The 287,032-nt window shown below is 46.2% G+C and overlaps 3 protein-coding genes and 1 long non-coding RNA gene across 13 annotated transcripts; 2 read left to right on the top strand and 2 right to left on the bottom strand.

Moving 5' to 3' along the window:
• Positions 1 to 48,924: 48,924 nt before the first annotated feature.
• On the top strand, positions 48,925 to 237,869 carry ZNF618 (zinc finger protein 618). Of its 10 annotated transcripts, none has more exons than XM_082622940.1 (16): positions 48,925 to 48,996; positions 146,372 to 146,415; positions 168,575 to 168,834; positions 181,477 to 181,554; positions 182,182 to 182,220; positions 187,148 to 187,237; positions 188,143 to 188,178; positions 188,269 to 188,346; positions 195,778 to 195,837; positions 196,379 to 196,468; positions 208,184 to 208,423; positions 212,100 to 212,180; positions 214,255 to 214,299; positions 215,272 to 215,349; positions 229,328 to 229,429; positions 230,115 to 237,869. In XM_082622940.1, the coding sequence occupies exons 1-16, from the start codon at positions 48,964 to 48,966 to the stop codon at positions 231,629 to 231,631; spliced, it is 2,871 nt and encodes a 956-aa protein (XP_082479066.1). In that variant the 5' UTR covers positions 48,925 to 48,963; the 3' UTR covers positions 231,632 to 237,869. The 10 variants fall into 10 exon arrangements, with proteins under 10 accessions (XP_082479066.1, XP_082479064.1, XP_082479067.1 ...); XM_082622938.1 differs by having other exon boundaries at positions 212,097 to 212,180; XM_082622941.1 differs by lacking the exon at positions 188,143 to 188,178 and having other exon boundaries at positions 212,097 to 212,180.
• Positions 237,870 to 241,441: 3,572 nt separating this feature from the next.
• AMBP (alpha-1-microglobulin/bikunin precursor) lies at positions 241,442 to 255,276 on the bottom strand. Its single transcript, XM_082618714.1, has 10 exons — positions 255,071 to 255,276; positions 253,735 to 253,877; positions 252,081 to 252,157; positions 251,033 to 251,149; positions 250,454 to 250,555; positions 249,639 to 249,685; positions 244,297 to 244,378; positions 243,020 to 243,187; positions 242,520 to 242,693; positions 241,442 to 241,804 (listed from the first exon to the last, which is right to left on the bottom strand). The coding sequence occupies exons 1-10, from the start codon at positions 255,185 to 255,187 to the stop codon at positions 241,773 to 241,775; spliced, it is 1,059 nt and encodes a 352-aa protein (XP_082474840.1). The 5' UTR covers positions 255,188 to 255,276; the 3' UTR covers positions 241,442 to 241,772.
• A 1,162-nt stretch (positions 255,277 to 256,438) lies between these two features.
• LOC309801559 lies at positions 256,439 to 275,468 on the top strand. Its single transcript, XR_014293613.1, has 3 exons — positions 256,439 to 256,551; positions 256,697 to 256,925; positions 275,400 to 275,468. It is a non-coding gene; the product is annotated as an uncharacterized lncRNA (long non-coding RNA).
• Positions 267,166 to 273,445, bottom strand: KIF12 (kinesin family member 12). The gene is made up of 14 exons (XM_082622345.1): positions 273,311 to 273,445; positions 273,001 to 273,136; positions 272,148 to 272,239; positions 271,819 to 271,966; positions 271,013 to 271,131; positions 270,826 to 270,930; positions 270,124 to 270,226; positions 269,951 to 270,041; positions 269,670 to 269,756; positions 268,817 to 268,907; positions 268,665 to 268,745; positions 267,932 to 268,032; positions 267,717 to 267,835; positions 267,166 to 267,388 (listed from the first exon to the last, which is right to left on the bottom strand). Exons 1-14 carry the CDS (start codon positions 273,404 to 273,406, stop codon positions 267,279 to 267,281), a joined length of 1,479 nt encoding a protein of 492 aa, XP_082478471.1. The 5' UTR covers positions 273,407 to 273,445; the 3' UTR covers positions 267,166 to 267,278.
• Positions 275,469 to 287,032: the final 11,564 nt, after the last annotated feature.

Below are 287,032 nucleotides of genomic sequence, written 5' to 3'. Positions count from 1 at the left end.
AATAATCTACTTGGAAGTCCATCTCATGTCATTGTACTTGGCCGTCATAAGGGGCAGCTCCACCATCCGGGGCTGCCATGTGCAAGACTGGTGGGAGGATCCCTGAGGAGGAAGGCAGGTAACAATCTTTGATAAAGGAACAAAATGAAAAATCATAATTTTATTAAAGCGTGATCTCATTTTTCTTAGAAAAGACAATATATGCACAGAAAAAAAAGTGGTTGGGAGAATGTACCAGAAATGCTCACAGTCAGGGGTAGAATTGGGGGATTTTCCTCTTATTCTTATCTGAAATTTTGGACCTTTTTTAAAAAAAATGAAATAAAGCACATGTAAAGTAGAGTGCATGGAACATAAATGTAGAGTTTAAGGAATAATGATAAAGTGAGCATCTATGGCACCATCTTCATTGGTCCTCCTGAGAAACATCTCAAGCGCTCTTCTCTACAAAGCCGTTCCTGCTTCTGGACAGGCAGCTTTTGGCCAATCGTCTCTTTGTTTTTATTTTTCAGTGTTTTACTCCCTTAGCAAGCATCCCTAAAGAGTAGTTGGTTTTTCCTATTTTTTGAAATTTATAAACATGGAATTATACTATAAGGACTTCCTGGGAAGGTGTTTATCTTCTTTAAATCAACATTATGTTTTTCAAATGGATCCTTGTTGAGCATGTGGTTAAAAATGGTGCATTTCTGATGCTGTGCTGAAGTAAATTTTATGTCCATACTGCAATTCATCTACCCATTCTCATACTGGTGGATATCTGGGTTGTCTTCTCTATATTTTCTAGTTTTTCTACAATGAACCTGTCATTTCAGGTGGATTTGCAGATTTTCCCTGGAGCTCAGAGGAGACTCGTCAGGTTAAAGCAGAAGATTGGTGGATGGCATCTCCATTACCTAGAAGAGCCTCAAGCATATTTGGACGTCCCATTTAAAATTAGAATAGAGTAATATTGAAAATGAAGAAAAATTCCCACAATCATAGTGCTACATGTGTGATTAGAGAACATTAAAATTTACAGAAAGCGTTGCAGCAGAAGAGGCAAAGCAATTAACTAGGAGTCAGAGAAGCTGCGTTTAACTCTCAACCCTTTCACAAATGAGCGCTGTGGCCTTAAAATAGTTGGCTTAACATCTCGGAGTTTCCTCATCTGTAAAATGGAACTAGTCTCTCAAAGGGTTCGTCAAAGGAGATGGTATAAGAAACTGAGTTTTGTAAAGGTCTATACACATGCTGGGGATTTCACATGAAAGTGCAGGGTGGAAAGCAAGTCTTTTGGAAGGTCCACTTCCTGACCTATAACATCCATTTCCTTACTACTTACCACACACTACTTCCTGCCCAAGGCACAGAAGATACAGAAGTGAGGAACACAGCCTGCCCATAGAAGGGGGGTGGGGGTGAGGAAGAGGCCAGTTTGAAATAAAAGTGACACCTTTATTATTAGGAATCTGACTTAGTTAGGAAAGTTGGGGGCAGGGGTGGGAATGGGAGACTCCTTGGTAACTCCCTGCTGTCCTGTTAGCCGTGTGAAGGAAAGGCCTCTGGCTGTACCAGGCACATAGCAGACCCTCCCTTTTGAAAGAAAGAATGAAATAACAATAGTATTTTAAAATCAGATCTAGGAAGAACTGCCCTCCGCTCTCCTTTTGGGTGGTAGATGTCTTCAAAAAGTTGACAAAGGTCTTTGAATCTTCCTGAAATCCCACAGAGGTCCTGAAAGTCCTGGTTATAATCATGCATTGTGGCAGAGTTCTTGACCGCATGTGTGTGTGTGTGTGTGTGTGTGTGTGTGTGTGTGTGTGTTTTGAGCCATTGACCTCTTTAGCAGTCTGGGGGAGCCCGTAGATCCCTTTTCAGAATAGTGTTTTTAAATGGAAATAACATGTATATATTTAAGTATATATGCATTTTTAATGAAAATATATTATGGGATTGCAAAGAAAATTAATTATATTGGAATATAGTTTTCAACATATTAAAAGAACAAATATGGGAAATAGTAAGAAATAGGTTTCTTTATTAATGCACTGAATAACAAGCTCTAGCAACACATCTAAGAACTAACATGATTTTGAAATAATGAGGAACCTAAATGATATTTCCAGTAGCTGCAATAACTATTGTGATAGGAAAACAAAAAACACCTGTGATTTTTATAGGTGGTAGTCATAGTATTGTGTTTTTTTTTTTTTGAGTAGTATTCCATTGTGTGTGTGTGTGTGTGTGTGTATCACATTTTTTAACATCTTTATTGGAGTATAATTGCTTTACAATCGTGTGTTAGTTTCTGCTTTATAACAAAGTGAATCAGTTATACATATACATCTGTTCCCATATCTCTTCCCTCTTGCGTCTCCCTCCCTCCCAGCCTCCCTATCCCACCCCTCTAGGTGGTCACAAAGCACCGAGCTGATCTCCCTGTGCCATACCGCTGCTTCCCACTAGCTATCTGTTTTACATTTGGTAGTGTATATATGTCCATGCCACTCTCTCACTTTGTCACAGCTTACCCTTCCCACTCCCCATATCCTCAAGTCCATTCTCTAGTAGGTCTGTGTCTTTATTCCCCTCTTACCCCTAGGTTCTTCATGATCTTTTTTTTTTCCTTAGATTCCATATATATGTGTTAGCATACGGTATTTGTTTTTCTCTTTCTGACTTACTTCACTCTGTATGACAGATTCTAGGTCCATCCACCTCATTACAAATAACTCAATTTCGTTTCTTTTTATGGCTGAGTAATATTCCATTGTGTATATGTGCCACATCTTCTTTATCAGTTCATCCGATGATGGACACTTAGGTTGCTTCCATCTCCTGGCTATTGTAAATAGAGCTGCAATGAACATTTTGGTACATGACTCTTTTTGAATTATGGTTTTCTCAGGGTATATGCCCAGTAGTGGGATTGCTGGGTCATATGGTAGTTCTATTTGTAGTTTTTTAAGGAACCTCCATACTGTTCTCCATAGTGGCTGTATCAATTTACATTCCCACCAGCAGTGCAAGAAAGTTCCCTTTTCTCCACACCCTCTCTAGCATTTATTATTTCTAGATCTTGTGATGATGGCCATTCTAACTCGTGTGAGATGATATCTCATTGTAGTTTTGATTTGCATTTCTCTAATGATTAATGATGTTGAGCATTCCTTCATGTGTTTCTTGGCAATCTGTATATCTTCTTTGGAGAAATGTCTATTTAGATCTTCTGCCCTTTTTTGGATTGGGTTGTTTGTTTTTTTGTTACTGAGCTGCATGAGCTGCTTGTAAATTTTGGAGATTAATCTTTTGTCAGTTGCTTCATTTGCAAAGATTTTCTCCCATTCCGAGGGTTGTCTTTTGGTCTTGTTTATGGTTTCCTTTGCTGTGCAAAAGCTTTTAAGTTTCATTAGGTCCCATTTGTTTATTTTTGTCTTTATTTCCGTTTCTCTAGGAGGTGGGTCAAAAAGGATCTTGCTGAGATTTATGTCATAGAGTGTTCTGCCTATGTTTTCCTCTAGTCATAGTATTGTTAACGTGTCTGTGGTTTTGTCACCTATGTTCAAGAGGGAATAAAATGCTAAATTTTAGTTGCAAAATTAGTGAAAATAAAGAAAAATAGACATAGAGCTTTTTCTCCATCCAAGTTTGCAGACCTCCTGAATTCTAACCATACATCTCAGGTTATGAGCCGCTGCAGGTGTTTGAAACTGTTTTTATTAATAATGAAGTGACCCATACTCACTACTGTCTTTTGGGGGGAAATGTCTCCTTTTACAAACACATAAACACACACAAAGACTCAGGCACCTGTGGAGCTCAATTTGGGGAGGGGACACAGGACAGGCTAGAGTTGGGAACAGGGAGGGCCTTGTGGCATAAAACCAACTCAGCTAGTACAAGAGGTAAATTCTGGTTTAGATGTTTTTCAAATTTAAAAAATAAAATAAAGTTAACCAATGAACAAAGCTTACCACTTTAGATCTTGGCAAACAGATTTCTCTACCACACCCCCCTCACACACACAAACCCTATGGAAAACAGTAGGCAGGAAAGAAAGATAATAGCAGGAATAAACAAATTAGGAAACACAAAATCAATGGAACCAATAAATGAAACCAAGAGCTGATTCTTTGAGTAAGCTAATAAAAAAGACCAACCTCTGGCAAATATAATTAAGAAAAAAGACACAAATGAAATCAGAAATGAGGAAGTAATTACAATTACTAATCAAAAAGATTACAAATATTGGGGGGGGGAACATTGTGCATATCGCCATAGCAAATTTTTTTGAAATTATCAGTTAAACAGACAATAGTCTACAAATATATCAAATAATCCAATAAGAAATTTAGGTTAGATCATTAAATAAGGAAGACTCTAAGAATGAGAAATTTATTAAAGAACAACCCTCCCCATCCCTGAAAAGAACATTTGTACCCACCCTGGAGTCTCTGGAGAAATCTATCTAAATTTTACAGAAGAGCACATTTCCATGTTACATAAATTATTCTTTAACATAGGAAGAATGGTTTTAAAAAACTGCTAATTCATTTTGCAAAGCAAATGCAGTCCTGATTTTAAGCCCTGATACAGAATTTTTAAAAAAGGAAACAGGGTCCAGTATCATTTTAAGTACAGTCCCAGCAAACTGTGTTCAGCAGCACATCAAGAAACTAAAATACCATGACCACAAAGGGTTTCTCCAGCAATGCAAGGAAAGTTCAGCACAAGGGTATCTATTAATACAACACATCAGATCAATAGATTAAATAATATGAACCATATGATCATCCAAATGGAAGCCAAAAAATGCATTTCAGTAGATGTCAAAACATTTTTAAAACTAGGAATGGAATGACACTTCCCTAACATAATAAGGATCTATTTAAAACCAAGCCAGTATCTTTTTTAATGGAAAAACATTAGAGATTTTCCATTAGAAAAGAGAACAAAATAAGCTCTCTATCACCATTATTATTTATTTTATATTGATAAATCTGGCTGATGTAATAAGACATGAAAAAGAAACCATCTGAATAGTTATTAGAAAGATAAAAACTTCATTCACAGATGATATGACTATATCCTTTAAAAATCTGATGTTCTCATCTAAATTACCATTAGCAGTAATATAAAAGTTCAATAACTGACTATACATGGTTACATGGTAAATATTTTAAAAATTAATAACTTTCTTAAATAAATGCAATAACAAGACAGGAAACAAATTTTAAAATGAGGTCCAAGTTATAACCAAATATAATGAATTAAATACTAAGACATAAGGATGGCAAACAAAAAATTTCAACGATTTCCTGGAAAGTGTAATAGAAAACTTGAATAATAGAAAAACATATCATATTTCCCAACAGAAGTTCTAAATACTCAAATTTTCTGTTAATGATTCAAGATAATCTCAAAATAATACAAAAGAATTTCTTACAGAATTTCACAACATGCATTTAAAAATAATTTTGAAAAGAACAGGCAAAATAGCAAAGAATATTCTGAAAAAAGAGCAACGATAATGGATAGCATATAAATAAGTCATTAAAGAACAATAACTGAAATGATGTGGTACCAGAGCAAAACTAGATCTAAAACTTGATGAAACCAAAGGTACAAAAACAGACTTGATGACATAAGAGACTGTAATATATGAAAAGAATGTCACAAAATGATAGGGAAGGGAAACAGCATGTAATAAAGTAGTTGGATGGCAGATAAGCAAAGAAATTAGTTTAGGTCTACACCTAAAAATAAATTCCAGACTTATAAGAGATCAATTGAAAAAATATATAATTAAAATTATAAACCCAGTGGAAGATAAAATGGTATATTCATCCCATATAAGAAATAATAACAGGCCAAGTGTAGAAGAAATTACAAAGAGAAAAAATGGACAAATTAAGCCGTATTAAAATTCTAAATGTATGCACAAACTAAAAGAAAAAGAAAACACTAGGGAAAAGATTTATATCAAATAAGCTCTTAACTATTTTTTAAAATTTGACGTTCTTGAAAATCTAAAGAAAGGTAGAACCTTTCACATACTTGAAGACAGGCATACATAAACAGACTCACAGAAACACTCACAAACATTCATATTGACACAGGCAGACATACTCATACATAGATACACACACATAAGCAGTAGATACACTTGCACAGGGCTGGTGGGCTCCCTAAGCCCTTCCTTGGTCCCAAGTTTAAGAATACCTCATCTGGACAGAATAGAGTGCATTAAAATAGGGAAGAACACCCCAAAGCCAAAGAAATAAATGAGCAAAAAGCACAACAAAACAACTCACTGAAAAGGAAATAGAAATAGTTAACACAAGGACAAATGATCAATAGTCATAAAATACGCTCCAATTTCTGTCCAGTAAATTATCAAACTGGTATGAAACTAATTTTAAAAAGCAAACTAATGATGAAGTTTCAGGAAAATTGCCACATTGCTGGTCCTTTTCGAAAAGTAATTTAAAATACCTAACAAGAGTCCCAGAACATCAATACTTTTTGACCTAATTGCTCTTTTTCTGGGAATTCATACTCATGAAATAAATTTTAGGAAAAAAGTTCTTCATAGACATTCCTCACACCATTAGAACCCTCTAAATATTAAAAGAAAGGGCAGAGGGAGAGCTAAACAATTTTGGGAATCAACATAATGGAACAAAATACTGCCATTAAAGTGAAAATGATGAAAATAAGAAGATGATTGTGATATACTAAGTTAAAAAATGAAATAAAACTACAGTTTTTAATTACAAAAATCATGATGAATAATACATTAATTTTTAAAACTTTCCCTTAATTTTACACATAAAAAGTTGTATTCTATGCTAAGCATGGAGAGGACATCATAATATTGAATATAATGGTATCTGAGAAAGGGAACCTTTGAGAGCTTAGGGGCTGCAACCCACATCCAGGACTCCTGACAATCTAATTGTGCACATGAGCTATTTGAGACAAGTAGGGCCCTAGAGCTTCTGTGATGAACTCTAAGTTCCTTTTCCTCTTTCTTTTTTTCCTTTTTCTTCTTTCCTTCAAGTGGGTGATTCTTATACTTCATGATCATGATGTGAGCTTACTTCTTCCCCAAATCTTTACAGACTCATAAAGTATTCAACATATCTGTATCAGTGCTGAAGTGCAATGATATTTTAAAGTAATATGATATAAATGAACTCAGACTGAGGGAGATAAAAGTCCTCACACCGTGTAATTCTTCTCTAGAATGCAAGCTCCACATCTGTCTTCTTCCACCACTGGATCTCTAGCATCCAGAACAGTACTTGGCACATAGCAGCTACTCAATAAATGCCAGATTGTTGGATGGATGGATGGATGAGACAAAGAAGAATCCACCTAAGAAGCAAAGAGAAATAAGCTTAGAAACCCTAAAACTCAGTAGATCATGGCTGTGGAGATCCACACAGAAGTCAAGAGGGGCAAATCAAAAGACTGTAGGAACTGCTACAAGCCCACACTCAGCACATGTGCCTGCAGAATTTGCCTCCATGTTTCCTCAAGGTGCACTAAAAGCTGATGCACCAGGTTGAGATGGATAGACCAAGTAGAGAAGGGGCACAGTGTCACCCACTAACTCAAATATCAAAAGCAAAATATGCTTTATTGAATTGTGAATGTCCTTGATCTGTAGGGCCCTTTGGTAGAGACCTTTTCCAATTCCCACTGGCATCTGGACCTTAGACCTCATCCAGATGCCTAGAATCAGGGGCTGGCATTGAGGGTGAGCCAAGAGGCAGTGAGAAGTGAGCTAATTGCTAGCCTAAGAATGACTTGGGGAACTGTGTCTGCCCATGCCTACACACAGAGGGGGTGAAAGGACATGTCCACAAAGAAGTGAGCTTCCCTGTCAGATGACTGCCTTACCAGTAGTTATAACCTATACCTCGTGGTAAATTGAATGTGCTGACTAGCCAACCAAACCTTCAGAAACATAAAATTTCTCTATGCTTGAGATCAAAAGAACTAAAATAGATCCTCATCTTACAGACATTATCTGCAAACCCAGGCTTGCTTCCAAAGAGTAAGTAAAGCAAGAACAATCATCAGATTGTTACATTTACAAGGACAAAAGAAGGAATCAAATCAGATATAGAATCTGTACAGATGTTCCCCTATGAAACAGATGGAAAAATACTAATATAAAATTTATATATTCCATGAGATTAGAGAATATATTGCATTTATGAAAAGGTAATCCTCTGAGATAAGACCATTTTACTTTAAGATGAAAACCATGATTACAGAATTTTAAAATGCAGTAGGGGCATTGAAGAGCATATTAAACATTGAAGAAAACTGAATTAATAATTTAAATTGTCTGTTGAAAAAAAGAAAATCTCCTAGACTTCATTAAGAAACATAGTGAGATGAAAGATGAGCAAAAACATGAGAGTAAATCTAAGAATGGCATAACAGTTTGAGAGAAAAAGCACCCACCAAGAGCAGGTAAAATTAATTAAAAGAATCTGCATTTCAGTACATCCTGGTGAAATTTCCAAATGTCAAACATATAGGAAAGGAGTCAGTGATTAATAGGGTTTGAATTTTAAAAATAGAATCAACCAAATAAAAACAAGATAATATATGTAACTTCTGAAAAAGTAGGAAAAAAGGAAGTGGAAAATGTGAACAATATAAGCAAAGACTGGGAAAGAATATAAGAAAAAACATAAGATACAGTGTCAAAATCAAGAAGACAGATATTAGTCATCACAATAAATATAAACAGATCAAACTTCTCTATCAAAAGACAAAGATTATCATACTGAATCTAAAAGCAAACTCCACTTAAACAAAAAAGATAATGTTTAAAATAAAAGAATAAGTAAAAAGGCATAAGATAACTGTTAATCTGCAAAAGCAATACAGGGACAATATTAACATAAAAAGTTAAATTCAAGCCAAATTTTCAAATGGTATAGAGCTACTTATTTTTTAGAAGATGTTGGGGGTAGGAGTTTATTAATTAATTTATTTATTTTTGCTGTGTTGGGTCTTCGTTTCTGTGTGAGGGCTTTCTCTAGTTGTGTTAAGCGGGGGCCACTCTTAATTGCGGTGGGCGGGCCTCTCACTATCGTGGCCTCTCTTGTTGCGGAGCACAGGCTCCAGATGCTCAGGCTCAGTAGTTGTGGCTCACGGGCCTAGGTGCTCCACGGCATGTGGGATCCTCCCAGACCAGGGCTCGAACCCGTGTCCCCTGCATTAGCAGGCAGATTCTCAACCACTGCACCACCAGGGAAGCCCTAGAGCTACTTTTTGATAAAAGTAAAATCCTCATTTATGATGTCATGAAATTTAGGCACTAAATAACAAGGCATTAGAATATACAAAGCAAACAATAATGATGAGAGGTTTTAAAAACACTACTCTATCTACACTTTCACTTCTGATCATGATGGAGTAACTGGAAACAAACTATCCCTCCTGTCATAAACATCTAGAAAAGTGAACAGAATATATGATATCCAATAAAAAACTTAACAGCCATGTAAAGAAGCAGAAAAATACAATCAATAATGAGGAGAGAGCAAGAACTTTCACCATACTCAGCAGTAATAAGTTCATTCCTTCCTGTCATGCCAACAGAGGCCACGTGGGGAGCAGTAACAAGGCATTCCTGACTCTTCCAACCAGGAAGGTATCAGTGGAGGCCTAATGGGAAGCTGGAATTACCATGCAGCCCAACAGCAATGAAGAGTGCCCCACCTTGGGTGTCAGCAGACACTGACAATAACATATAAATAGGGGAGGGTTAAAGGACATAGAGGGAAGTAAGGTTTTGAACTGGTAAAACCAGAATGCCAGTACACTTTGATAAGTTATGCATACATAATACCTATAGATATCTAAGTAATACTTAGAGCAACCACTAAAAAATCTTTAAAAAGATATACACTGTTAATAAGTCAAAATGGAGGTCTAAAAATATTCAAGTAAGCCACAGATGGTAAGAAAGAGAAAACATAAATGAAAAACAGAGAGAACAAACAGAAAACAAAAATTTTAATGGGAGACTTAAGCCCTAATATTGCAATAATTCCATTAAATGTAACTGGTCTAAATACACCAATTAAGAAACAGATATTGGGAATTCCCTGGTGGTCCAGTAGTTAGGACTCTGTGCTCTCACTGTCGAGGGCCCAGGTTCAACCCCTGGTTGGGGAACTAAAATCCCACAAGCTATGCAGTGCAGCCAAAAGGAAGAAGAAGGAGGAGGAGGAGGAGGAGAAACATGAGCAAACTACAAGAAACTGATTTCAAATATAATGATATGGACAAGTTGAAAGTAAAAGAATGTAAAAAGATACCTTGTGCAAACATTAGTCAAAAGAGACCAGGAATGGCTATATTAATATCAAGTAAAGTAGACCTTGGAGGCATAAAAATTATCAAAGACAGAGATGTTATATAATGATTAAAAAATTAATCCACAAAGAAGACACAGTAATCCTTAACACGTATGCAACAAAATATAGAGCTGCAAAATGTGAAGTGAAAACTTATCAAATTTAAAGGAGAAATAGAAAAATCCACAATTATAATTGGAGACTTCCACACTCTTCTCTCAGCAGTCAGTAGAACAACTAGACAGAAAACCAGCAAGAATATAGAACTCCACAACACCATCAACAAATAGGATCTAATCAACATATATAGAACATTCTACCCAAGAAGAAAATAACATACATTCTGTTCAAGTGCCCACAGAACATATACCAAAATAGGCCATATTTGGGGCCATAAAAGAAGCATCAAAAAATTTAAAAGAATTGAAATAATAGTATGTTCTCCAACCACATGGAATCAAACTAGAAATCAGTAACAGAGAAATAACAGGAAAAATCTTCAGTTAAGAACTAAACAACACTAAGTGACTTCTTAATAATCAATGGATCAGAGAGGAAATCTCAAGAGAAATTTAAAAATACATTGAAGTGAATGAAAGTGAACACACAGCATATCAAAATTTGTGAGACACAGCTACAGAAGTGCTGAGAGGGAAATTTATAACACTAATGTATACATTAGGAAAGAGGAAAAGTCCCAAATCAATAATTAAGCTCCCACATCAAGTATCTAGAAAAAGAGAAAAAATAAACCCAAAGCAAGAAGGGAGGAAATAAATATAAGAACAGAAATCAATGAGATTTTAAAATGAAAAACAATAAAGAAAATAAATGAGACAGAGTTTTTTCTTTGAAAAAATTGATAAAATTGAGAAATTTTTGCAATATTTAACTAAAGGAGAGAGAGAGACATGTTTACCCTAACAGCAATCAAACAAGAGGAATCACTACAGACTCTGAAGACATAAAAAGGAAAACATAGGAATACTAAAAACAACTTCACACACATACACTCAAAAATATAGATGAAGTGGACTAAACTCCTTGAAAAACACAAACTACAACAACTCACCAAATATTAAATAGATAATTTGAATATCCCTATAATTTATAAGAAATTAAATTTGTAATTTAAAAATTCCTCCCAAAGAAGTCATCAGATCCAGAAAATTCCACTGGAGAATCCTATCAAACATATAAAGAAGATTTAACAATAATTCAACATGTTCTTTCCAAAAATAGAAAAGAGGGGAACACTTTAAGTGCATCTTAAGAAGGTAGTATTACTCTTCTACCAAAACCAGACAAATACTGTACAGAAAAGATACCACAGACCAATATCCCTTATCAATATAGACATAAAAATCCATAAAATGTAATAACAAATAGAATTTAGCAATGTATTAAAAGAATTATACACCTTGACCAAGAAGAATTTATTTCAGGGATGCAAGGCCAATTCAATAACCAAAAGTCAATCAATGTGATCCATGATATTAATGGGCTAAAGAATAAAATCTCATGATCACATCAAGTGATGCAAAAAAAAAAAAGCATTTGACAAAATTCAATACCCATTCATGACTTAAATTTTCAAAAAACTAGGAATAGAGGGGAATTTCCTCAGCTTGATAAAGTGGGTCTACAAATAAATCTGCTGCTAATGTTATGTTTAATAGTGAAAGACTGAATGCTTTTTGCCTAAGACTGGGAAAAAGGGAAGAATGTCTGCTATGTCAAACTCAGCTGTTTTTCTATATATTAGCAATGAATATGTGGACCCCAAAATTTTAAATGCAATGCCATTTTAAATGGCTCAAAACAAAATGAAATACTTATGTGTAAATTTGACAAAACATATACAAGACTTGAATATTGAAAACTGTAAAACACTGATGAAAGAAATCAAAGAAGATCTAAGTAAGACATACCATGTTCATGTTTTGGAAGACTCAACAAAGTAAAATATTCTCCTCAAATTGTTGTATAGATTTAATGCAATTTCTATTGCAATATCAACAAAATTTTTTTCTAGGTATACATAAGATTTTTTAAAAATTATATGAATAGACAAAGAAATTAGAATAGCTAAAACAGTTTTGAAAAAAATAAAGTGGAAGGAATCTGTCTGATTTCAAGACTTACATAGCTGCAGTAATCAAGACCTATATCAGACAGGGACTTGTATCAAGAACATAAAAAGAATTCTCACAACTCAATTACAAGAAGGAAAACCACCCAATTTTTTAAATGGCAAAGATTGAAACAGATAATTTCACAAAAGAAGATATATAAAATGTCAATGCACAAACATCATCTAGGAAATGTAAAGCAAAACCACAATGAGATACCATTATATAGTCATTTTAATGGCCCAAATTAAAACTCTGGTATCAGTAAGAATGTAGAACCACTGAAACTCCTGTGCTGTTCGTGAGGATGTTAAAGGTACAGCCACTATGGAAAAAAGTTTAGCAGTTTCTTATAAAGTTAAATATACACTTAAAATACAATCAAGAGAAATAAAACCATATGTTACGTAAAGACTTGTACATAAATATTTATAGCAGCTTTAGTCATAGTAACCCAAACTGGAAAAACTCCAAATGCCCATCAACTGGTGAGCGGATAAACAAATTGTGGTATATCCATACAATGAAGCACAACTCAGTGACAAAGAGGAATGAATTAGTGATACTAGTAACTGCATGGATGAATCTCAAAATATTATGTCAACCAAAGAAATCAGACACAAAAGAGTACAATCTGTATTAGTCTCTTTATATGAAATTCTAAAGAGGCAAATCTAATCTATCGTGACAGAAAACAAAAGAGTTGCTGCCTGGGACCAGTGTTGTGGGGAGAGGAGAGAGGTTGGACTGGAAAGGCCACAAGGGAACTTTTGGGCATGATGGAAATGTTCTCTATCTTGACTATAGTATGGGTCACACTAATCAAATGTACACTCAAAACTGATACATCTTAATGTATCTAATTTACACACAAATTAATTTTTGCTTAAATTGACAAAATTGATTTCAAATAAATAATTCTCAGGCTTTGATAGATCAAAGAAGGGAATTGGTTAACAGAATAACATATTTAATTATGACAAATGAGAGAGAGAATATTTTATAAATATATTATTCTCAAATGTTCACAGAAGAGTTTTTAAATTGATGATCTCATATGTTACCAAGAAAAACATTAATCCTACAAGAGTAGGATTTCATTGATACATTTACATGCTGCAATGCAATAAAATAAAAACTGGAATTCAAAATAATAAATAAACATCACTTGTAAAATTAAAAATGCCCTCATAAATAAAGCTTAAGTCAAAAACAAAATAACATTGCAACTACAGCCTGGAAAATAATTATGATAACACTGTGTATGAGACTCCAATATAATGCTCAGAGGATAATTTATATTTTTTAGTGTTGTTTATTATGAAACAGAGAAGAATCAAAATAAATGAACTAAGCATTTATTTCAAGAGGTAAAAAAAGGAAAATAAATTGGATTTAACTAAAGAAAGAAAAGAATTAACAAGGTTAAAGTTGATGAATTGGCAAAAGGGAAAACGAGAATAAAGTCAAGATTTGGTTTTTTAAAATATTAATAGTAAGACAAAGTTCTGGCAAAACTAATCAAAAAGAGAGAAAGAGATGGAGAGAAAAGCTAAGTTAACATTATTTGAATGATGGCAATGAATATGGCAAAACGAAGATGTCCAAAACTTCTCTCCTCCCTAAAAGCTATGAGAAAACTAGCAAAAGTGGTCAGAATCAACTTTTTCAGAACTCTGGAAATTAATTAAAGGCTCGTAGCAATGTGGGGAGTGTTTGTTCAAGAAAAACAGTTGAATCTCAGTAAGAACAGAAAACTTTGTGGTATTTTAATTGCTTTAGTCTAATCTTCCATTCTTCAGCTTGGCAATTGTCTTGACAACCAATAGTCTCCACTTATGGTGAAAACCAGTAGCCTGGCTGCATTTAGAGGGAGCAGAACAGGACTGTATCTCCTTCAAATCCTCTTTCCCAAACAGTTTTCACTATTTGACCTAACTGGTGAGTCCCTGGAAGACTGCATGTTCAAGGCTATCTTTATTTGACCTGATTCAGTGTTTGCCCACTGCAAAAAAACCTCTTCCCTAGAAACGTTTGTCAAAAACAATTATAGTCAATTGTTTAACTTCCTGGATTCCTGAAGTGGTAGCTAATAGTTGGACCAAACAATAGACAAAATGAAACAAAAACTTAATAGGAGAATCTGGGGAATGAGATGTGCATTGGGGCTTTGAAAAACTCTGACATTACATTCAAAATTCAGCTGCTTTTTTTTTTTTTTTGCAGAAATTCAGAAGCTTATCCTAAAATTAACATAGAAATGAAAGGGACTGAGAATGGCCAAAACAACCTTGAAAAAGAAAAACAAAGTTGGAGGGCTCATACTTCCCAATTTCAAAACTTAATACAAAGCTACAGTAATCAAGACAATGTGGTACTGGCATAAGAAGAGACATAGATCAATGTGTAGAATTGAGAGTTCAGAAATAAACTATGGTCATCTATGGTCAACTGATTTCCAATAAGGGTGCCAAGAAATTTCAATGGGGAAAGAATAGTCTTTTCAATAAATGATACAGGAATAACTGGCTATCCACATGCATAAGAACAATGTTGGACCCCTACTTCACACCATATAAAAAAATTAGCTCAAAATGGATCAAAGATAAAATATAATGGCTAAAATTATAAAACTCTTAGAATAAAACATAAATGTAAAACTTTGTGATTTTTTGATGAAGTAATATTTTCTTAGATAAAACATCTACAGCTAAGCAAGCAATGGGGGAAAAAACAGATAAATTAGACTTCATCAGAATTTAAAACTTTTATGCTTCATAACAGATGATCAAGGAATTAAGACAACCCACAGAATGGGAGAAAATATTTGCAAACTATGTGATAATTATATATCTGATAACTGTCTTATATCCAGAATATATGAAGAACTTCTACAATTCAACAATAAAAAGACAAATAAACCAATTTAAAATAACCCAAAAGGTAAAGTGTATGAATAGGCATTTCTCCAAAGATGAGAAATACAAATAAAAACCACAGTAAGATATTGCTCCACACTCACTAGAATGACGATAATTTAAAAGATAAGCAATAAAAGGTACTGGCAAGGATGTGGAATAATTGGAACCCTCATAATGCTGGAAATAATGTATGATGGTACAGCCATCTTGAAAAACAGTTTATCTGTTTCTCAAAAGGTTACACATAGAGTTACCATGTGACTCAGCAGTTATACCTCTAGGTATATATCCGAGAGAACTGAAAATATGTGTTCACACAAAAAACTTGTACATATATGTTCAACATTATTCATAATATTCAATATTTATAATAGCCAGAAAGTAGAAACAACCCAGATGTCCAGCAAAGGTGAGTGGATAGAAAAAATGTGATATATCCATATGAATGGAATATTATTCAGCTATGAAAAGGAATGAAACACTGTTACATTCTACAATGTGGATGAATCTTGAAAATACTATGCTAAATGAAAAAAGCCAGACAAAAAGGCCAGATCCCATTTATATGAAATGTCCAGATTAGGCAAATCCGTAGAAACAGAAAGTATATTAGTGGTTGTCAGGGTCTGAGGGGGAGGGAACAATGGGAAATGACAGCTTAATGGCTGCCAGATTTCTCTTGGAGTGATGAAAACATTCTGGAATTAGATAGTGCTGATGGTTGTAAAACCTGTGAATATATTAAAACCCAGTGAATATTTCACTTTAAAAGGGTGAATTTTATGATGTGTGAATTATATCTCAGTAAAAAATGTATAGTATTCGGAATGATAAACCAGTTTTAACCAAAGATGTAGAGGAAAAAAATGTTATTTGTAAGTGCATATTATACAGAAATTATAAAAATGCTATGCTCCAAAAATTGGAAATTTTAATGAACTAAATTATTTTTTAAGAATATATTTTCCCCAAATGGACTCAGAAAGAAATAGAAAATGTACACAGACTTAAAACATAAAAAACATAACTGAATTTGAGATGGTTGTCAAAGAACTGTACCAAAAATGCATTAAATCTATATTTTTTCATCAGTAGATTTTTCAGACTGAAGTCTGATAACATTTATACACATACATAGAAAAGAAAACTAATAACCAGTCATGCTTTGGGTTATGAATATAAAATTTCTTTAAAAAAATAAAAGAGTTATTGGATCCAGATGTACATTTAAAAAATAATACACCACCACCCAATAGGACTCATCATGGGAATAAAAGGTCAATTCAATTTTAAAAATTCGCTATTATAACCAATCATATTAATGTCAAAGATGGAAAACCATATTAAGTTTTTTACATACCAAAGATAATACTTACGTAATTTGATTTTTTTAAGACTACATGAAATCAAATGTCAACATTATGCTTAATGGCAAGGCAATAGAAACACTGTAATTAAAATCGGAAAGAAGACAAGGCCCTCAACCATCAATGTTACTTAACTTCATTATATAAGTGACTGCCTAGGCAATTAAGTGAAAAACTATAACAAAAGCACAGATGATATTCAAAATATTTAACAAGGAGTGTAGTAACATAAACAAATATATTCATTTAAAATATTTAAATTTAGTCCTTTTTACTCTCTAAGGAAATTAAGATATATCATAAAATTGCTCTCCAATTAAAAGAGATTATAGTTAAAATTGTTCATCAAATCATTCTAATAATTTCCAAACCATTTGTTGATTTTTAGACACTGTTGGTGTAACTTTTAAAAATACAGCCATCCTAATTAAATGATGATCTCTCCGAGCTATAATCTGACACTTGAATCGCATGAATATCTTTTAACAATTTACCATTTATTGGTAGTCAGTTGGTGACTCAGTAAATGCATGTCTCTTAAGGTCCAAAATATTGTTCATAGTGCTGACTCATCTCTCAGCTTCTGATGAAATTATAGCAATTAATCTAGAATTTTTCTATCCTTTAAAATATTTGGATTTTTATATACTTAATTTCTATTATGAAATAAGCCACAAAATTGTTTACTATAATATTTAATTATAAAAATCATTTATTAATCTTCATTTACTTTCAATCCATGGCATTTCATAAATACTCTTGTGTTTATGAACACAATATATGAACATATGTGAAATATAGCGTTTATGAACACAAATAATGGCCAAGGTGATATTAATAATTTAACAAATGAAAGAACATATTTTATTAAAGAAAAATAAAATAAAACCAAAAATTATTATTTTTACTTTTTTGGTCATTAAACAACAAATATATTTCTGATAATCTATCAATTTAATGTATTTTTCTCTGAATTAATACTTCATCTTATTTAAAAAGGTATACTTTTATTTTTTTAATTAATTGATTTATTTATTTTTGGCTGTGTTGGGTCTTCGTTGCTGCTCACTGGCTTTCTCTAGTTGCGGCAAGCAGGGGCTACTCTTTGTTGTGGTGCGCAGGCTTCTCATGGCAGTGACTTCTCTTGTTGTGGATCATGGGCTCTAGGTGCGTGGGCTTCAGTAGTTGTGGCACGCGGACTCAGTAGTTGTGGCACGTGGGTACTAGAGCACGCCGGCTTCAGTAGTTGTGTCTTTCAGGCTTCAGTAGTTGTGGCACACAGGCTCAGTATTTGTGGCTCGCGGGCTCTAGAGCCCAGGCTCAGTAGTTGTGGCGCGTGGGCTTAGTTGTTCTGTGGCATGTGGGATCTTCCCTGACCAGGTCTCGAACCCGTGTCCTCTGCATTGGCAGGGAGATTCTTAACCACTGTGCCACCAGGGAAGTCCAAAAGGGTATACTTTTAAAATTTCTTTAAAATCTTCATTTTCATTTGGTTTTATATGTTCAAACATTTTTAATTTGGGGGCACTTATTGGCCTCTATATACTCAGTAAAGCCTCCTATTAAGCTAAATATATTATTGATGTCTGATTAATAAATTAGCTTAAAGTAAAATCTCTTTTTTAAAATGGATAATTTTCCAATTGTTTGTTCCTATTACACAATTTTTGTTCAATTGATAAACGACATAATTTTTAAACTGCTTTTGTAATTCTAGCATCATAGCCCAAGTGTTCTAATTTTCATTGTCTCAGTTCCCAAATTTTCAGATATAAATTTTTCCTGATGTTATTTGATGTATGGTGATAAATTAAGAAAACATTTATAATTATTTACTTGCTTTATGCATTTTATCACATCATTCTGGGATAATTGAATTCAGTGACTTGGATAGTACCAAATTGAAACATCCAAAAATTTTCCTAAATTTTGGCTGAAGCTGCAGACACTCTCCCCAGCTATTCACAGGCACTGTTTGTATAAAATTCAATAAGGTTTTCATGGAAATATTTCTCACTGAAACCTTTTTTCTCATGTGTCAATAAATTTTGATAAATTATTTCAGATGTTGTTCCTTCCTGCTTCATGATATCAACAAAACCCATTGAATTATCTTCAAAGTCTTGAATTTCACATTTAAGTAAATTATTAAAACTATTTTATGTGAAACAGTTGAGGCTACATCAATAATAACTGAAGTTTTACTGCCTTGATTTATACATTTTCCAAAAAGTTGTCTTCTCATGTCAGTAGATAAGTATTTGGCAACAAGCAAGTCCATAAATTTAAATTGCTATGATAAGCCCATACTGATAATTGCTCTTTTTTTTGAAGAACAATTTTTTTCAAGTATTTTATGTTTGACAATGCTCAGTTATTTTTAACCATACGGGAGGTATTTTCTAGATGTTTTTCATTTGTTTTATCGATATTCTGATCATTTTTTTCAGAAGTTTTTATTATTGCCAATGTTTTTATAGGAAACTGATTTATAGTGTTCTTATAATTTTCCTCATTGATGAGAGAAATTTTTCTTTTTTTTTTTTTTTTCAGTATGCGGGCCTCTCACTGTTGTGGCCTCTCCCGTTGCGGAGCACAGGCTCCAGATGCGCAGGCTCAGCGGCCATGACTCACGGGCCCAGCCGCTCCGCGGCATGTGGGACTTTCCCGGACCAGGGCACGAACCCGTGTCCCCTGCATCGGCAGGCAGACTCTCAACCACTGCGCCACCAGGGAAGCCCAAATTTTTCTTTTTTTAAACAATGAGTTTTAACAGAATGTAATTGCCATTCTGATGAAATGTGGAAGTATAACACTTTCAACTTTTAATTGTATACAAATTTTGCACTTTGATAATCTGAGGCACATTTACACACTGACTATGAAAAGTCACTCATATTATTTTTATTGAAATAACTGAGCTGTTTTTATTCCACATATACAAAGTTATTTATTTTATTTTGCATTGTTTCTACACAGTATCAAAAGATATCCTGGGTTCTGGTTTCTACATAATATAAGAAGCTATTCCTGGCAGGGTTCATTATTATTATTTTTTTTGAAGGGATTTCATCATCATGATCATCATCATCATAATCACCAGGTCCCCAAATATTATTCTTTTAAATGTTTTGCTGTAAAATTCTTAAAAGAGCTTATATAGGGGCAATCATTTGAATAATGAAATATTTTCTTTGAATTCTGAATATTTTTTTAACTTTTTATTTTATATTGGAGTATAGCCGATTATTTATACTGATAGTTTCAGGGGCACAGCAAAGCGACTCAGCTATACATATACATGTATCCATTCTCTGCCAGACTCCCCTCCCATCCAGGCTGCCACATAACACTGAGAAGAGTTCCCTGTGCTATACAGTAGGTTCTTGTTGGTTATCCTTTTTAAATATAGCAGTGTGTACATGTCAGTCCCAAACTCCCTAACTATCCCTTCCCTCCACCCTTCCCCCTCTCCCGGTAACCATAAGTTCATTCTCCAACTCTGTGAGGCCGTTTCTGTTTTGTAAATATGTTCATTTCCATCACTTCTTTTTAGATTCCACATATAAGTGATATCATATGATATTTCTCTTTCTCTGTTTGACTTACTTCACTCAGTACCACAATCTCTAAGTCCATCCATGTTGCTGCAAATGGCATTATTTCATTCTTTTTATGGCTGAGTAATATTCCATTGTATATATGCACCACATCTTCTTTATCCATTCCTCTGTCGATGGACATTTATGTTACTTCCATGTCTTGGCTATTGTAAACAGTGCTGCAATGAACACTGGGGTTCATGTATCCTTTCAGTCCATGTTTTTCTCCAGATATATGCCCAGAAGTGGGATTGCAGGGTCATGTGGTAGCTCTGTTTTGTTTTTTAAGGAACCTCCATACTGTTCTCATTAGTGGCTGTACCAATTACATTCCCACCAACAGTGTAGGAGGGTTCCCTTCTCTCCACACCCTGTCCAGCATTTACTGTTTGTGGGATTTTTTGATGATAGCCATTTTTTTAAATTAGTTTCTGCTTTATAACAAAGTGAATCAGTCATACATATACATCTGTTCCCACATCCCTTCCCTCTTGTGTCTCCCTCCCTCCCACCCTCCCTATCCCACCCCTCCAGGCGGTCACAAAGCACCGAGCTGATCTCCCTGTGCTATGCGGCTGCTTCCCACTATCTATCTACCTTACGTTTGGTACTGTATATATGTCCATGCCTCTCTTTCGCTTTGTCACAGCTTACCCTTCCCCCTCCCCATATCCTCAAGTCCATTCTCAAGTAGGTCTGTGTCATTAGATGATAGCCATTTTGATGGTGTGAGGTGCTATCTCATTGTAGTTTTGATTTGCATTTCTCTAATCATTAGTGATGTTGAACATCTTTTCATGTGCCTCTTGGCCATCTGTATGTCTTCCTTGGAAAAATGTCTATTTAGGTCTTCTGCCCATTTTTTGATTGGGTTGTTTGTTTTGATGATATTAACTGGCAGGTTCATTATTAATGTCATTTCTTCTTTGTTCTTCCACAGTCAGAAGATTTATGTTAACAATATTTAAAAAGAACATTAAGAAATTTATCCAAACTCTGCTGTATCTTCGTTCTGGGTTTCGTCTTTAATATTTTATTATAAAGTCTTAAATTTAAAAACATCAGAACATTGCACAATTACTACTTACACAAAGAATTACAGCACACTAACTATAAAACCAAAGTATAAACTAAACTATTTAGTGACAGATGCAATTACATAGTTTGGGCATAATAATAAATTATGAATTCTCCTAAAGCAGTGGTTCTCAAACTTTTTGGTCTCAGAACCCTTTTACAGTGTGAAAAATGATTTAGGACAGCCTTAGATCTTTTGTTTATAGGGGTTATATCTATTGGTACTTATGACATTAGAACTTATAACTGAGAATTTTTTATATTTTGTTTTTATTCAGTTAAAAATAACAATAATAAACCTATTAAATTTTTTTATAGGGAAGCAATTTATTATCTTGGAAACAGGTAAATAAAAGAAATGAATCAAGCATTTATCCTGCCTTCCCAATATGACCTATGCCACTGGGTAACCAAATAAAACCTATTAAATATTAACATAAATAACTATTTTATGAAAATAACTATATTTTCCAAAAAAATAGTGAAAAAAGTACCATTGTTTTACATCTCTTTAATGTCTGGCTTAATAGAATTCAGCTGGACTCTGAAATCTGCTTCTGCATTTAATCTGTTTTGATATCACACATCATGTAGCCTCAGGAAAACTCCACTTACACTCATGGGAGAATGAGAGTGAAAAAGGCAAAGATGTCTTGGTATTATTATTGAACATTTTGTCCTCACAGACTCCTGAAGGGGTTTCAGAGACTCTCCCAGAGGTCACCAACCCACAGGTTGAGAACCACTATCCTAAAGTATAGAGTGCTTCCTAAAGTATGTACCACGAAACCATGCTGCCTTCTACGAAATGAGCCAAACTGGCTGGAAATCCTGCGTAAGTGCTCAGATGTCGCTCTGATGGGAGGCCCATTTATCAGCAGTTGTCATGTGCTGCAGCCATTAGCTTAAACTAATGGATTTGTATTAGAATCTATATTATTAACTGATTTTACCGTACCTTGAAGCTACTGGTACACTATTTACCAACTGGATGGAAGTATTTCAAAATTTAAAGACCGGTAAATCATACTGGTAAGCAGCATGGAATATCAGCTTTGCTGAGAGTTATAAATATTTTAAATGGAGAGTTATAATTGTCATTCTTTGTCAGTAATGTATTGACATAAGAAAGCCAAGAAGACTAAAAAAAAAAATCAAAGTAATTAGGGCGCTTAGTAAAAAAAAAATCTATTGCAAAATAAAAATGTATATGTGTGTGTTTATCAACATCTATCTGTAGCTTAACTATATAGCAAGGACAATTCAAACTTAATAAAAAGTATGCAGAACATGTACGAAGAAAAGAACTTGACTTGGAACGCAGAAGAAGATATAGTATTATCCTAGATGAAAGGATTTAATGTTGTAACTCTCCCCAAGTTAATCTATATATTTAATATTATCTCTATCAAAATAATGCTATCATTTTTGAACTTGATAAAATTATTTTAAAGGTTTTTATATAGTATTAAATTTGATAAAAATAAATATGTAAGAATAACAAAACAGAAAATCTGGAAAAAAAGGATAGGGCAGAGAGTACTGGGTTTGTTTTATTAAATGTTAACATGTGTTAAAAATTTGCAGAATGAAAATAATGTAGTTTTAAGACCAGAACAAATAGACACATTAATGAAACAGAATAGAAAGTTCCCAAAGACCCAAGGTATATACCAATTCAGTATGTACTAAGGACAGCATCTCAAATTCAAAGGACAAAGAAGGATTGTTCTTCAATAAATAGAGGAACAACTGGCTGGTCATTTTGAAAAACAAAGTTAGATGCCTAACTCACATCATACACCAAAGCAAATCCCAGTAGCATTAAAGATTTAAATATCAATGAGGTATTAGAGCAATTAGACAAAAATAAAGAGAAATATTTATAGAATCTTGAAATAGAACAAGATCTTCTAAGCATAGAAAAAAAGATTTGATCACATAATAATTTAAAATTGCATAAAAATAATGAATAAAGTAAAAAAGAAAGAACAAAATAATCAATAAGAAAAAGTTGACCGTTCCAATAAAAAAGTGGACAGGAGCATGTTTATGAATAAGCACAGGCAGCCAGTAAGCACAAGAAAAGATGCTCAACTCAGTTGTAATCAAAGAATAAACATAAAAACAAGGTATCAGGGCTTCCCTGGTGGCGCAGTGGTTGAGAATCCGCCTGCCAATGCAGGGGATACGGGTTCGTGCCCTGGTCCGGGAAGATCCCACATGCCGCGGAGCGGCTGGGCCCGTGAGCCATGGCTGCTGAGCCTGCGCATCCAGAGCCTGTGCTCCGCAACGGGAGAGGCCACAACAGTGAGAGGCCCGCGTACCACAAAAAAAAAAAAAAAAAAAAACAAGGTATCAGTTCTCACCTATCACATGGGTCAAGAGTAAAAAGAAACATGCCAACTACTGGTTACTGTATGGAGAAGGGAAGGTGTAAGCTGGAGCAATGGTTTGGGATGGGGTGAAGGTGTATTTGGAAGTTCTTATAACACTCATATTCTTTGATGCATTTAATTTTATTTTTAAGGAATATTCAGGTAGATTCATAACAAAGAATATTCAAGAAGCTCTTCACAATGTTGTCTCTATCAGTAAAAATGTCAGAAACACCTAACTGGTCAATAATAAGAGTTTGCTATATTCATACATGCCATACAATAAGGATATGGTATATTCATATGATGAAATACTATGCTATCATTAAATATGATATAAGTACATATTTATTGACTTGGAGACAGGTTCGTGATATAATTATAAAAGTACCATCCCAGGCAGCACACAGACTCTAATTTTATTGTTCTTAAATATTATTATTCCCATATCTGTATTATATGGAAGTGTAGAAAGTGTCAGGCTTTACAATAAAATACCGACACTCATAGCTTTAGTGGTAGGCTTAAAGATGATTTTACTTTTTTGCTGTTTTGGCTGATCTATAACTTTTTTCAACACTGGACATGACTTTTGCCAATAATATATATTTTTAAAGCTTGCTTAGGCTGCCACCCAACTAAATTTGGTCCTTATTACTTCAGATACATACGCTCTGTCAGCTCCAAATGAGGGGAAATGGAAGACATTGTTTACGAAAGGACTGGATCAGGCTCTTGGAGACTGTGTTGTTGGTGGATACTAATGGTATAAATGTTCAATGAGAAGAGATCGCCAAGCTGCCTGGGTTCTGGGGTGCTGGAGCCCATGTGCATCCTCCTCAGGCTGGAGGGAAAGTACCATGGGAACCCCAAATCCCCAGACAGTCAGAAGTGATCTGTGTGTTGAGTTGCCCCATCTCATGGATCTGTGGCTTCTATCCCCTCTACCAGAAGACCAGACAACAGTCCCTGAGAGTGTGAGATCCACGTACCCCTCTGGCTGCATTCTGTTTCAGTGATGACCAACCACTGTTTTCATTCAGATCCCGCAGAGACACTGAGAAGGGCGAATATGACCATGCTCAGTTCACCAGTCAGATCTTCCATCCTCACCAAGCCCTTTGCTCAGAACACAGCCAATGACTTATCACCCCACATTACTATCTGTTTATGGACCTGTATCTTCCATCAGACTCTGGCTTCCACCAGCCCAGGCAGCAACCCACCTAGTTTGTATCTGAGGCCCTAACACTTGGCCAGATGCAGTAAACTTGTTACTAATCCTTGGAAATTTGGGATGAAATTTCATTTGCCTGCTGTTCCTGAATACCACTCATCATTCGACAAGTGTTCACCAAGGAACATCTATGTGCCTGACACATACCTGTTTTTCTGCCTAACGAGCGCCCACCAGCAGCTGGCAAAAACATTTTCAGTGACTGGTGAGAAACCAGAATGACTGGGGTTTTGGCATGGGCTGAGAACGAGCTGGCTGCCTTCCTCTTGCTCCTTCTGCCTGGCTCCCTTAACAAGAGGGACGAGCCAAGGATTTGGACAGGGTATTCCAAGAGCACAGGATTGGGGGATCAAAAACAACTCAAGGGCTTGGAAGCTGTGTGACCTTGGGCAACTGTCTTTACCTCTCTGAGCCTGTTTCCTCACCTGCAAGCTTGGGTCTAATTATAATGCATGCCTCACAGAATAGTTTTGAATACAGTATTATGTGAAATAATGTATGTAAAGTCCATAGACTTGGGCTCCATAAATGGAGCTTTAGTTGTTGCTGTTATTTTCCTCATGGTTATGATATCTATTAGATGCATCAGCTCTGGTGGGACTGAAGGACTACCTGAGACCTCACTGCTACCTGCCACTCCTGTCAACTTGGGTCACAGTGAGACCTGAGACCTCCCATATGACAGACAAGGCTACTGAGGCCAGAGGAGATATGACTTGCCCAAGATCTACCCAGGGAGCCTGTTGTCATGGCCATCAAGACCCAGGTCTTCTGCCTCCCAGGCCTGTGCCTTCCACCAAGCCACATGTTTTCTCTGAGGAAGAGTTGAGCCTCTAAAAAAAAAATTAAGCTCCAAGAAGAGAGGGATTGCCCCCATTCTCTTGCCTTGACTTGAGTTTCCCTGGTATAGCTGTCTTTGCACCATTAGTGAGTGGTGAAGCCGGGCTGCCCTTTTCTGATGTATGTTGCACTTGCTAACTCCAGCTCGGCTGCACACTGGCACATCCTGAACAGGCTCACTACGAAGAGCTGGCAGAGGCAGGCTCCCCTTCTCTTTAGGAAAAAAGATGCCTCTTGGCTGGAAGCCCGCCATCGGCCTTGTGTGGCTTATGAACCAGAGCACAGCGTGCTGGGGCATTAGATGCCAGCACCTGTTCCCAACAAAACAACCCCACCAGCTGGTAAGAATCATTGTTTCCCATCCTCTGAGGTTCCCAATCCAGCATTTCCCTGCCCCCTTGAAGGGCAGACTCCATGCAGAAGACCCTGGTATAGAGGATTCCATGATCAGAAAATTCGGGAAGAAGTCAAACCATATTTCTCTAATGGAGATGCTCGTTGCAGGTTGGCATAATATAACCCCTGATGGGTGCTCAGAAAGGGACCTGTCAACTCACACTGAAGTCGCATTTTCCAAATGTATTTGATCACAGATTACAACCTTTTAAAAGTGCAAAATAACCGTTAATGTGGTTGGTTCCCTCACTTCTCTCTGGTCTCTGATGAAATGTCATTTCATCAGAGGGCCTTCCTTGTCTCCCCTCCACAACTCTCTGTATGTTCACCTTGCTTTGTGTTTCTCTGTAGCACTTATCATGTGACACAAAGTTAGTGTCATGTGATCATTTGTCTCCTTATCTAGAATGTGAGCTCCATGATGGAAAATGTTGCCTTTTTATGGCTATACTTCCAGTCTCCAGCACATAGTGGGGCTCAATAAATGCTGTTGAACAAATGAACATCCTTGCAAAAGACTCCAATACCCAACCTCTCAGTAAGAAAGTTTCCTTGGATGTCAATCAAAAAGTGGTCTGGGATAATTTCTTTATCTCAGACATGAATTTCTTAGCCAATTGGTGTAACTATGACTTGGTTGTACAAATTAATATGAGCTCTGTGAAATGGGAAATTAATACATTCTGCTAAAATTTCGCAAAGGCAAAAGTTGTGATTAAAATTGAAACAGAAATGCAGACAACTTCTTAAAATAGTTCACACCTCCACCAGAAGTACCATCTGAATATCCCATTCTCCTCTCATTTATTGAGTTCTTATTTGGTGCCAGATACTGTGCTAATCACCTGACCCTCACTGTCTCATTCAATCCTCACAACCACTTTGTGAGGAAGAGATTATTGTGTCAATTTTGCAGATGAGGAAATAGGCCCAAAGGGCTTAAGCAAGTTCCCCAGGAGGAGAATGGATTTATAGATCAATTAGGGGAGAATTGCCATGTTGACAATATTGAGTTTTCTAATCCATGAACATAGAATGTCTCTTAATTTATTTAGCTCTTCTTGAATTTCAGCAGTGTTTTGTAGTTTTTAGTCTACAGGTCTAGCACTTCTTTTGTTAAATTTATTACTAAGTATTTTTAAATTAATTTTTATTGGAGTATAGTTGCTTTATACTAAGTATTTTATTTTTTCATTTTATTGTAAATGGAATCACTTATTTGGATAGTTTATTGCTAGTATTTAGAAATGTAATTAATTTTTATATATTGAACATTTATCCTGTGACCTTTCTCAACTTGTTTCTTGGTTGTAGTGGTTCTTTTGTGGATTCCTTGGGAGTGTGACATAAAGGATCATGTCTTCTGTAAATAAAGGTGATTTTACTTTTCCTTTCCAATTTATATGTCTTTTTTCCCCTGATGCACTGGTGGAAAAGTCCTGTACAACGTTAAATAGAAGTAATGAAGCAGATATCATTCCCTTATTCCTGATCTTAAGGATAAAGCATTCAGTCTTTCACCATTAAGTATGATGTTAACTGTTCTTTCTTTCTTTCTTTTTTTGTAGATACCTCTCTCTTCCTAGTTTGTTGGGTTTTTAACATGAACCATTATTGGATTTTGTCAAAGGATTTTTCTGTGTCTACTGAGATGGTTATGTGGTTGTTTTTTCTTTATTTTATTAATATGGTATATTACATGGATTGACTTCCGTACATTTAACTAACCTTGCATTTCTGGAATAAAACCCACTTGGTCATGGTGTATAATCCTTTTAATATGCTGCTGAATTCACTTTCCTAGTATTTCACTGAGGATTTTTGCATCTATCTTTACAAGGGATAGCAGTCTGTTATTTTCTTTGCTTGTAATGTCTTTATTTAGCTTTGGTTTTAGGGTAATATTAGGCTCATCGAATGAGTCAGGAAGTGTTCTCTCCTATTCTATATTTTGGAAGAATTTGAAAAGGATAAGTGTTATTTCTTCTTTAAATATATGATAAAATTCACCAGTGAAGCCATCTGGCTCTGGGCTTTCTTGTGGGAATATTTTTAATTGCTAATTAAACTTCCTTACTTATTTTAGGTCTAGTCTAATTTTCTATTTCTTCTTGAGTCAGTTTTGATAATTTGTGTCTTTCTAGGAAATTGTCAATTTCATCTACGTTGCCTAATTTGTTGACATAAAATGTTCATAACATTCCTTTGTATTGCTTTTTATTTCTGTAAAGTCTTTAGTGATAGCCCCTCTTTCATTCTTTTTTTTTTTTTTTTTTTTTTTGGCTGCGTTGGGTCTTCGTTACTGTGCACGGGCTTTCTCTAGTTGTGGCAAGTGGGGGCTACTCTTCGTTGCAGTGCACAGGTTTCTTGTTGCAGAGCATGAGCTCTAGGCATGCAGGCTTCAGTAGTTGTGGTGCACAGGCTCAGTAGTTGTGGCTTGTGGGCTCCAGAGCACAGGCTCAGTAGTTGTGGCACATAAGCTTTGTTGCTCCATGGCATGTGGGATCTTCCTGGATGAGGGATTGAACCCGTGTCCCCTGCACTGGCAGGCGGATTCTTAACCACTGCGCCACCAGGGAAGTCCCAGCCCCTTTTTCATTCTTGATTTTGGGAATTTGTGTCTTCTCTCTTTTGTTCTTGGTCAGCTTAGCTAAATGTTGTCACTTTCGTTGAACTTTTTGAAGAACAAAATTTGACTTCATTTTGTTTCTATTTTTAAACCTGTTTTTTTGTTTCATTGATGTCTGCTCTAATCTTTGTTATTTCCTTTCTCATTGTTTGTTATGGTTTAGTTTACTCTTATTTTTCTAGCTTCTTAAGGTGAAAATTTAGGTTACTGATATAATCACAATACAAGACCACTTGAATGCACTCATTCCTATCAAATTTTATATCTGATACAGGCATTTAAAAGTTATACATTTTATACATTTCCCTCTTTTCTTTAGCTACATCCCATGAATTTTGATATATTATGGTTTCATTTTCAATCAGTTAATATATTTTCTAATTTCCCTTGTGATTTCTTCTTTAACCAATTTGCTATTTAGAACTGTGTCACTTAATTTCCAAATATCTGTTAATTTTCCAAATTTCCCTGTATTATTGATTTCTAATTTAATTCCAATGTGATTAGAGAGGATACTTTCTATGATTTCTATCCTTTTAAGTTTATTGGGACTTGTTTTATGGCCCAGCATATGGTCTATCTTGGAAAATGTTCCATGTGTGCTTGAAAAGAAAGTGAAATATGCTGTTGTTGGGTGAAGTGTTCTATATATGTTAGTTACACCAAGTTAGTTGATGGTGCTGTGGAAGTCCTATTGTTATGGTCACCCTGCAGACCTAGGGCCTCTTTAAGGAGGGTCCTAATCCCATATTTCTGTCCCCAAACACAAATTATTAAAACTTCTGATTTAGGGCTGTTAAATCTATAACACAGGCTCAGTAGAATTCAGCAAATGCAGCAAAACAAAGCACAGCTCAAGGTTCAACTTGCCAGCAGGCAGCAACACAGCTCAAAGGGCATGCTAGTCAACAAGGAGCAGCTCAGAATGGTAGGTGGCAGAGCCAGGTAACAAGCCAAAGCAAAAGGGGAAAACTCCTGGTGGCAGTGGTCACCACCTAGACATCCTGCTCACAGCTCCAGTTGCTGTGGCTAACCCACAGCTGTAGCTTGGATCTGCCACCCAAAATTTGGTTTGGATGATGAATCTGATGATGCCACACGTGCACCAATGAGGGCAGCAAAACATTTATTATTCACATAATGAAGCTTTCTGGAGAGATCAGGGAAGTTTACCCAGCTGATATGTAAAATAACTTGAGAGAGCAAGGAAAGGAGACTGGTTTGGGGTTTTAAGGTGGTTAGCAGATGGGGCTGGAGTAAGGGTTCCCAAGTGCACAACTTGACGTTTGTGTGATGTTGAATTCTCCAACTATTGTTGCTGAATTGTCAGTTTTTCCATTCAATTCTTATTTTATATATTTCAAAGCTATAAGATACATAAGATACATATATAACATATTTTCCTGATGCATTTACCCTTATATTATTATGAAATTATTGTCTCTAGTAATATTTCTTACCTTAAAGTCTATTTTTATGATATTAATATAGCCACATTGGCTCTCTGTTGGTTACCATTTGCATGGCATATCTTTGCCATCCTTTATCTTTTAACCTATGTGTGCCTTTGAATCTAAAAGTGTTTCTCTTATAGAGAGCATGTAGTTGGATCATGCTTTTTTTATCCAGTCTCTTCTTTTTGATTTAGCAGATTAGACCGTTGATATTTTGATAGGTTGAATTTACCTTTGTCACTTTGTAGCTTGTTTTCTATGGATCTCTCATCTTTTTTGTTCTGTTTCTCTGTTACTTCCTTATTTTGTATTAAATTAATATTTTTGTGTACCGTTTTAACTCCTATATATTTTTTAGTTATTTTCTTATTACTTACTTGAGGATTATAATATGAATGTTAACTTATCATAGTGTACTTAAATTAATACAAACTTCATTCCGGTAAAATATAAAACCTTTGCCCCAGTATATAGCTCCATTCCTACCCTTCCTCCTTTGTGCTATTATTGTCATATGTATTCAATATCTACATATAACCTAACAATAGTGTTAATATTGTTTTATACACTCTTATGCGTTTTTTAAAATTAAGAGAATGAAACAAAAAAATATATAGACTCTCATATTAAACTCTGTTATTTTAACTGATGACATATTTATTATTTCTGATGATTTTTATTTCTTCCTGTAGATTCAAATTGCCATCTGGTGTTAATTCCTTTTGGCCCAAAGTCTTTTTACAGTATCTGGTGAGGCAAGTCTGATAGCCATGAATTCATGAATTCTCTCAGTCTTTTTTTAAAGAAAATCCGGAAATGTCTTTATTTAGCTTATTTTTGAGGGAGTTTTATTTAATATGGAATTCTTGGTTGACAGGTTTTATTTTTCCAGTACTTTCAATATGTCCTTCTAGTCTCCATTATTTTCCATGGAAAGTCAGTAAAGGTACTGATGCTTTCCTGTATGTGCTGAATTATTTTTCTCTTGATGTTTTCAAGATTTTCTGTTTGTCTTTGTACATTTCAACTATGATATGTCTATGTAAGAATCTTTTTTATATTTAAAGGTTATTTATTTGAGGTTCATTGATTCTCTGGGATGTCTAAATTAATGTTTTCCTCCAATTTGGAGTTTTCTGCCATTATTTATTCAATTTTTTTTTTCTGCTTTCTCTCTCTCTCTTCTCATTCTGGTACTACCATTGCATGTGTGTTGGTATGCTTGATGTTGTCCCACAGGTCTCTAATCACTTTTCATCGATCTTTTTTCTCTCTGCTCTTCAAAATGGATAATTTCTAGTAGTCAGTCTTCAACTTCACTGATCCTTTCTTTGTTTGTCCATCTTGAATCTTCTGTTAAGATCCTCTTGCTGAATTTCTCACTCCAGTTATTGTACTTTCAACTCCAGAATTTCCTTTTGGTTCCTTTCAATAACTCCTATCTCTTCATTGAGATTCTCTATTTCTTCATTCATTGTTGCCATACTTTTCTTTAATTTTTTAAACACGATATTCTTTAGGCCTTTGAATATATTTAAATAACTGCTATGAAGTCTTCATCTGCCAAACATACCTGGAGGCACTCAGAAGCAGTTTCTATTGTTTCATTTTTCCTGAGTTTGGGTTACACTCCTGTTTCTTTGCATGTCTCATACTTTTTGTTGTTGTTGAAACCTGAACACTCTAGATAATATAGTTAACAAGTCAGGATTCTGTATTTTCCCCCTGAAAGTTATTGATATTACTGTTAATTTTTTTATTTGTTTGTTTAGTAATCTGCCTGAGCTAAATCTTTCTCCCTAGTGATATGCAGCTGCTGCTGCTATCTCTTCCCAGGTTTTGTTTTTTCACTGTTTCTTTTTAAGCCTGACCTCCTAAGGGTCATCCTCGTATCCATGTTGCTTAGTAGACAGCCAGTGGTTGAACAGAGGTTGTGCTAAAACACCTCAAGCTAGTCAAGCTTCCGTCTTCTGTTGAAATCTGTGTGTGGGTAAAGAAGAACATTCAAAGTTCAGACCATTTTAAAATCACCCCCAGCTTTTTACTTTCTGTGGACCCTTTTGGGTCTCTTACACACAAGTGTGTAGCCTCAGGGTTAGCTAGGATTGTGTGCTTAACCTGTGCCCTCTGCTGCTCATATGAGTAGGTTCAGCCAGGAATATGCTTGGCCCAGCCATGACCATAATCTCAGACTAGTAGAGCCATTAACCCTCTCTGCTCACTTGCCACCAAAATAATCACTTTCACAAGTGATTATTATTTCACAAGCTGCTGGATGTGGGTGCTTACTACCCAAATTGAATAAAGAGTCTTTGATTTCAGCAGTGCAGCTGCCTAGACTCATGGCTCACCCTCTCCTGGCAGAATCTCTGCACCAACTAAACTGGGAGGAAGGTGGGAGTTGGGAGCAGCTGCAGGCAAGAAGACCACACGTCCACTGTTCTTATCCAAAGTTCAGTAGTTTTTCAAACATAAATGTTTCTCAGATTGGTGTATGTCTTTTGCTGATTTCCAGAGGATTGAAAGGGTTGTTTCTGTCAGTTTTGTCCAGCTTTATAGTCGCTCTTTAGGGAGAATGTTTGCTGATCTCTTACTTGGTCATAGCCAAAAGTCTGCTGTTTGAAGCTATAATTCTAAGGCTATGTTAACTGATCCTGAGCGTGTGTTCTTTCTACAGTACCATGTGTTCTTCATAATTTTGGTTTAGCACCTGACAAGTTTTTTTCACAAGTATTAACTTTATTTAGTGCCCAGGACAATCCAAAAGTTTATTTTTATATTCTATTGATAGAGCTAAGGCAACTCAGGTATAAGAGATACTGGAGATGAATATTTACAGGTGAGAAAACTCAGATCAGAGAGAAGAATGTAGCTAAAGATATATCAATACTTGAGTCGATGACTACCAGAACTAGAACCTGGGTCTTGCATTTCCCAGCTGAGGGTCTTTGTGTGTCACCCAACTGCCTTCCTTTGGGGAAGGATTGGGGATAAGAATACCCCTTCTCACTCCCCCCAAACCTTCTCCCCTTATCCACTCTACTCCACCTCACTCCCTAGATTGCTTACTTGTGTGAAGAAAAAGCACAGGCCAAAGGGCATTAGGTCACTGGAGATCCCTGCCCCTAGAGGGCACTGCTCTTTCTAGAACATGAACTCAGGTTGCCTAGAAAGGTAATTTAAATGTTGAAGCATTTTGGATTCTGTCAATTGAATGCATTCTTTCAATCTAATTATACAGGATTAATCTATCCTTAATAGATGACTATTAATAATTTATATTGTTATCTTTAATAATATAATTCTGCTTAAAATGTCCATTCACATTACTTTTCTCAGGGACTTTCCCTCAACTCCTGGAGTTTAGTTGGAGTTTGTAGCAGTCTATGAAGGCATCCATGAATGGGGATTTAACAAGGCACTTTTTAGAGAAATAAAGATCAGTTTCCAATGAAAAGAGATGCCAAAAAATTTATAGTATTAAAACAAGTAGATATCAGTATATCATAGTTACAATATGAAAAATAAAAATCTTTCTAAAGTTCTCTGAAATTCGTCTTACCTCATACACACAGGCTTTTGGATTCTTCTGGGGGAAGATCTCTTTATTTTGCTGTGGCTTGCCTTGACTGCAAAACCTAATCTTTTTGTTTAAATACAAATGTCAAGTTCAAAATGGAAAATGTGGTGGACATGTTCTGGTTGTCTCTCTGGGTCTACTCTCTCTCCTTCTCTATTTTGTTCTGTGCCCAGGAGGTTGACCTCTAAGGAGTGTATCAACCAGCTTCCTTGCCCTCTGGCTTCTGGGAGATTTGCCCAACAGGAGGAACCAATAGTAAAACCATGCAGGAGAAGAGAGAGGTTGTATTTATTCCCCCAGGTCTCTCCTTGCTAGCTGTGGTTTGGCAGTGATCGTGTTCCTCTACTTAGATATGATCCTCCTGTTGGTGGCCCTCTCCTACAGCTACAGTCTCACAGGGTCCAGGAAGTACTATTTCTCTTTGCCCCTTTGACCCAGGGGTGGAAATGGCTTTGCACCTTTGGTAGTCCCCGGTTCTTCAGCAGCCCCTGTTGCTTTCCCTTAACCCTGCCCTCACCTCTGTAAATGGACACGTGATTAGCTTTCCTGCTTTTCATCTTTTTGAGTGCTGGGAACTGCTGGGACTCTGACTGATACAGAAAGCCAGCACAGATAAGGAAAAGAGGGCCAAACTGGGAGTCCTGTGGCTTTACTTTTGGTTCTAGCTCAGGTACTATTTTGCTATGTGACCTTGGGTAAATCCTTTTTACTCTCTGGATTGCAAATGCCTCATCTGTAAAAAGAGTGGTTGGACAAAATCAGAGGACTTAGCACATTTTTTGCTCATGTACTTCCAAAAGAATTCTAAAATACCACATAATCACATATTTTAAAAATTTGTCATCATGATTTTAAATAGTTGTAAAGGATACAATGTCCTGCGTATTGTAAATACTGGTGTTTAAAAATAAAACTGTTACTTCACTCTTTAAAATATATCCAATAGAATTTAAATATCATACTGATTTTATGTCCCATCATCATCCATTTAAAAAAATAGATGAACAAACTCTTCACAGTTAGAAATTTTACAATGTTCTTTTTCTCCTTTAAATCATTTTTTCCGTTCCACTTCCCTCACAGAGTTTTATAAGAATGTAATATATTCTTCTGCTTGTAAGTCTTATATGGATCATCTTGGCATAGCCTCTAAATCAAAAATATGTTTGTAGATGGAAATTGAAAAATGTTTTTATTTCCTGTGATCATAAGGCTCTAAGGGTTAAGCACTTTCCTGAATTAGGTCATCAACACAATTAATTTTAGGATACAGTTGACCAAAATTTTGGTAATTGTTAAGCATAAAAAGTAAAATGAATGGAAATGCATTAAAGTTAATGGAAGGATTGTGGTGTCTTGATTAAAGGAAACTGCTCCCCAACGTTTGGAATCAGGCCTCTATTTGGTGCCCTCTCCCTCCCGCCCCCAACCCAGCGTTATGCACCGAGGTCAATGCCCCACAGTAAGATTTGGATGCATAAGGGATGCACCTTTATTTTGTCAAATGGGAGAAGGGCAACCAAGAAAGGGAAGGTGGGAAAGGAGAAGCAGATTCGTGCTTTCACATCGGAGCTCTCAGGCAGGTCAATTGTAGGAAATCATACAGAGAGCAGTTGAGATCTAGAAATTAATTCTCTTAAAATTCTCTGTGTCGACTACTCCTTGGAAATTGGATCCCCAGTGGATGGGTCCCTGACTTTAAAGGGCATCCCTGAATGGGAGCTTTCACAGAGTCATATTTAAGAAAGCCAGTTCTACGGTCAGACAGCCTCAACACGAATGCGCTGTGTGACTTGGGCAACTTCCTTCACTGAAGCTTCATGCCTGTCTCCTCATCTCTAAAATGGGGGTGCCTACAGCTCTACCTCATAGGGATTCTTTAAGAACTAACTGAGGTCAAATGTGTAAAGCACATGGAATATGGCAAATGGTTTATCCAGAAAGGATTCATAGGATTATGGAGGTTCCTCCCAGCTCTGACATAGTTGTGGAAGGGGCCTGGTATCCATGGAGTGTGATCTGTTTTCTTCCATTAAGCCTCCCACTTTAAGGCAATGAGCTGCCACTGTAAATGTCCTGATGTCCCCGAATGAAAAGCAGAATACTCCAGGTTCTTTAGCTCTGCTTTTGGGGTAAATTTTACTGTCTACTGCGGCTTTTCCAGTATTTCCAAAAAAGCATCAGTCAATATTTATCCTTAGGTATTGACCTTTGCCCCCTCAGAGAGGGTGATATTTCCAGTGCATTCTCATGGTAGAAGAAAGGGGCCATGGGGCTGTAGGTTTACAGACCCATTTGGCTGTCTTAATAGGGCTCTCCTATTTCTCAGAGAAATAATCATAAGCAGGCTATATGCAGAGTGTGCAAGACCAGAAAATGACACCTCCTGCTTTCCAGGAACAAGAATAAAGTATATATTCACTTATACCCTCCTGGAGAAGCTGGGGTTGCTCAGGGGCCACTTTTGAATCAGGCAAGCCAATATTTGAACATTCTGCCAGAGAAACAGAAAGAGACATTGATATGCTAAAAAGTCGCTAACTGAGTCAGTTTTGCTGTCACCTGCTCTGATGTGACTTTTGTGCTCACATTATTCCTCAGACACTAGACCTGCACAAAGCCCCTGCCGACTGCCACTTTGCCACCAGAATGTGGGCCTCCCTGACACATGGGCAGGCTGAGCTCTGAAGTCTCAGTTTCATTTCCCACTGATGCAGAGGAACACTGCTATTTTCCCTTTTGAAAGAAAGCCATGTTTGTGCATGTTGCCCCTGGGGTGGTTTCCTTCTTTACCATTGCTCAGAGCACAACTTTAATTTATGGAGGCTTGGACAACTTTATCTAAATGATTTTTTCTTTTGAAATTTAATTTTGTTCTAACATTTTTTGAGAAGAAAGAAAATTGGGGATAAGTATAGTAGATTGATTACATTTAAGGTCCCAATTCTTTATCCCTCCCTGTATCCATGCCTTGTGTCACGTAACTGTGCAGTATTCTCCCGCTTGGACTCTGGGCCCAGCTGTGTGACTTGCTTTTTTGTCCATGGGATGCTCATAGATGTGACTTAAACAGAGGCTTGTAATGTGCTTGCACAGTTGGGCTTGTCTGCTTTTCCCCTCTGCCACGGCCAAATGAATGTGCCTGGGCTAGCCTGCTAGAGGCTGAGGAATGTGTGGACCAGAATCATGTGGCCCTAGTTGTCCCAGCCATGGCCAACATAGATCAGCCAAGAGCCAGCCAACCCCAGCCATGTGGACAAGCCCAGCCAAGGTCAGCAGAACCTTTCAACTGATCAGCAGACTCACGAATTAAATTCATGCCAATTATTTGAAGCCTCTGAGTCTTGGGGCTATTTGTTAGGTAACATTGTTGTGGCAATAGATAGCTGATAGCATATTGGCCGACTTGCCTTCCAGGAACAATATTCAAGGGAATCCTGAGTCCACATGCAACAACTCTCAAGGACTCTGGAAATTATGAGAATTAGAAGAAGTAGGGAATCTTACCTGGGAGGCTCAAATGCTTCCACCTTGCAGGTGAGGATCTACATCAGTGAGATTCAGGATAGCAAAGTGAATATGAGTACAGGCTCTGCAGTTCGACCCCTGGGTCCAAAACCCAGATCCACTTAGGAGCTCTGTATCCTTGGGCAAGTTACTTTACCTCTTTGTTCCTCAGTTTCTTCATTTATAAAACAGGAAGGATAAAAAATAGTACTTACCTCGTCAAGTTGTTACAAGAAATGATGGTTTTAATGCACTAAGAACAGCTCATTGCAAGCCCTAGGTAAGTATTTGTTAAATAAATAAATAAAATGTGACCTCATTTATACCCACAGGCTAGTAAGGCCTGGGAGACTTCTGGATTACATTTGTCTTTTGGTAGGAAGGATACATTTAGATCATGGAAGGGCTGTTTCTCATTTCATATAGTCAAACATTGACTTCTGAAAAGCTGAGTGCATATTCAACAGCTCTCAAAAATCTAGGGAAAAAATGTTTTCCTTTGGAAAATTCACTCTATTGTGTGAATACCTTTGGCCCAGTTAATTCACCTTACAAAGTCTGGGGCAGTGCTCAATGTGAGATTTCAGGAAGGTTGGCAGAAATGGTGTTATTCATTGTTTAAGAGGCCAGGAAGGATTTCCATTCCAAATTACTGAAATAAAAATTTTGGTGCACAGAGCAATAATCCTCAACATACATTTGTTATCTCACAATTTCTGTGGGTCAGGAATCTGCTTTTGGGTCTATCATGAGGCTGCAAGCAATGGCTGGTGTCTCACTGAAGGCTCAACTAGGAAAGGATCTGCTTCCAAGCTTGCTTACCCGGTTGTCCACAGGACTTAGTTTCTTCTGGGTTGTTGGACTAAGTGCTAAGTTTCCTACGTGGCGTTGGCCAGAAGCTGTCCCCAGTTCCTTGCCATGTGGAACTCCTCAATGTGACAAGCTTGCTTCATCAAAGCCAGCAAGGTTGAGTCTACTAGACAAAAAGAAGTTATGGTCTTATGTAACATAACCATGGAAATGACAACCCATAATTTGCAGTACTCTCCAGATTAGAAGCAAGTCTCTCCCTCACTCAATGGTAAGGAATTATGCAAGGGCAAGAATACCAGGAGGTGGGGATAACTAGGGACCACCTTAGAGTCTGCCTGCCTGGCTGCCTACCAGAGAGGCTGCACATGGCCTCTCAATGTGGCTTAGCTTCCTCACAACATGGCAGCCTCAAGGAAGTTGGGTTTCTTACATGATGACTCAGGGCTCCAAGTATGAGCATTCTAATGAATAAGATGGAAGCTGCTTTGTCTTTCATGCTTCAGTCTAGGAAGTCACTCAACATCACTTCCATGGTTGTCTATTGGTTGAAGCAGTCAAGAGTTCACCCAAATTCAAAGAGAAGAGAATTAGACTCCAGCTCTTGAGGAGGAGAGGGAAAGTCACATTGTAGAAGAGCATGTGGGATGAGAGACATTGTTGTAGCCATGAGGTACACTTGCGAATGGGATTAGCTGACAGTGTGGCATGGTGCAGGGCTCAGGCTCTGGACCAGACCAGACTGGGCTCAAATCCCAGCTCAGCCCCTTTCCAGCCATGTGAGCTGGAGCACATCACACTACTGTCTCTGAACCTCAGTTTACTTAACTGTTAAGTGGGAATAATAATATACATATTCATATTTTGTATGAAGGTTAGAAAAAATGTTGAGTGCCAGAACACATTAGGTATCCTAGATGTTAGTAATGATCAAAACTAATCATGACGTGATCTCAGTGGCTTGTATTTGCAAAACTGTCCAGTGGGTGGAGCATGTCTGAAATGACCGCTCAGCCATGGCACTGTTCAGTTATGCTCCCGAGTTATCTCCATGAACAGATGAGGAGAGTGAGGCACAGAGGTAAAAACAGGATCTATCTTTCACCAGTTAATGGCAAATGGACATGATGTATCTCTATGTGAGGCAGCAAGAACCAATGGCACTCACGTAGAATTCCTGCCAAAAAATGCATAACCCAAATCTAACCATGAGGAAACATCAGACAAACCCAGATCGAGGGGCATTCTACAAAACAACTGGCCTGTATTCTTCAATGTCAATGTTATGAGAGACAAAGAAAGGCTGAGGAACTGTTTCAAATTAAAGGAGACTAAAGAAATATGACCACTAAAGGCAGACTGATCTGGAATTGGACCCTAAATCAGAGTGAAAAAAAATTTCTATAGAGAACATTATGGTGACAATTGGTGAAATCTGAATATGCTAGGATATTAGATAATAGTATTTATTCATGTTAAATGTCTGACTTGATAGATGTTCTGGGTTGTATAAGATGCGTTCTTGCCCTTAGAAAGTACACACTTTTGATGTAAAGGAACATGATGTCTACAACTCTCAAATGGTTCAAGACAACAAATTATTTATATATGCATATACCTATCTACATATGTTCCTATATGTGTACATACATCATATATATATGAGATAAAGCAGTAATACGTGACTGAGTGTTAACAATTATGAAACTTGGTAAAGGGTATGCAAGAGTTATTTGTACTATTCTTTCAACTCTTCCATATAACTTTGAAATTATTTCAAAATAAAAAATTAAGAAAAGTAATAGATCTGAAATGTTCAAAAAAGATAGAAGTCTACACTGACATTTCTTTCATCAGAATTATCTCATTTCAATGTATGTTTGACAACAAAATTTGATTCATTGATCAGTGGTTTGTCCCCATCAAAAATTGCTGATTTTTTTTCTAACAACGTGAGTTTTCTTTTGTGACTCGTATTCCTACCAGGTTCAATTTTCCCAGGCAAATTTTGTGATCTAAATTTTGTCAAGAAGATTTAGGGTCTTCCATCCATTTTTAGTCAATAACAATCTTTACTATGTGCAGTATTAGTCTTTGTCAGTTTCATTTTCTGTTGCTTATTTCTACCAAGTAAAATGTTTTCAATTTTTTCAATTTTCAATGTTACCAATTCTTCAAACAGTTTTTTTTCTCTAATATTAATCTGTGTATAGTTTAGAGGGATTTTCAACCTGGCTGTACATCTGAATCACCTATGAGGCTTGTGAAAAAGACAGGTTTCCCACCCCCAACACCTCCAAGATTCTGAATTAATGGGTCTGGAAGGGCACCTATCTGTAGTTTTAACACTCCTCTCAAGTTCTGTAACAGTTATTGGCCATCGCTTTATGTGGAGCCCAAGTTGCCTTGTATTATAGGTAACACAATATTGTAAACTCTCAGGGCCTTGCTATCCTCATGATTTTAATATTCCAGTTCCCCGACTTGACTATGAGGTTCATGAGGAGAGGACCAAGTTCCTGTTTTCCATATGGCCAGCACACCCGTATGTTAACGTTAGGCAGCAAAAATAGTAGCTGATTGGCTGTTGACTCAATCAAAACCTCGAATATCAATGTCAAGGGAAGGAACGTCTTTTTCTTATTGTGGTAAAATGTACAAACCTAAAATTTACTATTTGAACCATTTTTAAGTGTACAGTTCAGTGACATTAAGTACATTCACATTGTTGTGAATCACGACTATTCATCCCGAGAATTTTTCATCATCGCAAACTGACACTCTGTACCCATTAAACAATAATTCTCTATTACCTCTTCCCAGCCCCTGATAACCACCACTCTACTTTCTGCCACTGTGAATTTAACTATTCTAGGGACCTCATATAAGTGGGATTCATATAATATTTGTCCTTTTTTGTCCTTCTGATTTCACTTAGTATAATGTCTTCAAGGTTCATTCATGACATAGCATGTATCAGAACGTCATTCCTTTTTAAGGCTAAATCATATTCTGTTGTACAGATGTACCACATTTTGTTTATCCATTTATCCATTGACAGACATTGGGTTGTTTCCAACTTTTGGCTATTGTGATTAATGCTGCTATAAACATGATTGTGCAAATTTCTGTTCAAATCCCTGCTTTCACTTCTTTTGGGTATATACCCAGAAGTGGAATTATTAGATCATGTGGTAATGCTATGTTTAATTTTTTGAGGAACCATCATAATGTTTTCTATAGCAGCTGAAGAAGGAACTTTTTAAAAAGCAGCTTTAATAAAGGTAGAATGATAATTAATCCTTTAAGACTTTTATCCCAAGTTTATTGAGAAACAAAATTAATACATTTACCTTTAGTGACCTCAAAGGATCATGGCTTGTTGCACTTCCCCTTTTGTTCTGTGGTAGACCGATAGCATTAAAAGCCTCAACTCTGCACACCTCCCTGCACCTATCCCTCTTTGACATGTGACTTTGCAGTTCTTCTCCCTAAAAAGGTGGAGTCTATTTCCCCATCCCTTGAACCTGAGTTTGCCCACATGACTTGCTTTGACCAATGGGATGTTAGCAAATTTCACATAAGCAGAGTCTTTAAAGGTGTTTGTACAACTGGGTTTGTATTCACTCTTGCATTTCTGCCTTCACCATGAGAATATACTCAAGCTAGCCTGCTGAAAGACTAGGAGAGTTAGGGGAAGCACCTTGGTTGCCCCAGCTGACCACAAATTGTGTGAGACCCCAGCCAACAGCCAGTCACCACCAGAGTTAGATTAGAAGAACAATTCAGATTAAATCCCCAACCCACAACTCATGAGTTAAGTAAATGCTTATTGTTTCATATCACTGAGTTTTGGGGTGGTTTGTTATACAGCATTATTGTGGCAACAGATAACTGATACATCTTCCCTCCTCTGCCAATGTGTTGTAGTTTCTGCATCTGTCAAAGGGTGATGAGACCACTGATTTCACTGACTTCATGGAGCTGTCATGAGACATAAACGCCAGAATTGGTCAGGTCTGGCAACTGGCAGTTATAATCTAAAGGCTTATTTCTCTCTTCTCTCTTGAAAGTTACCCTCTTCTAGTTTTTTGGGGAAAGAGGGCTGTAGAGGTCATCTGTTCTCCATTACACCTCATTCTAGTGACAGAATTTCAATGTTCCTTGGAGAACAAGACCTCCACCATGCTCAGTTTCTGTATTCTGGGTGGAGTTTCTCTACTCACCCCTGAGTGCCATTAGCAAATGACCCAGACCTGACCAATCAATATATTTCATCCCCTTTGCCCCAGATTGGTTCAGGAATGGTTACATGGCAGGTCAAGCCAATGAGATTCACTTTCAAGAATACGGAATGCAAAGTTTCCCTTTCCACTGAGATTACTGAGAGGATAGAGCTTAAGTCTAGAGGAACCAGGGGCTACCGTGTAGAAAAAGTTTCCCTGAAGATAGCTAACAGAGAGGAAAACAGAGGCCAGAGGTGGGAAGGAACAGTCATGATGACAGTTAGAACCCCTAGATCCAGCCAAGCCTGAAGCTATACTTCCTTTGACTTTTTAATTATGTGAATCAGTTATACCCTTTTTTGGGGGGTTTGGTTTTTTTTTTTTTTTTCTGTACGCAGACCTCTCACTGCTGTGGCCTCTTCCGCTGTGGAGCACAGGCTCCGGACGCGCAGGTTCAGTGGCCATGGCTCACAGGCCTGGGTTCTACTCCCTTCTGAGATACAGAAGAACTAAGGTCAGGATTGTTGCCATAGTTGGGGGCATAGCCTGCTGGACATGAGGCAGCTGCCTCCAAAGCTGACTTTGTTCCCTTCTGGCTAGATAATGCTGCTCAAATGAGGTGACTCCATCCCACCCCCACCCAGGGGCCTGAATTGCCCTGTGTATGTTAAAGTGGAAATGAGCTGGGACTAGAAATAATAACTACCTTGTGTTGAGTGCATAACATGAATTAATGCTTTAAATCACCCTGTATGTTAGGTACCATATTTTGCCCATTTTGCAGATGAGAAAACTGGGGCTTTATGGTAGCTGAGGTCACAATATGGTGAGGACAGAGCAGGGATTCCTACCAGATCTAGTTGCCAAGACTGTATGAGATCTTCACCAGGATGCTAGACTTTCTCTATGCTTCATAGGATGGCAGGTGTATGGAATAGGTTTTTGAAACATGTGGCACATTTTATTGCGTTTGCTGTTGAATCCATGGACGGGTTACTCAGATTTGGCCTTAATTCTGATATTTGCTCTGGGCCATCAGCTTGATCCCTTCTCTTTTGATTTGCCAGCCTTGTGTCCTGGGCCTTCATTCTTTCTGGCTTTTCTTCCCTGGGGGACTGCTAAGGCCTCAAGTACCTGTCTCTCTGGAGACTTCACCACGACTTGCAAGGACCTCTCTTAAGGAAATAAGTTGATGCCACATCTTCCCAACTTCTTTCTTTGTGGGGGAGGGGAGGAAGAGGTGGGTAAGGTAGGAAAAGAAGAAAATTCCACAGTTAAGTCAAGCCGATTTAATGAATCTGTCGATTTGGGGTTTTTGGGTTTTTTTAAGGGCGGGAGGTTTTTTGGCCGCGTTGTGCAGCTTGTTGGATCTTAGTTCCTGGACCAGCGATTGATCTCAGGCCCTGGCAGTGAAAGCACTGAGTCCTAACCACTGGATCACCAGGGAATTCCCGAACCTGTCGATTTTTATTCCAATCACCAGAAATTTCCATGGGGGCAGCCAGAGCACTGTGGGCAGAGCCTGGCCTGAGAGTCAGACTGGGCTGCCACTGGCTGGTTTGGGCAAGGACTTGAGCCTCAAATTCCTCACCTTTAAAATAGGGGTGATTGTACCTTCTCTGCCCATCTCAGAGATGTAGTGGATCAAATAAGAAAATGCTGCCATCTTAGTAAATTGCTAAGAAATCGTATAAGACTGGATTGTGTGGTTCTCTCCCATCATGTAGAGACTTAGGCAGCTTGAGTCTCCCAGGCAGGGGGTTCACAAAAGAGCATTATTTAGGCTTAAAAAAGAAACTCGGCTTGAGGAAGAAGACACCATTTTTGAAGCCCCTGCCTTCATTCTGTTCCACACTCTTGAGAACCTACTGTTTCATTCTAAAGGCATCTTCTTCACCAAGATCAACCCACAAGATTTTAGCTAAGACCCAGGTTCTGTTTCAGAGCCAACGGCTATTTCTGGGGCAATTCCTGTCTCCCCGTTCCCCTCATCTGCCTGTGACACAAGCTTGACATCTACCTTGCACTCTCACTTGACAAAATCTCAAAATCTCACCATTCTCAGTATCCAATTACCTCCCTGCCCAGCCTACCACACCCCCTTCCCTCAGGGTTGGGTCTCCGAAGTCTCTGTGTGTTATGTGATGGCATTCCCCTTGCTCATCAGTGATTGGCTCCTGGTGGCATCTGAGCCGATGAGCTTGGCCAACCACATTCTCTGTCCCAAGAAGTTGGACTGGAACACAGAGATACCAGTCAGCACCTGTTGGCACTGAGGCCATCTTGACTGTGTGCCCAGAGAGGCAGAAAGCACCCACCTGGAGAGAGGTGGGAAGGAAGCGGGGCAGAGAGACAGACAGGATGAATTGGAGCTGAGATGTCCGGAGACCTGTTGCACAGAGTGATGGAGAGAGCAGGCCTGGTTCCTGATGATTTTCTAGTTCCTGGCTCCAAACCTCTGGAGGTTTCATTTCATTTCCTGCCCTTGGGTACCATGATTTAATTTAATAAAATAACACTTTTTTGTTAAGCAAGATTTTGTTCCTACGGGTCACAACTAAAAGAGTGTTGATAAGACTGGTAGGCTTACCCCCATTTTACAGAGACAGAAACTAAGGCATAGCGATTAAGTCAGGAGCCCAGGGTCACACAGCTAGTCAGTGGCAGAGGCTGGAAACTCGTGTCTCTGATTCCAATAGCTGACGTGTATGGAGTGTTTTCTTTATACTAGGCACTTTCTAAAAGCTTTACGTGTATTATCTCATTTCATCCTCAAAGCACCCCTACTGTCAGCACTACAGAGATAAGGGGAGATTGAGCTGTCTGCTCAAGATCAGGTAGCATTCGAGGGCCAGAGCCAGGGCTGGGTGGGACCCAGGCTGTTGACTCCACAGCTTGGGCTCTTAGTAATTAAAGCAGTGCTGGTTCTGGGGGAAGTGAGCTGGGGATGGAAGGGGTCAGAAGTTTCTAGAATTTGATAAACACAAGTATGTCAAGCTGAATCATGGACCCTTAGAGTATAGGTAAGCCCTTGGAGGTCCCTACTTGACTATGTATCCACCTAACGTAAGTGTCTGTTCCCAGCAGCTCTGACCTATGGTCATCCTGTCCCTGTGGTATCGTGGTGCCTGTTCCATCATTGAGTAGGTCTTGTCCTGCCCCTGGGCTCTCACTTAATATACTCCCTGTCCTCCCCACAGCCCCATCCCTGCTTGTGGGGAGTCTACTCTTAGTTAACTTCCAGAACAGCAATAAATCACAGCTCTGTGTGACTGCGATGTTTCCACTATGGTTTGGGACATGTGTGCCTTCATTTAGAAACCGGATTTTGTCAGGAAGATATCAAGCCCAGTCTTCGTCCCCTGAGCATATACCCTTCGTGGCCCAGGAGGGACAGAGTGAAGAAGGGACAGACCCTCCAGGGCCAGGACCTAGATGGAGGACACACCTCCCCGCCTCAGTGGTGTTAAATGCACTGTAGGCTCTCTGTTGGGATGTGCCTCATGGAAGAGAAGGCCCAGTTCCTGTGACTGTGGGTACTAGAGAAGCAGAAAAGGCTTGTGGTCATTCCAGAAGGAGAAGGCTGAGAAGGTCCTATGAGTATTTTCCAGGCTGAAGGTGCCTGAAAAATCATTCCAGGTTGGGGTCACTGACCCTTTTGCGAAATCGGTGAAAATCAGAGATTTTCTTCCCCAGAATGCACGTGTAGAGATAAATTTACTTAAGGCATAAAATGTCTTAATTCATGGATCCCCAAACCTATTTAAGAATCCCTGATCTAAAGAGACTCTGCCATCTGATTAAGACCCAGAGAGGAAGGATGCTTTCACCCAGCCTTCCTGCAGGATGTTATTCCTCTTGGAATCTTCACCGACCCTGCTGGGGCTAGGTTGGGTCCTTTCTCTTTCCCCTATGCCTGTGCATTTTGCTGTTGGCACTGTATGACAATGCCTTTTAAAACTTGGTCCTTAGACCACCAGCATCAGCGCCACCTGAGGACTTGTTAGAAATGCAAATTCTTGGCCCCTACCCCTGACTGGTTAAATCAGAAGTCTGGGTGGGGCTCAGCAATCAGTGTTGTAACAGGCCCTCACTGCGATTCTGAGGATCGCTCAAGTTTGAGAAGGGCTGCTGCAAGCAATCCTCTTTTCCATGGTGCAGTTGCCCTACTAGACACAACAGGCCTGGCACATAGTAAGTGCTCAACGACTATTTATTGCATCACGTTTTCCTGACTCCCAGGGCAGGATTTCTTCCCTTGGTACCCCATGGCTCTCAGCCGTGGTGACCGAGACTCAGTGTTGTTTTGGATCCAGTTTTTTTCTGCTCCAGGGCCTTAAGTCAGGTGTGGCTCCGCAAGGCAGAGTAGGGGATCTTTTCTTGAAACAGGTGCTTAGAAACCTTCACACAGGGATGGAGCCAGAGAGACATCACACATGGAGCATTTCCCTGGGTAACAGGGCCTCGGCCATCTGGTGGCTGAGGGGCAGACAGGCTGGGGGCTGCCTGGCCTGCACGTGTGTCCTGGGCTCACAGGAGCCCAACACTGCCAAGCTCCACAGGCTGCCCTGCTCCCCTTGGTGTCTGCCCTACACTAGCCTTGGCACAGGCTGCCAAACCTTTGCCAGGGACACGCTTGCCAGGCTGGCAGGGAGAAAAATGGCCACTTTTTATTTTCAACGACTTTCCAGCTTTGGGGGTAGTGGGGGAATGGTTCAGAGATTCCTCTCACTCTTGTGTGTGTTTGGTCTGGAGAAGTGTGTGTCTCTTAATTCTCTGCCTCCTGTGTAGGGCTAAATTTCTCACATGTTCATTCTTTAGGGAGAGACAGTATCTTCTATACAATCCCTTAGTTTCTGGACATTTAAAAAATAACTTTTCTAGAGGGTGCAGGGAAAAAATTTCTGTAACTCTTCCTGTCTCATATTGACCCGACTTCTTAAACATCAAACAAAACAAGACAAAACAAAACACACACACACACATTTGATTTTTTAAGGCTGGGGCAGAGAAGAGATACCTGTTTACCCTTAATTTCCAATGCTTTTACTTTAAAAAACTATCCTCTATTTTTCTCTTGGGGAGGGGTAAAGAAAGATTTCTCTCATCTCATATATACGCAGTTCTTCAAATTTTTATTCTAAAAATCAATCAGTTGTGGGAGATGTAGGATCTCCAGTAATCCCTCCCATCCCTATATGGGGCAGGTCCTTCACACTTTTAATTCTTTTAAAAAATCTGATTTTTTTGGAGGGTGAGGAGGAAATGGGGTAAAAATCCCCTTTAAACCTTCCAAAATTACAAGAAGGCAGTTCCCAAATTTAAAAATAATCTGATTTTTTAGGGTGTTGGATAAAAATATTCTTGTTTATTTCACATAGAGTTTTGCAAATTTTTCTTTTTGAAATCAACTTGATTGGGGGATGTGGGTGGGGCGTCTAACCCCCCCTTAATCTTTTGCCCTTCTGATCTTACATGGGGCCAGTTCTTCAAACTTTTATTTTTAAAATAAATACGTTCTTTAAAAAAAATTGACAGGAGTAGAGAGAAACATTCTTTATCCCGCATTTCACATAAAAGCAGCTCCTCAAATATTTATTTTTAAATTCAGTCTGATTGGGGGGCTAGAAGGAGTCCCCTTAACCCCTCCTGTCTGACATAGGGCTAGTTCTTCAAACTTTTATTTTTCGATTACATTAGATTTTTTTGGAGGGGTGGCAGGGGCAATAAGAATATCCCCATTGAGCCTTCCGATTCTTCCATAAGGCCAGTTCTTCAAACTTTATTTAAAAAATCAATCTGATTTTTTTGGGGGTGGAGGGGGGAGCCGAGGAGTTCCCATTAACCCCTTGTGTTCCGTCCAGGGGCGGCTCCCCAAACTTTTCTTCCAACGTGAAAATGACCTCTCCGAGGGGCTGGAGAGCGGGGGTAGGGCAGGAGGGCGCTGGGGGGCGGGTGCGGGAGGCGCGGGGAGAGCGGGGCGCGGCGCGGGAAAGTTTGGGGGGCGGGTGCGCCGCGGCCCGGGGGCAGGCTGGCGGGCGGGAGCGGCGCGCCCGGGGGCCGGCCGGCTTTGTGTGCGGCGCGGAGGCCGGCGGCGCGGAGGCCGAGGCCGAGGCCCGGAGCTCGCGGGCCGCGCGGCGAGGCCGGCCCGGGGGCGGGCAGGGCGGCGGGGGGCGGCCGCGGGCCCGCGAGGGGCGGCTCGGCGGCTGCGGCTGCGGCGGCGGGTGCGGGCCGGGGGTGGGGGCGAGGGCCGGGCGCCCCCCCTGCGCGCCCCCAGCGCCCCCGCCCCCCCCGGCCTGAGCGGGGCGGGCGGAGGAGGGAGCGGCAGCGGCGGCGGCGGCGGCGGCGGCGGCGGCGGCGGCATTGTGCGCGCACCAGCAGCCCGGCCCGGGAGGAGCAGGACGCGCCGGGGCCGCCTCCTCCCGCACGGACCCATGAACCAGCCGGGCGGCGCGGCGGCTCCGCAGGTACGACGGGGGGCCGGGGGCATGCACAGCGCTGGGGACCCCGGGGGGCCGGGGCCCGGGGCGCTGCGCCACTTCATTGCAAGATTTGCAAAATGCAAAGTGCCTGGGCACGTTTGCGGGCTTTTTTGTGGGCGCAAACGGGAGGGTCGGGGTCTGGAGAGCCCCCCCGGGCGCCGCGGGGTGTGAGGAGGGCGGGGGTGACGGGGAGGTCTTTTCGGGCCCCCACCCGGCGCCCCCTCCAGCCCCGGGCTCGGACCGGAGCCCAGAAAACAAAGCGGCGAGAGAACAGAGCAGCCATTTCAGTTTGGACAATTCACATTTTGCAAAAATACAACCCCTTCCAGCTCTCCCCCCTCCCCCCTAAATTTGCAATTTCCCCCTGACCCTCTGTGCGCTCGGGGTCCCTGATGACCCCCCGGGAGGTCTTACCCCCTGGTCCCCTGTCTTTGCAACAATCTTTTTTTTTTTAGGCCATATTTCCCTTTCTCAATTTTTTTTCTAATTTTTCTTCAAACGGTAGTTTTTTCCCATTAAAACGACGCCACCTAGAGGATACTATTTTGTAAATAAAAAAAATTAAAATTGAAAAGAAATATTTTTTATTTCTTATTTTTTCAAAAGTTTGCTCTATAAGACAGTGGAGGGGAAAGAGATTCTTTTTTTTTCTTTTTGGGGGTGACAATTTTCACTTTGATCTTTCCAGGAGTATAGAGACAATTTTTATTTCTGAAGCCAAATCCAGATAATATGTAAATGAAAATTAAGCTGGAATTTGAATGAATTCAGTTTTTGAAGGGGAGAAAGCAAAAAGCCTTCTAAAACCAAAGTCAGTTTGGCTGCCCAACTCATTTTAGTTTGAGAAAAAAACTATTTGGGTTGAGGAAAGGAGGGAAATTGTTGAGTTTAGGGGAAACTGGGAGAATTGGCTTTATTGAAGCAATTAGAAATTGTACTTCATTGTAATTTGGAACTTGTTTAGCTCAGCGTGCAAAAAAGACTAATTTTGCCATTTGGCAATATTTAAAGTTTTTCTATTTCCAAGAAGGAAGGATTTAAAAGAGAAAATAGACCCTAAAATGTTGGCTTTGGACACACCCAAAAATTGTAGGTTTTTAAAAAAATTTTTTCATTTATGTTTTACTGCAATTGAATCTCAAGGTTCTAAAGAAAAACAGAAACTGGAAAAGTTAGAGTGAAATCCTGTCTTTTTTTCCCTGCATTTGTTGGGTTTTGTGTTATTTTTTTTTGTTTTGATGGAATAATTAAGACTGTTTTCTGATTTTGTTTCCTGAAAGGTCTAGGCATTTCTTTTTTTGTTGTTGTTTTATCCAGAAAATGTCAGAAACCTTTTCTGAGCAATGTTCAGTGGAAAAAAAATGTAAATTCATTACATTATACAAACTGAGTAGCCCACAGATTTGTAGGAGAGACCGCCATTAAAATAAGATATGCATAATTAACATTATTATGAAAAAACTAACAGTGGATTCACAGAAGCTCATTTTTTATGACATGCAACTGAATCAGTTGATAAATACAAGGGTTGAGGAATCCTTGGTAGGAAGAAAATTTTCCTTTCTGTGTGCTTGCTCAGTCTTCCAATTTGAAAATTTTATTATTGAAAAAAAAAAATAGCCGGATTGGTTTCAGCCTCTTTGATTGTGATGTGGGGTTGGTAGTTTATTAACATTTGGTATTTTTCACAAATTTGATTACTTTCAAATGGGGGGAAAATCTATTAATCTTGATCATTTGGGGGGGGTCTGTGATTTTTTTTTTTTAAAGCACAAATTTTACTGACTTAAGAAGGAAAGATAAAAGAGGGAAGAACAGAGGAGATGAAAATTCTGATTTTTATCTATCTTCTCTAGTGGAATACTTACTTTGATGAAAAAATGGGGTAAAACACCAATTCAGCTGATTCTAGCATCAAAATTAAAATTTTTTTTTTAAGGAAAAAAATCAAAATATAAACAAAAGCCAAACCCAAAGGTACTTGTCTTTGGAACATGAAAGCATATGTGCAAATAGTATTTGATGTAGTTTTTTGGCCTTCAAAAGAATCAAATAAGGTGAAACTCCCCCGCCCCAATTTCTTTTTTTTCTTTGGGAAGACAAATACTGACTGAATTGAAATTTAACAGAGGAAAATAAGGTACCTACCCAAAGTTGAAGGGTTATTTGTGATAAATTAGTATCTGAACTTGCTGGGGATTTTGCACCAAAAAAAAAAAAAAAGTTCTAATTTTTCTGTCCAAAAGGAGGGGGAAATATTGTTAGCATTTGTGGAGTGGGATCTTGATGGGACCTGATGATGGGTCACACAGGGCTAGGACAGGAAACCCTATCCCCTTTCGCCAGTCACCAGCTGGTCTTAGAAGAAATGATGGCCCCAGTCCATGGATTCCCATCCCCATTTTTTGGAAATTCAGTTTTCTAAGGAGATACAAATTATGTGAAATATATTTGACAGTGACAGAGGTTCGACATTACCCATCAGCACCATTGCATTTGGGAGATTTTTACTTTTTTAGTAACAAAATCCTTCAGGGCTGACTGGCCACATTCTGACATTTGGAATGAGCTTTTTTTTTTTTTTTTTTTTTTTTTTTTTTTTTTTTTTAAACAGAGCGTAATTAAAAATTTTTTCTCTGTTGAATTATTTAGGCCGATGCCTAGGACGGTCAAAGAATTTATAATTTTCAAGGGCTCTAGAGGCCTCATGAGACAGTAGGGGCAGCTTAGCAAGTGATGGAGGAGAGCTGTGCCCTGGACTGGGGAGGGGTGGGTTGGGCACCCTTACCGGGCATCTGAGAAAAAGTCAGGGTTGTAGATAACAGGTTATTTCTGGTACAAGGAATAAAAAGATTGCAGCACGTCCCTCTGTGTGTCCTGGATCTCCTGACACACGCCTCAGATTCCTTCATTCCATTCTATTGAAATTTTGTTGTGTTGTCTATGGTTTAAAGGGAACTCCTGGCTAGACATTGAAAATCATCTCTGTTTTGTAGGCCTGTTTTTTCTTTCTTTCTTTTTTTTTTTTTTTAATTGGTTATTCAGATCATGTTTGTTGTTAAGGAAATAGAGGTGCATGATGGCACTGTTGGGGGCGGGGTCAGTTTTCTTTTGTTTCTATGGGCGTCTCTCAGGATTGAGACCTGACCTGGGCCATACCTCTCTCACCTCCTATCATGGATGGAAGTGTGACCAGAAATGGATATTTCAGCTGATTTTTTTGTTAGGCCATGTCTGTTCACCAAACTCTTTTTTAATATTGGGCAAAAAATCTGACAGATTGGACTTGAGGGGTGGTAATTTGATGATGGGCTGAGTTATTTTGGTGAAAGATCATTTATGCTCAGTTTCACAGAGGAGACTCTTATTAATGTTTTGCTTTTCTGCCTAAGGAGGTTTTTTTTTTTCTAATAAGGTTTGAAATTTCAAGGGCTTGCTTTATAGCTTGACTTTGGACCAAGCTAAGAAGAAGGGTTTGCTTATACTTTCAGCCCTGCACACAGAGGTGAACTTGAACAAGGGCTCTTGCTTTTGCAGAAGGAAAGCAACAAAGATGGCTGGTCAGTGTAAGTGTGACCTCTCTCTGGTCCTAGAAAATAAATAGCCAATGGTTTGTTTCATTTGAGAAACAGAGTTTAAAAACTCCTCCATTGTCAGACACAATTTCCCCGCCCCCTGCCCCCACCTTTGACTCAGCTCTTGGCTTGCTGCTTCCTCTGACCTCAGAATCCTCATGTCTTCTCCTTGGTGGGATGATGAGAATTTCCTTTTGTGTTTCACTGGATGTATAGGCTGACTTTTCATGGTCATGGTGAAATTTGGAAATTTTTTCATGTGTCTCCTCCCTGGCGATGGCAGGTGAAGTGGCTTTGTGGGTATACAGGAGCCCTAGCTCTCCCAAAGTCTTGCTGTATGACCTTGGACAAACCACTTTTTCCTTCTGAGCCTCAGTTTTTGCATTTGTCATATGAGAGCTTTGGATCAAAACAAAGATATTAATAAATAGTTTTCTTCTCTGATTCTGACTCCAAGCAATGGGCTACAGCTGCCTGGATCACTGTGTTGAGAGGATTCTGAGGTCACATCTGGACTCCCATATTCTGGAGAGTGGGGTGCAGTGGTCAAATAGCAGTGTCCATCACAGAGTGGGGAGTGTACCTCTTATTCATCATGCCCAGGCGGGTTGTAAAATCAATTTAGTGGGTCACAATCAGCATGAAAAAAAAAAAAGAATGGAATAGAATACAGGGGAACACAAACTAGCAGAGGCATAGCTGTGTATTGAAGGTAAGTGTTGTCTCATGAAACTTTAGTTTTATTTACATGTGCCGATGTATGTGCATGATAAATGTAAGGCCTACCGTGAGTCACGGTTAAAAGAGTTTGACAGATACTGGTCTAGATGATCGACAGTGATGTGCTCCAAGAACATCGCACGTTGCTGTTTACACTTTATCTCCTTATTTATTATCCCAGTTGACTTTCACATGAACCCTGTGGGGTAGGTGTCCTGGGCCACATGTTTTGTCCCCTGGTTGAGCCTGCCTGAAGGGCCAGCTGTGAAGAAGTCTCAGCTGCATGGCAGTCAGGCACACACCTCAGCTTGTTGGCCTTGGATGAGACGGGAAGGACAGGTGCTATGTCCTTCCACAGTGAAACAGTATCTTTGCCAGATTCTGTGGCTGGAATGGAGACTTTAAGTAGCGTGGGATCCCTGTCTTGGTGGCAGGGAGAGCAGCCCCAGTTACTTTCATTGCTCACTTTTACTTCAGATTGCCAGAGGAATTTTTGTGGAGTTAAAGAGTTCATGTTTGTGCTATATTTAAAGTCCAATCAGACTCTGAGCGAATGTCTATATTTTTGTGTGTGTGCCCTTCCTAAAAACTCTAGAATTGCTGTCTTGGTCTCCTCATCTTTTAAATATGTCAGGCCAGCACTGTCCAATCGAAATATAATTCGAGCCACAAATGTGAGTCACATATGTCATTTAAAATTTTCTGGGGAATTCCCTGGAGGGACTCTGTGCTTCCACTGCAGGGGGCACGGGTTCAATCCCTGGTCTGGGAACTAACGTCCTGCATGCCGTGCAGCATGGCCAAAACAAAACAAAACAAAACAACAAAAATACATAAAATTTTCTGGTAACACTTTAAAAAAACTAAAAAGAAGCAGATGAAATTAATTTTAATAATATAGTTTATTTAACCCAAAGTATATCTGCAATGCTATCATTTCAGTATTCATTAATATAAAAATTATTAATGTGCTATTTTACATTCTTTCTTGGGGGGGGTATTAAGTCTTTTCTGACTAGCCACATTTCATGAGCTCAGTAGCCACATGTGGCTAGTGGCTTCTATATTGGATAGCACAGGGCCAGATCAATGTTCCATCTCGTTGTTGTTACTGGGTGGCACATCTTTGAAAGCTCTTGGTGTTTGCTGTTGGGACTTCATTGCTGAACCCTCAATGCTCTGAGGCATTTCAGCCTGTAGCGGTGATGCGTTCCATTTAGCCTCTTCTGGCTAAAATGGTCCACGCCTCCTTTTTATTTGTCCCAAAGCAGTCTTCTGCCAAGGTTAGGCCAGAACGCTTTAGTTAAAAGTGACAAATGATGGCTAGCAACTCCAGAATGTTGTGTCTCAGCATGTGTGCCGTTGAAGTCAAGAAGTACAGGAGGCTTTCGTAGGAGGTGGGTTTTAATAAAGTATTGCCTGAAAGAAGGATTAAGATGGAAGAAGACAGCAGGTGGGTAGGACCAGGGTTGGGGTCCTCGGGGTGGGGGGAGATCCAGGGGCAAAGATGGTCTGTCAGTGAAATCCATTTCTGAATTGATTGTGGAACCACCATGAAATCCCCCTAGGACAGGCCTTAAGTTTGAAGCATAGAAAATTTCGGACACCTCCCCCAGTTGGTGAAATGGAAAGGTGGTTTTGAGGTTAGCCAGACCAGAGTTTAAAATCCAGCCTCATTGTGTGGTTGGCATTATGTTACTTTGGGAAAGTCACCTCCGGTTTTGGAGCCACAGCTTCTGCATCTGGAAAAAGGGGGGTAATAATCTTGACCTTGAAAGGTTGTTCTATGATTAAATGAAACAGTTCATGTGTTGCATCCAGCCAGTCCTTAGAAGGTTGTCCTTAGAAGATGGTCAGTACATGTCAGTAATGCCTGACCCAGTGGTCTCCATTTGGGGAGATTGAGTCCCAATGACAAGAGTTTTGGTAGTTCTGGAAACTTGATGACTTATCTTTAATAGGCAGAGTTAGGTAACAACAGAAAATGTACACTTTTTTGGTTGTTGCTTTATTTTAGAGCAGACTAGGATGATATATCCCTTGGACCTTACACATCTCAATGCTTTCATTTCAGGGATGCTCTGGCTCCTCCAAGTATTTCTGGATTTGTTTCAAAGCCTGTGGTACAGTGTTTAAAGGGACAAATCTTAATTTGTCGTGAACTGTCTACCATTGAGCTTCTGCTCATACTGGACCTTCTGTCTCTTGTGCCCTTTCCCTCCTTTGTCTCTGCTCCATGAGAAACCAGATCCCCCTCCCCCCCTTGAGACCTACCTGCATGTCCCCTTCTGTGGAGACTCTCTGAGCCTCCCCAAACTGCAGTACTTTCCAGATACTCTGGGCCCACAGATGAGAGTTGGTTGTTCGCATTTCTGTCTCGCCAGCTGGCTTGTGAGTTCCTTGAGGGCAGAGATCATGGGTTACTCATTTTAGGGTCTGGCACAGAGCAGCAGCTCAATAAATGTTTGATGACTTAATTTGATTTTTTGGAAAAAGCTCAGATCATCTAGATTTGGGTCTAGTGAAGAGTAGATGACCAGTTTTGGGTTTGGCCATTTGGTCAACACCAGTGTTTTGTTTTCTTTATCTAAGAAAATAGATTTTCTTAGAGCCGGCTCTGAAGCCCACGGTTCCCTTGGAATAATAAATCAGAGAGGGCTCCTTGGATGGCTCCTTTGACTTTACATGCTGTGGAGAATTTTTTAAAAGTTCCTCATCCTCTTTGCTCCTGTTGTGTAAACCATTTCCTTAAAATGGTTGGGGGGCATCTGGGGTTATCATTCCAGATTTGCAGGTATGGCACATGGGACCCAGCATGTCTAAGGAGGTGGAAAAGGGGGGTGTGCCTTGAGGTGGAAGGGACTTGACAATACCCTGTCCTTGCTCTAGGAGCTGGTCTTGGCCATGGGCCCTGGAATTGGACTTCAGGGGGCTGTTTGCAGAACAGCTGGTCACATGGGCCCCTTAGATGTGAAGTAGCTAAATGTGTGATTTGATGTTCAACCAGACCCCACCTTTGGTCGGATTCCCGTTTGCACATGCCAGACATTCAGGGAAAATTTATGGGAAAAAACTGAGAATGTTCTGTTTATTTGCTTAATTTTTTCTTCTGTAAGTTTTTGAAAATGCTGTCATTGTTAACACTTTATGGCCCAGCTCAGCAGGTGAGCACAGGATCCTGTATTTCCTCAATGGTCAAGTTCCCACATTTTCATATTTCTGAAATTGGAATGTGTTTTACAGTAGATGTGTTCTGTTAGAGCACTATTTCTCCCACTTTTTTTGTGTGTGTGTCTCAAAAAGCTATTATAAAATCCATGGTGTATCTAACAGTCTAAGGCACCTTGAAATTGAGGCTATAGAGTGTTCTGTTCCTGGTGGGGTGGACTGTGACATTAGGGACTTCCAATTCTGCCCTTTTTCTTTTTAGAATTTTTATTTATTTATTTATTTATCTATCTGTCTATTTATTTATTTATTGGCTGTGTTGGGTCTTTATTGCCATGCGTGGGCTTTCTCTGGTTGTGGCGAGCCGGAGCTATTCTTCGTTGCCATGTGCGGGCTTCTCACTGCGGTGACTTACCTTTTGCAGTGCATGGGCTCTAGGCACGCAGGCTCAGTAGTTGAGGCTCGTGGGCTCTAGAGTGCAGGCTCAGTAGTTGTGGCGCACAGGCTTATTTGCTCCGTGGCATGTGGGATCTTCCCAGACAAGGGCTTGAACCCATGTCCCCTGCATTGGCAGGCGGATTCTTAACCACTGCGCCACCAGGGAAGTCCCTCTGCCCTTTTTTTTTTACCTCACTTATCCCTGGGTTTGGCTTCTCCACCTGTACAGTGAGGCCGGAACTTCGCCTTGGGAAGAAGCATCTGGAACTCTGAATTAGCACCCCTTTCCTTTTGTGTCTTGCTGGGGCCCCTTCTCTATAAGGCAGAAGTAACCAGTGGGAGGGAGGTGAAGCCTTGTGAACAGGTGGTCCCTTCTGTATGGTCACATGGATGAGCTGTCCTACCAGTGGCAGAACACCAGCTGGACATTTCCAAGGGTAGAACAAAGAGATTGAAGTGGAAGGGACAAGGCTATGCTCTCCTCTCTGCTCCACTACTTAATCGTATTGTGATCTTTGTCAAAGTATTACACTTTGTTTTCCGTATCTGTAAGGTGGTGATGATGATGATGAAGATAATAAGTGTGGCACAGGGTTCTTGTGAAACGTTGTGATGGATGGGAGAAAATAAGCTTTGTAAAGGGCAAAGTGCTTTTCTCTTGTAGCATGTTATTTGTACATCTAATCCAGGGATGGTAAATAAGTAATATGCATGCCGCCACTCCCCATTTTTAAGCCTGTGGCAGGCATTGCTAATCAATCACGGCAGTCTTTTCCATTGAGTCTGGCCAGTGACCTCAGAGCCCTTCTTACTATGATGCTACCCAATTTGTCATTTCTGATCTAGTCACACACACACACACACACACACACACACACGCGCGCGCGCGCACACACACACACACACACACACACCTGGGAAGAGAGGTGGAATTACTTGCCTAGAACCTCAGTGAATAGGCGGAGCTACTTCAAGCCTCAGATTTCTTAATTCCTCAACCAGTGCTGTTCCTACTATCTGCACATATACTATGTCAAAAGGAATTAATTTGGTCTTGAGAAATAGTGAGAGGATCTTGACTCCTCCCTTCCCTGTTATAATTAGATACCCTTGGGGTTGTCATCAAAGCAGGGCTGGATAACCTGCTTCTCTGTCTGATCCCTGAGTGATCAAAGGGGAGATGCAGTGGCATTGGGTGGTGTTACCCGCTCTCTCACTCCTGTGCTATAGGTGACGTGGCAGAGGGGCAGGGCAGGCCCTGGGGTTCCTGGATGACCACGTGGGTTTATGACAGGTTACACTCTAAGACCATAATCGAGTTCCTCAGTCCCTGGGCATCTTAATTTCTACATCTGGGACCTGAGATGGACATAATCCTTCAAAGGAGTGAAATGAGACAGTGTATTTAAAAATGCTTTTTTAACTCTGAAGCCCTACATGTGGGTTATTTTGTTTTGTTTTTATTTTATATGTGTTAATTTTTATAACTAGTGTTAATCACTAATTATTAGTGCCCTGTTGGGTAGATTGTATAAACCCAGAGTCACAGATGGGTGCCCACAAGGTGAATTGGCCCCTTATCCTTTTTATTTTATTTGATTTGCTGGCCTAAGGTTTAAGAAGTTCAGAACTTTTCAGCCTTTGCAGTGTATGTGTTCTCCTGTTTTCAGTCCATTTCCAACCTCCTCTGATTTCGATCCTGTATGTGACCTGCTGCGCCCTAGAAGGCACTGGGATCTGCACACCCCAGTGTACCCTCTGTTTGTTAATCTGCTAAGTGGGAGAACAGCCTATTTGTATACCCCTCACAGGCTTCTTGCAAGCATCCCATGTGTTAACGGACTCAAAAATGCTTCATAAACAAGGAAGAACTGGAGAAACATGTTGGTGACAACTCCTTTCTTTTCTTAAAAAAGAAAGGAGGGAGGCTGAGGTGAGGATGTTATTGAGTCACCAGAAAAATGATATAAATATTTTGGCTGACAAAGCAGAAGGAGGCTTCACATATAAGCTAAAGAGGAAAAATGGAGTCAGGTGATACTCCGCTCCCCAGTCTGTTATAGAAAACACAGGAACACTTGCTTTCTAGTGAAGCAAGTTCTGTTTCAGGGATGGAATCTCTGATTCCCAGGGGCCAGCCCTGGTCCTGGGGGGGATCCAGGGAGAAACGAAATCTCATATTTCCCCCATGGGTGGAAATGACTCCTACCAAGTGGAGGAGGTCTAAGTGTCCCTCAGCAAGCCCCTGGCTTGCAGTTTGCTGGTGACATTAAACGTCAGAAGCTGTTTTGGCTCCCTTTCTGGATGTGTTATTCTCCAAGACAGTATGCCCGAGGGGCTAGCCATTCTACCTCTCAGCTTTGAGCCTCCTCCTGGACAAATTCTCACCAGCCCCAACATTCTTACAGAGAATTGAGAATGGGAATTTTTATCAGGTGAAATTTTGCAGGGAATTTGTGTTCTGTTTTATTTTGGGCTCAGAGTTTTGCGAGACAAGTGAACATAGCCAGAGCCCTTGGAATACCCGGAGAGAATAGATGAAGACATTTTTGGATGCTGGAGATTTTTTTTTTTTAATTTCATCAACTGGGGAAAAATAACTATAAAAATTTAAGTACATTATGTGGGTGTTTCTTATAATGTATGCTGGAAAAGCAGAAAGTCAACCTGATCTGAAATAAAACTAAAACTGGCCTGAAATGAGGCCTCAGGGAAGGAAAACTTCCCTGGGGTGCTACTAGCTTGAGGTGGAATTTGTTGTGAGGCTAGTCTTTTTGCATCAGAGGAGTCTAGAGCTAAAAGGGCTCATGGAGATTATTTAAGTCTGTACCATCCAGTATGTATTGGTAACCACTAGCCGCATGTGGCTGTTGGGCAGTTGCAATGTGGCTAGCCTAAACTGAGTTGCGCCGTTAAGTGTAAGATTCGCACTGGGTTTTATTTTATTTACTTATTTTTTATTGAATTATAATTATGTCTTCTCTAGGTCTGGATCTTAAAGACTTAGTAGGAAAAAAATGACTGTAGAAGATCTCCGTCATAATTTTTTTTTTTTTTTGGCGGTACGCGGGCCTCTCACTGTTGTGGCCTCTCCCGTTGCGGAGCACAGGCTCCGGACGTGCAGGCTCAGCGGCCATGGCTCACGGGCCCAGCCACTCCGCGGCATGTGGGATCTTCCCGGACCGGGGCACGAACCTGTGTCCCCTGCTTCGGCAGGTGGACTCTTAACCACTGTGCCACCAGGGAAGCCCTCAGTCATTATTTTTAAAATACAGTTTACAGGTTGAAGTGATAGCATTTTATATATTGTGTTAAACAAGATATATTATTAAAATTAATTTTGCTTGCTTTTATTTTCATTTTTTACAATGTGGCTACTAGAAAATTTGAAATTACCTATGTGGTTTATATTACATTCCTGTTGGACTGTGCTGGTCTAAGGCAACCTGCATCCCCCAGAGAGGGGGAGTAGCTTGCTCAGGGTCAGGTCACAGGGCAGCTTCATCAGGTCACTGGACAGACTACAAGACTCAAGAGTTTGGGATTGAGAAGGAAAGATGATGTAGTGGTGTAGGTATCATCATAACTAGGTGGTTAAAATGGAGGGGTAATGGGGAACTTGAGAGAGGGACAGAGAGAGAGAGAGATACTAGTCATTCAGGGGGAAAAAAATTAAACTGCTTCCCACTTTGCTTATCCATTCCCCTAAACATTAATTAAACAGTTTGGAAGAAAGTAAACCTAACAAGATGAGCAAAAACAAATCTAAAAGATTACCCCTGGGGCCTCCCTGGTGGCGCAGTGGTTGAGAGTCCGCCTGCCGATGCAGGGGATACGGGTTCGTGCCCCGGTCTGGGCCCGTGAGCCATGGCCGCTGGGCCTGCGCATCCGGAGCCTGTGCTCCGCAACGGGAGAGGCCACAACAGTGAGAGGCCCGCATACCGCAAAAAGAAAAAAAAAAAAAAAAATTACCCCTGACAATTTCTCTGATTGCCAAAAAATTTCAGTCTTTTGAGTCTTTAACTAGGGTCTTTTTGAATCAGAGTACAGTTCATGGCTGGTCTGGGCATAAAAACCCAGGTTTTTATGGGTTTTTAAACCCATAAAATTTTAAATCCATAGGGGCTATGGATTTTGGGTCCTGGGGGGCTGGAAGCCATTCTTTTACGAAGTCAGGTCTGCTCCCTGTAATGATTTAGGAAGCAAGGCTTCTAGAAAACCCAGAGGGCGTATAACCAGAGTGGACAGAGTGGCAGGGTGGGGAGGTTACCTAGCTTCCCTGGCGGAGAGACCTGGAGGAGGGTGACTAACCTTGCAGGGAGCGGCAAAGCTGAACTTGAACCCAGGTCTAACTTTCCAGCCTCGTACTCCTGCTCTTAGTGGTTTGAAAGGAGCTTGAGCTATGTGTTGGAAATTCAGCCTTACAAATTTTTTTTCATTAATCAAGAACTCTTTCTGTCAAAAGACCAAAGTTTAGCATTCTTATTTATCTCATTTGATTTTTTTTTTTTTTTTTGCGGTATGCGGGCTTCTCACTGTTGTGGCCTCTCCCTTTGCGGAACACAGGCTCCAGACGCGCAGGCTCAGCAGCCATGGCTCAGGGGCCCAGCCGCTCCGCGGCATGTGGGATCTTCCCGGACCGGGGCACAAACCCGTGTCCCCTGCATCATCAGCAGGCGGACTCTCAACCACTGCGCCACCAGGGAAGCCCTCTCATTTGATTTTTGCAAAGTAGAATTTGTCTGCCTTGAACTATAATCATTGCACCTTTGTTGGCTTGTTATATGCCAGGCACTGGGCTAAGCATTTAACATCTATTATCTCATTTAATACAATCACCCTGGAAAGTAGGGATTTTTCTTTTCTTTTCTTTTCTTCCCTTTTCTTCTCTCTCCTTTCCTCTCCCCTCCCCTCCCCTTCCCTTCCCCTCCCCTCCCCTTCCCCTCCCCTCCCCTTCCCCTCCCCTCCCCTCCCCTTCCCCTCCCCTCCCCTCCCCTCCCCTCCCCTCCCCTCCCCTCCCCCTCCCCTCCCCTCCCCTCCCCTCCCCTTCCCTCCCCTTCCCTCCCCTTTTTTGAGAGAATTGAGATTCAGAGGTGAATGGAATTGCCCAAGGGCACACAGCTTGTAGGGGGCAGTTGGATTCAAATTCAGATGGATGCCAAATTCTAGGCTCTCAACAGCCCTTTGAGGAAAGTGAAGTAACCGAGATGTGGAGTTGGTGATTGGCTAGACCCCGAATCCAGCTCCTTAGATGCGCTGCCCATGCCCTGCTCTAAACCTCACCGTGAGGGGGTTGTCCTGAACTGTCGTGTCATGGGAACTTGCCCTCCCCACTCTGAGGACCTGGGTACGGTAGGGCACTTGCTGTCTCCCGTTCCTCAGCTCCCAGCGCGCCTCGGTGGACCCGGGCTATGTGTTTCATGCACACAGAACCTTTAACACCACATTTGAAAACAGTTGCAGAAGGTTTGCTGTAATTAATTACATTTGACATACTTGGAATCGGGGCCTCCTGGATTCAGAATGCAAATTTATGCCCAGACAGATGTAAGGTATGCTTGGAGCCAAGAGCTCTGGCACATCCCAGCCAGGGCCTGCGACATCGCTTGCTGCCCTGATGGGACTACTGTCCCAGGCAGTGAGTGGTGGAGGCAGGACTCAGACTTGGGGGTACCTGGAGCCCACAGGCTTTTGGAGGAGAAATAGCCCTGGGCTTTAGGGCTTTAGGGCAGGAACCATAGGCTGTAGTCTGAGCCCTGCTCCTAACTCAGCTGTGGTTTGGGGAATCTCTTCCCTCTTTGGGTCTCAGTTTCCCCTGCTATACAATATAAGGGCTTAGACTAGGTGGTCCTTCCCTCCCCTCACCCCGACCCCGTCCTCCCCTCCCCCCCATCCTCCCCTCCCCCATCCTCCCCCCCCTCCTCTCCCGTCCCCTGACCTTCCCTTCCCTATTAATTAGAGAGTCAGAACTTGGAGTGCTGGCTTTTGGGAGTATTAACAACTGAGGTGAGAAAGGCTTGTAATAGGTAGGTAAGCAGGAGGCTTATTGGAACACAGAGAGGGGTATACAAGACAAGGCCTGGTATCTAGACAAGATGTTGCTAATTTCCAGGGCTGCACATAGAGAAGTTATTTATTCTGCATCAGTCCCTCCTCCTACCCACATATACTCATCTCACCATCTGTATTAGATATCTATTACTGTATAACACATCACCCCAGAACTTAGTGGCTTAAAACAACAATAATCATTTCTTGTCTCTCGTGGTTTCTATGGGTTGGGAATTTGGGAGTGACTCAGCTGGTCAGTCTGGTTCAGGGTCTCTCTGTAGTTGTGGCCAGATGGTGGCTGGGGCAAGGGTCATCTTAAAGCCTTCCCCACTCTCTTGTTTGGAGCCAGGGCTTGGAAGACTCAAACAGATGGGGCTCCTGCAGCATCCATCCATCCATCATCCATCCACCTCCCCACCCATTTATTTATCTATCTGTGTATCTATTTAGGTATCTATCTGTTTTTCTCTCTATCCATCTATCTACTTGATATACCTATATCTATCCAATCTGTCCATCTATGTATCTAATCTATATCTATCTAATCTATCTATTTATCTAATCCACCTGTCTTTCCATTTATCTCCATGTGGTCTGTCCAGCATAGAGATACTTGGCTGGACTTCTACATGGCACCGTGAGGCTCTGAAGGCACATGTCCTATGAAAACATAGAGCCAAACAGATGCAGCATCTCCTTGAATGATTTAACCTCAGACATCATGCAGCACAACTTCCACGTCAGTCTGTTGGTTGAGGCAATTATAAAAGTGTGGCCCAGTTCAAGGGGAGAGACATAAACTCCACCTCTCCATGGAGTTGTGTCAACGTCACGTTGAGTATGTAGGATAGAATATATTGATGCGGCTCTTTGGAAAACACAGGCTGACATTCCATTTGTCTACTCACCAACCCAGCTGTCTAGCTAGGTCTTCACATATTCATCCTTCTCTCTACTGACCCACTCATCCACCCATTTCATCTTTCCTTCCTTTGGACATCTGTCCTTCCTCATGACTATCTGCTTATCCATGCATCCCATTCAGTCACCCAGCACATTTTGAGCACCTGATATGAGCCAGGGACAGCTAGGTGCTTTCAATAACAAACTCAAGGGGAGAATGAAACTAATGTTTATTGAAACCCTACTCAGTGTTAGTCTTTTTATCCTCAAAATAACTCCGTAACATAGAATTATTATCATCTTCATTTACTGGTGAGGAAACCAAGGCACAGAGAAGTAACTTGCCCAGGGTCATTCAGCTATTAGTGTCAGAGCCAGAATGTAAACTCAGGACTTCCTGATCACACTGTCCCTGGTTATCTCCATTCTGTTTCTGAGTATGAAATGGCTGTCCAAGAGTTGGTTCTACACTTCTATTTTTTTTCTAAGTGAAAATAGGCTCTTTTGTTTCCTGATTATAAAAAAATATCATTACAAAAACATTCAAGCAGTTTAGAAAAACATTATTCTTTAAAAAATCACCCCAAATCCTACCACTGTTCATATTTTGATGGACATTATTCAAGTCATCTCTCTGCATATTTAAATATATATGTAAATATTTATAGAAATGGGACTATATTCTTCATGCTGTTCAGTAGCCTGCTTTCCTTTTTAAACTCATTGATATCTTTTTTTCATCAGTCAATTTATTATTTTACTGATTGCATTGTATTTCCACTGTGTATGTGTCCTCAAATTTAGTGCCTGTAGGATTTGGGTTATTTCTAATCTTTTTACATGTGATTTTACATTCATTTGTATGGTGATCTCCTTGACATCACTCACTAAAAGACTGATCGCTGAATCACAGCATATTCACGTTCTACAGGTGGTATCAGGTACATTTCTACCAAGAGATTGGCAGTGCTTATTTTACACATTGTGGCCATCACCTTGTATTGCCAATACAAGGAAGTAACTCATTTGTCCTTTCATGAATGGATAAATAAAATGTGGTATAGACATACAATGGAATATTATTCAGCCTTAAAAAAGAAGGAAATCCTGTCATATGCTACAATATGGATAAACCTTGAGGACATTATGCTAAAGGAAATAAGCCAGCCACAAAAAAACAAATACTGCATGGTTCCACTCATGTGAGGTATCTAAAGTAGTGGAGCTCATAGAAACAGAAAGTAGAATGGTGGTTGACAGGGGCAGGGGGAAATGGGGAGGGGATGCTTAGTGGGTATAGAGTTTCAGTTTTGCAAGTTGAAAACGTTCTAGAGATCTGTTGCACAACACTGGGAATGTACTTAGCACTGCTGAACTGCACACTTTAAAATGTTTAAGATGTTTTTAAGAAAATTTTAACTTAACAAATTAGCAATTTGCCTTGTTGGAACATACACACAAGAAATCCTTGTGCCTGTATACCATTGGAAATGTGCACAAGCGCTCACAGTAGAACAGTTTGTAATATCAAATACCTGGAAACAGCACAAAGAGAATTTATAGAAATAGTCACCCTTATTTCTTCTATTATTTTATATAGGTTTTGTTTTCTTACATTTAAATTGTTTATCCATCTGGAATGTATTTGCTTTAAAGGAGGGGCAAAGGGATCAGGCTCTGTTTTTTTCCCAATGGTGAGCTCCTTGCTGCAACATCAATAATTGAATGATCCATCTTTTCCTCCCTGATTTGAAATGCCATTTTAATCTTATATTAAATTTCCATGTACTTAGGTCTATTTCTGGACTCTGTTATGTACTTTGGGTGTACAGGTATCACACTGTTTTAATTTGATCACTTTAAAATAAACTTTAATCATATCTTAAGAACAGACTTATAAACTAGCATATAAATTGCCACCTGCAGTGCTTACCATGTTGGGGCAGCTTCCTGGTGGGCTCCTTCACCAGACAGACTCTCCTTGGTACCCACACTGGCATCAGTGCCATTATAGATAATGGAAACTGAGGTTCAGTGAGATTAGGTAACTTGCCATAGGGAGGTAGTTTCTCATTCACATCTGGGAAGTGGCAGAGTGGAGATTGGAGCCTGGGCCTGAACAGGCTCAGAGCCTGTGGAGTTCCTTTAACAACATGCTGTGTCTCATGGATGCACGGATATCCTTCCTTAGACCATACATACCTCGATCCCCACCATGCCTGGCACAGAATGGTGCTAGTATGCGCTTCTTGAATTGGAAGGGAAGCAATTCATGGCTTATCCGAAATGGATATTATTCAACAGATTATTCCCTGGCTGCAGTTAGATGTATGGTAACATTTGTTTTAATAAGTTAATTTTTAAATAATTAAGGTAACCTAATGATATTACAGAGAAATCAGAAAATAGAGAAATAAAATTGTGCTAAAGATATTCTAGCCCCCTTATATTCACTCTTTTGGTGCATTTCCTTCCTGTTATTGGATAAGCGTATTTTTATTGTTTGGATCATAATGTGTTGGAGTTTTGTCTCCTATCTTTTCCTTCCCCCATTTTTTCTTTGTCTTCATAAACATCATTTTTCAAGATTGCACAATATTCACAGAAGAGAACAAACATAGTTTATTTAACCCATACTCTGTTGGTGAACATTTAGGTTGGTCCTAATTTTTCTCTTTTATAAAATTACAGTGTAATGAACATCTTCTTATATTAAATATTCTGTTTTTTAAAAAATTAATTTTATTTATTTTTGGATGCGTTGGGTCTTCATTGCTGCGTGAGAGCTTTCTCTAGTTGCGGCGAGTGGGGGCTATTTCTTCGTTATGGTGCGTGGGCTTCTCATTGCGGTGGCTTCTCTTGTCGCGGAGCCTGGGCTCTAGGTGCGCGGGCTCAGTAGTTGGGGCTCATGGGCTCTAGAGCACGGGCTCAGTAGTTGTGGCGCACAGGCTTAGTTGCTCTGTGTCATGTGGGATCTTCTTGGACCAGGGATCAAACCCGTGTCCCCTGAATCGGCAGGCGGATTCTTAATCACTGTGCCACCAGGGAAGTCCCTATTCTGATATTTTAAAGCCATCCCCTTTGGATATATTCCCAGAGAGATTACTGGGTCAAGGGGAGATACTAGTTTTGGGCATTTATTGTTGCTAAGCTTTGGGACCCTGTGTTGATTTGGAAAAGAACTATAGTGAGTTCTTTAAAGAATGTTTCATCGACTTTATTATTACAAAAGGAATTCCTGTTCAATGAGGAAACCTAGAATATATATGCAAAAAAGAAAAGATTCCATAATTCCACACTTTTCCAAGATGATCTCTGGTAATTTTGTGTCTATCCTTGCATTATTTATTTATTTCGGTATTTATTTTTCAGTAAATTATTTAAAATTTCATTTTATTAGCCAGAACTCTCTAATAATTCATTTTTCTACATTTATGTTGATAAACCATTTTTGGATGATGATCGTTTTTCTTTTGAGATCCTAAACACATTCTGAATTTATCCATCCATCACCCATCCATTAAATATTTGTTCCAACTATGGGTGACAACCATTGATAGTTGCCAAGGTGCTTAATCAATATGGATTCTGTTCACAGCCATCTGTAATGTGCCATGGAAAGTGTTCAGTGCTCTAAGACTGATTGCCAAGGGTGTTTAGTGGAGAGAAAGTTGAATCCTGGTAAAGAAAATCCAGGGCAACTTCCTGGAGGAAGTGGCATTTCTGCTTGGCTTTGAAGGATAGATAGGATTTGAGGGTCTAAAGAAAGGTCTGTGGGAGGAAGGAGATGGAGCAGTGCATTTGGGGCCAATGAAATGGCATGAATCATCAAAGAAAGATGAACTTACCTTTAGTGAATTTTTAGTGTCGAGTATATTTTATTATAATTGTAATTCTTTAAAAGCTGATGAGTCACAAAATTCTGCCCAAATGTGGTTATCCTTTATGTGGGCCCACCAGAATGTTCAGTTAATCATAACTCTTGTCTCTGAGGGGGGTGGGGTCAGTGGGGGGAAGATGGGGGCAAGGGAAGACAGGAAGAAAGCCAGTCTTTGGTAAGTTGGTCTCAAGTAGAACTTAACTTTGCAAAGTGCTTTTGCAAATGCAGTCTCATTCCTCCCTCCTGGTATCCTGACTGAACTGACCCCTGCAAGGCATGTGACTTGTTCAAAGTCTCAGAGCAAGGGAGGAGTGTTGCTTGGCAGTGGCTCTCAAACTTTCATGACTGACCCACAGGAAGAAATACATTTTATAAGTAAAGCTAAAGCAGGGAACAGTATTTACACTTAACTACTTGCATGCATTGTGATACTTCCTATTCTCTTCTATTTTATTTTTTTAAAAAATGCTGGCTGTGACTCATTAAATTGATTTCAAGACCCAACAGTGGGTCATGACCTGCTGTTTGAAAACTGCTAGCCTGGAGGCCCCTGAAAGCTTGGCGTCGGATTCTCCTGTCAGGACCTCCCAGCTGTCCTGAGAAGGTAGAACCCAGAGCTCCTTTCCCCCTCCTGTCTAGCAGGTGAGGAATAGATCAGGTATGTCCTGCCTGCCTGGCTCCCCGATCCTCGTGACGAATATTGATCTTTGTCACTTCCCATTGAAGATGTGAATGCATGAAGCAGGCAGCTGTGGAGTTCCTGAGTTGGTGAGCTGAGCTTGCTGATAAGCTTGGACCAGTTTCCCACAAGTGATTAGAAGGCTCAGGGGTTCCATTGAGCCACAAGGAGCAAAATTATTAATGGAGATTATCTCAGAGAGGTATAGGATTATAGGTCTTTTTTTTTCTCTTTTGTGTATATATTCTAAGTTTTCTTTATTGAACTTGAACCTCTTTCATAATAATAAGTGAGTCAACAAAACACTTTTTGAAGAATTTACTATATTTCTTTTCCAAATCAACAGAGGTTCCCAAAGCTTAGAATCAATATATGTGTGTGTGTATGTGTGTGTGTGTGTGTGTGTGTGTGTTATGGAAATGTGTTAAACTAATATCTATCCTTGACCCAGTAATCCCTCTTTGGGAATATATACAAAGGAGAAGATTTTAAAATATCAAAATATTTTATGTACGAAGATATTCATTACAGTGTAAGTTTACAGAAGCCCAGCATGAGGTCTGGTAGGAGTATGCGTTGTGGGACCAAGTGCTGGGGCTCGTGGTGCTGCTCTGGCCCCAGGAGAAACAGTCATTAGGTGACTGCTCTGAGAAGCAGTACAGCAAAATGACTAAGGATGTACACTTCATAGTCAGACTGCCTGCATGCAAAACCCAGATCTGCTCCTTCTAGACCACATGACTCTGGGAAAATTACTTAACCTCTCTTTATGTCAGTTTCATCATCTACAAAATGGGTATAGTGAGAATTAGATGAGGAAATATTAAAAGCACTAGAACAGTGCTTGACACATAGTAAGTCCTACGTGAGGCCTAGCTTGGCTAGTTCCATCTGAATTTTTTTTCTTGCACAGAAGATGGAAACTTCATGTAGGCCCACTTGTCGTCTGTCTGAGTCTATTTGGGGTATAGGACACAGAGAGTGGAAGGACCATAGGACTGGATGCGAAAGACCAAGTGTTGAGGGCTCTCCCCCTTATCAGGCCTTAGCTGAGTTTGGGGTGTTATTTTCCCTCTTGGGAACATTGTTGTCTAGAGTATGAGATAGTGAGTTTTTTCTGCTCTGCCTTGCAGAATTGTCATGAGGATAAAAAAACACATTCATCCGTAAAATGAAGAGATTGGACTTTTGAGATATCCAGGCGTTTTATTATGCATTCTATCTGTGGTTGGTTATGGGTTCTGTGGATAGCCCATAGTGGGAAAGAGATGCCAAGATTGATTTGTGATGTCTCACTTTTGCTACCCCAGGGCTGCATGGCTTCCGGGCCCCACCTAATCCATGGCTGGGTGGTTCTAAGGTTATGAAAGCATTGAGGAGTTGGCTGTGTAGCACTGTAACCAGGAAGTGGAAGGTCGTATTTTCCAAATGTATACATTAAAATATCTTAAATCTACAATAACTAAATGTGGGTGGAACTGGCATAGGCATGGACAGGCAGATAAATGGAATAGATTACAGTGCAGAAATAGACCCAGTGGATCCTGCTATGTATTAACTTTAGTTCTAGTACCACCCTATTTCTGTTCATGTTGCTTTTAAGGTATTTTAATATTTGATAAACATCTCTCCCGATTATTCTGTTTTCAAAATTCTCATTCGTCTCGCTCATATATTCTACCAGATGAACTTTAGAATCACTTTTTTCAACGTAAAAATTGCCTTGTGACTTTAACCGCATTAAATAAATGTATGCATTGAATTGAGCAGGAAGGACATACTCACAATACTGTTTTTCTGCCCAGTAATGTGGTCTGTCTCTTATTCATGTTCCCTTATATGACCCTCAGTAAAATTCTGTAGTTTTTCACATAAGTTCTGGACATTTCTTTCCAAGTATATTCCTAGGTATTTGATATTTTTAACTGCAATTGTAAGTGGGATAATTTCCCTCATTGTACATTTTGCCTAATTAGTGCAAGTACATAGAAAAGCCGCCCGATTTTATGTGTTGGTTTTTTGTTATTGTTGTAGTGGATAGCATACTATATTGTCTTCGTAGTTCCAGGAGTTTTTTGGGGTTTCTAGGTAGGTGATAATATATGCAAACAATACTCATTTCCCTTCTTCTTTCTTAATATTGTCCCTTTTACCCGTTATAGTATGGGTTGGCTAGACCTTCTAGAGCCATTTGAATAGTAGTGGGAATAACAAGTATTCTTGTATTATTTCTTATTTTAGTGGGAGCCATGCTAGTGTTTTGTAATCAAGTATGAAGTTTATTTTGGTTTCCGATATGTATTCTTTATCATTGAGTAAGTCTCATTCTGAGTTGCTGAGTTTTTTTCCCTCTTTCTTCCTCGCCCTTCGTTCCTTCGTTCCTTTCTTTCTTTCTTTTCTTTCTTTTTTAAATTTTATCAAGATGCAGGTGAGTGGTATGATTTAGGAATGATTTTTACTTTTCTGTGTGAATCATCCCCTCCCCCACAATAAACTATCTAGTAATAAGAGGGGGAAAAAGGATGATGGGTTTTTAACAAGTGCCCTTTCATTATGTACCCATTTGGCCGTACGTTTTTCTTACTTTGATCTGCTGATGTGATGAAATATATTAATAGATTTCCTAACATTAAACCATCCTAGAAGGAACCCATTTCGTTCATGGTGTTTCATTATTTTAATACATCCTGAGTCCATTTAGCAGTGTTTTGTGACTGTATTCACTGGTGAGATTGTCCTGCAGTTTTATTTTTAGTGTGCTGTTTTTGGCATTTTTTTATGGGGGTTTTGCTAGTACAGTGGGTTGTAAATTGGAAAGCTTTCCATCATTTTCAATGATCTGGAACAGGAGGATAGATACATTTCAGATTGTATCCCTATTGGTGGTGACTGCCGAGATTGCTGTGTTGAGAAGGATTCTGAGGCCTTGTCATGTGTAAACAATTTAGTGTTTTGGAAGAGTCTAGGAAATGAGAGTTTAAGCATGCATGCCAGATGTTTATTTGTAGTCCCTGCCAGGAATGATTTATATTGCACGGGAATGATCTGTCTTTTGAAAGTTTAAAAGGACTTGTCTTTAAAACTCTCTATCTTTTTAGGCTTTGGAGATAATTATTTTCCACTGTTATAATAAATTTTTCTTTAATAATTTTTAATAATAATTTGGCTTTTATAATAATTTAATAATTTTTTGGCTTTTACTCTTGTTGAGATAGTTTTGGTCATTTATATTTTCTTAGAAATTCTTTTTTTTTTTTTTGCGGTACGTGGGACTCTCACTGTTGTGGCCTCTCCCGTTGTGCAGCACAGGCTCTGGATGCGCAGGCTCAGCGGCCATACCTCACGGGCCCAGCCGCTCTGTGGCATGTGGGATCTTCCTGGACTGGGGCACGAACCTGTGTCCCCTGCATCGGCAGGCGGACTCTCAACCACTGCGCCACCAGGGAAGCCCTCTTAGAAATTCTTTTCATCAAGAATTTGAATTGTATTTGCATAGAACAACAGAAAGAATATATACATATATATTGTATTTTAAATGCCTCTGGTTATATTTCCACTCTGATTTTCTTGTAGTTGTATTTTTTTCTGTTTATTTTTTGGTTGAATGCTATTATCCAGGCCAATTTATTATTTTTGTACCCCACCTCTTAAAATTTTAAAGTTACTTATCAATTCTAACTACCTAAAAATTTCCAAATTATTATAAATATGTTAAATAAATCTACCCTTCTGCTTTCTTTAGATTTTTTTTAAAATGGAATCCTTAGCTCTTTATGTTTTTCTGTTTAGTAATAAAGGTGCTTAATCAATGAATTTTCCTCTGAGTACATTTTTGGTCACATCCCATAAACCTTACTGTGAAGTATTGTTACTGTTTTCTCCTCTAAATATTCTGTACTTTTAGTTTTGATGCTCTCTTTAGCCGGCAGATTATTTCAAAATATAATTTAAATTTTTGTGTGATTCCCTTTTTACCACTAGTGTTTATTTTTATTCATTTTTAGTTTATTGTAAGAGAATGTTGCCAGTGATAGTTCTGCTTTTGGTAACTTATAGGCATTTTTGGATTCCTCTTTAAATATTAGTTTGTGTAAATGTTTTATTTGCTTGCAGAAGTAGTAATTTCCTCTTTTAGGGTTTATTATTTGCTATATACATATATTTCCCCATTTTATATATCATCAGCATTATTAATTACATTTTCAGATTCCCTATAGGGCTCCAGTCATATTGCTTTTTCATTTATTATTTCAAGAATTTGAGAATCTGTTCATGTCTTACCAGACTGTTTTTTTACTATGTCTTCCCATACTATGTTTCTTTTGCTCTTTACATTTTACTGTATATATTTTGTTGCTAGGTTATTTAACAGAAATTTACCTGCTTACTACATTTTATTATGGGTTGTACCCTTCATCTGTAAAAATAGGCCCTCCTTGACCTATTTTATGCTTTCTACTTTCAGTTATAGTTTTTCTAATTTTTATAATGTGTTTTCTGCTTTCACCTTTAGTTCTAGTGATTTTTTTTTTTTTTTTTTGCGGTATACGGGCCTCTCACTGTTGTGGCCTTTCCTGTTGCGGAGCACAGGCTCCGGACGTGCAGGCTCAGCGGCCATGGCTCACGGGCCTAGCCGCTCCGCGGCATGTGGGATCTTCCCAGACCGGGGCACGAACCCGTGTCCCCTGCATTGGCAGGCGGACTCTCAACCACTGCGCCACCAGGGAAGCCCAGTTCTAGTGATTTTTATAAAGCACTTCCTACTTCATGTTGTTGGAACTTACCTGATAAAATTTTATATATTTATTTCACTTTTAACCTTTCTATGCCCTTTAAAAAATTGCTATATTTCTTTCAGATGGCATGCAGTTTTTTATATTTAAAAACTCGGAGTTTTGAGTATCTGTGTCTTTTGGAACTTACCCCTGTTTATATTTATTATAATACCTAATTTGTTTTGTTTTGTTTTTTTTACTTCTTTCATCTAATTATAGTTTTCTTTTTTTTTGAAGTACTTGTTTAACTAAGAAGTTTTTTTTGTTTGTTTGTTTTGGTTTTTTTTTGCGTACGCGGGCCTCTCACTGCTGCGGCCTCTCCCGTTGCGGAGCACAGGCTCTGGACGTGCAGCCCCAGCGGCCATGGCTTACGGGCCTAGCCGCTCCGTGGCTCATGGGATCTTCCCGGACCGGGGCACGAACCCACGTCCCCTGCATCGGCAGGCAGACTCTCAACCACTGCGCCACCAGGGAAGCCCAAGAAGATATTTTGGATTCCTTCTTATGTAAATGTCATCTTGGATGAATAGAGCATTTTGGGTTACATATTTTATCTCTCAGTACTCTACAGATGTTCTGTAGTCTTATGTTGTTAATATGGAAGAAGGTAGTTCAGAGGCCACATGGTATTTTACTTTTGTGGTTGATTCCTGCACCCCATCGCCATCCTTCCTGAATGCCTGTCATGTTCTTTTTCCCCCGTGAAATCCCAGGGTTATTCCAGGCAATATCTTTTTTTTTTTTTTTTTTTTCTTTTTGCGGTATGCGGGCCTCTCACTGCTGTGGCCTCCCCCGTTGCGGAGCACAGGCTCCGGACGCGCAGGCCCAGCGGCCACGGCTCACGGGCCCAGCCGCTCCGCGGCACATGGGATCCTCCCAGACCGGGGCACGAACCCGCATCCCCTGCATCGGCAGGCGGACTCCCAACCACTGCGCCACCAGGGAGGCCCAAGAAGATATTTTGGATTCCTTCTTATGTAAATGTCATCTTGGATGAATAGAGCATTTTGGGTTACATATTTTATCTCTCAGTACTCTACAGATGTTCTGTAGTCTTATGTTGTTAATATGGAAGAAGGTAGTTCAGAGGCCACATGGTATTTTACTTTTGTGGTTGATTCCTGCACCCCATCGCCATCCTTCCTGAATGCCTGTCATGTTCTTTTTCCCCCGTGAAATCCCAGGGTTATTCCAGGCAATATCTTATGTTTGGTGTCTTGTAATTCGTTTGCTAGGTATGTGGTATGTACTTTCAGTCTGTAGATTTAGCTCTTAATAGAGAAATATTTTTTCTGTGTGTTCCACTGGTCTCATCTCTTTTTGGAATGGCATTTAATCATTTATATCCATATATCCCTATTACTTGTTTTCCATAATTATCTCTTCTTTTGATTATTTTAATCTCTTTTTATTTATTTCCTCTGAGTTTTATGAGTGCTTCTCAAGCTTATCCTTTGCGTTACATACTCAGTTTTTTATTCTGACAGTTCTGCTGTTTACTGCTTCTGATGCTGCTTTTAATTCTGCAGTGGCATTATTTGGTTCCTTGTTCTCCTTAATTTCTTGAGCTTCCTTTTCATTTCACTCTGCTCTCGTCTAGTTTTATTGAGAGGGCAAAGGAGAGTGTGTGTAACATTTATTTCAGTTTCCTAGAGTAAAAACTATGTTTTATATGTCCCTTTTCTGCATCTTGAGTGGAAGGCTTATCTCTTTTTTTCTGTTACACAATTTTGTTTCATTTGCCCTCCCCTTATTTGCGTCCTTTACTCATTCTAAATAAGGAAAGGTATGTTTTGGTCTGGTATTAAAATGATATCAGTAGCTGCTTGCTCAGATCTTGAAAGGGGAGGGCCAGATGTTAGAAGTTGATATGATGGATGAGTGATGCAGCAGCCTGAACTTGATGCAGCTGTAGGTTTTCTCAGTCTGGGTTCCATAGTTAGTTTGGTTCAGTAAAGCAACACTGTGATGTACCCAGCAGGCCATGCCCAGATTCTTTCCTGATGGGCTCGGGGTTGAACTGAAAAGCTCTGCCTGGAAGAAGCTTAGCTGCCACTGGGATTTCTATGTGGAAATTCCATAAAGGGGAGGGGGGGCGGTCCCTCTAGGTCCTGTCACAGCTCCTGCATCTCACCCCCAGCTGCCTTTGGTTTTCATCTTAGCAATTCTGTGTTGGAATCTCAAGGAGGGTGGCTGTGAGATGATCCACTGTGATGCCTCTTGATTTGTTCCTGTGTCCCTAATATCTAGCACCAAGTCTTCAGTGGGCGACTTGTGTGTGAAATCCTCTTCTAAAATTTAGGACCTCCTTTTAGTTTTTAATTGTGGTAAAATACACATAAAATTTATCATCTTCACCATTTTTATGTGTACAGTTTAGTAGTGTTAAGTACATTCATGCTACGGTGCTGTCAATCTCCAGAACTTTCTCATCTTGCAAAACTGAAACTCCATTCATTAAACAACTCCCCATTACCCACTTCCCCTGGCCCCTGGCGACCCCCATTCTATGTCTGTCTATGAATTTGACTACTCTAAGTATCTCATATGAAAGGAATCATACAGTATTTATCTTTTTGTGACTGGCTTATTTTACTTAGCATAATGTTCTCAAAGTTCATTCACATAGTAGCATGTGTCAGAATTTCCTTCCTTTTTAAGGCTGAATAATCTCCCATTGTATGTATATACCAAATTTTATCTGTTTATCTGTCAGTGGACACTTGGGTTGCTTCCACATTTTGGCTATCATGAATAATGCTTCAGTGAACATGAGTATAGTATTATCTCTTCGAGATTCTGCTTTCAGTTCTTTTGGGTATATACCCAGAAGTGGTATTGCTGGATCATATAGTAATTCCATGTTTAACTTGTTGAGAAAACCACCATACTGTTTTCCTCCTATTTAAAAAAAATGATTATGGAAACTTTCAAAAGTATGCAGAGTAAACAGGGTTGTATAATGACCCTTCACGTTCCATTGTCCAGCTTCAACAGTCATCAGTATGTTGCTATTCGTTCATCATCTATACCTCCACCTGCCCTCCCCAGTCGATGATGGTGGTGGTTATTAAATTATTACAGCTGTTTCAAGAAGAACTTGCATAAGTAAAATGGACAGTTGTAGCTGAAGGTTGTGATAAATGGATATACCCGTGTAACTCATATCCCTACTGCAGTATGGAACCTTTCTGCCTCTTGGAAGCTGTCCTTGTGTCCTTTGTCAGTTGCCACCTCCTCTCCCAGAGGCAACCGCTGTTCTGATTGTTTTCATGTTAGACTAGTTCACCTGGTCTAGATGTAAAATTTATATAAATAGCACCTCCTGTTTTTATATTCCTGTGGTCAGTCTGTGGGGTGTTGGTGGTTCCTGTGTCACCTGCCTTACAGGACTCTGCTCTTTCATCTTTTTGCAGGTTTGGGGTTCAGTGTCAGGTTAGGTAACCACTGCCTTTGGTTTTTGTTTTTATTCTGTCCTGCAAGTGTTACAACTTAGGAACCCAATGAAAAAGCCCCAGCTACTGTTATAACTTAGGAACCCAATGAAAAAGCCCCAACATTTCCCCAACATTTAAAACTCATTGTATTTAACTCCCCTTTTTGTTATAAAAGCAGTTATTCGTATGTTAAAAACTTGAAATATAGAGAATTAAAGGAAAATAAATCCATCATTGTTATATCACTTTGTAATCATGATTAGCGGTTCTCTTCATTAAGTTTGTCTTTTTTCTAGATGTACTTTTTTTCTGTTGTGTAATGTAACTATCATCATAGTGCATACAATTTTATATCCTGCTTTTTTCACTTAACACTGAAACGTCAGTGTTTTTCTAGCTAGCCTCATGAACATAACAGTGGTCCTTTTTTATTGACTCCATAGTTGCTGTAGTAGGGGCTGTCATTTGAGCACTTACACTGTGTCTTGCACTGTACTAAGTCTTATTAACTCATTGGATCCTCACAACATACCTGTGAGGTATGTACTGTTCCTCCCATTTTACAGGTGGAGAAATTGAGGCCAAGTGAAATTAGTCACACATTTGGTGAGCAGGGAAGCCAGGAGCCAAACCCAGGCATTCTGGCTCCTATCCCCAACACTTGGGCACTGTAATTAACTTCATCATTCCTTTGAGTGGGCTGCACAGGGGTCCTTTCCTCCATCTTACAGATGAGTAAACTGAGGCACAGAAGGGAAAAGTGACTTAACCTGAGGTGAGGCAGCAAGGAAGCGACAGAGCTGAGGCTGGAACAGCACCATCCTTTCTCGCTGTTTCTAGAGGTCCTTTGTTCTGCTTTGGGGGGGTCCTGCCTTGTGTCCAGTTCTGCCACAGGGTAGATCACCCCCTTTATTCCAAGCTTCTGGTTTTCCTTTTATTCTCATTGTCATCCTTCCAGCAGCCCCCAAGTCTTCTTGCCTCTCTGGACCTCAGTTTCTTTATCTTTAAAATGGGCACCTCCTTTCTCCCACTCCCCTCTGGGCTGCTGTCGCTTCAGCCCCACTCTCCTGGGCTTGGCTAGCCCAGCGCTTTTCCAAACAGTTGCAGGGAACTGTACTTGTGGCTGAGCTAGCATCTGCTTTCCCATCTGGTCCCAACTTTTTCCTTAATTACCCACTGAATTGGCTCTAACAGAACGCTGACAACTTGAATGAGATATTAGCTGATACATCAGCGCCCGTGCCAGGGCCTCATGGGCTTTTCCGGGACGTGAGGAAACCAGTCCCAGCAAAGCCCCTTGTTCCCTGGCTGGAGTCCCCATCCCAGCTGAGAGGCAGGCCCAGCCAAGGTACAGGGTCCTCACGAGGTCTTGTTGCTCATAAACGCCACCTTGTAGTGGCTGAACCCCAGGCTTTCTTGTTGTCTTTGGGGCTGGGTCACAAGCCTGGAAGCGGGTTTTGTCCTCTCTCTTGTCGCTCCCTTGGTGTCTAACCCTTCATGTCTTTTGTTCCAAGTTACTGTTTTTCCAACCTTTTTTGTTTTGTTTCTAACTAGTCTGGAAGTAGCGGGTCTAAGTGTGCTGCTTCGGGAGGGACAGAGGGAGAGACACTGGCTTGGGTTTTCTTGGCCTCCAGGTGCCTCCTTGCATGCCTTTTTGGGTCTGTTTTTTGCATTCGGGTAAGAGGTCTTATAATATAAGAGGTGTAATGTAGGCTCTAATTCTAAATTCCTGTGGTACTGAGAAGGAAAGGCAGAGCTTCCATTTTCTCATTGTAAACAGGGTAGGTAGAGTCAGCTGCCTAGGTGGGGGTGAAGAGCACAGATTCCAGGGCTGGCCAGCCAACCTGGATTCAAGTCTTGCTAATTACTTCCTCCCTGTGTGACCTTGGGCAAGTTGCTGAACCTCTCTGGGTCTCAGTTTCCTCTTTATAAACTGGAGATCAGAAAACCCCATGAAAGTTAATTGTGAAAATTAAATGAGTTAATACATATAAAGCACAGGCACATAATGAGCACTCAAATGTTACCTGTTTTTATGCCCTCCTTTTTTTTTTTTTTTTTTTGCGGTACGCGGGCCTCTCACTGTTGTGGCCTCTCCTGTTGCGGAGCACAGGCTCTGGACGCTCAGGCTCAGCGGCCGTGGCTCACGGGCCCAGCCACTCTGTGGCATGTGGTATCCTCCCGGACCGGGGCACGAACCCGTGTCCCCTGCATCGGCAGGCGGACTCTCAACCACTGCACCACCAGGGAAGCCCTGCCCTCCTTTTTAAGCTCATGAGCAGCAGGTGAAGTTAATTATATACTCAGTTTAGGGTGCATGATCATTTTCGGCTCGTTACAGCCCTTTCTTGCTTTATTTGTTATTTCTTTTTATCCTTATTTCCCCCTTCTGCTTCTCCCCTGTCTCTAAGCCATTCATTTTGTGTATTTAACATGCTTTTTTTTTTTTTTGGTTTATATGTATTCTTACAAAACGTGTGCTGTTGTTTCGTGCGCATGTTTCAAAAATTGACATCAATGCCTTAGTATCTGGATCTCATTCTGTTTCTCACTTTTGTCCCTCAGCTCTGAGTGTTTGTAAACAATCACATTACTTCTAGCCAGTGGGTGCAGCTGCCACATTTTACCCATCCACCTCTCACTGATGGACAACCAGGTTGCCTTAACTCCCCCGACCCCAGATAAAGCTGCCGCGAGCCTCCTCGTGCGTGCTCCCATGGGGATCTCCGTAAGACCTTTGTTATGATGTGTACCCAGGGGTGGAATTTAGTATAGAATGAAATGGAGAGTATTTGAAGGAAGCAAAAGGAGTGGATGTTTTCATGCCCTGAATTGAGTAAATCATAACAGCAGTTGGCCAGTTAAGAAGTTGACTGTCTATTGGGCTTGCTCTATATCCCAGCTAAGGACTTTTGTTTTTAAAATTTTTAACGGAAATCGTATGAATGTGTGTTCTTTGAAAACAATTTAGGTGACACAGAAATAAGTAGAAGAAAGACTAAAAATGGAAAGGGCCCCTTCACATTGCTCCCCATCCTCCTAAGCCCCATTTCAGGAGTTAAGCACGGGTGACAGTGGAATAGCTTATGCTAGTTCTTACATATTTACAGGCACAAATGTGAACCTTACATATTGTTTTACAGTTTAGCTTTTCTCACTTAATAGGATGTCATAAGGCCATTCCGTGTTGGCCCCAACAGATCTGCTTCAGTTTTTATCAGTGCTCCGTATTTCATTTTAAGGTTCTACCATAGTTTATGTAACTAGTCCCCTTCTGATGGGCATTTTGGGTATAGCCAGTTTTCTGGCTATATAATGACAAAACCAGTGCTTCTTTTGGAGTTAGTCTGCTGGTGATGAATTCCTTTAGCTTTTGTACATCTTTATTTTTGAAAGCTACTTTTGCTAGGTATTGAATTCCAGTTGACAGACTTTTTTTTTTCTTTTTTCAGTACCTTAAAGATGTTGTTCTACTGCCTTCTGTTTTAATTGTTTCTGATGAGAAGTTGGCTGTAATTCTTATCTTCATTCCTCTATATGTTATATCTTTTAAAATTTCTGACTACTTTTTAGAAGTTCTCTTTATCTTTGATTTTAGGCAATTTGATTGTGATATTCCTTTGTGTTTCTTCTTCTGAATTTCTGAGTTCTATAGGTTTATAGTAGTCTGTATCAAATTGGAAACTTTTGGCCATTATTTCTTCAGATATTTTTTCTCTCCTCATTCCTGCCCCTCACTTTTTTAGGGACTTCAATTGCATATGTATTAGACCTTTTGAAGTCCCACAGCATGTGGATGCCCTGTTTATTTCTGTCTATCTTTTTTCTCTCTGTGTTTTATTATTATTAGTTTCTATGGTTGTGTCTTCAAGTTTGTCAAGCTTTTTGTTCTTTAGTATCTAATCTGTTCTTCATGTCAGGCGTTGTATTCTTCGTCTCTAGAAGTTTGATTTGCTTCTTTTAAAGTATTGCCGTTGTCTCTCTAACATGCTCATGTTTTTCCCTACCTTCTTGAGTTTATGGAGTACGTTTATGATAGCTGTCTTAATGTCCTTAAAGTCTGTATCTGTGTTATTTCTGGGTCTCTTCCTATTAATTGATTTTTCTGCTTCTTTCATGCCTAGTAATTTTTGATTGACAGATATTGTGACTTTTACATTGTTAAGTGCTGGATGTGTTAGCATTCCTTTAAATATTTTGTACTTTATTCTGTTATAGTTTTTGTATTAGTTTACTATTGCTGCTGTAACAAATTATCACAGTTTTAGTGGCTGAAAGCCACAGAGGTTTATTATCTTGTAGTTCTAGGGATCAGAAGTCCAAGATGGGTTCACTGGGCTTAAATCAAGGTGTTGGCAGGGCTGTGTTCCTTCTGGAAGCTCTAAGAGTGAATCTGTTTCCTTTTCCATCTTCTAGAGGCTACCTGCATTTCTTGGCCTGTGGCTCCATTTCTTCATCTTCAAAGCCGGAAATGTTGGACAGAGTCCTTCTTATGCTGCCATCTCTTCTGCTTCCCTTTTCTATTTAGAAGGACTCTTCATTGGGCCCACCCAGATAATCCAGGATTAATCTCTCCATCTCAAGTTCATCTGATTAGCAAGCTTAATTTTCTTTGCATGTATCCTCACAAATTCACAGGTTCTGGGGGTTAGGATGTGGACATCTTTGGGAGGCCACTATTCGGCCTACCACAGCAGTTAAATTGTTGTGTAGGACCAGAGCTGTCTTTAGAGCAGAATTCGGCAGACTATAGTCCACGGGGCAAATCTGGCCTGTTTTTGTAAATAAAATTTCATTGGAACACAGCTGTGCTCATTGGTTTATGTATTGTCTCTGGTTGCTTTCATTCTGTGATGACCCACAAAGCCTGAAATACTGACTTTCTGGACCTTTATAGAAAAGGTGTTTTGATTCCTGGTCTAGTGCTAATTTTTCCCCACTATTGAGGCCATACCTTTCTGAGTACCCTCCCTGATGCCTTTGTGTATTAGGAGATTTGCCCACTTTGGCTGGTGGGAATATGAACTATTCTTAGCCCTGTGTGAGCTCTGAGAATTGTTCTGCTAGGTTCTCTCTGGTTCTTGTTCCAGGCTTAGGCAGTTTCCTTATATGCATGCGCTGATCAGCACTAAAACAGCTGGAGAATTGGAGCTCATTGTCTGGGCACCTCTATCTGCTCTGACTCTCTGCCCTCTCTAGCTTCCTTGGCCCTCCCCCATTTTAAACTCAACTCAACTTGGGGCGGGGGGGACTCTTGAACTCTGCTTGGGCTCCTCCTCCCTGCACTGCTGCTTAGAAATTCTCCAAGCAGTTAGCTGGGACAATTGTAGGACCAGCATGTTTGCTTTTCCTCCTTTACAGGTTGCTGTCCTCTAAGCCTGTTGCCCAGTGTCTAGAAATAATTGTTTCAAATGTTTTGTCCAGTTTCTTAGTTATTTAAGGTGGGTGGTAAATCTGGTCCCTCTTACTCCTCATGACTAGAAGCCACCAGCGCTTCTCATATCAATATTATTTTATATTTATGAGGGTACTTTGAGAAGATAGTGTCCTGGAAGAGGCATTGGGGGGTCAGAGACTGTGCATTTTAACAGTATTACCAAATTAGCCCTTGTAAAGGCTGTGCCACTTTATACTTTGAGAGTCTCATTCTAATAGCAGAGGTTGTGGGGACAGATGATGATATGAAACTGCTTTGAGCTCTGTAAAGTGCTGGGAACATGCCAGGGTTTACTGTTCTTAAGAAAGGGCTTCTCAATGTGGCGCATATATACAATGGAATATTACTCGGCCATAAAAAGAAACAAAATTGAGTTATTTGTAGTGAGGTAGATGGACCTAGAGTCTGTCTTACAGAGTGAAGTAAGTCAGAAAGAGAAAAACAAATACCGTATGATAACACATATATGTGGAATCTAAAAGAAAAAAAAAAGGTTCTGATGAACCTAGGGGTAGGACAGGAATAAAGACGCAGACGTAGAGAATGGACTTGAGGACACAGGGAGGGGGAAGGGTAAGCTGGGACGAAGTGAGAGAGTAGCATTGACATATATACACTACCAAATGTGAAACAGATAGCTAGTGGGAAGCAGCTGCATCACACAGGGAGATCAGCTCGGTGCTTTGTGACCACCTAGAGGGGTGGGTTAGGGAGGGTGGGAGGGAGACGCAAGAGGGAGGGGATATGGGGATATATGTATATGTATAGCTGATTCACTTGGTTATACAGCAGAAACTAACACACCATTGTAAAGCAATTATACTCCAATAAAGATGTTTTAAAAATAAATAAATAAATAAAATAATACTTTCACTGCAATAATTAAAGTGGCGTCCAAGGAGTATATAAATGTAGAAAGGATAGAAAAATGAAAGAAAGAATATGTAGTTGCATATCTCAGTGGATTTTTTTCTGCCTCTCTTTTCCATGTAATAAGCACTACTTCTGTCTGGAGCTAATGGTGATAGTAATAACCAAAATGTATTGAGCATTTATTATATGTCACATACTATTGTATGTGCTTTGTGCGTATTAACTTATTTGAACTTCACAGTGACCTCATAATTATATCAGAATGTTGATATTGAGAGCCCCCAAAACATTAAAACAACTTGTTTTTCATCTCAAAAAAAATAAATAAATAAATAAAATAAAGGGCTTCTCTTAGCTGTTTCTCTTTTGACTTGAGTCCCTGGTGGCCATTTTGCTCTGCCATGCTATCCTTCAGCTGGGCATTGTAGGACTAATATTATTTCCTTAACAAATGGGGATGCCTTGGGGGATCTTCTTTTAGGCTGCTGCTTTCTTTCCTGACATCTGTTGAGCACCTACAAATGCTGAATAATGTCCCAAGTGCTTCATGTAGTCATTGTGATATAATTTAAATCTCCACCACAACCTTGGGAGCTTGGAATGAAATGGAAACTGAGAGAGGTGGCAAGGCTTGTCCAAGGTCACACAGCTAATTTCCAGGAAAGTGAGGATTCTTCCTGCCTTTAAACCTAATCTGCTGGCTCATACAACAGACTATCCATTTTAGTCAAGACCCTTTAGGGTGCAAGTGATAGAAATTCATCTAAAACTTGCTTATGCGAAAAGCAACATTTGTTGACGTACCTACTGAAAAGTCCAGGGCTGGACTCAGGTAACTTAGGTGGGGTTATCAGAAATGTGTTGCTTTCCATTCAGCTCTTGTTTCCTTGTGTTGACTTATTCTTTATGCAGGCCTTCCCCAAGTGGTGGCAGAAATGGCTGTAGTGTCTCCAGGCTTATTTCTCACCCCAGTGGAGTAGTCCCGGTGGAAAAAGAGAACCTGTTTCCCAAGGGTTTCAACCAAAGTCCCAAGAAAGGCTCCTATTGGCCTAGCTTGGGTCACCGGCTTATCCGTGAGCCAATCACAGTGCAGGAGGGTGTGTTGTTCTGATTGGATGGACATGGGTCATTTGGTCCTCTTGGAGTTGGGGACTGGGATTATGGGTTCCTGAAAGGACAAGATGGTTCTTTATTGGAAGAAAGAATGCTGAATAGGCAGAAACAAAAGTGTGAACCGCATCCCTCTGGCCCTTGAAGCTCCACCATCCATGGTGCTCCCTTGGTCTACTTGGCACCTGCTGAGCGACATCTCTTGTCTGGCCTTGGTTTGACAATGGCATTCCCCCCTCCCAGGTTCTAACCATCAGTTGTTCTCTCTCACCACCTGGGGCAGGTGAGGCTTCCTGGCTATCACTCTCTCTTGGCGGAGTCAACTCTTGCCCAGGCATTGAACAGATGGGGGGAGACGTCAGGCCTCGACTTTTCAGTGCTGGAGCCCCTGTTCTTCAGCCCCAGGGTGGGGGTGAGGTGCTCCTGGGGAAGGTAAAGCTGGGAGAGCAGAGGAATTGTGTGTGTGTCGGGGGGGGGGGTTGCATGTTGAGAGAGCCTTACCCCCTAATTGGCACCAGGAAACAAGGGCCCAACAGGCTGGGGACTCCCCCAAACTCTCTCTTTCATCATTAGTAAATGAGCACTTTTCCAAGGATGGTCTGAGACCTCCTGCGCTAAAGCAGCTGGCGAATTCAGCTTCCCCCTGCTGTTTCTGAATCTCGGGGGGCAGGGGAGGTGGAGAATCGGAGATTTTAACAAACTCCCCAAACAGTGCCGTCACACACTGCGGGTTGAGGTCCGCAGGTAGATGATTGTCCTTGAATTGGCTGAGTTTCCCCTGCCTTAGGTTTTTCTTGGATTCTCCTTTCTCCTGGTGGGACTATTCACCTCGTTTATCCCGTTTGGGGGATTTCCCTTGTTCAGATCTGAACTGCTCCTTTCAGAGTAAGGAGGTATCACTGTTGGGGCTTGGGAGTGAGTCTGAAGTGAGGAATCCATTTTAGAAGAGATCAGCATTATTATTTTCCATCTAGTACTTTCTGAGTCTCCAGACATACATTGGAAATAACATGAAAAGAGAGGATAACGCACAGTGAGTCTATATTCTTAGTAAGAAACGCTGACGCCTAAAGCCAGTGACACATCAGGATTGGTCACGAGAACTGGGAGGCACCCACGTGTTGGAGCCTTTGGCCTGGGAAAGCTCAGTGATTAATATGACACCACATTTCATTGGTTCATAAGTTAAGACCCTAACACTTGGTTGAGTAAAATATTACAGTTACTTACTTCAAGCTTTCAAAAATCTTTTTAGCCAAAGAACCCTTTCACAAAGGAAGTCTTACAGAGGAGCCCAATCTATTAAATAGATAAAAGCAATTTTTTTTAATTGGAGAGGGAGGGCCATGTTATGACTTTCGTGGGCCCCAGATACTTTTGCCTTTGTGGGCTCCTTCCTTCATAAAAATATTAAAAATTATATTTTATGACTGCATTGCTATAAAGATGAGTGTATTAATATTATATGGTAAATATTTTCTCTGACCTAAAAGTTCAGTTTCTTTATTTTGATTTTAAAGAAATTAAAGCACTTTTGTGTGCCCGAGCACTGTGACTCCTTTGCCTGGTGGGGAAGTCGGCCCTGACGAGACAGGTCCTGTCCCGACCACCTCCTGGTTGGCCCCTGAAGCAGGCTGGAGGAGAGGAACCCAGTTGGAAGACCATGGCACAGACTCATCACTTGTACCTCATCAGACACCGGTCTACCTCACTGTGGAAGAACCATAAGATATCACAATAAGGATGGAATGTCAAAGTCATTCTCCTCCTTCCCCCCAAAAAACCCAGGTCTTGTCCTTCAGTCTCTAAAGCATCATTCCTACCAAGAGATCATCTCCCCAGCCTCTTCTTGAACCCCTGTAGGGACAGGGAGCTCATTACTGTGTTTGGGTTCTTTCTGGTCCAGTTCCATAAGACTTCACGGTACCCAGCAAGCCCCTGGGTCGATCACCATTTATCCCCTAAGCCAGTGAATCCTGTAGTGCCCACGCCATTGCTGAGGTGGGGTAGGAGTCTGGGGTTTGAGGTGCAGCTTTTGCCCCTCCACTGCTGTGTGAGCCGAGCAAGGACACTCTCCCTCATTGAGCCTGAGATGCCTCATTTGGACGTGATGGTCCTCGCACGGATCGCTGTTGTGTGATGCTAGAGGGAGACCAAGGCTCGTCCTGGGCAGGGATTGCTTGCAGCCCAGGTTCTTCTGGGATGTAGAGAGCTTGTTGGCTCTTGCTTGGAGGTCAAGGGCCAGAGACTCTGTATGTCCCTGTCCCCCTGGTTCCAGGAGGGGCACTGTTAAACCACAGGAGAAAACCTGTGGAGGAAGGGAAGGGTCGGGTGGTTCAGGATGACCACTCCACTCCTGGTCCCCTAGTCGGCTGCTGCTGATTGAGGTTTTTTTTCTGAGGTTTCAGAACATTTGGCCACCCCCCAGTGCCTCGTGGTGCTGTGTGCTTGCCCGCTCTGGTTGGGGGAGAGGAGAATGAGGTGCTTTCCTCCCTGGGGCTTGCTGGCCCCAAAGCCTGGGCTTGCTCAGAAATGAGCAGCAGTTCAGCACAGTGGGAAGGTTCCTTTTCTACCCCTCCTCGTCCAGCCTCTCCTAGTCCTTGGTGCTTGGAAGAGGGATGCACCCCTTCCTCCACCCCCGGTACTCATGGCCCAGCCTATCCTTGTGACCCTCCATGCCACCCCTCGTCCCTGCCACATTAGACGGCTCTCCTGGACACACCCATGGCTTCTCACCTCCGCGCCAGGTGCACGCTGTCGCTCCTGCCAGGACAGTTGGTGCGATGGCTTCCCAGACCACAGAGAGAGAATTGGTGTGAGGTGAGTCCCCGTCCTGGCCTCTAAGTGGGGGAGCACGCTGCCCGGCCAGCTTCTAATCCACGCCTGGTATTTGCTCACCTGGCTCCTGCTCTGCACTTTGTAATTATTGATTCCTGCCACGTCCACTGACCGTGAGCCAGCTGGGGAGGACTTGCCGTCGAGCTTGGAAGTTCCTGGAAACAGTGACTTATTACTCGCCTAATGAGCGTGTCTCTGCCAGCCAGGTGTGTCCAGGAGAAAGCATGACTGTGTGAGGTGCTGGACAGGACATCTTCGTGGACACTGGATGAATGTTCCTTTCTCTTGAGTCTGGCTCTTCAGGGCTGTTTTCTCTCTCGCCATTACATTTTTACTTAAATAACTCATCCGATTATACGCCAAGGGAAAAGTCAGTTTCATAGAGCTGTGCATCTGAAATCACTTTTCTCCATCCATCCGTCCGTCCGTCCCTCCCTCACTCCCTCCCTCCCTCCTATCCCAGCCACCAGGGAGCTCATGGTCCAGTGGGAGAGATAGGAAGCCCGATGCTGAGTGAATTCCAAGTTAGTGTAGAACTTCCTGCTTTCTAAGCAGCATCTTCTCCCAGAATCTTTCTGTTTTGTTTAAAACAAAGTTTGTTTTACTTCATTATAAAAAGTAGCCAATGTTCTTAGTTGAAAAAATTGGAAAACACAGAAAAGTCTGAGGAAGAAAGAAAATCACCTATAGGTCCCTACTGGCTGCTTACACCTTGGACGTTTTGACCATCTGTTTTTTGTTTTCTTTTTTAACCAGTGGGTGCAATAGATACAATTTCTCTCCTGCTTAGAAGGAAAAAGCTCAGCTTATAAGATTAGCATTTCCCAACTTTATTGTAAACCCTGCGGTTTTGGCTGTAGGGTGTTCCATGAAGTGCCGTATCCTAGTTTACCCAACAGTGCCCTGTTTGGGGGATATTTTGCTATTTCCGGTCTTCCCCTATTGTAAATAATGCTGTGAAGAATATCTTATAAGTGAATTGGTTTTCATGTTTGGGATTGTTTCCCAGGCTTTGTCATCTAGAGGGAATCTTAGTGATTGCCCAGACCACTTCTCCATCTTTAGTGTGTGTTAGCATCACCTGGAGGGCTTGTTCAAACACAGCTCTCTGGGCCTCACCCCCGGAGATTCTGATTCAGTGGGTGAGAGTGGTGCCCGAGAGTCCGCGTTCTAAGAAGCTTCCAGGTGGTGCTGATGGCGCTAGTATGTGGACCACACTCCAAGTAGCATCAACCAGCCTCCCCTGGGTGGTGAGAGAAGTTGAGGCCTACGAGTTGGGAGAGCAGGTGATGGGTGACCATTGCCTGGGCCCGGCCAGTTGGTGGTTTCCACGCTGGGTCACGGATCCCCACGCTTTGCTGCCCCTGGTGCCTGGGGAACCTGCAGGAGAAGGCAGCATTCATCCACACGAGGGGATCTCCTCCATCGAAGTGTTTCAGCCACTCAGGGCAGGCAGATGCTGGATGCAGATGTGAGCTTAGTGTTGGGATACAGGTGGGACCAGGGTAAGAACTAGTTTAGGAAAGAAACCGGCGGAGACTATGGTGAATCATTTTAAACGAGAGTGAGTGACAGCCCCTCTAGGATGCGAGGGGTTAAACAGGCGGCTGGTACAGCCTCCCCGGAGCCAAAGGGGGAACTCAGGAGTAAGTCATGACTGCCTAATTAATTCAATTAAACTACTTCATAAGCTCCACTGGTGTCAGTAAATTATTAAAGTCTATTAAAAAATCAGTGGAACGTGATGAGGGTTTGGGGATGCTGAAGCTTCCTTCCTGCTGTGGGTGCAGACGCCCTGTCTGGTACCCCCGCCAACCTACTGTGTGTGCTCAGGCCGGTCCCACCCCCCTGGGCCTTGGTTTCCCTATCTGCACAGTTGAGTGATGGACTGGCTCTTGAACACCCTGTCGGCACCAGAGTTATTAGGATTTTACAGTCCCTTTGGTCAGAGGCAGCTGTTGCTACAGATGCACTGCCCCGTCTCTGCTCTTCCTTCTCATCAAGTTCATCTGGGCAGTTTCTAGGGGAGGCTGTGGGGACAGGTGACCCAAAGGGGAGGTGCAAGCTCTGGAGAGAGAGTGAGAGAGTGGACTTCACCTAACCCCTAACCCTTGTGCCGGTCAGGGGCTGCTTGCAGGTTCTCATTCAGCACCCCCTCCGCAGGCTGGGACTGGTACCCCCGCTCTTACAGGTGAGGACATGGAGGCTCACAGGACTCCAAGCGACCTACCCACAAGTACCTGGTGGAGTTGAGATTTGAATTCAGGGCTGCCGTGCCTCAAAGTCCCCATGGCTGGCTGCTTTCCTCTGCAGACGAATTTAAAATACAGCTGCATCCCCTGGCCAAACCCTACAACGTGCAACATTGCAGTCATGGGAAAGAAAACACCGAAATATTCTTTTTCTCTAGTTAGTATCCAGACGTGAGGAACCGAGGAGAGGGAGTGACATCCCCGTCCCTAGAGGTATGTAAGTCATGGTTGGCTGACGGCTCAGATAGACCTCTTAGAACCAAGATCCTGCAGCTCTGGTCCCAGCTGTTGGTTTATACTTTTTCGGCAGTTTGTGCTACGAGCAGGCTGGGAATTCAGCAAGAATTGCTCCCTGGTGCATGGGCTTTGGGGTTACTGTCTTGTCTTCTGTCAGATCAGATCTTGTTCAGGCAAACCAGTAGGCTAGGCAGTGCTGGTCTTGAGGGTGACTGTGGTCCTGGGTTCAAGGGAAGCCTCTGTCTTAAATTAACCTTGTGGATCTTTGGCAAGTCCCTTCCTCTCCTAATCCTAGAAGTTTAGGTTTGTTCCCCTAACATCTCTGAAAGGCGGCTCAGGCAGTATGCTGCATGGGTGGTCCATAGGGAGAGGAGGAAGGAAGAGGAGGATGAGTTCAGGGCCAGATACACTTGCGAATGGAGCATATGCAATCTTAGAGATACATAGCGGCCATTGGACCTTTAAAGTCTCTGAAAAGTCCTGCAGAAAAGAAAGGAGATTAATTTTGTTTACCCAGCCTCCCTCAACCAGGCCACTCTTTCCCTCTGCAAGCACACCTTTTGTTTAATGACCTGGATAGACATAAAGACTTAAATATTACCCTAGAGAGAGTGGCTTTTTTTTTTTTTTTTTTTTTTTTTGCGGTACGCGGGCCTCTCACTGTTGTGGCTTCTCCCGTTGCGGAGCACAGGCTCCGGACGTGCAGGCTCAGCGGCCATGGCTCACGGGCCCAGCCGCTCCACAGCATGTGGGATCTTCCCAGACCGGGGCACGAACCCGTGTCCCCTGCATTGGCAGGCGGACTCTCAACCACTGCGCCACCAGGGAAGCCCGAGAGTGGCTTTCTGAGGTGGTTCTTTTTGTCTTGAGAACATCCTTTCTGAAAATTGGATAAACCAGCCTTTAGCAAGGTGGTGACTAACTCCCTTAAGTTGGGTTTTCTTAAACTGAAGTCCATGTTTATTCTAGGATCCCAGAGTCCTGCCAGGTTCCAGGAGCTTCTCTTATTTCCTAGAGCCCTCGAGTAGCCAGGCCCTCAAGATCTGGAATATACTCTATTCAGGGTTCCCTTTGTGAACATTAGCTATAGAATTTGGTATTTCGGGGAAACCCTCCTTCCCACTTCACACCACAAGGCAAGAGGAACGAACCCATTGGTGGGGCTTGGAAGTTGCCTAAATGTGTACGAAGTCCCAGTAATCCAGAGCTGCCTGTTTAAGAATTTGTGAACTGCAGCTGACCTTTCCCAAAGAAGGTTTGCTAAGGAAAATGCTAGTGTAAACAAGATCTTCAGGGGAAGAACTGGTAAGGTGTGTAAGGAATCAGCCTATTTTTAAGCCTTTTGAAAGCTCCCGTTGGAACATAAACACTATGCTAATTATAAAAACACCTTTTCTGTTCAAAACTTCGGTAAACAAGATGGGAGGTGGGTGGAGGAGGGGAAGGAGTATTTGAACAGAGGTTAAACCAGAGATTAAACACTGTCTGCCCATACTGGTAGATTGAGTTGCTCATCTTTAAAAATTCAGGTTTCCCACTTGTTTTGACAACCTGGATGCCCAGGCAGCAGTGGACAGGAGCTCCTGCTGGCCAGCGGTCAACAGGAACAGATGGGGGTGGCTTCCTTACCTTCCCAGCTCTGGACCCCAGCCTGGCTTACTTGTGGGAATGACCTGCACCACCCTGACCCCTTGAAATGTACGCCCCTGCCTTTCTAACAATTCTCCCCAGTATTTTAAGAGCATAATTAGCATATAATTGCTGATTTCCTCTCCACTAACTGTAGAGGAAGTCCTCTGCCTTGTTCAGCAAAACTTTCAAAGATAAACAGTGTCAAGAACAATCAAGCATTTTTTATTGAGCATCTACTAGGCATCAGGCTCTGTGCAGGGTGCTGGAATTTAGGTTTGAGGAAAATCTCCCTGCCTCTCCAGAGCCTGCTGGCTGTGGCAGAGTTCATTGGAGCTGCTGTGCAGCTGCCAGCCAGGTGTCACCCAGAGCTTGTGTCCTGTGTGCCCTGAATCGGGGCAGAGGATGCTCAAACGGTGGAGAAGGTCCTTGCCCTTGCCCTGCCTTTGTATAGAGATGAGATGAAGGGTGATGTGAACTCCTGAGAAGTTAGGCTGTGGGCTCCCTTTGAGCTTCGGGGATGTGAGGTGTGTTGGGGGGAGGGGAGGGAGGCTGGTTGGTGGGGGGTCATGGACACCTACCGGAGGAGGTGTGTGACCTTGTGGTGTGGTTAACATTGAGATGGGCAGAGGGGAAAGGAGAGACCATCCCAGGCTCTAATGAAGAGGTGGAAAGTTGATAATTAGCGGAGACTTTATATGCAAATGGTATTTGAAAATGCTTAAAAATATCTTTTGAGGGAGGCTGAAAATAGCAGGTGGTCTACTTGAACAGAGTGTGTTTGGGGAGTGATAAGGGTGTGGGGTTGGAGGGGGAGGAAGAGAAAGAGAGAGGTAGGTGGACAGATAGATACCAGCTCTCTGCTGGAGGACCCTGAAAACCAGGTGAAGAAATTTTGCTAGCTAAGGAAATATATATAACCAGCCTTAAGGCCCATGAGGGCACAGTCTATGTCTGCCTTATTCATCACTGTGTCCTCAGTTGCCAGCGAGGGCCTGGCATAGTAAATGCTTACTAAATGTTAGGTGAGTGAGTGAATGAAGGTACCTGGTTGGTATTTATCACATTTATCTTTACAGCAACCCTATGAAAAGATATTATTATCCCCTTGAACCAATGAAGATGGACCATTCTCAGGGTGTGTGTGTGTCTGTGTGTGTGTGTGCGTGTGCACACGTGTGTGTGTGTATTATGGTGCTGGGGGGAAGCACCAGGACACTAGAAAGATTTTGTTGTTGTTGCAGCACCGTGAGATATTGATCAATTTGATTCCATTGTATGACCAAAGGACAGTTTTACGAGCAGAAAACATGACCGCGTTATATGGCTGCAATAAAAAAATCACAGCCATGAGCACAGGCCCAGAAAATGAAGCAAGCTGACAGTGTAGGCAGGACTCGTTGACTCCGTGTCTTTCTGCCAGCGGTAGTTTGCTGTTTGTTCCTTCATGGTGCCAGTGATGAGCTCCGTTGCAGATAGGAGGTAACAGGTCCCAGTAGAAAATTTATAGAAGAAAAAATTCACACCGAATTCAGTTTGCAGTTCTCCTGCAATTAACAAATGCCCAGTGTTGTTTAGTTGTAGATGTAAAGGGTACCAGTCTAGCCTGAAAACTGTCCCATGGGAAGGTTTTGATGCAGGGACATGATTTGATGAGCAGGTATCATGACATCTCAGCAGAAATGCACTGAACTTGAGAATATGAGTTGTGCAGGTGGCTGGCGTCCCAGGGTCAGATGACTAGGTGTTGAGAACTGCTGTTCTCTTCGTCCTTCTCAGAATGAGAGTATCTTGCCCCGCTGACTGTGATTGTTGTGTTGCAAGATGTGTGTCTTTCGTACCACATGGTCCTTTAATGCAAGCCAACATCTTCATCTGGTGCTCAACCAGAAAAGCATTGCTCTTTTCCAACTCTGGAGGGCAAACTGGCCATTGGATTTCTGGAAAAATGGGAAAACAGTCTTCAGTGTGATACCTTCCTGAGGAGTAGTTGATTGGAAGTTTAAACTGTAAGATTTCAGGTTTATGTACTGGCTTTAAGACTTAACCTTGCCTTGCCTGTAGGTGGCTGATCTGGCAGCTTGTTCAGGAGGGACTGGGACGTGTGGAGAGGGTGGAATGGAGTGGCCAGTTCCCCTGGAAGCAGGGATGGAGCTGAGAGATCGCCGTGGCTCACTTGGGCCGTGTTTTTCCTCTCACACTAGGCACTGCAACCACGGGGCCTTTGCACTTGCTGTTCCTCTGCGCAGAATGCATTCTCCAGTTACTTTCTTGGCTCAATCTCTCATTTTGATATAATTCTTCTCAGCGAGCCTTCTCTGACCGTGATATTTAAAGTTATACCCTCCTGCCATCCATCCTCCTTTTATGCTCCATTTTTCTCCATAGTATTGATATTATTACCATCTAACAGTATATATTTTACCTTTAGAAAGCAGTCATACTTCCTATCTCCCTCCTTCACTTTCCCAAGAATGTAAACTTTATGAGGGCAGGGCTTAAAAAACCCTTCTTTAAACTTTTCATTTTGAAAGCATTTTAGACATAAAATTGTGCAAAAGTAATGCAGAGAGTTTCCATGTGTCCTTTAGCCAGCTTCCTCAAATGCTAGCACCTTATTTAACCATAGTATAATGCTCCGATTATATTATGAAATTCATATTAGCACAGGAAGGTAATAGTAATCCAAGCCTATGCACTAACTAACCCACAGACCTTATTCAGATTTCACCAGTGGTCCCACTAATGGTCCAGGATCCAATCCAGGATCCCCCGTTGCATTTAGTTGTCACATCTCCTCAATTTTCGCCAGTCTGGGACAGATCGTTGGCCTTGCTTTGAATTCTATGCCCTTGACCCCTTTAAAGAGTCCTGACTAGTTACTCTGTAGAATGCTCCTCGTAGGTTAGCCACATGTGTGCGAGATCGCTGATTCAGGTTATGTGTTTCTGGCAGTCGTACGCCCAGAAGCACTGGTGCCCCCTCCTCAGTGCATCACAGCAGGAGGTACAGGATGTTGATATGATTTATCACTGGGGATGTGAACTTTGAACACGTGGTTCCAGTTAGGTGGTGTCGGCCTGGTTTCCCAAGTTACTCTCTTACCCATTGTATTAATAAGTGTCTTATGGGAGGTACTTGGCGCCTATGCAAATATCTTGATTCTCATCATACTTTTTGCCTGCGAATTTTAGCATCCTTTGGTGATTCCTGCCTGCAACCGTTATTACTGTGGGGTTTGCCAAATAGTGATTTCCTATTTCTGTCATTCCTTCTGCTTCTGTTAATTGGAATTCTGCTGGAGAAAGAGCTCTCCTTTCTCCCCCATTTATTCACTTATTTATTTATACCAGTTTAACTCCCGGCTGTTCGTTTTATGGGCTATAATCCGTTACTCTCATTCTGTTGCTCAAATTGTTTCCGATTTGGCCAGTGGCAGCCCCTTCGTGCAGGCTCCTCTGTCCTTTTGACAAGTGTCCATTATTCTCTGAGGGTGTCCTCACACTCTGCACGGTATTCCAGGCTCATCTTGTGCCGTCCCCGCCCCAGCCCTGGAAACAACCCTTACTCTGTGAAGGAGGGCAAGGGTTTCTGTCTGTATCCCTCATTTTGTTGCATTCCTAGTACTCACAGCGTCTGGCACATAGTAGGGTCACATCAAATAATTTTTGGATGAAATGGATGAGTAGATGAATCCTGGAAAGCAAGATTCCATAGGCCAGAGGCCACAATTTATACTTTTAGTAGCCTCCTCCTGGCGAGCCTGAATGAATGATTTAGAAAGGGAGGGGTCTTTTCTGTTTCCTCTCCTGTGTGCCTTGGGGGCTTTGACAGTCCCGTCTTGTCCTTTTCAGCCTGTTCCCAGTGCCGCACAGTCTGAAAAGGATCCCAGGGCATCCCTGATCTTGTAGAAACATCTTGTAGAGTGGAAAGAGCCAAAGGCGGGGACAGCAGCCAAGAGGAGCAGGCTGGCTGGAGAGTTAGCTGGGGCTGGCAGAGCCGGAGCCGCTTACTGCTAATGACTTGGTTGAACACCAGCCGGGGCGGGCAGGATGCTCCAGCGGTTGACGGCAGAGGTCCTGGGACCCTCACTGGTGTGTCTGTAGCTGGGGGCTGCCGAGAGCCACTTCTGGTCTCCTGAGGCGCACAGGCCTCGCTTGAGTATTTTATGAGTTTTTCTTTATAAAAAAATTAAAACTCAGTCACATTGGCTTTGGAAAAGCTTGTGATAATCAGACTTTAATTTATGAGTTGGATCGTGTGTGTGTTTGTGCACGCGCCCCTGAAGAGGAAAACTGGCTGCCAGGCTTTCTTGCCGACCATTCTGGCAGACTTCTATGCCGGGAGCAACCTTGGCAAGTGGTAGCCTTTTCAGAGTCAGGAGAGGCCCGGCTGGCTTCTGCGTTGCCGTTGCCGGTGACCCCTGAGAATGGTGCTGGCTCCTTCACAGGGGGAACCTTCTCCACTACCGCCTTGACTCAGCAGTTCAGGTTTGCAGAGTGCCTCAGCGTCTGTGTTCTCGCTGATTCTGCAGGGTGGTTCTGGGAATCAGGCCAGGCGAGGATGGTTGTCTCAGTTTGCAGACGGAGAAACTGAGGCCCAGGAAAAGGAAGTGCCTGCCTCTCCATAGTGCTAAGGGGTCTGGAAATCATGACAAATTAAAAAATGTCACAATACCCAGGTGGAGCTGAAGGGGATACCTGAACACTAACTACTAACTGCCAACACCTCAGGGCTCTCCTGGGTTGGGGTAACATAGCAGAGGTTTATGTGGATGAAGGAGACAGTGGGGGAGCAGGAGGGAGAGTTGGACTTGCTTGGAGCAGGTCACCTGGGAGGGAGAGGGCAGGGTCAGCTTGCCTCGAATCTGTATTTATCAAGCACTTACATGATGCCTACTGGGGCAAGGACATGGAGAGAGCCCAGCAGGTGTTGGAAGACCACCTGTCAAGGGTAACAAGCCTTCTGGTACCCTCAGGCCTTTGTACCCCCGTGTTCCTGACAGGCCTCACTCAGCCAGTTGCCATGGTGATGCAGAAGTCACCTGGTCTCTGAGAACTTTGCCTCAAGAGAAACCATTAGTGTGGAGCTCCTTGGAGGCTAGGAGACCCCCTCAGCTGTGATCTGTGTGTGTGTGGCAAGGTGTGGGGGCCATTCTGCAGGGTGCATCCCACGCCAGGGGCAGTTCTCTGCAGTGCTAGGAGAGGGTACTCTAAGACGAGAGAAGGAGATCTTTATTTCTCACTTATTTTCAGAGTTTCAATGTACTTACCTGTAAAATGGGGATAGATGAGCTCACGTCATAGGGTGGTGGTGAGGACTAAGTGAAGCACAGGATGTGAAGTGCTAAGCACAGTGCCTGGCACATGAGAGGAGCCACAGTGACAGTTTTTAGTAGTACTAATAGGATTTTGCGGTGGGTTTCTGCAGTTTGCCATGTAGCTGGTTGTAGTTTTGCTTAGCTGTGTTTGCGTTCACGTGGTTGAGGGCATGAGCTCTACCTGGGTAGCCCATTTCACAGGCGGAAGTCAGTTGTATGGTTATGAGCAGTTCTGTGGTTATTAGGAGTTGTGTGACAGGTTTCCCTTGCTTGCCTGCGAACTCCACTGGGGCAGGGCCAGTGGCTCTCCTGTTGGTGGTTCTGGCTCAGAACCCAGCACAGATCAGGCACTTAGTTCTTTTGCCATTTTTAAAAGTTCCTTGAACATAAAGCTTCATTTATCTGTCAGACTGAGGTTGGAATCCTGAGTCCTGTTTCTTCTATTCGATGGCTGGGTACTATAGGTAAGTTACTTCACCTTTCTGGTCTGTTTCCTCATCTCTCAAAGTAGGTGAGTGTTATGTACCTAGATTCTGCTCCGAGGCCAGAGAATTGCTCTGGCCTTTTGCCTGTCAGGCTGAGGATGTTCTGTCTCCGTCCAGTTGGTCAAAGGTTTCTTCCTGGTTATAGCAGCTGAGGGTCCAGTCTGTTTTTCCGGAGTCACAAGACATCCGCATCTGAAGGAGAAACCTCAGAGGCTGATGGGGTCAGAGGTCACCGAGCTCAGAACTGATGAATTGGGATGTGCCGTGACCTCATTTGAGGAGAAGAGAAGGAAACAGCACATGGCTGGAAGGAAGGAAGGAGGAACAACTTCTTCATTCCCCTCAGGGGAAACAGGACTTTCTGAACTTCATACCATCCTGAAAAGTTTCCCGCTTATCAAATCCTTTTTTGGACTATTCCCTGCCTAAAAGATTTTTGTGACAAAGTTTTTTACAAAGCAAAAAGTACCTTCTAAAGTGAATCATCACTCCTGATGTCTCCTTTATATAAACCTGACCTTTCTTATGTTGTGTTTTCTTGCCTTTTTTTTTTTGCTTCTATTATTATTTTAATTAACCAAAGGAATATATGTTCACTGTTGAACAGTTAGGAAGTCCAGGTGAGCAAAATAGGAATAAAAGAGTCAAAGTCACCCATAACCTTCCCAGAACCCGGAGATAATCACTCTGGATGTTGATGTTTGATGTATCAAGAGACATATGACATGTGTAGAACGTAAAAGCTCACCCATTTAGGAAGTATTGGGTTGGCCAAAAGATGCGTCTGGTTTTTTCCGTAAGATGGCTCTAGTAGCACTTAGTTGTCTTTAACTTCATTCAAAACAATTTTGTTAGATTGTATATGACAGCTGTCATATCAGCGTGCATTTTAAAAAAGACATCACAATTGGTGAATTTTTATGTAGCCATTTTACTACTGAAGACGGAAGAAAAACAACATTTTCGGCATATTATGCTTTATTATTTCAAGCAAGGTAAAATGCAATCAAAACGCAAAAGAAGATTTGTGCAGCGTATGGAGAAGGTGTTGTGACTGATTGAACGTATCCAAAGTGGTTTGCAAATTTTCATGCTGGAGATTTCTTGCTGGACGATGCTCCATGGTCACGTAGACCAGCTGAAGTTGATAGCGATCAAATCGAGACATTAACTGAGAACAATCAACGTTATACAACATGGAAGATAGCCGACATACTCAAAATATCCAAATCAAGCATTGAAAATCATTTGCACCAGCTTGGTTATGTTCATTGCTTTGATGTTTGGGTTCCACGTAAGTTAAGCGAAAAAACCTTCTTGACCATATTTCCGTATGAGATTCTCTACTTAAACGTAATGAAAACGTTCCGTTTTTAAAACATATTGTGACGGGCAATGGAAAGTGGATACTGTACAATAATGTGGAACAGAAGAGATCGTGGGGCAAGCAAAATGAACCACCACCAGCCACACCAAAGGCCGATCTTCATCCAAAGAAGGTGATGTTGTGTATATGGTGGGATTGGAGGGGAGTCCTCTATTATGAGCTCCTTCCGGAAAACCAAACGATTAATTCCAACAAGTACTGCTCCCAGTTAGACCAACTGAAAGCAGCATTTGACGAAAAGCATCCAGAATTAGTCAACAGAAAACATATAATCTTCCATCAGGAGAATGCAAGACCGCATGGTTTCTTTGATGACCAGGCAAAAACTGTTACAGCTTGGCTGGCAAGTTCTGATTCATCTGCCGTATTCAGTAGACATTGCACCTTCAGGTTTCCATTTATTTTGGTCTTTATAAAATTCTCTTAACGGAAAAAATTCAATTCCCTGGAAGAATGTAAAAGGCACCTGGAACAGTTCTTTGCTCAAAAAGATAAAGAGTTCTGGGAAGATGGAATTATGAAGTTGCCTGAAAAATGGCAGAAGGTACTGGAACAAAAGGGTGAAACGTTGTTCAATAAAGTTCTTGGTGAAAATGAAATAATGTGTCTTTTATTTTTACTTAAAAACCGAAGGCACTTTTGGCCAACCCAGTTGTAAGTAAGCTATTTACTTAGCTTCTACCCTGTGCATAGTGTTGGGGAGAAACCAGGGAGCAAAAAATAGATACAGTTCCTCCGGGAAGCAATTTATGTAGACAAAAGCAAGGGAAAAAATTGAAGTGGAAAGACCTGACATTGAGGAAAGACCTGACATTGATAGTAAAAGTTGTCATGAGTTCTGAGAGTTTTGACCTGACTCGGGAGTGGTTGGGCATGAAATGAGCTGGATGGGGGAGAGGGAAGATAAATTGGCATCTGCCAGGACACATACTGCCCAAAGAAAGTGGTGGTGTTTGGTGTCTGTATACTGGGGAACAAGGACAGGACTGAGATGGTTTTTGTTTGTATGTTTTTTTGCACGTGGCTGTCTAGTTGTTCTCGTACCATTTGTTGAAAGACTATCCTTTCTCCATTGAATTACCTTTTTCAAAGATTAGTTGACTGTATTTGTGGGTCTTTTTCTGAGCTCTCTGTTCTGTTCCATTGATCTATTTGTCTACTCTTTCACCAATACCACATACTTGATTACCATGGTTTTATAGTAAGTCTCAAAGTCAGATACTGTGAGTTTTCTGACTTTGTTCTAATTCAGTATTGTGCTGGCTACTCTGGGTCTTTTGTCTTTCCATATATACTTTACCATAAGTTTGTCAATATTTGCAAAATAACTTTCTGGAATTTTGATTGAGATTGTGTTGATTCTATAGATCAAGTTGGCAAGAATCAATATTTTAACAATATTGAGTTTTTCTTCCATGAATATCTCTTCATTTATTTAGATTTCTGTTAATTTCTTTCATCAGAGTTTTGTAGTTTGCATATATCCTTTACATATTTTGTTAGATTTATACCTAAGTAATTCCCTCTTTTATTGGTGCCAATATAAGTGGTATTGTTTTTCAAATTTCAAATTCCATTTACACATTGTTTGTATATATGAAAGCAGTTGACTTTTTAAAATATTAACCTGGGATCTTGCAACCTTCTTATAATTGCTTATTCCAGTTTTTTTTAATAAGTTTTTTTTTTGCATTTTCTATATAACAGTCATGTTATCTGTGAATAAAGACAATTTTATGTCTTCCTTCCCAATCTATATACTTTTAATTTCCTTTTCTTGTCTTGTTGCATTAGCTAGGACTTCCAGTATGATGTTGAATAGGAGTGGAGAAGGGGACATCCTTGCCTTGTTCCCAGTCTTAGGGGGAAGGCATCTAGTTTCTCACCATTAAGTATGATGTTAGCTGTAGGTTTTTTGGTACATATTCTTCATCAAGTTGAGGAAGTTCTCCTCTATTCCTAGTTTTCTGAGAGTTTTTATCGTGAACAGGTGTTGGATCTTGTCAGATGCACATCTATTGATAAGATAATGTGATTTTTCTTCTTTAGCCTGTTGATGTGATGGATTATATGAATTGATTTTTCAGTGTTGAGCCAGCCTTGCATACCTGGAATAAATCTCATTTGTTTGTGGTGTATACTTCTTTTTATACATTGTTTGATTCAGTTTGCTAATATTTTATTGGTGGTTTATGCATCAGTGTTCAAGAGAGATAATTGTTTGTTGTTTTCCTTTCTTGTAATGTCTTTATCTGGTCTTGGTGTTAGAGTAATGCTGATCTCATATAACAAGTTAAAAGTGTCCCTTATGCTTCTATTTCTTGGAAGAGATTGTAGAGAATTGGTATCATTTCATCCCTAAATGTTTGTTAGAATTCACCACTGAAACCATCTGGGCATGGTACTTTCTTTTTTGAAAGGCTATTAATTATTGATTCAGTTTCATATACATATATATATATAAACACACACACATATATACATATTTAGATTATCTGTTTCTCCTTATGTGAGCTTTAGTAGATTGTATCTTTTAAGGAATTGGTCCATTTCATCTAAGTTATCAAATTTATGCGCAAAGAGTCATAATATTCCTTTATTCTTTTAATGTCCATGGGGTCAGTGGTGATGGCCTCTTTTCCACTTCTGATATTAGTAATTTGAGTTTCTGGTTTTTTGTCTTGGTTATCTTGGCTAGAGTTTTATTGGTTTTATTGATCTTTTCAATCAACCAGTCTTTGTTTCAGTAATGTTCTCTATTGATTTCCAGTTTGCAGTTTCATTGATTGCTGCCCTAATTTTTATTGTTTCTTTTCTTATGATTGTTTTAAGCTTATATTCCTCTACTTTATCTAGTTTCCTGAGGTTGATGCATAGATTATTGATTTTAGATCTACCTTTTTTCTAATACATGTATTCAGTTCTATAAAATTCCTTCCAAGCACTGCATTCACTGCTTTCCACAAATTTTGATAATTGTATTTTCATTTAGTTCAAAATATTTTAAAATTTCTCTTGAGATTTCCATTTTGACCCATGTGTTATTTAGAAGTCTTTTGTTTAATCTCCAAATATTTAAGTTTTCCAGCAAATATTTTGAAATTTAACCACCATTTTCTGTTATTTATTTCTAGTTAAATCCATTGTGGTCTTACAGCATATTTTGTATGGTTTCTGTTTTTTTAGGCTTGTTAAGGTGTGTTTTATAGCCTAGAATGCGCTCTGTTTTGGTGAATGTTTTATGGGAGCTTGAGAAGAATGTGTATTCTGCTCTTGTTGGATGGCATACTCTATAAATGTCAGTTATATATAGTTGATTGATGATGCTGTTCAGTTTAACTATATTCTTACTGATGTTTGGCTTCACTGTGCAGTTCTCTCAGTTTTGCCTCATGTATTTTGATGATGTGTTGTCAGGTGCATACACATTAAAAATTGTTACATCTTCTTGGCGAATTGACCTCTTCATCATTATGTAATGCTCCTCTTTATCCCTGACAGTTTTTCTTGTTCTCATTTCTGCTTTGTCTGAAATTAATGTAGCTACTCTAGATTTGTTTTGATTTGTATTAGCATGGTATATCTTTCTCTATATGTTTACTTTTAAACCAAATATATCTGTGTCTTTATATTTTAAGTGGATTTTATTTTTTTGATTCAAAACATATAGTTGGATCTTGGTATTTTTTTTTTAATCTGCTCTGATAGTCTCTGTCTTTTAACTGGTGTATTTAGACCATTCATATTTGAAGTGACTTTTAATATAGTTGTATTAATATCTACCATATTTGGAACTGTTTTCTACTTGTTGTCCTTGTTCTCTTCCACTTTTTTCCTGCCTTTTCTGGTTTTAATTGAGCATTTTATATGGTTCCATTTTCTCCCCTCTCAGAGCATCTCAAGTCTTAAAAAAAATTTTTTTTTAGTGATTGCCCTAGACTTTGCAATATACGTTTACAATTAATCTAAGTCCATTTTCAAATAACATGACACTGCTTCACAGGTAGTACAGGTACCTTATAACAGAGTATTCCCAGTTGTTCCCTTCCACCTGTTATGAAACTGCTGTCATTCATTTCACTAATCCATAAGCTATACTCATCAATATGTTGTTGTTCTTATTAGTTTGAACAAAGTGTTATCTACTACATGGCTTAAGAATAAGAAAAATAAAAATTTTGTTTTACTTTCATTTATTCCTTCTCCCAAACCATTCCTTTCTTTTTTTTTTTTTTTTTTTTTTGTGGTACGCGGGCCTCTCACTGCTGTGGCCTCTCCCGTTGCGGAGCACAGGCTCCAGACGCGCAGGCTCAGCGGCCATGGCTCACGGGCCCAGCCGCTCCACGGCATGTGGGATCTTCCCGGACCGGGGCACGAACCCGTGTCCTCTGCATCGGCAGGCGGACTCTCAACCACTGCGCCACCAGGGAAGCCCACCATTCCTTTCTTTATGTATATTGAGTTTCTGCCCTGTTATTTTCCTTCTCTCTGAAGAGCTTTTAACATTTCTTGCAGGGATCTACTGGTGTCAGATTTCGTTCAATTTTGTCTGTATTTCTCCTTCATTTTAAAGGAGAAACTTACTGGATACAGATTTCTAAGTTGGTAGTTTTTTTCTTTCAACACTTCAAATATTTCACTTCACTATCTTCTTGTTTGACTGGTTTTTGGAGAGAACTTCAATGTGATTCTTATCTTTGTTACTCTATAGGTGAACTTTTTTTTTTTTTTTTTTTTTTTAATCTCTTCTGGCTTCTTTCAAGATTTCCTCTTTGTCTTTGATTTTTCTGTAGCTTGAATATGATATGCCTAGGTGTAGATTTTTTGTTATTTGCTTGGTGCTCTCTGAGCTTCCTGGATCTGTGGTGGTTTGGTGTCTCATCATTAATTTTAGAAAATTCTCAGTCATTATTATTTCAAATATTTCTTCTGTTCCTTTTTTCTTTCTTTTCCTGATATTCTCATTATGTATATGTTACACCTTTTGTAACTGTCCTGTAGTTCTTGGACATTCAGTTCTGTTTTTTACCTTCTTTTAGTCTCTTTGCTTCATCTTTTTTTTTTTTTTTTTTTTGTGGTACACGGGCCTCTCACTGTTGTGTCCTCTCCTGTTGCGGAGCACAGGCTCCAGACGCGCAGGCTCAGCAGCCATGGCCCACGGGCCCAGCTGCTCCGTGGCATGTGGGATCTTCCCGGACCGGGGCACGAACCCGCGTCCCCTGCATCGGCAGGCAGACTCTCAACCACTGCGCCACCGGGGAAGCCCTGCTTCATCATTTTGAGAAGTTTCAGTTTCTGGCATTTCCTTTTGATTCTTTGTTAGAGGTTCCATCTCTCTGCTTACATTACTATCTGTTCTTGTATGTTGTCCACCTTTTCTGTTAGAGCCCTTAGCATATTAATCATAGTTATTTTAAATTCCTGGCTTAATAATTCCAAAATCTGTGTCATATCTGAGTCTGACTATGATGCCTGCTGTGTCTCTCTTTCTTTTTAAAATTTATTTATTTATTTATTTATTTTTGGCTGTGTTCGGTCTTTGTTGCTGTGCTCTGGCTTTCTCTAGTTGCAGCTAGTGGGGGCTACTCTTCATTGTGGTGTGTGGGCTTCTCATCGCAGTGGCTTCTTTTGTTGTGGAGCGTGGGCTTCAGTAGTTGTGGCACGTGAGCTTAGTAATTGTGGCTCGCAGGCTCTAGAGCACAGGCTCAGTAGTTGTGGCGCACGGGCTTAATTGCTCCACAGCATGTGGGATCTTCCCAGACCAGGGCTTGAACCCATGTCAAACCTGCATTGGCAGGTATATTCTTAATCACTGCTCCACCAGGGAAGTCCCCCTGCTGTGTCTCTTTAGACTTGTCTTTTATCATGCCCTGTAACTTTTGGTTGAAAGCCATACATGATGTAACTAGAACTGAGGTAATCAGCATTTTAGTTTGAGGTTTTATGTTTATCTGGTTAGGAGTTAGCCTGTGTTAACAGTTTGCTATAACTGTAGGTGTCAGAGGCTAAAATTTCCTCTGGTGTTCTTGTTTTTGTCTTCTCTGTAGTCTTTGGATTTCCTATGAGACTCCTTAAATAGAGTCTTAACCTTGCAGGTCTTTCAGCTATAATCTTCTGTTAATTGTTCAGGAGCCCTACTGATGTGGTGGTAAGGTGTGGGGGGAGAAGAAGCATTTTAGACTCTTATGATTAGTTTTAAGTCTTTTAGTGGGCCTGGATCCCTGGGCTGTGACCTTAACAAGCGGTTCTCTAATTTTTTCTTTTCCTCTTTTAGGTCAGACCGGAAGTCCAGAAGGGACTTGAGTTGGGTATTTCCCTTCCCTTATGTCAGTTAATTCCTTGTAAAACTCACTTTGGTTAGATTCCATCAGTATTTTCCCTTGAGGGTAGGCCTTTGTTGAATAGGACAGAATGTTCTGGGTGTAATTCAAAATTGTTACTTTTCTCCTCCCCCTGCTGGAACCAAGAGGAGAACTTTTTTTCCATCTTAAAACCCTGGGAAGCTGGTAAGACTCCTGGAGATAAAACTCAGGAAAGAGTGGTGCCCCCAGCAGTTTTTCTCTCGCAAGCTCATCTCTGCTCAGTCTCCACAATTACCCCGTGTTCCTACCAGCTCCTGGCTCCAGGGGGCAGCTTCAGTTCCTGGTAGGCTATGAGTCTCTCTATTCACCTGTCTCTCCACTTTTCAGGGTCCTGTGATCTCAATGCTCTGCTGGTCTAAGACAAGTTATTGATTTTTCAGTTTGTCCAGCTTTTTCTCTTGTTGTGAACAAGTTGAAGTGGAAACCAGAAGTTGTATCATCTCATTCTTTTATCTCTTTGTATTTTGGTTTGGGTAGTTTCTATTCTATAACCTACCTTCCACCTCAGTGATTCTTTTCTCAGCTGTGTCCAGTCTTCTGAGGAGCGTATCAAAGGCATTCATCATCTTTGTTGCTGTGTATTTGATTTCTAGCATTTTTTCTTAGAGTTTCAATTCTCTTTTTATGTTACCCATTTATTTTTACATATTGTCTGATTTTTCTATTTGAGCCCTTAACATATTAATCATAGTTATTTTAAATTATATTCCAAAATCTGTGTCATATCTGAATCTGGTTCTGATGCTTGCTTACTTTGTCTCTCCAGACTGTTTTTTCTTGCCTTTTAGCATGCCTTGTAATTTTTTGTTAAAAGCCAGACATAATGTATTTAGTAACAGGAACTGAGGTTGTGAGGATTTTAGTGTGAAGCTTTGTTTCTATGGCTATGTGATGTTACTGGGCCACATTTAATGTTTGCTGTACGTGTAGATGTCAGGTTTCAATTTCCTCCTTGTCTGTCCCCCCCCCCTTTTCCTGTTGTCTTTGGGTTTACCTAAGAACTCCTTAAATATAATTTGTGTCTTGCAGGTCTCAGTTGTAATCCACTATTGCTATACTCTAGTCTTTTTGATGTGGTGGTAAAATGTTAGGGAGAGGATTACATTTTAGGATTAAATCTCTCTCATATTTTAAGTGGGCCTGAGTCCCTGGGCTGTGACCTACAGAAGCATTTCTGAGCCTTTTCTTTCTCTCCCCCTATGTGAGACAGGGAGGCTCAAGGGCCTGGCATGGTCCAATTGCCCTTCCCCCAGGTCAGATAAGACTATGAGAAGTACCTTCTCTTGAGGACAGGCTTTTGTTCTGGAGAATAGAGTACTCTGTGGTGTTTCAAAATGGTTACCCCTCTCCCCAAAGCATGAACCTGTTGAGGTTCCCACAGAGTGTGGTGGCTCCCCTAAGACTGGGTCCTCAGGAGTCCCAAGCCAGTGGACCCTCAGCTTCCAGCAATTAGGCAGATATGGTTTGAGTGTTCCTACCAGTGTACTGACTCCAGCTGTCCCGCTGTTCCCAGTAAGCTATACTTCTCTGCATTTGCATTCTCTGCATTCTCTCCAGTCATCAGGGTGATGGTTTGCTCTGTGACCTCAACTCTCCAATCAAAGAAAGTTGTGGGGCTTCCCTGGTGGCGCAGTGGTTGAGAGTCCACCTGCCAATGCAGGGGACACGGGTTCGTGCCCCGGTCCGGGAAGATCCCACATGCCGCGGAGCAGCTGGGCCCGTGAGCCATGGCCGCTAGGCCTGCGCATCCGGAGCCTGTGCTCTGCAACGGGAGAGGCCACATCAGTGAGAGGCCCGCGTACTGCAAAAAAAAAAAAAAAAAAAGAAAGAAAGTTGTGGATTTTCAGTTTGTTCAGCTTTTTTCTTGTTATAAGGAAGGGAGTGATGACTTCCATGCTCTTTACATGTGGAAGCTGAAACTGGAAGTCCTCACCTCGTGTATTTTGATGTTCTCTTATTTCATGATTGTGCTGGAGGGCTTGGTGCCCTTCAGCTTTCTGGGAGATGGGGACACAGCCAGGGCCTGGGCATGTCATAATGCTGCTGCCTTCCCTCTTCCTTTTGGCCGTGCCTGGCCTGGCTAGACAGATCACAGTCCATGGTTTAGCTAGTACTTCTACCTCTCATTTGGGGGACAAGTGATGGTGAACCAAGCTGGGCTGAGAGTCCTGCGTTCAGGTCCGATCTGTGCTCTCTGGGCCTCAGTTTTTCCACCTAGGCAGTGGGGAGGGGGTGGAACCCCTTCCAACATAGCATGCTCTTGCGAGAATAACACCACCTTTAGCTGATACATTGCCAGAGATGAGGGAATGATTTTGTAATGAGTGTGTGTTTTATGGAAGTGTTTCCAGATGCCAGCTTTGCCTTTGGTATTACTGTTAAATAATAAAAAGTCTTCCTAATAGGAAGAGTGGGAATAGCAGTCACGTGTGGGTGAATGAATAACCAGTAACTCAGAGCATGTTTATCTTGGACTTTTCTTCCCATGATGGGTATGTTTTTTAAAAAGCATTTCCTCTGATAACAGGCCTGGCTTACAGGGCTTCCACGCCTTGTGAGAGGAATAGGGTGTTTCCAGGGTGTGATAAACTAGTGGCCTTCACTCATTCCTCCTAGTGAGCACAGGAGACCCAGTGTTAACACATTCTCTGCAGGTTCTGAAGCCAAAACTTGGGGAAATTGCTTTCCTTTTGGAAAACTGAAATTTGGGGGGGGGGATGGAAATCTATGTTGGGGTTAACTTTTGTTCATTTTCTTAGATATGATGTCGCTTAACTCATTTGGGGGTGGGAAAAGCATTGCATATGTTCTGCTTGCTCATAAAAAGGTTTATGCATTTAAAACTACAGTTAGTTTAAGTCATTAACCCAATTCTACTCTCTATGAATTTCCTTCTAAAATTTAAAAACTTTTGGACATGCGTTGAACCTTATGATGGTGAGCTTTGTAGGTTCAGAGGTCTCCTATTTTTTTTAAAACTTGTTCAAAAGAAGCAGGTTAGTCCTTGAATGGACAAGACATTATTGCCATCTTAGCAGAACAAACTCAGAGGCGTAATTTTCATCCTGTATCCCAGCACCTGGCATGATGCCTGCAAAGAGGAAGTGCTCATTAATGTTTGTGGAGTGAATTATTGAGTGTAGTAACATGCCTACATTTCTGTCCATCAAAACTTGACAAGAAGATGCCCACAAGCAGAGCAGGCTTTGATTCCTTGCCTTCCTGGCTCAGACCTCTCATCTTTCTCACCTTTGGGCAACGGTGGTACCTGCCAGCGTCTCTGGTGTTGCTATTGAACTGCTGCTTTCCTAGGCTGAGGATGGATGCTGACCCGACAGCAGCCGTTTTCACATAGTTATTTCTCCTGCCTGGATTTTAGTCTTGTTTGGGTAGGAAAGGGAAGTAAAGGCCAGATAAGCACAGGCACAATTTGACATTAAAATGTATATTCATCATCCCCCACCAAATTACAGTCCTGGGGGAAACATGGAATTTTGCTTTTTTAGGATAAAATTCAACAAAAATTATTGGGTTTAGAAGGAATAGGGACGGTTGTGGAGTTGGGACCATGACCCTGGCTCCGTTTTTATGCTGTGAGTAAGGGCAGAGAGATGCTGGGAGATGGAGTGAACGGAAGTGGCATCCGTTACGCGCTGATTGGCAGGGGAGTCCTGTTCAGTCATTAATTCAACAAATAGTCACAGAGCACCTGCTGTATGCTCAGCACAGATGAGCAAGGTGGTTCCTGCCTTTGGGGACCACACACAAGTCGGGGCAATGGGCAGTTTGGGAGCACAAAGAGGGCCCCTCCCCCAAACTTAGGGTGGCAGCGAGGGCTTCCTAGGTGAAGGGGCATTGAAGATTGGGTAGGAGGTTTCAGATGAATAGGAAAGCAGCCTTCAAGGCAGCAGGAACAGCATGTGCTAAAGCTCAGAGGCAAGTGAGTGGACGGCACATTCAGAGATCGGAACGTGTGGCTGGTCCAGGCGGGTGTTTAGAGCCCAGAGGGGCAGGTCGTAAGACACCTTTCGTGCCTCGCAGAGGAGCTGGGACTTTATCCCGAGAGCCGTGAGGTGTCAGGAAGGAGTTTGGGTTCAGGAGCGACCTGGTCAGGCTCATGTTTTAGATCTGTGCTGGCTGGCACGGCAGCCACTTGCCACATGTGGCTACTGAGCCCCCAAAACATGGCTAGTCCAAGTTGAGATGTGCTCTAAGTATAAGATACACACCTGTTTTCAGAGGCTTAGTATGAAAGAGAGTAAAACAGCTCATGAATAGTTCTTTCAATATTGATGTCATGTTGAAATAACATTTTGGATGTATTGCGTTAAATAAAAAATATATTATTAGAATTAATTTTGCAGTTTCTTTTTAAAATGTGGCTACTAGAAGATTTAAAATCACATGTGAGTTTCACATTATATTTCTATCGGACAGTGCTGTTCTCCACTTTCCGGGCTGATGGGAGGCTATTTAGTGTAGTGATTGATTCATTCGTTTGTGAATTCATTTATTCAGCACATTTATATCTATTCATAGATCACCTACTATGGGCCAGGGATTGTTGTGGGTATTGGGAATACAAGAGTAAATAAGGCAAGGCTCCTGCCCTCACAGAGACTTAACATCTAAATAAGTAGTGGAATTCAGGTAATGTTCCGTGATGTGAAGACAATGAAACGTGGTTGGGATATAGTGGTAATATACAGGTAATGAGGTCTAGGGCTCTTTGAGTTTGGGAGTCAGGAAAGGCCACTGATAAGCAGAGGCTTGAATGGAATGAGGAAACAAACCTTGTGATTGATGGGGAAAAGCACTCTAGGTGGAGGGAACCGTGAGTGCAAAGGCCCTGGGGTAGGAATGAGTGTGGTGTGTTGGAGAAACAGTAAAAGGCCACTGTGGCTAGTTGGAGAAAGTGAGGGAAGCAGTGAGATGATGCAGCCAGATAGGCAGGGTCAACTGGATCCTGGAGAGTCTAGCAGGCCACCATGAATGGGGTGGAAGATTTTATAAGGTTTTGGGCTTGGGTGTTCACGGGATCTGATTCACATTTTTAAAGGATCCCCCAGGCTGCTGGGAGGGGAAAGAATGAAAATGAGAAGACTGGATGGGAAACTGAGAGGTAGCCTAGGTAAGAGGAGATGCTGGTTGGGAGGGTGGGGGAGAGGTGATGTAGAGGTGCTGAGGAAGGACCAGAGGTGGGATGACTCTCGATGTCAGAGACGACGGGACTTAGCACCGGGTTGGATGTGGAGTGGGAGGGAGAGCGGAATGAATCAAGGTTGACTCCAGCCTAGATGTTAGCTGGAGCCCCGTGTGCTTGGTAGCACCACTGCCAGATGGGGTGAGACTCAGGGAGGAGCAGGTCCTGGTGGGGTGGGGATGGGAAATGGGACCCTTTAGACCTGTGAAGTTTAAGATGCCTCTGAGATAAGTAAGCAGTCTGAGGTGAGTCCGGAGCTCAGGTGAGCAGTGGTCAGAACTGAATATTAAATCGCTGAGTCGTCAGCATGTAGATGGCATTGAACTCTGTGGGACTTGCTGAGGTCAACTACGAAGTGAGTACAGGGAGAGAGGAGTCCCAAAGCTCCTCCCGAGCCTCTGACTCGGGAAGGGACGGCAGAACCAGCCCAGGGGACGACCCATGAGGGTGAGGGGGTCTCCAAATCCAAGAAAAGAGTTTTAGGAAGGAAGGAGAGATCAACTGTGTTAGCCAAGATGAGGACTGAGAAATGTCTGTTGGGTTTGGCAGCAGGAGGGTCAGTCACTGGTGACCTTGGGGAGAGTGACTTCAGTGGTGTGCTGGGGGGCAGCTTGGCTCATTGAGTGGAGTGGACTCCAAAGAATGGGAGCGAGGAGGTGGAGTCGGAGAGCATAGACCCGTGTGAGGAATTTTGCTCCAAAGCGGGGCAGAGTTAGGTGGAGGGGGATGTGCGCCCTGGTGCTGCTGTGACAGCCTGTTCTGTGCCGTGGGAAGGAGCTGGTGGAGAAGGAAGAACCATCCCAGGACGGGGGGGTGGGGGTGGGGGAATTGCCAGAGCAGTGACCTCGGGCTGGGAAGAGGGGATGGGACCCAGCGTTGAGTGAGGGCTCGGCTTGGATGGGAGAGGTAGGCTTGGGCCGCTGTAACAGGCAGGAAGGCGGACGCTTCAGTACAGGTGGAGCAGCCTGTTAGGTTTGGGGGTGGAAAGGTGAGTCGTTTTCTTCTGATGGCTTTTCTTTTCTCAGGGAAAGTAGCCGTCAGTGGAGTGTGAGCAGGTGGTTTGAGGTTTGAGAAGGGGGAAAGTCTCAGATACTCATCTGGGAGAGTGAATTGAGGAGGGAAAAGGTTGGGCTGCAGTAAGGGCCCACTTGAGGTTTGTGGTCGTAAATGTACAGTGAGACAATCTGCATGGTTGTGTGTGTTTCTCCAGCGCAGGGTAGGCACGGAGTTGACGTGCGGTTTGCCAGGGAGTAAAAGGCTATAGAGGGAGCTCGAGAGTTGAAAGATGATTTGCCGAGGGGGTCGATCACGATGGGTCTGGTCTTGGCTGGGGAAGGATGGCAGTGGGGGAGGAGGGAGGGAAGGAGAGACACGGCGGTGGGTGGGAGGTCCCCCTGGGTCGAGGACTGGGGGCCTAGTCTGGGAGTCTGGGCCCAGGATGCTGGAGGTTGAGACGACTGGTGTGGGGTGTCACTGGCGAGGACAAGGTCTAGGTGTGAAGCGGGAGTGGGGGAGTTGGGCTGGTGGTGGGAGGTGAAAGGAAGGCCACTGGAGCAAAGGAGATTAAGGAACTGTTGGAGTCACAGGAGCTCTTCTGAAGACAGAGTAATGGTGGAGGGAAGACAGGTGACCTGGGCTGACCTCTTCTTCAGCGCAAGGTGTCTGTAGGTGACGCCACTAGGGAGGCTGGTGGCTCGGGTTGCCTGGGCCGTGTGTTCAGCGTCGCTGCTATTTTCAAAGGAGGAGGAGAAATGCCCCGGAGCTGGCAGCGTAGCGAGAAGGACGCCCACAGGCCGAGCCAGCCCACGCCCGGCCCAGCCTTGGCTGTGCCGCAGTGTTTGCCATCGGGCAGGTGACTTCCTCATCTGAAAAAGGGGGATGATAATTGCACCAGCCTCGTCCATCCGTTGCAAGGATTAAATGGACAGAATACACGGAGCACGGTTAAGCCCAGTGCTCGGTTTGTAGTATGTGCCCAGAGACTGGTCACTCATTTCACCAAAACAGAACCGTCCTTCAATGAGGAAGATTTGTTCCCAGAGACGGATTTGTGGATGTGTTCCCCAAAGTGGGATTGTTGGAATGAGAACGCAGCCTCCCAAGGGTACTTTGAAGGTCATACGCATTCAGGCCCGCTGGTGAAGCATCGCTTTTTAGGCACACAGTGTAGATAATGATACAAGCTGGATTAGGTTAATTCCTGAGCAGTGTGTGACTCGGGCAGGCAAGAGGAGTCAGGGAGACCTTGGCTGTGAGGATGCTCTTGGCCTTGGCCTGAGCGTGGAGAGGCTGGGGCCGCCAGGGTATCCTATTTGTAGAGCCCTTTGTGCTTTATAAGCTCATTTGTTACGGCACCTCTGTGAAAGAGCCGTGGCAGGATGAAGAGGAGAATGGGGCTCAGAACGGTTGAGCTGCGCTCAGGATCCCTTACAAACCCAGCCCTCCCCAAGTACGGGTGTGAGTGGCCTCAGACCCAGGACATGGTTTTACGAATGGCCACGAGGCCGGTTGGCTGGCTGGTCGTGTGTCCGGGTGGCGTGGCCGGAGCCCCTCTGGCTGGTGTGGGGCTGCAGCCAGCGTCCCCTGCCTGGTGGGAAGCTGCTTTGTGGCCCAGGCACCGGGATGGAGTGGCTACTCTGACCTTGGCGGTCAGTGCCCCCTGTGGAAGCAGGCGGACTTTTCCTCCCAGACTACACCATGGCCAACTGTGGCAGGTTCACGAAGGCCAGTCATTTTAGGAGCTCACGTGGGAGCTGCCAGTCCGGGGGCAGGTCCAGGAGAGGGCACAGCACGACCAACGTCCTCTGGCTGGCTTCCCACAAGGCCGCACTGGGATGAGAGCTATTTCCAGGGACAGAAGCACCACCTGCTGTCTACCTGGCTCTGGAAACACCCAGCGCTGTGCCCAGAGCATGTCTTCATGTCGATGGACTGCAGAGAAGGAGCACGGCCCTAGGACGGGGGTTGGGAACCTTGAATTTCAGTCTCTCACTTCCTGGCTGCATCACCTCTGAACAAAGAATTCTTTCTGGGCCTCTGTGTTGCTTCTGAAAGAAGAGGGGGTGTTGGGGCCTCTGTGAAGCCCCCTTACCTCCTCCCTTCTCCCCCTACCACAGTCAGTCTTGATTGGTTTCATCCTTAATTATGGCTGGATATTCAGTTCTCTGGACTGCAAGCTCTTTGAGGATGGGGTGAAGTCTCTCTTACTCCCCCGTGTGTCCCAGGAGCTGGCGCGTAACAGCTGCTCCACAAATGTTCGCTGAATGGATGGCATTCATGCTTACTTGCGGCTCTGGGTGCTCCATCACTCGGGGGCTCAGCTGTTGGAGCAGAAGCGGATGGGGCCCGTTCTTCCTAAAATCCCAGGGAAGGGGGTGGTTGGCTTAAAACCACGGGCCGGGCTTCTTTCTCCGACTCCAGGGAAAGTCTCATGCAGAATCTTGCACATGGAGCACTCTGTAGAAAAGGCAGTACCGCTGGGTGGTCAGGGACCAGGCTCCAGAGACAGACAGGCCTGGGTTCAAATCCCAGCTCTGCTGGACCAACTGTTAGCTTGAATATCCCTCTTCCAGTGTCTGAGCCTCAGTTATCTCAGCTCGAAAATAGGAATAGAAAAACCTACCTCATGATGGTGGTCTAAGGATTAAATCAAATAAGTGACATGCCTATTACAGAGCCAATAGAAAAAGATAATTTTTTTTTTTAATGATTGGTAAATATTTGTTGAAAGAATGAATGGGAATCCTCTAGAACCTTCTGGAATCTGGCTACTCCTGGATTTTCTTCAGTTTGTTGCATGGGAATTGCAAAAAATGGGGGACTTTCTGCCATGAGCGCATAGAATGGGGATTGGTGCAGAATTTGGGAGGTGTCTTGGACCTGTGACCAAACGTTCTTTCTGAACGACATCTGTGTACTGGGAATAATAGAACCTGTATCACTGTGTTGTTCTAAGGATCAATTGAGATAATATGTGTATGAAATGCTTAGAACCTGGCATATTGGTTAGAATTATTAATTTTCGTCCTTGTTGTACTTTGTTTTCTGCGGTTTTTTTTTTTTTTTTTTTTGGCGGTACCCGGGCCTCTCACCACTATGGCCTCTCCCGTTGCGGAGCACAGGCTCCAGACGTGCAGGCCCAGCGGCCATGGCTCACGGGCCCAGCCGCTCCACGGCATGTGGGATCCTCCCGGAGTGGGGCACGAACCTGCGTCCCCTGCATCAACAGGCGGACTCTCAACCACTGCGCCACTAGGGAAACCCTGTACTTTGTTTTCTGAAGATGCTTAGAAATACCTCTTCGTTCCAATATTATTTTTTTAAAAATTCTTCTGTATTTATTTAGTATTTTTTAGTGCTTTTCTTTCCTGTTTTGCTGTTTAGTCCATCTGGCATTTATTTTTGTGTATTTTTCCAGGTGTTCCACTCTTATCTATTTCTAAATTTTATTTTTTTTGCTACATCTGATTTTATTTAACAAAACTTGACAGAGTTGGAACCCCGTTCTCCAGTGTCAGTCCCCTCCCTCTCCAGAGGTACCAGCAATCTAGAATTTGGTGTTTATAATTCCCAGACACATTTATAATAATGCTGTATATGGATGAAACCACAACTATCCCAAGGGATCTTGCAACTTACACTTTTCTTTTTAAAAACGTATTTTGTCATAATTTCAGGCTTATAGAAAAGTTGTAAGACTAGTACAAAGAATTCCTGTATCACTTTCACCCCAGTTCCCCAAAGGTTAACATTTCGATGTTTGCTTTCCCTCTCCCTCACTCTCTCCCCTGTTCCCCTCCCTTCTCCTCCCCCAACTCTCTAGTAAATCCTTTTCCTAAGCCATTTGAGACAAAACTGCAGGCATGATACCCCTTTACCCTTAAATACTTCGGGGTGTATTTCCTAAAAACAAGGGCATTTGCTTATATAACTCAGTTCAGCGATCAAAATCAGGAAATTAACACTGGTGGAATACTATTAGCAAGTCTACAAACCTGATGCCTATTTCATCATCTGTTTCAATAATGTCCTCTATAGGAAAAGAAAACCCTGGTTCACAAGCTGAATTCCATTGTCCTGTCTCTTTACTCTCTTTACATCTGGATCACTATTTCAGTCTTCCTTCTGTCTTTTATGACCTCGACTTTTTTTTTTGAGTATGGGCTGGTTATTTTGTAGACTGTCCCTCCATTTGGGTATTTCTGATGTTTCCTTGTTGTTAGATTCAGGTCAAGCAGTTTTTGCAGGAATACCTGGAAGTGAAGGTGTGGCCTTCCTTCTCAGTGAATCATATCAGGAGGCATTATTATTGTTAGCGAATAGTCCGTCCTTTTCTTACTGATTTGAAATGACATGTTCACAATTGTCTAAATTCTCACATCTACACAAGTCTGCCTGTGGACTTCTAGTCTTTTAAATTGATCAGTTTACCTAATTCTGTGCCCTTTTGTCCCCCAGCTGTTTTAATTGCTGTGCCTTCGAACTGTATAGGTTTGCTTCTTGGTGTTTTGTAACTTATGTTACTCATAGGAATGGGATTCTTCCTCCTATTATATTTTCTAATTGATTATTGATGATGTGTTGGAAAGCCACTGACTTGTGAATACTTTGCTGAATTCTCTTTTATTCTAATAGCTTTTCAATTGATTCTCTTGGATTTTTTTTTTTAATATAGACAGTCGTATCTGTAAATAACAGCAGGTTTGTCTATTCCTTTCCTATACCTATACTTCTGTTTTCTTTTTTCCAGCCATTTTACATTAGCTAGGATCTCCAGAATAATTTTGAATAATATGATAGTGATACTGGGCATTCTTGGTTATTCCTGGCTTTAATTGGAGTAGCTCTGGCATTATATTAAGTGTTTGAGGGAGGTTTTAGAGAGATACCCTTCATGTGGAGGTTTTAAAAAGTTCCTAGTGAATTATGTTGCTCATTTAAAAAAAACCTCAAAATCCAGGAGACCTAGGTCGATGCTTGTTTTTAGAGTTGTATTACTTTTGTAATTTAGTGCCATGCCTTACTTGCTGATGTTTCTGTAGGAATTTGGGGTCTGTATTTATATAAGATTTATCTATAATTTTCTCTTTTAAATGATCTTTACCCAGTTTTAATAGGAGAAATATGTTGACTTTGTAGGAAGAATTGGGATGCTGCCCTCCCCCCAACAATTTAGAAAATATAGGTATAATCTGTTTATTGAGGATTTAGTAGAACTTGCCAGTAAAATTATTTGAATATTCCCAATAATTTTAAAATTCAAATTTCTTCCTCTAATTCTTGGTCTATTCAAATTTTCTATTTCCTCTTGAGTCAATTTTGGGTAATTTTTATTATTTAGAAACAGATCTATTTTGTATGCATTTTAAAATATATATAAATAAAAAGTCATCCTTCCTTCTTTCCCTCTTTCTATCCATCCTTCTGATTTTGTAGTTACAGCCACATTCTCATTTCTTAATATTTTAAATTTATTTTTTAATTTTCTTGGCCAGACACATTGAGGGGCAGGCAGCGTTAGCTATTTTTTTAATTCATAATTTCAAAGGACTTGCCCTTGCTTTTATTGTCAAGTCTTTTGTTTTCTGTTTCTTTAACTTTTGATTATTTTTATTCATTTTTTACTTTCGGTCAATTTCCATTTTTTTCTTCTTCACTTCCTTTTTGAGTGACTGTTTGGAAGTATCCCATGGGTTTTGCTATATAGTACTCTCATTGTTCATTTTTAAACAGTCTGCAGTTTGTTTTAATTTCTTTTTAAAATATACTCCTCTAGATATCCTTTGGGTTACATTTCCAAGTGGTTAAATTTTTTGTGGCTCTTTTTGTTTAATTTTTAGCTTTATTGCTTCGTGGTCAGAGAATATGGCCTGTGTAATTTCTAACTTAAAAAAATTTATTGAGGTTTTCTTTGTGGCCCATCACATGATCAGTTTGTAATTGTTCCATGGATTTTTGAAAAGATGTGCATTGTTTTATAAATACATACAAAAATATATCAAACTAATTGTGTTTTTGAAATCCTTTATTGCCCCCCCTTCCCCTTTAAATCCTCATGATCTGTCCCTTTCTGGGAAGTATGCTGCAGTCTCCTATTATAACTGATTTTTTTTATATTTCTCCTTGTATTTTCAAAAATTTTTCATCTGTATATTTAATGGATATAGTAATATCTTTTTAGTGGTTGAATTTTGTATCGATTTAAAATATCTTTTTGTCCGTTGTAATTCTTTTTTCTTTTTTTTGCCTTGGAGTCTGTTACCATTTCTGCTTTTTACTGCCGTATGCCTGGTGTCATTCTGTTAATTCCTTATTTAACAAAAACAAAACTTTTTGTTTTAAAATAATTTAAGACTTCATGAAGAGTTGCAGCTAGAATGCAGATAGTTCCCACGTACCCTTCACCTAGCTTTCCTCATTGATAGTATCTCATGTCATTATAGTCCTTCCTATTTTAGGCTTTCTGGGTCTGTTTGTTTTAGCTTCTGGCCTACCCTGCATCCCCCCGTCTGTGGTACCCTGTTTTTTAATGGGGGAATTTATATACCATCCATACTTATCATGTTTGCTTGTTGAAGTTTCAACTTCCTTCTGCCACCTTAATTTGTTTTTGGTTTTCCATGATGTTTTTTCCTGCTTATTGTTGGATTGCCAGAGTTTTCTTTAGTCTCCATTTTTCCTTATTTCTATTTTTTTCCTTTCTAACCCTCCTGCTTGGACCCTACCCCCACCCTCATTCTTACTGATTTAGAGTCATAATCATATTTCTCATTTCTTATTTATGCTCAAATTTTTAACAAACATATTTAAACTTGGACAAGAATCAATTAGTATCTCTAATTACCCTCAAAGATTTCCCACCCACACACAAATATTTGACCTTTAAATGTACTTATGCTTTCCTTACCCTCTCTCTATGATGTGTTCTTGGTTAATATGATATGGAATTTTATTTCCAGCTTAAAAAAATTCTGCATTGTGTTTTTGGGAATTATGTAAGAGCTGCCTTGAGCTTCACAGCTACATTTTCAGTCACTCTTTATAGACTTAACTCTATTTTGTTGAGTTTCTTTCTCTTCTTTTTAAAATTCTATTTGATGTCTTCTTTCTTGGATTTATTTTGCTGAATGTTTTTAAGAAGAGGTGCTGGGATGGCACCTTTATATATCTGAAGAGGTCATTCTTTTTCCCTACACTTGAGTAATAGGTTGGTTTGCAGTTGAGTTCGAGGTTCAGAGTCCTTTTTCTCAGAACTTTGTAGCCTTTCCACTCTTGTCTTCAGCCCTTGATCTTGCAGATGGGAAGTCTGATGCTAGACTGAGTCTTGTTTCTCTATAGGTTTTTTTTCCTCTGTGGAGGCATTAAAGGATTCCTCTTTGTTCTTGGAGTTGGGAAATTTCATCAGGGTGTGTCTGAGTGTCTTGTTTCATTCCTCCTCCTCCTCAGCACTTGACTGTTGTGCTCTGAAAACTCCAGGCTTTATTTCTGTTTTGTTCTTCACTCTGGAGAGATGAGTGAATACTGGGTCAATATTGGGTCTCCAGGGTAGAGAGACAGTGAGGCCCTGCCATCAGATGGCTTGGGATGCAAGTGCAGCTGGACAGCTGGTCGACCCTCTACAAACCTCCCATTTCTCATCTGGAAAAGGCAGTGAGAATAGCTCTTGTCACATAGGGTTTTGGGAAATGAAATAGGACATAGCTAGAAAAACATTTGGGAGTGTCTGCACAGAATAAGTAGTCAGTAGTGGGAGCTGCTCTTTCTGTAATTCCCCGGAGGCATCAGAGATGGAGGAAGGAGTGGGCTTTTGAGCTGGACTTTGAAGAATGGACAGGATAGGACCTTCTCTGAGCCACAGTCTCTCTGCTCAAAATGATGGAGCTTGATAAGTTTACAGGTAATAGTTATCTTTTTTTTTTTTTTTTTAGTTTGACACAGAGGAGTGGCTTGATGGGAGATCATTTCTTTCTTTGGAATCTTAAGTCACTTCTTTCCCCTCTCTCTCTCCTTCCTCTCTTGCTCTTCTTTCCTTTTTTCCCATCATATTTGGTCTTTCTGGTTAATGTGACCTAATTAAGGGCAGAATCCAGGGGTTCAAAGAACCTGTAATTTGCTGAAGAGAAAGGACTGCAGACTTGCCTACCAGAGCCTGTTTTAATGGACTGAATGAAAAGTTGGATGTCCTTGTGCATGGTCTGTTTCTGACAGGCCCTCTGATGTTTCCTCTTTATCTGTTGCCACTCTTCTGGGCTATAAACTGACCAGCATGTCCCCAGGTCTTGGATACAGTAGGTGTTCAGGAAATGCTTATGGAGCAGATGATGAATCAGTGCTCCATTTTTCCTGTGTGGAGAAATCATTGCTTCTCACTTCACTGGGCAGGTGCCCTTGCATTTGCTGTTTTATAAAAGATTTTATTTGTGATTGAATGACAGACAGTTCTTTCAGGAAAACAAGAAGAACTGGTTTAGGACCATTGTGAAACTCCATTTTAATAGCAAGAAGACAGGGCTCTGGCAACTTCAAAAAGGGCAATCAAGAAATTCTTGTTTGCTCAACAGAAAGAACTATTTAGGGTGGTTACGTGGGTTCAAGCTCACTCCAAACTACATGTAATTTTCAACTTCTAATGGCTTTTTTGGCCTGTAAGGTAATCGGTGAAAGTGTAGTTTATTTACAGGAGTGTTCTAGGTTGGTTTCACCAAGCTGACGACTGTTCCAGGCGCATCTGGAAACATCACAGCAGAAATTCAGCTGGGGAGGAGACAAGGGCAGGGTATGATTTCCAACATGTTTTCTTTGCTCTCTTGGCATGGTTCACAAAGTAAACATTTGTTTCTGCCTGGCATTGATGAGACAGGAGAGGGAAGCAGGATGGGACTGAATTATTGCAGTAGAGTGTGTTAAGTGCAAACTCTGCACCCGACTCAGGAGGGCTGGAGGCTGGAAGGACAGTATTGGCTAAGGAGGGGCTAACCATGGATGAGAGAGGGGGGCGTTCTGGGCAGTGGTCACTGCATGAACGGAGGTTCCCAAGCAAGTGGAGTGAGAGTGTAAAGTGTGTCTGGGCAGGACACAGACCCACATGCAGAACGGCTGGGAGCCCCTGTGTTCCATCTAAGGGGAGCCATTGCCACTCAGCTACAGCTGACTGTGGCCTTGTCAGAACATAGGCCCAGTGTGGCCAGAGCTTCTGATTTTGTTTTTTTTTTCCTTAAAGGGAAGCTCTAAATCTAGAGTTTTCTGTAAAATCTCCTAACTTTCAACTTATGGCAACTCATTGAAGAAAATTTTAAAATAATGTAAAACCCCCAAAACTCATTCCAGGCCACTAGTTTGTGAAACCTGTTTAGGGGATGGAGAGAAACAAGGATGATGAGGGCCTCGGGCCCCCCTGACCTGTATCCCGTGCATTGCCAGTGTCAGGAAAGAGAGCTTGGCCTTGAATTTTGAAACAAAGTCCAGGTGACTCTGGAGAAACTTGATCTTCCCCTGACCTTACTTTACTTTGACTCAGGGAGTGGGAGTCAAAAGTTTTAGGTTTTTAGGTTTTCTCCTTTTAACTCCTTTTTTTCCCCCTTGCTAAAACTGGATGGGGAATGTGATGGGGCTGGTTTGCCTCTTAGAATTTCTAGCCTCCTCTTGCCCCCTGCTCCTGCCCTGAACAGTTCTGATCCCATGTGGAATTTCTACCCTTTCCACCCTCCTCTTCTGTTGCGTTGGATGATGGAATGAGGGCCAGATAAATGCACTCTTGGGCCTTAAACCAGCCAAATAGCCATGCATGCTCATCTTCCCCCCTGAAGTAGATGAATAAATATTTTATTTAAAATTCTTTGTTCTTCAAGACATAACACAGAGGTGTCCAATAGAAATATAATGTAAGCCACATGTGTAACTTTAAATTTTCTAGTAGCCACAATAAAGGGAAAAGAAACAGTTGAAATTAATGTTAGTAATATAATTTATTTAGCCCAGTATTTCCAAAATGTTATCGTTTCAACATGTAGCCAATATAAAAATTCTTATTAAGCTATCATACATTTTTGAAGATGAACCCCACACCCCATGGCCTCATCACCAGCAACTATATAAGTCTCTAGGCAAGAGAGCAGGGACCCGAGCATCGATGCACATGGAGAATTGCTGGCTTTCACTGAGACTGAAGGTCCGTGCATGCTCTTTCCTGTCCTGAATCCTTCTAAAAAGCTAAGCAAACTAAGTGCTGGATCAAATGCTACTGTGTCCTATGAGTTTGATTGCCAGTCAGACCTGTTACCAATGCAATAGTGGGACAGTGTATTGGACATCAATAAAAAGTTTATTTTAAAAAAAGCTATTATACATTTTTGAATTTTGTACAAAGTTTTTGAAATTGGTATTTTCCACATACAGCCCGTATCACTTTGGATTCGTCACATTTCAAATGCTCAGTCCCACGTGGCTGGCGGCCATCGTGTTGGACATTGTGTCTGTGACAGGTGCACATAAGAAGGTGATATTCCACAGACACAAAAGAGAATACAGGCCAGCTGTGAACCAGGTATTTAAAAGGACATGTATGATCATGCTTCTTCCCTACTTGAGCCTTGAATAATGTCAATTTTCAGGGAGGTCTTTCTTGATCCTCCCAGCCCCTAACTCCAGGCTAGATTATGTGTCCCTATCTGATGCTGTCATTAGGGGAGAGAGGGGTCTCTTTCTTCTCAGCACCTAGCACAACCATAATTATCTAGTCATCAGTGAGATAATCCTTGAACATTCCTCTACCCCATTAGGTTGCGTGCCCCAAGAATGCAAGGACCATGAGCGCTTTGTTTGCTCGTTTTATGCACGGCAGCTCCTGTGGCGGCTGCAGAAAATCGATGATCAGTAAATACGAGATGAATGATGCAAGGCTGAGCAGCGTTGTAGAGTAACCAGGACCCGTGGACCCCCCAGAGGGCCCAGGCCCCCTAACAATGAGGCCAGGGGGTCAGCCCCTGTGGTCAGTGCAGAATCTCTTGCTTTCTCACCGACAGAATCCACCACTCCCTGTCCCTCTCTTGACTAGCTTTTGGTTGCCTGTAAATTATATTTCTGGTGGCTGTTAATAAAAATATAGGGCTGGGGAAAAAAAAAAAAGACTTCTCCTAATAGAATTTTATTAAATGGCACTAGTTTAAAAATGTCTCGTAAAAAGTTAATTAATTTGGGATTTGGGGATGAAAAGCGTGATATAAATGTCAGTTATTATTATTACAATTTCACCCTCACGCTTATGCTCTTGATCCAGCCCCTGATCTGGAGTTTCTCCTACACCCGGGGACTGGCAGCTCCACTGAAATGCCAGACGCAAATTTGAGCTTTGGGGGTCCATCAGGGACAGAGAGACTTAGCCAAGTTAGGCCGTCCTGCCTTTTCATCGAGGATAATACCAGGCCATGAGAGCTGGTGCCACTGAGTCAGGGCTGGGAGCCGTTCAGAACAGAATGGTCTTGGTGCTCCCGTGAGCTCCCGGCCGTCGAAGCAGCCAGGAACATCAAGGTCACGTGCTTAGCCCGAGCCTGATCACAGAATCCTGTCGAGCTGTCAGGGCTCTGAGAGGTTAGAGCCCACTCTCATTTTACAGAAGGGGAAACTGAGTTTGAAGAGGGGTGGAGGCTTGCCTAACCCGTGGTCACATAGCAGGTTAATTAAATTTATAGAGAAAAAGGCAGTGAAAGCAATTAGTGAAGTAGGGGAAACCTTCCCCAGAAAAAAGGATTCGGGCAATTTATAGGTGACAAGTCTAGAAACTGTTTTCCAAGGAAACAAGGAGTGCTGGGATTTCATGTGAGTTCAGAGACAGACAGCCTTTCGCTCCTTCAAGATGCCCCCCACCATCATTCCCGTGATTGCAGACACAGTACCTAGAGGGAAGGACTCCAGACCTGACCCAGTGTGTAATTACTTCCGCAAGGTGGAGGGCAAGCTGGGATGTTAATCATCATCACAGCCCCGTACATTTCTCTAGCGCTGGTGGGCCAAGGAGTGAGGATCTGTGTGCTTCCGTTCCCTCCTCTCTGCAGCGGGGTATGAAAGTACCCCTTGCAGGGGTGTGATGGGGACCAGGTGGGTGGGAGAGTGTGTGCTCATGTGCTGTGTAAGTGGCAGAGTGCAAATGGCGGTGTGGGGGGGTCTCACGCTCTTAGACTCGTCTGTATCACAGAGCTGAAAGGGAGACACGGGCGGTCATTTGGTTATCCAGGGGGACAATCTAGGATGCCTGTCCCTGAGACAGGATTCCCAGCCAGGTGGTCTTTCTCGTTTCCGGTGATGGGTCTCACCCAATTCTTCCCTGCAACCCATTCGTTCTGTTTTGCATGGCTCTGGGAAGGCCTGCCCCCTCCTGCCCGTGGTGCTCTAATAATCCTTGTTCCGTTTGGGGGATTAATCTCTCCTTTCCTCTTCCAAGTGGACCTGAAGTTTTCCCACCCTGCCCCTCACTCAAACCATGTAGGTAGAGTGTCTGATTCAGAAGAGGGGCTCAGAGACGGTTTGTAGAGTGAAGGAAGGAAGCAAGCTCGTGCCCATGGGGCTCTCTGTCCTGGGGCCTTTTAGTGAATCCTTATCTGCTGGTGGGTTGGGATCATCCATGGAATTTGGGAATCAGATAGAGCTGGATTTGAACCTGGGCTCCTCCACCTGAGCAAGATACTTAATCTTAGTAGTTCTCTGTTTCCTCATCTGGATAGTTCAGATGCAGAATACCTACCCTGCAGCATTACTGTAAGGATTAAAAAGAGGTGATGTGTGTAAAGTACTCAGTCAGCGGGCATGCACACAGTGAACAGTCTGTGGCGCCAGGGATTACCGTACAGTCACAGCACTGACGTGATTTCCGGGGGACACCATCTTGGCCCTCCTCAGTAGCAAGTTCCTTGAGGTGTCCATCAAGTCCAGCACAGGACTTGACACATAGACTCCTTCTAGAACCTTCCAATTCCCATGGCCACGTGCCGCCTCTGATTATTGACTGTTGAACAGAACTGAACTGAATGGAGAGTTCTGGCCTGTGTTACAAAGCTCAGGGTCACATCCCTGGTTTGGGACCAACCCTGCCACGTCTCCCTGGCTGCTCTCTGTGGCTGGAACCAGCCCTGATGTGGAGACTTTTGAGCAGGTACAAGGTCTCCCAGCCTTTTACAAAGTGAAAACAGCCAATGATTGTCTCCACTAGACAAGCAAGTGCCATGGCTCAGTTTTCATTTTATTATAAGTAAAACTTTTACTCCTCCTCCCGCCCTTCCCCCCCCGCTAAAAAAAACACACAGCTGCCTCCAACTTTTGAAGGCCTTTAAATGGGAGCCCTGGAACAATGTGGGGGAGAAGGGTGAGTCCAGGATGCCCTGTTGGCCGCCATCTTGTTGCCCTTGACAAAGGGCATCCAAACGGCCATTTGTCTTCCTCTCAGTCAGTGGCAGAGCCGGGCAGTTTGCGTGGAAGGAGATGCTGTGGCCTCTCCAGGAAGAGCAGCCTCCCCTGCCCCTCATCTTTATTGGATTTCAATGAGTCTTTCTGCTCTGGGTCATATGTGCAGTGCAACCTCATAAATGGTGCAGTGGAACTTACTGCTCCCTTTGTACAGAGGACTTCAAGCACACTCCAGCACCGTCGTCAACCCTGAGTGGGGAAAGTGCAGAAAACCCAGCAGAACTCACTTCTCCCAGGCAGCCCTGAGATTTGGAATATGACCATTCTTGTCTTGTAGGCACAAGCTAGTCAGGAAGTGGAGTCGGGGAGGAAAGCAGACACTGCCTTTCCCAACTCCGTGGCACTCGAGTTGGCAGCCTTTGCCTGCAGACCCAAATCCTCACACTTTTCTGTGGAATGTTTCAGGGCTTTAAAGAGAATTGCTGAGGCCCCCTGGACCTCACGGCTTTGCAGTTGTCAGATCAGAAGAGGGATCTGAGAAGGCGTGTAGCCTTGGGAATTGGAAGGTTCTAGAAGGAATCTGAAAGCCCTCTCCTCTGACCCTGAAGCTGAGATGTTTTCAGACAACAATTTACTGGATTAAAAGGACACATGCGGGGCTCCCCTGGTGGCGCGGTGGTTGGGAGTCCGCCTACCAGTGCAGGGGACACGGGTTTGATCCCTGGTCCGGGGGGATCCCACGTGCCACGGAGTAACTAAGCCCGTGCACCGCAGCTACTGAGCCTGTGCTCTGGAGCCCACATGCCACAGCTGCTGGGGCCTGTGCGCCTGGAGCCCATGCTCCGCAACAGGAGAGTCCACTGCGGTGGGGGGCCTGCACACCACAATGAAGAGTGGCCCCCCTGTCACAACTAGGGAGGGCCTGCGCACAGCGATGAAGACCCAACGCAGCCAGGAATAAATGAATAAAAATAAATTAATTAATAAAAAAAAAAAAAGGACACATGCCATTTCATCAACTGTGGTTGCCACTTAAGTGCCAATGGTCCATCCACCTAATTTTGAGTGCCCGCTCTGTGCCAGGCATTGTGATAGGAGCCAGCTGTGCTGAGGTGAGCAGATGGGAGCCCCTGGCCTTGTGGCAATTACAGGTGTAACGACTTCAGAAGGCAGTGCCCTCTTATGGATAAAGTGTGTATACAGGGTCAGCTATGTGTAATGGAGTTATCTCTGCACTTAATGGCTTGGATAGGGAAGTGTGCTGCTTTCCTACATTTTGGAACTAGGGGGGGTTGCTATGAGATGATCCATTTTCCCCCTTCTCCCCAAGATGGGAAACTGTAGGACAGTGGGGCAATTGATCTCTGCCTATTTTCTCAACCTCAAAGTGGCAAGATCAGGCTTGAATGCAGGCTCTCTGGTTCCCAGTCCAGGTGTTGTGCTTGTATTAGATGGAATGATGGAGGAAAAGGCCCTGGAACAGAGCTAGGCCACTGCAGTGGCCATGACTGCACATGAGGTGCCTCCCTTCTGACTTCTGCATTGGACCTTCACTTTTCCACATGGAGGTAGCTTTTGGTTACTGCAAATTGCTGCCTGTATTTGGAAAAAAATCATTAGAGGAGCATTTCCATTGCCACCCAGATATGAGGGCTGGGTCTTCACAGTGAAGTCCCATAGAAGGCAGGAAGGGTCCTCTGATGTGAAGAGAACCTTCCTCTCCCTCACTGTCCCTGCAGACCCCTTTCCCCTCTGTGGTCTGGAGACAGGAGTGGTTTGTACAGTCCCTCAAAGCCATTTGGTTCTTCCTCCTAGCTGATTTCTCTGCATCCCCAACACGAGGTCATCTAACTTGAATGCCTCTGTTGTCAGGGTGCTCACTACCTCTCAATTGTCCTCTTTCCCTGGAGGAGAACGTTCCTCTTCATCCTGAGCTCAGAGCTGCCTCCCTCTGACTTCTGTCCCCAGGGCCACAGAACTGTGTGTTCCCCCTGCACAGGACCACCCTGCTGTAGCGAAGGCAGGTCTCTGGCCTCACACAGCCCAGCTCTGTCAGCCACGACCATGCTGGCTTCCACTGGGGAAAATACTGCCCGCTGACGTGTAAGTGTGTCACTGCCAATAATAGTGCAAAGGCTCCAAATCCGAGGGCCTTTCTAGGATCGTTTCCCGATTAATTAGGTCAGCGTCTCCAAAATCAATTTCCAGTGAAGTCGCGCCGCCTGGTAGCGCCTTTCCCCGCCCAGCCGGGCGAGGGAGCTGGCGCAGGAGACAATTCCCTGGCCTCTGGCACGGTTCAGGCCTTGTGTCTACCTGGGAAGAAAGTCACATTACACATCTCTTCTGTGATTCTCCTGACTTTTTATTTTATCTGCCCTCCCCCTCAAATCTTCCATTAAACCCCCGTAGATCCTGCTTCAAACAGGCAATTAGACTAACAACGTAATTATATCCCTCAACGCTCATTGTAACTGGTTTAGGGGAAAAACAAAGAGAAAGAGGCTCCAAAATCTCTGGAAACTGAAAGCAGCTGTTATAATTTCCAGGTATTTCTTGTCTCTGTGTGTTGCTTTGAGAGCCCTGGTTGCTGGCGGGCTGGATGTCCAGTAACTCTGCCTTTGACCCAGATCACCCTTAGGGCAAACTCCGGCCTGTGTCCACTCTCCTTTGCACGTGCTTGTGGCATCCTGTTCCTGTCCTCCTGGGCTTTCCTGTCCCTCTCTGCTCCCTCTGGCTCTCATTTCTCTGACTCTATCTCGACCATTTTTATACGCTTAGAGCCACTGAGAAAAGAATGAACAGGCGAGGAGGTTGAAGATTTGGGGGAAATGACATTTCTTCCTGCTCTTGCCAACGTTCCCTTGTCCCCAGTAACTGTGGGCTGCGAGTCCATGTGATTGTCCCTTGGGGAAGCAGGGGAAGGCCGGGCGGAGCTGGACCTGGTTCAGGATTTGAACCTACTGCGTGACAAGGATGCTGTAGAGAGGCATCACCTGCCACCCTGCCCGTTCTCAGCATTTTCCGGGTCTCTTCTCCGGGCCAGGCCCTGTGCTCAGAGGTGAACAAGCGTTGGTCTGTGCCTGGGGGCCGCTCATGGCCTGGGGAAGGAGGCAGGCAGGTAGGTAATTGAGCAGTGGGGCCATTGGGAAGAGTGTACATCAGAGGGGATCCAACCCTGCCTTGGGTGGCCGCAGGGAGATGGGAGGTGGAGTAGGGCAGGGTGGGGATGTTGAGAAGTTTCTGGGTGGAGGTGATGTCTAAGATGAGACTTGAAGGATGGGGAGGGGAATTAGCCGGGCAGTGAGCATGGGGGCAGCAGCTGCAGGAACCCCGGTGTAGCTGGAGCATTCGCGGGAGGATTGCGGTGGCGGGAGGTGGCGGGAGATGGGACGGAGTGTAGTGTTTGCCTTGGCAGGAGGAGGGGAGCCTGTGAAGGATTTAAACGGAAGCGACAGGGTCCTGTTTCTATCTTATAAAAACTCTGCAGGCTACAGGTGGAGGCTGTTGGATTGGAGGGCCTTGAATGGAGGCTGGAGCCCCGTTAGAGGCTTTTGAAGAAAGCCTGGATGATTTTTCTTGAGTGCTGACTGCCCAAGTGTCTACACTCTGTGGTGGGGATATACTAGCTGTGTTGTGTGACTTTTAACTTCTCTGAAGCTCCCTCTCCTTGCCAGATTAAAATGAGGATAGTCATATTTACCTCTCCACGTCGTAGGGGGCGTATGAGAAATAAAGCCTGTAAAGGTTCTGGCTCTGTGCTTGACATAGAATAAACATCAAGGTGGTACTTTTGAATAGGGAGGATGTACCAGCGTGGCCTGGGACATTTTTCCAAAATACGCATATCCCTCTCGCATTAACTTGCATTTCCAGAGGAGGGGAAATCGGGCCATTTTACGTTGACGGAGTCCTCTGGAGAACCCCAGCAGCACATGATGGCTCTTCAGTTATCACGACTTTTCTCATTTCTGGAGTCGAGTCCCAAGCCTTGGCCTCTTGCCTCAGAACAGATTCCTGGTTCTGTGCCATTTTCCTTTTCTCGGAAACAGGGTCTCCCAGTTTGATGAAGGAATGTGCTGACGACGTTTCCCTTAGGGTAGATGTAATGCATGGTGCCCCTTCGAAGCCTGGAGTGGAGATTTTGTCGTCTTTCAGACACTGATGAGCTCGGAACCCCGCTTTCTCTCAGTAAATGTTTTCAAGCTTTCATGACACCTGGTTTGGGCCATGAAGCCCCAGGTATTTCGGCCCTGGGTTTGCCATCAGTTATGCGGATGGGGTGTTTTCATTAAAATTTCCATTAACTATTTGTTTCATTTTTTTAAGCCAGTAAGCAATTTATAGATTCATTAACTTTTTACTACACTTGGGAAGCCAGGAAAAGGGGAAAAAAGGAAGTGAAATATTTGGTGGCCCTGAAGTATGGAGGACGAAAAAGCTGGATGATTAGAGCTGATCTGATCTGAAGGAGTGTTAGGAAGGGCTGAGATCTTCCAGAGGAATCCAGGACTGGAATATCCTGGCAAGGAGCACCACCCCTTTCAGTCCCCTCTCCCTCTTCTCCCTTCTCCCCAGAGCTGATCCATCCTTTTGCTTGTAATACTGGTTATTTTTTCACCAGATGGCTGTCCTTCCTCTAATGACACAGCTCCCCCAGGGAGCTCACCACTTCTGGGATAACTATGTGGCTCTAAACATTATTTCCTTATGTTGTGGTGCAGTCTGACTCCTTATAGCGCTCTTATTTCATATTTTTGGTGGGGGAGTTAGGTATGGCACGATGGTTGAGTGTATGGGCTTTGGGGCCAGACAAGCTTGGGTACAAATTTGCTTACTAGCTGTGTGATTTGGGGCAAGTAACTTTACCTCTCTGAGCCTCACTTTCTTTATCTATAAAATCACAGTAGCGTTAGGAACTCTGGAAAGGCCCAGGAAAGTGGCAGCAATATTCTTCACTGTACACTTAAGTGGTGAGGACAAAATGAGATGGTTTATTAAAGAAGCCCCCCTTCTATTCACATTCCAGACTGTGCCATGTGGTTGGACTACTCATCTGTGAACATTCTCACTTGGATCCAGTTCCCTACAACAGCAAGTCACTTTGCCTCTCAGGACCTCAGTTTCCCCAGTTCTCAAGTGGATGAATAATCCCTAGTTAATGAGGATGTTGGATGATTTCTTACATATTTAATGAGCCTTTTAGAGTCACTGGCACAGCATAGTATCTCAATACACACTAGCAGTCGTATAGTTTTTGTGGCTGCAATTACAGACAATATAAAAACCTCACTCTCAGGGTCTACGGTATTAAAAAGGCAATAGGCTTAAACATTACCTCTCCCAAGAGCCTCTTAGAGAAAAGCTTAGTGCTTAAAGGTACTCTCCAGGTCATCTTGTTTTGCTCCGAGGTGGAACTTGAATGCGCTGAGTGCTACCCAGTGGATTGGTGTGGACCTGGGCTCAACCACCATGTTTGCTTAAGTGGCTACATCCTCAGAGGACAGAGTGTAGATGCAGGTCTTTGTAGAGTCACAGGTCTTCAATCTGGAGAAGGGTAGCATCCCAGGAAACCTCCTTGTCTAGATTACCTGCCTTTATAGATGTGCAGCATGGGTCTTTTAAAGTATAGTGAGTTTTTCCTCAAAAGCAGTAATGATAGAAAGCTAATCAGAAAGGAGGGGGAAAAGTCATATATTTTTGAGCCATCCAGGGCTGGTGCTTTTCAGTATAGTATATATGTGCAAGCAGTGTTTCTGTAGTTATATATGTAGTTTTGATTCTGTTCTTGTCATTTCACTTTAGTACGTAAGTGTTTTTCATGTAGCTCTCCACCATTCATAAGCATCCATTCTAATGGCTTTGTGAGGAGATATTTATTTACATTGTTGTACATGTAGGTCGTTCCCTAGTTTTTATTATAAATAACGCAGTGGACATCTTTGTACATGAATCATTGTCTTTCTTTTGTACAATATTGGTAGAATGTGTTCCCCAACATGGTCAAAGGATATGAGAGTTGGTAAGTTGGTTGTGACAGTGTGCCAAGTTAAACTCAGAGAAAGGCAGCAGTGGATGTGACAGCTGAGGGCACACCACTGCTTTGGAGATTCTTTAGAAGAATCCCATTTGGGAGAGTTGACATGGCAGAATGCTACCTTCTCATCCTCTTATCTTAGCTGGAGTCTGTAGCTGATGACCTGTTTTATTTGCCCAAAGACTTTGGGCCAAGCCATGAACTGGTGGCTGAAATATTGATTTTTACATGCCTGGCCTAAAACATACATTCAGTGCCCATGATTGCAGAGTCCCACCTTGGGCTTAGCAAAGGACTAGGCCTGATGAAGCTAACACTTTAACTTCAGAGACTTGCAGATTGCATTAAAGTACATGTGACCTCACACATTTTACTTCCGCTCTGGGCCTTTGTTTTCCCTCTGTAAAACAGGCCTTCTGGCTCTAAAGGCTGTGCATGGATGAGAAAGTACTGTATTTTGTGCACTGAACGTGTTGCCCAGTGAAGTCAGTCAGGAAAGAAATTCGAGCTTACTTTTTTTTTTTTTTTTTTTTTTTTTTGTGGTACGTGGGCCTCTCACTGTTGTGGCCTTTCCCGTTGCGGAGCACAGGATCCGGATGCGCAGGCTCAGCGGCCATGGCTCACGGGCCCAGCCGCTCCGCGGCACGTGGGATCTTCCCGGACCGGGGCATGAACCCATGTCCTCTGCATCGGCAGGCGGACTCTCAACCACTGCGCCATCAGGGAAGCCCTGGAGCTTACTTTTTAATAAAGTGTTGGTGGTTGCCTGGTACAGGGTACCCGGTAGACTGCTTTGGGTAGACTTCTGAGAATCATACAATGTCTTCGAATGCCTCCTCTTAACTGTTAAGTCCTTTGAGCTTCTATAGTTTTCCAGTTTTAATTAAATGTAGGCGTTTTCTGTTTTCTACTGCTTTGGCTGTCCAGTTTGCTGACTCTAGATGTTGTGGTGGGTTGACCTTTTTAAATGAGTTTAATGGAGATGGAGAAATAATAATGATGGTAGCGGTGAAGACAGTGGTAGCTGTTACTTACATAGCACTTAGTCTGTGCCAGGCACTGTTCTAAGTGCCTTACATTTATTAACTTCTGTCACTTAATGATTTCATTAAATCAGTTCATTTCATGAAAGAGAAGCAAAACGGGATCTTTCAAAGGAAGACTGGAGCCAGAAGATGGAAGGAGTTTGGTATTTGTCCTAGAAGAAGACTTGGGTTTGAATCTCGGCCCTGCCAGTAACTAGTAAGTTTGGGCAAAGTCCCTTAACCTCCACGTCCTCTTTTCCGAAGTGGAAATCATGGCTCCTACCTTGTAAAGATTTAAATGAAGTAATGGATGTAAAAATCCCATCAATCACTAAATAAATATGAGGCATCGATAGAAAGTGGTATTCCTGCCCCATCCCACACTCGGCATTTGGGGAACCTGGGTCATTTTCTCCTTTAAGAATACTGTGTAGATGCTTTCTGCCTGTTGGGCTCTGGGGAATCCAAAGGCATGGCCCCTGCCCAGGGAAGATGTATGGTCCAGCTGGGAAGACAGGTCATAAAAGGATGACTGAGTGTACCGGCTAGTTGATCAATACTATTTGAATGCCTTGGGCAATAAGTGCTTTAAGAAAACAGGGGAGAGAGATCGGCCCTGTGTCTTGGGGAAAGAGGAAATGGAGCCTTCAATGAAAGGGAAGGGCCCTTCCTTTCTTTGCAGAATGTAGTGTGAAACTAAGCCTTCAGAAACAGCCAGGACAAAGAGGGACACAGGGTTGAGTCTGTGCCCTGTGGGACAGGAACGCTCTTGTCTTTTATGATAGAGTTCAAAAACCACCAGCATGAAGTTTCACTGTGGATCTGGAGTGGCCTTGGAGGTGGACACAGTCCTGGGGTGCTCGGAGTGTTTCCCTTGCAGCCCAGCCCGCCCAGCTGGCATCAGACTTGGTACCTTAGAGCCTCCACTCCTGATCCCCTTGAGTGTTCTAGATCTGGTCAGGAGATGATTCTAGAGTGTGCACTGGGTGCTTGGGTCTTCTGAGTAACATTGGGGACAACTAGCTTTCCACATTATGAGTTTTCTGTCAATAGTAGATTCTCAGCAAAGGCCGGAAGCAAAAATATGGTGGAAGGCCATTCAAGCATCCCACATGTTGGGGCACTGGGACTGGAGGGCCAGGCTTCCATTTATCAGATATTCAGGGTCCTTTCAGCCCTGAGCTGTGGCTACTGGATATTGCAGAAAACGATGCAGGTCAAGGGAAGGCAGTCCTTGCCTGTGAGGAAGTTACAGTCTAAACACGGCAATGGGACCCAGGTGGACCCTGTGGTGAGCTGTGCAGGACGCTGCCATCAAGTGGTTTCAGTCCTCTGGGAGTTTTCCGATCTGAATTGGTCAGCTATTGGTTTGACCTCAACTCCATCCCTTTCTTTCCCCTGTGTGCTCTGAATTGCAAGGAACTACATTTCCCAGGTGTGCTTGCCCTCTGGTCTTCAGACAGTTTAGCCAGAAGGATGCACAGCAGGGACATTGGAAGGTGGGAAGAAGGGAAAAGCCCAGGGTATTTCTCCCCACTCGTTCTCTGCCTCCTATGGTGTTTTCTGTGTAGCTCCAGCCCCTCCCTCTCTGAACCACTCCCATTGGGCAGCTCCTGCGAACTGCCCCAACTCTGGTAACACCTTTCTCTCTCGAGGCCTAGAGGTGGTAGCAAAGCTCCTCACGTGCTAATCCATCGTTGCCTTTCTGCCCCCTGTATGTCTTCTCTACTCAGATCCCTGTATTAAATTGCCTCTACTTTAAAGACCTAGAGTGGCTTGTCTTTTTCTGGCTCAGACCCTGAAGGATGTACCACCCAAATCAGGCCCCATAGAGCCTTTGGCTGTTCCCACCTTGAATAATCCCATGGAAGCCATGGTAAGATAATGGCTGCCCTAATGAATTCAGGGTACCAGATTTTTTTTTCCCCCTGCAAAGAAAACAGAATTGTAGAATAATTTCAAAATAGTCTGGCTGTCTAGATTTCTCCACAGGTGGCCATTGGGATGTGTAGAATTACAATCTTTCTTTTCTTCGTGGGCCTCTCGTTTTGTAGGATGATGGGTGCCTCCTTCCTTTCCAACTGTGAGAAGAACTATTTTGATTTTTAAAAAAATTCATGCAGTCATTCTCCCCCTCCCCCTATTTGTCTGGGCTGTTGATCTTGCGATATATTTATAGAGATCGTGGTTGGCTGACCAGGAGTTATTTTGCAATAGGAATTTGTAAGATTTCTACTTTGAGCATGTGTTCCAGACTTTCCTTTCTTTAAAAAGAAAAAATCTTTCTTAGAGCATCTACTTTGCCCTTCTGTAATTATTTCTTTTCACAACCAAAGTAAGCCTTGTGTTTTGCACATAGTTTTTTTGTGTGTATTTCTTCTGTCTCTGGTCTTCTTTTTTTATATATATAAATTTATTTATTTATGGCTGCGTTGGGTCTTCGTTGCTGCGCGCAGGCTTTCTCTAGTTGTGGTGAGCAGGGGCTACTCTTCATTGCAGTGCGTGGGCTCCTCATTGCGGTGGCTTCTCTTGTTGTGGAGCATGAGCTCTAGGCACGCAGGCTTCAATAGTTGTGGCTCATGGGCTCAGTAGTTGTGGCACGTGGGCTCTCAAGCACAGGCTCAGTAGTTGTGGCGCACGGGCTTAGTTGCTCCGTGACATGTGGGATCTTCCTGGACCAGGGCTCGAACCCGTGTCCCCTGCATTGGCAGGCAGATTCTTAACCACTGGGCCACCAGGGAAGTCCATCTGGTCTTCTCTCTTCTTTGGTGTCTCTTTTTACTCCAAATTTTAAAAGGCCATGGCTCCTTCTTCATGTAGGAATGTTTTTTCAAATGAGAGTGTGTTGACCAGAAAATGGGTGCTTTGGGGATCAGGAGACCTCTGTTTCTCTATCTGTAAAAGAAGAGTGTTGGACTAGATCAGTGGGGGCAAGCATGCTACTGTCCCCAGCTTTACCTCGCTCACTGCAGACATCAATAATCAGTCACAGCACTCTTACTAGCTGAGCTCTGATGCGGCCCCAGAATCTTTCTCAACACATTGCCCCAGGCAGCCATGTCTAATTGATTAGAATTGGCCCTGAAAATAAAGCCTGTTTGCCATTCTTGGACTAGATGATTCCCTAGACCCCATTCACATAATGGTTCTCTAAGTATTGGCAGTACAATTCCTTTCTTCTTTAAATCAATTGACTGACCTTTATTACACTCCGTCTGTACGCAACACAGCCCTGGGTGCTGTGGAGCCACAGAGGAGCTCTAAAAAACTAGCCACCCTCATGGAACTTGCAGTTTAGTTGGGAGCAAGACTGCAGAGAGTGATGATGTTCCCAGGTACGCTCAGGCACGCCCTTGGTGCTGTAGGAGGTTGTCCCTGTGGTCAGGGAAGGCTTGGAGCAGGGCCTGGGGTCCAGCCGGTCAGAGGGGAATGCAGTCTAGGCAGTGGGACAGCGTGGGGAGAAACAAACAACAGGGCCAGCAAGTTTCAGAACTAAGAGGGTCATCAGAGCTCATCTGGTCAGAACTCTCCGTTTATAAGTCAGGAAACTGAGGCTCAGAGGAAGAAAGGGACTTGCCCGAATTTTAGTAAATGATAATTATATAGCTAAAGTTTAATAAATGATCAATCATTTTAATAAATGATAATTATTTCTACAGTTAATACTTGTATAGCACTATATGCCAGGCATTGTTTTGAGAGCTTTAATATATTAACTGATTTAGTCCTAGGTAACCTTGTAAGGTGACTACTATTATTTCTCCTATTTGACAGATGAGGAAACTTGAGTCTCAGAGGGTTAAGTGATTGACCCAGCGTCTCATGGCTTGTAGGTGGTGGAGTCAGGATTTGAACCTAGGCCATCCGGATCCAGATTCTCTAGCGGGAACTACTGAGCCTACTAAATCCTGTTGGAGTCATCAGAACATGTTCTTGTTTTTTTTACTGCATTAATTTTACTCACCACCACGAATGGAATCATAATGACATCACCCAGATCTGTGCTCATATAGTACTTTTAGCACTAGCTGAGAATGTTAACAGACTTTATATGTTTTTATTCTAACCGACAGCTGTGTTTCGTGGGGCTTTTTCCGTCTGTTTTACATAGGAGAAAACTGAGACTGCGAGAGGTGATGTGACTCAAGGCGGGTCACAGAGCTCTAGTAAGTGTCCCAGGCAGAATTTGGAGTCAGATCTGCTGGACTCCAGATGTCAGAGTTGGAAGTTTTCTGAGAGACTGCCAGTCCAGCAGCCTCATTGGACGGGTGGGCAAATGGAGGGCCAGACATTGCCTCTGCCAGCAGTCAGAGGGGGTCCCCTGGCGTGGGGGACTGCTTCTCTTCCCTGAGGACTGCCTGGGCACGCCCGCCTCACTAAGCCCTTTACCTGGTCCCCTTGAAGAGGTTTTGAGTTGCCCTTACTTGCTGCCTTGTTTAAAAATACCTAAGGGGTTGACTTTTTAAAAACTCTGTCCCCCAATTCCCCAATCCTGGGTTCACTAATTTGAAGCTTGCAACCCTCTGTATTCATAATGTTTTTTTTTCCCATGAAGCAAAGAAGTTTTTCTTTTTTTACACCCCCCCACCCCCAACTTCCTGCTGATCTGAAATGAATATTTATCATGTATTTAATGAGTAATCTGAGTCTTGGCTTGGTGAGGCTGTACCAGGACATGGTTTATGGCTGATCTGGTTTTAACTCGCTCCAGGCGGTTTTCCCTGGAGTTTTCTGTAAAATCATAAACCTGGAGAGAGAATTTTTGTGGAATCCAGTCACGTGACTTGCTCTTTTGTAAATTGAGAGATTAACTGTGTGTTGGTTAAGAACTGAGATGCATTTCTTTTTTCAAAAGAAAACAAACAGAGCAGCATTTATGCACCCAGAGGAGCGTGTCCTCTTCTAGAGATGGGGAAAGTCACTCGCCAAGGTCACCCCTCTGGGCCTTGGAGCAGCACGGCACTGGGTTTGAGAACGTGAACTTGGAATCGGAGTATCTGTGTTGGAAGCCCGGCTGAGCCTCTTCCCGGCTGTTCCAACACCCTGCAAGCTCTGGGTCCTCGCCTGGACAGTGGGGCTGGGAACGGTCCGTACTGCTTAGGGTGGTTGAGGAGATTAAATGAGACGGTGCACACGATGCCTGCGCCCCGGGCTGGCATACAGGAGGTGCTCCGTAGATGCTGGCCACTTGGGATCGCTGGTGTTATCCCCCTTCGGGGCCCTTTATGCTGGACTAATAATACAAGCTGACACTCTGTGGATGTAAAGGCCCCGCTCTAAGTGTGAGACTGATGAGCTCACTTCATCCTCACAGCAGCTTGTGAGGTGGCCACTCCCATCGCTCCCATTTTACAGAGGAAGGAAGTGAAGCCCTGAGAGGTCAATTCACTTGCCCAAGGTCCAGCTAGCAAGTGGCAGAGTTTGTGCTCCTGCCTGATTCCCAGTGACTACCACCCCTGCTGCTGAGGTCCTTCACATCTCTCTTCCTCAGTCTTGGAGCCTGAGGGCTTTTTGACTGCTGGTCCTGGGGAGGGAAACCAGGCCTCACCTTGCTTAGCTCAGGCCTCAGCTGACCCTCTCTGGATCAGCCCCTGAACCGGTCTATCTATCTATCTATCTAGTCTATCTATCTATCTATTTATTATTTTTGGCTGCGTCAGGTCTCAGTTGCAGCATGTGGGATCTTTTGTTGCAGCCCGTGGGTTCTTTGTTGTGGCACATGGGCTTCTCTCTAGTTGTGGCACACAGGCTCCAGGGCGCATGGACTCTGTAGTTGGAGCACGTGGGCTGTGTAATTGTGGCGCACGTGGGCTCAGTAGTTGCGGTGTGTGGGCTTAGTTGCCCTGTGGCATGTGGGATCTTAGCTCCTGGATCAGGGGTTGAACTGGCGTCCCCAGCATTTCAGGACAGATTCTTAACCACTGGACCACCAGGGAAGTCCCCTGAACTGGTCTTAATGCCACCGCATTGCCCCCTCCAGCATCCCTTTTGCAGACAGAATCCCTGTAGTTTTTCTGCAACTGTCTTATAAATGTAAAATTATTTCAGTTTAAGAAGTTTAAAAAAACCCAATAACCTTGCTAGGCCTGACCTCAGGAATGACCTCATGCTTCTTGATGCAACCTTAGAACCCCTTGTGATCCAGCCCAGCTGGGCAAATAGAATTGACACTCATTAAGCAACCAGGAACTATTCTAGACCCTTTAGGTCCCTGTAGGGACTGTGGGCTCCCATTGTGGTACCATCCAGCGCCCTGGGTTGAGAACGAGTCTTGTAGTCTGGGTGGTGAGTCCCACATGGCAGCCCAGGGGAGGCACCTGCCCCTCCGCTCTGAGCCAGGGTCCCACCACTTCTTCTAAGGCCCATGAGTCAGGCCTCAGGGGTGGAAGTGGGTTCACCTTTTACTCCTGGCCCTCTGCACGCAATCCAAGGCTGACAGCGTTCCTCAGCAGCTGCAGTGGTGCATTTATTTTTAAACCTGTCACTTACTGAGCAACTACTGCATGCCAGCTCCACCCTGGGTGCCTTGCAAATGGCAATCGCAGGAGACCTTTGTCACTCCCAATAAGCTCTAGGTCCTGGGGCTTTCTCTCCTCCACTGCGGTTCCCAAAAGCATCATCTCTTCCCTGGAAGATGACAGTGGCCTCCATGTTGGGCTCCCTGCCTCTGTACCGCAGCCAGCAGTGGCTTCCAGAGGTGCACATGCCTTCTGGGCAGCCTATGAGCCTTGGAGTAAAGCCGAAACTCCTCAGCCTGGTTTACAGGTGCTCAGTAATGACCAGCTGTTGATGGCGACAACAAAGACGACGATGATGGTGATGGTGATGGTGATGGTGATGGTGATGATGTCAGTAATAGGGTCCTGCTCCAGTCCACATGGCTGCCCACCAGAGAGGAGAAGAACCTGCCTGTACCTGGAAACTCGTATGAAACAGACAAGGCATGTGCTCGTTCCATTCCCAGGAAGCCTGATTTATTTCTTGATACTTGTCCTCAGATAGCAAGGGCTTGGGGAGGGCAGAAGGGCACCGTAACCTAGAGGAATAAAGACGTTGGTCATTTCCCGCGGGTTTCCCTTGTAGTTGGACACATGGCCAGTCAATGAGGGGCCTCCCTCAGCCTCTGGGCTCTGGCTTGGGGTCTGGTCAGGAGCTCCCTGTGTGAGCCTGGCCATGTCAGTGGGCTGGTCCCTTCCTCCAGAGGTGGAGACCCTCAGAGAAGCCTCCAGCCCTGCAGGGTTCAGGGACCCAGGCTTCCCAGCTTGGCAAGATGGCACCCTTCTGCTTGCTCACTGGCACCCAGCTTGTGTTAGCTCCATTTGCATTAGATTTTGCATTCCCGCTGTTGAATGGGGGCTCTGTGTGCCCCGTTCCAGCATCCTCCCTCAAGAAAGCCCTTCCTGATCCTATAGTCTCAATGGATCCTGTTGTTAAAGATGCTCATGGAACCCAGGACTTTCTCTTCAGAGCATGTCTCTCAGTTGGTAATTATAAATGGGTAGCATGAAGTAAATAATCACGGCCTGTCTCCCCCACTGTTCTTGTTGCTGCTGTGTCCCCAGTAACTTCCCTGGTGCCCAGTACATAGTAGGCACTTAATGGGTAGTATTTGGGTGAATGAATAAGGAACCATGTCTGATTCATCTTAGTATCAGTCCCCCAAGGCCTTGCTCAGAATCACACGTCTAGTCTGAACTCTATAAATACCTACCGAAAAATGGTATCAGCCCCCTGGGTTCCAGTCCTTTTAACCCAGAGTCTTCTCTGGTAGCCTCCACTCCACCCCTCAAGCTTGGAACCACTCAGTGAGTGGCTTTGAGTAACCATGTTCAGTTGGGAAAATAAATACAAAATTAGAAGCAAGTACCACAAGCTAGAAACATATCACTGAATGTGATCTAAGAAGCAAGGTCTAATTAGGGAATTTATAACAGATTTAGTTCCCTGGGAATGGAATCCTCTTTTCACTTGCAAAGCTACTGTTCCGTGTTGGTACAGTCACCCTTCATGGATGTTTTTCATGAACACCTGGTGTGTAAAAGTGGGGACTACCTGTGCTTGAGGTGGGGCCCAGTGGTTGGATAGGAAGACAGTTTATCTACATCGTTTGGGGGCAGGTTTGATTCGTTGGGTCTAGAGGTGAAGGGCCAAGTATGTAGAGGACATGGCCATGGACTTGGGGTGAGAAGACATGTGTGAGCCCTGGCCATGCCATTGGCCAGCTGTGTGACCTTGGGTACGTCACTTGGCCCCTTGGGTGCTTGGTTCATTCTTAGTCAAAGGGGATAAACTGCAGTGTCTTCTTCACGGGGTTATTGGAGGATTCAGTGCAGTGTAACAATCTATAAAGTGCTGTGCTGATGATTAATATTCCCATGCACCAGAGAGACGCAATTCCATTTTTCTTGGTCCAAGATTTTTGGAATCTTCCCTGATTCTTTTTTTCATACCCCACCTCCACTTTGTCAGCAAGTCCTATTGGTTCTACCTTCCAGTATATTCAGAATGCAGTGTTTTTCCTCAGTTCCCTCACTACCACGACCCTGGTCCCGGCCACCTTCATCTTTTTCCTGGGCTGTTACGGTAACCTCCTCACCAGCCTTCATCCTGGCCTATGGTCTGTTCTCAACACAGCATCCAGAATGATATTTTTAAAATGGAAGTCAAATCACATTTGACTCTGCCAGAACCTTCCAGTGGCTCCCCAGAGTGAAAGCCAAAGCCCTTCAGTGGCTGTGAGGCTCTGCCCCCTGACCTCTTCTCGTCCTTACTCACTGTGCCGCAGACACACTGGCATCCTCTTTGTGCCTTGAGCACACCAGGTACACTCCTGCCCTGGGGTCTTCCCACTGGCCATTCCTTTTTCCCCAGTCACCACATGGCCAACCCCCTCACCTTCCAATGTTTACCCAGTGACACCTACTCTGATCCTTATTGAAAATTGCAGCCCACGGCTCCTCCCTTGGCCCAGCATTCTGATTATCCCCTGCCCTTCTCTGTTTTTCCCCCCATAGAACTGATTGCTTTCTAGCATACTATGTATCTTACTAATTTATTACTCCTAATACTACCATCTTCCCCCTCTGCATATAATCACAATGAAGGCAGGGATATATCCCAACTGCCTAGAACAGTGTCCGGTGCATAGAAGGAGCTCAGTAACTACTTGTCAGATGAGCGAATGACTTTCTTCTGACTTGAGTCATGTATCTCAGTGGGACAGAAAGTTCAAGTTAAATTTGGGAGATCCACTGGCTGTTGGAAAGGAAAGAGATATATAAATGAGGTAAGAGTTGTTTCAGACCCACTTGTCCTCCTCTCAGTAAATAGTAGGAGAACTTCTGGGCAGGTCCTGGGGCTCTGGTAGGTGCTTCTCGAAGGTTCAGTGCCTCCTGCAGGCCTCCAGGTGAAGTGCACTTGGTTTCACTCACCACTGACGCTGAGCATCTTTCCTGGAGGGTCAGTTATACCAGTTGGAAATTTAAAACAGAATTTTTGTGTTCAAACTAACATACATACATATATATGCAGTACACAGACATATTTTGGACTACTATGCATTTGGTACTTGTGGATATAACATTCACGTGAATTAGTAAGAAAGAAAATGAGATTTCAAGGACGTCTGAGCATGCAGAGAACGTCCCTCCTCTCCCGGTTCACGTTCACTCTTCCCTTCCAAGGGTGGAAGGAAGCCGAGAAGCAGTGAACACTGGGGATTTGGAATTGCCCACTAGTGGATTTGAGGTTGTCCACCCAAAGCCAAGCCTAGTGTTTAACACATAGTAGGCTTTCAAGAAATATCTGTTGAATGAAGAAAGGAGTGATTGATTATTTAAGATCAGTTGTTACATTTTATCCAAGTATAATTGCCAATGCAGTTTATCGTTCATCTAAGCAACCTCTCGGTATCAGTACTTCCTGAGAAATAATAATGAACGGATTCAACCTTATTTGCTGAATATTTGTGCCAGCCCCTGAGCTGGGTGCTGGAGACATCGCCACGTGTAGGATGCGGTCTTTACCCAGGAGGAACACAAAGTCTGGGAGGCACAGGCCTTCCGGGAGCTGTGGTCCCCATCCCATAGAGCTGCTGAAAGGCACTGGTGGTGGTGAGTTAGCAGTGTTGGGAGAACAATGAACAGGGACTAATCAAGTCTGCTGGGCGGAGGGGGAATCGTTGAAGTCTCCAGAGAGGAAGCAATTTTTGTGTTGCAGTGGGGGAGGGAAAAGGCAAGATCCTAATTATACCACCACGGAGATGTGCTGCCTCCGGTCCATCCTTGGCTTGACTGGCTGATGCACCATCTTGGAGATGCCCACTCCACCCTCTCAGAGCTCCGGGTCCATGAGCCCTCACATTTGCAGTGGCCCCTCGGCCTCCCTGAGCCTCTGGCTCCACTCTCTTATCGCAGAAAGGCATTTCATTCTTCGAGATCAGGCAGCCAGGACCCAAGGAGCTGTTTTCCTCCATTGTGCAAGCATGACAAATCATTAATTTTTGATTGATTTGCTTAGAATTATGGGCGTCCCAGCATTCTTTCCGCCGCTGAACAGCTGTATAACAAATGAATATATCAGTGTGCACAAAAGATTTGCGATCTAGGAGAAGCAATTACATTGGCCACCCTCCCCCACTCTCACCCCTTCCCGGGCAATGAAGGAAGGAAATTTTTACCAGAAATTCCTCAAGTGGCTTTAAAAAAAAAAAAAAATGCCTTTTTATAATTGAATTAAGTCTTTATCTCTTCATCTTTTGCAGCAGAATTCCAAGCACACACCAGTTCCCCATGTGCTTGCTTGGGTTCCATCCATCCAGGAAGAATCTTTAATAATGAAATTTCAACTCACAAATTAAAACCAAAATGAAAAAAGGAAAAAAAAAAAAAAGGAGCAAATTCTACCCCTCCTTTTTTCTTTTTTTTTTTTTTTGGTCGCTGCTATTCCTTTAAGATTTTGGAACCGTACCAGTGCACTAAATGTGACCTCCATAACTTTTAAATTAAGAATTTATGCTGGCTTGAAATTTATGAAATATTTCAGCATGAAAGAAAGCCTTTTTCCCTCAGGAAAATTGAGCAATAAATCACAGCACTGTGGATTTACTGCCCTAGAGCCAGCGAGAGATAGGATTTTTTTTTTTTTTCTTCATTCTGAAAAAAAATGTAATCATATAAGACAGCTTAGCTGCTATCCTCCCACTCTCTAGAATTTTTAATTTCAGCTGTTTCTGCTTGGATTTATTTCCAATATTCCTGCTCGGCTTTTCAATTTCCTCAGTTATTAAATTTTAATTCAGTGCATTAGCATTTAAATTAAAAAAGGGTTTATTTTATCGAAATCGTTGGCCAGCCCCCATCCCGTAGCACACGAATTGCCTGTTTCTGCCATTTGCACAAAATGTGAAATGCAGCTAATGTCTTACAACTTACATTTGCACAAATTTAGAAATAAAATTTCTGGGTTTGGAATAATATTTTCTTTCCAAGAAAATCCTTAATAAGAGAATGGAAAAGAACAACTTAACGTTCATTTGGGAGGGAAGAGGAGGGTCGAATGAAACTAAAAATAGCCTTGCCCAGGTCCTGAGAAGAAGCTGGTGTGTTAGGAATGGATGGGGCTGGGAGAGGAAGCAGGTGCCCTTACGGGGAGCGGGGGCGGGGTGAGGGGGGCGCTTGGATACCTTTACCCCCAGCTATGTGAAAGTGAGGAAGAGGGCCTCTCATGAGTCCACTTCCCCCACCATATCTCATTTACCCTTGAGGGGTTTGGTTAAGGTTGGGTCAGCTCCACATAGAGTATCAGAGATGAGAAGGAGGGGGAGATGATCTGATTGAACTCTCGTGCCTCCTGTGCCTGTTTTTACCTATGAGAACCTCAGGTCCAGGGAAAGGAAAGAGCTTGCCCAAGGTTCAAAGTGAGACCCAGACAGAGCCAGGCAGAAGCTGCATCTATAGGAGTACATGGTCCAGTGGCAACAGCAATAGAGTTTCCATTACTTTAGTGGTTACTACACATCCCTGGCCTGTGCTTAGTAGTTTACCTACATAGCTGCGTTCAGTATCATTCTGACCAGCCCTTTGGAGAAGGCCTCAGGGCTGTGGGGTCTGGTAGATGCTCATGACCTCCTGACTTGCAGCCCAGGATTCAGATCAGGCCCGGAGACAGGCTGGGAAGACTCCTGGCTCTGCCTCTTGCTCGTCTGCTGTGTAATCTTGTACAAGTCACTCTGTTTTTCTGTGCCTCAGTTTCTTGGGCCCAATTGGCATATTCCCATTTTGCAGATGAAGAAACTGAGGCCTAGAGAGTGCAGATGAACTGCCAAGGATTATATAGCTTGAAAATGGCAGACCCAGGGCTTGAACTCAGACTTGTCTGACTCTAAGCCCTGTGCTCTTGAACTTTGGTTTAAATTGAGAATCAGATCAGATTACACTGGGTAAAGGTGAGTTTGTGGTTTGGGATGAATTGCATGAAATTGCTGGTAGTAGACCATTTGGGCCTGGGAGAATGGCAAAGTCAGCTTAATTCAAACAGTAGGGCTTGCTCTGAGATATTTGTGAGGACACAGACAAAGCCGGCCTGGCACCTTAGGGATCTCTACAATGAGAATGGGTGCCCTCAGCACTGTGGCTGGGGGGGGGGCCCGAGAGGCTGCCCCCTGTTTTTATGGTGGGTCTGGACTCAGGCCCAAAGGCTGAGATTGACAGGTGCTGTGATATTGACACGTGCTCTCTTGGGCGTCTCTCACTGGTGCCCATTGTCCATCTCTACCCCCCTTCCCATATCTGCTTCTCATCTCTGCCAATAAACGGACATTTCCCACCCTGCAGGGATGAACTCTTCCCTCCAGCCATCTCATTTCCCCAGTTGTACCATCTAGCCTTCTGCAAAAGGATTTGTCTGAACAGCTCTTTGAAATTTTTCAGCATTTTGTCTTTGTTTTATAAAAATGGGTGGAAAACAAAAATGCATGTAGCTACCAGTAATAAGAAGCTCAAATATCATAAACACAGTGAAAGGGAAAATGGGTGGAGATGGTCAGGTGTGCCTAAAAGAGAGACTCTTTTCCCCTACCCAGTCCCATGTTCAGTACGCTTGAACTGGTCAACTCTGTGAAATTGTGAAGGAAAAGGACAAAAAAAAAAAAAAAAAAAAAAAGACAGCATTAAAACAACATTAAAAGTGTGTATAAAATTCTAAAAATACATGCCTGGAGTTCAGTTTGAAAGGCTAGAGATCATTGGGGATTTTACAGTTTTTTTAAGCTCTCTGGGATAGAATTTCCACCTCTACCACTTCTGCCTGTTCTGATATGAGCATTAGAACAACTTCTTCCCATTCGCTTTCCGTACAGTTTGAGGAATGCAAGATGTTGGAAAGAGGCTGTAATTGATTGTGTTCTTTTGCTCCCAGTGAAATGATTTGCACACCATTTTCCGCTTTCTTGTTTCTTCCATGGAAATAATTCACTGGCATCCCATTAACTGCTCCCTCCCAGGCCTCACGTTCCTACCTCCCTGTTGTCCTTCACCTTTCCATTTCCCTCGCGTGGGCAGTGGAAGCTGTGCGTGTTCGCCCCATTTCCCGATTGTCCCTCCTGAGTGTTGGAGGGAGATAGAATATTCCAGAGCTGAGGACGGTGGGCATTGGAGTTGACCCAGACCTGGGCTTATAGCCGTGGGATGTTGGATAAATGCCTGAAATTCTTAAATGGGGATATTGTGTATGTGTGTTGGGGAACCCATCAAGAGGATTCGATGAGAGGCGTTGAATGCCCACACACTGGTGCCGGGTGGGAAGTTAGCTCAGGGAGCGAGTCTGGGGTACCCGCAGGGGCCAGGCCATGGGGTGGGAAGTAGGCAAGAATGGGTGGTGGGGACTGTGGTGAACCAGGTATGTCAGCTTTAGCTACGTGTTGCTTTCAGAAGCTGAAATCTGGCTTTCTTGGGGGTGAAATGCCTTTATTTTTATATATTGACTGTTTAAATTGAAGTCCGCCATCTGGTTTTGCCAGCTTGCAGCTTCTCGAAAGCACTCATCCAAAGGTAGCTGCTGCTGTTTTTATTGTAGGTCCTCAGTCCTTCATCTGCAATCCTGAAATTCGAAAAGCTTGAAAACAAAAAGATGTTTTGTAACTGGTTAGGCGGCAGAACTTGACCTGAAGGGAGAAGAGGCTAGTGGCCGGTTTCGTTTAGCCCACTTAGGGCTGACTGCATAAGTTTTACTATAGAAATATCAACGTACTTGAGTACCAGGGGCTCCCCAGACCCTGCCAGGGTTATTTCAAAACAGAGAACACATGCGCCACATTGCCTTTCTAAAATTGGAAAGGTTCTGAATTTGGAAACACATGTACGCTAGAGTCTTGAACCTGCATTATTCTAACTGTGATTACTATTATTATTAATGTTTTGACAAAGCTGGGAAATGCATCTCCAACCAGGGGAGGTGGAGAACCCAGGCGTTTTTCCCACGTCCTTGGCCTCCTCATCGAGGTCCCCCCAGCACTGGCCTAGGAGTCAAGATCCCCAGGTATTTGTCACGCAGTCCTCATGAGACTTCAGGCAGCTCCTTCCTCTCCCAGGGCCTCCGTCTCTCCATCTGAACCAAAATTTTATGATTTCTGAAAATTTCATTTGGTCAGCCTTATCTTCCCATCACCCAACCTCAAATAAAAGAGATTATGAAGCTGCTCTCTTGCCTCATCCTGCTTGCAGGGTTGGGGGACAGACTATTTTAACATAATAGGATTTTCCCCCTCCAGTTGGTAGGAATAAATCTTCAGCTACTGTTTTATTGGAAATCCCAGCTGGAAATGAAAATGGTGCAATTCAATCTCAGATTTAGTTGGTTACTTACTTTTCACTGAGTCCCCAGGGCTCTGTGGTTGCTGGGTTTGTGTTGGCAGTGGGTGCTCAGTTGGATTTAAAGGGCCAAGCAAATTGGGGTTGGTGGGCGGTTGGCTGTCCTAACTCCCTCTTACCACTGGGGGCAGACTTTTCTAGCCTGGAAGAATGGAGTAGGGCGTTGTGGCTGGCTCACCCCCTCTGAAGGCTGGTGTTTGAGCGGGAGCTTGGTAGGGTACAGTGGGTAGAATCTGTGTTTTCCTCTTGGCTGATCTAGGTGTTCTGGGTTTCTTTTGCAGGCTGACGGAGCCAGTGCAGCTGGAAGGAAAAGCACGGCAAGCAGGTATGCTCCACCTCCCCCGCCGCCTACTGCACACACACACACACACCCGCCCCCCGGTCTTCTTCTCCCTGGTTTCACGACTAACAGCTACCTCTCTGTGGTCATCACCTTCCACCTGAAAGGATGAATGGTCCAGGCCAGCTCCCTTTGTTGAGAAGTATCCATACTTCCCTGGAGGATATGAGATTGTGGGTAGCCCTTTCCAGCCCTCCTGGTGCCCTCTCTGGGCACCTGTGACTGGAATCTAAGGATGTCTCAGTGCTGAACTGGCCTTGGCCGCTCAAGTTGGGGGACACTTAGGGCGAAGTGCAAGACTGGGCAGAAGGACCTGGGCTTGAATCCCATATCTCGGCTGCTGCGTTGTGAACTCCAGGGACGCCCATCCTAGTCTGGAATTCACCGGTACCGCTTGGGTCCTGCGCTCGTATCCTGAACCCGTCCCTCCAAAGCAGGAGGATGGAATATTCTGCTTAGCCAGACCTCACCCTTGGAGCTGGCAGGGGATGGGGGAGGGGTGGTCCCCAAAGGAGAGCTGGGCTGTCGTTACCAAAGCTGGGGGAAGGCGATGCTGGACAGGCCCATGTAGTAGACGTCCACCACCAGGGGCGCAGGCAGGCACTTCCTTGGTGTACATGTTACTGCTGCTGCTGCTGTTCCTTAGGTAGAGCGGAGCTGCAGTGGCCAGATGACCTTTATTTAGGGCATTGGAGGCAAGAAGGCAGCAAGGGACAGACTAGAGAGGTGGCTCCCCAGGCCACACCCTCAAAATCTAGAACAGCCTCTGGGATTACCTTCGGGAGCTGGGTGTGCCAAGCAGAGGAGTGTTCCCTTCAGCACATGGAACACTAGTTCTTCAAATGTTAATAGATTTTTATGGGGAAAAAAGGGGTTCTATGACCAAATAAATTTGAAGGATGGTGAGTTAAACAAAGTCAACAGATTTCTTTGCTGTGGAACTTTTGCAAGCATTTCGTGTGCTAGGGTGTTTGCTTGATAGCATCCGAGAGAGAGAGAGAGAGAGAGAGAGAGAGAGAGAAATGACATGTTTCTCAAACTTACTTAACTACAGAACACTCTTATTGAGGTTTATCCCATGGAGCCAGTGTTCTGTGCAAGGTGCTTTGGGAAACCAAGAGCGCAGAAGGGTAAGGGGTTCAGCCCTGTGTTTCAGGGAGATCACTCTGGCCCCCGTTTGCAGGAGATACCAGGCTGGAGGTCAGTGTGTCCCACCCAAGCCATCATGGCCTGGCTTCCACCCACCTCCCCAGTCTCCTCGTGTGTCTCCCCCTTGCTCAGTCTGTTTTAGCTACCCTGACCTTCTCTTATTTATCTAACACTGTAAACCAGGGGTCGCCCATTTTTACCTAGAAAGGGTCAGACAAAGTATTTTACACTTCACAGGCCATAGGTCTCTGTGGCAGCTTCTCAACTCTGCCAGTGTAATTCGAAAGCAGCCATAGATAATACGTAAATACACAAGTGGTCATAGTTTGCCAACCCCTGGCCTGAGAGCCTTTGCAGCTGCTGTTCCTTTGCCTGGGATGTTCTCTTCCCTGATCTTCCCATGATTTGTGCCCTTTGATCCTTCAGGTCTCAATTCCATCCTCCCCTCTGAGAAGCCTTTTCTGACCCCCTCTGACCCTGCCTGTGTCCCTCGTGGCCTGTTTATGCTCTTCAATTATTCCACATATTTGTGTACTTTTCTCTGCCTCTTGACTGCCAGCTCCAGAGGCAGAGGCCACGTCTGTCTTGTTCACTGCTGTGGGCTAGCCTCCAGCCGTTGCTCAGTGAGTGCTTATGGGATAGGTACACTGAGTGAGAAAGGGAGAAGATGCATGATGTAGGAGTCAGGAGTGTGGGCTGGAATGGAGGGCTGCAGGGCTGGGCTTGGGCCTGGGAATCTGGACAGTGACTCACGTGGCCAGCAGCTACCCAGATCCTTTGTGTTTCTCTCCTGGGCCCCTGGTAGTGGAATCTTGTGTAAGAACAGTGTATGAGGCTATGGCCTGCAGGGCAGTGGGAGTCCCTAGACTGGCAGTGCCTGGAAGAGTTTTCTGGATCTGAATGTCAGGACTGGAAGGGGCCTTGGGCTTTGTCAGGTTCCCCTCCCCGCTCCCAACCCCCTTCATTGTACACATGGTGAAGAAAGGCCCTGCTCAGGGTCATGTGCTGAGCGAGTGGCAGTGTCAGGCCTTGACCCTGCCTAAGGCAGTGCTTTCTCTACGCGGTGATGCTGTACTCAAGTGAGGGTCTAGCCAGCCTCCCCCACTGCCCTCTCATGTTCATCGAGCACCTGCTAGGTTAGGCCCAGTGCTCTGTGCTAGGGACTCAGGTGGATTAGATGCTAATTTATTCATCCAGCAGATATTTGAGCATCTGCTATGTGGCAGGCACTGTTCAAAGTGCTGGGTCTGCACGAGTGAATGGAGACAAATTTCCCTTCACTCCTCATCACTTGTATGTGGATGTGGTCCTTGCCCTCACTCTCTAACGCATGAATCTCTCCCATACCAGCATCTCTGCCTGGTGATCAGGGGACAGCAGGCGGGTTTCCCCACAGTGCTCATAGGTGCCTGAAGCTCTGTTTTGAGTCTTATCAGCCCAAGGCTGTAGTGAGAGGGAGAAGAGTGCTGCGATAGATTAGAGATGCTTGCCCCGGTCAGGGGAGGCGGGAGGTGGCATGTGTGCCATCTGTTTGCTCTTCCTGATTAACCTAGGTTTGCATACACTCAGTGATGGAGCCCCATGTTATTACCACAGTGCCAGAATATACACCAGGAAGGGCCAGCCCAGACCTTAGGGTGTGACTTGAGATGTAAAGAAAACATTTCTAATAATAATAATAACAGCTACCATTTAGTCAGGCTCTGAGCTAAGTGATTTACATTTATTAATTGATGTAATCTTATCACAGCTCTATGAAGGCTGCGCTTATTATTCCCACTTTACTCTCAGGAAGCTGAGACCCAGAGAGGTATACAGGCATCAGGCTGCCCAGTTGGAAGTGATCAGTTTACAGAGGTTAGAGGAGCCTGTTAGGGGACCAGGGCTGGGCTATAGGCTGGGGGCTCGTCCAGAAGGCAGGGCCTCCAAAGGAGCTCACAAATGAGTTTATACTGATTCTGTCCTTAAACCTAACAGAGCATCTTTGAAGGACCAAAGCAGCCTTATCATGGAGTGGCCCAGCATTCAGTGTGAGAAGTTAGTTCTGCATTCCAGACGTCTCTGGACGTTTGTCCAGAGAACATTAACATAGTCCTTAGCTGACGCCACTGGTGAATTTGACCCTGGCCTTGGGTTAGATTGGCCAGGTGGGGTTTAGAGTTGTAGATACTTGATGGAACATTAGGCTCATGCAGTTCCTGTTTCAGATGGGGAGACCAAGACCCGAGGCTCCCTGAAGTCAGTTAGGCTGGATGGCCCTGGTCGGGACTGACCTTGAAGGACCTGTGACCCTCTGACCTCCGCTCCCTGCTCCCAGCTGTGCCACACATGCTGTGTTATCACACCAGGGTCTGCTTTCGTTGCAGCGCCTTCCTTTTGGCTCAGAACACCTAATTTTGTTCCTTCTCCAGAGGGCCTCTGGCTAAACCCCAAAACCAACAGCATGGGCTGCTAAGGAATGAGTGTCACATTGAGGGGGACAAGGAGAGGTGGTGTTTCTGATCTTAGGAAACAACTAACTGTGGTTTGGTTTACTTCCCTGTAACCCAGCCTGGGTCGACTTTACAAGACCGGTGATCGCAGCACTTGAGGTTAATGCTAACCTAGTGTGCAGGTTACAGATCACGTAGCACAACTGCAGCCAAACGTCACTTATTTTAAGAAGCGTGGGAGGCTGCGGGGCCTTAACTGTGGAAAATTCTAAAGGAAACGCAGTTTTCATAATCAAGTAAATGGAGCTACAGGCTTGCTGTAATGAAGAATTATGCCCTTTTTTTTTGTCAGTTGAAGGTTTTCAGAGCTGGAAGGACTCTGTAGATTATCTTGTCCAACCCTTTCATCTGGAGATAAGACAGCCAGGGATAGAAGAAGCTGAGGGACTCACTTGATCACCGGGTGTACCAGTTGCCTAACAAGTGATCAGGATCTTCTAGACAGGGAGATTGGGAGGGAAGGTGATAAGACCAAGTCTCATTCATTCATTCCACAAACACTTACTGAGTGCTTACTAAGTGCTAGGGTCTGACCTAGGTTCTGGAAATACAGTGGTGAGCAAAATAGAAATCCCTGGTCTTGTGGAGCTGATGTTCTAGTGGGAGTGGAGGAGACATAATAAATACTGAAAACACATTGTATGCCATTTGGTAAAAAGTGCTGAAGGGGGAAAGCAGGGAGGGGGGTTGGGAGAGTCAGAAGGAGTATTGCATCAGCAAGAAGGTGACATTTGAACAAGGAGCTGAAGGAAATGAGAGACTGAGCCAAGCAGTCATTTGGGGGAAGTGCATTCCAGGCCGAGGGAACAATAGGTGCAAAGGCCCTGGGGCAGGAGCATTCCTGGAGTAACCACAAGGAGGTTGATGTGACTGCATAGGGCCTTGGAGACTTTTGTCAGGACTTTGGCTTTTACCCTGTGTGAGATGGCAAGCCACTGGGGATTTTGAGCAGAGGAGTGACATGATATGCTTTGGTTTTAAAAGGATCGTTCTGGTTGCCAGGAGGAGAATAAACTGCAGGGGGCAAGATGTTACAAGACATATTGCCGAGGGTTCAGGACAGGCAGGACCTTAGAAGATAGGCTTGGAAGGGAATTTCCAAAAGGCCCTTTTTTTCAGGCCTGAGGAATCCGTTTCAGCAAAGCATTGTGTAAGTCCTGCATCCAAAATGCACAGGCTCCTGCTTGGTCCTCGTAGAGCCCCAGAGTGGGGCAGCATGGTCCCTGTGGCTCCCACTCTCCATGCCTGGTCTGCTGGGCATCTAACTCACCCTCTCTCTGAGCCCAGACTACCTGGGTTCAGATCCTGGCACCATCTACTGCCTGGTTGTGTGACCTTAGACTAGTTACCTGACCTCAGTTTCCTCATCTGTAAAATGGTGATTATATTCATACTTCCCTCATAGTGGTGTTGGTGAGGATAAAGTGCAGTAATAATGCTATGTCTACGCTTAGCACAATGCCTGGCCTATAGTAGGTGCTCAATAAATGCTTGCTTTTATCACCACCATCACCGTGATGCTGAATTCCATTCCTAGGAGGAGGGAACAGTGGGTGGCAATTGATTTCTTTTTTTTTTTTTTTCTTTGTTGGAGAGGAAAGATTGCTTTATTCTGGAGGCCAGCAACCTGGGGAGAAGATGGACTCATATCCAAGAACCAACTCCCAAGATTCTGCTTGACCATGAAAGTTTTTAAAGGGAAAAAGGGGAAGTTAATCGCAGTTAATCATTTGGGGAGGGGGTCAGAGTCTTTTATCTTCCACTGTGTGCAGTTTCTTCTGATTGGTGGTGGTGAGGTAACAGGGTGTTGCTCCAGGCATCATACTCAGCCTAAAGGGCTGGGACTCAAACCCAGCCAAAACCCACTGTCTTCCAACTGAGATCACACGCCTGGTTTCAGGACTTAATGAAGCTCAGGTTCTTGATGTCTCATCACAGAAAGAATTCAGTGAGAGACAAAGTGATAGGTAAGAAGTGGATCTATTTAGAGAGGAACACACTCCACAGAGTGTGGGCCATCTCAGAAGGTGAGAAAGGCACCAGGGTATGGGGTTGTCAGTTTTTATAGGGGTGGGTAATTTCATAGGCTAATGAGTGGGAGGGGTATTCTAGCTATTTTGGGAAGGGGTGGGGATTTCCAGGAATTGGGCCACCGCCCCTTTTTGATCCTTATGGTCGGCCTTGGACCTGTCATGGTGCCTGTGGGTATGTCATTCAGCTTGCTGATGTGTTACAGTGAGCATATACTGAGGCTCAAGGTCTAGTGGAAGTCAACTTGTCCAATTTGTCCGCCATCTTGGATCCATTTGGTTCTAATTAGTTTATGTCATGTCCTCAGGCTATGTCATTTTTTCAGAGGTTGTGCCCTGCCCCCTTCCCTCCTGTTTCATTACCCACTCAGAGATTTTACTCCCATATTCTTATGGGAATCAGAAGTAAAACAGGAGGGAAGGAGGAAGGCACAACCTGTGAAAGAATGACATAGCCCGAGGACATGACATAAACTGGTTAGAACCAAATGGGTCCAAGATGGCGGACAAATCGATCTCAAAAACAAATACAGATCACTTACAGGCAAAGAAACTCATACTATCTGTTATTAGAAGCAGCATTTCAAGAAAACTTTGCAGGGAGAAACCGAATCCAGTCTTGTTTTAGGCCATTCCTAACAAAATCCATTTACCCAACTAATGATCATGCATAACTCTTCAGTTTTTTTCATTCTTCACACCTTTGTTTACTAAGGTAAACAGACAAATATTATGCTTAACACTGATGACTCTTACATGTCTCTATTAATCAAACCAACAAGCTTAAGCCACCTTCAATACCAGATATCAGTTTAGTACTGAATATTTTCCAGATGCCATGAACCTGAAATTCATTCTGGCCAGATTATTTTCTATTTCTGAGTATTTATATAAGCGCTTAATTTTTAAAAAGCCAACTAAGTAGAGCTCTTTTATGAATTAATATTTGGCAATACCATACACCTACAACACACATATAGATACATATGAACACACAAACACAGAGGCCTCATAGTTCCCGTTCCAAAAATTCAGCCCTGAGTCAGGTACAACATAAAAGCCATCAGTTACAAGGGGTTGGATCCAAATTAGGCTTCTAGCAGATGGAACAAATCAAGGTCACCTATCTAGGTGGCTAAATCCTTCTTACTAGTGTTTGCACAGAAGACACATAAGATTTCTATTTATCCTTGTGACAAGTCAAGTTCTAAATTACTTTTCCCTCTTTTTAAAAAATTTGCATTTAAAAAGATGGCAGTGGGCTTCCCTGGTGGCGCAGTGGTTGAGAGTCTGCCTGACAAGTGGGTTCGTGTCCCGGTCCGGGAAGATCCCACATGCCGTGGAGCGGCTGGGCCCGTGAGCCATGGCCGCTGAGCCTGCGCGTCGTGTCGGGAGCTTGTGCTCCGCAACGGGAGAGGCCACAACAGTGAGAGAGGCCCTCCTACCGCAAAAAAAAAAAAAAAAAGATAGCAAAGATAAGCGTCCCTGAGAAGACCAGATAGGACATTTGCATCTCAAATGTAAAGGCAAGTTCCTCCTAGGATGACTTTGTTTCCCCTTTGTTTAATACTTACAAGCCTCTTAAGATACCTAGGGAAGGTTTGGGGAGTGGTAAAAGCATTGGTGGGTTTTGGGTTATTTTTGGAGTCACTCCTCTGGTCCTGTAAAGACTGCATTTGTAAAACAAGGACAGTTTTGTTTTCTTTTTCAAAGAATTGGGTGGTTACCTCAGTGCTATTGGAGGACTGACATACCCATTCACCTGTATTGGAAAGTTTTACTTTTCCTCATTTAGCTTAGGGGAGAAGGCCTCTTCCAAAATTCCTATCAGGCTCTGAATGTCAGCTATGGTCAGTTTAGTCAGACCAGTGGCCTCCTATTTTGGTAATCTACTTACAAACATTTTTGAGGATCTTCCCTAGGTTTAAGAAATTTGTACCTTATATTTAGACACTATATAACCCTTTTTACTTAATAATCGCCAGCTGGATATCTTTGGCCAAGCCTGGAACCTCAGTATTCCACATTCCAGGGTCTACTAAGGCTTCTATTTTAGCTTCAGATTTTATCTGTTCCTCTTTGCTTTTTATTAGAACCATTTGGTGGTGAGGGTAGTTCCCTTGCCCCTAACTTAGTTACAGATCTCTTCCCATTAAAGGGATGGGACAGCCAGGCACAAACAGAAAGGAATGTAAAAACAGCTGGCCATTGATCTTGCACAAAAGGGGTTCCAGGAAAGTGTGCCCCTGTCTCTTCCCCGACAACCCCATTACGTATTCCTTATGATTGCTAAGGTTTCCAATCCTTTGGGTTAAGACCGAGAAGCCTGCATCAGTGTTTATAAGAAATTCTACCAAGTGGCCTGCCACATCAATGACCACCCGAGGCTCGACATTAGTTATGTAGATGGTATCTATCTCTCGGCAGAGCCATTTTCTGCCTTGGGCCCCTTTAGTCTTCTGATTGCAAAACCATCAATGGCCGAGGGGCCCCCATCACTCTCTGGCATCTGGAGCATTCCCTCTTCCAATGCCCTGGCTGTAAAGGGCACATCGATCAAAATCTTCCCTCCAGTGACCCTTTTGTCCACACAGGGTACATTGGCCTTGTATGGGTATCCAAGGGCCTTGTGGTCTGCCAGGGCCAGATTGGCCCAGAAAAGCTGGCTTCCCCTTTGGTGGTCTGTGAGCGGACAAAGCCTCTGCAATCATTTGGGCCTTTTGCATATTTCTCTGGGTGCGTTCAGACCTTTTGACCATATCCCTATTACTGAAAACCAAATAAACCAATTGGAACAAATCATTTACTGGAGTCTGAGGGCCAGCAGTTGCTTTCTGGATTTTGCGCCTGTTGTCTGGGGCAGACTGGGCTATGAAATGCATAGCCAAAAGGGCTGGTACCTCGGGGGAGGAGGAATCTATGGCCCTGTAGGGTGGGTCAGTTAAAATGTCCTCTGTGTCCTAACTAGAGTTATCCCTCCGAGCTACGTACACCTTAAATTCCTTTTGGGTTCCACTGCCTAGATATGAGGCCATGAAAATTTGAACATAGGGTACTTCACTCCATTTTAAATTTCCTGACTCATATTGTGGCCAAACCCGATTACATAACCTACTAAGTCTTTTCCCATTTAATTTCTGTTGTCCACATCTTTCCCAATCCCGGAGTATATGGCCCAGAGGGGTACTGGTTGCGATGGATGCAGCCTGACCCCTTTCAGACAAGCCTGAGGTGAAGTCTCTAACTGCCGAGCTGTCCAAAATTCCACTCTTAAGTCAAAATCCACTGTGCAATTTGATCAAGATTTGCGCTTACGATTTTAGATGCTATCCCTTCCAAGGTAGTCTCCCAAACAGGTATTAGTGCCCAAAAAGTTGTGACAAAGAAACAGCACAGAAGATGTCCCCACCGGTGTTGATGAAGAGTGGGAGTTGGTCTAGTTGGTCTCAGGGCTTAATGAAGCTCAGGTTCTTGATGTCTCATCGCAGAAAGAGTTCAGTAAGAGACAAAGTGATAGGTAAGAAGTGGATTTATTTAGAGAGAAACACACTCCCCAGACAGAGAGTGGGCCATCTCAGAAGGTGAGAAAGGGCAATTGATTTCTCATAGAGCCTGGACATGGGAGAGAGGCTGGAGGTGAGGATGAGGGTGGGTGGGAGTGGAGCTCGTGTTTATGGAGGGGCTACCGTGATCCACATCCTGTGTCCTGCAGTTTTCACACCTCACTTGCTCCTCCCAGGGGCCATCTGAGGCAGTGATTGGCATCCCTCCTCCTCAGAGAGAACTGAGAAATAGACTCGTTCACCATCACCCAAATAATCAAATGGCTTTGGGCCTTGCTGAGTCTTGTCCTTTAAGCCAAGATTTTCCACTGGTGGATAGTTTAATCTCATAACCACATGTGTACGGCTGCATAATTATTTTTAAAATAATATCTTCTTCTTGTTTAGCATTTTGGTTTTCAGCAGGAAAATTAAAGTAGCCCTAAACAAATTAACCTTATTTGCACAAAACTCAATAGTATCAGTAGGTCTGATGCTAGTCAATGACCAGTATGGTATTAGCAGAATGAATTATTTGAGAACCAGTTCTGGGTATATTTTAGTCAGGCTGCATCTTCATCTTTTTTTTTTTTTTTTTTTCCTTCTGTATGTGGGCCTCTCACTGTTGTGGCCTCTCCTGTTGCGGAGCACAGGCTTAGGACGCGCAGGCTCAGCAGCGATGGCTCACGGGCCCAGCCGCTCCACAGCATGTGGGATCTTCCCGGACCAGGGCACGAACCCGTGTCCCCTGCATCGGCAGGCGGACTCTCAACCACTGCGCCACCAGGGAAGCCCTGCATCTTCATCTTGACTCTAGGTTTATGTTTCTGTAATTGGAGCTCATTTGATTTCCAGAAACGTGTGTTCTCACCCTACGAAGCTTGGGCCAAAGTTTGGCTAACAAAAATCATAAATTGGGGGCTTCCCTGGTGGCGCAGTGGTTGGGAGTCTGCCTGCCAATGCAGGGGACGCGGGTTCGTGCCCCGGTCCGGGAAGATCCCACATGCCACGGAGCAGCTGGGCCCGTGAGACATGGCCACTGAGCCTGCGCGTCCGGAGCCTGTGCTCCACAACGGGAGAGGCCACAACAGTGAGAGGCCCGCGTACCGCAAACAAACAAACAAACAAACAAACAAACAAAATCATAAATTGCAGGCTGATTCTGAGGGTTCATATACTTGCTCCAAGGGGCCCCGTTGCTTTTCTGGATGGACAGAGTTCACTTTCTGCTTAATCAGTTACTGTTAAGCCTAGCCTCTGCACAAATAGGGCCGATTCTGGAAAATTCAGACATCCTTGGATTTGTCCTCCGGAGACAGCCACAGAAATGCAAACTACAAGTCATATGCCTCAAAATCAGTAAGTCCTTTTTCCAGATGGTACTGCGTTCTTGAGCTTGGGGTGGTCCGGCAAAGGGAAGTGATTGGGATCTCTAGGGAACCTGGGCTCAGTCCACCCACCCAGCTCGAGTTTCCCACCTGTGCTCCTTGAGCAAATTAAGCAAGTTCTCCTTGTGAAGCTGCAGTTACCAGTTCAGAGCATCTGGAAGTCTTGTCTTGTCCTGAAGAAGCACATTCTTGAGAATGGAACCAGGATGATCTGACCTGGTTGCTTCTTGAGCCCCTTAATGACAAGGGCCCTCGATCTGAGAAAGTATCTCGGGAAGCATCCACAGCCTCACTGTCTGTCTGGCTCTGCCAACAGGAGAGAAAAATCCTCACCCCTTGGCTTCCACTTCCTCCAGGTTTGATGCAAACCACGATGGTTAAGAGCGTGGGGACATCAAACCTACCATCTTGGTCATGCCCACCTTCCCATCCTGTAGTGAACCTGCCGACGTGTGTACCCACCTCTCCCTCCTCTTCATCACTGCTGCGTGTAGGGGCCGTGCCCTCCACTCCTTTGGTTTTCACAGGGGCTAAACATTCCTTTCCTGCCTTCATTTATGAGTTCTCCACCCATGGCCTAAGAGCTCATCTTTTTCATAGTTGGACCAAACTTTTCACATTTTGCCTGGCGAGTGCTTGGTAAGGACAGGAGAAGAGAACTAACAGTTAATGAGTCCCACTATGTGTGTGGTGCTGTGCTGGGCCCTTATGAACATTTCTGTGCTTTAATCTTCTTTTTTTTTTTTGGCTGCATTGGGTCTTCCTTGCTGTGCCCGGGCTTTCTCTAGTTGCGGTGAGCAGGGGCTACTCTTTGTTGTGGTGCACGGGCCTCTCATAGCGGTGGCTTCTCTTGTTGCGGAGCACAGGCTCTAGGTGCTCAGGCTTCAGTAGTTGTGGCTCGCGGGATCTAGAGCACAGGCTTAGTAGTTGTGGCGCATGGGCTTAGTTGCTCCGCGGCATGTGGGATCTTCCTGGACCAGGGCTCGAACCCACGTCCCCTGCATCGGCAGGCGGATTCTTCTCTAACCACTGCGCCACCAGGGAAGCCCTGTCCTTTAATCTTCTAAACAACCCTTTGAGGTTAGTGCTTACACGTCAGGAAAGAGAGGTGTGGGCAGGTTAGGAAGCTTGGCAACGGTCCACGCACCTAGTTTATCATCCTCAAACCCCTTGAAGGGCTGGACTGCGTAGCGAGGAGTCTCGTTTGTGTGTCTGGGGACAGCATGCCTCTGGGCAGTGAGGGTCCAGGCCCAGGTGCTCACATTAGGGCGTGTGGACAGAGCTGGCTGTGCATTCCAGACCTCAAGTCTGTCATCAGCCCATCTCAAGGACTGGTTGGTGAAGAGCGGAGGGGTGGAGGCCAGATGTAGTGCCAGGATGGGACGAGCACATCGGAGGGACGGCAGAGCTTTCTAAGCAGCTGGGCAGCTCCTGGTATCGGTTGTCAGCATGGGCAGGATGGAAGGAGAGCAGTCCCATTGAGAAGCTTCTTTACATTTCATTCCGAGAAGGATGGCCAGAGGAGTTGGGCATCAGAGATCGAGGCCAAGTCACAGCCTCAGCAGGAAATACCATTGACGGCAGAAAGGGTGTATTTATCCTGTTTATGTGGCCAGCAAGAGAACCTAGGTATGGCCTCCCTCTTCATGGTTGAGTTACCTGCTCTCTGGGGTCTGCGTGGGCCACCACGGGTGCCCCAGAAGATGCAGGACTGTGGGCATGGGCTCCTCTGTGGCCTCCCCTTCCCCACCTGCCTGTCAAGGGCATTCTAAGTGGGTGAGAATTCCTGAGTCTGCAGGGTCCCAAAGTTGTGTAGAGAGGGCCGCGGCAAGGTGGGTCTTCAGAGAGCCGGGCGCATTGCTAGCTATATGTATTGTGCCAAGGCCAGACCCATTGGAAGACGAAGGCAGTGCGTCTGTTTAAGATGCTATTAACAGTAATTCTGCTGACCTGGGCCAACCTTCCATGTGCCATGGCACCCTTGAAAGAAGCTCCCAGCTTTCCCCAGAGGGCCCTACCTGCTACATGTCAGAGTTTGTGACTTGACAGCATTGCTCAAGACTCCTGCTTTTCTCTATTTTAGGTTTAAATTAACCAGGGAATTAACTCTTAATATTTAAGTCTTCATGCTGACTTTCTGAGCTGAGGTATTACCCAGCGTTGTGGCTGACTGACACCACACACTGAAGAAAATTAAGTGCCTAAGAATTAACTCAAACTAATGATATATTTATGCATTGTAGGTTATTTTGAACTTCTAGACTGTTAAGAGTTGTTTAATAGGTTATTAGTTTTAATCTATTAATCTCATCTTTTCTACTTGACTATTTATTAAAATATATCAGTGCTACATGCCAGAAGTAGATCATTCTGAGGGTTATTAAGGCATGGGTGATGGCGTGAAGATTTGAATCATAGGTGGAATCGTAAATACAGCTGCCTTGTTACTGGGGTTTGTGGAAACTGGGGTTTTGCTGTACTTTTTCTCTTTTGGCCCTTCCAGGCTAGTGGTAAAGCTGCAACCTTTGTCCCATTATGATTTCTGTCCTTGTGGCTAAAAACAGGACTCTTTACATCCAAAGGACAGGTGTGAGCACAGCAGCCTTTCTAGGGCACATCAAGGAGAGTTGAATGTCAGCACTGAACACAGAGCCCAAACACCTTTCTCTGTGGCAGAGATGGAGCCCTCCATTCCTTTGTTTTCTTGCATTTCTGTGTTCCTGTTTTTAGCATCTAGCATGTGCCTGTTCGGTCAAGATACTAAGGATACTGTAGGAGACAAGGCAATACACGTGTTCCCCATCTCTTGGAGCTTCCTGTCATTTAGTCATTTATTTGTTCATTCATTCAACAAGTGTTTTTATTACTTTCTCTTCGCTTGAGAAAAAAACAGAAATCATCCAAATGATTAAAAAAGCCCAGGGGGGCTTCCCTGGTGGTGACGCAGTGGTTGAGAGTCCACCTGCCGATGCAGGGGACGCGGGTTCATGCCCCGGTCCGGGAAGATCCCACATGCCGCAGAGCTGGGCCCATGAGCCATGGCCGCTGAGCCTGCGCATCCGGAGCCTGTGCTCCGCAACAGGAGAGGTCACAACAGTGAGAGGCCCGCGTATCGCAAAAAAAAAAAAAAAGCCCAGGGGTTGGAGTCAGACAGACCTGGTTGAATCCTGCTTCTGTCACTAGAAAGCTGTGTGACCATGAGCAAGTCACTGTTTCTCCAATCCTCAGTTTTCTTATCTGTAGAGCAAAACTACCTGCTGTGTAAGGCATTGTGAAGAGCAGGGAGACAGTGCATGCATATGGCCTGAAGCAGCACTGTGGCTGGCCCGTCCTAGCCACTTGGTATGTCACAGCTGCCCTGTCCTCACTCACCCTGTTGTTGGCATCATGGCCACCGGCATCTCTTCCACCCCGCATGCTGGCATTTTTGCACCTGCCGTTTTCGGTTTGTATCGTTCAGCAGACGTTAGCTGACATCAGCCAGGGGCTAGGCACAGGGATACACAAAGCAGTGGGGTAGAGCCCTTACCTCTGAAGGTCTCCCAGGACCACATGGAATCGGCAGGCAGATTCGGATCTGGGACCTGTTAGAAGCAGAGGGGGCATTCCCAGAGCCACTGGTGGAGGCTGCAGGCTCCCTGGCAGTTGTCACCCTGAGACAGGGTGTCAGCACCCCATGCCTGCCTGAGGGCCCGAATCTGCTAATGGAAGATATAACGGTGACCCTGCATCTTCAAGAGTTGAGGTCATTATGTAATATCAGATCATCACCTTGTCCGCCTTGAACTTACATGTTATATGTCACTAGTATCTCAGTAAAGCTGGAGGAGAAGAGTTGGTGTTAGAGCATTACCAAGGCTGCTGTATTTTGGCAGTTTAGAAAGTAGGAAGAGTGTGTTACATTTAAGAAAATTTCCATTGGAAAGGGTGGAGAGAAGACTGTGATGCTTCAGGAATAAGCTTCACTTATTCAGAACGCTGGCTCTTGTGAAACGTCCTCAGCCCATGTTGTACCGAGGGCCAGATGGGTGGGACATTGCTGCCTTCAGTCCTGGGTACCAGCTGAAGCAGTTCAACCATCGACAGTTCTTTTGTGGGGTGGGTAGAGGGAGACGCCTCGAGGGCCACAGTGGCATTGACCTTTGCAGGGATCCTTCTTGGCTCCTTCAGTGAACAGGTGCTTATTGATCCCCTCCCCGATGCCAGGCGCTGCCGTACGTGCTGGCATGGGACAGTGAACCGAGGAGACAAAGTCCCCGTCCTCTTGTAGCTGTCATTGTACTTGGGGAGACAGCGAAGAGGATGAGGAGTAACAAGCATGTTACATGAATGGAGGGTAAATGCTGAGCAGAAGGCGTGGAGCTGGGAAGGGATGTGGAGTGTGGAAGCTGGGGTGCAGCGGAGACGGCTGACGTTTTTGGATCAGGTGGCCACGGATCTCTCTGCCAGCACTGGGATGTTTGAGTAGAGACCTGGGGGAGTGGAGAACTCACTGTGGGGACATCTGGGGAGGAGGGCAGAGCATTTCAGGCCTGAGGCAGGAGCTTGTCCTCGTGCTCAGGGGACAGCGAGCAGGCTGGTGGGGCCAGCGAGGAGGGCACGAGAGGGGCGGTGTGAGCAGATGCGGTCTGCGGGCGCGTGGGGCGTGTCACAGAGAGCCCTGCGGGCCGGGGCGAGGACTCTGGCTGCTGCGCTGAGTGAGACACGGAACACTAAATGAGTGCTGGGCTGAGGAGTGACACGAGCTGGCCTAGCTGAATAGGATGGCTCTGGCTGCTGTGTTGAGCGTCAGTTTTGGGGCATTGGGCCAGGATAGGACCAGGGAGACGGGCTGTGAGAATACTACAGCAAGACAGGAGAGAGCGGAAGGCGGCGTGGACGAGAGTGGTGGCCGTGGGGTGGTAAGGAGTGGTCAGGTTCTGGGCATATTTTGAAGCTGAGGTTGATAGGATTTGCTGATATATTGCTTCGGAGACAGTGAGAGGGAAGAGACAAGGAGGATACCCAGAGTCTGGGTCTGAGGAGCTGGAGGGACAGAATTATACTAACCGAAGTGGGGAAGACTGCTGCTATCTCATGACAGTGTCTTAGGCTGCGGGGTTTAGCGGGAAGAGCACTGGGATAGGAGTCAGAAGAATTGTTTTCCTGACTTGGGGGAAGGGGCGTAGCCGCAGCTCAGTTTGGACCTGTAAATATGGGTGCGTGTTAGGCGTCCAGGTGGAAGTATCCAGAGGGTAGTTGTCATGCAGGTCTGGAGCTCGGGGTGGGGGGGCGAGGTCCAGGTTGGAGATATGATTTGGGATTTATCATCACATAGTTAATATTTAAAGGCATGAATCTAGGGGAGATCATGTAGGAAGTGAGTATGGATAAAAATAGAAGGGGCTCAGGCTTCCCTGGTGGCACAGTGGTTGAGAGTCCGCCTGCCGATGCAGGGGACATGGGTTTGTGCCCCGGTCCGGGAAGATCCCACATGCCGCGGAGCAGCTGGGCCCGTGAGCCATGACCGCTGAGCCTGTGCGTCCGGAGCCTGTGCTCCGCAACGGGAGAGGCCACAACAGTGAGAGGCCCGCGTACCACAAATAAATAAATAAATAAATAAATAATAGAAGAGGCTCTAGAACTGATCCTTGGGGCAGGTTGACATATAAGGGTTGGGTTTGGAAGGTGGCAGGCCCAGAGCTTAGTGAGGAAAGGGTTGGAGGAGGAGAGAGGGGAGCTCGTTCGAGGCTGCTGACAGAGGACGAACTCAGTGAGGACCCAGCAGGGACTGTTGGATCTAGGAGAATGGAGGTCCCAGTAGGCCTTGGAAAGAACGGCTCTGGTGGAACGGGGGAGGCACAAACCTCATTGGACCTAGAAAGCATTGCCAAGGAGGAGCCTGCCAGCATCTACGAATGCTAATCATTTGTACTCAGATCATCGGTAGGTGGGCAGCTGGGTAGAGCTGGAGGCCTAGGTCAATGGTCAGCCTCTGCAGCAGGGTAAACACGGCCCCTGAAATCATGGCTGGATGTGTGTTCATTCATTTAACACCCCATGTATCCATGCATTCATGAAGAGTGTATTTAACCCCACCTTGAGGGCAGTTAACCCTCATTTGTAATGCTTGGAGTCTTTTTTTTTTTGCGGTACGCGGGCCTCTCACTGTTGTGGCCTCTCCCATCGCGGAGCACAGGCTCCAGACTCACAGGCTCAGCGGCCATGGCTCACGGGCCCAGCCGCTCCACGGCATGTGGGATCTTCCCGGACCGGGGCACGAACCCGTGTCCCCTGCATCGGCAGGCGGACTCTCAACCACTGCGCCACCAGGGAAGCTCTGCTTGGAGTCTTTTAACGATGTTTTATTCTAGAGGGAGTTAACCAAGTCATTGCTTACACACTGTGATTGGAGATTTCCCCCCCGACCTTAACATTGTTTCAGGTGGCTAAAGTACTAGAGTAAAGAAGCAGTGGCCTTTGGAGGAGGTGGAGTGGCCCTCAGGCTGAGTCTTAGAGCACAGACAGATGCCCTGCTCCCCATCCTGTGCGAGGAGGCATGCACACTTTCGGGGTAGAGGTCTGGCCTCCACCAGAGCCTTCGACATCTCAGACTTTAGCTTACTTGTCGTCAGATGGGAAAACCGAGTCAAGCAGGGGTGGGACCGAAGTCCAGTGTGCTGAGGACGTCTCATTACTACTGTGACTTGGTAGAACTTGAAGTATTAGCATTTTTGGTGGGGTGATGTAGAAACTGTATTCAGAGAGAACGTTGTCTGACTCCCGGGCACCGGGCATCACTGGGACTCTTCCTTCAACATGGCCAGAAATGGAATTTGTCTTCGAGCCCCCAGTCCACTGAGAAGTTGTTTGGTTGTGTTGTCTTGGGCTGCAGGGCTCAGTGGGAACGGCCCCAGGATAGGAGTCACAAGAGTTGTTCAGACAAGCTTGTGGCTGGAAGTCTTGCGCCCTTGGGCATGCCATTCATTCACCGTGTTGACTGAGTTCATACCGTGCCACAGGGCCCAGGCTAGGGCTGGATGTGGATGGGGACGGAACAGACACAGGCCCTGTCCTCTGTTCTGGTTCCCCGTCTGGCCATAGGGTGTTTATGAGCGCCAGATGTGACGGGGTGAGTATAAGCACCGAACCATCTGGTAAGACCCAGAGGAAGAGATTTGTTTCTGAAACTTCCCCCAGGCAGGCTCTGCGGGCACATTGGACTGGCCATATCAGATTCAGTCCCAGGGATGAGTAAGAACGAAGCAAAAGAAAACTTTGGGGCGGGGTGGGTGGTGGAGGTCAGTGGTTTGCAAAGTTAACTGCTTCGGAGGTATTTCTTCCAATTTAGTCACACCTAGTGTATTAGTTTCCTGTGGCTGGTGTAACAAATTACCACAAACTAGGTAGCTTAAAACAAAAGAAATTTGATCTCACAGTTTTGGAGGCCAGAAGTCTGAAATCAAGGTCTTGGGCCAGGCTCACACGCCATCCGGAAGCTCTGGGGAGATCTGCTCTTTGCCTCTTCAGCTTTGGGTGGCTACAGCATTCCTTGGCTTGTAGAGCCGCATGGCTCCAGTCTGTGGCCATGCTGCCTCCTCTTCTCTGTATTGTCTGTAAATCTCCCACATGTCTCTTATGAGGACACTTGTCATTGCATATAGGGCCCACCCAGATAATCTAGAATGATCTCATCTCAAGATCCTTAAATGAATTACATCTACAAAGAGCCTCTTTTCAAATGAGTTTGCGTTCACAGGTTCTGGAGATTAGGTCGTAGGCCTGTCTTTCAGGGGAGCGGCCATTTACCACCCACTAAAAGTAAAGCTGTAGGTATCAAAGACGGAGAAAGTAGGGGTTCTTGGAGGTCTAGTCACCACCACCCTGTTATTCAGGCCTCATGGGTGCTTCTGGGCCTTTGCTCTGGAACCCCTAGGCCTTTAAGTAAAACACTTTGAGAACCACTGCCTTAGTGAAAGGCCAGGGCTGTTAGGAAATTCCTTGGGCAGGGACCCACTTGGTCTGGATTCTCTCCTGGCATTCTGGGATGAGCAGTAACCAGTGACCACAGACATCATGTGCTCACTGAGAAATATCCTTTTAGTGCCTGACATTGGATTTTATCTTGAAGCATGACTCGGGTTAAATATAAAATTCATAGCATATCTTGAGCAACTATTTTGTAGTTATCTATATATAAATCTATTTTACAGTGACACAAATAGAATAGATTATGGAGTGTCAGCATGTAGATAGATTCCAAGTGCTTTTTCACTAATATACCTAATGATTCGTGCTGAGAATATCCATGGGCTCCACTGTACATTTAAATGGATATAATTAAAATAATGAGCTCTATTTTAAAAAATGATACATGAAAAAATATTTTTTTAAAGAAGTTAGAACGAGCTGCACCACTAATTCACAGTGATATAAGTACTTCTGCAATTCCATTGTTATTAGGATGCCTAATTAAATGTAAAGCATCCGAGAAAAGCAACATTTGGGCTTGTAAATCTAAAGTGTGAAGCTGGGGGAAGAGAAGTCCCCCGTGTTCTCAGTGCAGCGAGGGCTCAGAGGTGTCACCTGTAAGAGAGTGGATGGTTGTGTGTGGTTGTGCTTGTGGGCAAGAGGGTGTGAGAGTCACCTGTGTGAGAGTCATCTGTGCAAGGCAGACGGGGCATTCAGAGACAGGGTCTAACGCCATCTCGAGCAAACAGGGAAGGCTTCCCAGAGGCAGGGATGTCATCATAATGGCAGCTGCCATCCAAGGAGATCCACTCTGTGCAGCTCTCTGGCTCCCCTCCCGCCCCGCGCTGGCAAGGATCACAGTCCCCCTTTAGCAGACAAGGAAACAGACTCAGAGAGGGGAATCTCTGGCCAGAGGTTGCGGGGTTTGTGGACACCCAACCTGTCAGACTCCCAACAGCTCCTCCCTCCCACCAGGATGGCAGATGCTAATGAGGTCCTTGAGGGCAGGAAGGGACCCTAGGTCCGTTAAGACTGGATGGTCAAGCACTCACAGGCCCCGGGGGGTGGGCGTTCTGGGCAGGGAGCTGTTCTATGTCCTTCCCATCCTGTGACATCAGCTGTGGGGAACACTGACAGGGTTGACACCTCAGCTATGGTGGGCCTCTCTGCCGGCCCTGGGAAGCCCATCTGCCCTGAACTTGGCGCTTAGCCCCTTGTGCAGCCGGGGTCGGGACCAGCCAGGGCCAAGCCAGGGAGAGTCCTCAGCTGCCTGCCTGTCCAGCGGCCCCTAGGACCCGTGGGCTGTGTTCTTGCCAGGCTGGTATGGAGGGTCGGACAGGGTCCCTGAGTCCTATCTCTGTGCTCAGCAAGCCTCAGGATGGGCAGGACTGGCCAGTTGTAGCACCCACGTGGTCTCAGCTAGGGAATAGGGATTTCAGCAACTGCTATCACCAGTTTCCCTCAGCACTAGCACCTCCACTCTAGGAGTCACTCTAGACAGTGCCCTGGTTGTACATTTTTGCAGTTGGTCCTCACGAGGCCCTTTGAGTTAGTGTGGGGCTCCCTGCCTCACTGGTGCGGAAACAGGCTCAGAGAGGGTCAGGGCCCACTCAGGGTTCCAAGCTGGCGTGACAGTGCTGCGCTTTAAACCCCACTGATTTACTTCCACAGCCCCTGCACTAAAATCTATGCATGTAAGACTCTTCCCCTGCGTTCCCTCGTTCTCTGAACACTTCTTTCCCCTGCCCCCCATATAGACGATAGGTACCCCAGAACATCTCCACTGGGGCCACCGTTCTAGGTCCCTTGCAGACATTGCCTTGTGTCTGCATCACAGTGCTGTGGGGTAGGTGCCGTGTTTATCCCCATCGTATGGGTGTGAAGACTGAGGCTCGGGGGTGAAGTCACTTCTGCAGGAACCCACAACTTGAGAGAGTGGCAGTTCTGAGATTTGGCTCTGGGATGATCCAAATTCACAACCCAGTGCTCCTTCCATCTCAGTTCCTCACATCTCCTTCCCACCGGGCCATCAGGCAGCCTCTGCTCTCTCTTCGTGGTTTGCAGACAGCCTCCCCTCTGTGTCCTCACATGGTAGAGAAATAGCGGGAAAGAGATCTCTCTCCTTCTTCTAAGGCCACCGTCCTATCAGATAAGGGCCCTACTGTTCTGATCGTGTTTAATCTTAATTACGTCCTGAAGGCCCTATCTCCAGATACAGTCACATGGGGTATTAGGACTTCACCACGTGAAGCGGGGGTGGGGAGACACAGTGCAGTCATAGGACCACCCCAGTGGCCTTTCTCTGCCCCCTCGTCATCAGCTGGAGCCTTCCTTCTCTCTCTCTGCTCAGTTCCCCAACCTGGGAGAAAGTTGAGAGCTGGGCAGGACAGTGGGCATGATAAAACCCATATTCTTGTGGTAGATGGAGCTGGAAGCCCAGAGAGGAGAAGGGTCTTGTCCAGAGCCACAGAGCAAGCCCACTGCTGATCCAGGAGGAGGTCCCGGGTCCTGCCTCCCAGCCCGGGCACCTCTGCTAAGCTCCAGTTGGTATGCTACCTGGCCTTGCCTGAGCATGCCTGAGCCTGGGCCTTGAAGTTCACGGTCCAGCTGCTTCTCTGGAGCACTGGAGAGGGCTGGACATGGCCAGGGCAGCATCCACAGGCCTGGAACATGACCTGATTCCCCAGCTTGTGCATGCCTCAGCTTCCCCACCACTGCCAGGAGGATGAGGGGGCTCTTATAACACAGAGAGTCTCACTGAAAGGAGAACAGTTCAAGAGTGGATGGCCGGGACCTGGCTTCGTGCCTTGGCCTGCCACCAACCTTGTGTGTGGCCCTGGGCAAGTCGCAGCCCTGCTCTAGGCCTCAGGGCCCACCCTCGATATTGAGCGTATTAACTTGAGGATATTTTCTCCTATTTGAAGAGCCACCTAGAGGCCAGATTGTGGGGGGGGCCAAGTGTTGGCTCCGTGGCCTCCCCCTCAGTGAGCCTTTTGGCCTGTGTGTTCCCTACTGTAAAGCAGGGTGAGCTCTGCAGCCCTTCCACCAAGGAGCAAAGGGAGGGGCACCACGTGCTCTGCATACATCAAGCCACTGAAACCCCTGCTGCTCAAAGTGCCATTGAGGACTAGCAGCACCTGCCTCCACTGGGTGCTTGTTAGAAATGCAGAATCTCAGGCCAAGCCCCAGACCTGCCGAACCAAATCTGCATTTTACCAAGATTCTCAGCTGATCTATGGTCACACTGAAGCTTGAGAAGAACTGATTTCAACCAGCCAGAGCTTTTCTTGCAGGTCTCTTGTAACTCCAGTTACAAGAGTTACTTGTCACATTTAGACCCCAGCTTTTCCATCTGCAAAATGGGTGCAGTTTGAGCCATCCTAGTCCAGTGATTTTCAAACTGTGTTCCTTGGAGCCCCAGGGTTCCCTGGAGGACCCTCAGGGGCAGCGGTGGGGACCTGTGCTTTAAGGTGAGGGTCACATGAGAGGTGGGTCTATAGCTAAAAATTTTGCAACCCCCTTGGCTGGGGCGCTCCCAGGTAGGTCTGGGGCGAGTCTGGGGTCCACACTGAGCAGACTGTCTTCTTTCCCAGGGAGCGCTTGAAGCGCAGCCAGAAGAGCACCAAGGTGGAGGGGCCAGAGCCTGTGCCGGCCGAGGCCTCGCTGAGCGCCGAGCAGGGAACGATGACAGAGGTGAAGGTCAAGACGGAGCTGCCCGATGATTACATCCAGGAGGTGATCTGGCAGGGCGAGGCCAAGGAGGAGAAGAAGGGGGTGAGCAAGGATGGGACCGGCGACGTGCCTGCCGAGATCTGCGTGGTGATTGGCGGTGTCCGCAACCAGCAGACCCTGGGTGAGCGCCCGTCCGCAGGGTCGGGCTGGGGCCAGGGTGGGAACGTGGAGCCGGAGTGCTAGGGAGGGAGGCCTGGGATGCCTGTCCCTCCCCGGCTGCGAGAGCCTTCTGTGGCTGCCCTCAGGGAAGGGCCTCAGCTCCTGACACTTGCCTTTGCCTGCTCAGCTCTGCTCTGAGCTCTTGTCTTCCCACCTGACGTGGCAAAACCCTACCTGTCCTTTTAAGACTTTGCTCAAGTCAAATGCCTGGAACTTTCTACAGGCCCGGCGAATCTCTCACACCATGGGGCTCCCACGCCCCAGATGGGTCCAGCACAGCCTGTATCACTCGGTGTCCTAAATGCCCGTCTGCATTTCTTCCTCCTGGGCTTCCCTGGGGGCCTCTGGGGGCAGCTTTCAGTGTGGGTCCTGCTCAGACCAGTTGTCCAGGCAGGATGAGATGGGTGGCAGTCTGGCACCTTCTCCCGCCTCTTCTGGTCTGGGCCAGGCTCAGAGGAGCTCAGTAGAAACGAGCTTCTTAGAAACCATCTCTCCCTGCTACATTACAGCGTGAGGCAGGGGATACCCCTTAGGGGCTGCCTGCACTCCTGCCAGTTTGCAAACGCAAATGCCCACAAACCCCGAAAGATACGTTTATTTAGCATCGTGGAGATGAGCCAGACGGGCAGGTGGTAGGTGGTAGGGCCTGGGTCCAGCTGGAGAGCCCACGCCTCACATACGGTAACTAGGTGGGGAGACGGGCTCAGCATGGCCAGATCTCTGGACAGAGCACATGCCAGAAATGCGAATTTTAATGTAAATTCTTTTGGCTTTAAACGTTGGTGACTAATTTGACTTTTAAAATCTGCCAAACAAAACATATCTGTGGGTCAGAGTCATTCCATGGGCCGCCAGTTTGCAACCCCAGTCTGTAAAATACAGTCCACATGCCTCAGCCTGGCACGGAGACCTCGCCTAGTCTGTTCCCAGGTCTCTGTTTCCATCTGTGCCCTCCTCCGCATTCCTGTGCTCAGGAGGCCGCCTCGCTCCCCTCTGCCTGTCCCTCCTGGGGCAGCTCTGCCCACCTCCTCCTGGCTTCCAGGCTCGTCCCATGTATGGCAGGCAGGGGAGGCTGCCCTGTGTCTGCTTCCCCAAGTTTAGACTCGAGACCTCTTGCCTTTTCTTCCCAGCCGCCGGGGATCAGCCTCAAGTTCCCTTTCCCAGCTGTTCCTGGGCTGGTTGTGGCCACCATCAATGCACCTGGGTCACTGTGGCGTCCTGCTAACAGCTATGCCTCTGTGTCTTTCTGCCCTCACCTGCCATCTACTCTGGCTGCCAGGGACCTTGACAAAAATGAAACACTGACCATGTCACTCCCCACTGTATCTAAGGTCAAGGCCATAGCATCAAGGTCCTCCATAACCTGAGCCCCATAGCCCCCCTTTCTTATTTCTTTCTTCCCGGTCCTTTCATTCCAGCACAGTTCGCTCTTCTGCAGCATTTCCTACCCTTTGCTCCTGCTGTTCTCTCTCCCTGGAATGCCTTTGCCAAAATCCAACCCAGTTTGCAAGACTAGCTCCAGTGCTCCCTCCTCCCAGAAGCCTTCCTTGATCTCTTCTGGTCAGAAGTGGTCTGTTTCTGCCCTGCCCTTCAGGGGGCACTTCCCATTATCCACCTGAGATTAGAGGGGCCCTGTCGGCACCTGCCTCTGCTACAAGATGGGCAGCTCCTGGAGATGAGAGCTCCAGGGCCTGTCTGACCTGTGTCTGTGCTCCCTACTCCCACCACACAATTCCTAGCAAGGTGCTAGTTTCTAGGAAGCCTTCTTGTCATCGGTGCTATAGCTGTCAGATGAGGCTAGGTTATGCCACAGTAACAAAAGACCCTAAAAAGTAATGAGATCTTGGTAGCTCAGAACCACAAAGGTTCATTTATTTCTCAGTCCCACTACATGTCCACTGTGGGTCACTTGGGGGCTCTGCTCTGTTCTGGACCCAGGCTTAAAGCAGCCATTGTCTGGAATGCCGCCAGCCAAGTGACAGAGGGAAAGACAGCTCTGGAGGGACTCGTGCCAGCTGCAATCCACAAGTGAGATGTGTTCATTCCCTGCACAGTCATTGGCCAGGTTAGTCAGGTGGCCCCGCCCAACCTCAGAGAGGTGGGGAAATGACATTTCCCATGTGACAGAAGCGGGGATGAACCAGAAATATCTGCTGAAGAGCATGAGTGACTTAGCCCAGTGTCGAATGAAAGAAGAGTCTTTTCTGGGGCCTGCGTCTGACCTCCCTCCACCAGTGTTCACTCCCCAAGGCCTAGGACTGTGTTAGCCACTCATGGATGTATTAGTTGACTGAGGAGAGGACCTGCCCTTGCTCACTTTAAGACTCACTGGACCCAGGAGTTATTTATGCCCTTCCCTGGGAGATGCCCAGTGAAGCGTAGTTGAATCTGAACCTTGAGGCGGGGCCAGCAGTCAGGATTCAGTGGGGAGAGCCTGGAGTGGCCATGCTCTGGAAATGCTGGGAGTCCTCCCTGGGCCAGCTCCCTGCACAGTGAGAGGCCCCAGGGCCTCATGCCAGCCACAGACTCTGGTTTCCAGCTCAGCTGCTACTCAGCAATAGGTTCCTTGGCCTTGCTGTGCCTTAGTGTCCTCTTCTGTTAAAGGAGACATGCTCCCTGTCCTGGCCACCTCATAGGTGTGGGAACCGAAGGGGACAGTGTTGTGCAAGGAGAATGAGCTCGGCTCCTCGGGCTGGGAGTGGATCCAGGCTCCCTGACTTAATGGCTGTTGCACCTTGGGCAAACTGCTTGACCTCTCTGTGCCTCAGTTCTCACAGTTGCAAATTCATGGGGTTAGATGAGGATTCAATAGGATAATGTGTATAAAGTGCTCAACATTATACTTAGTAAATAATTCGCTGTTATTAGCAGTAATACTGCCAATTAGCAGTATTGGTAGTATAAAGTACCTCTTCGAGAGGAAAGAGTAGTAATAATTTCTGCTTTTTTCCCAGGTCTGAGGAATAAGCCAGTGTGATGTAGAGAAGAAGCAGGATAGAAAAGAAAGTTGGCACTGGGTGAGGTGTCAGAAGACATGGCTTCTAGTTGGTTCTCGGTTTTCTCCCCTGAGCTTCTTCTAGTGCTGCCCCCCTAGAATCCAGGGACGTTGAGGATGTTATGCAATTTCTGAGTAACCTGCTTTTGGAAGACTTCTTTGGAAAAGGTGTAAAAACCACAGTTAGAAGTGGAGCCACCATTTTGGAGCCGGTACCAAAACAGGGCCAGGGCACTCCCTGCTGGTCATGATGGCTCGTCTCACATCCATCAAGGCACACCTTCCTCCTTGAGGGTGTAGTTTCTTCTGCCAAGGGTCAGGCTCAGAGGAATCTGGCTTGGCCTTTTAGTAGCAGGAAAGAAAGGCAATTAAAAAAAAAAAATCAATGTTAGAATTGAACATTTTGAACTCATCTCAAAGAGGCAAGTAGATATTATCTTATGGGCCACGTCCAAGCAATTGCTGCTGGCTATTAGGAGTTCTGTGTTGAAGATTCTAAAGGGTGGCATGATTGATTATTGATGTCTGTCATGGATGTGGAAGTGGGCAGAGGAGGTCCACATGCTAGATGTGGCACTCAGACCCCCTTATTTTATAGAGGGACAAACAAAGGCCTGGGAAATGGAAGAGATTTGCCACTCCACCTCACAGCATCCGCCTCCCACCTGCTCCTGGAAGTAAAACAAGGAAGGAAAGCATTCCCATGGATTTGGCCGGGACAGAATGCTGGTTAGAGCCATCCCTTTAAATGAGCTTGTGCCACAGTGTGCTTCTGTGCCCTGGTGGCTGGGCGCTGTGCAGCGAACATGTTCCCAGGGCACTTGGCAGGGGTGCGCAGGGCTGTGGCCGGGCTCTGTTGCTGAATAGAATAGTGTTCCTGTTCGGTCACCCAGTGCTGTGCCATGAGGGAACCTCCTGCTTGCCTTTTCTCTGAGTTCCATCGGCCTGTTCCCACCCCGAAGTCCTCACTGGCCCTTTAACAGCCATCAGACAAACAATGTTCCTAGTGACACAAACATTATCTGAGGCACTTCCCATGGAGGAGCTTGGGTCTGGACACATGGGTGGCATTTGGCAGCTTCTCAGACTAGTAGAGTCGGGAGGGGCATCAGTGCCCAGGAGGCTGGCTGCCAAGCCTGCAGTCGTTGCTGCTACTTTCCTGCTGCCCAGAAATTCTTTGTGCTGAAAAGGGTATCTCTCAGTCTTGAGAGACTGAGGAAAGGGTATCTCTCTCCTTTTTTAGCAAGAAGAGCAGAGACAATACTGACTGTGACAACTTTGTTGGATAAAACCAGAAGTGAAAGGCATCCCTAACTGATCACTGCGCACTGTCCCAACAGTGTACCTCAGAATCCTTCTCAACACACTACACTAGGAAGTCACTGCCAGTCAGCTAGAATTGAAAAATCTGAAGTGGAAACCTGCTCGTCAACCTTGTCTTAGATGATGAAGACAAGGCGAGCTGGGTTTACACCAAAAAGCAACTAGCCCGTGGAGCATCTCCTGGAGGAATGGTGCGGAAGAGATGATGGAGTCTTAAGTATTCACAACTTAGAGCATTTTGGTGGGATGAGACTGGGCAGGCACATTGCAAGTAGCCCCAACCAATACAGGAAAGTCACCAGGAGGTGATTTCAGCTCATAAAAGGGAGGACTCTGTGATTATGGGAAGTGTTTGGTAACTGAATACAGGCCTGTGAGAGAGTGAGTTCCTGTCCTGGAGATGGGTAAGCAGAGGAGGGTCACGACCAGGTACAGGAGGGAGAGTCAGTCAGCTGGGAGCCTGGATCCTGCAAGGATGTTTCTAAGCAGCAAGCTTTGGGCACCAGGGGTGGTGGTGTTTTCACACACACAGGGCTGCCCAGGGAGGAGGGGCAGGGAAAGAGGAGGTGGGGGCTTGGCCACAGCTCTGGACGGAGCAACAGAAGAGCAGACAGCCATTCAGATACAGCCACATGGGTTTCGGGCTCTTATAAACCCAGGCAGCGAAGGTGCCAGGTCCCGCTTTGTAGTGCCAGCTGATAGTTTCCTGTTTCAGTCGGTGTTGGCAGGGCTCTGGGCCTGAGCCTGCCAGAACCTACACTCAGCTGTTTGCTGCAGCCACTCAGAAAGGAGGGGTCTGGCCTCCCTCTCAGGTGCGTCTTATCCCAGCTGCTGACTCTCCATCTGGTGGTCCAGGGTGGGATGGGGTTCCTGATCGGAGGGTCTCCGTGGGAAAGGGCCCCTGGACTGTAAGCCAAAAGACCTGGTGTCTGCCCCGCTGTGGGGCTCAGGATGTTAAGGCTCCCTTAACCTCTCTGAGCCATACTGTCTTCATTGATCAGTGGGTGTAATAACGTCTGCCTGTCTTTCCAGTAGGATTGTTGAGGTCAGACTGAAGTAATAGGTATGAAAGTGGTTTTGAGAGGGACAAAAAATGCAAAACAGATACCAGTGGTGTTAGCCAAAGCCTTGGACGTTGACACATCCGGGGTTACCTCTGGAATGATAGGAAGCTGAAAGGCCAATGGCTTCAAACTTCTTTTCTTCAATATCTCCTAAAAGAATTTTGAGAAACTATATTCTCTTTCACATTTTTGCGTTGACATCTAACGTTTTCATCCAAAGTTTGAGTAATTACAAAGGATATAATTTCTGACGTGTTGTATTGTTTTTTTAAAATGTGGCATTTTGGAAGTAAAACTGTGAACCACTCTTTTAAGTGTATCCAAGGGAATCCAAACCCCACCGCTTTTGATATCCACCATCATCCTTTTAAAAAACATATGAACAGGCTCATCTTTAACAGTCAGAAGTTTTACATCTTTCCTTTTTCTCCTTGAACTCATATTTACAGCCTGCTTCCCTCACAGGGTTTTATCCTAATGTAATATATTTTTTATGCTTGAGAGTCTTTTATTGATCACTGTTTCACACTCATCTCCCACAAGATGTATGTAAATTGAAATAGAAATTTCTAAAAAATACATTGGAATCATAAAGCTGTACATTTTAAAACGTTTGTTTTTCCTGATGGAGTTGCTATTAGCATACAATTTGTCAAAAACAAATTTAGATAAATAGCAAACATAAAAGTAAAAAATTATTGAAAATGCACCTCTTAATGAAATGGATGAGCCTTTATTTCTTCTTCAATTGGCTCATGTTTCTGTGAATTAATATTTCTTATTGTTGAGTGAGACAAGATTCAGCATTCGTTTAATTCCTTTTTTTCCATTTTCTTTTTTTTAAAATATATTTATTTAATTTATTTATTTTTGGCTGCATTGGGTCTTCATTGCTGCACGCGGGCTTTCTCTAGTTGCAGTGAGCAGGGGCTACTCTTCGTTGTGGTGTGCGGGCTTCCCATTGCAGTGGCTTCTCTTGTTGCGGAGCATGGGCTCTAGGCGCATGGGCTTCAGTAGTTGTGGCACGCAGGCTCAATAGTTGTGGCTCACGGGCTCTAGAGTGCAGGCTCAGTAGTTGTGGCGCACGGGCTTAGTTGCTCCACAGCATGTGGGATCTTCCCGGACCAGGGCTCGAACCCGTGTCCCCTGCATTGGCAGGCGGATCCTTAACCACTGTGCCAGCAGGGAAGCCCTCCATTTTCTTAAGTGTAAGTGCTTAGAAGGCTTGATCACATAAATAAGGAGCCAGGGGTGGAGGCAGTCTTGTTTTATCAGTGTCACTCAATTCTTTGAACACCTTCCAGTTTGTATGCCAAAAATCACACAGGGGTCTATCGTCAGATGTTATTTTCAGTGGTCTCTTCGCTGACAACTCCATTAGATTCTTCTTCAATTTTGTTGAAAGCAAAGAATTAGAAATCACCCAATTTACAGAAGAAATTATTCCCAGTCATCAGATCCACCCACTTTCTAAGTCCAACACAGCATCTCTTTGCCTGGAGCCTTGAGATGTTCATCCCCCTTGGACAGCACCATGGTGGGATTAGGGATGGGTAAAAGAACCATTGTGTTTGTCGTGTGGAGAAGGGTGACGGTGAGGAGAACCAGCTGAGTGGGGCCTCCCTGCCCTCCATGTTCTCTGGCCCATTGGTTTTAGGAAGAAATGCGTTGGGAATTGATTCTCTTAAAATTCCCTGTGCTCATACATCCCCAGGGGATTTGTACTCTACTTGGAAGACCGTGGTCCCGAGGACATTTGGTCTGAGTCCCAGCCCCAGAGAGCCTCAGGAAACCTACTTGTCCACGACTTACCTCTCCAGGCCCCCTGTCCCCCAGCAGGCCGTGCGTGGGCCAGCTCTGCTGCTTCTTAGGACCAAGGGGGCAGGGTGCTCCTGAGCATGTGATCTATGAATAGCGGCTCCCGAGACTCTCTGAGCTAAATACAGGAGTGCCTGTTGTAAGGAGCCATCTGTCTGTCCCCCCACCTTGTGTTTTTCTTCTCTCCTTCACCTGCTCTGGATTTCTGCCTTGTTGCATTTTGTGTATCCTGAAAGGTGGTGGAGCTGATCTGGAGCTCTCTGGGTGCCAGTGATTGAGTTCAGGCATGCTGCCTACATTCCTCTTCTACCTCCCTCTTCCCACACTTCTCCCTCCAGTGGCTTCAGGAACTCCACCCACCTGCTCTCACCTGGCCTCACTTGGTCTGTCCAGTGCTCTTGGGAAGAGAGCTTAAGCCAGGCTCTCTGCCAGGTGGTTACAGAAAATGCTAGACAGTTGCTCTTCATCAGTGCCTGTGGATTCTTGTTATGTCATTAGTGACAACGGGATGGGGGAGAGGAAAAGGCTTGTGCCTGTGTGCTGACGTGTCCGGCCAGGCATCCCAGGCAGTCGCTCCCAAGGCTCTTGATAGGGCGCTCTGGGGGTCCTGTGGTGGTACCAGACCTGGTAGGGGGGTTCTGCTGCCCTGCAGTGTTAGGGGGAGCCCCATGACTGAAGGGGGTTCCTTGGCATCTGGAGGTAACCTGGCATGGTGGCAGTAGGATGGCTCTGGATCCCTGAAGGGCAGCTTTGAGCCCAATTCCTCACTAGCCACTATCTGAGTGGCCCCAGCCCTGGACCACCTGGCCCCTAAAACTTTCAAGTTCATGGCTGAAGTGGCCGTTGAGTTGTCTCAACCACATGAGGACTGGGAAGATGGAGGATGGAAATGAGACCTGGGTGCACTCGGTAACTGGTAGCCGTTAGCAGGCGCCTTCTCTTCTTGGCATCCTCCCGGGGGCTGACTGTGTGGTAGTCCCACACATGGGCCCGGGAGCAGGACAGATCTGGTGACCTCTGGCCCGATGTGTTCCCCCTCATCTGAAAAATGGGGATAATAATCACCTTCCTGTGTGGATTTGTGAAGATGAACTGAGCCGATGCGTGAGAAGCCCCTGAGTCCAGAGCCCGCTCCCACTAGCTGGCTGCGTGGAATGGGCAAGTTGCTGCTTCCGCACCGCGCAGTGGGGTGCAGTGGGGTGCAGTGGGGTCAGAGGCCAGCCTGTGCAGAGACGTTGGAGAGGCGCAAGTGAAATGAGTTGCAGCGCCTGCACTTAGTAGGCCGAGAGAGATGGAGACAAAGGACAGGAGGGTAGCGGGGGAAGGCGGTGGAGTGAAGAAGCGGGCGGGGCAGGGAGTCAGGCAGTGGGGAGGGGGACCTTCTGAGTGGAGAGTCTCCGTCCGTGAGGGCCCTCCAGCGCCCACTGCACCAACCTGGGGTACACGGTGGCCGTGGGCCAGGGGGACACAAGGCCACAGCACACGTGGGGTACATCCTCCCTGGAGGGTCATTTGCTGGAAGGATTACGGGGAGAAATGTTAGGTTATAACCACGTGATGGGTAACTTTATGTTACATCCATGTTGTGAATCAGGACAGAGGAAACACAAAACTGCAGGGGAATCTGGGCCTGTGGCTGCTGTTCTCCCATACCCCAGCTTCCCTTGGGGAAGTGTGGCTGCCTCTTAGCCAGCACAAGCTCTTCAATGAAAAAGTAGACAGCGTGATCTTGTCCAACCCTTTTGTGTGTGGAAGGGGAGACTGAGGCACTGAGAGGTCAGGAGACTGGCCAGCCCCAGACTCAGAGCCCTCCTCACTGGGCCCCGTCTTTAAGGGCTCTTTCTGATTTCTTACTAGTTCAGATGGAAAAGCGCTGGAAGGCAGCCCTCACGGTGAATCTGTGCGAAGGCCGTATTCAGGGCCCAAGCGTTGAGATATGCATCTCGTACATGATGGCTGAGGGGCAGGAGGACCCGACCGGGGGCCAGCATGAGGGCGGGGGCGTGGCTGAGTGCAGCCGTCAGCTGCAGACCCCTGAGTATACAGGGCCTGCTAGCCTCTGCAGGGACACAGGGAGCCACCTGTTCCACCCATCACTGCCACCGGTCAGCAAATCTGAGCCTGCCCGGGACCCTGGAAGACGTGCTGCTGGAGGGATGGTAGAGCACGTGGGAATGTGGAAGTCAGGAATGTCGGGACCATTTCCGCAGCACTTGCTGTGGGCTGCAGCTCTGAAACAAGCCAAGGGGAGAAAGGAGTTCCGTGGCCAAATTTGTTGGGAGACCTGGGATTAACAGTCCGCTGGGTTCCTTTACTGCAGGACCTCTCCCAGCGGGCGCAGCTCCCGTGCATGGTGCCTCCCCAGATGGGCCGCGCCTCCCCCTTGCTTGATCACAGGCTCCTCTCCCTGGGACGCGTTCAGGAAGTTGGGTCCCAGAGCACTTTGGGGAAAGCTGACAGTAACAGCAGCTCTCCTTTACCGAGTGCTTGCTTTGTACTGGGAGCTGTGCTTCGTGGCCACAGTATTACTGCTCATATTATTGCTCTCCCCGCCCCCGCCAATGAGGTGGGTCGCATTTTACTGTGTCCATTTTATAGAGAGGAAGCCTGAGGTGTGGGTGTTTCCATGACTTGTCCAGGGCCCCAGGCTTGTGTGTGGTGAGCCGGGATTGGAACCCAGGCTTGCTGACACCGCTGCACTGTGGGGCTGCCACTCTGTTGCACTCTCCCCATGCACCAGCCTCCCTGCCCATCCAGCCCCTTCTGCAGACAAGAGCACCTGCAGCCTGGGGTCTTAGGGTGAGTGGGGGGCAGGCAGGGCCTTGAACTCAGGTGTCCCTCCTGCCAACACACACTGCTCTGTCCTGAGACTCCGTGCCAAGCAAGGGGTCTGCTCTGCCCTGGAGCCAGGAGAGGGCCCGAAGCTGGCGAACTGTGCCCCTGTGATTCTGTGAATGAGTTGAGGCCTGTGAGCAAAGGCTGCATGTACCCTTGGCTGTCTGTGGATTGAGGGAGAAGCCAGTGGGACTGGCCTGCTTATAAACAGTGTCAACTGGGTGGGTGAGTCGGGGACATCGCAGCCTGCAGGCTCTGTCCATCAGCCTACACTTACTGTATGGTTTGAGGAAAGACCTTGGGTACGGAGGGCAGTTGGAGAAACTGAGGCCCAGGTCTAGTGGCAGAGAGGGGTAGAGCTGGGGCTTCGAGACCTCAGCCAGAAGTGCGTCAAGTCTAAACAAGTCTTCCCCATCACAGGCTGTGGCCTCGGTCCTTTGGGGAGAGACTCCCCCTTCCCTGGGCTGCCTGCCCCTCCACCTCCCCCCGTCTTTCCCTTCTCCTGCTCAAGGCCCCTGACTGCGGCCCCTTGCTATAGCCGTGTCAGGGTCCCGCACTGTGCCCACCAGGTCCTGCACTTGGCCGTCGTAGCACAGCCACTCTGCACGTCCTCTTGCCTGGTGGCCTGTCTGCTTCCCATCAGACGGAGGGCAGCGATCGCGTCTTGCTTACGGTTGGGGCCTCGGTGCCGGGCATGGGAAGACGCTCAATAAATTCCTGATCGGTTGAAGGAGAATTAGCAGAAACCGTTGAAGTGTGTGTTGGAGGCATAGGGAGGGAGTCCAGGTCTTTATTACTCAGTGACAGATGAGTAGAACAGCAGGACGCCGTGAATTTACTGAGCCCCCCGCTGTGTGCCAGTGACGGGACTAAAGACAGGGAAATATACACTCTGATCTTTGCCCTCCGTGTGTTTATATTTTTCCCAGTAAGACAAGGGTAACACGTATAAAACCACTGAATAACAGGCTGCTAAATTCCATGCTGGTTTGGATGACAGCGTTCCCTTGAGTGACCCACAGTAGCAAAGTGGCACTGCCACCTGGGGGCCCGCTGACTCACAGGTTGTAGCTCATTCATCCTGATCTTGGTCATGAGATGCAGGTATCATAGTCCTGTTTTACAGGTGAGGAAGCTGAGGCTCGGACCGGAAAAGGAATGTTCCTGCGATCAAACAGCTAGCGGGTAGCAGAGCTGAGCTCACGGTCAGGCTCCGAGCCCAGTGCTCTTCTGACTTAACCTGATACTTGGAATTCACACCCAGTAGCCAGGCCTCTGGCCCGAGGTCGGAGACCGCAGGCAGTGGGAGTTGATGATGCTCCCACTCACCGACTGTCCGCGCTCGTGGTAGGAATACCACTCATGCTTCCTTCAGTCTTCACATAGATGCTCTTATGTTATCCACAATTTTCCGATAAGGAGACTGAGGCCCGGCCAGTAAATGGTTTAGCTGAGACTCCATCCCAGGGTTGTCTGACTTCAAACCAGTGGTTCCCACGCCTGGTTGCTGGGCATCAGAATCCTCTGTGGACGTTTTGGGAAAAGGCAGATTCCTAGACCCCTGGCCCTAGCCATTCTGGTACTGTTAGCCTGGAGTGGGGTCAGGGACTCTGTGTGTGTGCAAGCTCCCAGGTCGTTCTGTTAGGGATGGGGCCTGGGCCCAGGTGGTGACAGGCCTGTGTGAGGGATGGGCAGGGCCTCTAACTCCTGGGGCCCCTGCCAGGCTGGGCCTGATGGGCTCTGCTTACCTCCCTGCCATGGGCGGGCCCTGCCTTTGACTTATCTGAAACGCCTGCTGGGAACTCAGCCATTTCAGTCTACCTGCCCCTGGGAGAAGGGCCTGGCAGAGGGCTGGAGTCAGACATTCATACCATGTTGATCTCTGCACATCTGAGGGATCAAGACGGCACCTCAACAGACAAGAGAGGCCCTCTCCTTGTCAGACACATCTGTGGTAGAGCTGGGCACTTCCTGATGGGGCGTGGGGCGAACTCTGTGAGGTAGGTACTTTTAGCCCCATTTTGCAGATGAGCAGACTGAGCCTTAGTGTGTTTAAGGAAATTACGAAGGTCATGCTGCTGGTAAGTGGCAGAAACCAGATATATGGTTTAAAGCCTGTCCTCTTAACCTCTGTCCATGCTGGCAGGGAGAACAGTAGCTAGAAATTATTCTGTTGCATCTAAGTGATGATTTCCTTACATGGATGCAATTTATTCCTTATCCTGAAATTCTTTTACATTCATCTCCTTTTTCCTTTCAAGGAATAACTGTGAGTTACCTAAGAAGTTACCCTCTCTCTCTTAGATTTGGAAGCTGAGGCCCAGAGGCGGGAAGTGACTCCCAAGGTCACTCAGAAAATAGAGACAAAAACGTGAAATAGACCCCAGCCTCCTGGCCTCCAGCTCAGTGCTGGCTTTGCTGGTCCTTGCTGCCTCTTTGCTCGTGGGAGACACGACAGCCCATTGGCACAGAGTTAGCATTACCTGGAGGCATCACCAGGGGTCCTGGGGCCTCGTGGTTGCACACATTGGATGCTGGCTGACCAGTCCTTTCCTTTCCTGTTTTCTAGGGTCCTACGAGTGTGGAATCTGTGGCAAGAAGTACAAATATTACAACTGTTTCCAGACCCACGTACGGGCACACCGAGGTGAGTGGCATGTCCCTGGGGCAGAGCTGAGGGGCCGCACCTCCCCATCCTCTGCCTGTTTTTCCACCTGGGCCCCTCCAGGGTGACCCCAGAGGCCCTCAGAGCTCTTTCTGCAGTAGGAGTGGGCCCCAAAGAGGAGAGGAGAGGCCTCCTTAACTTGGGAGAACACCCAGGGATGGGGGTGGGGTGGGGTGCAGCAGGATATGCCACCAGTGCCCCCTGTCTGCCCCGCACAGGCCCGCTTCCTCCCATGGTGCTTCCGTGCTGTTCATTGTCAGCGGTCCTTGCAGGGAAGGTGCTCGTGTGTCATCTCATGTGCTGCTCATGACAGCCCAGGGAGTGGGGCGGGGCGCTGTCTCCATTCTGAAGATGAGGATGCTGAAGCTATGGGGACAGGAGGGGATGGTGCCTGCCCCTCCCTGAGTCTGACCCTGCACCGGCTCAGGGCCCGACAGACAGCAGAGAACACGGGGAAGGCTTTGTGCCGGCATCTTGAGTGGGAAGAGAGCGTCCCTGGGCACGCGGTAGCGGCTTCTCCTGGCCTCCGCCTGCCCGGCTTCTCTCTCTTTTGGTGCTGGCCGTTCCATTGGTCCACTCTGCTCACCTCCTTCTCTCTCTCTCACACAGACACAGAAGCCACCTCAGGGGAGGGAGCCTCCCAAGGCAGTGAGTATTTTTCCCTCCTCTTGGACTGTGTGGGCTGAGAGGGCCGGGGGTGGGAGGAGGAGGGAGAGCCAGGGCCGGGGGTGATGCTCTCAACCCATCCCCCCAACCCCAGGCGGCTTCTGGGAGGCCTGTTGCTGTGATGCAGGCTTTGGCTTTGGACACAGCACCTCAGAGCAGCCTTTCCCAAAGTGTGCTCCGTGGCATAGGCATGCTGGGGGAAGTTAACAGGCATTCTGTCAGTAAAGGGTTCTCTGGCCAGATAACCTGGGGAAACCTTGAGTTCTGCTAAGTTGAACATGTTTCTTGGCCGTAGACTTTTCAGGGCCCTTCACTGGCAAAATATGCACATGTATCCCCAAGAGGGGTCCAGGGTATACACCATTTCCTCTGTTCTTTTGACTCCCACTCATGGGTCGGGGGCTCCGTAGCTGATGTTTGGGAAATGCTACTTCAGAGAGTCATCCACCCATGGGCACGAACCCTGGGGTGCATGCGGTATCCCACCACTTGGCACGTACAGGGCCTCGGCATCTGGGGATACTGTTCTGCTTGGCTACTTGCAGGCCCTGCTTGCCTTCCCTGCAGATCTAAACCCACAGGGCTGGTAGGCAGCCAGCACAACAAACCTGAGCTCCGGAACCCAGCAGTTCCCCTCCCAGGTGCATGTGTGCGCACAGCCACCCAAAGATGTGAATTAGGGTGTTCTTAGCACTGTTCGTAACAGCTTCAAACTGGAAGCCACTCAAGTGCCCAGCGCTAGTTGAATAGATAAGCGAGTCATGGTGTGTCCCACAAAGGACTACAGCACAGCAGCGAGAGGGAAAGGCTGACAGCTATACACAGCAACGTGGGTTACCCACAAACAGAACGTTAGCAAAAGGAGCCCAGCACAAAGAGTGTGTCCCCTAAGATCTGTGTATAGAAAGTACAAGAACAGGGGAAACTAATTGGCGCTGGAAGAAGTCAGAGTCGTGGTTACCCTTGGGAAGCGGTTTCTGGGTTCTGTGATTTGAGTTGGGCACTGGTTACAGGTGTTTTCGGTTTTCAAAAATGTAACGAGCTGAACGTTTAGGATTTGTACATTTTTCTCCATCAGTGGTCAGCATATTTTTTGATAGGGGACCAGATAGAAAATATTTTAGACTCTGCAGGCTAGGTTATCTCCATCACAGCTTCTCAGCTCTGCCATGGAGCACGAACACAGCCAGAGACGGTATGGAAATGGATTCCTTATCAAAACAGACAGTGGGCAGGCCATAGTTTGGCCACCCCTGTTCTGCATGTTTGGTATACCACCATGAAAAGTTTTTTAAAATAATAAATAAACATGAACCACCCCCTGCCACCCCCCTTAAAAATCCAAAACCGAGTAGTTTGAGGAGGCAAGGCCTTAGTTGCAATTGGGTCCTAACAGCATTTCTTCTAAGGCACTTTCGCATCCATTCTCTCTTTGGATTCTTACACCATGTGAAAGGCCTGCAGGGCCGAGGCTACCGCTCCGTTTTCTGGAGAATCTGAGCCTCAGGTTGGCCAGGCACCTGCCCGAAGGTCCTCGGCAGGAGGAATTCAGGGTCCTATGCCTCCTCCCCAAGCCCCACCCTGCCCCTGCCTGGCCCCGGGCTCCTTCTCCCTCAATAGCTCCCTTCTCTTCCGGCTCCTATCGCCTGCTGTGGTCAGCCGCACAGTTAAGGAACTTCCCTATTTATCTTTCCTTCTTTGGCTATTCTGGGCCCCTGGCCTCTCCAGCAGCCCCTCAATGATCCGTTATGCTCCGTCTGGCTTCCGCTGTTCCCGGACTTTCACTGGTCGTGGAGGACTTCGTGCCTGGGGGTATTTTTAGTCCTTCCTCTCTGCGGACTTGACTCCCCATGGCCAGTGTGCTCTGCTTGACTCTCCCTCCTGCCCCCCCGCCCTGCCCTGGGCCAGCAGTGCCTGCTCAGAAAGCCTGGCCTTCTCACACCCCAGCCTCGCGACAAGACCTGGCCGTGGAGTCCTGTAGAGAATGTCAAGTCCAGCCTTGACCTTTTTGCAGATGAGGATACTGAGTTCCAGAGAGAAGTCGTGCAGCTTGTTAGGGGTGGAGGTGGGCCTAGAAAGCAAGTCTCACACCTTCTAGTCCAGGAATCTTTCATTTATTTGTTAGAAAAATAGTACAGTCATACATAGAGGCGTATACCCAGTTACCCATCTCTCAACTACGCACATAAAAGATTAACTCCGCATCGAGCTCTCTTGCCTTTGTTTAACAATAATATTAGGTGACATTTACCAAGTATTTATTGTATGTTAGGTGTTGTGCTCATTTATTCTTTATCACAATTCTGGGAGATGAAGGAGCATATCAGTCCTGTTTTACAGTTGAGAAAATCGAGGTGCAGAGAGTTTAGGGCATGTGCCCGACATTAATGGCACCTGTAGGTGGTGGGGTTGAGTTTGAACTTGGGCAGCCTGACTCCAGAGCCTGCCTCCCCAGAGATTCCTGGAGTCCCTGAGCTCTCTTGAGGCTCTGAAGATGTGGTTTCACTGACCAAAAAATCATTTTGCCTTTCTTCCTTTGGGGATAACTGCCTTGTCCTAATTCGCTCCTGCCTTAGGGGGGCCCGGGCATGTGGCCCTGTCCACACTGAGGAGACATAGATCAGGGTGTGGCGTGGGAGTCGACAGAGCAGGGTGGGGCACTTCTCAGTGGCAGAAAGCTGGGCGTTCACCTTTTATTGGAGGTGGCAGAGGTACGTGGCCCAGCTGGTAGGAGAGGCAGCGTGAGCAGAGATGAGACACATGGGACGGGCAACTGCGGGGCGACCAGCGCTGACCAGTATGGGAGAGGACTCACGGGGCAGGACCCCATCTGGGACCAGCAGACCCCAGTTGGGCTTGACTTCTCCATCTCTGTTCCCCGGGTGTCCAGCTCTGAGAAGGATTACGGTCCAGATGGGACATGATGGGGTAGGTTGTTGCCTGTGTTGGGTTGCTGGCCATGGGGAAGGATCGAAGCCTGTGCCAGGCTGGGAATCCTGGAACTGCCAGCCTGGGAGAGACCCCGGGAATCAGCTCATCTACCACCACCACCCCTCCCCAAAATAAGGGGGGAATGGGGATGCTGAATCCCGAGGTGGGGTTGTCACTTGCTGGCAGTCTGGGTGAGCCAGGCCGGGACCAGGACTCTCCTCCCCACGTCCCATCACCTCTACCCCGCCACTCCGTGGTGGGTCGGGGCAGGGGCATGGAGATGGGAGGGCCTGGTAGGATGGCGGATGCCTGAACCCTGCCTGGTCCCCACACCCTCAGAATGTCTGTGTGTACCTCGCCCGGAGACCAGGTCGTCTCTGTGGCCCTGCATAGGCCAGGCACGTCCAGAGACTGTAGGTGCCATGGAAGAGGTGGAGGCAGAGGCGGGGAGCTGGCTAATGCCATCTGTGTCCCTGAGTTCGGCTAAGCAGGGGCCAGAAACCCTCCCACGGAATCGCCTGGCGCTGCAACCTTGGGATGGGGCAGTCACATCAGATCCTGTGTTTGGGCGCTGAGGAGCAAAAGACGGGCCAAGAGGCTGGTACCCCAGCCCAGGAATGGAGAGTGATTCATCTGGACAGAGAAGGACCATGTGCCCTGACTCAGCTGTGGCTTAGAGTTAAGTGAGTAGCTGGATCCTAGCTATTCCCTGCCCGACTCTACAGCCTTGAGCAAGCCACCCAGCCTCCCTGTGCTGGCATCCTCGGGAAGCTGGGGTGGACGGGCTATCCCTAGATCAGCCCAGGGAGCACACACACAAGGTCTTTGCTAGTCCAAACGTTGGAGGGGCTGCCGATGTGGCAAAGGCACTGTCCTGTACGAGTCCAGCCTCAGACTTCGGAGAGGCCTTGGGGATCATCCAAACACAGGCCCTGTCATTGTTTATTGCTGTGTCACACACTTCCCTGAAACTTAACTGACCTGTAAAGCGACAGGCATTGATCACGTTACTGTTCCTGTGGTCAGAATCTGAGTGTGGCTTCACCTGGTCCTCTGGCTCTGGGTCTCTCACGAGGCTGCAGTCAAGGCCAGGGCTGTGGTCTCATCTCACAGCTCAGCCGGGGAAGGGACTGCCTCTGTACGTACTCCCATGGTTGTTAGCAGGATCCATCCTTCCCAAGCGGGTGGGCTGAGGGCCTCAGTTCCCCACTGGCTGTTCACCAGAGGCTGCCAAGTGGGTCTCTATGTGAGGCAGCCTGCAACAGGGCAGCTAGCAAGAGCGAGATGGTATGAGCAAGGCCAAAGTCATAGTCTTCTTCTGACATCACTTAACTCTAAGCCATGGCTGAGTCAGGGCACATGGTCCTTCTCTGTCTGGCTGAATCATTCTCCACTCCTGGGCTGGGGTACCAGCCTCCTGGCCCTCTTTTGCTTCTCACCTTATTGCATTGTCTCTGTTAGAAGCAAGTCAGCGGGTCCAGCCGAGACATTGCACAGGACGGGAACGCCAGTAGCCAGGGTCATTCAGAACCGTCCATGATGGGCCTCACCCTGGCCCCCCTTGCTGTGGGGCTTGCAGCAGGTCCCTTCTGCTCCTCAGCAGACTCAAGTGTTAAATGGGTTATTGCCTCCTCCCTCGATTGCAAGGCCGAATGGAGGGAATGCTGGGGAAGCTCCTGGCCTGGCCCCTAACAGTACAGCCAACACCCAGGAAGCTGTAGCTGCAGTGACTGTTATTCTCACATGACGAAGGAAGTCATGAACCGGGCCCTTAGGGGCTCAGCTCTCATTGGGTAGGATTGGGAGTGCCTTTGAAAATCACTTCAAGGCTCCCTGGTCTCCTTGTGTAGAGGACTCCTCACACCCCAGGAACTGTTCTCCATGGAGTCACCAGTTGGGCCCAGTCTGGCCCACACCACCTCCCCCAGCCCCAGGTGACTGAAGCCCTGGTAACCACGTGTCTTTCCATCCCCCGCAGACAACTTCAGGTACACGTGTGACATCTGCGGGAAGAAGTACAAATACTACAGCTGTTTCCAGGAGCACCGAGACCTGCACGCAGTGGATGGTGAGTCAGGCCCCTCACTCCTCAGGAGCAGAGTCCCATAAAGAGACCCCCCTCCAGGGCTGCTTATGGGGCCCAGGGCCCACCCACATCTTCCCCTCCCTCTTCCTACCCAGGGAAGGTCGGGCAGCAGGCAGACCACGAGTGGAGTGACGAACCTCCGAGGATTCTGGGCTAGAGAAAGTCCCCATCATATTCCATATGTATTTCTGATGAGGGAAGCCCAAGTGAAATTGCCATTTTTGTAGGTCAGAATCAGTCGAATATCAGCAATTTTATACCGATTTATTTTATGATTTCATGTTGAGTATTCACATGCTCTGGTGAAATTAAACCAATTTTTTAAAATCAATGATGATATTTTAGCATCTTAGATTATAGAGTTAGAAATTAGAATGATAAATTTAGGTAATTTATTTTTGGAATCTTAAGAATCCTAGAAATAGGGTCTTTGACTGGAAAAGACTCTGGAGGGTTCCCTCTCCAGCCCCACACCCCAAGCCCGTGTCAGGCTGTGACAGCCAGGCCTCACCACCTGTCGCCTCTGGTCCCTCCTTCCTCTCACCTCCTTTTTCTTTACCACCCCACCCCATCTCTTCCTTTTTTTCTCCTGCTCTGGTCCTTTGAGCGTCTGGCGGTGATCCAGAAACAGGCCAGCCAGAAAGCGTCTTCCTGCCCAGGGGTGGGCCCTCGCCTGTGGGGAGGATGAGGAATGGAAGGATGTGCCCTCCTGTGGCCCTTGGTTTCCTGGGCAGCCACAGTGGCTGAGGCAGCTATCCTGGGCCCCAGAGGCAAGCTTGCTGGGGCAGAGGCTGGGAGCATTGGGCAGAGGCAGCTATGGGCAGGGACTAACAGGGCTCCTGTTTGCTTCTTTCCTTCTGCGGCTGCCGCCTCCCGCCCGGGCGCAGTGTTTAGTGTGGAAGGGGCCCCTGAGAATCGGGCAGGTAAGTCCTTGGTGGCTGCCCACCTCCTTGTCCCAACCTGGGCTCTGAGACCTGGTTACCGGGCACTAAGGGCCGTGTGTTCTCCCACAGACCCCTTCGACCAAGGTGTCGTGGCCACTGACGAGGTGAAGGAGGAGCCCCCGGAACCATTCCAGAAAATCGGGCCAAGTATGCAGGCCTCTCTCTGGGGCCGGGGCTGGGTGGGGAGACAGGTGGGGGTGGCTGAGGGCGGCAGGGCGAGTCCCACCACTGGAAGGGGGCAACGTTGCTAATCCTGCAGCAACAGCTCTGGCCGGCGAGGTACTGGCCTCCTTGTACCTCACTTTGCCCACCTGTCAAATGGGTCAGTCACTCTTAGGACTTGCTTTTGAGAAGCAGCAGGACAGCACAGGGTCCAGGTCAGGGCAGTGAAGGTAGCACAGGCTTGGTGCCCAGTGTTAGCCGTCCTGAGCCTTGGCTCCTCACCTGTGGAGTAAGGGTGACACTTCCCCGCAGGTTTGTTGGGGGATTAAATGAGATCATGGATATAAATCACCTATTAATTAGCACAGTGCCTGGTACATAGTAGGTGCTCGGAAAATACTGTCGTTACTGTTGTCAGAAGGGGTTTATCCACAAATGAAGCTCCCGGGGGAGCTACATGCAGATGCTCTGTCCTTACCCCAGTAAACCCCTGAGAGCAGGAGCCATGCACTTGACCTGCCTATTTGCAACGCACTGGTATTGAGTATTGTGGGAACACAGCAGTGAGCAAGACAGATGTGGCCCTGCCTTGGGTAGCTCACACAGGGTGGGGGCAGTAGGTCAGTAAGCAGGTAGTTACAACATAGAAGCCCAGGGAGCAGTGGGGCTGGGAGGCAACTGACCAGCCTTGGGAATCCATGAGGCTTCCGCATGGGGATGAGGGTGGGGATGAGCCCCTGTATCCCACATGAAGGCAGGAGAGCTGCACTTGTTCCAGGAACTGAAAGGCAAATCGATTCTGAGTTCAGGTCTTAGAGAGCCTTGAAAACCAGAAGAAGGCAGTTAGATTTCATCCTGAGGGGAATGAGCCAGAGTTTACTCAGTGGAGAAGGGACTTGATCAGATTTGTGTTGTAGGAAGACATTTTGGCTGCTGCAGGGAGTGTGGATTTGGGTCGGGGTGGAGGTTAGTTCTCGCAAGTGAGACTGGTCCAGCCCTTCAGGAATTTGCATGCTTGCTTCTTCCTCTCTATTTTTCCATGCCTCTCTTACTACCCAGCAAGAAGAGACCTTTATTGGCTCTGCCTGTTGCAATAAGGATTAAGGCAGCTTGTGAAAATATACACACAAACATAGATTGAATGGATGAAGAAGTTTAGGGAAGGAGAGTCAAGGGAGCTGGGACAGTGAAGCCAGAGACAAGCCTCAGAGGGCGGGACTTGGTCCCGGCCCTTGGAAGGCATTGGATGGGCCCCTGAGTGTTCTTCCTCCTTCCTCGTAGGAGATGATTCTCTCCTTTTCTTTACCTCTTAAGGCACTCAGGAAACTGGAGATGTGATAATGTCTGTAAATATGGTGTAAAAATAACGTTATGTCTGTATGATAGCACTTGTCATATGCAATGGTAAACATTCAATAAACAGTAACATTAAAATAATCTTGAAGTGGGGACTTCCCTGGTGGTGCAGTGGTTAAGGCTTCGCCTTCCAGTGCAGGGGGTGTGGGTTCGATCCCTGGTCAGGGAACTAAGATCTCATATGCCTCAGGCCCAGAAAACCAAAACATAAAACTGAAGCAATACTGTAACAAATTCAATAAAGACTTTAAAAATTGTCCACATCAAAAAAAAAATCTTTAAAACAAAAAAATAATCTTGAAGTGAAGAAAATGATGAAATCCTTTAACAGTAAAACTGCCAGAAGTTAGACTGTGGGAGAACCCAGATGTGAATCAGACATGTTCCATGATGGACGTTCATAGACCAGTGCAGGACAGGGAGATTGGGATCTGTGAAACTCCCCCCTTCCCGCTTCAGTGCTGTCTGCCAGCAGCCCCAGCGTAGCACCACCCCTTCCATCTGTAGCATCATAATTATCAAAATAGAATACAGACAACATAGGCTATAGAATCAGACAAGCCCAGGTTTGAATGCTGATATCACCAATTTACTAGCTACTTACCCCCACTGAGTGTCCTTTGATTCTTGTATAAATTGGGAATAAGAACATCTATCTGTTCTTCAGGGCTGTTGGAAGATGCCTGTGTCAAGTGTCTAGCGCAGCACCCGGCTCGTATTTAGGGCTTAACAAATGAGTGATGTTGCTGAGAGATAGTCAAGAGCGAGAGCTTTAGAGCCATCCCAAAGATGAACCCCAGCTCTATACTTAATGCCTGTGTGACGTCCTGCAAGTTTTATAATCTCTCTAATCACAGTAATGACAGTAAAACTCACCTCTCAGGTTTGTCATGGAGATTAGATGAGATTATATTTGTAAAAGGATTAGTATAGTCCTTGACATTTACATGGAAAGCATTAAACAAGTGGTACGTATTAATTATCCAGAAAGGTACAGAGCAAGATGAAACTTGTTCTCTATATCAGTAACTACGTCTGACAGCCAGCCAGTGCTAGGACCCAGGAGGAATTATCACAAATTATATGGAGTAGGGAATTGCATTGAGAAAACTGACTGAGTTCGGCTCCCAGCTTGACGCCATGGAACTGAGATGTCTATAAAGAGTATGAGGCTGTTTCTTGTTACCACTCAGCAGCTGCCTTGTGAGATCAGAATCCTGCTTCTTGGGCTTCTGCCACTTTTTGTAAGCTGGCCAGTGCCACAGAACCCTGATAGTGATGAGGCACAGAATAAGGGGAGCCAGTAGGGGTGCACTGTGGAGGGACTAGTCCCCACAAGTAGAGCTCCATAGGTCAGGGGAAGAGGAGAAACAGTGGCAGCAGGGCATGCTGGGAAGTATGCCTTTCACATCCATGTCAGCTGAGCAAATTGGAGAATTAAGTCCTCAAGGAGGAGGAAGCCAGAGCCAGGACAGAGCAGAGGAATCCTGCTAGAAGGAGGGAGTTGGTCTAAGAGGCCCTGTGTGTCAACTTGCTCTGCGGGTGCAGGTCTGAGAATTACTTCCATGGTAATGGTCTACCATGATAATGGGGGGATGATTGAGGACAATTCATTCAAGTCTATTGAAACAGTGTAAATCTGGATTTATTTATAGGTTACTTGAGTTTTATACCTGGATAAGGAAGAGTGACTTGAAAGGTAAAAAAAAAAAAAAATAAGAAAATAAAACTTGGGAACTATGAAAATTCCACATGACAAGAAAGGAATTTAAGAGACTTAGAGGAAGAGTATACCTCTGAAAATGATCTACCACAGCGTCTAGAAGGAAATGCTGTTTGGCAACCACAGTCAAGTATGAGAAAATATGACCTGTCTTAGTCCACTCAGGCTGCCATAACAAAGTACCATAGACTGGGTGACTTAAATAACAAATTTATTTTCTCACAGTTCTGGAGGCTGAAGTCAAAATCAGGGTGCCAGTATGATTGAGTTCTGGTCCAGTGACCCTCTTTCTGGCCGTACTCTCACATGGTGAGAAGAAAAAGAGAGCAGACTCTCTGGTGCCTCTTGTTATAAGGGCACTAATCCCATCATGAGGGACCCCACCCCCATCCTCATGACTTCATCTAACCTAATTACATCCCAAAGGCCCCATCTCCAAATAGCATTGCATTGGGAGACAGGACATCATCATCTGAATTTGGGGGGGGAAACAATTCAGTCCATAGCATGACCTCTCTAAAAAAGGAAGCTGTATGGTGAAAAAGCAACAAGATAAGATGAAAAGACAAAGAGGAGTGAGATGAGAAGAATTGGAGAGAAGCAGAAAATACAAGAGCAGATTTAAAACCTACATTGTAGATAGTAAAGAGCAGAGTTGATCTGCAGAAATGGAATTAATAATGTGAAGGACAAACTTGAACAGATGAACTTAATAAGCAGAAAACATGATAAATATGGAGAATGGGGAAACTGTTCCAGATAATTGGTGGGACGGAAGCAATACTCCAAAGATACAATAGAAGAAAAAATTGCTCAGCTAAAGGAAAACCTATATGTCAGATAGAATTAATAGAAAAAGACCCATAACTAAATAGATATTAGTGGCTTTTTAAACTTTAAATATAAGGGGGAAAACTATACAGGTACCTGGAAATAAAAAAGCAAGTTACTTACAAATGATTTCAAGGTGGACTTGCATCAGACTTCCCTGCAATACTAAATGCTGAATGATCATGGAATAAGTTCTGAAGGGAAAAAGGTGTAATCTAAGAATTTTATATCTAGACAAATTGTGATTTATGTGTAAAAAAAAAAAAGCAAGGGATCAAAAACATGCTATTTCTCCTATATACCCAACTTCAAAAAATTACTTGAAGATGTACTCCAATGAGCTGAGTGGTTGAACACATTTAAGGGCTCAATTATGAGGCATTAATTCATAGTAAAAGAGGACTTGTGAATACTGAAGCCAGGTAAACTAGAAGTAAGTTTAAGTTTAAAATGTTGCAAATCTGATTATAAAATTGAATGCAAAAAAGAGATCATTCTAAAATATTAAAAATGAATGTTAAAAACCAGGAAGGAAGGAATAGGTGAAGGATACAATAAAGTAGGTTAAATCAGTCCTGCTTATAGTGTGGTCCCCAGACCAGCAGCATAAGCATCTCCTAAAAGCTTATTAAAAATGTAAATTCTCAGGCCCCACACCAGACCTGTGGAATCAGAATCTCCACGGTGGGGCTCAGGTGTCTGTGTTGTAACAGTCTTTCTAGATGATTCTTATTTAGGCTAAAGTTTGAGAGGCACTGAGTTAAACTACCTTTCTCAATGGTAATAGATATGAAAATATCATTTCGTGCTTGACTATAAAAATGAGAGAAATGTATCTTATATACTGTCTAGAACAATGGAAAATATTGGAAAATGCTGGAATATTGGAGAATAATGGAGAGGCAAAGAAGAGAGTTCATACATCAAACAACTGAAAACTAAGGGAATAAACCAGAAAGGGTATAGGATGAAAAGAAAAGAATCATAAGACATGTAAAACCAAGTCAGTAATAGCAATAAAAGCAAATGGCATAATTTCCTTTATTAGAAGACAAAGATTCTCAGGTTAACTTAAAAGAATCCAATTATGAATGGTTTATTAGAGACATACTTAGTTAATTCCTTGTCTTTTACTCTTCTCTTTCCTAAGGGAGTAGGAGCTCTTTCCTACTCCCTTAACTAAATTGAATTCCCTATTAAGATTTTCATAGCGGGGCTTCCCTGGTGGCGCAGTGGTTGAGAATCTGCCTGCTAATGCAGGGGACACGGGTTCGAGCCCTGGGCTGGGAGGATCCCTCATGCCGCGGAGCAACTAGGCCCGTGAGGCACAACTACTGAGCCTGCGCGTCTGGAGCCTGTGCCCCACAACAAGAGAGGCCGCGATAGTGAGAGGCCCACGCACTGCGATGAAGAGTGACCCCTGCTTGCCACAACTAGAGAAAGCCCTCGCACAGAAACGAAGATCCAACACAGCAAAAATAAATAAATAAATAAATAAACTCCTACCCCCAACATTTAAAAAAAAAAAAAAAGATTTTCATAGCACCATGTCTCCTTAAGACTACCCACTGTGGTTGCAGTTTGAGATTTGTTTGTGTGATAATTTGATTTTTCTTTCTCCTTTTCCAGACTGTAAGTTCCTTGAAGGCAGGGACCATTGCTCAACATTTTGTGCCAGCATTTAGCACAGTACCTGTTTGATGAATGCAAGTACAAGAAAATTTAGGGAAATGACTTTAGGCACATGTGAACAAGTAGAAGGATCTAACAAAGTAATTATCAAGAACTAATAATATTAATACCAGAAGAACTAATAAAACAGTGTAATTAAAAGTTAGAGTGGGGCTTCCCTGGTGGCACAGTGGTTGAGAGTCCGCCTGCCGATGCAGGGGACACGGGTTCATGCCCCCGTCCGGGAAGATCCTGCATGCCACGGAGCGGCTGGGCCCACGAGCCATGGCCGCTGAGCCTGTGCGTCCGGAGCCTGTGCTCCACAACGGGAGAGGCCACAACAGTGAGAGGCCCGCGTACCACACACACACACAAAAAGTTAGAGTGGTGGTTCTTAACTTTCTAACACTTTAGGATTTTCTTCAGGACCTGTTAAAACACAGTTTGCTGGATCCCATCCTTAGGATTTTTGTTTCAGAATGTCTCAAATAAGTCCTGAGAATTTGCATTTCTAACAGGTTCCCAGGCGATGCTTATTGCCACTAGCCCAGGGACCACGCTTTGAGAACTGCTGTGTTAGAAAATAGTGTAATGTTAACAAAGGATATGGTTCAAAGTGGAGGTTTTGATCTCATGAGCCTGTGTCTGCATCAAACAATATTATATCTAAATATACAAAATAAATTCAGAAGCACAATGAATTGGAAGGATTGATCACAACATTTAGTCTTTGACAGAGCAAGGAGAGAAATAAAGGTTATATAGAGTTTGAATAATACAATTAATACAGTTGATCTAACAACTTCAGAACCTACAAAGAGCAATAATATATCTTTACCAGTGGTCCTGAATCGGTTAACAAAAATTATTTAGCTACCAAAATTTTTAAAGCTTCTATATTGGGAGAAAAGAGCATAAACAGACTAAGAAACCAATTGAGAAAAGATACTTGTAACATGTCGAATGAAATGTTGATGCCCTTAATCTATAGAGTTCTTAGCGATTTTAAAAAGGTAAACATGCCTATAGAAACATTGACTGTAAGCACAAATAGGAAAGTCACAAAAGAAAAACTAGTTCATTCATCCTCAAAAATAGCTTCCTTAGAACTCAAAGAAATGGAAAATAAAACCAGCAGTACAATGTATTTCTCCTTATCAGGCACAGTAAGAAGATGATAGTACTTAATGCTGGCTACAGTATATGGAAACAGTCATTTTGAGATCTTTCTGATGGGGGCGAAAATTGGCCCAACCTTTCAGTAAGTAGTTGGTGCTGTGTTGATCAAAAGCCTTAAAAATGCAGACCCTTAATTTATCCTGAGGAAATATGTGCAAAGATTATGAACAATAATCTTTATTTTGCAGTGGTGTGCAAAAATAATGAGCAGATGTGCAAAAATTTCTACGAGGGTATGGATCACAGCTTTTTTTATAAGGGAAAAATTTTGAAACAATCTCAATGTCCTCTGGTTTAGGAGACTGGCTCAGCAAATTCCAAAGTCCAGTGGGAACCAGGCAGCCAATAAATGCAGTAGAGATCGATGTTTATTGATTTGAGCAAGATGTCTACAAAATATTGTTGATTGAATGCACCAGGTTACAAAGAGCATATAGATCAGGGCCGGCTAATTCAAGGCCCGTAGAAGCTAGACGGCTGAAGTCAGTGAGAGATGAGATGGGAGTGCAGGGTGGGGTCTGGGGCAAGTGGCCAGGTGAATGCTCCACCCCATGGGGTAGCTGCTACTCTTTTTTGGGGATTATAGATGATTGAAATTTCTCTTATATTTAAAATTTTGTATTTGTATTTATCAGTATTTTATAATTTTCCCCCAGTGAACAATATTACATCAGAAATTTTTAAGAAGAAAGAAGTTAGGCAGTGCCAAAAGAGAGGTAAAGATGAAGTCCGGTGGGACCCAAGAGGAAGACGTGACCCCTTCTGCCAGGGGGTGGGGGGTGTTTGGGGGCAGGGAAGGCCCTGGAGACAAGGTGACCCACATGTGGCCATTGCAGAGGGCAAGGCTTGAAAAGGGGCTGATAAAGAGGTTGGCACTGGAGGTCAACTCAGGACACCACACATTTCCTGAGCACCGGGGCCTGGGGGTGGAGCGATGGAGGAGGACAGCGTGTGCCAGGTACTGTTCTAAGCATGTGACATACAAATTTAATCCTCACAGCAATCCTATAAGGTGGTCCTATCATTGCCCCATTTTACAGATAGGAAAACTGAGGCACGGAGAGGTTATTAGATTTGCCTAAAGTCACACAGCTTGAAATAGAGGAGCTGGGATTTGAACCCTGGCGGTCTGACTCAAGGGAGCTCCTGATTCTAGTTGGTGGTCCCAGAATGAGGAGGGGTTTGTGGGGAAGGAGCAAGCTGTTACTTCTGGATGGGAACAGGCACCCATTCCCACACTCTTCTCTCCTTGGACAGAAACCGGCAATTATACCTGTGAATTCTGCGGAAAGCAGTACAAGTACTACACACCCTACCAGGAGCACGTGGCCTTACACGCCCCCATCAGTGAGTACCTTCTCTGGTTGGGGGAAGGGTGGGCCAGCCATAGACTGAGGCTCTGGAGTTTTGCCAGGGGAGGGTGAAAGCAAAGGTGAACTTGTTCTGGGTCAGCCTCTAGGTGTCCAGGTCTGACCTGGGGCCACCTGACTGCAGGAGCTGGGAAAAACCCCACCCTTAAGCCAGGAAAGCCTGAGTCCTCCCCCGATGGTCTCAGAGACCTGGGCCTATGTGGATTTTGGGTTAGGAAGGGTGGGCATCATTCACCCATGTCCTTCAGCAGCCTTGTCCTCACCTCTTCCAAGCACCTCCAAATCATGTGGTCCCTGAGTCCCCACCCCCAAAGGCAGTACCGTGTAATGCAGCTTCAGTCTGAACCAGTGCAGGGCCTAACCCAGGCTAGAGGATGGTCAGTTAGACAAGACAGCTTTGCCCTTGGAGGTAGAAAGGGTAAGAAGTCAGAAGGAGTGCCAAGCCAGCCTCAGAAGCCCCGGGTATTAGTCCCAGTGGAGTCACAGGCATGTGTGTGGCCTTGGGCAGGCCCCCAATCTCTCCCTCCTCCCCTGGCCTGGGAGGGAAAGGGTTCTAAGGATCCTTCCCACAGGGACATCCTGGCCTTCCATTCTCCCAATGCAGCTGATTTCCCAGCTTCCCGTTTGGACGTCAGAGGGGGCTGTATCCTTAGATCCCCAAGTGTATGAGCTAAGAGGGCCCTCAGTCCTCAGCCAGAGTTCTGACAGGGCGGGGCTTAACCACATTGCAGGGCAGTAGGGCAGGATGTTTAAGAGGTATTTGGGAGTATCCTTGCTTTTGTTTGTCACAGAAGAGCTATGGGGATCCCACTCCACAGTCTGTGGATGGGAAGGTTTAGGTTCAGGGAGGGGAAGGGGTTATGCAAGGTCATCAGGGTGCAAGGTGCCTAGAGTACGGGAGGCCCAACCCTCCTGGAGCACCGGCAGTAGCAGCAGAGGCACGTGGGCCCCTGAGGGCTTTCAGGTGGGCAGGGAGGGCTGTCCAGAGCTCAGGCGGTGGAGGAGGTAGCTTCCCCAGGAAGTCCTGCCTGCTGCGCAGAGCGGCAGGACTGAGGGGTCTCCCTGTGGGCGGGAGCACCCATCCTTAAGTGGAATACTGGGCTAAGGTTCTCATCCTGCTCGGCCCCTGACTGCTGGGTAACCTTGGACCTGTCACTTCCCTTCTCTGGGCTCAGGTTTCCCACCTGTGGGAGCTCTCGAGGTCTTTTCAGCCCAGGGGTCTGGATTCCAGTCATCTCCAGTATAAGGAGACCCTCAGGCAGGCATCTGCAGTGGCGCAACTACAGGAGCCTATCCTGCCACCCATGCTAAGCATGTATGGCTTATTTATTGCCCACCACATGGCCAGGTCCTATGTGGGGGAGAGAGGCCACAGCTTACACTGGGTGGGCACTAACCCATCCATTTGACCCACTCATGGTGCTGGTGCTGAAGCATCAGGGCTGTGGCTTGAGCTCCATGGCTCAGACCCCCCTGGGGATCCCTCTTTCCATGGGCAGGGACAGGGGCCATTGTGTGTGGGTAGCTGCTTACCTGTGCTGTCCAGGGAAACAGCAACTGCCCTGCTGCCTGGTGCCCAGAGGGGATGCTACACAGAATGCACTTACAGTTAGGTGTTAGTTACAAAGCCAGCCTGCAGCTTGGGCTTCAGCCTTTGGAGAAACCCTTCAGTGCTGTTTCCGCTCTTTCCCCAAATGGCTCTTGCTGGAACAAGTTGAATAAGGTCATGGAGTTAATAAGAGGAGGAGCTTGGCTTGAACCCTGACAGGCAACCTCCAGGCCCATACTCTTAACCAGGAAGTTCTCCTGGTTGGTACAGCAGGAAGGGATGCTTCATTTGTACCCTGATTACTTCCCTAACATCCAGGTACTTCTCTCCTGAAAGGCTGTCTGCTCTTCCTCTGTTCCTCATTTTCTTGTTCTCTCTATTGTGAACTCTCTTTGTCTTTCTGCATCTGTTAGTTGAGTGCATCTCTTCTTTATTACTGAAGTCTAGGGACTCTATGATCATCTGTGTTTAAAATTACAGAGTGAGAGATTTAGGCTAGATGCAACAGAGGATTGATTCTCCAAAGCTGACCAAGAAATAGCCCTTCCAGTGGCCTTTGGATCTAGATATTTGTATGTCCATGGGTTCTGTGTGGAGTTGGGGGCTGGACTTGATGGCTTCATCAAGTGGTACTCAGGGCCAGGCCTTGAGAGACCCTGGGTTTCCTGAGAGCATCCAGAGAGACGTAGGCTGACTGGAAGGAGGTCTAACTAAATGGAGTCATATAATATGTACTCTTTTGGGTCTGACTGCTTTCACTTAGCACAATGTTTTTAAGATTCATACATGTTGTATATATCAGTTCATTCTTTTTTTTTTTTTTTTTACTGCTGAGCAATATTCTGTTGTGTGCAAGTACCACAGTTTGTTGAGCCATTTGCTTGTTCATTTGAATTGTTTCCAGTTTTAGGCTATTATGAATAAAGCTGCTATGAAAATGCTTGTACTAGGCTTTCTGTGTTCATTTTTCTTGGATAAATTCCAGGGAGTAGAATTGATAGGTCATAGGGGAGAGTATGTTTACCTTTTTAAGAACTGACAAACCATTTCCCAAGATGACTGTAGCACCTTTCACTCCCACCAGCCACAGATGGGAGTTGCACTTGCTCCAAATTCTTGCCAACAATTTGGCGGCAGGAAGCTACTCTGGTGAGTGTGTAGTGGTATTTCATTGTGGTGTTAATTTGTGTTTTCCTGATGACTAATGATGTTGAGCACTTTTTCATTTGCTTATTAGCCATTTGTGTATTTTACTTTGGAAACTGATTAAGTCTTTTGCCCATTTTTTTTGGTTGGGTTGTTTGTCTTTTTATTGTTAAATTGGAGGAGTTCTTTATATATTCTAGATCCAGGGTCTTTATCAAATATATATATTGTGAACATTTTCTCTCAGTCTTTGGTGTGACTGTTGATTTTCATATAGTATCTTTTGATGAGCAGTTTTTCATTTTAATGAAGTCTAATTTATCAATTTTTTTATGGTTAGTGTTTTCTCAGTTCTACTCAGGATATCCTTGCCTACCTCAAGGTGGTGAAGATATTCTCCTTTATTATCTTTTAGAATCTTTATACTTTCAGCTTTTACATTTAAGTCTCTGATCCATTTTAAGTTAATTTTTGTGAATGATGAGAGGTATGATTTGAGATTAACTTTATTCCATATGACTGTCTGGTTGTTCCAACACCATTTGTTGAAAAGATTGTCCTTTTTCCAGTACATTGCATTGAGACCTTTGTTGAAAATCAGTTGAATGCATATAAGTAAGTGTGAGTTTATTTCTGTTCCACTGATCTATTTGCCTGTGTTGGTGCCAACATGGTCTTATTTACTCTAAGTCTTAAATCAGGTACTCTCAGTTTTTCAACCTTGTGTATTTTTAAGAATATTTTTCTTAAAACAAGGAACTTTGCCTTGCAATATAAATGTTAGTCTTATTGCCAATTGCTACAAAAAAATCCAACTGGGATTTTGTTTAGGATTACACTGAATCTATAGACCAATCTGGGGAGAATAGACATCATAATAATAGTCGATCTTCCACTTCATGAACATAGTATATCTCTCCATTGGTTTAGGTCTATTTAAATTTCTCTCAGCAATAGTTTGTATTTTCAGAGCAGAGGTCTTTTACATATTTCATTAAATTATATCTAAGTATTTTATGGGTTTTTTTGATGCTACTGTGATTTTTTTATTTTCCAGTTTTCGTTGCTATGATTTTTATATATATTGAGTTTGTATCCTAAAACTTTGTTCAATTCACTTATTAGTTCTATTAGCTTTTTTCTAAATTTATCAGAATTTTTCTTGTACATATTGATGTCATCTGCTAATAAAGACAGCCTTACTTCTTTTTTTCTAATCTGTATTCCTTTTATTATTCTCTTTCTTCCCCATTATGCTGATTAGGACCCTCCAGTTCAATGCTGAATAAATGAAATGTGTGGATATCTCTGCCTAGTTCCCAATCATAGGGTTCAGTTTTTCATCGTTAAGTATGATCATTTTCATCATTAAATATTATGTTAGCTAAAATAGGTTTTCATAGATGCCCCTTTGTCAGTTGAGGAAGTTACCTTCTATTTCTAATTTACTGAAAGTTTTTATCATAAATTGGTGTTAGGTGTTTTTTCTACATCTGTTGAGATGATCCTATTATTCTTATCTTTTATTCTGATAATGTGGTAAATTACATGGATTGATTTTTTTTAAAAAAATAAGTCACCATGTCTGTTCTCTATTAAAATACATTGACTATCAGAAAACCATGAAATGAACTAAAGGACATTACAGTGTTGGGATGTTTCTTCTTTTCCAGAAGAATGACTTCTTTTTTTGAGCTTCTTTTTCTTGGAAAGGCATCTAAATTGCTTTTGAGACCTAGGGCAGTTTGTAGAGTTAATTTGCTTTCAAGCATGTGTTTTCTGATTACTTCTATCTAAAATTTCCTAGAATTTTACCTTTTTACCTTTTAATATCACTCCCCAAACTGACCCTTCAGTGGCAGGGAACTACAGTCCTAGGATTAGGATAGTGCCCCAAATTCAATCAGTGGTTTGTTAACCATGCTCATAATCAAGAAAATAAATATTTCTGGTGTTTTTTTTTTTTAAAACACCTTTATTGAAGTATATTGTCACTCAATAAAGTACCTTATTTAAAGTAAACCATTTGATTTTTTTTTGGTTTTTTGTTTGTTTGTTTTGCGGTATGCGGGCCTCTCACTGTTGTGGCCTCTCCCGTTGTGGAGCACAGGCTCCGGACGCGCAGGCTCAGCGACCATGGCTCACGGGCCCAGCCGCTCCGCGGCATGTGGGATCTTCCCAGACCGGGGCACGAACCCGTGTCCCCTGCATCGGCAGGCGGACTCTCAACAACTGTGCCACCAGGGAAGCCCTGATGTTTTGACCTATGTATGCACCCATGAAACCCTCACCACAATCAAGATAATGAACGTATCCATCACCCCCAAAAGTTTCCTTGTGCCCTTCTGTAATCCCTCACTCACCACTTCCCTACCCCCAGGCAAGCACTGATCTTCCTATTACTATAGATTAGTTTGTATTTTCTAGAATCTTGCAAATATGGAATCTTATAGTATCTACTCTTTTTGTGTGTGGTGGGGTCTGGCTTCTTTCATTTAGCATAATTGTTTAAAGATTCATCCATGTTTATATGTATCAGTAGTTCATTCCTTTTCATTGATGAATAGTAGTGTTCCACTATCTAGATGCAGATACCACAGTTTCCTTCATCCGTTTATGTATGGTTAGATATTTAGGTTGTTTCCACTTTGGAGCTAATATAAATAAAGCTTCTGTGAACATTTGTGAACACGTCTTCCTATGGACAAATGCCTTCATTTCTCTTAGGTAAATACCTAGTCTGGATCATAATGATAAGTTTAACTTTTAAGAAACAGTCAGACTGTTATGCCATTTTACATTTCAACCAGCAGTGTATTTTACTTTTCTTATAATGTCCTTGTCTAAGTTGGGTATCAGAGTAATGCTGGCCTCATAAAGTGAGTTGGGAAGAGTGTTCCCTGAGTATAGTGTCAATTAGGTTATGTTGGTTAATAATGTTCAAATTTCTATACTTTTACAGGCTTTTTAAAAAATCTATTTCTTCTATTAAGTAGAGGGAGAAGCATTAAAATCTGCAACGATAATTGTGGATATGCTGTTTCTCTCCTTAGTTCTGTCAATTTTTGATTCATGTATTTTGAAACTTTGTTTTTAGGTGCATACACTGAGGATCATTATGTCTTGATGAATTGACCCTTTTTAAAATTGTGCAGTGCCCCTTTAAATCTCTGATAATACCTGTTGTCCTGAAATCTACTTTATTTGATATTAATATAGCCACTTCAGGTTTCTTAGGATTAGTATTTGTATGATAAATCTCTTTTCATCCTTTTAATCTATGTCTTTATATACGAAGTGTGTACATATAGTTGGTTCTTGGTCCTTTATCCAGTTGGGCAATGCCTGCTCTTTAGTTGAGGTGTTTAATCCATTTACATTTAATATAATTTATTGATATGGTTGATTTTAAATTTACCATCTTATTATAATTTTTCCTGTTCATCCCATCTGTTCTTATTCCTCGTTTTTTCTACTTTTCTTGCCTTCTTTAATATTAATCAAGAATTTTTTTGTTTCTTCTGTTAGCTTTCTAGCTATACCTCTTTTTCTTTAGTGATTACTCTGTGGTTTATAACATTCATCTTTAATGTATTACAGTTTATCATGAATTTATAACACATCACACACCATCTGAGAATCTTATAACAACTTACTTCTGTTTACTGCCCTCCTGTCCTTTGTGCTGTTCTTACGATACATATACATCTACATAAGTTATAAACCCAATAATTTTTCTTTTTGCTTTATATAGTTATTTGTTAAAGAAATAAGAAAATGCCTTTTATATTTACCCACATATTAAAATTTTCATACTTTTCTTTCTTTCTTATAAATCTGAATTCTATGTTATGATTTTCCTTTATTCCCTGAAGAGCTTCCTTTAACATTTCTTATACTGTAGGTCTGTTGATGAAAGATTCTCTTAATTGAAAATGTTTTTATTTCACCTTTTCTTTGGAAGGATATTTTCTTTGGATATGGAATTCTGGGTTGAGATATTTTTCTTTCGGCATTTTAAAAATGTCATTCCTTTATCTTCTGGCTTATGTTGTTTCTGATGAGAATTCAGAGATCATTCTGATTGTTATTCTGTATTTAGTGGGTCTCTTTTCTCTGAATGCTTTTAAATATTTCTCTATATTACTAATTTTCAGCAATTTGATTATGATGTATAGTTTTCCTTGTGTTTATCCTGTTTGGGGTTCACTGAGCTTCTTAGATCAGTGGGTTTATATTTTTCATCAGATTTGGAAAATTTTCAGCCAGTATTTCTGCAAATATTTTTCTTCCCCAATCTCTTCCTTCTCCTATTGAGACTTTAATTACATATATATTAGATTGTTTTATGATGTTTATAGATCAGCTGAAGCTCGGTTCAGTTTTTCATCCTTGTTTTCCCTCTGTGTTTCAATTTGGATAATTTCTATGTCCTGTATACATGTTTACTGATCTTTTCTTCTACAGTCTTACTTGTTTCATTAGAAATATCCATCAAATGAATTTTACATTTCAGCTATCATATTTTTCATCTCTGTAATTTCCACTTGGTTCCTTTTTACATTGTTTCTTTCATTATATTCATATTATCCTTTAAATGTTTGAGCATATTTATAATAGCTGTGTTAAGGTCCCTGTCTGCTAATGCCATCATCCCTGTCATTTCTTTATGTTCCTATTGATTTTTTTCCTCTTGATTATTACTCACATTTTGCTGCTTCACCTAACAAATAAATTTTTATTCTGTGCTGAACATTGTGGATGCATGCTATGTTGTTGAGTGTGTGGATTTTGTTGTCTTCTTCTAAAAAGTGTTGAATTTTGTTCTGGCTGGCAGTTAATCTACTTACAGATCAACTCGATACTTCAAAGCCTTGTTTTAAAGCTGTGTTAGGGCAGTTCCAGAGCAGTCCTTATTCTAGGGTTAGAGTAATCCTTCTGAGGCATGGCTTTTCTGGGTCTCAACTGAATGCTGGAGGTATACAGCAAGATCTCTCTGGCAGGTGGAACGCAGACATCTCCTTGCCTTTTGCCACCTCTGAATCTTCAATCAGCTCCCCGCCCCCCCACCACTCCAGCAGCTATTGGTTGCCAGTCTTTGTAGAGGCTCCCTCTGCACAAATACAGTTTGGTGTTCAGCCAAAGACTTCAAGGGGCCTCTCTGCCCATTTCTGGAGTTGTTTTTTTGCACAATTTCCTCCGCTTTGTTATTCTTCCCTGTAAATTCCAGCAGCCTCAGAAGCCCTGAACTCTGATCACTGTCTCTCAGATCAGTGAGATTGCAGTGCATCCCTCAAGCTCCACCTCTGTGCTGTGGTCCAGAGGGTCTATCCTAGCAGAGAGCTAGGGTGATCCTGGGGCTCACAGCAGGTCTTCTTTCATGAATCACAGTCTTGCACCATCTACATTCAGAGCCTGAAAATTCTTGTTCCATGCATTTTGTCCAGCTTTACCCTTGAATCTGGAGGAGGGCTAGTCCTGTACCAGGTATACATACCATCATGGCCAGAAGTGTAAGGTCTCCAGTTCTCTTTCTAAGACTAAAATCTGTGAGCAGCGGATCCCAAATTAGATTCCTCTTGCATCACATCTCCCTTGCATTCCCTGCTCTAGCCTTTGAGCGCCCTATTCCCTTTTGCCTCCAATGCGTTTCCACTCCCCTCTACTGCGTTAAAGGTTTCAGGGAAATCCTCTGGTCTTCCCTGCCTCTCAGCTGCGTGGTTACCTTTCTTGAATCCTTATAGTCTCTGAATTTCTGTTCCAGTTAAATTTTCAGCTTTACAGAAAGAAGAGACCACGTGCTGTTTTATTTTTAATATCTCTTATGTGTAAATATCTCATACCTTTCTTACTAGGCCAGTCTGCCAGTCTGAAATGCTTTCTTCCTTTCTCAATGAGAGCCCAGGTAGGAATATCAGCCTGATAACATTCCATGTGAGAAGGTCAACAGATGGAGCAAAAGGTTGAGTGAAATGAGTTAGGAGCCTGGGAAGTTTATCTTGGCTCGGCACTGATCTCCTCTGTGACCCTGGCATGGTGCCCGTACCTCTCTGAGCCTCTTTGTCCCTAGCTGCCTTATACCCTTGGTACCAGTGGGAGGATAACATGTGAGAAGCTTCTTGCGCCCTCTCTTGGGCGTCCCATCTTTAATGTGCTCTGTTTACGTGGTTCTGAGCCATTCGTGCTTTGATTCCTGGTTCCACAATATCTGTTGAGCACTTCCTGTGTGTTAGGGAATGTGCCAGGCACTGAGTGCGTGGTTGGACCAAAGTGGCAGAGGCCCTACCCCCACGGAACATACAGGGTAATGGGGAAAGAGACATTGATCAAAGATCACACCATGGGTCGTCATTGGTGGCAGTCAGATCTTGGAAGGGAAGAAGGGAGGCGACTGAAAGATAAATGACCAGGTGGGGTATCAAGGAGGGCTTCCAGAGGAAGTGATGTTTAGGTGGAGGTATGTAGGACCAGCAGGAGTAATCCAGGCAGAAACTGGAGGGAAGAACATGCCAGGCAGAGGGAATACCATGAGCAAAGGCCATGAAACTTGGAAGAGAGAGGGGTAGACTGAGAGGGCAAGAAGTGGGCAGGTCCCAGGCAAGGGTCCAGGGCAAGCAGGGGATGCCCGAGGGTTTATTGCATCATGTGCTTTGGGGTGTCCTGAGCTCCCTGCCACAGGGAAGGAGGGGCTGTCCCACACGGAATGCCAGGATTTTGACAGCAGGGTCACAGACCATGAAAAGGTCTCCTAGAAACCATTCTGCAAGTGGAGATGAGGCCAAGAGGGGAAGCACCATGCTCTGTTTATTGCTCAGAAGTTCTCTGTCCCTTGTGCCCAGGTGCCCGGGGGTTTGTTGGCGCCTAAGGGGACCACATGGCCTGTGCAAAGACCTCCATGAGAAGCTGGCAGGCTTGAGCCCCCGTCCCATCCTGGCACTAACTTTTTGTGTGGCTGTAAGCTTATTAACCATTTTGGGCCTTGGTTTCCTTATTCCTAAAAAATACCATTAATAACTGTTTACATTTGAAGAGTAGTTTACCATTCAAGGTGCTTCCGTGACCTGTATGGATTCTCACAAAATCCCTGTGAGGTTGGTAGTGCAGAGATGGGTGTCCTGCTTCCATCAGTGGAGGTGAGGTGGGAAAACTGAGGCCAAGAAGGGAAGTAAAGAGTCCATGACCGCAGAAGCCGGAGGTGACAGACTTGGGATTCAGAGGTGGGGCAGGCTCACCGCACACTCGGTGCTGGTTCCGTTAAACAGTGAACCACAAGCTGTGGTCCCCAAACTGTGCTTCAGGGAGACAGGGGAGAAATCAGAGATGGGACGCTGGACACCTCCCTCAGAGTTTGATGTGTAGGTTTATCCTGGGGCTAAGAAATAAAAAATTGAGAATTGTGAGATGAGCCACCCTTCCCGTTGAACTCAGGACCTTCAAGGTCTCTCACTCTGAAAGGGAGGGAGGGAGAAAGGGGGATCATATGTAAGTATCCTTCCCCACCCACCCGTCTCCAGTTCCTGATTGAGAAAGTGAGAATCTGGAGAGTGGGTGGCGGGGAAGAGGAGTAGCGAGGGACACCTGTGTTCTCCGCAGACTGAGCCTGAGGGATTCCTCCTGGGGCTTGGGTGGGGCAGGTGAGGGCTTGCTTACGGGCCATGACCAAAGGACTCCCCATCCCCAGCTCCTGGCATCTGGCCGCTACTGAGGTGGAAAGGCAGTGACCTCCCCAGAGGGACAAGGGGGGCCAGCCTGAGTCCTCGGAGCTCACCTCAGGGCCTCGGGTCCTGTGTGACTTTGAACAAGGCCCTGACTCCTGCGTCTCTGGGCCTGGGCTTCCTCACCGGCCAGGAGTGGGCAGAGGTGGAGGGTCAGGGGGCGCCCGTTTATTTTGGCTATGAGAGCCATGGGCGCAGCGTCTGGTGCCCAGGATGGACACTGCCCTGGGAGCAGGGCTGTAAGAAGGTCTCTCCTCTGCCCCTGAGGCAGGCAGCAGGGCAGGGTCCTTCCCAGGCTCCGGCCAGGCTCTGCGGCAAGGCGGTGCCCTCGAGATGTTCCCGGTGCCGGTGGGTTCCGTGAGCCCCCGGTCAGCCCCGGAGGGGTCCATTCTCTTGCCGTCTGGTCGACTCTTGCCCTCCGGGGAGAGTTGCAGTTGAGTGAAACCACTGCCTGCCCTTTCGGTTGGAAGGTGGCACTGTGGCCACATTCAGGGGGTTGCCACCCCGGTAACTACGTCTCCGGGCAGCGTGCAGCGTGCACACAGCATGCCACCTGAAACCAGCCGAGCTGGAGACCCGCTGAGGGTTAGGGCCCCCCACCCCTGTTCTCAGTAACTCCAGTTTCTGCAGAGAAGGCAGGCAGGGGAGGCAGGAGGTGTGGGAAATGGTGACACAAGCTGCCCCTAACCCCACCAGGGAGCTGCTGCACTGATTTCCATTAAAGCGTCAGGCATTGGGTCGAGCACTGTCCCCTGAGATTGTCAATCCCAGGCAGTGCCCAGGAGCGCCACGAGCCCCTTCCCCTAAAACCGTGGGGCGACCTTGGGCCCTCTGCTCTTCCACTGTCCCCTCAGTCAGCCCTGCACGTCTCTGCTTCTCTGTCGTCTATCATTACTGCTGAGCCAGCCTGCCTTGGAAGGAAAAGAGGCTCAGGAGTCAACATTTTAGAAAATGCATTTGAGCCTGGGTTGGCTAATTCAAGTGCCCCAAGCATGGGTCACAGGCCGAGTCCTTAGACACGCAGAGCCTGGGTTGGTCAAGGGTTATGGGTGACCCAGCCAGTGGGCTGGTCAGTGGCCTCCAAGTCACGCGGAGTGTGAGCTGGCGATCAGACTTCCCTCGAGGAGAAGCTGGGGAAGGTTCTAGACTCCCAGACTTTCTCAGGCTCCAGGTGAGAGCCAGAGCCCTTGCTCTCTGTGGACCAAGAAGTTTTGGCCCTCGAGCATAGGGGTACTTGGTCGGCTCCAAGCGCCCTCGGCAACTGAGAGCGTGACCCTCTCAGGTACTGCCCCCGGGTGGGAGCCACCGGACGATCCAGACACGGGCTCTGAGTGTTCGCATCCAGAGGTCTCCCCGTCTCCACGCTTCGTGGCAGCGAAGACCCAGACGAACCAGTCGGGGAAAAAGGCTCCGGCCTCCGTGGTCCGATGCGCTACCCTCTTACACCGCACCCCTCCAGCCACCCAAACCCCGACGTTCCGCACTCCAAATTCAGGATCTCCGGCAAGCAAGGCAACTGCAGGTACCAATGGCCTATGTTACCCTCACACTTCCTCCACTCCCCGCCCTTCTCCCCACCTGCCACAGCTGTGCACGGGGTCACTGTTCCCTTGCAAGAGTGAGGGTCGTGGTCCCTAGCTCTCTGGGACGCATCTGGGTCCCGGCTCTCCCTCAGGCTGGCTCTGTGACCACGGCAAGCCACCTAGCCTCTCTGAGTCTAGGTTTTCTTACCCTAAATCAGAGGGTTGTACAAGATGGTTTGCAAACGAATTTTTTTAAGTAGGAGAATATTTTTCTCCCGAAGTCATGGCCTAAGGGGTTTTAAATTCTTTTAAATTAATTGCCAACATTTGAGCATTAGGAGATTTTTATATGAAACTTTTGATTTCTGGCTTACGTTGAAAAGTCAGATCTGGCAGTCCTGGGCCCACTTTCCTCAGGGCAGCAATTGCCTTGGGGCCGAGCCACAGCTGCCTCCTTCAGTAGAGCGTGTGCTCTCCGGTTTTCCGCAGTCCCCACCGCTCCCTCCTGCCTCCCCAATGCAGTGGCCACGTGGCAGGTGCCATGTCTCATTGTGATCACACTGTTGTCTGTCTCACATCCAGCCCAGTTCATCCATTTACGTCACCTGCCTGGACCCTCTTGGCATGAGTTTGCATCCCCCATTTTTCAGAAAACCCAGTCTAAAAACTCATTTCTATGAAGAGCTGCTCTCCATGAAGAAGTGTTTGGCTGGGAGCTCTGTTCTCTTGGCCTCCCTCTACCTCACTCTTCAGGAAACCCCTCCATGAGCCATAGCCCAGCGGGAAGCCAACAGATGCCCACTCCAGTGTTGTCTGAGTCTACGCAGAAGGGGCTCAGACTCTGGAAGGGTGAACAGGCAGTGAAAGGTGCACACCAGCCATTTCTTAGCAGTTATCTGGGAAAATTGATAAGACACACTGTGTGCTGAGGACCAGCTAATCAGGAATCCTGATTCACACCTGGACGGAAAGAGCCTTGGGCCTCCCGCCTAGATATGTGGGATGTAGGGTAGGGTGATGACTTGGTCCTTCTGGGACTGTGGGCCTTTCAGATGCCCTCAAGAGGCCCAAAGTTATCCATTAAAAATATACAGGTGATCAAACTGAGAACTCACTCAAATGAACCAGGGGGCTGGACCGATTACAGCCACGTGATGAGTTGTACTCGCCTTTACTCTGGTTCAGTAAGCTAACCAGGAGCAAGGATGTGGCTCTTAAAAATGTTTGAAGCTATGCTTATTGTGCTTAGATCTCCCAAAAGGAGAGTAAGTAGTTAATCAACTTTGAAAGTAATGGTTTTCAGCTACTGTGTAGAGAAGGGCTAGTAGCCATTGTTTTTTGGCAACAGTAGTTATAAATCAGTTAAACAGGCTGGTCATCACGGACTTATTGGTGGTAGATACTGGCTCAACTAAATAATGGGATCACGGCTTTCAGATCATGATTTTACTCTCGACCTTGTGGCTGGGAGTTTTTGCATCTGCAGTTTCTGCAGAGAACTGCCTGTAGGGCCTGTGTGGTCTGTGGCAGCTCTCAGAACCCAGAGTCACCATGTAAGCATCAGAAAGCGATGGGGCTTGCCTCTGGCTGCCTTTATGTGACCTGGAAGCCTTGTGGTGGGTGTCACACCTGGATTCCTAGCTGCGCAGGTCAGGGGACACCAGGTTGTGAGCTGGAGCCTGCATGTTGGAGCTGGAAGTCATCACTGCCCCGGTCATGCTAGAACAGGTAGCCGCTCCCGTGTGTGTGTGTGTGTGTGCGCGCGCGCGTGTGTGTGTGTGTGTGTGTGTGTGTGTGTGTGCCCGGGGATGTCCCCTGTGGAGCCGCTCGCTGGTTTTCAGCCAGAGGTGCCTATAGCAGGGATGGCTGATCAAAATCTGCTTTATCAGCTGAGCCATAGGAGGCTAATTATAAGAGTTTGTAACCTTAGTTGTGCTGAATTGTACCAATATGTTGGTCAGGCTGCACGAAAATCCTCCACAGATGGGTAACCATCCCCTGCACGCATGAGGGTTAAGATGGGGAAAGGAACCACTTCCCTGCCCCGGCCCTTTGTAAAAAGGAAGCATCTGTCCCAAGAATGAAATCTCCTTATTCTGCCATCTTAAAGGGTTAGGAGCTTAGTCAGCCCCAGGAACTTGACAACCTCACTCTCTCTGGGTTTTCATCTATAAGATGGGAATGACAGCGTGGACCTCATAGGGCGATTGGAGGATAATGTGGATGTAAAGCATCTGGACCAGTGCCTGGCCCATAGCAGGTGCTTCGTAAATAAGAGTCCCCCCGTTTTTCCTAGGTAAAGAATTGAGGGGCTTTCTTTGCCAATTTACAGATGGTATCTTGAAGTGGGCAGGTGTGTAGCGCTCAGTCCAGGCATTTTACAGACAGTTAGAAGAGAGGGTCTTGTGTGTGGTGATGTCAACAGCCTCTGCAAGCAGGAGGCACTGTCAGAGTCGGGGCAGGGGAATTGAGCAAGGCCTATAGGAGCCACCTGGGGCTTCCTTTCCCATCACCCCAGTGATCATCTGGAACCCCAGCCCCCATTGTCTGAGCGCTTGCCTCCTGGCATAGGGTGGCCTGGGTGACAATGGCATTTCCCAGAGTGGGTTCCCAGAATCACCATTTTTGAAGGATGTTAAGGAATCTCATATTTTTTAATGGGCTTCAGTGGCTGATTATATTTGGGAAGGTTGGGTTCAGTGAAGCTAGATGGGTCTCTGGTCGAACTTCTCAGAGCCTTTGATATCCTCATGCAAGCTGTTTCTCCTTAAGAAAGGCTGCTGGGTCAGCTGCTCATCCCAGATTGACTTGTTCCCAGAAGGCTTTATATCCTGGCACATCCAGCATCCCCAGTGAGCAGCTTGGAAAAGCCGTCAGCTTCTGGCTCAGACGTTCGAGACAGAACGTTGGTGTTTCCCACCTGGTTGGACCCTTTCTCTGACTCCGGCGTTTACAGAGAGTTCTGGGAGAAGGCGAGCCACTCAGGAAGGCGCGTCAGTGGAGACACCCCAGAATCACTCAGGGAGCCAGTCCCTTGCCCCCGGTGAACCCCGACCAGACCTCCCCTGGTCTTTGGCCTCCCAGGGTGTGGGGATACCCGGCTCAGCCTATCATGACTTCTCTGCCACCCAGGGACCCCTTCCGCTCTCTGGCCCTCCTGCTCTGCCAGAGCCACTGCCAGAAAACAGTCTGTCACCCTCCCTGCTCCTTGGTGGAACCTGTGTCAGCAGAATCTGGCAGAGCAAGTAGCAAGTGGCAAATCCAGATTACTTAGTGTCACGTGTGGCTCCCCAGGGGTCAAAGGTGGGAGACCCTGGCCTGTGTGCCATCTACTCAATCAGTTGGAGCTCAGGAGTGCGCCCACATCGCACACGCATCCCCCCTGTGCCTGGACCTCCACCCACCCTGGGCACTGTCGGGGGCCTCCTGGGACCCTGATGAGGTATCAGGCAATTCAGGTGAGCCTGAGGAACTGCAAGTTTGGGGTTTGGGGTTCTGGAGCCCATCCGTCTGCTGGTTCCCCAGCATAAAGCCTCAGGCACTCACCCAGCCCAGGGACCGGGGCAGTTCCCACGTCCCTGGCCTCCCAAGCCCCCTCTGGCATGCCCCTCCCTTAGGACCTGTTGCTGACCAGTCACCGTGGTTTTTCCTTGCTCTCCTCTCCCCACCCAGCAGAAAGCGCTTTCAGTCGGAGGGTAGAAGGCAAAGCACAAAACCACTTTGAAGAGACGAATAGCAGTTCCCAAAACTCCAGCGGTGAGTGTGCCCCATGACAGTCACCCCGTGCTGCCATCTCAATCCGCTCCGGGATCTTTGTGGTGCGTGATGGGGCAGGGTGTTGGGAGGAGGCTGAGGGCAGAGCATTAGAGGGCGGCCAGAGCCCGGCAGAAGCGGGAGGGGCCCTTTTTTCCAGGGACATCCCTCCGGGCCTCAGGAGCACCTCCGGGACTCTTGGTCTCTTCCCCATGGAGAGAGGAACTCCCCTGCCCCATGACCTGTGTGATATACTGACTCGGGTTGGCCCCCTTTGAGCCATTGCTATGTTTATGGGATGAACATCACAGCCATTTTTTTTTTCCCAGAAGAAGCAAAGCGGGTACAGTAGAGAGAGCTGTGGCCTAAGAGCCGGAGGCCCCAAGTTCTGGTCCCCTTTTGGACCTGGGAACATCCAAAGATTCCCTTCCAGCCCGTACCAGCCCAAGTAGGCTTGCCTGAGGTTCCCAGTGGTGTTTTGGCGCCCCCTGGTGGTTGCCTCCTGCAGGACTCTAGCGGAACCCTAGAGCACCTTAGAGCAGCCAAAATCCACTGTCCCCAGCCAGACCTGGGGCCAGCCTGGCGGAGCCATGCGTGATCACAAGCAGCCTCTGCCCGAGAAAGGCACAGCAAGCTGGTCTGCACAGTGCCAGCCAGGGCAGGGTGTAAAAAAGATTTTGATGCTTCCTTTATACTAAGGTAAACCGTCACTCACTTTCTTGCTCAATTAAAGTTTAATTCACCAGAATAGGTGTTGGCCTGTGCTCAGCACCGTGCTGGGCACTGCCTGGGTGCAGACAGATGACACACGTGGCTTGACCACCAGTCAGGGGCTTTATGAAACATCCAGGAGCGCAGACTTGCACATGCAAGCTTCCTCACAGTGATCTGAGCTCCAGCCAAGGCTCGACTCCAGCTCCACCATCTACAAGCTGGTGACGTGAGCTCGCCTCTCAATTTCACCTCTGCTGTGGAATGGGAATGGCACACACGTCCCTGTGGTGGGGAATATTCAGAGGGTGCCCTGCAGAGTTTACACACTCACATGGTAGGCTGTTTTGGAGGTGGTGGTTTTTTTAAGTAAACCAAGTGATCTGATGAATAAGTGCTCCGAGGAAGGGAGTGAGGTGTGCCGTGGGAGCCCCGAGGATGTTGCCACGATCCTTTAAACCGTAGAGAGCATGTCGACTTTTCCAAACTGCTTCATCCTTTTGGAAGCTATAACCCACTCAGCCCCTGCAAAAGGTGAGCCTTAAAGAACTGGAGTGACTGGCCCAAGGCCACACAGGAATAAGCAGCAGAGCCAGGACTGAAACCGCGGTCTCCCGGGAGCCTTTGTTCTCAGCCAGCCAGGCTGCACCCCCTGCCTCTCCTTCCACCAGAGCCGATGTTCAGAATTGGGAATGACGGTGTGAAGCGCCGCTCCCGCCGGCAGCCACCATTTATTGAGCGCTTACTGTGTGCCTGGCACGTGTTCAGAGCTGTATGTGTCTTAACCTGTTTTCATCCTTACCACAGCCCAGTGAGGGTCAGTGTTATTGTTATCCCCACTTTTTGGATGAGGAAACTGAGGCTCAGGAGAGGTTGATTGTTGCCCCAGGTCCCCAGCTTGTGAGTGGTGGAGCCAGGATTCCCGGTGTAGTCCGTCTGGCCCCGTTCTGCCACCTCCTGCCCGTGAGGCTCACCTGACCACGCCAGGAAGCATGGGGAGCTGCCAGCAGACAGAAAAGCCCTCAAAGCGCAGCCCTCCCTTGGCCGCTCTGGTGTTTGGTGCCAGACAGTACCACCCCGGTGCCAGGACCTAGAAGCAGCTCCCAGCTCCCTGTCCTGAACCGGGCAGCCACGCGTGGATATTTTCTCCTTAGTGCTCTGTGGGCTGACTTTTTGAAAGTTGGGGGTGTCCTGGAGGGATGGCCCCGGCTGATCTCGCCCTGCCCGTGTGCCAGCCGCACCCCAGCTGCCCCCTCCTCCTCCGAGAGCCCATCTGGCTCACTCCTTCCTAAGGCCAGAAGTCATGACTGTCATCTCCGAGCAGCAGAACCAGAAGAGACTTAGCTAAACTGTTTCTCTTTTGCAGAAACTGCAAGTCCCCTGATTTCCAATCCTTTCCCTCTCCTACAGAGTAAGTGATGGTCCCGTCGGGGGGCTGGAGAGGGCGAGGCAGGGCAGGGCATGAACTCCGCCAGCCACACGTTCGGGACCTCCCCAGAGCAGCAGACCTGGGCCGCCCTTCCAGGTAGACCCAGGTGGAGGTGGTGGAGGCACAGGGAGACCCAGCCCAGGCGGGTGGAGGAGTTTGGACAGGTGTCGGGCGGAGCTGTGACCATGGGTGGCCTGACTCTGGCACCCCCAGCCCTGCAGGAACAAAGCCTCCCCTTCCTGCTCACGGGGGCAGCCTCAGGGCGCCTCTTCTGAGCGCATCTCCGCCATCCTCCCGCTCTCTGTTCCCTACTCAGTTTTGCTGTCTCCTCTCTTTCTTTTTCCTTCCGCGTCCCTCTGCTGGGCGCGTGCTCGCGTTCCTGTGTGCTCTGATTCTTGCCGCCCTCCGGCCCGCTTCTCTTCCCTTTCCTGTCTTATCCCTGCTTCTCTAGCTCTTCTAGCTTTCTCCACTTCTCACCCTTTCTCTCACCCCTTCTCTCCTTCTCTTTACTGCCCTCCATGTCCATTATGTTCTTTTTGGTTCATTCATACGTCCATTCATTTGTTCACTCAGCAAACAGTGCCGTCTGTGTGCTTCCACCGGCTGAGAGGTGGGCTGTGGAACAAATTAGACGTGGTCTCCGCCCTGAGAGAGCTCTTGGTCCCTTAGTGTTATCCCCAGCGCCCAGAACAGCATGGCACACAGTGAGCACTCGATAAATGCCGCTTGACTGCACTCGGCGGTCTTTATCTGCCAGTCTTCCTCTCTCCATTGCTCCTTCCCCTGCAGCCTCTCCCCCGCTAGCTAGTGACAGGGGAGCAGACAGGCCCAGAGCCCCGAGTGCACAGCCCCCATGTGTGTCTGGGTGCCCAGTTCCAAAGCTGCCTGCGGCCCAGCAGAAAGGCACCCGGGTTTGTGCTGCCCCTAAAACGGCTGCTCCGTTTCTCCCTGCAGAGCCCTACACGTGCGGCGCCTGTGGAATCCAGTTCCAGTTCTACAACAACCTGCTGGAGCACATGCAGTCCCACGCGGGTAAGGGCCCCACGGTGGACGGGGGCGGGGTACTGAAGCCCCCCTTATCCCTCCCACCCTCAGATCCTGTGAAAGGCAGAGACGGCCAGGGCCAGCCTGCGGCCGCTCTCCCAAAAAACAGTCACAGGATGCGGGAGCCCTGGTTACTCCGCTGTAAGTCAGGATGGTCTGTGCCCTGCGGGGGCAGCTGGCTTGATGGCAGCGTAGCCAGAGAGGGGGTTGGAGCTGGAGAAGGCTTCCAGAAATCGTGACCTCTGCCCGGAGCCTAGAGGCCAAACAGGAGCTGAGCAGGACAGAGTCCTGGGTGTGTGTAGGGTTGAGTGTGGTTTGAGACCCAGGTGGGCGGAGGAAGGAGAGGGCAGTGGAGAGGGCTCAGCCCGAGGCAGCCTGGGGCGAGCCCCATTGCTTTCGTGGTCATACCCCCGAAGCAGCAGTCCTCAAATGTGAGTGTGCATCAGTCACCAGGAGGGCTGTTGACAGCTCAGATTTCTAGGCCGCACTCTGAACTTCAGATGCGTGGGTCTAGGGCGGGGCCCAGGACTCGCATTTCTGACAGGTCCTCAGGCCACACACACCCGGCTTGTCCGGGACCACACTTTGAGAACTGCTGTAGAGCCACAGCTAGGAGTCTGCTGTCTGGACACCCTTTTTATCAGTTGTTCCATCTGTCCGGCTTACAATGTCAGCTCCCTCACTAGACCACCAGCCTCCAATTTTAGGTTTTGGTCATAGTAGCACTGATTTCTTTTTTTCTTTTCTTTAACGTCTTTATTGGAGTATAACTGCTTTACAATGGTGTGTTAGTTGCTGCTGTATAACAAAGTGAATCACCTGTATGTATACATATATCCCCGTATCTCCTCCCTCTTGCATCTCCCTCCCTCCCACCCTCCCTACCCTACCCCTCTAGGTGGTCACAAAGCACCGAGCTGATCTGATTTCTGATCTGATCTCTGTTTTAGGCAGAGCTGATCTGATTTCTGATCTGATCTCTGTTTTAGGCAGGCAGACACTGTTTGCTTTAACAGGTAAATCCCAAATTCTCGGTGGTTTGACATAACCACTTCCTTCTCAGCCACATCACAGCCTAATGCACGCGGCCTTCCACGTGGAGATTCAGGGACCCAGACTCCTTCCTTCCTGTGTCTCCATCCTCCCCTGGATCACAGAGTCCTCTGTCTCTGACTGACGGGCAGGGAGAGAGGCACACTTCCTTCTTTACCACTTCAGACCACAAGTGACACATACATGCTCAAATTCCGGAGCCCTGCCCAGGGACAGCCCGACAAGGGAAGCGGGAACATGGGGGAGACAGCTCGCTGACCCCGCCACCCTTCCCGCAGGGTGATCCTCTGGAGGCATTGGAGGTGATGTGAGAAAAGCGCCTGACACAGACGGTGGCTCAGTAAAGGCCAAAGAGGAGCTGACCAGGAAGGAGACTGAGTGTGTGCTTAGCTGTTGTCACTTCTGCTGTCACTGTGGTGGTTGTTGTTAGTTATTGCTTGTCTCTCTCTTAGGTTTCTGAATCTTTCATATCACCTTCCAGGTCTGGCCTGACTAGCACAGAGTATTACAGGGCGAGACGCTCTTCAGGCAGGTGCTGTTCTGTTACTGTGACCCCTCTTCGTTCATTCATTTGTGCAGCGTGTATCTATTGGGTGTCTGCTGTACACTAGGCACCAACTCGCGTGATTTTGGGTGGGAGGGAGATAATTTCTTTATAATGTACTCATTAAAATCAGTGCAGGCGGGCTTCCCTGGTGGCGCAGTGGTTGGGAGTCCGCCTGCCGATGCAGGGGACACGGGTTCGTGCCCCGGTCTGGGAGGATCCCACATGCCACGGAGCGGCTGGGCCCGTGAGCCATGGCCACTGAGCCTGCGTGTCCGGAGCCTGTGCTCCGCAGTGGGAGAGGCCACAGCAGTGAGAGGCCCGCGTACCGCAAAAAAAAAAAAAAAAAAAAAAAAATCAGTGCAGGGACTTCCCTAGTGGTCCAGTGGTTCAGAATATGTGCTTCCGATGCAAGGGGTGCAGGTTCAATCCCTGGTCGGGGAACTAAGATCCCACATGCTGCACGGCACGGCCAAAAAATTTAAAAATAATAATAATAAAATCAGTGCAGAGCTGGACTGACTGCCATGACACGTGAGTTCCAGTCCTCTCTAACCGACGTGTCTCTATACCATGTGACCTCAGGCAGGAAACTTTGTCGTCGTCCCCCCCCACACACTCTGATTCTCCATCTCTAAAACAAGGGCACACAGACCTGCTATCTCCAGCTGCCCTCCTTACACCAAGGTTCTGTCTTCACGTGTCTCACACCTCCTGCTTGCCTTTGCTGTCAGCCATCCTGCACCAGGGAAGGCCTTGAACGCACTCAGAGCACTTAGACTTGACCCCATGGGGAACCAGTAGCCAAAGCTAGAAGGATGCTGGGGACCACGGCCTGAGCACCGCACTTGGGCCCGAGACCCCCACGGCCCCGTCTCTGCTCCCTTCTCCTCCGAAACCCTCTGCCCCTCTGCCAGCTCTGGAAGCTGAGCCCTAATTAGGGAAGAGTCTGGGTGCCAGTGCTTCTCTGTCCCTCAGGCGGTTGGGCGGAGGCCATTAACATGCAAATCAAGGGTGCGCCTGGGGGTGCCCCACCTCCCCCAAGCATCCCAACTTGTTTTCGGAGAAGAGCTTTGGGCTGCTTTGTTCTGGTTCAGTGCTGGCAGAGAATGCCTTGCCGGCAATCCAGTGCAAAGCCAGGCTGAATCCCAGCCAGGCTGAGTCGGGATTAAAGGATTGACTCCATAGAGAGAAATTAAGCATCATGATCTGCGCAGTTCACGGGGCTGCTGATAAGGGGGATCAGCCTCGAATAACAGCAATCTCATTAAGAGGCTGCTGAATGGCACAGGGTAATTCCCGCTAATAAACTTCCTTTCTGCGCTGTAGGAAAACCTTCCTGGCCCCTGGTGACAGTTTAGGAGCAGGTTTTGGCAGCAGTAATACTAAAGATAGCTAACACTTAGTGAGCGATTACTGTGTGTCAGGCCTGCTTATTGCGTCAGGGCTCCTCAACAAGCTGGTTGGCATTATCATCCCCATTATACAGATGAAGAAACGGAGGCTCAGAGAACATAATCACTGGCCCAAAGTTGCATGGCTCGTAAAAAGTACCTCACATCGTTGAGTTCTTACCTATTAGCTCATTTGATCCTCAGAACATCCCTCTGAGTTGGGTCCACATTGGCTCACCTTTATAGATAAGGAAACTGAGGTTAAAAGGGCTAAGTATAGAAAATGGAAGCACATATTTTGGGCAGAAGAGTGTCAGTTAAAAATTACTTATCAATAAGAAAATTATTAGGCCTGTGCAACAATTAATGATTTAAATAATGATCATAATATTTAATAAATATAAACTGTTTCCATAATGTTTTGCCTCCAGAATGCAATAGCTCATTTCCTCAGCTGTTATCAGTAGGGCAGATGCTTTGATTTTTTTCCAAGTTATAGTGCTGTTTTGCTTGTTTGTGTTTAGAAGTGTGCATTATGCAGTTCATTTTAGTGTGCTATTTCTGTGTTGTTTATTTTTTGTTCTTTTAATAAAAAGTGTAAATTTCTAAATAAAATAAAATGGCTAAGTAACTTGCCCAAGGCTCTGCAGCCACAGTATCAGACCAGGATTCTGACCCTCCCATGAACTCCAGAGCCGGTGCTCTGAACAGCCACCCTCTTCAGCAGGGTAGATGGGGTGGAGGATTAGGGATGGGGGAAGCCCCCTCAGAGGTCCTCTCTTCTAGTCTCTTTTCAAGTAGTCGGGGGACTGCAGCTAAGTGAGGCCTGGGGACTTTCCCAGGAGGCAAAAAAGTTGGCAACTCAGAGTGGTAGGATTTGGGAATGGCCACATTTAATTTCTGATCCCTTTGAGCTACTTCACCTCTCTGGGCATCGGTCTTCTCATCTGTAAAGTAGGCTCATCACCATTCTCCACAGGCTGGGTGAGGGTTCTGGAGATGATGTATGTAAAGTATTAAGGGCTATGGCACATTCTAAAATAAGACTGAATAATGCAGGTTTCTCTTTTTCCATCCCCTGCTAGAAACAACTGCTTCCTTCTTTCTGCAACTGATCCCTCCTTGGGAGAAAGCCTTTATTCCAGCTTTGCATCCCGCCCTTTACAGATGTCTGTGTATCTGTACGTGTGTGAGCATGTGTATCTGTGGTACGTAGGGTTAGCCACACTGAATAAACCTTGTTTCCAGCTCAAGCTATAGAGCATTTACTGGGTACCTCACCCATTTAGCAGCATTATCTGTGAGATAAGGAGGAAAAATGTTTTTTTAATAAGCCATGCTAGACATCATTATCTAATTAGAGGTTGAGTAATCCCAATTTCAAGCCTTGCAGAAAGGCAGAGAATGAGGGAATCGCCCTGCAGCTTGCCCAGCCCTGGGATTTTGGAAGGAGGAGGGGAAACTGAGCCCTAGAGAATTGAAGTGCCTAACTCAAGGTTATAATACTCAGCCAAAGCCTGGTTCAAATCCCAGGCTTCCAAATCTCTGTACTCTAGCAGAGAAAGTCAGTAAGAATGGCTGCTGGTTTCCATTTTGAAATTTGTGTTTCTCTTTTTTACACGTGAGGTCTATTCATTAAAGGAAATTGGGAAAATGCAGAGAAATTGCAAAATGAAGACTCAGCCATAATCTCACTACTCAAAGTTAGCCACTGTTACTTTTTTTTTAAACAAATATTTATTGAGTATATATGGTGTACTGCTATAAAGTGAATGGTTTTTTGTTTTTTTTATTTTTGGCTGCGCTGGGTCTTCGGTGCTGCGTGCGGGCGTTTCTCTAGTTGAGGCGAGCGGGGGCCACTCCTCGCCGCGGTGCGCAGGCGCCTCACCGCAGTGGCCTCTCTTGTTGAGGAGCACGGGCTCTAGGCGTGAGGGTCAGCAGTTGTGGCTCACAGGCTCCAGAGCGCAGGCTCAGCAGTTGTGGTGCGCAGGCTTAGCCACTCCGCAGCATGTGGAATCCCCCCGGACCAGGGCTCGAACCCGTGTCCCCTGCATTGGCAGGCAGATTCTTAACCACTGCACCACCAGGGAAGCCCAACTGTTACTCTTTTAATGGTTTCTTTTCAGTCTATTTTAAAATCAGATTTATTGAGATATAATTTACATAAATAAAATTCACCAATTTTAAGAGTACAGTTTGATGGGTTTTGACAAACGTATAGTCATTTAACCACTATCACAAGCACAATGTATAGTGTTACCGTCAACCCAAAAAGTTCCCTTTGCAGCAAGTCCCTTTCCCAGGCCCCCACCCTGGCAACCACTGTCTGCTTTCTTTTGTTATAGTTTTGCCTTTACTGGAATTTTGTATAAATGGAATTATATGATATTTAGTCATTTGTGTCTGACTTCTTTCACTTAGCATACTTTTGAGACTCATCCATGTTGTTCTGTGATATCAGTATTTCTTTTTATTTCTGAGTAGTATTTCATTGTTTGGATATACCACAATTTGTTTATCTATTCCCCTACCGATGGACATTTAGGCTGTCTCCAGTTTGGGGCTATTACGAATAAAGCTGCTGTGAATGCCCAAGTCCCTGTGTGGACATTTTTTTTTTTAACATCTTTATTGGAGTATAATTGCTTTACAATGTTTTTAACTACTAGGTAGATACCTAGGAGTAGAAATGCTGGGTCATTTGGTCACTCTATATTTAACCCTTTAGGGAACTTCCATACTGTTTCCTAAAGTGGCTACACCATTTTTCCATTTCCACCAACAGTGTACGAGGGGTCCAGTTTCTCCACATCCTTGATAACGCTCGTTATTATCTGACTTTTTGATTATAGCCATTCTAGGGCATTAAGGGATATCTCATGGTGATTTTAATCTGTGTATTCCTGATGACAAATGATGTTGAACACTTTTTCATGTGCTTATTGGCCATTTAAATATCTTCTTTGGAGAAATGTCTATTCAGATCCTTTGCCCATTGTTTAATTGGGTTTTTTTGTTTTTTTATTATTGAGTTGTAAGAGATCTTTTTATCTTTATATACGAGGGCTCTATAGATATATGATTTACAAGTATCTTTTCCCATTCTGTAGGTTGTCTTTTCACTTTCTTGATGCTGTCCTTTGAAGCACAAAAAATTTTGATGACGACTACCTATTTTTTCTTTCATTGTTTATGCTTTTGATGTCATATGTAAGAAATCATTGCCTAACCAAGGGTCACAGAGACTTAACTCCTCTGTTTGCTTCTAAGAGTTTTATAGTTTTCACTGTTACGTTTAGGCCTGTATTCCATTTTGTGTTAATTTTTGTATGTGGTATGAGGTAGGGGCCCAGCTTCATTCTTTTGCATGTGGATATCCAGTTGTCCCAGCACCATTTTTAAAAAGACTGTTCCCCCATTGAATTGTCCTGGCACCCTTGTCAAAAATCAATTGACTGGGCTTCCCTGGTGGCGCAGTGGTTGAGGGTCCGCCTGCCGATGCAGGGGACACGGGTTCGTGCCCCGGTCCGGGAGGATCCCACGTGCCGCGGAGCGGCTGGGCTCGTGAGCCATGGCTGCTGAGCCTACGCGTCCGGAGCCTGTGCTCTGCAACAGCAGAGGCCACCACAACAGTGAGAGGCCCGCATACCACAAAAAAAAAAAAAAAAAAAAAAAAATCAATTGACTCTAAATGTGAGGGTTTATTTCTGGATTCTGAATTCTATTTCATTGATCTGTACGTGTGTTTTTGTGCCAGTACCACACTGTCTGGATTACTGTGACTTTATAACAGCTTTGAAATCGGGAAGCCTAAGCCCTCCTACTTTGTTCTTCTTCAAGAGTGTTTTGGCTATTCTGTGTCACATAAACTTTAGGCTCAACTTGTCAATATCTGCAAAAAAGACAGCAGGACTTTTGATAGGGATTGTGTTGAATCTAGATCAATTTGGGGAATATTGCCGTTTTAACAATATTGTCTTCCAGGCCTTGAACATAGGGTGCCTCTTCATTTATTTAAGTCTTCTTTGAGTTCTTTCAATAATGTTTTTAGTTTTAAGTGTACAAGTCTTATACTTCTTTTGTAAATTTATTCCTAAGTATTTTATTCTTTTAGAAGCCATTATAAATGGAATTATTTCCTTAATTTAATTTTTGGAGTGTTCATTGCTGACGTAGAGAAATATAATTGATTTTTTTTAGTATATTGATCTCATATCCTGAAACCTTGCTGAACTTATTTATAAGTTTTAATAGTTGTGTGTGTGTGTGTGTGTATTCCATAGGATTTTCTATACACACAGTCATGTCATCTGTAATCTGTAAGTAAAGATAATTTTACTTCTTCCATTCATGTGGATGCCCTTTATTTTTCTTTTCTTTTTTATTCTTTCTTTCTTTTTTTCTTTCATTGACCTGGCTAGAACCTCTAATACATGTTGAATAAAATAGAGTGGACATTCTTATCTTGTTCCTGATCTTAAGAGGAAAGTTTTTCATGTTTAACCATTAACTGTGATGTTGGCAGTGGGTTTTTCATAGATGCCCTTTGTCAAGTTGAAAAAGTTCCCTTCAATTCCTAGTTTGTTGAGCGTTTTTATCATGAAAGGGTGTTGGATTTTTGTCAAATCATTTTTCTGCATCTATTGAAACTATCATGTGGTTTTTGTCCTTTATTCTATTAATATGGTATTGATTTTTGTATGTTGAACTAATCTTGTATTCCTGGAATAAATACCACTTGATCATGGTGTATAACCTGTTGTATATGTTGCTGGATTTGGTCTGCTCTGTTTTATTAAAGATGTTTGTATCTATATTCATAAGGCATAGTGGACTATAGTTTGTTTTTTCTTGTGACTTCTCAGTCCTGTTTTGGTATCAGAATAATACCTGCCTCATAGAATGAATTGAGAAGTGTTCCCTCCTCTTCTATTTCCAGAAGAATTTGTGAAGGGTTCTTTTAACATATTATAGAATTCACCGATGAAGCCATCTGAGCCTGCGCTTTCCTTTACTTTTCTTTTTTATGGTCGGTGTTTTGACTACTAATTCAGTCTTTTTAATAGATCTATCCAGATTTTCTACTTCTTGAATCAGTTTTGGTAGTTTATGTCTTTCTAGGAATTTGTCTATTTCATCCAGGTCATCTAATTTTTTGGAATACTACTGTTCATAGTATTTCCTTATAATCCTTTTTATTTCTATCAGATCAGTAAACTTGTTTTTTTGTTTTGTTTTGTTTTTGATGTCCTTTATGAGGTTGAGAAAGTTTCCTTCTTTTCCTAGTTTGCTGAGATTTTGTATCATAGGTGGGTATTGAATTTTATCACATTTTAAAGTGCATTTATATCTGTGGAGATGATTTTTCTTATTTTTGTTTTCCTCTTAGTATAGGGAATTACACTGATTGATTTTCTGTAACTATTCTATTTATGGGATAAGCTTCATTTATTCATGATATGTTATTATTTTTATTTTTATGTTTTTTATTTTTGGCCACATAGCTTGCGAGATCTTAGTTCCCCAACCAGGGGTTGAACCCCGGGCCACAGCTGTGAAAGCGATGAGTCCTAACCACTGAAACTGCCAGGGAACTCCCATGATGTGCTGTTATTTTTATATATTACTATATTTAGCTTGCTAATAGTTTGTTAAGGATTTTTGTGAAGGATGTTGGTCTGTAGTTTCTTTTCTTGTAATTTTTTTCTCGAGTTTTGGATCAGGGTAATGACAGCCTTATAAAATGATTGGGAAATGTTCTTTCCTCTTCTAATCCTGGGAGAATTTGTATTATTCCTTCCTTAAATATGTGGTCAAGCTTTCCAGTGAACCCATATGGGAATTTTCTTTGTGGGAAATTATGTAAACTATGAACTGAATTTCTTAATAGTTATAGAACTTAAGAGATTTGAGGTTACCTGTTTCTTCTGGAGTGAACTTTGGTACTTTATGTTTTTTAGGGGGGTTTTTTTGTTTGTTTGTTTGTTTTACCTCACTTAAGAGGTTGAATTTATTGGCCTAAAGTTGTTCATAATCATTTTAATCCCTTTACTATGTGTAGCATCTGTAGTGATGTCCCCTTCTTTTACTCCTGCTACTAATAATTTGTGTCCTCTTTTTCTTTTTTTAATGTTTCTTGTTAGAGGTTTATCAATTTTACTGATCTCTACAAAGAATTAGCTTTTAGTTTCATTGATTTTTCTCTATTGTGTTTATCCATCTTCTGTTTCGTTAATTTCTGCTTTTATCTGTATTATTTCCTTTCTTCTGCTTATGTTAGACTCAACTTACTCTTTTTTTTTATAGTAATCTTTTATTTATTTATTTATTTTTATATTTATTTTTGGCTGTGTTGCGTCTTCGTTTCTGTGCGAGGGCTTTCTCTAGTTGCTGCAAGTGGGGCCCACTCTTCATCGCGGTGCGTGGGCCTCTCACTGTCGCGGCCCCTCTTGTTGCGGAGCACAGGCTCCAGACGCGCAGGCTCAGTAGTTGTGGCTCACGGGCCTAATTGCTCCGCGGCATGTGGGATCTTCCCAGACCAGGGCTCGAAACCGTGTCCCCTGCATTAGCAGGCAGATTCTCAACCACTGCGCCACCAGGGAAGCCCTCAACTTACTCTTTAAACTTACTCTTCAGATCTCTTAGTGTAGAAGCTTTATAACACTGATTTTAAATGTTTATTCTTTTCTAATATAATTATTTAATGTTATAAATAACATTTATTTAGATGTATCCCACAAATTTTGAAATGTTATGTTTTAATGTTTAGTTCAAAACATTTTCTGATCTCCCTTATGTTTCTTTGACCTATGGGTTATTTACAACTGTGATGTTTAATATTCAAATAGTTGAAATTTTTCCAAATATCTTTTTGTTGTTGATTTCTAATTTAATTCAATTATGGTCAGAGACTATACTTTATATGATTTCAGTATTTTTCTATTCCACCTCCTTTTTCTGGTAATCTAGTTATATGTATATGGGACTGCTTGATGTTGTCCACTCTCTGTTCATTTATATTCAGTCTTTTTTTCTCTTTTCTCATGAGAGTAACAATTACTGAGAGAAGGCAGTTGAAATTTCCAGTTGTAGGTTTATCTATTTCTTTTTTCAGTTTTCTCAGCTTTTGCTTCATGTGTTTTAATGCTCTGTTATCACTTGCACACACACTTAGGATTATTATATATTCTTGGTGATTTGACCCCTTTATCATTATGCAGGGTCTCTTGTTACCCCCATCATATTTCTTGTTTTGAGGTCTGTTCTTTCTGTAATACTATTACAAGCATCTCCACCTTTCTCTTCATTACTGTTTGTGTGGTATACCTTTATTTAACCTTTTACTTTTAACTTATCCATGTCTTCATATTTAAATAGGTTTCTTATAGTTAGCATATCATGGGGTCTTGCTTTTTTATTAAGTATGACAATGTCCACTTTTATTTGAAATGTGGAGACCATTTAAATTTAATGTGATTTCAGTATTATTGGGTTTAAATCTACCATTTTCGTATTTGTTTACTAATTGTTTCATTTGTTGCTTATTCCTTTTTCTCTAATTTTTTGCCTTATTTTGGACTGAGAATTTTTTATGGTTCCATTTTTATCTCTACAATGGATTTATTTGCTATAACTCTTTGTTGTTTTTTTTAATAGTCTATTTGGGTTTTGAACTATGCATTTCTAACTTATCAAGTCTACATGTAAAGGCTATTAGCCTTTTCATATTGTGTGAAAAACTTTCAACAGAATCTTCTATTTCCCCTTCCTAGTCTTTCTTCTATTGTTAACATATGGTTTATTTCTACATATAATTACCACAATTCATTGTTATTTTTTTCCAGTGAGCAGTCAGTTATCTTGTTAAAGAGATTAAAAATGAGGGAAAACACTTTTTATATCCATTCATGTTCAGTTTCCAGAACTCTTTATTTCTTTCTCTAGATCCAGATTCTTATTTGATGTCATTTGGGGGGGGGTGATGTCATTTTTTTTTAATACCTAAAGAACTTCCTTTAACGTTTCTTATAGTTGCAGGTATGATTTTTTTTTTTTTTGGTCCTTATTTTACCTCCATTTGTGAAAGATAGTACCACTGGATTTAGAATTTCCTTATTTTATTTTAAAAATATTTTTGTGTTTTTTTTAAATTGAAGTATAGTTGATTTATAATGTTGCATTAGTTTCAGGTGCACAGCAAAGTGATTCAGTTATACATACATACATATCTTTTTTTCAGATTCTTTTCCCTTATAGGTTATTACAAAATATTGAGTATAGTTCCCTGTGCTATACAGTGGGTCCTTATTGTTTGTCTGTTTTATATATAGTAGTGTGTATATGTTAATCCCGAACTCCTAATTGATCCCTCCCGCCTTTCCTCTTTGGTAACCATAAGTTTGTTTTCTGTGTCTGTGGGTCTGTTTCTGTTTTGTATTGATATATAAGTTCATTTGTATCATTATTTTACATTCCACATATAAGCTATATTATATGGTATTTGTCTGGCTTACTTCACTTAGTATGATAATCTCTAGGTCCATCCATGTTGCTGCAAATGGCACTATTTCATTCTTTTTTATGGCTGAGTAATATCCCATTGTATAAATATAATTTAGATTATATAAATTTAGATTATAAATATAAATATCTTCTTTATCCATTCATCTATCGATGGACATTTAGAATTTTAGGTTGACATTCTCTTTTAATACTTTGTTCTGTTACCTGCTGGGTCTGTTGTTATTCTTATTTTTGTTCCCCTGTACTTAATTTTTCCCCCTCTCTGGCTGCTTTTAAGAGTTTCTCTTGTCATTGGTTTTCAACAATTTGATTATGATACTGTGCCTTGGTGGTGTTTTCTTTATGTATTTCTGCTTGGGGTCAGTTGAGCTTTTAGAACCTGGTTTTATGGTTTTCATCCAATTTGGAAAGATTCTGGCCATTTCTTCAAATATTTTTTCTGCCTCACCCCCGTTTTCTGGGACTCCAATTATATTTATGTTAAATGACTTAACATTGTCCATGCTCCATTTATTTATTTTCAATCTTTTACTCTCTCTGGTTTTCATTGGGTAGTGTTTTTGCTATGTCTCCAGCTTCACTGATTTTTTTTCAACAGCTGTTGTAAGCTCCTTATTGGCTAATTCCATCATCTCTATCCTTTCTAGGTCTGTTTCTATTGATTGGTTTGTCTCCTTATGTCATAGGTCATATTTTCCTACTATTTTGAATGTCTGGTACTTATTAGATGAATGATATTGTGAATTTTATAGTGTTAGATGCTAGATTTTGTATTGTTTAAGAGTATTAAACTTGACTTACAGTTTGTTACTTGGGATCACCTTAATACTTTGGAGGCTTGCTCTTTAAATGTATTAGGGCAGATCTAGTGGCTTAGTCTATGGCTAACTTAGCCCCATAGTATTTCTCCCTGAACTTTAATCTCTGTCTCTTCAAGGGGACCGCTGGGCTCTGTTCAGTTCCCTGGTCCTATGCAGCAGCTTGAAAACTGCTTCCAGGCAGTAAGTGGCACAGTCAGAGAGCTCACCGCATTTGTTTCTTTTTTCTGGGATCACACCCTGGGTTGCCTGTATGAAAGCAGTCATATCATCATGATTATCAGTTGTTTGCATCTGGAGGGCAGAAGTGAAAGTCCTCTCCCCATCTTTTTTTGATGCATAGATTTGTTCGTTATTTGACTTGTGAGTCTAAAATATGTATCTATAAATAATACATATGACATTATGATTAGAGCTTGCTTTTCATTATCTTATGCATTTTCCCATGTTGCTCCAATCTACATGACCACCTTTCTAGTGGCTGCAAAATATTCCTTGAGTGCACATCCCAGAGTCTCTTGACTAGTCTTGCAGGGCTGACTGAATATGTAGACGTTGGGGAAGCCTCTTCTCTAGGTATGAATAGTGTGGCCTTGACCTCTAAGGCCTGATGCCTTAACTGAGAAGAATGGAAGAAAGATGTCTGGCAACCCTGAACAGAGGCCACTGACCCATTCAACAGCCAAAGAGCACAGAGAAACAATATTAGAATATTAGGCAAGTAGGTTCGTAGCAGAATAGTAATATTGTAAACGGCACAGCCCAGAAACTTAGGACTTGGAGTGTAGTTAAGCAATTTGTGGAATATTGTGTGATAAAAGATTGTGTGGCCATTTGTGATGACAAGCATGTAACTCAGACCATTTCCACTCAGATATGATCTTAAAGAAATGTCAAGGAGTAACCGTGCATAGAGTATGGCACCTGCCCATGACTTAAAACTGAATATGGCTGCATATGCACATGTTAACAAAAATTAGGGAAATGCAGGGAGGAGGCAACTAGGAACCAGGGGACCTGGGATGTCCGTCCCAGCTCTGCTGCTGGTTTTCTGTGTTTTCCTGGGCAAATCCTTTCCTGTATCTAGACTTTGGTTTTCACTTCCTACATGTAATGAGGGGGTTGAGAATTGTATACTTTATGTCACATAGGGCTTTGGTTTTGTTGTATTCATTTAAGTTTAGAATATACTAAAAAGATGAAAAGGCACACTTTAAAGAAGCAAGAGTGTGAGATGCTTTTGGCTTCTTGGAGTGTAATGGGCACCCCCTTCTGGGTCTCAGAGCTAGAACTTTGTGCTCGGGGGTGTTAGGGGGGCCTCCCAGCCAGACTCGGGACACAGCGGTTCCCATTCCCTGAGTGCTTACTCCATGCTGAGCACTGTACCCAGCTCTTTTCCTGTATTATCTCTTGTTAGTCCTTCTAGCAATTGTGTGATTATCTTCATTCTTCCAAGTGATGAAAATGAGGCTTTGCAGGCCTCAGATAGTTGTCTTAGGAGCCCAGATTTGAACCCAGGCCTGAGTCCCAGAGGCCAGTCTTGCCTTCACCCGCATGCTCTAGTTCTCCTCGCCTGGTGAGCCGGCAGGCCTCTTGCACTTCAGGGAAACACACTGTCCCCTTTGTGCCCGCAGCGGACAACGAGAACAACATCGCCTCCAACCAGTCCCGATCGCCCCCTGCTGTCGTGGAGGAGAAGTGGAAGCCCCAGGCCCAGAGGAACAGTGCCAACAACAGTAGGTCTTTCCTGGGCGGACCCGGGGGCTGGTGGAAGTCTACTACACCCACCTCCAGAGGCCTCCCCCCCGACCCCAGCTCGTTCCCCTCTGCTCCCACATCCCCACCCCTGTGTGTCTCCCATGGTGGTGCAAGACCACGCATCATGGTTTCCAAAGCACTTTCACGCCTGAGACCTCATTGGTGGGAATTCTGACCTCGTGGGATGGACAGAGGCGGCCTGGGGAGAGGTGCTCTGTTTGTGGTCAGAGAACACAAATTGGTGACAGAATCAGAATTAGAATCCAACTCCACTCTCCATGATTTCTCTTGTCTGCTTTTTCCTGACACTGTGGCCTCATGTGTCTTATTCACTAGCGACTCCTGTGTTAGAGGCCATTCCTATATTGAGGAAGAGGTTAGACTGGTTGGCTTCAGAGGTCAAGGTGAATGACATGCAACAAGTGTTTGCACACATATCACTACAGTCTATTCCCATGCTCAAGGCAGGCATTACTAATCAATCACAGAACTTTATTCCTATGAGACTGTCACATGTTAAAGACTGCCAAGACCATCAGTTTGTGTGCAAGATGAAATCTGTTCATAATTCCTAATACTAGACGCTTGAGTATTAGGCCACTGCCAGACCAAGGAGCCTTGACTGGCAGGGTTAATCACACCTCTCTTTGTGTCCCCTGCCAGCCACGACCAGTGGTTTAACACCTAACAGCATGATCCCCGAGAAGGAGCGGCAGAACATCGCAGAGCGGCTGCTGCGGGTCATGTGTGCTGACTTGGGCGCGCTGAGCGTGGTGAGCGGGAAGGAGTTCCTGAAGCTGGCCCAGACGCTGGTGGACAGTGGCGCCCGCTACGGGGCCTTCTCAGTCACCGAGATCCTGGGCAACTTCAACACGCTGGCGCTGAAGCACCTGCCGCGCATGTACAACCAGGTGAAGGTGAAGGTGACGTGCGCCTTGGGCAGCAACGCCTGCCTGGGCATCGGCGTCACCTGCCACTCACAGAGCGTCGGCCCCGACTCCTGCTACATCCTCACGGCCTACCAGGCAGAGGGCAACCACATCAAGAGCTATGTGCTGGGCGTGAAGGGCGCGGACATTCGCGACAGTGGCGACCTGGTGCACCACTGGGTGCAGAATGTGCTGTCGGAGTTCGTGATGTCGGAGATCAGGACAGTGTACGTGACAGACTGCCGGGTGAGCGCATCCGCCTTCTCCAAGGCCGGCATGTGCCTTCGCTGCTCAGCCTGTGCCTTGAACTCGGTGGTGCAGAGCGTGCTGAGCAAGCGGACGCTGCAGGCCCGCAGCATGCACGAGGTCATCGAGCTGCTCAACGTGTGCGAGGACCTGGCGGGCTCTACCGGCCTCGCCAAGGAGACCTTCGGCTCCCTGGAGGAGACCTCGCCACCGCCCTGCTGGAACTCGGTCACGGACTCGCTGCTGCTGGTGCACGAGCGCTACGAGCAGATCTGCGAGTTCTACAGCCGGGCCAAGAAGATGAACCTCATCCAGAGCCTCAACAAGCACCTGCTCAGCAACCTGGCCGCCATCCTGACGCCGGTGAAGCAGGCGGTCATCGAGCTGAGCAACGAGAGCCAGCCCACCCTGCAGCTGGTGCTGCCCACCTACGTCAGGCTGGAGAAGCTGTTCACGGCCAAGGCCAACGACGCGGGCACCGTCAGCAAGCTCTGCCACCTCTTCCTGGAGGCGCTCAAGGAGAACTTCAAGGTGCACCCGGCACACAAGGTGGCCATGATCCTGGACCCACAGCAGAAGCTGCGGCCCGTCCCGCCCTACCAGCACGAGGAGATCATCGGCAAGGTGTGCGAGCTCATCAACGAGGTCAAGGAGTCCTGGACCGAGGAGGCTGACTTCGAGCCCGCCGCCAAGAAGCCCCGCTCTGCCCCCGGCGAGAACCCCGCCGCCCAGGAGGACGACCGACTCGGGAAGAACGAAGTGTACGATTACCTGCAGGAGCCCCTCTTCCAGGCCACCCCGGATCTCTTCCAGTACTGGTCGTGCGTGACCCAAAAGCACACAAAACTCGCCAAGCTCGCCTTCTGGCTCCTTGCGGTGCCGGCCGTGGGGGCCAGGAGCGGGTGTGTAAATATGTGTGAACAAGCACTTCTCATCAAAAGGAGGCGACTGCTCAGTCCAGAAGATATGAACAAACTCATGTTTCTGAAATCTAACATGCTTTAAGACTTCCGGATGAAAAGAAAGAACAAAGAAAAAAGAAGAGAACGTTAGGAAAAAAAAAAAAACCACACAACACTGTCGCAAACAAAGAAAAAGGAATTTAAGTTCTAAACACTGTGGACCTCATTATAAATGCCCCCTGGAAACTTAAGTGCTTTTTTCAGTGTGTGTGTGCATGTGTGTACACAATCACGCGTGCACACTTTGGGCGTGGGCGGCTCTGTGCTCATCTGGGTGTGGCCGCAGAAGTGTCGCACACGCATGCACACACATACTCCCCTGGTGCATGTATGCACGCCCGCTCGTGGGCGCGTGTGCATTAAACTGGGCGTGTCAGGAAAGCTGAGTGTTTGGGAAAGAGGGAAGATGTTTCACCTCCTTTTCTCAGTAAGGGGGCTTTAAAAGACTCCATTTTCAGGTGCGCAGATTGGTAGAAAGCTGATGTAAAATGTTCAGGCAGCTGAGATCTGAAGTGACTTGACGCTCTCTGTCCTTCACTCTGTGGTCCCCCTTGCCTTCCATCCCCCTCCCCAAGCCTTCCTGACCCTATTGCACCCCACCCCTCCCCGGCTGCTCTGCCATGGATTCTCCAAACTGCATCAGATGGACAGCTTCTGCACTGGACTTTGTTCTTGTTCACCTTCAGGGCATTGAGCTGCTGCCTTTGTGATACCCTTGGGTGTCATGGGGCAGCCGCCTTAGAAACACACCTATCTATCTCCCCAGATCAGGAAAGGAGACTTTAAGAATATAAAGCTGACCTTTTGCTTTTTAATATAAGATAGAAAAAAAAGACATTTTTTCAAAGAAGTATAGATACTGTCTCCACTCCTTAATAATTTTTTTCCTAACATTTTAGCAGTTTTTACTTTTTTTTTTTTCAAATTTGATTTAGGCTCTGCTAGGAGGCACTGAATGTCTGTAACTTATATTTTGGAGGGTTTTTTTGTTTGTTTTTTGATTGCCCATTTTGTTCCTCAAGTCACTGTAAACTAGCTCATCTCAGTGGTATATATTCAATATCCGAAGGTTTTTATTAGACTTCCCTGTACAGTCCAGTTTTCCTGTATTCGAACAGCCAAGACCATGAACTTGGCTGTGCTGTTTGGAGACCAGGAGTGAGGTTGGAGTCACAGGTTTCACAGATGTGGGGTTCGGTGGAAGCCATAGGGAAGCATGTGGCTTAGGAGCTCTCCTGAATGTAAGCAGAAGACCGCCCTCCTGGCTCGCTGTGTCTGGTACTGCGAATGTCTGATTTCTATACCCAGAGTGCATTACACTACTCGCCACGTCACTGACCCTTGCAGCTCAGCAGGGACTCCTGAGTTGATCCATGTTCACGTCCATCACACCTCAGACCCACGGCCTCCTCTCCCCAGGACCCCGGGGATTCCGGCGGGTCCGCTGCCCACAGCCCTGGGGGGGGTCCCCACGCGAGCCTCTGCCCTCCTTCTAGGACAGTAGTTGAGCACGGTGCCTTGTGGGCCAAATGATGGATGTTTCGAGGGTGAAATGGCATTAGGCCACATTCAACTTGATGCTGTGAAAGATGTTTTTAGGCTTTGTTTCTCTGTGAGCAGTTTAGGTTCCACACACAGCCTAAATGCCAACAGGGTGACCCTTTCCCCTGTGAAGAGGTGGTTCCGTCAGGATCAGTGCTCAGCCTCCCACCCCACCTCTCAGTGAATGAAGTGCTGGTGGTCCCATATCCCCCCAGTGCCCACGGCTGTGGGATGGAGATAGTTACACCAAGGCTGAGGATGCCTACCATCGTGGGGGGCCATTTGCTAAGGCACATTCTACCATCTTGGGGGTTGACCAAGTCCACTCCATCCCTTCCTAGTAACAAAACATTGTTCAACTGTGAGATACCTCGACTACAAAAAGCACTGTACAACGGCCCTCTCCCCCCGGTCCGTGGCAGTCAAGTTGGGGAAGTAAAGTTGATTTGAAAACTCAAGGCTTAGGATCATGGACCAGAACACTGTCCCAAGTGTCAAGCCTGCTCACTTTGCCTCGTGAACTAACCCTCCCGAGTCTTGGACACCCTGAAAGGCATCAAAGTGGGCCGTTTCCCCATTCGCTCCAGCAACCCATGGTCTCAGGAACCACCATGCCATTTCCTCTCCTGGAGAAGTTCTGGGTATTAACTCTACAGCACTTCCCATTGGGGTCACACCGTCAGAAGAGCCTCCATCTGCACTGGACAGTCACGTCACTTCCTAGAGTATATGGGAGCATCGGCAGACTTTTCAATGAGACGTGTGGGGACATTCCAGAAGGTGGCTGCAGGGTTGCTGGTGGGTGACAGATGCCTCCAGCAAAAGGCCTCCAGCTTTGCTTTGCTGCTGGGGAAGGGTCCATGACCTGGCACTCTGAACCACGTGAGGAGGATGGGAGCTACCCGTTTTGTGTGGTTAGTGGGAGCTAAGCCTTGGAGCCCATCCTTCCCCTTCTTAGAGCGGAGCTGTTCTGGTGTTGCCTCATTATGGGGCCGCTCAGTTAGCAAATAGGCATTTCACTTTCTTGCAAAGCCATCAGGACCAAGCCCTGGTGTCAGCGTTCTTCTCTTCAGCAAAATTGAAGTCGTAACTAAATTCCAGTTATCTAGTCATATGTGTCAACTCCTGTCCTGTTCCTCCTTTGCACCTCAGTTCAATCCTTAGGGCTTGGCGTGCTCTGCAGATGTGACGTGAGTGCCACCAGGTCTTGGAAAGCTGTCTCCTGGGGCTGCCTCATCCAGATACGGGAGCAAGGTGGCAGGTAGTCATTTCTCTCTTGCAGCCTCTGGTTCTTCAGAAACTCGTTGCCAACAGGAAAGGCTGTACTAAGGTGCCCCCTCCATCTGCTTTCTCATGCAGACAGCTCCCATAGTGCAGAGCCCGTTGCAGTGAACAGCTTAATAAAACCCAAAGATCTCACAGGCCCAGCCACTGGCCCCACATCTCCAGCAATATCCACCCTATCCAAATTCTAGCTCAGCCAAAGGATTGAGGTCGGCTCTTCCAGTTCATCTCCCGGCCCCTAGCCTGGCATTGACCTTCGGAGAGTTTTTGTCTTCTGCCTCCCAGTTCTGTGACCACTATAGGACTTTACAGCTCAAGGCGGTTGCCTGCTGACCTGGACACAACTTGACTGAACCATGTGATTCCCAGGATAGAAATGGCCTTTGCATTGACATACACGGACCCCAGAGGGGAGGTGGAGAAAACACACCTCCACTCTGCAGGGTTTTCCCCCTCATCTGAGGTCAGTTGGCTTCACCACCAAAGCCCAAGCCAAGGACCATAGCCTCGTGGGTGGTCCCTCAGATTTGAAGTAACTGGGGGGTCTCGGCTCCACCAAGAGCAGCGGTGCCATCCCAGTCGTTGTGAGTGGATGCCCTTGTGCCGACATGGTTCTTTTTCCCTGTGCCCAGGTCCACCAGCCAGGCCTCCCTCCAGATGGTAGTTAGAAACCAGGAAACAAAACAGAGGGGCCACTGGGCAAAGCTCCTTTCTGGCCACACTTCATCTTGGGGTTCACGGCATAGAAAGCCACCTACTGTGTCCACGAGCAAGGACGCTTTGCCACCAACCTGCCTGACAGCCTCATGCTTGGCGTTCGGGGTTTGGCTCTTGGCTGGGAAAAGGGTGCTGAGGTTTCCTGATGAGGAGAGGACAGTCCGATGACACAGTTGAGAAGTTCTGCGTCTCCAGATTTCTGGGAAGGACTTTTTTTGACACCAGCTCTGTAGGCTGGCAAGCCTCTTCTCCTTCAGTTTGCTCCTTTCTCTCCTGCACTTTCGAGAAACACCAGAGAAAAACTCTGCAAGGCGTGTTTTCCACTGTGAAGCAGACCCTCTGCCTTTAGGGGTCCTCTAGGCTTGCGCCTGGACTTGGACTAGACTCCTTGGAAAGTGGGCATCTGAAGAGCTGTCAGGGATGCAGCATGCATTTTGGGGGGCCACAGGTTCACAAGAAAAGTTTGGAATGAACCTGGGATGGGGGTGGAGAAGGAGGTCCTGTGAGACATGGCCCAGAAGGGGACAGTACCTGGATGTCGCCATGACGATGGATGTGCTTGCAGGGACGGGAAGGGGAGGCACCCAAAGCATGGCCGGCAGTCTCCTCCTGCCCACTGAGCCGGGCAAGTTCATAGCTCTGCCCCTTGCCTTGGGCACAGTGACAGCGCCTCTGTCCCTGGGACGTACCTGAGGGAGGGCTTCTAGAAAGGCTGCTGGTTTAGATGAAACCCAGAGGCTAAGTAAGGCTCAGGCTGGCCCCTGGAGACAGTGGGCGGAGGGCTCCTGTCTCGGCCCCCCTGTATCCAGCCGGGCCAGTGGGAGAACTGGGAAGGGCCCTGCCCTCTCTTCACTGTGGCTAATGTTTGCTAGGCCAGTTATGGTGAACCAATGATACAGTGTTTTCCCTTTTCTGTTTCCCACCCGGTTTCCCCTTTTCAGGGTTTTCTGGAGGATTTTGTTGTTGTTGTTTTTCTTCCTCTCTCCTTTGCGTTTGAGGATCGTGGTCAGCGGAGCCCCGCCGTTCCCTGGAGGGGCGCTGTAGTTTCTGTGCGAAGAGGCACCTGCTCCTGCTTTGATGAGGGTAAAGGGCATCGCGTTACTGTTTGTTGTATTCATGCCCCTCTACCACCACGGGCGTTGCTTTAAAGGTTCAACTGCTGTACAGAGAAGGATTTGCTAAGTTTGCAGCTGGGTGTCAGCATCAGGACCCATAGGGGCCCTCCCCACCCATGCGTCCCACTGGGCACCTTGACTCTTCGAACCAAAGTTCCTTAAGGGGGCACAGCCCAGCCTGGTCCGCAACCTCAGGGGCCTGGGATCCCTGTGGCGCTTCCTGAAGTCCAGCTTGGCAAGAGACCATGGGGTCTGAGGCCAGCCGGAAAGGGGGCTCCTCCCACAACCCAGGTGCCAGCCAGTCCCTGCCTGGGACCCTTCCCTCCCACCCAGCCAGGGTGGCCGGGTTCCAAAGCGGTGAGCGAGCTCGTGGACTGGCACGGGGCTGGAGACAGAGGGACCTGCGGAGCCAGAGGCTCCCAGACCCGCCGGGCGGTGCGTCCAGGGCCATTCAGATGCCGAGCATCAGGAAATCATTTTGTACAACCACCTGAAGCAGAGATATTTTTTAAAAAGCATAAATTATTTTCAGTTGTTTTCTGATGATCCTCCCTTTTTCTTTTCCCCGTAACTTTGCGTCGGTGATTCTTTCACATCAGGTAAATCTTGAGAAAGCCTTGGTGCCCCTCCCTCCCAGGCCCCACTCAGTACCCATGCGTGTGCACCCTCATCCTTTCTCAGTAGTTAAGACGTTCTAGGCAATACCATAGGCACAGCTGACTGTGTCTCTGTCTTCGAGTGCAAGAAACTCAAGTCATCTTAAAAAAATACAAAAAAAAAAAAATTTACAAAAAAACAAACACAAAAAAATATCTTTTTTAGGCCAGAGTTTTCTACAGGTATTAATGAATATTTTTCTTAATCCTTATAAGTTTTATGTGTTTAATATTTCTTAATACCGGTAGCATTAATTTATACTTTTGTAGCAACACAATATTTTTATAAACAGCCAGTGCTTTGGCTCAAGTCTCCACAAGGGGTTTATGCAGGGTTATCTTGGGACCCTGTGTACCATGTACTGTATTTAAAAAAAAAGTTACCTAGTGTCACCCTTGCTGTGTTAATTAACAAAAGACGTTGTTTGCGGTCTCCTGTGTCGTTGGTGTGGACCCAACAGTTCTCCAAGGAGTCACATTGCATGGGGGTTGAGTTGACAGTTCTTGTGATATGTAAACCCCCGAGACCAAACTTGAGGGTTTATTTAGGCTTTTTCTGTTTGTCCTTTGGATTTTTGGTTTCATTTCGTTTTGGTACCGTTTCTCCATTTACGGCCAAATCAGTTTTCTGGTGTTTAAAACTTTTACTGATGTCAAATGGAGGAAAGGAACAGGAAAAAAAAAAAAAAAAAAAAAAAAGATTTTTACAAAGTAATAAAATTTAAAACTGAGCTGTTTAAATGTTGCTGTTTTTACCTGTCTGTTCTTGTCCAAAAGTGGGACATTCCCAGGGAGAAGAGGAAGGTTCTACTTGGTTCCTTAAATCGCCAAAAGCCCCCGCCCAGAAATCAGCACCCCCTACCCCCCGAATTCTTGCAACATTATTTCCTGGTTGGTTGATGCCAAGGTAAAAAGACATCCTTTTAATGGTTAGAGAGGATCAGTTGCTTAAATGATTTCATGTCAGTGTTGTATTTATGGTTTTACAATAAAACAACCTTTAGGAAGATGGCAGTGCGTGGTGTTATTTCTTGGGTTGGCATGGGGCCATGTCATCCAGGTAGGAGCAGGGCACTGGTGAGCAGAGATGGACAGAGGCAGAGATGTCACCTAGGGGTGAAAGAGCTGGAGTCCATCCTGAGGGGATACTGCGTGAGGCTGGGGTTAGTCAGCTCCTCGGAGCTCCCTGCTGACCTCAAGGCACCAGACCCAGGTTGGTGGTGTCTGATAAATAAGGGAGGGACACGGCCACAAGAAGACGTGGTCCCCGTGGGCCTTGTTGTGAAACACTGTCCCAGAGGAGGAAGGATGGATTTGGTCCGAGTCCTACAGGCCCAGTGCCCAAGGGACACATCCAAGTTCGCCTTGGCCACCATCATTTATGTGATGTGTGTTGTGTATACTGTCTGTTTTCTGGGGAAGAGTGCCTGTAGCTTGTGCCAAGTTCCTGATGGCATCTGTGACTCAGGAAGTTAAGAATCAGTGGGAGCTGTGGAGACACATTTCAGCCCAGTGTCTGGACACACTGTCCCCAACACAGGCCGGGGTGGAAAGCCTGCCTTGGGAGGAAAGGCTCTCTCCATCCCAGGAGAGGTTCAGGCAAAGCTCAGATGCCTGCAGTGGGTGTGAACCAAGCGACTGGTGGGCCCGCCGGGCAGCCAGACCAGGTAGCTCGGGTGCCCTTCTTCCTCTGTCCTTCTGAAGCTCTGCGTGGCTTTCCCACAGTGTCCCCTTCGCTGCTGCTCCCTCCCCATTTGCTGGCCACTGAACTGCTGCCGTCCTCCGAGCCAGCACCCCAGACAGCTCTCCCACTCCCTTCAAGACGGTGTGGCCTTCCTCCCTGACCCGCCTGGAGTCAGCACACCCGTCTCCCAAGTGAAGCACACGTCCAAGTTCGTCTCGCCCTGTGGTCACGTGTGTGAAGTTTGAAGTGTTGTGTATTGTCTGTCCGGGGGAGAGCGTCTGTGGCTTTGCCAGTGGCATCCGTGACTCTAGCCAGTGCCCTCCACAGTGGGCTGCGGGGGCCCAGCCGGGTGGACTTGCCCCTCTGCTGGCCTCGACCCGAGCCTCACACTACAGACACGCACGTCAATGCTTGGCTTGGAGAGTCGAACTGAAGGCAAGTCCTGGAGAGAAGACGCCACCAGAAGACAGCTGTGGCCAGAGTGGGCAGGGAGGGTGGTAGCTTCTCCTAAAGCAGGCCTGCTGCTGCCGGAACAGCCGTTCAAAGGTAAAACCACGTCCGGCTTTATCCCTGTCCTCAACCAGAAACGGGTGCTCTCCTCAAAGAGGATGTGCTACTTGATCAGCCCAACAAATTCCATCAAATCGCAAGGATGACCGCACGAATTGGCTGAGTCTGGGCCAGCCTCCCGGGGGCATCAGCCCTGCCCTCAGAACCCCCCTCCAGTGGGAGTTGCCTGCTGTTCAGTGTACCGTGTGGACATTCCTGAGCCAGCGGTTGAAGTTTAATCAAGGAGTTTCTACTGGCTCTAAAACAAAAGTCAAGAGTCCTGCTGGAGCGGGAAGACCCCCCCGCTAGCTGGGAACATCGGGATCCAATGAGGCCAGGGCGTGGCCAGAGCCTCCATACGACTGAAGGCCCAGCCTCTGGATTTTAAAATAAAAATTTTTTTAAAAGCATGTTTCTTTATTAAGCAGCCACATGTATTTTGTGACAGAGATGAGCATGACCAGTAACTTTAAGAGAGAATTTGCGGCGAGACTGTTTAAGAATCAGATGAGTCATCAGGGTAGCCACTTGGCTGAGAATGATTCTGGTGCCTTCCGGGAGGAATGGACTCCTGACTGGAGGTCACAGATGTGCTCCAACCCCATCCCACCCCTGAGGGGCAAGACAGGATCCCAGGGAATTTTTTGTAGTGAAAGTTTTAGTAACTGTCATGGAGATAAAAGCCTTCAGGACCAGGGAGGGTGGCAGGCAGGGCTGGTGACCCACAGGGGAGGCCCCATCTAGAGGGGTGTCTCAGGTGCAGGATGCAGGTCCAAGGCTGCCAGAACTTAGTTTTCAAGAGATTTGAGAAACCTAGAGTTTTATATGGGAGGTCCTTTTTTTTGGGGGGGGGGGGCTTCCTTGGGTCTTTGTTGCTGTGCCCGGGCTTTCTCTAGTTGCGGCGAGCGGAGGCTACTCTTTGTTGTGGTGTGTGGGCTTCTCATTGCGGTGGCTTCTCTTGTTGCAGGGCCCGGGCTGTAGGCACCCGGGCTTCAGTAGTTGCAGCACTTGGGCCCTAGAGAGCGCAGGTTTCAGTAGTTGCGGCGCGCGGGCCCTAGGGTGCGTGGGCTTTAGTAGTTGTGGTGCACGGGCTTAGTTGCTCCGTGGCATGTGGGATCTTCCTGGACCAGGGATCAAACCCGCGTCCCCTTCACTGGCAGGCAGATTCTCAACCACTGCACCACCAGGGAAATCCGGGAGGTCCATATTTTAATGGTGAACTCAGAACTGTAAAATACCTTAGGAGCCAAACTCCCATCCACCAGCTGAGCTGAGGCTGGCCAGCCCACCTGTGGCTTGCACTGTCCGGTTTAGGCATTTGTCCTCCAGGTCACTTCAAAATATCTTTCTTCAGAGTGGCACCTTCCAACTGCCATAGGTGGCAGCCCCAGTGTGTGAATCATGCATGGAGGGGGCAAGGTATGGACGCAGGACGTGATGACATTTGTTAGTTCCAGGCTGGAGAGCCTGTCACTTCTCCCTGTGTCCCCGACCCCGACCCCGACCCCGCCCACTTCTGCTCAGTGACTCCCAGCCAGGCCCACAAACGCTGTTCCTCAGGACTGTCCTCTCTATTGAAACCTGGAAGCCCCAAGGTTGGGACTTCCAGGGTGCATAAGGCGGGGAGTCTCTATGTGGTCTGACCAAGGGGGCTGCAAAGCTCTCTCCACCCAAATCCTTGCCTCTGGGTTCGTCCCCTCAACACAGCATTCCACCTCAGAACCCAGGAAGCTGGGGTTTGGACTCTTGCAGTGGCAGCTGTCAGAGCTCTGGGTGGATGGAGCCCGAAAGAGGTGTTTATAAGTCCGATGTTTGTAAATCCGGTGTGTGTGAGCTGGAGGCTCCTGGAGTTGTGCACTTGGGCCAAGTTGGTGCCTGAGCCACCCTGGACAGCCTACCTGCTCTCTTCCTCCAGGGAGCAGAAGCTGGGCCAGATCCAGGGCTTCCAGCTCCGGTCCAGGGCCAGCTGGTTGTTCTGGGCACAGCACAAAGGGCAGTGACCATTCTCCTTCCGGGGCAAAGGGCCAGAGCAAGGATCCCAGGAGATGGGATCTCCAGGACCCTTGTAGAGAAACAGCCCGAGGCCTTCCAGCCCCTGGCAGCTACTGCTGGGGATGCAGCTGTGAGCAAAGTAAACGAGGGGTGCAGTTCTGTGCAGCCAAGGACAGGAATTCTTTCAGGCGCTTGTGGGGCATTTACCCAGACCCAGTTGGGCACACACTGGGGCACGGTGACTTCTTCTGACCCTGGGTCTCTGATGAGCTCTGTCAAACCTCTCCCAGAAACAGGTACTCAGAGTTTTTCCCTCTTTTCTCTTCTAGCTTTATTAAGACAAAACAGTCCCATTTTGTACAGAACTGTGATTTATGTTTCATAATTTGCATAGCCAATTTCATGTCCTGAAGATGGCTCTATTACATTTCCAACACATACATTTTTCACATGTGGGGAAAGCTGGGGTTACTCATGCCCGCTCCCCAGCTTGTCTCCCCCTCCCCTCCCCCCATCTGATTATACTTCGTGATGAATCATCAGGACATGGAATTTCAGGAGTCTACAATTTGCTTTTTATTGGAACCTGCCGCGGGACCCTGGGGTAGACACTGGCCCTCGTGCTCCCTGTGGCCTGTGGGCCACTCAGTTGGAGAAGCGCAGCAACTCCTCATCTCCTGTGGACACAGAGAGGCTTGGGGAGTAGGTGTGGGGTCGTCCAAGGGTCTGTGGGTGGGGACGGTCAGGGGATGGGGATGCCTCATAGAGGAGGGACGGCAGCTTGGGCCGAGCTGAAGCCTGAGCCTGAGGCCAGAAACTTCTGCTTGCGGAGTGACTCGATTATCTCCAGAGTGCGTTCCACAGAATGATCTGATTTTTTGCCTCCTGATTTACTTTAGGTCCCATTTTCCCAGTGGGGAGATAAGGCACAGAAATCTTTAATGGCTGCTGTTCCCTGGAATGCTATTCCTGTTATCCTTATAGCATCACCACCATTATTGGTAACGGCTGCCGCTAGGTGGATATGGACCGTGCGAGGCTCTGTGAAGTAGGTACTTCGTCCCATTTTACAAAAGAGAAAACTGAGGCTCAAATTGACACTCAGTGTGGCCAGCCCAAATGTGGCAGTGCCGGGATTGGAGCCCAGTTCTGCCCCACTCAGCCTGTCCTGCCTTCCCTCTGCCTGGGCCCAGGTGCCCCATCCCAGCTGGGGTAAGGCCTCAGGCTTGGCCCCATTTTACAGGTGGGAAACTGAGGCCCAGAGAGTGGATGGGCTGGTCACCTGGTACAGAGTACAGAACTCAGCTTTCCAGACCCTCACCTCCTACCAGGGCTCCCCCACCTGGACCCCCATATCCCCCAGGCCCAGCCTGGCATTGTCGGGCCTCCTACCTTCACCAGGGATGCCACAGTACTCCTTGCACTCCTTCTCTGAGTAGAACTGGTTGCTGTTGCCCCTGCAGCCCCCGTAGTTGAAGAGGACGCACTTCCCCTTGACAGCATCAAACGCCCAGAGCTGGGTGGAGCCTCGGCAGGGGCCAGGGACTATGGGGAGATTGCAGGCCTCTGTGGAGTGGGAGGGAGGTGCAGAGCATTGGAAGTCCTTATGATTGCTGACCTGAGACACCCAGCAAAGGGCCTGAGCCAGGGACCCTGCGCATCCACAACACCTAGACCCCTTTTGATAGATTGAGAAATGGGACCACAAGAAGACATACGTGCCGAGGGTCACCCATACCCAAGTGTGCAATTCCTATGACTTCAGGAAACTTGCCCTGGAATTCCACCACTGGAGTATCCTCTCTTAGCTGCCTGTTCAGTAGGCAGGTGGTCTGTCTGGAGGAGAGGGTTGGGGGGCTCAGGGAGAGGTGGAGAGGTGGGGCCGCACTCACCCACCGTCCGGCAGGTCTGCAGACACTCCTTCTCCGAGACAAAGTTGTTGCCGTTCCCCATGCAGCCACCATAATGGAAGGTCTCGCAGGCCATGGATGAGCCGTTATAGAAATACCTCTGAATCATCCCCAGGCAAGGACCTTGTGAGTAGCCCAGCTGGCAGGAATCTGGGGAGGGGCAGATCAGCAGTGCTCACTGAATGCTGACTGTGTACCTGTCACCGGGCTGGATACTTTAACAGGTATCATCTCATTTAGTTTTCATCTCTGCATTAAGAGGAACGATTCTCAATTCATTTTAAAGGTAAGGAAATTGACTCCCTGAGAGGTAAAGTGACTTGCCCAGAGTTACACAGAGCTGAAATTCAAAGCCATATTTGTTGGACTCCAAAAACCCATGCTCATTCCATTCCATTACATGGGGAGTGACCAGCGACCCAGAGACCCAACATCCCCTGTGTTGGTCTTGTCTGCCCGAAGACTCTGTAAGGATAGTAGTTGATGATACATTCGCCAGCACCCATGCCAGCCAGCCTGACCTCTGCCTTACGTCCCACCCCCGTGCCTTTGCTCTCGTCATTCCTGCCCCTAGAATGCTAGAATGCCTTCCTCCCTAAAACCATATCTGGACACAGCATGAATTCCCCTTCATCCAGGAAGTCCTCCTTGATCACCTCGTCCTCCATTTTCTGCGCTCCCCCAGCCTTTTAGCTGACCCTCCATTTTGGGTCCCTCACTTTCTTCCTTGACTGCCTCCTCTACTAGACCAGAAGGTCCAAAAAGATGTGGGTGGTTTGTCTCCATGACCCCAATGCTCAGCACAGAGTCTGGGGTGGAGCAGGGTCAGGGTTCAGTGTTTGCTGAGAGATTTGGAAAGTGATCATGTTATCAATCACAAAAGGCATTCTCACGTTCTTGCCCATGTGCTCCCACAAGAGCCCTTAAGGTCAGCTCAGCAGGCTGTTATCCCATTGTACAGATGAGAAAGCCATGGCTAGGAGGCCACATAGTGATACAGACAGGCCAAGAACTCACTTCTCATCGTGGAGCTGAGACTTCCTAAGCTCAGGGACCATGCCTTACACTCCTCTCTCTCCCCCCATAACCGCTGGCACAGGGAAGAGTACTGGATTTGCCCTTTCTAGGCTCAGTCCTTGATTCTAGCAGAAAAATAAGAAAGACTTCACGGTGATGAGGGCAGCTGGGATGAGCCAACTGTGGACCCTTCCTCTCTGCAGTGTGGCAGAAGGGGATTAAAAAAAGGGGGTGATCATTACCTTCTTTCTTGCCAAAACCAGTTACTAGTTGTCCAGCCCCTGATCCTTCCTCTTCCTGGGGCAGAACAGCCCGCCGGGCTCTCTGGGGGAAGAAAGAGAAGAAGCTGTTGCAGGGACCTAGCCACTGCTGCTCCCCTATACCCCTGGAATATATAAACAAACCATTTGCTTTGGGGATCAGGGTGTAGACAGAAACACTACTAAATCGGTTAATGGCCTGTTTTCCCAAAAGCTTCAACCTGAATTCCAGAATAGGCATCACAAGATAGATTTCTGGTCTGAAATGACAAATCAGAACAATACCTACATATCCAGCTTCCAGTTGAAATGCCCAGAGGAATATAATACTGGAAAAGAAACCTAACCCAGAGTTGGGAACCAGGGAAGAGTAGCATTCCCATACTAGAAACTAAAAGGCATTTCTACACAAGGGAGTGGGAGTGGGAGTGACTTGCAGGAAGGGCTGACCAGACCATCGTTAACTGCTTACAGTGGAAAAGTCATGTGGAGAGTAAGAAGGGACCCCGAGTTGACCCTAATACTCCTAGATATGGGGGTGGGGGCAGGGACTGCAGAGCAGGGCAGGCTGCCAAAGCTGTCAAAAGGATCTCTGGGAGCAGAGTGCACTGAGGCACAGTCCCGGGACAATTACAGAAGGAGGAGCAGGGACACTGCCAGCCATCAGGCAGTCTTCCTGCCCACAGGTGAGACCTGGAATCTGAAAAGGTAAAACTGTAGTAACCTTCAACTTTTCCCTTCTCCTTTTAAGGCGCAACTGAAGCTGTGATCAGGGACTCCCACTGTCTACCAGAACCCATCTCAAGCTGGTTGCACATAGGTCTTCCTTGGTGAGGATGAAGGAAAAGAGAAAAATCATGGAACGAATTAAATAATGCAACGGCTCAGAAGAATCACACTGAGCTGGAGAAATATCTCCACTAAACACAGGGTGTAGGTAAGAAACAGAAGAAAACGTCAACCATCAATGAAATTCAAGATGGCATTGCATCAACATTAACAGGAGCCCACAGTTATGTAGATGAATAATATGGGAGAAGTAGAAAGTTACTGGAGATGAAAAGGATTTTGTTGAATGTAACCACACAGTAGGGATAATAAGCTGCAGTTTAAAGATTATGAGAAATAAACGCACAGAATAGGAATTCTAGAAGGAGAGGCAAACAATATAGAAATGATAGAAGAAAAGTTTTCCAAGTTGAAGAGAGACTTGAGTTGTTCAATTATAAGGGCTCAAAGGGAATGAGAGAAAATTAATGAAGAGTCCTATCTTGACATTTCCTAGAGACAAAGGATAAACAGCCTAGTAGTGGCCCTCAGAGTAAACGAGAGCATTTAATGACAGAAGCAGCAGAGCAATATCTAAAGGTTGTAAGAGGGTAAAGGTTGTAAGCCAGGGATTCTCCACTCAACCAGGCTGTTGATCATGTGATATAAACACAGAAAGATATTCTCAGACATGCAAAGATCCTGTAGTTTTCCACCATGTACCCTTCCAGAAAACAATTACTTACAGAAATATTCCCACCACTTGAGAAGGGAATCTAAATACAAGAAAATGCATGATGTGGTAGAAAAGAAATGATGGTAAACTAGAAAGCCAGTAAAATAGAGAGTTGAGGTTAAATTGTTGTTAAAATGGTCATTCAACTTAATGTAAATGTTGAAAGTAATTCTCCAAACAAAAGGTGGAAAATATAAACATCAATCTCAGATTATATCCACAAAAATGAGGATGTGGGAAGCCTGGAGGGAAGAAACAAAAAGTAAGCTGCATTTCTCTCTTTTGCAAGGGAAGTCATCAGTTATTGTTTCATTCTTGACATGGATGAAGAAGCACACATTCAGCTGACATCTGGATTAAGATGGCAGATTGAAATTTCCCTCAGAATTACCCTCTCCAAAACCGAGCCATTAGCAAAAAAATGAATTCAGAAATCCCAGCCCCCAAGTATTGATCAACACCACTGAAATGAGGAAAGGGGCACAATTTAAAGGAAAAACTAAAGCTCTCGATCCAATAATCTGGAGCTGAACAGGAAGGTCAGCAAGGTTCAGCTCCTGACCTGCCCTCCAACTCCCAGTCCTGGCAAGTCATCAAATTTCTGGTAACTCTCCCTAATACTCCCAAGTCCTGAGAGAAAAAAATTGTGGGGAACCCTATCTTTTTCCTCTTCTGATAGAGGAGTAGTGAAAATGATTCTGGGGAAAAAAAGAGGAAAATAGACTAGAGCCTGACTCTTTCTAAGTGAAGGTTCTGGGGCTACACAATCTAATGCTCCAGGGGGTGTCACTGAGGGCAGATGTACCTTGCTGCCTGCTCTGACTAGGTGGAATGAATCCCCATAGGATATTTATCAGTCCTTCCAAAGAGAATGCAAAGCGAGTGTATTCCAACCAACTCTGGACTTCAGAAAAGTGAATGGAACACAAAATACCCAGACCTTACTCTAAATTCGGGTGGGAGGGGACTAAGCTCATACTTGCAGGAAGAGAGCCAAGGAATAAATGAAACCTCCATGCCACCATATCAGAATAAACAGAAAATCTAGCTAAAACGGACTAAGCAGGAGTCAGATAAAAAGAATTGATACAGAAACTATCCAGACCCACTTCAGAAATGAATGAATAAGTAGCCTGAACTAGAGAAAGAGCCCAAGAGTCCAGTGGTGGACATGGTCATGAACTGCCAAGTCCTCCCATCCGCAATGGATTTATATTCCCAGCTACCCACTGTCAGCCCCTGTTGGAGACTACCTCAGCTAAGGGAGCCCTCTCATTCAAGATCGTGCTCCCTTCCCAGACTGATCAACATAGAGTATTAAGGCTCCATCCCTTGGCCCCATCATGGGACAACTCCCAAGGGTTGTCCTGGTTCCAGAGCTCCCTATAGGGTTGGTTGAGGCATTGTTGTGACTGCCCTGCAGCTCTCCTTCTTCCTCTGCCCAACCTTCCCTTTGTCTCTTCCGTCCATGTATGTAGATGTAGGGAACCCAACCTAGAAGAAAACATAACTCAAGAAGCAGAAGGAAATCCCTCTTTGGCCTCAAGTTATGGAATTACATAATAAGAACCTGCACGTATTAAGACAAGATTCAAAGATGACATGGTAAACGCTGACAGAATAAGACGAAGAGAGAACCCAGGCCTAAATAAACAAATTGAGAAGCAAAACAACATCAGTTCAAAGCTCGTGAATAAATCAGGAATAGTAAGGAGCAGAAAGAATAGATGCTGCTAAATAGAAGGATTGTCATAGAAGAGACAATCCCAGTGGATGCAAGTAAAAGCAATTTGAGAAAAGCTAGTACATGATGTAGGATAAAGATGCTCCAGGATGAGAGAACAAGTGTTTGCCAGACGGCAAAACTCAACAAAGCGAATAGAAGATGAATTCCATATCATGAAAGAGAGTTTCCTGAAATACAGTAGAAATGTCATCTGTGGATGGAAAGAGCACGGTGTATTCCAGGAAGTTTCGATATAGACGCTCAACCCCGAGACATGGCCTTGTTAAGATGCTGACTTCTTATCAAGGAGAAAGTCTGTCCAGGCATCTGAGCAGAAGAAACAAATTGCTTCCAAGGAGAAGAAATATCAGGCTGGCCTCAGGCTTCCCTGCCGCGATCATCAGTGTGGGAGAACAGTGGAGCAATGCACACAAAGCTTCTTCTGAGGGAGAGAAAACATGACCTAAGAATTTGACACTCAAGCGAAACATCCTTCAAGGATGAAGGAAATGAGCAGACATTCTCAAACAGGGAAGAATTCTGGGATTAAAACACCCATGAACCTTCCTTGAAAACAGCACTTGGTAAAAAAAAAAAAAAAAAAAAATGGCACTAAGAGATGAATAGAAATAATAACTCAGGAATAATAACTCAACAAGCTGTGTTATATTCACTAAGGGTGAATGTAGACTCCATTAAAATATAGAACTATTACTAGATGTCTGGGAATCGCGGTGACAGCAGAATGGGGATGGTATCAGTCTGGACAACGTAAAAGCAAAAGGGAAGAGAAGATGGAACCAAGTTTGGGAGTGAGGATGTCTGTCTTCCAAATCTTGCAGACAACAGATATTCTCTAAAAGTATACGTAGCGATGCCAGCCTCTTAAATAGTAGTTCATAACCTTGACTTTATTTAGAGCATTCTTTAAGAAGTAAATCTCTTGTGGATAATAAATATTTGAAGTTTTTTTTAAAACCTCAAACTTCAGGGCTTTTTTTTTTTCCTGTCATTCCGCACGGCTTGTGGGATCTTAGTTCCCTGACCAGGGATCGAACCCGGGTCCCCTGCAGTGGAAGTGTGGAGTCCTAACCACTAGACCACCAGGGAATTCCCCAGGGCCCTTTTAAATTCAAGTAAAACTACAAGGAATGCCTTTTAAAATGTGGAAATAGCATCTGTAATGTAATTCCGTTTAATAATAGCATATTTAAATCTGTTCCTCTCTCTATCCAACCTTCCTTCTCCAGGTGTATGCAGGTCTGCCCCTCTCCAGGTGTATGCAGGTCAAGATTACCGGAGTAATGTGACTGCTGGTAGGTGTTGGGTGGTGGAATTTTTTAAAACTTATTTTTTATACCTTTATACTGCACTGTTTTGATTCTTTATATTGATCGTATGTTAGTTTTATAATAACAATGGTAATTTTCTCTAAAAAATATGTAAGCAAACAAATATGTTAACAGTGTTAATTCTATGTAGGAATAAGGACATTATTGTCTCTTTTTTTGCTTTCTTGTATTTTTTCAAATTTTCAAGAATATGTTTCTAAAGTAGACATTACATGTATATATGTACTTACGTACACATACACATGTATAGGTATATACACGCACAGCAGTAGACTAAATTAGGATATATAATTTCCAAATAATCAGAGAAAGGAAGAATGAAGACTTAATATGGCAAAAGGCAGGAAAATAAAACAGAAGAAGGAAGCCCCGCAAATCAAAAGGCAGCACAGGAGAGTCATTGGTTGGAGAGGCTGCTTGCTCTCGGATTTGCGTTTTTTAGGGATCCATTGACTTTATTTTCATTTATTGCGTATCGAGTATCATTATCTCATTATTGAGTATGTCACTGCTTTTAGGCACTATGCTAAGACCTTTTCTAACATGTCACTGGATTCTAGCACCTGGAAGGTAAAGGTAATTACCCCATTTCACAGATGAGGAAAGTGACATCCAGATAGGGCAGCAGTTAGCCCAATGGCACAACATGCCCATCACTGCCTTCTCTCAACGACCCCACCTGCCAGCACAGCAGGGCCCAAGTGGGCAGGGTGGGGATGGGGTGGGGGGCAGAGGTACTCACCGAGAGTGGAGTGGGCGCTGGTTCCTGCTCCCCAGGGACACACTCACCTAGGGCAGAGGACAGGAGAGAGAGGGAATGAGACCCAGACATCCCAGACCCAGACAGGCTTTGTTTCTTCCATAGAGCTAATGACTACGTGTCAGGCGGGACGTGCGCTGGGACCTGTCTCGTGCATTAGCCCACTTCATGGATGGCTCCACCCCCATGGCTTGCTGCAGGTCATTTGTTGGAAAAGTGATAGACTGGTGGCTGCACCACCGTCACAACCTGCATCGTTTCCACCCCCAACCAGCATTTCACGGCTGATATCTATTGAGCACTTACTAGACACCGAGTGCGGCCGCTATTGTATTTAATGGCTTTATTTCATTGACTCCTCACAGCAACTTCTAAAGGAGGCATTATTATCCCCATTTTACAGATGAGGAAATGAGGCTCTGGAAGGGTGACCAGCCAGAAGCCACCCAGCTCAATCTGAACCTTGGTGCTCTAACTCCAGAGCCCAGGCTCCTAACCCCAACGCTCTATTGCCTCCCAAGAGGTAGCCATGGATTCTGGCTATAACCAAACTTGGACAGGTGGCAGCGGAGGGAACGCTGAATTGGGTCTACTCTCGGCTTCACCAGGTATGCTGTGTGACTTGGAGCAAATCCAGAGGCCCGAGCTGCCTGTTCTATAAAGAGGGGAGGGGGATCGTAGCCCAGCTTATCTCAGAGGGTTACGGGAAAGACCCAGGGACTGGGAAGATGTGCTCTGGGGGTCGTGAAGGATAAGACAGGGACAGAAACGGGAGGTGGGGTGGAGGTGTCACTTACCTCTGTCGGGCATCGTGAAGATGGCGTCCTCAGGGATGCCCACACCCAGGGCAACTTCCCTGAACTGCTCCAGCAGGGTTTCCCGAAGCTGTGGCTTCCGTCCTGCAAGTAGGAAGCAGGAGAGACTCCTAGAACCACAGGTACCTGGGCTGTCAGGGCCTGAGGTTATTTTGCCCAGGGAGTTTCATTTCGGGGAAGTTTGAAAACTGTTGGCCCAATTCCATTTCTTCGATACCCTTATGGAAACCTCAGCTCCAGAAGAGGAGGAGGTGTCCCTCCCAGGCTCCCCATTGGGTCTCCCAACTCCCCACACAGCTCTCTTTCCACTGGTTCTTTTAAGGACCCGAAGGCCCTGGAATTCTCTGGAATTTTCAAGATCAAAAGAAGAGGATTCTATCTCAAATGGGAGACTGAGCTCTACCTCCTCTAGGGAGAGTAAATGTTTTCACCTTTCCCTTAACTGGAGTTTTGTCAGAAGGAAAGAGCAAAACTCCCTGCTCTTCCCTACTCCATTTCCCTAAATCCCGGGTCTCCTCCCACCCGCAGCTCCAACGAGTGTATCATGTTCCAGGCCTTTACCATAGAGTTTGGCAGTAATGGTGGGTCCATGGCGGCGGCTGAATTTCTTGGTCAGAAAAATGGCATACTCATCATAGTTGGTGTGGACCACATAGGACTCCATGGTGATGTTCCATTCTGCATGGAAGATGCAGGAAGACAAAAAGATCAGTGGTCAGAAGGCTTCTAGCCTGAGATCCTTCACCTATTCACCCACACGTCATCTATTCATCCATCCTTCTGTTCACCCATCCCTTCCATATATTTATTATCCACCTTCACTCTCTCTCTCTCTCCATCCATCCATCTCCTCCATATATTCATCATTAATTCAACCACCATCATTCCATCCATCCATCCTCATCATATATCAATCCATAAATTCATCCATTTTCTTTTTCCTTCTTTTTCTTTCTTTCTTCCTTTCTTTCCTTCTTTCCTTCCTCCCTTACCTCCCTCTTCCCTTCCTCCTTTCCTCCATCCATTAATCCATCAATTTATCTATTAAATGACTGATTGACTACCCCACTAATCTACCATCATACTTATATTCACTTACCATTTTTTAATTCTCTCATTTATTTATCCAACCATTCATCTACCCAAACATTCAACCCCTGACACGATTATTTGATGCATAGAGCAAATTCAGTAAACATCTGCTGGATTAATGATTAAATTCATGTCCAAGTCCCTCTATCACTTGGCACCATACACACTGTGTATGGTAGATGCTTAGCAAATTGTTATCAGCTGACTGCAGATGCCTAACACGAGAACTGATGAAATCTTGATGTTATCCTCAGCATTCAGCACCATCACTCAAATTCTGGATGAGCACGTGCATGGCAGGGCAGGGGCGGGGGGAGGGATAGAGAGAGAAAAAGAAAGAAGGAGAGAGAGAAGGAGAAGGAGGGGGACATTTGGAGGGAGGCTAGATGACTGCAGAAAAATGGGAGGAAAAGTTGTAGGGGCAGAGAGGGCTGAGGCAGAAAGAAAGAGAGCTTAAGACATCAGGTATCTTTTACCAAAGGAGGGAACTGTAGATGTCTCCTTTGACTCAACTTACTGGGTTTGTGATAGAGGAACTTTCCATCAGTGCCTGTTTTCTCATAAGCCCCAGAGATCGCCTCACAGACACCTTTCCTGGAAATGAACAAACCAAAAGGAAGGTAACTTCTGGCAGAGACCATGGTCCTGACACCCCACTCTCCTGCAGGGTCCTTCTAAATGCCTTTTTTTTTTAAATTTGGAAAGTAACATTTCCAAATATCTGGTTTAATTCTCACACCAGCCCTGGGAGACACAAGTTTCACATGAGGGAACAGAGGGACAGAGAAAAAAAGGGACTAATCCATGCTAACCTCTTGGTAAACCCAGCACTAAAAATCAGCTTCCTTAAGCAAATCTGCACATCATACTTAGGCACCGTGAAGTCAGAATGATGAATTAACACATTAATTCATGTATTACTTTGTGTCTCTCTTGTCTCTCTCTCATTTTCCTCATCTGAGAAATGGGGATAATGATAGCTTCTACCTCACATGGTGGTTGTGAGGATCAACTGAGATACTATATGCAAAGAGCTTAGAGTAAACACTATGCACTTATTAGGTATTATTGTTACTATGATGATTATTTATCTTATTAATATTTAATGAGCAGCATCTATGTGCCAGGCACTGTGCTACATGCTGGGGATACAGAGGAGGGCAGGACAGACCCTGTCCCCTCATGGAGCTTATAATTGAGTGGGGTGGGTGGGCAGGCCAGGGGCAGATGCAGTCAGTGTGAGAATTGCCACAAGGGGCGGGGTGGAGCCCGAGGTGCTCCGAGAACACAGAAGAAGGCATGTAACCTGAACCTGGGTTGGGGGGAGTCAGGGAGGACTTCCTGGAGGAAGTGACAAAGAACCTGAGTCCTGAAGGATCCATAGGAATTAGCGCAGGGAGGTGGGGAGAGGTTTTCCGGATAGAAGAAACATCCGATGCAAAGGTCCAGAGGATGGAGGGTTCCAGGGACTGAAAGAAGGCCCACTTGGGTGGGTCACAGAGTACATGGCAGAGAGTGGGTCAGGGAACAGTGAGTGCTTGGGGGTCGGGGGCAGGGGGTGCTGGAAGGCCACGTTGAAGGAGTTGAATTTTATTCCCAACGGCGATAGGGAGCTCTGGAAAGGTTTAAGCAGATTTGAGCTTTTGAAAGGTCTTTCTGGCTGCCGGGTGACGAAAGGATTGGATGGAAAGTTGGTGATTAGAGGTGGGAAGAAGTGTAGAGAGGCTACTGTAGACAACCAGGAAAGAAAGGGAGGTGGCTTGGTCCAGGGTGGTGGCGGTGAAGAGGAGACAAGTGAACAGACTGGAGGGATTTAGGAAGAGCAGGGACAGGGCTTGATGATGGATTGAATGGCCGTGGCCGTGGAAAGAGGAGTCTAGGACAGCCGCCTCCCACCCAGCTTTCCAAGATGGGGGCGGGGGAGAAGTGCCCTTACTGAGCTAAGGGACACCCCAGGAGCAAGAGCAGGTTGGAAAGCAGGCACAGTGTTGGGGGCGTTGCCCTTGAGGTGGAGGTGGGACAACTAGCAAGGGCTGCCCTGCTGGAGGGCGGCAGAGAGGTCTGGAGCTTAGGGCCGAGTCCTGGCTGGAAGTGGAGACCTGTCACTTTCTAGGATGGGGTGGTGACGGAAGCCAGGGCAGGGGGTGGGGTGGAGGTGGGTCCCCACTCACCGCCAGTGAGTATTAGTCACGCTGATCTCCCTGTCTGTTGCGCCCTCTCCCAGCAGCAGTGAGCTCATGGTCATCTTGTCCTTGAATCTCTTCAGCCATGGGCAGGTGGAACCCACGGCCACGTGGAACCATTTCCCGTAGATCTAGGAGGCAGCCACAAACTCTGAGGATCTGGACCTCGAGGAATATTTGGAGGACATCTGTCCCCCTCCCTCCTCTCAGTGACTTCTCCTCCTAAGTGATCATCCTTGTCTTACAGGTAATTGGAGGCTACAAGGCTTCCAGGGCGGATGGAGCCCTGATGGAGGAATTCCAGGCATTGCGGCCAGCTTAGGAAGGAGATGGGCAGCTGGGCCCCACCTCGCTGGCAGAGGGCCTGACTCTGCTGAGATGCAGGATCTGGGCTGCTCACCTGGACGGGGTCCAAATCTCCAGGCCCTAAGGTCATCATCAACCACCGCTCCCCAAAAGCAGTCCTGTCTTCTCCTCCTCCGGGGACAGGGTGCTCACCACCTTGCACACAGCCCATACCTCCGTGTTAGGAAGTATCTCCTTTCCCTAAGCTGCGTCTGACCCAGGGCACGCCTGCCGCCTCTTGCTCCTGAAAGGGCCCTCAGGTACCTGCAGACCCTTCGCCATCCCTGCCCACCAGAGACCCTCTCCTCACGCCTCTCCTCCACAACCCTTCCTCATCCCTGGACATAAGCAAAGTCCTCAGGCCAGCACGGCTACAAGGGTCTGACGGAACCCAGGATGGTGGTAGAGGGGGCAGGCCCCGTTCAAGGTCACCCAGCGCTTCGGGCAGAGCTGGGGCTGGAGGGCTGACTCCCCACACACAGCGCCCTGCCTGGGCCTCTTAATCCCACCAGCCTGACCTCTGTCGTGCTTCTCGTCTCCCCCTAATAGGGCGGAGGACCCAGGACGGGCTAACAGAGATGCTACGAGGACTTGAAGGTGAGGACTTGAAGGTCGAAGGGCTGCGGGGTGGAGGGTCACAAAAACCTCGGTGCTGCTGGGGACTGCAGGGCAGCAGTCGGCACCGAGCCTTTTCTGGGTGGGTTCTAATCAGAGCACGGGAACCCGAGGAGGCAGGTTCAGACGCGAGGACCTTTGACTCAGAATGTCAGCCTGGAGGCCCACAGAACGGTGCATGCAGCATTGTAGCTTCAGCAAATCCCTGAGAGTCTGGGCAGCAGGAAGGGCCCTGAGGGACCCACGCGTGGAGTTCCAGATGGGGAGACTGAGAGCCCGGGGCCTAGGACTTGCCCCTCCCCGCCCCCAGCAAGGCCCAGCCGCTCGGACACCCTGCCATTGCTGCCAGAGAGGCCAGCCTTACCCTAGACAGGTCGAAGTTCTCCTGCACTTGGATGTCGTCGGGCAACGTTGTCACGGGGCTGGCACTCACCGCCAGGCAGGCGGTCAGCTGCAAGAGCAGGGCCCCAAGACTCTGCATGGCTCTGGGCTCCTCCGCCTGGGCTGTCACTCACGGGCTCCGTCTGGGGACAGAAGATCCACCACCTCCCTGCACGAGGCAGCTATGGACTGGGGCTGGGGAACGGGCCTGTGGCTGTAGATGACCTTGCTGTTTGCTCTGTTCAGCCGGGACCAATCAGGGCCCCAAGGCCAGGGCCAATCGATCCCTTGTAGTGCTCAGGCCGGGGTCAGGGTCCCGAGGGGCCAGGGTGGCTGCTTCAGAGGAGCTGCTGGCCAAATGCAACCCGGTCCTGGTGCAGCCGGGCGCTAGGTTCAGGCCCCACAAAGGCTTCCCCAGAAACTCCTCACCTGTCCCAGGTGGGATGAAGAGACGGGCAGCCCCTGGCCCTTCCCGCTGGGTCATTCCACCTGTGAGCCAGGAGGACAAGCCTGACTGGCCCATTTCTCACATGAGAAAACTGGGGCCCGGGGAGAGGAAGTGACTTAGCAGAGACAAGAGGGAGGTCTGTGGCAGAGCCAAGACGAAAGCTCAGGTGTCCTGTCCCCAGAGTTCCTTCTCTGACTCGTGGCTTCCCACAACCCTAGCAAATAATAGTAGAAATGATGATGTTCACAGCTTCCATTCACTGAGCGCCTGCTATGTGCCAGCTGTATACCAGCACTTTACACTGGCCACGGAATTGATCATCCCCACAACAACCTCATCAAGTAGGTGCTATTTTCCCCCTTTATAGGCAGGGCGTTTGAGTCTCCAAGAGGTAAAGTGACTTGCCTAGGGTCTCCCAGCTGGGAAGCAGCATTGCTGGGAGAGGCAGCATCTGGTGGTGGCCGAGAGCGTGGACTCGGGAGCCAGACTGCTTTCTGTGCCCCTCACTGGCTGTGTGGCCTTGGGTGAGTGACCTTACCTCTCAGTGCCTCCGTGCCCTCATCTGCAAATGGGGATAATAGTAGTTCCTGGTTCAGAACATTGTCACGAGGATTGATGGAGTCACGCTTGTAAAGCACTAGGACAGTAGCCGGCAGTGGTTAGAGCGGAATGTGTGTGTAACAGGTTGGATAGTGTCTCCCCCAAATTCATGTGCGCCCGGGACCTCAGACTGTGGCCTTATTTGCATAATTAGTTCAGGTGAGGTCATACTGGAGGAGGGTGGACCTAAACCCAAGGACTGATGTCTTCATAAGAGAAAGGGGGGGGGCAGATTTTGATACAGAGACGCACAGACACACAAGGAAGACGGCCACGCGAAGACGGAGGCAGAGATTGGAATGAAGCAGCAGGAAGCCAAGGAACGCCAAGGGCTGCTGGCAGAAGCTAGGAAGGATTTTCCCCTAGAATCTCCAGGAAGAATGTGGCCCTCCTGGCAACTTGGAACCTCCAGAACTGTGAGGAAAATACATTTCTGTTGTTTTACACCATCCAGTTTGTGGTGCTTTATTAATGGCAGCCTTAGGAAACTAGACAGTATCCATTGCATTAAAATATTTAAATGGGAATTTTTTAAAAACCCAGGTCTGTTTGTCTCCATAGATCAAACTCTTGCCAGTGATACTGCAGGCCCCCTCTGGGAAGAGCCCTTCTCCAGTGGTCAGAACTTCTGTCTTCATTTCCTCCCTGCCCTTGGCACAGAACATTCCACACACACAGTAGCCTCCTTGCTACAGCTGGGAATGACCCCTTCAGACAGGCAGTTCCACAAGAAAGACCCCTGCTCATGTGAGGATCCGGCAGTTCCCGCACAGAGTGGCCCCAACAACTGGTGAGTCATGCCCCTCTGTAAGAGTCGTCAATGCATTCGTCTTTCCAGTATCAGGAACAAGTGTGTCTCTAGTCATAATAAGTGAATGTGTTTCCTCTGCTCTGTCACTGGCAGCTTGGCTACTGATGACTTTCCCTTTTCACTTTGACTGCCAGGAAGCTCAAGGCCATGTGACAAATTTAATCATAGCAAGTATCTTGGTTTAGATTTCTGAAACACTTATCTTCCCTCTTGTTCACAAAGTTTCTCAGGCTTTTATGGTTTGGTTCATGGTGGTAGCAAGAAGGCAGTCTGAATTAAGAGCAGTGCAGACAGCTGGCAGCCAGAAGCCTTGACTTGCTCTGCATGACTTTAGGGATGGCCTTCCCTCTCTGAAGCCGACTTTCCTCACCTGTAAATGGAAGAAAACAATCCCTGACGTGTCTGCCAAGAGGTCAAGTGAGCAATGTGTGTGAAAGTGCTCTGTGGACAGTCCACTGCCTCACCTGTGTGATGGTCTCAGGATGTCTGTCTTTGGAGAGACCAGAGCTGATATAAGAATGAAAAAATAGGGCTTCCCTGGTGGCGCAGTGGTTGAGAGTCCGCCTGCCGATACAGGGGACACGGGTTCGTGCCCCGGTCCGGGAAGATCCCACATGCCGTGGAGCGGCTGGGCCTGTGAGCCATGGCCGCTGAGCCTGTGTGTCCGGAGCCTGTGCTCCGTAACGGGAGAGGCCACAGCAGTGAGAGGCCCGCGTACCGCAAAAAAAAAAGAATGAAAAAATAACAATGAATCATGAATAGGAACAGTGCCATCCTACTAAGGTTGCCTACAGTGTACCATGATGGCTCAACCGATCTTCATAGAGGGTCTACATTATTAGGGTTGTCAACCCCATTGGCCCCAGGGGAAGCCTGAGGCCCATGAGGCTTTAGAAGAATCCCGGCCTCTTTTGGATAGGATTGCTCATCCAGCCACACAGCCTCTCCTGGGGGCGGGGGGATGCAGTGGGGTGGGGTGGGTGGGAAGAGGCCCAGAGGATGGGCCCAGGATGTTGATCTCTTCTCCCACCTCCAGCGATGTTTGCTCTCCTGAGATTATTAACCAGAGCAAACAGAGAGAGCAAACTCTGCCAAAGCCCACCTGGACTTTGAGCTGCTTTTTAAAAATTAACCCTGGGCCCAAGGATGGAAGGCCGGCAGTGATCCGGGGTGCTGACCCCTCTCCTCTTCCCCTTCTGGGCATCGGGGTGGAAGGAGCGAGGCTCTGGGGCCCCTGTCCTCCTAGGGGACCCAGGGGTCCAAGTGTCCACTGGAATTGGCCAGGTCCCAGAACCATTTCAAGGGGAGGGCGAGGTCCTGCCTGTGCAAGAGGCCTCTGAGCCTCAGAGGTGCCCAGTGTGCAGGGAGGAATAGAGGCCTGTTTCAGATGAACACTTGGGGGCTCAGAGAAGGAATGGGACTTGTTCAAGGTCACCCAGCTTGGGGCCGAGTTGGGGGCCAAATAGGCCTGACTCCAGTGCCCAGGCTTTCCCCCATCGTTTATTCATTCATCCACTCATTCATGCACCAAACATGCACTCCATGCTTGGTGCTGGGGATAGGACGGGAAGCATGACAGAGTCCCCAGTGCTCCCCCCAGGATGGGGGGCAGAGGAGTGAGAAGCAGGTAATAAGACAGGATGGTCCCTGCAGTGATGGGGGAAGCAGCAGAGGCCAGGGGAGAGACTTTGACCTGAGTAGTAGAAATTAGCCAGACAAAAGTGCATGCGTGAGGCGAGGGGTGGGTGGGAGGAGGAGAGGGTGTTCCAGACAGAGGGAACAGCACCTGCGAAGGCTTAGAGGAGGAAGATGGAGAGAGAAGTGTATTTGGAATGCAAAAACAAGCAAACAGGGCTTCCCTGGTGGCGCAGTGTTCGAGAGTCTGCCTGCGACGCAGGGGACACGGGTTCGTGCCCCGGTCTGGGAAGATCCCACATGCCACGGAGCGGCTGGGCCTGTGAGCCATGGCCGCTGAGCCTGAGCGTCCGGAGCCTGTGCTCCGCAACGGGAGAGGCCACAAAAGTGAGAGGCCCGCGTACTGCAAAAAAAAAAAAAAAAAAAAAACAAGCGAAAACAAGCAAACAAGCAAAACCACAGGTCTGCAGCTTGGGAGACAGAGGCATGTGGGGAGAGCCAGGCTGGGGAGGAGGCTGAGGTCCAGCAGGGAGGACTCTGATGCCAGGTCAAGGGGCTTGCTTGTTATCTGGAGTATGTGGGGAGCCCTAGAGAGTTTTCAGAAGTGCTTTCAAATTTTAGAATCGGCTGAGGTGAGAGAGGAAGCAGTGCAAGTGGGAGGCCCAGGAGAGCAACTCTCTAGGAGGCTCGCCAGGAAGAAGGAAGGGGCCGGGACACTGGGACCCAGCAAACTGGACAAGCAGGGACATCAAAGACATGGGGTGGATGTGGTCAAGGTTGGGGCCTTCCTCTGCTCATGGTGGAAGAGGGTGGCAGGGAGACCTTGCCTCCTCACGAGGAGGCATCCAGCTGCGGGCCTCGCCCCAGTGCGTGACCCTGCCCAGTTCCCTCAGACTCAGAGCCACAGCCCCGTCCCTTCATGGGGAAGCTGGAGGCGGCAGCAACCAGGATGCCATGACAGTGATGGGGGAGGGGTGTTCCTCACTGCCCAGCTCTGTCCCAAAGAACCAGGCCACCCAGAGACTTGAGTTCCGGTCCTCGTGACTTGCTGGGTGACTGTGGGGCAGTCCTATCCCTCCCTGGCCTCCTCCTCCTCCTCTGGGCCTCCAAATGAAGGTAAACTAACTCACGTGACAGGGCTGAAGTAAGCACTGGAGGAGGGACATTTGTGAAAGTGCTCCCCAGTGTACACACCGGAGGTATCGATGTCGTCACAGGCACTTAGCACAGCGCGTGGCACCAGGTCAGGGCTCCGTACACAGCAGAAATTACACGCAAGAAGGTGTGAGCATCTCGTGTCCACTAGAGGGCAGCAGAGAAGTTCTCGAAAGACCACTGGGGTTTGTCCCCATTCCTCCGTACAGGCAGGAGGCAGAGGCCTAGAGCAAAGGCCCACGGAAGTGGGAGAACCAGGGCTGGAACCCAGCCTTCCTTGCCCCAAGCCTGCTTACAACCCCCTGGTAAGTGTAAAACACTCAGCTTCTGCCTTGCCTATCCCCAGAGCTGGATGCTTAGATGGGGCCCTTTGAAAAATAGTTCGCTGCCCAGTGAATTCAGTTCTCCTGATGAACCAGAATTGGGAGTCGCTGCTATAGACAGCAAGGGAGGTGATACCCTGAATAACCACCTAATTAAGTTCGTACTGTGTGTCAGGCCCCATGCTGAGCACGCTACAAGCATGGCTTACTGAATCCTCCCGTTAAGATTCAATCATTTTACTACAATGGTAGCCCTACTTTGCAGATAGGGAAACTGAGGCTGAGAGATCAGGTGACCTAGTGTCAATGGTCACCCAGCCAGTGAGTAGTGATCCAAACTCAGATCTGTCTCCCTGACACCCAGGTCACTCTGCTGGCCTCCCAGCCCCTTGTCCCCTGATAAACAGTGGGCCCTTAGCTGTGTTCTTTCAGACACCTGGAGCAGAGTGGTGGGTGTCTCCCTTCACTGGACCCCTCACAGCAGGAGTGAGCCTGGTTCTCCCTTCCCCGGCCAAGAGCAGGCTCTGTCTCTGCCGTAAGACCTGACCCTTCTCTTCTTCCCAGCACTGTGCTGGGCACTTAGGTGCTCAACAACCACATGCTAATTGACTGACTTAGAACTGTGAGTGGAAATGTAGGTCAGACCCCCCAAAAGGACCACCTAACTAGAAGAGAGCTGAGGGAGACTGGGAGATTGAAATCACCATGGCCAAATCCTTGAATCACGATGAATCATTGGCACAACTTAAAAGGCAAAGATACCTGTTCCCTTGCATCACCGATTTTGAATTCGTCTGTGTATCACGGCTGGGAGGATCCCCAAGGCTTCGTCCAGCAGCGTGATGGTTGAACAGCTGAACTTTGCACCCAGACCGTCCTGGGTTCCGGTCATGCCTGCGACCCCTTCCTGCCTGTTTGATCTTAATTGACTTTCTCAACCTGAGTCTTCCCCTGTTAAATGGAGTTAATAAGAGCTCGCAGGGGTGTAGAAGAATTCAATGATGAGCAACATGTCACGTTCTTGCTGCTTGCGGAGAGCTCAGCAAATAATAAACGATGGCCCAGGGTGGAGGGTGCCCTTAGATGTTGTCAACTTAGACTCCTGATTGTGGAAGCGGGTGGCTTAGCCTGCAGAAACAGCCCCAAAAGTGAGACACTTTGGAGCTGAGTGTTCTTGAGATCCAGCTGCCCCTGGAACAGAGCTTGTGGCCCAGAGCCTGGCTCCCTTTGTACCCCAGAAGAAAGGGCTCCCAAAGGAATAAACTTCCAAAGCCCTGTCTGCATTCGGGAAGAGGACACAGGCGTTTTCCTACTCTTTGCAGACTGGTCTTATCTGCCCTGCATTAAAGCAAGACCTCAGGAGGCCTGCCCGACTCCTGGCTGACTGGGTTGACATCACCCAATATCCTTGGATGGACTAAAACAGCTCTTTTATGAAATCACGAGGCAAGCCAGACTCCTTGGAAGGTCCCACTGGCCTTTCTTCAATGAAGACAAATGAATCTCTCCCAGTCAGCTTCCCTGGAAGGGCAGTGGGAACACTTCCTTGGATTTTCCACTGGGTGACCCAGTCCTGAATGGCCACTCTCTCCCTGGAAGAATCCATATTAGAAGGCGCACCTTGCAGGAAGGCGTCAGCAGAGCTGGATGTCAAGTTCATGAGTCTGTATAACCAGAGTCCAGATACTGATGCAATTCCTCTCCTGGAAAACAGGACTGGTAGAATGTTTGTGCTGAAAGCATTCATTAGTAATAAAAATCGTAATAACAACCAGTATGTATTTAGCACTGACCACATGCCAGGCTCCATCCTAAACAGTTTACATGGTTTCACTCTTTTAATCCTCATATCATTCCCCGTGAGCACATTAACTTCTCGTAGTGTAAACCAATTGTATCCCGACTTTACAGGGGAGGACTGAGATTCAGAGAGGTTAACTACCTTGCCCAGGCTCCCACAGCCATAAGTTGGGCAGACAGGTTGAGAGGAGTGGGTTTGACAAGGTTCTATAGCCTGGAGACCACCCAGAGCCCTGGGCACCACACAAAAGCAGGACTTTAAGGGTCCATTTCTAATTCTCTTGGTTCTGGCTAGGCTGCACAGAATCCTCCTTCACTGGGTAGTCTGTGAATAATTATTTTATCTTTGGAGGTGGTGAAGCTTCTTTCATGGGGGAAAAGAGCTTGAGAAGTCCATCCCTCTGCCTCACTAAAGACCTCTGTATGGTCTGGCTTTGCTGGATTGTGCTGGGATTTGATGGAGACTAACTTCTCCAAGGAGGCCGCTCTAGTCTGCTCAGTGGTTCCTGGTTGGATAAAAACTGCTCCTCTATTTTCCCTTCCTCTGGGGTCCTACTGTGTGGCACTTGGCATGATGGTTGAAATCATCTATTCAAGAGCCAGACCACCTTATAACAAATCCAACTTTTGCCACTTACTAGCTGTGTGACCTTGGGAAAATTCTGAGCCTCTTCTTGTCTTGGTTTCCTCACTGTAACATGAGGATAACAATAGTACCTACTTCACAGAGTTGTTATGAGAGATGAACGCATTCCTACATGGCCAGTGCTGGAATGATGCTTGGCAACAGATAAATTTGCTAATTATTATTTATTCCATTGCATAGCAACTGTCACTTTGATTGTTCTTTTCCCCCACTTGGCTGGAAGTTCTTTGAGAACAGAGCGGTGGCTCAAGGTCAGGCCAGTGTCCTCATGCCTAGTAGACCAGGCCTGACCTTCAAGTAGACCAGACCTGGCCTTCATGTGTGATGAGTGAGAGATAGTGTGATCAGAGCCAGGGGCTGAAGGAAGGTTCGTGAGGAAGACACCAATGGCCAACTATTAAAGATCTTTCTTTGTTGGCCAGTAAGTACAGATGTCAGTGATGGCCAGGGGACTTGTAGGTCTGTTGCAGAGCAGGCTTAGAACCCAGATCTCCTGACGCCTGTCCTGGTCTCCAACCACAGCACCAACTTGTTTACAAGTTCCAGTAGCTGCTGCTCCTTGTTTCATAGCAAGACCACCCCCACCTGCCCAACCCTGCTCTGCCATGTTTGTTTGCTTAAAATAAAGGAAGACAAGTCTTTGGAAGCTCAACAAGGAGATGGAAATGGAAAAAATAAGAGGACACAAAATATCCCTCAAAGGGGCTGAAATCAACCTGTTGTGTACAAAACTGAATAACTATGAATTGGGGCAAATGTGTCATTAGACAAAGGGAGGAAAGACCTTGAGTGACAGAAAGCAGGATGCGAGAGAAGGCTGAAGGAGACAGAGGGATGTGGGTAAGATGTTCTTGGCAGTTGCATCTTTGGTTGGAATAAACTCTTATGTTCTCTCCACTTCTTGGGGTTTATCTTGGGGTTGGTCATCGAGATGAGACCTTAGAGCCTCTTAAACACAAGCATCCACAGGAATGCTTTTCCTGAAGCCTCTCTTGTCCTACCATAATGCTTTCAGCCATGCTCCCCATTCTGCATTGGCTAAGAGTTGGAGTCCCCAAGGATCTGGAGAACTCAACCAGGCTTCCAGACATCTAGGTTGATCTCTAGATTTGTCAGCATTCTGGAAACTAATGATGGCCTTCCAAGCACTGGTAAGCATCCTCACCCCCAGCCAAAGATTCTGGAGAATCCCTTCCAACTTCTACGCAAACTTTTACAATTTCAGAGAACTCTTCTAGAGATTTGGAATTCTGGGAAATTCCTTCAGTGCTTCAGGATTTCCAAGAGCTGCCCCCAACTCTAATGTACCAGAGATCCTCTTCAAAGTTTGACAGTCCTGGAGAACTACTACCCTATTTCATGGGGCCGGAGAACTTCCCCCAATTCCGGCATTCTGCAGAAAGCTTTCCTGTGGAATCTACTGTTCTCAGTAAAAACCACAGGATTTGAAGAGTCTTGATACATTACTGGGGTCCGATGGAATTCCTCCAGGGTTAGGGATTCTGGACAAGCTGCAGTTCTTGAGTAAGGATGCTGATTGGGAGATGGACGCATGGTTCGTGTGATGGGGGTAGCGGGGACTAATCACCTTGAGTCCTGAATCTATCTTTGGGAAAGTAAGTACGGATTTTGCTGAGCTGGAACCAGGAAACCAGAAAATCGTGGCTGGCTCCAGCGGGAGAAGGAATTGTCCAAACAAGAATGAACCGGCAACAGCCAAGGTCCCCCTGGGTGGTCCCTGTCCATTCTTCCCAAGGCAGCCAAGGAAAGCTTTCACGCTCAGTGCCAGGGGCCTCCTCTGCCTGAGGCTAGAGACCTCCCAGCAAGCAGGGACACATTAGAGTGAGATAAGGGCTCTGGAGAATGGAGGAGCCCAGGCTCAAACCTGCCGAGCCACACAAGCTGATGTGGCATCAAAATTACCTAGAGTAGAAAAAAGTGGCTTTACGGCATTAGTCTGGCTTGCCCTCCTTCTACCCTTCAGGTCTCTGCAAAAATGTCACCTGCGTGAGACCTTTCCTAACCCCCCTATATAGAACTGCACCCGCCCTGACAGATGGACCTTCCTGCTCTGTTTTGCTCCATAGCATTTATCACTATCTGACTTCCCATGTGTTTTGCCCAATTTCTTGTTTCTTGTCTGTGTTGAGGGTAAGGCTTCTTATGCTTTGTTCAATGCTGGCCCAAAGTTGTTTCTCAATTAAATATTTGTTGAGCAAATTGTTTTGGAACCCAGATTGTCAATTCTGTCAAATTGTTACATTGACTAAAAGCTGCTTTTGGCTAAATTATCCGCAACAGGCGAAGCCTCATGCTAAAATCTTTCCAAATGTCAGTGGATTTAATCCTCATGACTGTCCCATGAGGGGCTAGTATTCTTGTTATCTATTCTGCAGATGAGGTGACTCGGGCTCAGCACAGTTAAGTCACCTGCCCAGGATCACGCGTGGTAAGTGATGATGTTGAGAATTGAACTTGTGTTGTTCCGTCTACGGACTGAACCCGCCCACCCTGCCTGGCCCCGTGCCTGTGGTGTCTGGCTGTCACCCCACCGCCCTGGGTTCTGCCTCCATGGACTCCAGCCTTCTACAAACACCTCTATTCACAGTCACAGGTCTTGCCTTTCAATCCATGGCCACTGGGGGCTCCAGCCAGGGACGACCCTGACACACCCAGCTTCACAGCCCAGCTCTGCAGAGAGGGGCTCAGGAGTCAGGGCCCCGGAAGTGGGGAAGGCTCCGAGAGTCCCAGGAGCCTGCCCCAGGTCACACTGCACACTCAAGTGTAGCCTGGAGACACCTTGTTTTTATCTTTGGGTCCTTACTTACTTCCCCCCCCCCGGGAAAATAGGGCATAATTAGGGAACATTCCCTGGGCTAGTTTCCACAGCGGTGGGTAAAAGAGTGTTGGGTCTTTTCTTGCTTGGTCTGGCGCTGGGGAGTGGGGTGGGGGCAGTCGGAGTTGATTTTCTCAGGCCAGGCCTGTGGGCAGGTCCAAGCACTGTTCCAGACGATGGATGCGACCCCTCCCCAGGGGCATCCCCAGGCGCCCTGATTCTCCCGAGTGGCTCCCTGGCTTGTCCTCTGGCCTCCGCCTGCCCCTTCCCCAGTGCTCCCCAAGCCCGTAGCTCAGGGGTCCCTGCCTGGGGTCTTGCCTGAGCCCAGTGCCCAGTGCCCAGGTCTCAGGGGATGCCCAGCCTGAGGCTGGCTCAGGTACCGCTGGTTGGGGCATCTCACCTCTCCCTGCACTGATCATTTCATTGGTCTTCCACCTCCAGCTCATCCTTACCAGTTAGTCCAACTGCCACCGTGGCCAGTGTGACCTAAAATGCAGACCTAAGCTGGTGACTCCTTAAGACTCTTCTGTGGTTCCCTGCCGTCCTCAGGACAAACCCCAACTCCCAATGGGGCAGACAAGGCCATGCACTTCATGGTCCAGGCAACCTTTGGAACTCTGAGCCTTTGCCTCTACAGCCCCTCCACCTGCCCTGGGCCAAATGCTGTTCACCCTCTGAAACTTAATCATGGCTCTCTTTGGCAAAACTTCCCTGACAATTTCTGACTGGGTGACCCTCTGTGCCTCCACTGCCCTGGGATTCCCCCATCAAAGCTCATGTGTGAGGTTGTAAGTGTCTGTCTGTCTGTCCCCCACCAGACTGTGAGCTCCCCAGGCAAAGCCAGCTTGTCCCTTGTCCGTCTTCTTTGCCACCTTGACTTACAGTTGATGCCAGTGGTGTCTGTTGAATGAATGAGTGAATGTATGAACAAACAAAGGAATGAGCCACGTGGGTCTCAGTTTCCCTAACTATAAAATGTGAGAGTTAGGTTAGCCTCGTGGCTCTTTCTGCATCGAGGTCCTCCCACGCACACCCCCAGTTTCTCATGTCACATCTGGAATTACCCCCGATTGTAGACCCACTGCATCCTATGGGGCGCTGTGCTGGGAATCATGATATTCGTAACCTCCTTGACCCTCATTTCGAGATCAACAGGACAGGGAGCCATGTCTAAGGGACTGTGTCTAATTGACTGAAAACCAGAAAGTGGTCCAGGGAGGCTGCAAGGCCTGCCCAGGGTCTCAGAGCCGACCTGCGGCACCAGAATTCAGGCTTCATGATCCCTCCAGCACCAGGACACATGCAGCTGGGACAGAGAGTGTGAGCCCCTCGGTCCACCACCTGCCCCAGCTCAAGGCCAAATCAGTTTCCCCCAGGCCTCCTCCGTGGAGAGGCTCACCATTCAATTTCCCCATGCCTGCCCAATGGCATACAGTAGTTGCTCAATGAAAACTTGTATAATACATGAAAGGAAATGGGGACCTGAAATATTCCCGATCAGAGGGCAAGGGGACACACACCTCTGCCAGGAGTCCTTGCCTCCTCTTCCTCAGAACCGCCCCCAAGAGCCCCTCCTCTCTGGGATTCCCTCAAGGGCAAGTCAGAGGACAGGACCAACCAGACTTAGAGCTGATGCCTCTCTTTATTCATGTATTTCACCACTGCTACCTGGTTTCTCCTGGATCCGGTCTCATTTCTCCTGGTCTAGGCTGGCACCCTCCCTTTGCTTCCCCAGACTGCCCCATCAGCCCCCACCCCCATGCCTCAGGAACTGCGTTCCGCCCAGCCCAGCTGCAAACTGGAGCAGCAGCTGCTATATCCCATTTAACAGATGGGGAGACTGAGGCCCAGGAGCACAGAGCACAGCCCTAGGTCACATGGTGGTCTCCTGGGTTCTCACTTTGCCCTCAGCAGGAAGGGAGGACCCGGCTGGGGCTTCATGTGCCTTCACTGGGGGGTGGCTGGCTCCGGCCACGTCGAAGGGAGCTGCCGATTTGGTCTTTGAGGGCCTCCAGTCTCCGGGCCAGGTTTGGAACTGCAGCCCCACCTGAGCGACACAGTGAGACTTGAGGCCGGCACTCCCTTGGACCCTGCCTCACCCAGGCCCATCAGGGTCCCAACATCCTCTGGGGAAGCCTCAGGTGGTACCCACTCCCCTCCCCCTGCCATGTACCCCATGGGCTCCAGCATACATCTGGGAGTGCAGGTGGCCCTAGGAAGAGAATTCTAAGTTCCAGAAATAGAAAGATCTTAGAACTCTCACCTCTTAACATGCCCCCTATTTCAGAAATGGGAAGACCAAGGTTTGGAGAAGGTGGGTTCTGGCCCAAGATCAGAGAAAACACTGGCAGCCCTTCCCCTGCTCCTTTCTTCACCTCTAAGCACTGGCGATGTGTTCAGGGGCCCCATGGGCAGGGGAGGTGCAGAGGGTACCACATCCTCCTTGGTCAGCACTTCTGCCAGGACCTGGGTCTGAATCCAGTCGCTGTGACTCCTGGGCCAGGGTGGGTTGGGTGGTGGGAAGCGAGCCTTCATGTTCCCGGGCCTCCTCCCCAACCCCCAACCCCCAGTGCCCCAGAGCTGGACCCACCTCTCTCTTGAACACTTGGCAGAGCCAGGGCTACATGGGGGCACCCAGGGCGGGGGCCGGGCAGACAGGGGCATGTCAGCTGGGGCCTTAGAGCCAAACACCTGCAGGCAAGACCAGAGCCCACACTGGGTGACCTCAGCCCTGCTTCTGTGCCCCACTTCCCTGGCGCCGACCATGACACCACCATCCCTGCCGTACCTGCCCCATGGGGCACTAAGAATGTCAGGTGGGCATAAAGGGGTGGGGTCCTGGTCACTTTTTCTGTGGGCAGTGCATGGCCCTTGTGATGTCCTCTCTGGAGACAAGGAACTCCATGAGGGCAGGACCCATGTCAGGTCTGTGACTCCTCAGTGCCCAGAACAGGGGCTGCCACGAAGCAAGGAGCTTAAGGAGGGTTATTGAATGGGGAAGTGAACACTCATTCACTAAGTAAATGCATCCATTAACTCCTTCATTAAGTAAATGCATAAATGAGTAACATGTAAGTGAATGAATGAATAAGCAAACAGCAGAGCACGTTCCCGAAAGAAGGCAGGATGGGGAGAAGGGGCAAGAGAGGTAAATAGCTATTTGGAACCCTGGGCAGAGAGAGCCCAAAGCCAGCCACTCCCCACTATGACCCAGCCCGGCACATCAGAGTCCCCAGAGTTCTGGAGCCTTCCAGACCGCAGACTCCCTAGATCCAGGTCTCCAGCTTGCCAGCCTTTCCTCCCCCCACCTCGGCCTTTCCTACCTGGGGCAGGTGGAGCTCCCTCCGTGGGCAGGCCCAGTGGGCCAGTGGCGCTCGGCACAGGGGGCAGAGAGGAGGCAGGGCCTGCAAGAGGCTGAGTCAGGGGCTCCGTGACATTCCCGCTCCTCCCCTCTCCGGGCTGGGCAGAGACTCACGTGGCAGGGGGGAGGTGGCACCATCACACAGGGACACGGTGGGGCTGGGCCAGGGCCCAGCTGGTGAAGGTAGCAGGCAGAGAGGAGGCGCCTGGAAGGAACAGTGGGGTCTGTCTGTCTGTAGTCCTCAATGCTACCAGCAGGCTGGCACCCAAGCAGGCTGGCACCCAAGTCCTGCTTTTAGCAAACACTCATGGAGTGCTTACTATATGCAGGCACTGTTCTCAATGCTTTACATAGGAACTTATTCAATTTGATCTTTAAAACAACCCTGGAGGACCCCCCTGGTGGCGCAGGGGTTAAGAATCCACCTGCCAATGCAGGGGACACGGGTTCGATCCCTGGTCCGGGAAGATCCCACATGCCGTGGAGCAACTAAGCCCGTGAGCCACAACAATTAAGCCTGTGCTCTAGAGCCCGCGAGCCACAACTACTGAGCCCACGTGCTACAACTACTGAAGCCCGTGTGCCTAGAGCCCGTGCTCCGCAACAAGAGAAGCCACTGCAGTGAGAAGCCCGTGCACCGCAACAAAGAGTAGCCCCCGCTCGATGCAACCAGGGAAAAACCGCACGCAGCAACAAAGACCCAACACAGCCATCAATCAATCAATCAATCAATCAGTCACTCAATCCCAAAAAACCCTGGAAGGCAACTACTATATCATTCCCATTTTACAGAAGAGGAAACCCAGGCAGTGAGAGGCTAAATGACTCACCCAAGGCCACACAGCTGGTGGCAGAGCTGGAATCAGAACCCAAGGGGTCTGGACCCAGAGGTCAGACCTAGCCGTTTCACTGAGCCATCCCTTTCCCACCTGCCGTCCATCCAAAGGCTTGTCTCCGCCGCGCTCACCTCTCCAGCTCCTGGACCTGCCGAGCCAGGATGCACTGCTCCTCCTGGGCCAGGTCCCGGCTGCTCTGCAGCTGCTTCTTTTCGTTCCTAGGAAGAGCAGGCCCCGGGACCATGACAGGAGGTAGGGCTGGCGGGGCTATCAGTCAGCCTCTCTTCACTGCAGCACAGTATGAGCCCCAGGAGGCAGGTGGGGACAGAGGGGGAGCCAGGGACCAGGGAAGGGAGGAAGCCCAGCAGTGAGGGGCGGGGCACAGAGTGCCCGGCTGGGGGCAGGGCCCTACCTGAGCCTCTCGTTCTCCAGCATGAACTCCTGCAGCATCCCGTAGAGGTTCCGCTGAGCCCAGGCCACCCGGGCCCCAGTGAGTCCAGAGGCTGCAGGGAAGAGGGAGGTAGCTGGAGCCCCAGGAGCCCCCGACCCTATCCTCATCTTGCCCCACCCCCAGGGAGCTCATACCTTTGGGGTCCATTTGGCCCAGTTGGGACCGCAGGCGATGGTTCTCCTCCTGGAGCTGCAATAGCTCAGTCTCCAAATGCTGGGGTGGCTTTGCCACAGGGGACTGCAGAGAAACAGACCCAGAGCTGCTGCTTGTGGCTGTAAACATTTCACACTGCACAAGGGTCTCTGGGGTTGCAGAGTGAGTGGAGCTTAAAATCCAGCCCATGCTCCACTTGTCAGCCTTGAATCCTGGCCCAAGGCTGCATCCATTTGGAGGGGGCACCTTGTCCTAACAGCATTAAAGTGCCATGTGGCCTCAGCTGCATGCCTGGAGGGCCCGCTCTAAGCTACACCCCACTCCCTGTCCAACCCCAAACTCAGCTCTGTTCAAACCTCGGCTCAGATTCTGACCCCAAATAAGACCCCATGTCAGACTCCAACTTAACTCAGACTTATCATGATACCAGCTCAGATGTTGGCCAGACCCTGAATCATATTCCTAACCAGACTCCCACCCTAGACCCGCCGTAACCCTGACTGTGACCCGATCCTGCCCCCACCGCCCCCCCCAACCATAACCCCATCATCAAGATTCCGACCCTCATCCCAACCCTGACTCAGTCCCAGACTTCTACGTGACACCAACTCAGTCTCCAGCTATTGCCTGATCCCCCACCCTCTGCCCTGCCCGTCCCTCTGCCTGTGTCTCTCTCCACTCACCTTGGGAGCCTGGGGCCGAGTGGTGATCCGCTGAGCTCGGCTTGCATATCGCAGGGTGCTGAGGGTCTCGGGAAGGCACTGGGCTGAGGGGGACACGCAGGCCACCTGGGGAGGACTGCCCCTGAGTGTTCCTCTCTGGGAGCCCTCCCTCAGGACCCAGCCCTCCCTGCCAGTCCCCCCTAGGTACCATGAGGGTCACCCCACGCCCTCCCAGCGAGTCCGCCAGCAGCTTGGTGAGCTTGCTGTCCCGGAAGGGGATGTGGCTCTGCTTCCGCTGTGGGTCCAGCAGCAGGGAGATGCAGTGACCTGGGTGGGGAAGGCAAGGTTACCCTTCATGTCCAAGGCCACCCAGCTGGTACTGTGCAAAGCCAGGATCTCCACCCAGGCTTGCAGGTCTCTAAGATATCTCTTTGCACGTGATCTCATTACCCATTCAGATTGGCTTCTGCCACCAGACTGGGCTCCATCCCTGATCCCCAGGGCCCACCGAAGGGCCTGGCACTTGGCAGGGGCTCAGGAAATGTCTGACAAATAAATCGAATGAAGAGGCGTTCCCTATGCATCTCCCCATGCATACACAGAGGAAGGCCAAGGCCCCAGCTGTTAAGGACCTCAAGGCCCAACGACCGAAGGGGTGGGGAGGTGGGAAGACAGGTTAGTGCCCTTCCCCTCACTGGGCCTCAGTCTTCCCAAATGCAACAAGGGACAGGTTGAATGTCTGAGGGCTCACACTCTGCACTTGAGTGTTTCTACCTCCCCAGTTAGAATGTAACTGTATCCTCAGGATTTATAGATCTATAAACAGAGTTCTAAGAGGGAAAGCATGAGACAACAGCAAGCCGAGGCCGGAGGGAGGCCTGTGGCTTCTGGATCACAGCTCTTTAACTCTCCTCCATGCCCTACAACTCCTCTGGTTTTCCCCACTGCGGACAGCTATGGGTAAGGCACAGAGGAGGGATTCAGGAAGTCAGTCCACCTGGCCCCAGATCTCACCCAGGGCCAGCAGGCTGCGGTTGATGCTGTTGGCCTCAAGCATCAGCTCCCCACGGGATCCTGTGGCCGCCACCTTCTCACTGCCAGCCAGGTCTACAAAGCACAGCTTCCCCCCGGCAGGGGGTCCCCCAGGATCCACAGAAGGCATCTGCTGGGGTTGGGGGAGCAGGGCTTGATGGGGACGTGGGAGGGGCTGTCCCCATCAAAGCCACAAGGCCAGGGGTTTTCACGATTACCTCCTGTGTACGCCCAAGTTGTTTTATACATCCAGAGGCAGACCCTTGCTGGGTGGCCCTGGGCCACCTCTTTCCCCAAGCTGGGGCACTCACAGTTTGGTGGCTGATATACAGTGTGAGCAGGGCATGGCTTCGGCTAGAGGCCTGGTTCATGGTGTGAGCTGAGCTCCTTCTACGGCTAAGACCTAGAGGGGAAAAACATATGGAGCTGGACGTGGTAGGAAGAGCAAGTGGTCACCAACAAAGAAGAAGGAGCAAAGGCATCCTGGTAGAGGGCCAACCAGTGCAAAGGCACAGAGGCAGGAGAGTGGAATGATGGGTGCTGGGTTGGGCTCTAGCACAGATAGGTGAAAGGGGGCTGGAGAGAACTGAGTGGAAGAATGTCAGTCTGATTCACATTTTATCAACATCTCTCCCCCTGCTGTGTGGACAGAGAGAAACTCAGACAAAGAGATCAACTGGGAGGCATGGCACAATGCTCGGCCTGAGCCCAGAGTCTCAGTGTCCCTTGATGCCAGCCACAGTAGGTGCTCAATAAAAATCTGATGAATGGATGAATGAGAGTGGAACTGAAAGGCCTTTAGGCTAGGCTAGGAGGTATGGCCTAGAAAGGTCTGGAAGGGAAGCAGGATGTGGTTTGCTACATGGAGAAGCATGGACTGAAAGGAGGAGACCCTTCCATGGGGGAAAAATGAGGCCTGACTGAGGCAGAAGCCCAGGGCTGGAGAGGAGGGTGGGAAGAGTCTGGAAGGCAAAATCAGCAGGCCTGGGGGTAGGGGTGGGGGACATTCTTGGGCTGTATCTGAATTGTTGGTTTGCTGGCTCTTTTCTCCCACAAGGGTGATCTCTGAACCCACAGCTCCAGGCTGGGGCCCCGAGGGCACTCAGTGAACAGGTGAAAAATGGGCATCTCTCGTACCCAAAGCTCCCCTGAAATAGCACGCACCCATTTGCAGAAGTTCCATCAGGGCCCCCAGACTCCCAAACTCCACCACCCGCAGATGCTCCACATAGAAGCCCCGGGTCTTGTTCCAGCGAACAGGGAGGGGCCGGGGAGCCCCTAGGCTCAGCAAGTCTCGAACCTGAGAGAGGAGGGTGGAGGGTGAGGGAGGGGCCTCTCTGAGTTCTTGCTTCATCCACCCCGAGACGTTATGGTCCACAGTCCCCCATCTATTCTGCCCCTTGACCCAGCCTCCTTGGAAAGAAATGCCTCCTTTTCCTTGTGGGCTGTCTTTCTGGCCTTCTCAGTCCCCCACCTGCTCATTGTAGATCTCCAGATAGGAGGCATGGAGAGTGACAGGGGCACCGAGGTGCTGCACGCGGTCGAACAGCCAGGCGAAGGTCCTCTGCATGATGCCGACCAGGCTAGGGGGTACGGGCACGCCCTCCCCCTGGGGGAAGAAACAGCTGAGCCTGGGGCTGGCTTACCACCACCGCCGCAGTTATAATTACCCTTTGTAGAGCACTGTGCCAAATTCCCACACAACATCACATTTAATTCTCAGTCAGTACTATCACTTCCATTTTACAGATGAAGAAACTGAGAGCTAGTAAGTAAAGGGGACACAATTTGAACCCAGGTGCTCTAGACTGGCCAAGTCCCTTCACCTCCCTGATCCTCAGTTTCCCTGTCTGCAAATAAATGGGGCTGGGCTTCATCGTCCACGTCCCTTCCCTCTGGGAGTCTGCGCTGCCTGCGGCTCCCCAGGGCTTCTCGCCCACCGACCCCTCACCCCCGGGGGCTCCGAATGCGATCGGCCCACCTGGGGAGGAGGTCCGGTCAGGGTGTAGGTCTTCCCAGAGCCGGTCTGGCCGAAGGTGAAGACGGTGCAGGAGAAACTGCGGGCCGCAGGGGTGTGGCTGTACCCAGGGAGGGGCGGGGGGCGGGCGGGGGGCGGGGCCGTGTGGGGGCGGGGCGTCACCGGGCCTCACTCACCCGCGCAGCGCCAGGTCCCCCAGGCGCCGCACGCCGCAGGCCCGGAACACGTCTTCCTGCGTGCGCGCTCCGTCCAGCACTGCGCCGAAGCGGAACGCCACGTCGGGGCCCCCGCCCGGGGGGCTCACCTGGGAGAGGGGGCCGTGGAGAAGGGGGCGGGGCACTCTGGGGAGGGCGGGGCTCACCTGGGGGAGGGCGGGGCCTGGGAGAAATCGGCCTGGAGGGACCTGGCGTCTTCCCGGTAGGTGTTTTTTGGGGAGTGCGGGGGCGGTCCTCACCTGCAGAGTCCGGGTCCCCGAGCAGTGCAGCACGCTCTGCTCCCCTCGACGCAGCTCCGCCGCACTCATGGGACGCACCCTGTGGTCCGAAGAGGCGGGGAGGCGGGTGGATGATCCATCCTGAAATCTCCATCAGTGCCTTCCTCGCTTGGACCCCTCCTAGCCAACCTATACCCACCTGAGCAACACCTGGATGGGCGTTTCTGGCCCGTCTGGCCCCTGCTCCAGGTTCCGCGCGGGGTCCCTGTGGCAGAAACGCGAGTTAACCATCCCTGCGCCAGCGGCTCCTTGAGCCTCCCTAAATCTGTACTTACCCGTCGGGGGACCCGCGTTCCTCCATGTTCTGCTTTGCACACGGGTTAGCTCCGCCCGAGTCTCAACCCGCCCGAGTCTCGTTCTTTTCCCTCCCCAGTACCCTCCCCCTTCACCACACTGGGACTGGCTATACACACCTTACATCCTCCACCCTCATCCCCCCCTTCCCAGGCAGCCACCCTCATCCCCCCCTTCCCAGGCAGCCATCCATCCGGAAAGGCTGGGCCTGCCCAGGGGTAGCTAGTTAAAGATTTACCCACCGCCACCTCTGTGGTGGGGAGAGTCTGTAGCTAGGGGACTCTGGAGTCTGAGGATCACTTGCCCTTGGCCAGTCCCATCAGGAGGGACCACCCAGACCAGCCTCTTCTGTGCACAGATGGGGAAACTGAGGCCAGAATGGGAAAGACTCAGCCAAGGCCGCACAACAAGTCTGGGCAGAGCATGGACCAGGCTCTTCCTACTTTCTCCACCTACTCCTCCAGTTTTGTAATCTTCCTCCCCAACTTACCCCTCCCCAGCAGTTCCAGCTTCCTCCAGCTCAGAGCCCCGGGAGGGGAAAGGGGTCTAGAGGGGTGGGAGGGGCCCAGGTCTCAGTTCCAGGAAGATGTGGCTGGATTGAATTCCTTGAGCTGAGCTGACATCAGGCTCTGAAGCATCTGGTTAAACTTTGGGCCACCTGCCTCTCCAATGCCAGAGCTGATCCAAGGCCAGGGAGCTTGTTTAACTCTCTCCTGGCCTGGCTGATGAGAGCAGCAGAGATGTCTGTGAATATGCTGGGGCGGGGCAATCACCCATTCAGTGCCATTCTTCATGCAGGACACCGGGTGGAGGAATCACGTGCAGATCCTGCCCCTTCCAAGCTCAGAGTCGTGCTAGGGAGACAGGTAAGTGCCATCTGATGTGCAGGGGTTTGGAGGAGGGGGTGGGATTCAGAGGCCTGTAGGAGCAGGGAGGTGAGAGTGGTGGGTGAGGGTGTTCCAGGCAGAGGGAGCATCCTGCAGGAAGGCCAGGATGGGGTGGGGAGATGTGTGCGGCATTGAGAGCTGGTTTGAGGCTGGACTCAGCTCATGAAAGGCACTTAAAAGAATCTGGACTCATTCCTCAGAGAATCAGGAAGCCAATGAAGGGTTACCAACAGGGAAGTGACACCATCAGTAGGTAGCAATTGTTATAATTATTGCCATTCTGGCTATCTCTGCATGTTCTCTGAATATTTCTGTAAATTCCTCTTCCTTCAAACAAACATTAGAATGAAAGCTCTAATAATCACCCCCTCTTGATGAAACACGCTCTACACCACCACAAATGACAGCCAACTATCAGAGCCACCCAAGTAGCAAATGATTTATCTTGGGTGGCAGTGAGTTCCCCATGCACTGGAGGCATGCAAGCAAGAGCCCAGTTGACCTTTTGGTTTTATAGGGCCTTCTAGCTAGATCTGCAGGGAGAATTAGGTAGAGCAAAGAGCCACTGCCTCCAGCTCTGCCACTAACAAACCGCAGAGCCCTGGGCAAGTCATTTCCCCTTTTAGCCTGTTTCCTTCCTATGAAAAGAGATGAATGATCCTGCCCTTATTTTATATAGTTCTGTGATTTCAGTGAAACTATAATTGAAAGTGATTCATATATTGTAAAGAATTATTTAAAAGCAAAAATAAAAATCCCTAGATGATCTCCAAGATTCTTTTCAACTCTGAAGTTCCTTAATCAATTATATTTTTTGAATCCTTGAGGCGGATAGGACAAGAATTACCATTCCTGTTTTTCAATTGAAAACAAAACAAAACAAAACAGGAAAATAGAGATAGGCAGAGGAAGTTGTCTGAGGAGAAAATAGCTGTAAATGGCCAAACTGAGAGAGTTTAAATCCAAAACCAGGAACTCTAAGTTCTTTGCTGTCTGCTGTGGCAGGTTGCCTTTTTCAGTCGTAAACCCAGTAAGTGAACGAGTTGCTCCTTTAAAGGCCCTTCAAAGGGTTAAGGACTATGAGTCACTCACATCTTAGTGTGCATTGGTTTGAACAGATTGCTATTCCTCCTCAAACTGGAGTGAGGGGAGCCACACTGAAGGGATTTTGAGAAAAGTACAGAAACAAGGGACATGTGCACTCTGGGGTGTGATGAGCTGTTTGGTTGGGACTTTTACACCAGGCTCCCAACCTGGATCCAGATGTGGCCATCACTGGATGTCTACAAGCAGGAGCAAAGTTCTGGTTCTGGTCTCTAATGATGAATGTGAACATCTGCTACCCTCATATTGAGCACTCATGCAGCAAATGTTTATTAAGCCTCCTCTATGTGCCAGGCTTCCAGGCATTTGAGATACTCCAGTGAACAAAACAGACAACGCTAAGTGTTTGTGGGGATGTGGAGCACCAGGAACTTACACATTACAAGTGTAAATACAACCATTTTTTGGAAAACTGTTTGGCAACATCTACTAAAGCTAAACATATACCTGTCCTATGACCCAGCAATTCCACTCCTCGATCTGTGCCCAATAGAAATGAGTGCATACTTCCACCTAAAGACATATACAAGAACATTCTTTGTAGCTTTATAGTCATTTTAGCCACCACCTCCATCACCACCACCACTATTTCTACCTCTATCTTTGTCATCATTACTGCCACCATCACCATTACCCCATCACCAATACCTACCAGCAGTACCCATAATCAGCACTGCCAATAACCGGCAGTGCCCATAATCATTAGTCACTGCAACCACCGTCTCCACCCTCATCATCACTGTTACCATTGTATGTAGTCTGTGGTTATTCACTTGAGAAAATTCAAGATGCAGTACCTGGACCCCAAGACCCTCATTGACCCTGATGCTGCCTGTTCCCACAGCTGGGACTGAGTCCCTCTGTGTCCACCTCCCCTCCTCACCCTGTTTTGAGCTTGTCCTCCACTTCCAGACCGCCCCTTTTCCTAGGGAGCAGTGGGACTCCTGTAGTTGAGGGAGGGATAGAGAGAAGACATGTACAGAAGCTCAACACATCTTAGAAGCTGGCTGGACCCTGCAGGGGTGCATCGCCAGGCCTCGCTAGAGGGCAGCAGAGCATCATGCCAACACGGCCCCAGGGTTCATCACAAAGGAGGCTTTGTCAATGCTCTTTCTATACATTTTCTCCTGAGCTTGTGCACTGTGGAGGGGCTGGCCAGCCTTGTGCTGTGCACGGGGATGAGCAGGCCCTCAAGAAGTGCTTCTCGAGGGAATGAATAAAAGCCACATTGAGCAATCAGGGGACCCTCCCACACACACCCTGCTCCTGGTTCTAGCCCCTTCAGTCCACTCTCCTCCCTTCAGCCCCAGCCATCCCCCCCAACCCCTGAGAAAACCCTACCCTCATCCCTGGGGCCTCAGAATGAAGTCTGAGGTCCCCTGGCTGGGACTGAAGGCCATTCAGACTCAAGGCCATTTGGGCTCTATCTCCAGCTGCCTGCTCTGGCTGTCCGCATCCTGTATCCTGTGCTCCAGCCCAAAGCTTTCCTAGGCTTTCCTTTGATCCTTTAAACCTTTGCCCCTGCTTTTCCCTCTGCCAGGAGCGCTCACTTCTACCTGGTGGATTTGTCCTGCAAGCCTTCCCATCCATAGAATGCCTTCCCTCACACCCCCCGACCCACGAGGTCAGGTTGGAACCACATTCGTGTCCTCACAACCTCCTGGCTTCCCTCCGTTACAGTGCTGATCATACTGCATTGCTCTTCCTCTCTGTCGGGGAGCTGGGACTCTGTGGGCTTCATCCCTAGGGCCTCTGAGCCAGGGCCCTGCATGCAGTAGGAATTCAACAGATGTTGGTCGGAAGAAGGGAAGGAGCCGGGAAGGAGGAAGGGAGACTGGCGAGAGGGCTGCTGGTTGCATCCCTACATCCCTCCCTGACCCCCATCTCTCCTCCCTCCCTTCCTCTCCTAACCACAAACTCTCAGCTTCATGATGTAAGGACTCATGTAGAGACCCATTTATCACAGAGATCATCAACTCCTGCCACAAAGCTATTCTCAAACGTGCCCAGAAGCTGAATGACACTCTCCCCAAGCTAGCCTCTTGGACCCAACCATGTGCTACAAATTTAGAGTTCGCAGAGGGTGGAGGACAGGCTCTAGGGGGCCCTGGTAAGCCCGGGTGTCAGTGCCCTCTGCTCCCCCTGACACATTACACAGGAGGGCTCGTCCCCATTTGTGAGGTACAGAGACTGAGGCCCTGTGGGAAGAGGTTGAACCCAGCCTGGGGCTCACCCTGCCAGATAGACTTGCATTGGATTGAGGTGGAAGAAAGATGATAAAGGAGATTGGTGAGGAGGATGGTCTCCCTTTATCACACGACACCCATCTGTCATTGCTCCACTTGTATCCCCCGTGGAGGAAAAGCCAGATGGGTCCAAGGCCTGTTGTGAAATTTTCCAAACAGAGCTTGCTGTAATCTTTAATTAAAACATCAATGCGGGCCACAGGACTCATTTCACAAAATTCTCCAAAACAGGGACCTTAAGGGATCACTGAATGAATGTCTCTCTGGCCCCCTAGCCCATTTTGCAGATGGAAAAACTGAAGGGGGCCAGCACGGGCTAGAGCAACAGTTGCGTTCGTGATCAAGAGTAATGATTTTAGGACAAGATGGAGAGAGTAACCCGTTGGCACACCCAGGCCACCACTCTTTCCCCTTATATGCCTGGTTCCTCTCCTCCGAAGCCTCACATGGCTTCTCTGCTGTGTATGGTGGGTACCGGCAGCCATGCCAGGCTTCCTGCTAGACAAGGAGCTTGGTGAGGGTAGGGATCCCATCCCCATGCCCAGCACAGGGTCTGGCACAGAGGCACACTCACTGTCTGTGTGTCTGTCTGATGAAGGCATGAAAATCCAGCAAGAGGAAATGATACTGCCTGAAGGGTGGTTGTGAAATGAAAGGACCCAGGGTTGTTGAAACTCCTGTTGTTTCCAGGATCTCAGCTCTTCTCCCCAGAAACGGAAGCAGCTTTCCCCTGCCTCAGTCCACCCACTGCTCACCCAGGAACGACTTACCTGTGAGCTGGATATCTTCTCCTAAAAGCAATAATGTTAATACGTAAGAAAGTTAAGGGACGTTAAGGACCATCTCTTGTGCAATGATGCCTCATGTGTCTGGAACCTTCTGGGTCAGAGGGCCGGAAGTTAATATTTATTGAACACTGGGTATTTCTTCTACTTTAAGTAGTTTTCAAAGCAATCCTCTGGATTGGCACTATAATTGTGCCCATTTTACAGATAAGGAAACTGAGGCTCTGGGATGTTCAGTAACTTGCCCAAGTGGTGTAGTGGGGATCTACACCCACTAAGTGGTATAGTGGGGATCTGTCAGTCGCCAGAACTTGTGCTCTGTCCTCTACTCTCTGCAGCCTCTTCCTGTGAGCTGTTCTGCAACGCTGAACTCGGCTAACTGAAGTTGACCTTTTACGTACACAATTTGTCTTAGTTTTACCACCTCTCTTGCCACATGCTCCCCTATTGGCTTTCACAACCCCCTGCCTTCTTCCCTGGGGAATGTTGAGTGATACTTTAAGGCAGTGGAGCTCCTCCCCTGGCATCAAAATCACCTGGGGACTCCAGGCCGCACCCACAGAGATTCTGATTAATTGGTTTGGGGGTGGGAACCAGGCATCAGTGTTTCCAAAGCACTCCAGATGGTTTTAATGCACAGCCAGGATTGACAACTTCGGCTTTCAGTTGTTCTTGATGACCAAGTCATCCCACTCAGCGTGTGTGTTGGGCTATGTTCCGGTAGAGTGATTTCTCAGATCCTGATGGGCATTTTGAGACCTTGTGTCTGTTTTATCTAGAACATCTACCCTTCTCTTGGGACCAGACTTCCGGATAAGCCATCTCATTTCTGCCCGAGATTCCCTCTTTTCTAGCTTAGAATCCACTGAACCCATGGAAAAGAGCAGAACTGTCCACAGGCCCTGCCCGCAGGGACCGTGGGATCCATTAACAGTTTTCCAGATTTTTCTTCCTTCCTAGATTTCCTCCACACAGGTGACAGAAAGCTGTCCAATGTGTGAGGCGAAGCTGCACATTCCATTTGAATGTGAATTAAGCACATTCAAAGCACCCACTGTGTGCCAGGTCACAAACTAGGTGCTAACGATCCACTGTGTCGTCGGTGGTGTTTGGCTGAGCATAGAGAAGCTGCATCCTCTCCCAGGAAGTCCTCCCGGATTGGCATGGGAGCCCTCCTGTAAGGACCCACACCCTCCCACAACTATCAGCCCCAGGACCTGAGCCCATCTAGTGGGGGTAGTGATGGGGCAGCAACATCTGTCTGCCTGGGAGAACTCTAAGTTCTCTGAGGGCAGGGACTGGTTGGTGAATCAGGGCATGTCTCTTCAACTGAACTACTCATGGCAGCTGGAACCGAGTGCCATGGGAACACCGGCGAGGAAAGTGAATCCTGACCAGAGAGCAAGGGCTGGGGAATCTGGAAAGACTTCCTGGAGGAGGTAGCGTTCAGACAGGCTTTCAAAATGGGTAGGGGCTTCCCTGGTGGCGCAGTGGTTGAGAGTCCGCCTGCCGATGCAGGGGACGCGGGTTCGTGCCCCGGTCCGGGAAGATCCCACGTGCCGCGGAGCGGCTGGGCTATTGTGTTTGATCCATCGTGTTTGCTGCTGTTAGAAGTAGGAGCAAGTAGAAGTTGGTTGTTGTAGTAGTAACAGTCGTAAAGTAGTAGAAGTATAAATACTAGTAGTAGCAGTAGAGGTGACGATATAAGTAATAGTAGTAACAGTAGTCACGGTACCGGTAGTACCAATAGTATTAGGAAGCACCAGTAGTGCTAATAGCAGCAGTAGCGGAAGTACTGGTACTGCGAGGGCTGGTGGTGGTAGAAGTAGTAATAGTAGTCACGGTACCGGTAGGACCGATAGTATTAGGAAGCACCAGTAGTGCTAATAGCAGCAGTAGCGGAAGTACTGGTACTGCGAGGGCTGGTGGTGGTAGAAGTAGTAATAGTAGTCACGGTACCGGTAGTACCAATAGTATTAGGAAGCACCAGTAGTGCTAATAGCAGCAGTAGTGGAAGTACTGGTACTGCGAGGGCTGGTGGTGGTAGAAGTAGTAATAGTAGTCACGGTACCGGTAGGACCAATAGTATTAGGAAGCACCAGTAGTGCTAATAGCAGCAGTAGCGGAAGTACTGGTACTGCGAGGGCTGGTGGTGGTAGAAGTAGTAATAGTAGTCACGGTACCGGTAGGACCGATAGTATTAAGAAGTACCAGTAGTGCTAATAGCAGCAGTAGCGGAAGTACTGGTACTGCGAGGGCTGGTGGTGGTAGAAGTAGTAATAGTAGTCACGGTACCGGTAGTACCAATAGTATTAGGAAGCACCAGTAGTGCTAATAGCAGCAGTAGTGGAAGTACTGGTACTGCGAGGGCTGGTGGTGGTAGAAGTAGTAATAGTAGTCACGGTACCGGTAGGACCAATAGTATTAGGAAGCACCAGTAGTGCTAATAGCAGCAGTAGCGGAAGTACTGGTACTGCGAGGGCTGGTGGTGGTAGAAGTAGTAATAGTAGTCACGGTACCGGTAGGACCAATAGTATTAGGAAGCACCAGTAGTGCTAATAGCAGCAGTAGCGGAAGTACTGGTACTGCGAGGGCTGGTGGTGGTAGAAGTAGTAGAAGTGCCGGTTGTACTAATAAACGGCGGGAGCAGTAGTAGCGGAAGTAGTAGCGGGCGTACTAGTATGACGCTAGTAATAGTAGTGCCGGAAGGGAGAGGGAAGACTGAGAGAATTCAGCCCCTTTTAATTCTGGGCAGATGGGACAGTGTCTAGTTGACGGAAACTGGAAAGGAGAAGGGTCCAGAGAGATGAGGCTGACAGAGATGAAGGGCTGCAGGGCCCCAGAAATTGGTGCTCATCAAATCCCCTTAGGCTTGGCGAGAGAATATGATTCTGTTTCAGGGACAGCGTCTTGGGGCGGGGGGCCGGGCTGTGTCTCCACCTCCCGCTCCCCCAGGGAGGCAGGGACAGTGTTTGCTCCCAGAAATCCCAGAGCCCTGGAGGAAGCAGGGTCTTGGGTGCCTCTGGTCCACTGTCCCCTACACACACCGAGGCTCCGTGTGTGTGTGTGTGTGTGTGCACGTGTGTGTCTCCCTTGGGTCACAGAGTAGGGAATGATGACTTTGTGGCCTCGGGAGACGTGCTTCCTGCTGCTCCAGTGGGCCAGCTTTGAGGGCTTGGCGGCTGGGCTTATGTGGAAGCTGCAGCTTCGTGTTCCAGCTCCTCAGCTGCCAGAGGGGCGAGTCAGCAGTGGGGCCTGGCACCCACCCAGGCAGGGACTCAGCGGCCTCATGCTGATAAGGTGGGCGGGGTTTCCTGGGAAGAGCGTGAATAATTACAAGGAGGGGCACTAGGGCATCATCCCCAGGCTCAGCTCATCTGGAAGAGTGAGTGAAGATGAGTTTCTAGCCAGAACCATTACCAGGGCTTCCATGGAAACTTCTATCTTCTGGCAGTTTGAGTATGATCCCACCAAACTCCCTGGCCTTTGAGCCCACTAAGCAGCAGTTTGCTCTTCAACTTGTCCCACTGCTGGGCCTTTGCTCGTGCTGTTCCCTTTGCCTGAAATGCTTTTCTTCTCCCTTCTGCCTGTCCCAATTTCTACCCATTTTTATTTTATTTTTTTTGCGGTACGCGGGCCTCTCACTGTTGTGGCCTCTCCCGTTGCGGAGCACAGGCTCCGGACGCGCAGGCTCAGCGGCCATGGCTCACGGGCCCAGCCGCTCCGCGGCATGTGGGATCTTCCCGGACCGGGGCACGAACCCGCGTCTCCTGCAGCGGCAGGCGGACTCTCAACCACTGCGCCACCAGGGAAGCCCCCAAATCCAGGATTTGAATTCCGCACACCCCAGAGCCTGAGAGTAGGGGCCTCCCAGCCAGGAGAAGCCAAGAGGCCTCTCTCGGGACAGCCATCCTGCCTCACTCTGCAGCCACTCCAGCCCCTGTGGTGGGTGAGCCCATGGCCCCTAGGGGCGGAGAGAACTGGTTATTTCCAGCCTGGTACTTAAGGGCTGGCCAGGGAGTGGGGTGTGGGCTGGCCAGAGGCTTCTGTGTTCCTGAGAGGGTCTGGCCTTTGCTGCTGAGACCTAGGCAGGGGGTCAGGAATATCTGTCCAAGCCATCTAGGCTAGCCAAAGCTGGGCAGGCCACCCCTCCCCCAAAAGGTAAGATGTAGGTAGCCAAGACACACACAGGCAGCTCATTCAATCCCCTCCAGCTCAGCTGACCCCGTCCTGGGCCGTGGGCCAGGCTGGGTACTTCCTGGGCTGCTCCCGAGAGATGGGAAGAGCAGGCAGCCGTCCTGATAGGGGCCTGAAGCAGCCACAGAGGCCTGAAGATCGATGAAAAGCCAACACGTTATGCTCTGAACACCTACTCTGTGCCATCCTTCCTCCCAGCAGGTCTGGGAAATTGCCACCCATCACAGATCCCTCTCCCCCTTGCGTGTGGAATGCTATTGCCACCCTGACCCCTTGCAAAGCACTAAATACTTCCTGCCTCAGGACCTTAGCACGTTCTGTTCCCTCTGCTGAGAGCACCCTTCCTTCAGCTCCTCACATGGTTGGCTCCTCTGTCTTCAGGTTTAAATTTAAAAGCTCACCTCTCAGTGATGTCTTCCCTGACTCCCCTGGCTAATACGTTCCCTCCAACATCCCCCCGACTCCCCGCCACAACTTGTCTCTCTCCCTCCTCTGCTTCCTCCTCAGCATTTGAATTTAATTTTTAATCTACTTGTTGATGGTCTCTCTCCCCCATGAGGGCAAGGACAAAGTCTGTTTTATTAACCATCATGTCCCCAGGGTCCAGCAGACAGCCAGACAGTTTGGAACAACATTCATCACATGAACGAATGGAAAGGAAGTGAAGCCGTTTGCCCCCGTCCTCACTGGGGGCATCATCAGTTGAAGACGTGGTTCTGCCTCTCTCCAAGTTGCCACCCTGCCCCCGTGAGCAAGCGCAGTGATCACACCACATTCTCTGCGGTGGTTCTTCCTCAGCCCCAGAGGCACGTCCTTTACACGTGGGGCCCCACGCCCTCACAGGCCCTCCAGCCTCTGCTTGCATATCGCCAAAAGACAGCGAGCTCACCCCATCCGTTGCAACATTAGACGATCCCTTTCAGTGCCGTGTGACCTTCCGAATGACAGAACAGGCTGTTCTTCACAAGTTCTCAAATGCTGAAGAGGAAGAAGTTCTGTCACTAGCACAAGGCTTTGGACTTTGACAATGCACTTTTCTGTTTGTTCATTTATTTCCTGAGCCCTAACCACGGGCCAGGCCTGTGGTCACCAAGTAGGGAACAAAATAGCCTTGGTGGCTCAATGATGTTTCAGGTCTGTGATGGCCTGTGAGCCATAGAACAGCGCTGGTGGTGGCAGAGGGGCACGTGCCGTAGATCGGATGCTTCTGAAACCTCACTGTGCACACATATCCCCCGGGGATCTTAAGATGCAGATTCTGCTCCAGCGCATCCGGCCAGAGAATCTGCATCTCTCAAGCGATGCTGCTGCTCTGGTGCGTGGACCACACTTTGAGTGACAGGGTGTAGACCCAACTGACAAATAAGAACCGTGAGGCCCGGAGTGAGTAAGGGACTTGCCTAGAGTCACCTGGCCCGGCAGCAGGGGCTGAGGAGGGAGCGTCCGGCTCCCCTGGCCAGGGCTCCAGCATTCACGGTGCAGGCTGGGCTCAGTGTGTCTTTGTGAGATGCAGCATACCTGGACTCACCCGGGCTGCCCGCCCCTGCCCATGAATAGTGGGCCTCTTTCCTTCCTGCACCAGGCTGGCGGGCGCACGCCCACAGACGCCCCCTCCCCTGCACACATACTCACACACACTCATACACCCTGGCCAGCCCGGCTGCCCTCCCTATTTGGGGAAAGTCAACAAGAGCATTTGAAAAGTCTTTCTGTGTGGAGAATCTGTTTGTATAGGGGGAGGAAACGGAGAGCTGGCCAATAGGTAGAAATATTAATGAAGCTTGTTATAAAGGGCCCATTCACGGCTCTCCGAGTAAATAGGGCTCTTGTCGGGCTGCCACGTTATCTGCCAAGTTCAAGAATGTGGTTTGAAAAAATAGAATTTAAAGGGCTGAGGTGGAGCCTTAAATGGCCAGCCTGCTGGAACTGGAGCCAACGACAGGAGGAGCTTCTGCTGAGGGGCTGGGGGCAGCGGGGCGCTGTGTCTTGGGGTGAGGGGTGAGGGGCTGCCCAGGAGAAGGGCGGGGGAGGAGCCGCTGGTGTGCGGAGCTCAGAGAGCATCCCACCCACCGTCCACCATCCACCGTCCACTGGCGTGGAAGGCCTGGTGCCGTCCCTGCTTCCCGTTGGTATCTGGCCCGGGGCTTGCAGTTCTTCTGTTCGGCCCCCCACATGGTGACGCGGGTCAGGAATGGAGTGTTTTAATCCCAGCTACCTTAACTCCTCTGGGAATTTTGCCCCTTGGGGTGTTGGTAATGGGGTGTCTGAGTGGCAGGAAGAGAGCTTTTTAGTAACTTTCAGCCATACTGCAGCACTGCTCCACAAAACACAGCCATTTTCCCCCGCCCCCTAAACTCTACCTTGCAAATTGTTACCCAAACAACATATGAGAAAGAGCATAAAAGACTCAGACCCTCAATCCACTCAGCTCACACAGGGCAAATTCTGGGCTCAGAGGAGGAGAGTGACCCACTCAAGGTCACTCGGCAAGTCTTTAGCAGAACTGGGGCTTGCTTCCACCAGTTCCTTGTTGCACCAGGTCCCCAGGACTGCGGACGGTGCCTGGCCCAGAGGAGGTACCTTGGCATTTCAAGTGCACAATGTTTTATTTTTAGCCCCTGACTTAAAGCAACTTATAAACAAGGGTCCTGTCTTACGCCCCATCTGCCCCTGGCCAGCTGTGTGGCCTTGGGCAGGTGACTTTGCCTCTCTGAGCCTCAGCTTCCCTTTCCATTGTAAAATGGGGTTATTGAGACCAACCCCTCCTGCTGAGAAGACACAAAGAGAGGATGTTGGTGCGGTGCCCAGTGCTGTGCCAGGCCCTCGGTGGGTGGCCCAGGACAGTGGCTGTGAGTGTTTCTTTTTCTGTCCCAGCCTGCGGTACAAGTGTAGAGTCTCCAGGAAGACTGTTCCCTGGCCTCTAGGTTTCAGGACATGGTTTCTGCTTGGGTCCTAGAAGGCTGCCCCATGCTGAGGGTCATAGGAAGCTGGTAAATTGGGAGTCAGGGGCTTCTGCCACCAGTGACGTATGGCAGCACAGCCACACCTGAGTGTGAACTATCGCGAGGGTCTGAGAAAAGGCCCTGCAGGAAGCCCTGGCAAGCGGCTGACCTTCCATCCCCTCTCCGAAATGGCCACCCAGAATCCACCTCTGTCAGACAAGGGTTAACCTACGTGTGGGAGAACATTTACATTGGCTTTTCTTTACAAAT

Source organism: Mesoplodon mirus (genome assembly GCF_964341445.2).
Source record: "Mesoplodon mirus genome assembly, chromosome: 1".
Classification (NCBI taxonomy): Eukaryota; Metazoa; Chordata; class Mammalia; order Artiodactyla; family Ziphiidae; genus Mesoplodon; species Mesoplodon mirus.
The sequence above is the reverse complement of the archived record's forward strand: the minus strand, read 5'-3'. Positions and strand labels throughout refer to the sequence as shown.

What these genes read in the sequence shown, in the direction of transcription:
- ZNF618 (XM_082622938.1), top strand. Translation starts at nt 48,964, where the DNA reads ATGAACCAGCCGGGCGGCGCGGCGGCTCCGCAG. An exon ending in GCGGCGCGGCGGCTCCGCAG is followed by an intron (nt 48,997 to 146,371) that starts GTACGACGGGGG and finishes TTTCTTTTGCAG; the next exon opens with GCTGACGGAGCCAGTGCAGC. An exon ending in CCACGTACGGGCACACCGAG is followed by an intron (nt 181,555 to 182,181) that starts GTGAGTGGCATG and finishes TCTCTCACACAG; the next exon opens with ACACAGAAGCCACCTCAGGG.
- AMBP (XM_082618714.1), bottom strand. Translation starts at nt 255,187, where the DNA reads ATGCAGAGTCTTGGGGCCCTGCTCTTGCAGCTGACCGCCTGCCTGGCG. An exon ending in AGAACTTCGACCTGTCTAGG is followed by an intron (nt 253,878 to 255,070) that starts GTAAGGCTGGCC and finishes GCTGCCTCCTAG; the next exon opens with ATCTACGGGAAATGGTTCCA. An exon ending in CTTCACGATGCCCGACAGAG is followed by an intron (nt 249,686 to 250,453) that starts GTAAGTGACACC and finishes CCTCTGCCCTAG; the next exon opens with GTGAGTGTGTCCCTGGGGAG.
- KIF12 (XM_082622345.1), bottom strand. Translation starts at nt 273,406, where the DNA reads ATGCAGAGGACCTTCGCCTGGCTGTTCGACCGCGTGCAGCACCTCGGT. An exon ending in TGGAGATCTACAATGAGCAG is followed by an intron (nt 273,137 to 273,310) that starts GTGGGGGACTGA and finishes CTCCTCTCTCAG; the next exon opens with GTTCGAGACTTGCTGAGCCT. An exon ending in TGCCACCTCCCCCCTGCCAC is followed by an intron (nt 268,746 to 268,816) that starts GTGAGTCTCTGC and finishes AGCCTCTTGCAG; the next exon opens with GCCCTGCCTCCTCTCTGCCC.